At 44.5% G+C, this 258121-nt stretch overlaps 1 protein-coding gene across 1 annotated transcript; it reads right to left on the reverse strand.

Annotated features, from left to right (window-relative positions):
• Nucleotides 1-27185: 27185 nt before the first annotated feature.
• Nucleotides 27186-189370, reverse strand: FK (Ergosterol biosynthesis ERG4/ERG24 family). Its single transcript, XM_086819123.1, has 13 exons — nt 189116-189370; nt 188910-189027; nt 147391-147461; nt 140775-140831; nt 65370-65461; nt 50113-50160; nt 36326-36449; nt 36185-36231; nt 31577-31658; nt 31021-31100; nt 28541-28660; nt 27573-27647; nt 27186-27471 (listed from the first exon to the last, which is right to left on the reverse strand). Exons 1-13 carry the CDS (start codon nt 189185-189187, stop codon nt 27318-27320), a joined length of 1140 nt encoding a protein of 379 aa, XP_086675249.1. The 5' UTR covers nt 189188-189370; the 3' UTR covers nt 27186-27317.
• Between the last annotated feature and the right edge of the window lie 68751 nt (nt 189371-258121).

The following is a 258121-nucleotide window of genomic DNA, read 5'->3' on the forward strand; positions in this document are numbered from 1 at the left end:
AGAGTGCAACCGACAGAAGCTCAAGTGAATAATGCCACACCACAGGGGACAAAGGTCGCACCCACAGCTGTTACAGTACAGCTTCTGATGAAGGGCTTCAATAGGACATGAGGCAAATAGTGGATTGTATGAAGAATCTGAGTTTGAAAATGATAGGGAACATAGGTGGTGGTGGACGTGGCCGAGGCAGAGGTTATAATCAGGAAGGGGTTGAAGGTCAGACAGGCTATGGAAGTGCCATGGTTTTGGCAGGGGTAGACGGTTTATTCCTACATGTTGGAATTGTGGTGAATTGGGGCATATAAGTCCTGACTGTGACAAGCCGCTACGAATGGGGGGTGATATGTATCCCTTACCCTCTCAGATTCCCAATAGGGCAAATGATTATGGAATTGAAATTAAAGGTGAAGCAGGGACCAGTGGGTTGACAAATGAAGAAAAGGGCAAAACTAAGGTGGTGGATGTGGTCACCCTTGAGAAGACAAAGGAGACAGAAGCTGATGTAATGCCTTTGGGGAAACAGATGCCACCGGAAAGGGAAGGCAAGGATGCTGCAGGGCCTAGCAAGAAGAAAGGTAAAGTGAAGGAAGGAGGGGATGTAAAGGTCAAACAGAAGCGGAAGTCTCGTAGGAAGTTTCAAGTGACTGATTTTCCACTAGGGGTTGGGCAGGACAGCTACAATCTACAAGAGGACATGGCTAGAAGGAAAGCTAATATTACTTTTGGGAAATTGATAGAGTTAGCTCCCAAATTGAAATGTCAGTGGAAAAGACTCGTGAACCCAAGAGAGAAGGAACTTGCCAGAGGGATAGTGACTGTTTTATCTGTTGAGGATATGTCCTATGGTGGATGTATGGTACAAAGGGAAGAATCTGGGAGAGGCATATATAGATGGTGGTGCACAAATTTGTGTAATCACACTAGCAGCTCTGGAGAGGCTTGGTCTTAACATTACTGAAGCGTCTGGTTTCCGTATTCGGTTGGCCAATCAAGGGATTAGAACCGCAAGCTTTTGATGTAAAGGTGCTTATGGACTGTCATGTTATGCCGGCAGGAATGGGTGCATTCCCCATCATTTTGGGAAGACCATGGCTAAGAGCGGTGAAAGCTGTTCAAGATTGGAGGAAAGGAGTCATTACTCTATGACAGACGAGGGGATAAAAAGCAGTTTAATATGGATAATCAGAAGCCTATTGATGATGAAGAGGAAAGTGAAGCTGATTCGAGTGTTGATGACACGACTAGTAGCACCACTACTAGTGAAGGAACAGAAGACACTTCATCCAGTGAGGAGGATGCAGAGATGGCTGCCCTGGTTATTGATGAGGAAGTGCTTAGTGATAAGGTTGCCCAACAAGAAGAAGCCATACAGGAAGAATGCGAGGAAGTAAGGACTGATTTTATGACAGAGGATGCCCTTAAAGAGTATATGTTTTTTGAGGCAGATTTCCCTCAAGATCTTGATGAACTTCCTTTGGATGCTATGGTTGAGGTACAAGTGAATCATGAGCAAAGGTATGCATGTGATGTGAAAGAGTATGCTTTAAAGTCTTTGGATGATGTACCTTTGTGGGATGAGTGGGATATAGAAAGTCTGAACTTGAGTTGGAGTTAGATGATCAGATGTGCATTAATGTTCAGAAAGCCACAAGCAGAATTGATGCTATGAAGGAGGAGCAACACTAGAAGTCTATGAATGATGTTGATACTATAGATGAGACTATGGATGCTGTGATAGATGAATTTCTTATTGGCCTTGATAAAGGTGAGTATACAGGAACTGAGGTGGATGCTTTGGCAATGGTGCCTTCAGAAGGGGAGTTTGTTTTGCCTGTAGTGGTTGGCTTTGATGGTGATGTTTCTTATGTTAATGGACAAGAAAGTGTTATAGCACAACAGGTCTTTCTTGATGAAGATTTCATCAGTTATTACCCTCAGCAGGAATTGCTTCACTGGTTCTCCAATATTAGTGTCGACCATATCAGTGATTATGGAATTGAGATGAGGCAGGATGCTATGTATGTCAAGAGCTTTGTTTCCAGAAGTTCTTATATTATGCTGTGGGATGTGGGATGGCAAACTACGACCCATATCACCAAGTAGCTTATAAAACCAAGATACCTCACAAGCTGCCATAGCAGCACCCCTCTACTTTTCCTCTGTAGTCGACAAGGCAACTATTGGTTGCTTCTCACTACTCCAACTCACAACAAATGAAAACATAAAACCAATGGTAGATCTTTTGCCTACAACACTACCAGCCCAATCTACATCTGTGTACCCATGTAGCTGTATCTCTGTACCATCCTCATAGAAAAGTCCATAATCAACTGTGGACTTTATGTACCTGAGAGTTCATCTAGACGCATCCAAGTGTGGACTTTATGTACCTGAGAGTTCATCTAGACGCATCCATAATCAACTGTGGACTTTATGTACCTGAGAGTTCATCTAGACGCATCCAAGTGTGGCTTCCTAGGGGCTTGTTTAAATTGATTCACAAGTCTAGCCTAGTAATGGTCATATAGATCAAGCTACCCACTATGCGGCTATACGTAGTGGGGTCCTCCAAAATCTCACCTATATTTGTGGAAGCTTTGCGTTCTTCTCCAATGGCATTGAAATAGGCTTATAGCTTGTCATACCATACTTGGACAACGTGTCTAAGCCATACTGCCTCTACAAGAACAAAATGCCATGAGGTGATCTTACCACCTGTATGCCCAAGAAATACCGCATCTCACCCAAATTCTTCATCTTAAACTTATTCTTCAAAAGCCTCCTAACATCATGTATATTAGCATCACTTTCACCAGTGATGATCAATTCATCCACATATATGACTAATAAAATGATCCCTATATCTATCTTTTTCACATAAAGTGAAAAATTTACTGTGGATATCTCAAATCCAATGGTGAAAAGATACTTCTTGATCTTGTTTGAGAATGCTCTGGGTGCCTTCTTCAAGCCATACAAGGCTTTGTGTAACCTGCACACAAAATTTGGGTGTGCATCACTCTCATAACCTGGTGGCTACATCATATATACTTATTCTTTGCAAATCACCATGTAAGAAGGCATTCTTCAGACTGCTGTTGTCCATAATTTTGGTTTTCTTGTCAACCCCACCACCTTGGCCTTGACCATGACCTCTACCTGAATTAGAGTAGAAGGTATGTTTTGATGTGCTCTTGCTTTGTGAAGAAGAGACCTCACCTAGAGACTTTTTTTCTATGATCACCACCTTGGCCTTGAGCATGACCTCTACCTCTGCCTCTACATGAATAAGAGTAGAAGGCCTATTCTGATGTGTTCTTGCTTTGTGAAGAAGAGTCTTCACCTAGAGACTTTTCTTCTATGATTAGCATAGACACCAAATCTTGAAAGCTAGGAACATTCTCTTTGACTGCAATGGAGGTCTTGAACGGCTTGTACTCTTTGCCAAGCCCATTCAAACAAACACTCGCTAAATCAGTATCTTTCATCGATACATTGATAGACCCAAGGGATTCAACAATGCCCTTGATCTTTAAAGCATCCTCATTGATAGGCATGCTTTTCTTTTCCATAGTATGTGACTCTTGTTTTAGTTGTAGTTTCCTTACCTTTGTATTAGTTTGGAACATCTGCACCAGGTTTTACCATGCAATTTGTTGAAGTGTTGGTATCTAGTATGTGTCCAATCATTGTGTCTATGACACTGGATCGAAAGCCAATACATGACTTTCCTTGCACCCTTGATTCCAATCCTTGAATGTCTTTATATCTGCTCAAGTGGCATTCTCTTCAGACAACTCTGGAGGCTCTTCATTGTCTCCTTCGACATAGTCCTAAAATCCTTTACCTATCAGGAAATTGGTCATTTTGAACTTCCAGGCATGGAAGTTGTTCTTGTCCAAATTCTCACTTAACAATCCCAAAGGGCAGTCCCAATGCCGTAGACAATCTGATTGAGTCCATTAGACATGTTTGCCTACAACAATCTCAGAAACCTGCAAACAGGTAATTTTTGTATATGTAACCTACTATAACACATCAGTATCTCTGTGACTACTGTAGCGGTACTTTAGCACAACTTGTATGTCACCAAATCTGATCAGAGTACATGTACATAAAACCAATATCAACAATACATATGTAAACACTGTCTGCACTCCTAAAATCCATATTGCAGTGTAATAACCAAATTTTGACCAGAGATAATTCTCTACCAAAACTTCCTGAGACTGTCAAAAATACCTTGCAGTGACCAAACGGAGACCGTAACGCACCCGAAACACGAATATGGCCGTAAAACTTTAGTACAAAGTACTCGTACCACATGACAGTACAAAGTACTGCATAATACCACACAAGTACCTCCAAGCCTACAAAGGCAACTCCTCAATCACAGATGTGTAGCTCTTGGAGCTACCGAGGGCATGTTGTACCTAAACAAGAAGGGGAAGAGATGATGATGCTCTTTCCCGTATACCTCTTCCGTGCTTGGTTGTTCTTGCCTCTTGCTTGCCTCCTTAGCTTTCACACAAATTGGAGCTCTAATACCATAAAAAGAATGCGGGGGAGAGGGAGAGCTTAAGTTTCTTGTAAGCAAGCACACACACAAGAGAGTGCAAGACACAAGAGTGAGATGGATGGCTGAATTTTCTTCTATCTTCTTCTCTTGTCTAAAACCATATAACTAACAGATAAGAGTGCATACATAAAGGAAAAGTACTCTCCCTACAATAATATACAGTGGTCGGTCCATAGTGTGAACTCGACTATATGAGATGCCGCTATAACTATGCCATAACTCTAGTACTCCAAAGTGCCTCTGTCACACACCTTGTCATCCACACTGGTAGCATATCAACCATAATCTCACCAACCATGCCAATGGTAGAAGTGCGGAAGCTATCATCCAGGTGGGTCATCAATTTTTATAGCACTAGTTGATCTTGATATCTCAACATGAGGCAGTTACTCCAATGGTGGTATAGGAGAATAGAGATAAGGCATAAGGACAAATTAATAAAGTCCAAATCCAATGATACATAAGATGTTTGCAGGGGGAAATATATGAAAGTAAGGAAAGCAAGATATGAAAATAGCATGGCTAGAGAATATCATACAAAATGGTTGAGAACCCAAGAGAGAGTTGATAGAAAATGGAAACATCGAGTGTAAAGTGGTGATGAAAGTGATTCAAAGTTGCAATTGAGAAATCATAATAACATTTTATGTTTATGAGAGTACCAGAGCAATCTAATGTTTTAAAGAAATAGGTATTTGCTAAAGTTGCTTTTGGATAATTTTTTCAAAGTGTTCATAGTGTTGATATATTTTAAAAGTAAGGGTCAATAACTTATAGTAATCCCATTTATAAATGAAGGCACCTATTTCATTTCTCTTCATTTTAAAAGTAAGGGTCAATAACTTATAGTATCCCATTTCTCTTCATTTTAAAAGTAAGGGTCAATAACTTATAGTATCCCATTTATAAATGAAGGCACCTATTTCATTTCTCTTCATTCCTCCATTTCTCTCCATTCCTTCTAGCTTGTGAGTATGGCATGTATCAAGGCCGGTACCGATTCATTCATCCGAATCTAGTAAACGTACTAATACACCGACAATCATTAAGATCAAACTCCTCCAAATGGGAAAGCTTCTCCCCCTATTCCAACTACACATAAGAAGAGAAGATGGAGACCAGGACCCTCCGCTCTTCGTGAAATTAGAAGGTTCTAGAAGAGTCATGAGTTGATCATATCCAAGGCATATTTCTCAAGGTCAGTGCATGAAATATTGTAAGATCTACAAAGGGGAAATCACTACAGGTACTTTTCAAGATATGAAGCATGTAATGTGGAGTGATGGTCAACCCAAGCATTGCTTGCTCTTGAAGAGGTAGCTGAAACTTATGTGGTGGACCTCATGCATGATGGTCAGCTATTAGTTGTACTTGATGCGATATACTAGATTTGGGATTACTATTAAGTTTTTTAATTTCCAATATTCTATCCTAATGTGAGTATATTCTTATACATGGTGTACAGTGATCATAATGAGCTAAAATTTGTTCTATACATACATGTGGCTTGCAACATGAGCATGAGCATGCATGCGCATGTGGAGGTGCTATTTTATATAACAATATTTGTTTCTCAAGAAAAAATTGATGCATAATGTGTAGTGATCAGAATGGGTTGAAATATGTTTTGTGCATAGATCATGCAGCTTACATAGGCTTGATAAGATCTCAGCCCCATCAGAGGCCTGCATGGCCCCTTCGTGTCCGAAGGCTCGCATGTGTAGGCTTGCTTTTTTAACCTTCAAACACAGATCCTATAGGCCTCTGATAGGGCTGATATTTTTTTTAAGGAGGTGTTATATGATACATCCATGCACACATAAAATTTGAGCTCATATTGATTAGGGCAAGAATTTTTAAAAATTAAAAATTGTTAAATTTATGTATTACACCAATTCTTGGAAATTTTTTTTTATGTATAAGTATGGAAGTAATGCTCATTTCACCTCATTTCTCATCTTTCATTTATCTCTCTCATCCCCAAGAGCATGGCTCGCACTGACCAAACTACAAAGAGAGTCTAGCCCCTGAAGGAGAGACATGGAGGACCCCCCTCCAACCACAACCGTAGCAACATCACAAGCATGGGTGGACGCGTGGAACTATGGCTCTCTGTGTGAGAAGGAAATACCAAAAGACGGTCCACATGCTCATGCTGAAGGCATCCTTCCAACGTGTGGTGCAAGAGATAATGCATGATCAGCAACTCTGTTATGGATAGGAGGTTCTAGGCTCACAAAGCAACAAGCCCACTACCTACACGGTGGATAGCTCAGGCCATGGAGGCACTCAAAGAGGCATACCTAGTCGACATTTTTTGGTGACACCATGCTTGCACCTATCCATGCAAAGAGGGTCACTATCACTGAAAAGGATATGCAATTTGGTGCAATGCATGCGATGCTAGAGAGATCCTCTGGGCCAAGATCTTTAGTTATACTTTTATATATCTTGCATAAATGTAATTCTCAAAAGCTATGTCAACCTCAATGTATATCTTGATGAATATACAAACTTTTTGCTCTTATCTTATGTTGCAACTTAGTCTCATTTAATTTGACTTTATATACGTGTCTTGGCTACAATTTTTATTTGAGTTACGTGTTTAATTTGACTTAATTTTCTTGAGTCAACTAATAAAATACATTATGTTAAAACAAAAAACTCCGCAACCTGAATTTCCATTCATAGCAAAAAAAGTTACATAGTCATCATGGCTATATCCTAGTCTTCTTACTACTCGGCTCTCTAGATTGTGAAGTTGCCTTGATGGCTGGAATCAGAACATGAAACCCTTTGAGATCTTCCCTAATGTGATGTGGTGGGATCCTTTACCCTGATAACGATACCATGGGCCACCACAGAATGTAAGGGCCCCCACCTTTGAGTTGAGAACAAATAAAGTAACTTTGAGCGTTGAAGTAGAACAAATTTTTCCAAACTTGAATTATTACCCTAGAGAGCAAATCTTGTGGAAGACTATCACATCATTGGCAAGTTTGATAATTTACTCCTTTAGTGCAGAGTCTTGAACCCTTCCATGGCCCCAAATTTACACTCTGCCCCTCGATGCAAACTCATCAAGATACACAATTTCCCACTCATCACCAAATAAGAACTGATGTCAGCATCGAACATGCAATGCATGGGAGAGGCAGATTGTTTTTTCCAAAATGGAACCAAATTTGCTATGGAGCCTCCAAGGTATGCAGAGGCCCTACATGTGATGGCATGCCCATCTGAGGCTTGTAAGGCATCAGTCCAAAGGCTCGCATGAGAAAGCCTGGTTCAAGGCATATAGGGGCCCTACATGTGATGGCATGTCCATCTAAGGCCTATAAGGCATCAGTCCAAAGGCTCACACATCGAGAAACCTTGGTTCTATATAAGAATCAGGCATTGATGTCTTATAAGCCTCATATGGCCATGCCATCACATGCAAGGCCTTTGCATGCCTTGGAGACCCCACACATCAAATTTGGGGAGCATCTGGTAAAAAGAAGTTACCTTCTCTGCTTAATCGAGCTCCTTTTGCAAGGGTGCCTCTAGGTATGCTCCTTGAATGGGTCTGCCATCATCCAACTCAACGACAGGTGTGGCATGGTGTGGTCGAGGTTCAAAGAGTTCCTCCTGCAAGCACTCAAACTCTTCATTTGAAATCTCATATTGAGGAGCTGCATCCTTAATCTGATTTTGGATGGCGATCATAGCAGAGATGTCATCTACACTGTGGTCATCATATCGCCCAACCTTATCGACTTGTGGTAGAGCTTCTTGGAGATCAAAGTCCAAGAACTGATCATTGGCATCTCGCACAAGTATACTATAGAGTTCCTCCTTCCTCAACTCCAATAGCTCTAACACATCTTGCATGAGGAGGTACTTCACCCCTTCAATGGTGATGGCACTCAATGAAGCTAGTGGTGGGTCATGACTTAGCATTTCATGAGGTTGGATGCTTATAAGTGCCATGTAAGAGCTCTTTGTGACCTCAACGGTAGGGTCTAGAACGATCTCCTCTGGCTCTCTGTTTGTGTATTCCACTAGCGAGAGATCATGGGTGTTATCATCCTCAAGCTCTTCAACATCAGAGCTCAAGATGTAAATAGCAAAAGTAATATCCTGTTCATGGGATGTTCTCTTCAAAGTATGTTGGGAAAGAGGTAGTGCGAAGATGTTTGACATGAGAGAGAGCTCTGCTCACCACCTTCTTGTGGTTGGATCCACTCTTCATTCCAAAAAGGAACTTCAAAGGAATCCAATTCAAGGTGGAGTTTGGGATAAAGTAGGTAGCGTCATCGACTGTATCACAAAATGTAGCTAACAAATGAGCTATTAGGGTCCAAGGTGGAATTGGCAACCTCGAGGTCTACATTCTCACAAAACTTGGGGTAGATCTAGTCCCCAAGGTGAGCATAGCGAGTGTTGCGAATCCACGCGGGCGAAAGCATGAGAGGCAGCCATGATGAGTAGTAGAGAGCTAGCACACAAATGGAGAGCTAAAGAATAGATAATATGAACGAGTAATCTAACTTATACTTATATTTATAGTTACATTCAAACTTATACTATTTTTAATAAATTATACTTAAGATTATTATTGTACTTACAAATAGCTATAAACTTATATTTATTTTTATACCTTATATCTATAGACATAAAAATTAATGACACTTCATTAAAATATAATAAATGATAAATCATACTTCTATTTCATGTTACATTATATTATTATTATTATATTATATTATTTACATAGTTACTTATATTATTATTATCACTTAAATATATACTTAAAGTTATATTTATTTTTCTACTTACATATACTTATATCTATAGACTTAAAAATTAGTGACACTTCATTAAAATATAATACATATCATTTCAAAACTTGTTCAAAAGTTCTCTGGGAACGAGGATCCTATCCAACATCATGTAGAGATTTTTGAATCCACATGTGAAACCTACGGGCTGGTTAGTGATGTGACAATGATACATGCCTTCTCATTGACCTTGAAAGGAAAAGCTCATCAATGGTTCTGAACTCTTAAGCCTAAGGATAAGGTTAACTTCACAAGGTTAAAAAATGTCTTTGTGCATAGTTTTGCCCGTAGTGGTGACAAGTGGAGCCTTGTGGCACAATTACTACATAATATTAAACAAAAGGAAGAAGAGTCGATGAGGGACTATGTTTCTCGTCTCTAAAGCACTTAAATTTGAGATGTAAACTTCGAGAAAGGTTAACTGATCATCAGTTTTTGTTGCCTTATTTTTGGAGGGGGGTTAGAGAGCATAAAATGCATGATTACCTGGTATTAGCCCGACGACCTGCTACTCTTGATGCATGCTGCAAATTGGCAATCAAATATGAACACAATATGTTAGAATTGCCACAACCAGAAGATGTTAAAACATCTTCAGCAACTACAACTTCGCATGTCTTAAGCTACCAAGAAATTAGAACCCGAAGCAAGCAAGTCAGAAACATGACAGTGGATGAACTCAGTAATGCCATACTAGAAAAATTGAAAGTCAAGGAGGGAAGAGAAACATCTGGGCATGGGCATAATCACCTTTACCCCCGTAGGGAATTGGTGTGGTGCTCTATGTGCAGATTAAATCATACCACCACTGAGTGTCCATAGTTAAGAGCGAGGCCATTACTCTATTGTGCTCACTGCCTGTGTAAAATTAGAAAATCATGACACTTCAATGTGTAGATATCCAAGGTTTCAAAATGTTACATAGTTACTAGTACTTAGAGCCCCATTGGCTTTACCGGCATCACCTAAACTGATCACCGCTACGGCGGGACAACCCAACTCTTCTTACTTGCCTAGGGGAATGTTTTGGGTGCAAGATGCTTCACCCTTACCATCACCAGTTCTACCGCCATAACCACCACAGGCTAAGATTAATCAGGTGCTGATTGAAGAGCTGTCAAAAGATGTCGATATGGTGTAGGAAATAGAACTTAGTGGAGAGTATTACGAGGATACGACTGAGGTTACGCCGGAATACTACGTCCTACAGAATAACATGCCAGTACCTGTGTTTCAAACCACGGCACAATGGAAGGCCAAGGACATGAACTGGAATTTGAGAAGGGGACCGCTACAATGCTTTGGCTGTGGAGGGCCACATCGAGTAGCAGATTGCCCAAACAAGAATATGAGTCATACACATCAACCACAACAAGTGGCAGTTTGGCCCAATGACATGCCAGTGCTCACCTGTATACTAAATGTGGGATTGATCATTTGATCAAAGACTGTCCATACCAAGCAAGTAGCCCTCCTTCTACTACCAATCAAACCGCCATTCAAACCATTAGTGTACAACCTGGGAAGATCACACCGCTCAATGTCCTGACAAGAGCTCAAGTTCAACTAGAAGACAAGGGAAGAAATCGAGCGGATGTGACTATTCCTAGAACTGGCCGAAGGAGAAGAGTTAAAAAAGTGGGTAAGGGTGAGACACGAGTCACAATCCAAGATGGATCCAAAGAAGATATAATTGATACCGGATCCACCCAATCAAAGGATGAAGGGGGTCAAGAGATCAATCATAGAGGATTAGATCAAGGGAAGCAAGGAGAGCATCCGATAACTCCTAAGGGGGTCGGTGAATATCCCAATGCCAACAAAGAAATAAGAAAGCTTAAAGATGCCAAGGCCTTAGTCGAAGAATGTCAATGGCTTCATGATGCCAAGTTAAGGGCCAACAGAATAAGGGATAGAGTTTCTTGAAGCATACAAGGAAAATCCGAGTCGTTAAGATATCAGTTAACCAATTAGGGCACTACTATGAAAGCGATGACACGAGCGCTACCATCCCGATTCATCATAATGGATACCAGGCATTGGCTATCCTAGATGGTGGGGAGGGGGTTAGCATCATTACCAAACGTTACTGGGAAAACTGGGAGAAACCTGATCTTAAAAAAATAGATTTAATTATTAAAATAACTGATGGAACATCTTCAAGACCCATTGGGCTCTTAGAAAATGTTAAATTCAGACTTTTTATGTCTTGCTAACATCATACATTTGTGGTCATGGACTCCTATGCCAACCTGATACATATGACATAATATTGGGGAGACCCTTCATGAGGGAATCCAAATTGGTGCATAATTGGGCCTTGGATCACGTGTATGTATGTAGGGATTCGCAAATCTTGAAGATTGATCTGAGAGCATGGAAAGCACACCCCATGGAAGGGCAGTTGTTTGGTAACGATTCGGTCACAACAACGGAACGAACCACGTCCATACAGATATGCCAACCCGCAGAGGGGGAATCCAAGGATGAGGAGGAAATGAAAATGTATGCGTCACTACCTCCTCCGGACTTTAGTGAAAACTGGATGCATGTGTTGGCTACCATTGATGTAATACAGCCTAGGGGAACCCAGCATTTGGAATCTAGAATCGTCCCTACGACCTCTATCTGCATGGTTAATTGGTAGACCATGGATGAGGAATCAGGAGGGAAAACATCAAGTACAGAAGGTACTGTGGCACGAAGCCATACCAATGCTCAACGCCTCAGACGATGGTGGAGATAGAAATGATATATAGCCCAAAATGCCTTGTTATGAAGCAGACCTATGGACACCCAGTGGTGGCTGAGATACCAAGTCTACTAAGGTACATAATGAATTCTCAAAGGATTGGGGTGAGGAGTTGAGTAAGATATCGTTGAGGGGAGGCATAAAGAGAAAGTCATCCTTCAAGTGCCAGACGCACCCAAGCTTACAAAAGCAGGATGTCAAAAACACAATAAAGCCCTAGTAGAGGCAGAACATGAGGCAAAAAAGATCATGGCTAAAGCCAAAAGTGACAATGAGGACAAGCCAGACTTGCTTTCTGTACCCAACCATTTCAAGAACTACAGTGTTGATAAAGGGAGGTGGTCCGACTGACAGCTACTAGGGTGAAAGAGGATGGGCTGTCCGCATCATACGATGGCCCAACAGAAGTCAAGGAGGTGGATATTGCAGGACTAGAGAAAGAAGATCGGACTGTATACATTGCTAAAGATTTGACTTCGGCGCTAAAGAGGAAGAGCTCATTGCTGTCCTTAAGGAATTTAAAGATTGTTTCGCCTGGAATTACAAGGAGATGAAAGGGGTACCACCTGAGGTGGTACAACATACAATTCCAATCATGGAAAGTTCGAGACTAACCAGGAAAAAACCATACCAGATGAATCCTAAGTATGTAGCAATTGTAAAGGAGGAACTTGATAAGCTTATTGCTGCGGATTTCATCTATGAAATTGAACATACGGATTGGTTGTCACTAATCGTGATAGTGCCTAAAAATAATGGAAAGCTTAGGGTATGTGTTGATCTTAAAAAGGTTAATGCAACCACTAGGAAAGACCATTACCCATTACCTTATACAGAGAACATGTTTTGGAAAGAGTGGCAAATTATTAAGCTACCCCTAATACTTGCTAACACTTTAATGTATACAAATCAAATGAAAAACACACAAATGAAGCAAAATTGTGATTCTAGCTAGCTCTATGTTTCTAAGGAGAGCTAAAAATCACCAAATTGCATGCAATAGATGCAAAGTGAACCTAATACACTCTATGTGCACACTTAACAAACACTAAAAACTAGATTAAAACTAACAAAACAACACATTTAAGACAAAAAATCATTCTTTCAAAAGACAAAAAAGGGAGCTATTTCTCACAAAACCACACACAAATCCCCATATTAACAACATCTTTTTCATGGGAAACCACTAATCAAGACAATGGACAATGGGTTTGCGTAGATTAGAGAGAAAATAGTGAAAAAAGCCGAGGGATGGCTCCTTGGGCGGTGCCAAAAAGGTTATGGCTCGCCCAAACCCTCATCGCTCGAAACACATCCAACAAGAAGATTACCTGGCGAACCACAATTGCCGTAGGGATCTTTTCGATGGCCAAGCTCGTAACCCTTGAGGTATCCAAGCTCCACAACTCCTTGAGAAACAATTTCACCATGCCTCCCGGGGCGAGCATTGTCACACTGCCGCGTTGCACTACATGTACTCGTCCCTCCTCTCACCTCACTTCACAATCACACAATCACTAGCATGGATTAGAGAGAGATTAGCAAGAGCAAGACTCTACTGAACAATGGGAGAGTTCTTTGTATTATGAGAGCTTTTCACTTATATACATGGCCACACTCACTTAAATTGTGGCCGGCCGGACACTTTAGGCTCATAAGAGGCCTAATGACAATGACTACTCTCATAATATATCCATGAAGTACATCACTTGTTGTTGGGACTTCATCCTAACTTGCTACCATACGCCGAGAAATGTATTTCACGATTTTTTTTTGAGAGTCTAGAGAGAAATTCGAGTTTTCTTGTGTGGAGGGAATATTTTTTGAATTTTAAATTGGGAAGCTATATGCATTTTTCCTTTAAAAAAAGTGAGAATAAAAAAGTCAACACTTTTATGACACCACCTTACACCCCTTATAAATGACTCCCAAAAGTGGCCATTTGCCAACTAAGGGGCATCTTTTCATTCAATTCTTAGTAGCCTTAATGAGGTATGAAAAAAGTCCTTAAAAATTAATCAAAGATTAACTCTTCCACTAATTTTTTTCCTTTTAAATTAATCAAGAGTCCCTAATTAACCCTTAATCATCAATTAATCCACACCATTAAGCACATCATTAGATAGATTCTTGGATTGGTAAGCTTTGTGCTTAATCTAAAGTGTAAATTAACTAATAAATAAAGATTAATTAAGTCCTTAATTTTTACTCTTTTCTTTATGCAAATTAGGCCAAAGAGAGCAAAAATTCTCTAATTGGTGAAGGAATTGATGCAATTAGATGTTTTGATGCATCTAGATGCTCCCAAAACACCCAAAAACATTAATTTTGACACCCTACACGATCAATTTTGACCCCAAAAATCACATTTTCTAGTTTTTTTAACCTCTTGAATTGGATTAATCACCCCTTGAATGACAAAAACCAGTCAATTAAGAAAGATTAGTCAATTTAAAGAGTTTTTAAAAGTGTTTGTGAAATTTTTCAAAGTATTAAGCTACCCCTAATACTTGCTAACACTCTAATGCATACAAATTTAAAAAAACACATAAATGAAGTAAAAATTATGATTCTAGCTCTATGTTCAACTCTAAGGAGAGTTAAAAATCACCAAATTACAATCCATTTCACTAAACCAAATACACTCTATGTGCACACTTAGCAAGCACTAAAAACTAGATTAAAACCAAATACACTCTATGTGCACACTTAGCAAGCACTAAAAACTAGATTAAAACTAACAAAACAACACATTCAAGCCAAAAGATCATTCTTTCAAAAGACAAAAAAGAGAGCTATTTCTCACAAAACCACACACAAATCTCCATATTAACCACATCATTTTTGTGGGAAACCACTAATCAAGACAATGGGAAATGGGTTTGCATAGATTAGAGACAAAAAATGGAAAAAGCCAAGGGATGGCTCCTCGGACGGCACCAAAAATGTTATGGCTCGCCCAAACCCTCGTTGAAACACATCCAACAAGAAGATTACCTGGCAAACCACAACTGTCGTAGGGATCTTTTCAATGGCCGAGCTTGTAACCCTTGAGGTATCTAAGCTCCATAACTCCTTAAGAAACAATTCCACTGCACCTCCCCATGAGAGCATTGTCACACCACCACGTTGCACTACGTTTACTCATCCCTCCTCTCACCTCACTTCACTCACACACACTCACTAGCATGGATTAGAGAGAGATTAGCAAGAGGATTAGTAAGAGAAAAAATCTATTACACAATGGGAGAGTTCTTTGTATTATGAGAGCTTTTCACTTATATACTTGGCCATATGTGTTCACACTCACTTAAACTATGGTCGACTGCGCACTTTAGGCTCATAAGAGGCCTAATGATATTACAATGATTACTCTCATAATAAATCCATGAAGTACATCACTTGGTACTTCATCCTAACTTGCTAATACATGCTCTTGAACCAAAAATTGCCATAAGTATTCTGTCAGACCATTACGGGCGCCCGTCCAAGTTATCGATTTGGACACCATTACTTCATATCTTGAATGTATGACCTTTTGGTGTATCTACATTGACTCCTTGACGTAAGATAATGGCAATAGCTCTTGTTAGCCCTAGAAATGGGTTAACATTGGCATCAAGCTTCCTCCTAGATGCATCTGGTACATATGTACATATAACATTGACAACCAAACGTTCTGAAATGAGACACTGAAGGTTTCTTACCAGAGTAGGCCTCTTGCAGTATGATACCCTTGAGCAACTTTTTGTAGCTCTGATTGAAGATGTAAACTACTCTGCTTTACTGCGTCAGCCTATAAAGTGTCTTGTAACCATTTCCCTTTTAGCATGCATCGGGCCATCTCGACGATTACGACGTTCTACAACACCGTTTTGCTGAGGTGTGTCAGCAATTGTGAGTTGGAACTTGATGTCATTCTCCTTGCAGTAGCTATCAAATTCTGCTGAAAGGAATTCTCCTCCTTGATCTATACAGAACTTTTCACGTTCTTTCATGTCTCATTCTCTCCACAAGCTTATGCCACTGTTTAAACTTGCCAAAAGCTTCAGCTTTATCTCGAAGGAAATATACCCACATCTTCCTACTATAATCGTCAACTAACAGCATAAAGTAAGAAAGATCCCCCCAATGCAGTATTAGACATCTTACCACAAAGATCAGCATGTACCAACTCTAGAGGATTCTTTTCCCTATTGTTGTTCTCTTGTGAAAATGCCTTACGTTGTTGCTTGTCCATAATGCAAGCCTCACATGGTTCCTGTAATTATGAAAAATGCAAGCAAATTAACTACCATTTCCTTTTTCTACATCTCCTTCAGCACTACGAATCTAATGCAACCAAATCGCTCGTGCCAAAGCTTGCTTGTGCTCTTATCTGCTGCTGTTGCAGTCGCTATAAGGGCACTTAGCTCATATATATTGTTGCGCCTTACTCCTTTGCCATCCTTGCCAACAACATCTAGAATTTTTGCTTCAGCTTTCTTAAAGCGTACTTCAAGTCCACAATCTATCATTGCGCAGCAAGTGACAACAGATTCCTTTGGATTTGAGGTACATAGAGCACATCTAACAGCTTCTTCTCTTCGCTTAGTTTCCCCACAAAAGAGATGGTTCCAGACCCTTTGGCTGGACATCTAGCATTATTCCCAACAACAATATTGTTGGGTTCCTGTAGAGGCTTCCAAGAACTATACCAGCCCTTTTTATTGGTCATGTGTCGGGATGCTCCACGATCCAAAATCCATGAATCATCAACACAACTGGAGCCCAAGCAGATGATCATATCTTTTCAATGGCGACCCAAAGTTCAAGCTTGATCTCCACATCGGTTAATTAGCTCCTTTCCCTTCCATAAAGACTTCAAGGTGCCGTTCTTCTCATTAGCCTGCTTCTTTCTATAGTATTTGATAGCGTGACCCTTCTTGTCACAGTAATAAACAACTCCCTTGAAACTTCTTCTTCTTTGGCATCTTCTTCTTGTCATCAGAAGGTGTCGCACCTTTGCCTTTAGCATTGGCCATCATTGCATCACAGGTCTTCAGCCGCATCTCCTCCTCAAGCAACATTGTACTAAAGCGTGACCATATATACCAACAATGAGAGTATATACCGGCAACACAAACACACGTCTGCACACATGTGGTCTAAGCGTGAGACTATATACCAGTAATGCACGGGTCCATGACTATTAGTGCTAAAGCACATCTGGAAGGACTTTAAACTTTGATTAATACATCCTTACATGAAGAAGATCTTGTTATCTATGTTTCTACAATCTACCAAACATCCTTAAATTAATCTACCTAGAATACCACAGGTTAGTAGAACTTTCCTACTTACCAACTAAACATAATTTGACTAATCCCAACTGTGAGAGTCTAGTCCGTGATCTAAAGAACACTTTTTTAGAAACCTGAAGTTGATCCAACTATTTCTTTTTATTAAATCGCTCAGCAATGCAGATAACTAGATGTAATCCCTGAATTTTTGTGTGTTAATGCTGCACTAAGATATCTCTACATAAAAAAAGTGATCTGCTTAATGTAGAGAACATATTGATAAATATATTTGACCACTTCACATCATCCAATTTTAACGGTTGGATTGAGAGAGATTATCTCTATGATATTGTGAAATCTGGAGAGTAACACAGGAACTCATAATTCCACCAATTATGATGCATCATCCTACATGCTGCACATGGCGTAACATGAACCCAGAGATGCCTTTAAAGCCATTACATGCCTTTATGTGATGAGAGATGGTGTAATCTAGCATGCTTTAACACTAGGTACTACTGCGACATCCCAAGAGGCAAGTTCCAAGTGAATTGACGCAAGTTCCGCTATCACCCTCGATAATTAGTGAAAACATAAAGTCTCAAGTAAATTAATGCAGGTTTTCCTATCGCCCACTGTTAATTCATGAAAATATATATAGATATGTGTGTGTGTGTGTAGGGATGGAAGTTTCTATGAGAGTTAGGTTAACTAGTTCCTTGCATTTTTTTTTTCAAAAGAGTAGGGCTATTCCAAGAGGCAAGTTCCAAGTAAATTTATGGAAGATCCGCTATATCACCTTTGATAATATAAGGTTTGAAGTAAATTTATGTAAGTTTTGCTAGCACCCATGCTTAATATGAAGATTCAAGTGAATACACACACACATGTATACATGTACATATGCATATATATATACATATACATATACATATATATATATATATATATATATATATATACATATATATATGTGTGTGTGTGTGTGTGCGCGTGTGTGTGTGTGTTAATGTATATATATATGTGTATTATACATACATACATACATATATATATTTACACACACATATATACATGTATGTATAAATACATACAATATTTACACACACACACACACACACACATATATATATATATGTATATGTGTGTGTATATATTTACACACAGTATTTACATGTATGTCACACATACATATACACATACATGTAAATAAATATTATATGTATTTACACACATACATGTATATATATAGGTGTGTAAATACATATATAGGTATATATATATATATATATACACACACACTCACATATACATATGCATGTATATATATGTGTGAATATATATACACATACATGTATATATTGTGTAAATATAGTATGTATGTGTATATATATACACACGAAGGCAAGTAACTCTAGTGGCTTTTGTAGAGTAAGTGCTCATGCCATGGACCACAAGGCCACTTGTAAGCATCTTGGCTAACCAGCCCTCCAGCCACTTGGAGAGCTCTTGTAATTCTTCAAAGCTTTTGTGCTGGGTGGGTGCATGCGTGCGTGTTTTCTCCAGTGTGGGTGCGTGCTTGCAGAGCGTAGTGAGACCTTTGTCACTACTTGGATGTCAATTCACTTGGACCTTGCCTCTTGGTTCTGCCTGCGTAGGTTAATAGGGTTCTGCCTGCCTATCCTACAGTAAGGCTCTTTGCTATCTTGTTCACGTGAATAACACCTATCTCTTGTAAGATAACATTGGAACATATAAAGTCTTTAACTTTACCATGCACTTAATGCTAAATAGGGAAAGTCTACGGACTTAGTATACATAGTTTCATAACACTAGTAATAGAGGTTGCAGCATTTTTAAGTTTGGTTAGCCTAGGGTAAAAACTTGTCAATTGTATATAAGTTAATTTTGACAAGAAGCAATACATCATTAGGAAAAAATTAGAATCTAAAATGGGTCGTCTCTCTCTTCCATGGATCAATAAAAAGTGCAAAAAGAATTATTTAAAAAAATCACTCTTCTTTCACCGTCAAAGATCAAGTTTTATCTATATTATAATAGATTTCACCCATTTTTAATTATAACATTGTGTATTTCCAAGGTTGAGACCATGTCTCCTCAAATTTTAAAAAGAATTTTATATTTGAACTAAAAACGTACAGCTTGGTTGATGTGATAGTCTTATCTAACCACTTGACTTTTTCCTATCAAATTTACGGATTTGAGCATTTCTTACACTTCAATTGAGAAATTTCTAATATCTACATGTAGGCTTTATATTTTGAAAATTCTTTTTACCCACACAGATTAGAGACTTAAGAGTATTGTGTAATTTTCTTAATTTTTATTCAATAATTTAGAATTTATAGATTTTCTTTTATTTCAAAGCTCATTTTTAATGTTCTTGTTTAGCTGTAAGACTTTTAAGCTATCCATGTCTTTAGGGTACTCTTTTGTAGTATTATGAGGGTTTTCTCTATTTTTTTTTCAATTTTCCTCCTTTGTACAAGGAAAATTTGAATCTATGTGTGGCCTTCAATTTAATGTAGCTAGTCTCCCTTTTTTTTGTTGATCTCTTTCTTTCCCTCCATTTTCACATTAATGGCACTTGATCTTCTCAATCATGGCACTAGTTGAAGAGGTAATGCAGAGACTAAGATTGAGGTTGAAGAGTGTGTTGATTTTTTGGGGCCATTTAATTGGAACCAAAAATTCATCTTTCTACTCAGCGAGATACATTATGCTACAATTTCAAAGGAGAAGAAAGCTACGGACGTTTGGTTTCTGTTATGTTTGTTGTTTTGTCTATTATGTTTTGGTTTTATGTAATGGTTTTATATTTGTTTTATTCTAGTTTATTGAGATGATTTAATGTTATGTTATATTACTAAGATGATTTATTGTTATGATTTACTTTTTTTGCTTAATATTATGGTTTAAAATATTATTTTAATAATTATTCTATTTTAAGTTTTAGTTTTAAAATCTACTCTATTGTTAAGATTTAATACTATAGAATAATGTTACTTTTTGCTATTATGGTTTAATTCTTAAGTGGTTTATTGAACATAAAGTAATTTGAATTGTTTAATTTGTTGTTAATACTAATTTATTTATTAATCAATAAGTTTTGTATATAGGATGCATGAAGAAATAAAAAAAGAGAGATACACTTTTAACTAGGTATATGAGAGTCATGCTGGTTTATTAGGATACACAAAAAGACTTGCCAACCAAGCACATAGTGTTTATACATCTGTTCAACACATAAACAAGGAAGTAAGAGTTGTGTAGCTCTTAAATAAATTAATTCAGAAAGAAAAAAAGTGTGATTGTTTATAGGATGCAGTGCATTCTATGCAAATACAAAAGTAGTCTAATAATGTGTAGAGATTGGAGAAGATTAATAGGAAGATTCAAACCATGTTGGAGAAGAGGATTACATTAGGGACATGTGAGGATGTGAAGGAGCTAAAACCAATCGATATGCTAGATTGGAGGTGGACAATGGAAGCATTGAATCAGAGCATGCAAGAATATCAAAGAAATGCTCACTAGTCCAAATGACAAAGTGCAAGAGTTCTCACAAAAGACGTAAAGTCTGCACTCCAATCTTCAAAATTTAAATCAGACATTGGTTACAAAAGTTGAGGAAGGTTTTCACACTAGTGATGCGGCTCAAGGTACACGTGATAAAGTAGGGATAAGCTCGCAATCATATGTTGTGATATACAAGCATTTGGATAAAGGATTTAAGACCGTGTTAAAGAGGAAAAGGTTTTTATCTCCCAAAACCCTATCATGTATCACATACATGAAAATTGTTGAATGGAAAGATCTTAGAGCTCATCGACAGTGAGACTATGTATTTGTGTTACATGCACATTTGTAAATCAGGCTCAAAGGAGGTATTTTGTCAAATGATGCAAGAGAATTTAATTTGGCAGTCTCACTACATTTTATAGTTCAACAACAAAAGCTTGGACTTCAAGTAGCATCACACATTATATGGTAAGAGTCATTCTAATGTTTGTATTTGTATTATACAAATATATATGTTATTTAGTGTTTTAATTGTGCATATGCTAATTGGGAATGTAGCACATCTTGGAGGCTCATGCTCCTTACTTTGCAAACGAGGAAAGTTTGACAATATGGTCTACACAAAGCATGGAGCGATCTCATTAGTAAGCTCGTTGTTGTTTTCAAAAGGTAACAGATCATAGAGATGGAATACATGATGCTAACCCCATGAGACAATTGGTTGAATGGTGATATAAGAAGATAGAGGTAAGGTATGAGGAGAAGATATTCAAGTCCATACCCAATGAATGAGAAGCTGCATACAGAGCAAGATGCCTCATCACATGAAAGCACATTATGAGAACTCGACAGAAAGAGAACATCATGCAAATTTGTTGAGAACTTAGGAAAGAATTGGTAGCAAATGGAAAGGTAGAGAACAGTCTGACAATGCTAATGCTTATTAGATGTAGAGAACAATGTTATTAATACTTTGCTATTGCAAAGCACAGAGCAAACTAATGATGCTAATGCTACTATCCATGTATATAAGTGTGAGTATGCTAGTTTATTTTTTTATTGATAACTTATATCCTCTTATCATGAAGTGTGAAGTGTAGTCATACTTCACTTCACTTTACTATCTTTGCTTGTGAGTCCTAGGATAGTATGGCTCACTAAAAAGTCTCCTCATAGAAACCCGGCTAAGATAGTGAACGTACTCTCAATCCGACAATGTTCCTCCTCCTCAACGTTGAACAGATCCTCCAATTGAGAGAGCTCCACCTCCTCCAGATCCTAGGTGCCTCCACGAGACAACCTCATAGAAAACAAAGATGGAGACCAAGCGCTGTTGCCCTTTGAGAGATGAGGAAGTCCCAAAAGTCCATGAGTTGACTATACCAAAGGCACCTTTTGCAAGGTTGGTTAGGAAAGTGATGCAAGATCTCCTAAGGTCATCCTTGAATAGGTTCTATGCATAATATGACACTAACTCTATCGACCATTGGTCGGCCCAAGAATTGATGGGGCTATCTAAATAGAAGTTGAGCATTATTTAGTGGATTTGAAAAAAAATGACCAAATGGTAAAAATTCATACCAACAAGCATATCACCCTTAACATTATTTGGTGGATTTGATGCATGATGGCCAACTGGCAACAATTCAGGCCAAGTGTATCACCCTTAACGAGAAGGATTTATGGCTCGTTCAGAGGATATGCAACAATTCTGATGTTTTCAATCTCAATCCTGACATGGTGTGAGGACTTGTGGATAGTGGTGTATTGTTTAGGATGATAAATGGTCTGTACACTAAATCAAGCTTTATACTAATAGTTTTTTTAGCATTTTCTTGTCTTTAATTTGTGCCCTCGCACCTTGTACTTAGATTTGGACTGTACTTTTCTTATTGTAATTTTATGATTTTGTTTAATGTAGTAATAATGATATTTTGTATTAATCTTATCGGTATTCTTGCCTTGTTTCACATTTTTTTTTTGATATTATTGAAACTTGACACACTTGAACATTATGTAAATTTTACCAAAAAAAAATGCATAGCCAAACTTTCGTGTGGACGACTGATCAAGCACAAGAATAGCCCAAAATCCAAACATTGTCAGAATGTGACGAAACTTGTTGTGTGAGTAGACTAGTCCATACAGAGCACCCATAAAAAAATTGGCCTGATCTGAGGCCCTAGCCAAAGGCTTGCATGGAGGGGGCGGGGGGGTGCGGGCGGGGAAGATTTGTAGATCCACACTTAAGCCTTGGGTTGGGAGCCTCAAAGACCTTATATCAACCCAACGTTTTTTGGCAGAGTCTCTAGTGACGCACACCTCAAGTTTCATGCAATTTTAATAACTTTAAAAATTTGACTTAATTCGGTATTTAATTGAAGCAGTTAAAATTTGCTTAAGTTGACTTTATAAACATAAGCCAGCATCATTTCTTTTCATTTTTCATTTTTAAGAAGTCACGGTCTGTAATGGCCAGGACAAAAAGGACTTCTCTTCATATCTAAAACCCAACAAATATTTGAAAGACTTTTTGTACAACCTTCTTTAGACATAAGTGAAAAAGTACCTGAACCTTTTATTAGGCACTTTATGACATTGCCTAGTACCACCATGGTGTCATCTCCCACAAGCTTTAGGGAGCAATACCAATCCTTTCGATTGGTCATGTGCCTAGAAGCTCCACTACTATTGATGATCTAAGAATCATCATGTGCTACAATATTAGCTATCTCATTACACACTTCTTAAATGGCAATAAATAGCTCTGTTCTTGTAGCATGACTAGATTCTTCCTTGGTCTTTAGAGTGTTATTCTTAGCATCTACTAGCTTTTCCTTGCATTCCTTAGCTATGTGCCTCTTCTTATTATAGTTAAGAATTTAGCATGTTTCTTTTGATTTGAAGAGTTAGAATCCTTATCCTTCTTCTTTGTGTTGGCAAAGAAAGCTTGGTCCCTACCAATGTGACTCTACATTCTCATCTTAAAGCAATGAGTTGAACTCCTTGAATGTTGAGAGGAGTAGGCTTGACATTCACATTCAAAGACGTAACAAAACTATCATACTTAGGCGGCAATACTCTTAGATATCAACAAGCGAGCACACACTCATACCATGATTGCAACCATCTCCTGGTTGCGGAGATCTTTGATTCTACTGAGAAACACCTCCACCATTTCACTTTCATTTAACTTCTCTTGTTGAAGCTGGTTTTCAAGATTCAAAATCCTTGAAGGATTTGTGGTTTTTTACTGGCGCTCTGCAGCAAGGTCCATGCTTCTACAGTTGTGGAGACATGCTGAACCATGGTTGGCACACTTATCTTCCACGCTCATGACAATGGCACAAAGAGGATCTGAATCCCTCCGTCTCTAAGCTTGGACAAGGTCGATAGCAACAAGTGGCTTTTGTATCCCTTGTTGGTGACAAGTGAACGTCAACACCAATTAGGGTGTCCCCCAAAGCTCATAGGGGGAAAGAATAGCCTTAAGCTTGAACTCTCACAGAGGATAATTGGTACCATTAAGCTTTTCGTCCAGCACCGAATGGTGGTGGGCGAGGCCTTGCGGAAGATGCCATTTCTCTAAGGGAATAATTAGAAAAGAGCTTTTATATCAAGCTAGAGCATTGATACCATGTAAGAGAATACTCACAAGAAGTAGGAACTTGCAAAAGATGCCATTTCTCTAAGGGAGCTAGAAAAGAACTTTTGTATCAAGCAGCTGGAGCTCTGGTACCATGTAAGAGTATACAACGTGTGGTGTATATAAGAGAACCCTCACAAGAAGTAGGATCTTGCACAGCATAAAACTTTAAAACACAAATTGCACAACAACAAAGATAGAGAAGAATATTGTATTACACTGAAGCAATACAATAGATGGCAAATCTCCACACTCATGGTCTCCCGTGGTGAAGGAAGCTTCGATGGCTGATCTGGAACTACTATGATAAAGGTTGTATGCTAGTAGAAGTTAGGGAGCAAACTCGCAATGATGAATGATGAATTGTGTGGAGAAGGGACTTCTTGTGTATCTATATAGGCCTGTATACGTGGGATGGCCCTAACATGATCGTATAGATTTGCGGTCATAATCAATGTCACTGTCCACAGTGCAGACTTGGTCCATAAAGATGGTGGGAAAAGTGCCATGAAAATTGCATGGCACTTTTCCCACTTCCCACGGCCATCCAGGCTCATCTTGGGCCCCATTCAAGTCTCACAATTTCAAGAAAGGGTGTCGAGAGAGTAAAGTCTACCTATTCCATATGTGAACCATTATAACGGTCTAATGTAGTATGTAACCTATTTGGCCGTATGCCAAATCTAATCCAAGCTTCTCTAAACCATTTGACCTCATAAGAAGGCCACCTTTCCTTGTGAATAGGATGTCAACAACGCCCCATGCTACTCAACCATGGTTGCTCCTCATAATGCAGACCGTACAAACATGAGCTAGTCGATGCTTAGACAATACATGAGGGTGGAGCAATACTCTCTCTCTCTCTCTCTCTCTCTCTCTCTCTCAACCATTTGACTTCATAAGGAGGCCACCTTTCCTTGTGAATAGGATGTCAGCAACGCCCCATGCTACTCAACCATGGTTGCTCCTCATAATGCAGACCATACAAACATGAGCTAGTCGATGCTTAGACAATACAACATGAAGGTGGAGCAGTACTCTCTCTCTCTCTCTCTCTCTCTCTCTCTCTCTCTCGCACCTACCAAAAGAAGGGTAGGCATAACGAGGAAGTACATGATGCATCCAAAAAAGGGCTACATCAGTCTGGTTGGGAGCCTAAATGATCTTGCTTTAAAATATTACATATAATGGCATTTTTGAAGCTCTTCTACAAAACATCACATAACAAAGATTTTTGAAGTTAGTTTTGTATGAAGAGGATCTACACCTAATTCAAGCTTCCCAAGCATGTGTGCGCATATATTTGTATGACATAAATCTACATAAATATAAATTAACACAACTGGATTAGCTGTGTCCATACTCGGCTTGACAAAACAATCATTAAGTATGCAAAAGTTTTATTTATTTTTTGGAAGTGACTTTAACCACTTAAAATTATTAATTTGACAAATTCTTAAAAATTTATGGGGCATTTTTTCTTCCGAAACATAATAATTTAAAATTGATTAAAAGTTAAAGAGTTTAAAATTTTAACCTTTCGGCATTGCACCAATTTATTAGATTTCATCAATCGAATTTATATTGAGTTCGGAGAAACTCTCTTGCATAATACATTTAGCGTATTTTGATTGAAATAACGTGTGTTGTTAATAATAAATCTATAGGCATTTTTTTCCAAGAGGACAAGTAGTAGAATTTTTTTTTCAAGAAGTCTTTTGTGCATGTAATTTATGATTCATACAATCAAGTTAATGAGACAATGGAAGCTAGCTCCTTGAGTATCATCTTCTATTATTTTCTTCAAGTTATTAAGCCTTGTTTGTAAGTTATTTTGATAATCCCTAATTCCTAATCTGTTATGTTTTATTCAACCAACGGAGTCTCGTTTGCTATTATTTTAAAAAAACTTTGTATTTCAATCAAATATTAAATAAGGATGAATCGAATCAAATTAAAAAACAAAATCTCCATTTAAAGCTTAAACTAATAAATCAAAAAGTCAACTAAATTCTTAAATTTGAGAGCATGGATGAAGTTATATTTTTCTTTTGGGTAAAATCCCTCACATGTAGAGAAGATTTCAGTGTAGAGGCCATTGACTTGGGCGACTAGATATTTTTCTTTGGCTGGTCTTGCCAAGGTTTACCTTGAGTTTGTTTAGATGAACTCTAGAATACAGATGTACTTTGGTGTTTAATACGTGACCCTGTGTTGCAAAAGTGGGAACCCATGTCTTTTGCGGGAATCCTATGGATTGCAAGCTACTTGATAGCTATCCGATCATAAATAGCCAGTATACTTGGTATTATTAACCATGAGCCTTAGCCTTTGCCGCCGGTTGGGAGGGGAGCTAGCCTACACCCCTCGTAATAAGGAGTTTGTACTAATCACCTGAGTTTTGTGTTTACGAGATCCATGGGTTACTTAAACATGAATATGAAAACACAAACCCAAAAGTAAATGTAAGGGAAAGTATAGACTTTGCTCTAGATGTTACCATGAGCTATTTGACATGCAATGCCATTTGGTCTCTCTTTTTTTTTGTCAAGGTGTTGCCTTGTTCGAAAAATCAAAAAATAATCGATTTAATCAAAATTGGAATATATTTTCATTACCTTGTTTCCAGGTCTATTATCTTCAAACAACACTCACATTGCATGGTTCATACACACCGTAAGATTATATCATGCTAGTACAAGTAAGGAAAGATCCTCCAAGGGACAGCCTTGCAATACTCTTCCCATAAGTCCTTGTACTTCTCTTTGCATTTTGCCTCGTCCCTCCTCTCTCTCCAAAGCAGTAGTATGAAGAGATACAATGGATAGAAGTATGGGACAGGAGAGCTGTGTAGACAATACAAAAAACAATAACTCCCATTGTTCATTTATCTGCAAATTCGTGAAAGAATTATTTAATCCGACAGATTTGAGTAGAGTGCATTTACCTTGCTCCACAAGGTAGACTTAATGAAAATGCCACAATAATATCTCCCAGATAGTTGCAGTGCCTTGCTATCCCCCTACAAGAAACAAGCTGTAAGATGAGCACTTCCGTTGATTCTGAACCTTTTGCAATTAAAACTGCATTGTAGCTGATGTCCTTGGAAGGTGTGGCAGGTTCTGCATCAAGCACCCCTCAGGTTCCGCGTTCTTTCGTAGGTGTGAGAAACTTGTTCTTACAAGCTATGGTAATGGGGAAGCAAGAGCTCGCTTGATTGAAACTGTGATTGTATAACTACAGGGTATTAATGTGAAGAGCATATCCAACACTACCGCTCCATCTTGCAAGGGCTTTGCCACAGTGTGGGTTACATACATCGCTGTAATCATTCTATATGTATATATGCATGTATGCATGCATGAACATGTGCTTATTATGTATTTATGTACGTACCTGCATGCATGCATGTATGTAGGTATGAACACATGCATGGGCAAGCGTATGAACCTATGTCTACATACTGTCATGCATATGCATGTGTACAACTTGCATGCTTATGGATGTATACTTTCATGTGTAAACGTATGTGTACTTATGGATGTGTACTTTCAAGCGTACACGCATGTACACTTGCATGCTTATGCATGTGTACACACTTGCATGCTTATGGATGTGTACTTTCATGCGTATACGTATGTACAGTTACATGCTTATGCATGTGTACACACTTGCATGCTTATGGATGTGTACTTTCATGCGTACATGTATGTACACTTACATGCTTATGCATGGGTACATGTGTTCATGTACCCATGCTTATGTCTGTACATATCTACACGCGTTTTTTTTTTTGGAGCATGTGTGTGTGTGTGTGTGTGTGTGTGTGTGTGTGTGCGTGCGTGCACATATTTACATACACTGTAACAGCCTGAACTGTAGGTTGGTCAGATTGAATAAAGTTTGAGTTCCTACCAATAGCCTGACGCAAGCAGCTTCCCACCAACAGTCTTGGGAGGTTGACCCCATATCAATGAATTTGGATCCTTTTTAAATACATGTTTTTGCTTGTTCGCTCCTCTGAACACTGCAAATCTGGGGTTAAGACAAGGTAATTAGTGCCAACACAAGCATCTCTCTTTCTCTCTCTGCACTTCTTCGCTGCAAGACCCTGCTCTTTCTTTCCATGTTAGGATACGGGCTGAGGGCATCCCCCCAGATATGCAGGCTATGCTTGACTGGAGAAAGAGAGAGTCGGGATGTTACCTATCTAGTGTTTCACACACAACTATTAATGTGACTAAACACTTAAAACAAAGGCACACAATTTAACCACTTGAAACCACAAGCACACATAGTAATTTGACCCCACAAAGGGACTGGAATCCCCCAGATATGCAGGCTATGCTTGACTGGAGAAAGAGAGAGTCGGGATGTTACCGATCTAGGGTTTCACACACAACTATTAATGTGACTAAACACTTAAAACAAAGGCACACAATTTAACCACTTGAAACCACAAGCACACATAGTAATTTGACCCCACAAAGGGACTGGAATATCCCCCCCCCCCCGCTCTTGGAATTTATGTCATATTACCAAGCTTTGGGGGCCTCTCTTGTTCGCACACATGAAACTAAAGATGTCCAAATATCCTTGGATTCTTGTGAGCTAAAGAGGTCCAAAGAGCATAGAAGCCAGTCTTCAATCTCCACCAGGGAGCACATGGTGCTGTCGAGGTACGGGTGGCGGCCAAGAGATAGGCAGCCAAGAAGACCTCCAGAATTCCACCAGAACCGACGTACAGATGTTACAACTGATGCAGATGTCCACATATCTTAGGTCTTCTCCCAGCCCACTCAACCACTTGGAGTCACCATGGAAGGCTCACCAGCTACAGCACACCCGACGTCCACGGTCTGCGAGAGCCTTTCACACGGCAGCTCCAGATGGGGGAGATTTTCTAGCAACACAAGGATACTCCCCTACTTGCGGTGAACATGGCGAGCCTCCTGACAGTCATAGACTCCCCTATGCTAGATATTCTGGATGGATGAGGATGGCACCGCACATACACGAGATCTCCTTTGTACTGATATAGAGATGTATTTGCACATGTATCTGTCATATGCTTTTCACTATGTTGATGTTACTAATGATGATGATATGATAGACACACAGCTAGTCTATCCCTTCGTATGAGTATTTTCATTTCTCTAGTCTTTTGCATGACTTAGTACCATGTGGGACACTTGTACTACAATTGGTCTTATAGACCCATTGGATCTTTTAAAGATGATAATATAACATGCAAGACTCACGTAGTACGTGGGTCCTGTCCTTTGGGTAGCTAGTTTTTTCTCCTTTCATGTTTTGTTGGCATACAGTTACCACAGATCGCATGTACTACTTTTGGTCTCATAGACCCTTCTGGGTCTTTTGTAGAATTGAAAGAAATAACTCTCTCTCTCTCTCTCTCTCACACACACATTTTTGTTTTGTGAAAACCATTGTTTCATTATAAATGCAATGTACATTCATAGCTGCCCCAACGTGGAGCAGCTACTACTGAAAACTAGAAACAGGGATAAAACACTTCCAACTAGGCCGTGGAAAGGTCTCCAAGAAAGTGGGCATCTTGGAGAGATTGCAGCAAGGAAAATCTGAAAAAGGCGAAGACATCCACTGAAGTGTGCCCAAACAACTGAGTGTTGCAGGCATGGTATAAACTCCATAAAGCCCAATAACGGCACCACGAAAAAAAGAGAGTATAACCGGGGGTAGAGGGATATCTACCAAAAGGCCAAAAGTGCCTGCAAAAGGAAAGGCTGGGAAACTTGGTATGGAGAAGAGTTGTCAAACGAGCCAGCAAATCTTGAGCGGTAGGACAAGCCCAGAGAAGATGCAGAACCATCTCGCGCGGATGCAAACAAGTAGGCAAACCGAGGAGACAATAGCCGGGCAGCCAGAAGGACAACACACACACACACACACAAGACACATCTTGACCTGACCAATGTACTTACTGCTCAGCTTGACCGCCCCAAGTACTCCGTGTTTTGGATTGAGTATAGGTAACCCTTTTTGGGGGCAAAATAGAAACCTCTATTAAGGATAACATACACTACCAAGCGTAGTGCTTTCTCATTGCCCTACAGGATTCTATTGCAGATTGTATAAGAACACACAGGTACAATATGAGATTCACACCGGCATGACAATGGCCACTGAGTGTGGAAAGTAGGGGGGTCCCCTCCAGAATGTCACCCACTCTTGCTATAGAGCTCAGGGCGCTACATTGGACCAGCATTCAGAAGTCTTCTTTTGTATACTCATGATGGGTGGATGTCCAGAATCTAATAAATGTCATTATTTTCCTTTGAATTATCTTTCACTATTATTAAATGAATGGTAAACTCAACACATGACAATGGTATTTTTTTTTTCAATGTCACATACCCAGAATAAAGATGACCACATTGAGAACGGCAGCAATTCTGGTTAACTCCACCTTGTGTGTCAACAACCACCAACCCTGCTTTTGACAGTCAGCGTTAGAATTATCTCAAATACAGCCAGCGGGTTATGCAGGTCCCAAATTTGAACCCTGGCACCATAGCATACAAACTCTTACTAATAAAAAAGGAAAAACTCAAATACGTTTCCTCCATGTGTAAGCATAAATTGACATATCAAATGCTTTAACCACAACTCCTTATAATGATAATGATTGCTTTGCATTTTGTACCATTTGCTTTAGTAGCCAATCATCTCAAGCAGTTTGGTATTAAGCGTGACCAATATTGCATAAGGGACTCTTAAAGTTAACAAAATGTATATGAGTGAAGGTTAATTCAAATGAAGGAAACTCATTGCGGGGTTTGTACCCTGCTAATGTCGCCTATTGAACCACCCACATGTCCCACAAGCCGTGCATGTTCTATGTCCTGCCTTAGTACATCTCAAATGATGCTCATAAATAGTAAAAGAAACATCTTGTGCGTCACAGACCTGTATGCTAAAAGTGAAAGGTATCCAAACCAAATCTCCAAATATCAACATGAATCCAAAGTTCTCCGCAATAATGTCCCAGCTGCATCAAAACCAGAAAATTCAAGAAAAGAACACCTTGTCATGAAAATACAAAAATGACGAATGATGTATCCTGTGCCCAGAAACTTTGGGGTAAAGATGTAAGTTTTTACATAGAGATAAATCAAGGCCCACAGAGAGGATTGCCTACAGTCCTCATCACCTTCAGGATTTCATCACATTTACATCACCTTCAGCCTCCTTTGCGCAGTCCTACCAAAGCGCATCTCCAATCCAAACATCTCTTATACAAAGCTACAGAATGTCTAAGTCACCTCCACAAGGCCCTTTCTGTCCACATGATTCCCACCTGAAGAGTCAGGTTACGTACCTTGAGTAGTCCACATGAGGTTGCCCGGAAACCTCTCCCATACACAACCATCTCAACTTCTCAAGCAAGGGCTGAACGGATCCACCACTGTAGTCGTCTGTGGGGGAGAGTGTCAACCAGGCCTGGGGAGACCAACTAAGAAAATGAGTGCGGGTCCCCCATCAAAACCAAGGACTGCTAGAGGGAAATCATGGTGTGTGAAAGTGGCAAGCCACTCCGAAATGAGTGCGGCCCCCCATCAAAACCGAGGACTGCTAGAGGGAAATCATGGCGAGTGAAAGCACCAAGCCACTCCGAGGGGGAGGGAGCATTTATACACGTTTAACGTCACATATATACACGTGTCTAAATATGCATTTACTAACACTACAAATTGCACGTCAAATGATGTGTGTAATATCACGCTATGCATGCGCTTGTACGAGAGGTATCATAGTCACCAGAAACGGGAAAGGGAAACAGAAACGGCACCCCCCTCGGAAACGGAAACTGCTAGGAAACGGCACATATACTTGATAAATTAAACTATAGAACCAAAAACAAGTAGTGTACTATAGCTTTTATGGTGTGGTGATAAGTAGACCTTGAGGTTCAAGAAGCAAACTAGCTCTACGAGGAGAGCAACGGGTAGGAAGCGAAGGCCATCAACGCACTTTTTTTCTCAACGAGCATCGCGTTACCGGCGGGCCAGCCATTGATTTTTTTTTGGGGTTTTTTTTAATGCCACGTGGGCAGCCGACCTGGGCGATTAATTTTTGGGAGAACCTTACGTTTTTTGGGCGGAAAAAAAAGCCACGTGGGGCAGCGACGATCCCACTCTTTTTCTAGCCGTTTCCGTCAAGTTGACGTGGGAAAACGGCGTTTCCCTGTTTCGGGGCACCGTTTCCCCCGTTTTGTGTGACTATGCAGGTGATACATGCGTACATAATAGCGCTAACAAGTGCATTAGTAAACATACGCCTGGCATCCAGAGTCCCTCGAGAGTCGGTATGCGGGCCAAGATTCGAGCAAGGAAAGCCTTCTACGCCTTGCCCTCTGGCCAAAGGCCTCGAACACCAAAGAGGGCTATGTTCTGAATAGAATAGCTGGATCAATGATGCCCAACCCACCACGATGATGGGGCTGAATAATAACCTTCCAGGCCACCTTGGCTGCCGTTGCAGGTTGGCTGTCTGTCCCTGCCCAAAGAAAGTTCTGGCTCAGCCTCTATACCTGTCCCCGAGGCTTGCCCAACAAGAGGTAATGTACCACATGGTGCCCAGGGAGGGAGAAACGCGAGGTGCTCCAATAAAGAAGCTTCTTCCGAATGCTCAAAAGAAGAGGGCCAAGTTGCTGCTCTAGCGAAATATCAATCCCCACCTGACATCTCAAATATCTGACCAGTGTGCCACGGAGAATCCACTGAACAGGCTCAACTGGTCTCCAAGCCGGGGTGGGTGAGGATGCCACCCAGAAACCCCTTTTCGAGCTTTGTTATGTCTTCATATAGAAGATGATATCTCGTCCTGTGAATGTCTCCCGGAAGCCTCCCACATCTGACCAGAGTCCCATTCCAGTTCCATGCTGCCATCTTGATGCGTAGTCTCATAAACCCCACGCCCCTATTTAGGGGTGGGAGACCTCTCCGTAATGATGACTCTCCCATCTCAGTATACTGCCCACTTCCGAGAAACAGAGGCATAGTTGCATTCCATACCCGTACTCATCCGATGTGTACCTTCAATACTTTCCGTACCACTCCATACGTACCGTACCTTGTACGGGTAAGGTCCTCGTACCAAATATGAGGTTCAATGTACAACATTTATTTGGCCCTTTTTTAAATTATTTTAGTCAATGGTCATTGCTCAATAGTTAATAGCTTAGTTTTCATTTCAGTATTACCATTGTCTTTCATGCTAATTTTGTGTGTATGCTAGATATCCCTTATTTTATATATACATATATATATATATATAATAAAAAAATGTGAACGTACTTAAAGTACTTATCTTGATGTGTACTTTACGTACACGTACCGTACACGTACCATACCGCAACGTACTTGAAGTACTCAGCCACTATGAACAGAGGACAAGTGGACGTGGTCGAGTGGCATGCTTTCTAGCTCTCCATACATCCACACATGGGGAACCTTCCACCTTCAGTTTCTTGCATAGCTCCAAAGCGTCTACTTTAGATGAGCTACCCTCTACCATACCTATGATGCGAATGTGTAAGGCCTTAGTCTTCCTCCACTTCTCTTCTTCCAGTGTCTCATGTATAATGTTCCTCTTTTCTTCCACTATGATGGGCGGGGCAGAGGCTCAATGTTTATTTATCATTGCTGTCCACTCCTCCGGTTCCTATTTTACTACGTCAGCCAATCCCCGCACAAGTTCTTTTCTTGTTGCTACCATACTCTCTTGAATCTTTGCCTCTACACTCTTGGTAAGCTCTTCCATGTGTGTGAGTTTCCCTCCTCCTTGATAGCACCTTGGCATTCTTTGAGCTCTTATGTGAGACACCCCACTTGCTCTTTCAGTCGGCTCACCTCACTGGAGAGCTTCTCAACCTGTAAGGTGTGGGCTTCCTTCATTTTCCCCAATGCTTTCTCATAGGAGTCCTCTTGGATCCCCATTATGTCCCGGGTTGCTTAAGGTCATCTTTGAGTAGTGAGCCTAGAACTGGTTTCTCTGTGCATGCCTTCAGGTGTGTTTCCATCTGACCGATGAGATTGTTTAGCTGTTGGGATAGACCATCCCATTTCCCTGACCTTCATGGCATTCTCTTCAACTAGGTGGGCATAGTTTTAGAGCCCCATTCAAAGAGAGGATTATGTTGTTGCCTTGGGGGATTGAGCAATGCCAGGTGGGGAAAGGGGAGAGAGGAGGGGCAGCAAAGAGAGGCGCAGGTGGGGCAGCAAAGAGAGAGAGGAAGCGAAGAGAGAGGAGGCGGAGGTGGGGTAGCGAAGAGAGAGAAGGGGAGAGGGGGCAGAGAAGATAGAGAAAGAGGCAGCGAAGAGAGAGAGAGAGAGAAGAAAGAAAGAAGAAAGAAAGCTGTATTAACATCTACTAGAGGCCGAACTCGACCTTTGAGACAAAAGAGAGAGAGAGAGAGAGAGAGAGAGAGAGAGAGAGAGATTAAGCGTCTACTAAGGACCCAATGGGGCTATGAGACCAAAGTGATACAATAATGTCCATGACATCTCTCATCGTGGAACGGAAAATAAAATAGAACAAATCAAAGCTATCCTTTGGGTTCTCGGCAAATATATATGGTTCGCTCTTCTTGAACTAAGTCCAGAACAAGAACAATCGTATCAGAATAGCCTAATCGTGTTTTCAGTCTGCCGACATGAAAGACAGGATGATGAACGTCTCTCGACAAAGTTCTGGTGATAAGCAACATCACTTATCTTTCTTTTGATCCTAAACGGACCACAACACCTAGAAGACAGCTTGTAATGTTTCCCCATATGCATTGTATTGGAATCCTTAGGTATGCTCAAGTACACCCACCCACCCACGTCGAAGACCCTTTTTTGTTAGCACAAGTTTGAGCCAAATCTCGAGCCGTTATTACACACACCCTCGCAAGATTAAGCATCTCTTGCATATCTTGCAAGATTATTAACGATCCACAAAATTCAACATAGGTCTTGTCAGCAACTCCTTCAAAGCCTCGAAGCTCTTGTTAAGACAGTCCTTGCACAGATATGGGCAGTGCATCTAAGGTGATCAGTTTAGGGACTCCTCTGTAGATCAAAACATCTATAATTCATAACCCCTGCGGCCAGTGGGGGAAGCTACAGGGACCGCTTGTGGAAATGTCAAGAGGCCTTCCTACGCAATCTCGCAGCAGGACCCCTTCCTCTCAAATAGTGCCAACGAGCTCACTTTGCACTACAAGCCATCGGTTTGGCTTCCCCCCCCCCCCCCCCCCCCCCCCCCCCAACACACACACACACACACACACACACACTTGCATGAGGTAGTTTCCTCCGAGAGCAGCCAACCATGGAGGGGACTACTCTCCCCAGTGTGTTTTTCCTCTTTTGGAGGCTCTGAGCATGTAATCCAGCCTGTTGGCTGGTTTTTCATATGACTAATAGAAGGATCTTTTTTCCAGAAAAAAAAAAAGAGATGGCATAATAAAGAAAACAAACTTTAAAGAAATTGGAGAAGTTGAAAGCTCAACGTTCTTGAATTACATACGTGGATGTCATGAACTCTTCAAACCAGAAATAGTCCAGCACATAGATCTGCCATCAAGGAAACTAAATCAATCATGAGCTGCATCTGTGACAATCTAGAACCTTCCTCACTACAAGTACATCAGTTGTGTAGGTAGCCAACCATGGAAAAGGCTTGATAGAGAGTCATTGGCAAAGTCAGAGAGCCTTCAATTTGAAATTTCCTTGCTGCAATTGACAGGTTCAAAAAAAACCACCCCATCATCCCTGCTTTGATGGTGAAAAACCTGTCCAAAAACAAAAAGGCTCAGTTGAGCACTTCCTCGTCATAAGATAAGAGAAAAGGCACCTTAGTGTGTCATGTTTCAGCTTTTAGTGTTGAGTTTCCATGAGGCTGGGAATCACATAAGAGAAACAACTCACATGCCCTTAAAGCTAAGCAAGAAACTCACATGCCCTTAGAGCTAAGCAAGAAAGAGAGCAAAATGATAAACCCATTGATCTATACTTTATGACCCCTTATACATGGATGAGCAGTCACAGACTATACCGGCAGAGTTTGGGCACCTTGATCACCTTTATGTACCAGCATGTCAACCATATGTGCCATGCCACGAGGCTGCTACTACACTCTCACTGAAAATCTAAGGAGTGTTAGGGTTGTCATGACAAAAATAGTACTTGATGGTTAGCTATTGCAAAAACTTGTCTTCTATTGTCCCTGGACTTTATAGCAAGCAGCCGACATTGCCTTCATTGCCCAAGTGATAAAGAGTGCTACACTCTCAAAAGGTATAACTAGACTAGCATTGCTGATGAGGTTAGACTAATGCTAACTAGTGGCTCAGTTATGGGACATTAAATTGTATGGAAAGGGGTCATATCTCTCCTCAGTGTCCTTACCCCAGGAGAATGGGAGATGTGTATCCTCTGGCACCTAAGAGGGAGGAAAGGCAAGATGTCAGAAGGGAAGAGGAGACTCCAAATCCACAGGGACCTCAGGTTTGGCCACAGCCAGCCAATGGACCTAGACAAGGTGAAGTTAATTTGATTGGTATGGATGCAGAGGCTGACATGTTAGCCAACAAAAGAACTAGGGGTGCAGAGGGTGAAGATGAAGCAGGACCATCCAGGAGGAAGAAGGGAAAGCAAGTGAAGGACTAGTTCAAAGAAGGTGAGAGGAAGAGTAGGCCCAGAAGGCGTATTAGAATGCAAGATTTTCCTTTAGGAGCTGAAGAGGAAGAGTATGATCTGATGAGGAATCTCCAACAGAAGGAGCCCAGTCTGACTTGGCCCCGACTTGGCCCCAACTGTTGCACTTGTGCCGTAAACTCAGAAGAACATGGAGTAAATTGGTCAAGACAAGGGTTTCCGGGAAAGAGAAGAAAGGAGGTCAGGAGATGAGGATTATCTGCCTATCATGGATGCTTGGGTGAACAAGTTTAAAATTCCTGGAAAGAAATCTTACAGAAAATGCTTGCCAAAGATCTAGCTAAGGCTGCGAGGAAAGAGTATCTGACTATGTTGCAGCAATTTCTAGATCTTTTCATTTCCTCTTATACTCAAGTTAGGGGGGGGGGGTGTCAGCAGTGCAACATGAGATACAATTGAAGCCAGAAGCTAAACCAATTGTGTGAAGATTGAGAAGATTAGGAGTTGTGCGTGCAGTAGCAGGTATTCAGAGAGGAGACGAATAAACTAAAGCAGGGTTCATCTTCTAAGTTGACAATTTTGAGTGGGCTTCTCCATTAGTGATCACTCCCAAGAAGAATGGAAAGTGGAGAGTCTATGTTGACTTTAAGCCTCTGAATGTTGTGACCAAGAGAGATCATTAGCCACTGCCCTTCCAAGATGAGATTTTGGATAGTGTAGCTGGGCATGAAAGATAGTGTCTGTGATGGATATTTAGGATACTTTCAAATTTCAATTGTCCCAGAGGATCAGAAGAAAACCACCGTCATTACTCCATGGGGGTGTTTTGCCTACCGGGTTTACCCTTTGGGCGTTCAAATGCTCCTGCTACATTCCAAAGATTTATGAATCTGTTGTTTGAGCCCTATTTGGGGTCCTTCATCAGAGTATTTATTGATGATTTCTGTATCTATAGTGGCAGATAGGTCCATTGTGAGAAGCTAAGGATGGCTTTGAAGAGGCTAGATGATCTGGGTGGTCATTTGAACCCTGACAAATGTCATTTGGCTCAGGCCAAGGTAACTCTACTTGGAAATGTGGTTTCTGAGAATGGGATTGAGGTAGATCCTACAAAAGTAGAAGATTTGCTCTTATTGGAGGCACCTCAGAATGTGAAGCAGCTATTGACATTCACACATAAGGTAAGATACCTTGCCAAATTCATTTATCTTTTGTCTCAGGCTTCATATCCATTGCAACAGGCATCCTAAAGGGATCCCTTTGTGTGGCAAGACAAGGAAGAAGAGGCCTTTCTGCAAGTTAAGGAAATAAGAAGCACTTTGCTAATGGTCATGCCCCCTGACTAGAGTAAAGAGTTTTATGTAAATCCTAGTGTGGACGAAGATGCCATAGGTGCAGTACACAGCAAGGAAGGGATCATTCCTATATGAGGCCCGTATATTTTGTCAGCAAAACAAAGACATTAGGAGAAAGGACATATTCTGAAGCAAGAGTTGGTGATGGTGGTTGTGGTATTTGCTTTAAGAAAATTCAGACCTTATTTACTTCCAAAGCCTTTCACTATACTGACCCATCACTCTTTACTTCCTCATTTGATTCAATCTGACCATCCATCCAAGAGATTTTCTAAATGGTTGGTTGAGCTCCAAGAGTTTCAGTTCACTGGTATAGTGGAGGATAGCACAAGAGCTACACTGACAGATATCTTAACATACAGACAGAATCCTTTGGTATTGAAGGAAGAGACAGTGACAAAGAAGAAAGTGCCCAGGTGAAAGGACCCTAAAGAAAATATGCCAAATCCTTTTACTCTGCTTTTTGATGGAGCTTTTAAGAGAAGCTCAGGGGTGGCCAGTGGAGTAGTCTTGTTGGATCTAGAAGGTACAATAGTATGTCAAGAAGGGATTAAGCTGCAAGTGTAGACCAGCAATGAGGCTGAGTATGCCACTTTAGAGTATGGACTTCAACAGTGTCTTAAGAGAGGAAATAGTAGGCTTGTTATCAAAGGAGAACTTATTGGTCATTAGACAACTTCAAACTGTCTGGAAGGCCAAGAACCCCAAGTTGAAAGAATGGCGCTTTTAAATCAGAAGAATAGTGCAGAGATTTCAAGAGGTACAGATTCAACATGTGAAGAGAGAACTAAACCAAGGTGCATATGCATTAGCAAAAGGGGAGTTACGCAAGGATTTGCCATGACTGCAACAACTGATCCCAGCTCTATTGGAAGGGAGAGTTTATAAGAAATTAAAGATTTTTTGCACATAGGTCTTGTGCCATCAAAGTTATCCAAAAAACAGAGATATGGTTTCATAAGGAAGACCCTGCAATACACTATTGTGAATGATCAACTTTACATGAAGGGTGAGGATTTGATTCTGAGAAGGGTTGCAACCAAGGAGGAGATCTTTGCCATTATGGCCTCTTGCCATGAAGGGGTCTGTGGAGGACACTTTGCCCTGAAGCTAAGGAAAATTTTGACTGTAGGTTATGTATGGCCCGATTTGAGGAAAGATGCTTATCATTGGTGCAGAACCTGAGAGCACTGTAAAAAAAAAGACAGGAGAGTGTTGCATCATGAGTTAAGAAAAAACCATTGTATCATATGGGGCTTTTAAAAAGTGGGGTTTAGATGCAATTGGTCCTTTACCCACAACTGTTAGGAACAAGACCTACATCCTGATTGGAGTGGACTATCTGACCAAATGGGCTGACGCAAGATGTGTGAAGAGTATTATTGCTAAAGAGGTGGCCAGATTTCTTTTTGAAGACATCTATGCAAGGTTTGGTATGCCATTAGATTTGTTGACAGATCAGGGGCCTCGGTTTAGAGGACAGATTGTACAGGAGCTTATGCAGAAGTTGCATATCACACACAGATTTTCAACTCCTTACTATTCACAATGTAATGGGCTGGTAGAGAGATTCAATGGGGAGTTGTGTACCATGTTAACCAGGTGTCTGGAAGAACATCCTAAACAATGGGACTTGCATGTATCTTCAGCTCTGTGGGCTTACAGGACAGCTATGAGGACAGTTAAAAAGTTTTCACCCTACCACCTGGTCTTTGGGAAAGAAGCCATGATGCCATTGAAGTTGAAATTTCCAGTTTGCAATTTCTTCTAAAACATTGGAATAGGAGCTTAGATGAGTATGAAGAGAGGTTACTGGATCTTCAAGAGCTGCAACTAGTTGGAGAAGAAGCTTTGGACCGCTACATCCAATTAAGCAATAGGAGAGCTGAGCTTTTTAATGAGACACTTAAAGATAAAGGCATCAAAGAGGGAGATCTGGTGCTCAGGTACAATAACAAATTAGATAACACTTTCCAGACCAAGTTCCAAATCAAGTGGGAAGGTCCCTTCAAGGTTATGCATATTTATGAGAATGGACTTATCATCTTGCAGATTTGGATGATCAGCTCCATTCAAAAAGAGTTAATGGCTACATGCTAAAGCCATATTGGTTCAGAATCATGACAGCTCAAAAAGATTCAGAGACAGTGGATGTAAGCCTGCTAGCTGATGCAGCCTGCAGAAGAACATGAAGAAGCTTGTTGGGACCTGGATGCATGTTTTGCTAAGGATGGTTTCAATGAGTCCATAGCATCTAGCTGAGCATAAATGCTCTAACCATGGGGGGTTTGGCAAAATATGATAGAATTTTTTGTGGCCCAAGGGATATGTTCAATGGAGGTGTCCACCACAACCCCAAGAAAAAAACAAAAAACAAATTGAGTATGGTTAGCACCCTTAGGAAATAGGGGATTGTTGCATGGATATATGCGCATTAGTAAACTAGTTATTATTAGCTGATGTTAGGTGAAGGGAGGACTATTGCATGGAGAATAGCCGACAAGATTGGGTAGAGTAGTTGAGGTATGCTTGGAGAGAGAGTGCAATTGCGTGAAGAGGCAAAAGAGAGAAAGCTTGTATGTGTGAGAGGATTGTGTGTTGTAGAAGACAGTGGCAAAAGCGCTAGTTTTTGTGGGAAAGTTTGCTGTGAAACTTGTTGGATATCAGTTGGCTTGTTCTGAGAAGAAGGCGAGAGGGGGACTGCTAGAGGAGACTTAGATCTTTCTACAGCAGGGATTGCAGAGGTGATAGAGGGTTCTGTGTGGAAAGTGGTGTCCTAGAACCTCTCAGGTTGCATCACTGTTCGAACTTGGATTAGATCAAGGATTGCTCAAAACACTTCCCAATTGTGTTGGATGGTTGAATCCTGCAAGTTGTTGCTACAAATCTTTATTATTATTGATCTTGATAGGGTTGAGAATACAAACCTAGTTTCTGTTGAGGCTAATTGTGTGAGAGTTTCTCTTGATCTGTTGTTGTTTTATCTCATCTCCTCAATTCCCAATTCTATAAGCTAAGCTCTTGCTCCAGCACTGCACCATAGAGTTTGGCCAACACGTGGCCAACCATAACCATCCTGTAGTTGCTCGGATCGAGCATATCCCCTGTTTTGTGGATCGGCACAATGGTGTGCATCGTCCACTCCACAGGCAAACCCTCTACTAGTGCCCTGTTTAACAGGTGTGCAAGAAAAGGAGCCAAAGAATCTACTGCATATATGAGATACTCACCCTGATGGCCCATATGGTCGGCGGCCCTTCCATGGGATAGCTTCCTTTACCATCAAGTGGGTAAAGAAGCTAGCTGTGGTAGGTCGAGGCTCCTGTGTTGGCTGAGGTATAGGTGGCTGTTGTGGGGCGTGGTATAGGCCCTCTGCATATGTGTGCCATGTCTGTGGGTCTGCAATGGGTGTCGGTGTCCGGGGCTCTCTGAAGTGCCACCATGAGATAGGGCTATCTCTACTCATGAAGAAATGGAAGATCTCTAGCTCCTGTATCTCTGCCAAGGCCCGCCTTTTGCGGCGAGTAAGTCTCCTCATCTCTCTCCTCGACTCCTGCTCTGTGATGGCTCCCAAGGCTCTCTGTATGCGGAGCCATGAGTATAGGGCTCTGCACTCATCATCATACCATCTGTTGTGGGGCATAGTCCCAGATCTCGTAGGCTCTCCTGAATGGACACGATGTGGGAAGCTCTGTAATGCAGCCGTGTGTAGGAGTGATGCCAGCTGGGCTGTAATCATATCCATAGGTGCCAGGGAATCCATGAGTAGAAGTCCATCATCTACTCTGCCAGTGTATATGTCTGCCATGTCATGTGTGAAGTAGATGGTAGTGTGTAGCGTCGGTATGCGGGGGGCTGGTGATACTGGTGATCCGGCTAGTAAAAATGCCAAGTATGTATGATCTGCCCCAATAGGACGAGGTGGGACGGAGAATGACGTGACAAGTTGTGATGCCTCCAAAGATCCCATAATGTAGTCCACCACCGTGCCTCCAGTCCGTGTATGACCCCCATGTGGGAAGCATGTCAGCCCTCCTGATCCCGGCCACTGTAACATCCCGTTATAAATAACGAGACAATGCCTGGCTCCCAACTCTACTAAGTGGTCCCCATAATGTCCTCTGTCTAGTCCAGTGTCCTCTGATGCCCGACTAGCCCCTATCTCCTCTGGATCCACAGGGTGGAGGATCTCCATGTCATCATAGTCATACACCTCACACTATCTGCTCTGTGTGTGGGCATTGAAGTCACCCGTAAGAAATACTTCCCCTAGTGTAGAATAATGCATAATCTCCACTGATAGACAAGTGTATGGCGAGGCTCCTGTCTCCTCCTCCTGTGGCATGTCCTCTGTAATAATATAGGAGGATCCTGATGGAGGAAAGTAACATAGGGCTATGTATATAACCCTGTCCTGTGAGAGCTCTAAGCTGATCCACATGTATCTAGTCTCTAGATCCTGTACCACTCTCAGTCTCCCCTGTAACGGGTCTGTTGTGAGTTGCGCAATTTTCTTAAAATTCACAGAAGGCCAAGTTGTGTGGAATTGAAGAGTTCTTTTGCTTATTTTGGTTCAATCGGTATTGTTTGGGTAGAATTTTATTGAAGGTAAGACTGTGAGTGAAGAACTGACTTTGGTTGAGTTTGTGATAGGTCAGTTAACTTGTGTAGGGGTCAACCATAGTCAGTTGTACATCAAAATTATCAGCAGGTGGTCTAGGGATCTTGATTTAACTTGTTTGAGTTGAGGGGAAATGATTATGTGTCTGAGCTAACTGTTGGAGGTCTGTTTGGGGACTGCTGTCAGCAATCAGAAGATAGTGTAGTCTGACGGGGTTTCTATGGCAGCAGTGAAACACTTGTTGTCAGCTCAAAGATTCTAAGGTTGGATTCTGGCTTGGTTTAAGACTTTTGAGGCTCTAGAGGTGCTAGGTGATGTAGAGGAGAGGATACCTGCATCCATTGGATCAGTTTGGTGAGTTGGTTGGGGATAGTCAATTTGGAGGCAGTTGGGTGCTAGCAAAGAGTTAATTGTGTGATATCTCTTCAAGTTGAAAGATACCTAAGAGTTTGTAGGTGTCTGCAAACATGTGGGAAAGATTCTGATTAATTGTAGGCTTCTGAGGCAGACGGTTCTGTGCCAAATTCATGAGGTAGAACTTAGCAAGTGGAAGTTCAAAGAAAGGTCGGAAGAGGGTCAGCAGATAATCCAAGAAGGTCTAGGGATTGCGGCTATAAGGTCCGCTAACACTGGAGGATTATAGAGGATACTGGAGGACCCATTTTGGACTAAGGGAAGGCATCAGAATTTGAAAGCAAGTTGATTGTTAGTATCTGATTTGTTTGTGGCAACCAGGAGTAATTGCTGTCAGCTATTGGTCTGCTGAGGGCAGCTACCTGATTCTGAAGGTTCTGTTTCAAGGTTTTGAGTCTAGCTGACTGTGGAAGACATTTTTGGGAGCCTGGAGGACGGATTTCTGTTTGGGAACAAGAAGAGGACTTCGGAAACAGTTTATTGGCAGTTCTGTGGCAACTGGAAGCCATTTTGGTCAGCTGGGAGTCAGCTCTGAGGACAAGAGGGACTCTTAGTTTGAAGATTAGAGATACTGGAGGTGAGAGTTGACCTAAGAGGACAATTTGAGTAGGCAATTGGACTGAATAGGGAGGTTGGGAGGGTGTTGAAGTATTCAATTGTGTCAGCTAAGAATCATGGTACATCAACTAGGTGTGTTGGTGCCCTCTAGTGGTGTTTCTGCTGGGTTGTGGTGCTCGTGATAGTTTCCTCCCCACAGTGGTGTGCTTCGGATGGAGCTATAAAGGCAGGTTCTCCCGAACACATCAACGCCCCCATGATTTCTTGGCGTATATAGCTTGTCCTTTCGCAGTAATCTGAGGCCTTTAGTATTGTGCTTAGTTTTCCAAAGTACCTCTAGTATAGCAGACATGTACTCATCCAAGTGCTTCTTTGGCCAAGCAAGCGGCAAGAAGAACCGTATGTATGTAATGAGAATGGACTGTACAATATGGAGTCTAACACGTGAAGGCCATGTGGCCAACTTCCAGTACTATAAGTTAGCATTTATTCTTGATAGAACCCAATCAGCTTGGAGGTTGAACCACGTGTGCCATACAAGGGGGGTAACCGAAATGTCTAACCAGCTGATTAGGAGGAACAAAATCCCCTGGCCAGAAGACATTGTGTCAAGCTTGTGGCTTGAGAGGGACAAGCTTGGATTTACGAAAATTAATTCACAGTCATGCAGCTGTATCAAACATATCCAAGGCATCCATTACAACTTGGAGATCATGAGGATCATCTTGTGGCATGAAGAAAGGATCATCTACATAAGCTTGTGCCACAAAATGCTTGCCAGATGGCAATTGAAGACCAAGGAGTGAGGACTAGGCTAATTAATGACACTCCCAAGAGCAAGGAGACCCTCAAAATCAGGATTTGTATCAAGCCCATATAAAAGATGGTACATCACATAAAAATTCGTGGTTTACAATGCCATGAAAAAGAGTATCTAAGCTTAAACAAATAAAAGATGTGAGAGTAGAATGGACCAAGTCCATGGCCATCAAAAAGCATAATCATAGTCTTCAAAGCAAAGGTTGGGCCTCATTGGTGGCCTTTGATGGAGAGTCTTCTTCTTTCTTCTCTTCGGCAAGGTAGGCTTTTTCGGCCTTTTTCTTTGCAAAACAAAACTCCTCAAGATGTCATTCTTTGCCACAAAATGTGTACTTAAAAGGTCTTCTTGGTGTAAGGAGTGGCTTTCGAGGATAAGGCTTTCCCTTTGACAAAATAAGGGTTGTGATAAGGGTTGAATATTCATCAAGATGTGACACACTCTTAATTAACACAACAATTTTATCATCATCTTCTATTTCCTTCTTGATTCCTATGAGTTGTGTTAAGAGGCTTTTAAACTCATTAATCTGGGTGGGCATAATAGTTGTGGAGTCCTTTTGAAGCTCAAAGAAACTTTACGACTAGTCTTGGAGTATTTACATGTAGCACCAAATAATTTATCTAGGGTTTCCCATGCATTTTCAGATGTATCACAAGTGTAAATGTGATGTACAAAAGTGTCATCCAAGTGTTTCCCTATAATGACTATTATTTACATGTAGCACCAAATAATTTGTCTAGGGTTTCCCATGCATTTTCAGAAGTATCACAAGTGTAAATGTGATGTTCAAAAGTGTCATCCAAGTGTTTCCCTATAATGACTAGTGCCTTATCATTCTTTAAATCCCATTGTGCACTACACTCTCTAGTGGTAAGTCTTTTGTTACATGCACTGAGCTTGATCGTGATAACGCACAACAGGGTCTTCTTTATACCTTTATTTGGTGAGAATCTTTAGCATCCAATTCAAAGAGTAGAGAGAGAGAGAGAAGAGAATGAGAATGAAGAAGACGGCACAATATTGGGTCCCAAATACCCACTGAAGGGTCCCCTCTGCAAGCAGGAGTATTTGCTTATATTATTCTTTGAAGAATGTTATACAATGCTTGAGTAAACAAGGAATATGAATGCCCAACGCAAGGACCAGGAAGACCCTACGTCGATTGAGTATCCACCGAATCCGAGGCTCTGCTGAAGACTCTTCGGGCAACTGATGCAAGTCCAGATAGCAGTAGGACTGCACATATGCTGGCTAAATGTGAAGAGGAGCTTCCTTAGTTGCCTGGAGTCGACTGGATGCTGATCTAATGATTATCTTTGCTGAATTACCTGAATATTTGAATGGGACTGAAGCGCCTTCTTTTATATGGCTTTAAGGTACTGGTCAGCCAAAAGAAGGCTGTCGGCCTACTAAGTTTAGATAAAATATGCTATTTTATTAGCATTAAATGTTGCGCGCACTGTCCCATATGAACTAGCCGACTGTTTGCTGCTGCCCGACCTGGTATTAATGCTAGCCGACTGTTTGCTCCTGCCCAACCTAGTGTTAATGCTAGCCGACTGCCCGTATCATGGGCTGATGCTGGCCGACTGCATTGGTGGGCACATGTAGGTAGTCGACTGGCTGCCCAAGCCTCTCAAGGCCAAGGTACTGCCCTTGGTGGGCTGCCATGCAACATGCTCATGGGATGGCCTTGGTTGTCCCATAAGCACCTAATGCAACTAAATGTTGGCTAGATGCAAGACCTAATGCTAAGGATGACTTCTACATGCACTAACTGATGAATTCTCAAGTGGGTTAAGAGGACTGACACTTAACTGACCTGTAAGGCTCAAAGACTGATACATAGCTCGTACCTGACTGTCTTTAGACTGAGGGCTTACAATGGGGTCATGGCGTACAACAAATATTCCTATAAAAAGATGCTACTTCTGTATAAATGTTGCACTGATGATCATGATAGTGTGTCACTATGTACCCTAGCGCATGGGTTCACATGACATCTTTCCTCTTTCCCTTGAACAATGTTCCACAAGTCCTTTTTCATGACATTAAACTTCACCTTGGTTTGCCAAGTGTGAAAGTTCTCCCCTCTAAACTTTTCTCTCACCTCACTAGGAGCCATAGCAAGGTCTTACCTCTTGCAAAAGCAAGGGCAGTGTCTAATGCTCCACGAGTTTGGCTCAAATTACTATGTCAAAAGAATAAAACAGAAGTTTTAAACCAAATAATTATCACCACTTAAAGTAATCCCCACAAGAAAGTTAATAACTTGTATCTTCTTTCATATCTCTTGTCCCATACAAATGAAGGTTTCATGCAAGATAATGATTGAAGCCCATTTTAATGACTTCTTTATAATACTAGGGTTTCTTTGGATTCCACAGTTTTCAAGAAGCTTTATTAATTCTTCTAATGGGCAGCTTCTCTCTCCTAGAGATGCTCGGTGGAGTAGGTATAGAGGTTACTTCTTGTGAAGATTTGGAGGATTGGTTGATTGAAGATAATGATGAGTTTTCACTCTCAGAAGACGAAATATTAATGATTTCAACCACACTCTTGCTACCAGTGGACATAGCTATCAGTCATGAAGTAAGGAGTTATGTGCCATATTGAAAAGATTTTACGCACCGAACTGGATGCTGGAGCTGGCATCACAAATGGTGAGCCGTGGAGTTGACAACATTTGATATAGCAAAACATAGATGAGTGAAGCCCAAAACTGCATTCACTTTGCCTCCCATGTGAACAGATGCTTATGGAGGTGTTAGGTGTGAATTAAAACTTTATAAATTACTTTGCCCAGATTTTGGCCGCTTGAGCGCACCGTTCGGAGAGTTTCGACGTGTGCTGGATGTCAACGGCTGTAGGAGGTGCTGCCTGAGAGGATGGTGCTGCTGATCGTCGATGGCATGGGTTGCTGAAGAAAAGCACACCTGAAGAAGAACGTTGAACAGCAATCAAAGAAGCAATAGTAGGTGGGCTGTCGAACCGCTTTTGCTTTTGCTTGGTCTTGGCTGCACCAATTTTTTTGTTGATTTGTGAAGCGACGGTGGTGCAAACAGGCGGGCTGCAGTAAGTTAGCAATGAATGACAAGCGAAGGCGACAGTAAGTTAGCAATGAACGACAAGCGAAGGCGACCGATTTTTTGTTGAGTTGTGAAGCGACGGTAGTGCAAACGGGCGGGCTGCAGTAAGTTAGCAATGAATGACAAGCGAAGGCGACAGTGGCTAGAACCAGAGACAAGTGTAACAGGGCAGTAGTTGAAGGCAATGACGCTGCTGCTAGCACGCAGTGCCAGGTTGCTGCAGTTTACTAGTCACAGCAGGTGACGGCGGATAGCACCGTCGCAGCAGCGGTGTCCAACTGGTGACAAACTGCATCGGAACTGATAGGCGGCATAAAGAAAATGAACCCTAACTAGGTTGAAACCTAGCTCTAATAACACTTACCGGAAACTACAGTGGATCAAAAGCTAAATATTTCATGGTGATAATGTAAGCATGATTAGGGATACGAGATCAACAAAGTAAACAATGGACACAGAAACACAGTAAACAAAACATGTTGTATTCAGCTTTGGGATTAGATGCGCCATTATATAGGAAAGAGGTTCAAGCTATTTACATCATCAATTAGATGTGCAGGTTCCATATTCTCCTCCATAATCTTCTCCACGAATTTAGCTCCTTGAGTCTCTCAATCAGGCTAGATGTTCACGAGTTTCCCCTTTTTTTCTTGGTAAAAGTGTTTCACTAAATGACTCTTATAGTTGGGATAATTGCTAAAAGCAACCTTATGAAATTTAGCACATGTTTGGGCATTATTTCACACACACACACATATACACATTTTATATATATATATATATATATATATATATATATACACACACACATACGTGTATGTATATATTTATACATATCTATATACATATACATATACATACACACACACACACACACATATATATATAAATGTATTGGATCCCGCTATAAGGAGGACGGCACCATAATGGCACTCTGCCTAGACTTGTATTGGATCATAATCATTGACGTATAAAACCTTGGGAAGCTAGAACCTGACCATGCCACAAACCTCATGATCAGTAGCTCATGGGCTGGCACATATGGAGGACACAATGCAGATAGATTACAGAGGGGTCTGCCACCCCTCCTCCCAGTCCATCAACAGAATTTGGACTGATCTTATTCACAAACCCCGCCACCATCGGGAACACCTTTAGGTAACTCCAGGGACATGCAAAGAACGGAGAGAAATTTTTTGTTCATGTGGAGCCAGGGACTCTTCGTCTTCGGCACCATAATGGCACTCTGCCTAGACTTGTTTTGGATCATAATCATTGACGTATAAAACCTTGGGAAGCTAGAACCTGACCATGCCACAAACCTCATGATCAGTAGCCTCATGGGCTGGCACGTATGGAGGACACAATGCAGATAGATTACAGAGGGGTCTGCCACCCCTCCTCCCAGTCCATCAACAGAATTTGGACTGATCTTATTCACAAACCCCGCCACCATCGGGAACACCTTAGGTAACTCCAGGGACAGGCAAGAACGGAGAGAAATTTTTTGTTCATGTGGAGCCAGGGACTTTCGTCTCCATAGGTACATATGAGATTTGCTAGCGCTGCAGCCCCCAATGTGGCTCTGCAGAAGCAAATCCCCCAATATGTAGTCTCCTCCCAAAGCGCTAAACCATGGAGAAATCCCCCTTTCACAATCTCTTACCTACCGGTTTTCAGTTTATCTGATCTAACTGTTTTCTTCTAATAGAAGGATCTTTATTTGGGTGGGTGAATAGGTGGTGGGGGTGGGGGTGGAGGTGGAGGTGGTAGTGGTAGTGGTAAACCTGGACAGGTAAAATTAGAGTCCTTAGCATATTACACATAAAACCCATGCAAAAGATTTTTTACTTTATTTTTTGCTTTAAGCATATGTATTGATTCTACAATGTTAAAAAGGGGGAGACATTGACAAAAAAACATAAGGTATGGTAAACTGACTTCAAGTCCACGCCCAAGAAACTCGGATTCAGTTGCACGCCAAACCACCTGCCATCATGCTGAATTTAATGAACAAGATGTTTTTTGAGACGTTGATCAAAAGAGCCAAGCTAAACATTGTATGGCGAATCAAAAATCTAAACCCTTATCATCAAGCACCTTCAGTATTAATTTTATTCTTTGCACCCTTCTAAAGCCTCATTAGTAATAATTCTCTTTTGTAAAGGCCACGTCTATCAAGCAAGAGAGCATGCATTAAAGACACAGAGGACCTCCTTATATATGGAAATCCTAGCTGTATAAGCGCTTTGCTGCAACAAAAAGGCTTTACAAAATTAATGAAACTATGAGGCTTGCCATGTTGCTTGCAAAAGCATTTCACACGTTAGACCGGTTATCAAGAGGAAAAAGTGGCGACAAAAATGCTCACTTGATACTTTCTTACAAACCTACACACTAACCATAGTTGCCAAGCGTTTCATGAAACGTGTTTCATAAACGTTTCGTAAACGTTTCTTTCAAATCCCAGAAGTTTCAAAAACGTTTCATACAAAACGGGGGGTTATAGGCCCCAAAATTTATATGTAAGTTTATAATATGTAAAAAATATGTTGCCTCCCTCCAAAACAATATTAAACATGCATCATTTACACACTAAAACATGTTTTCAAAGTAAAAACTAAAGAATCTAGGTTAAAAAACGCTTAAATTGTACAGTCCCAGGTGGACATGAATGAAACGCGTTTCATTCGTCTGAAACGTTTACGAAGCGGATATCTGTCGTGCTCGCTGAAGCTCCCGCCCCCCTCCCTGCTCGCGTTGCCTGCACATCTGCGCCCTTCGCCTCCCTGCCTGCTCGCCCCCTCGCCTCCCCTCGCTTCTCGCGCCTTCCCTTGCCCCCTCGGCCTGCCTTCGCTGCTGCGCCCCCTCCCTCGCTGCATTGCCCACCGCCTCCATTAGCCCCCCCCCCCCCCCCCCCCCCCCCCGCCCCCGCCTGCCTTCGCTGCTGCGCCCCCTCCCTAGCTGCTCTGCCCGCCGCCTTCCTCACCTTCGCGACCCCCCCCTTCCTTCGCGCCCTCCTCCCTCTGCAGCGCCCCGTCCCCCCCCCCCCCCCCCCTCTGCCAGCTCGCTCTCCACCCCTCCCTCTTGCGTGCAGCCCCCCCCCCCCCCCCCCCCCCCAGGGTTTCTCCTTCGCCTTCCCCCCCCCCTCCTTTTTCTTGCTTCCGCCCCCAGGGGGTTTTGTTTTCCTTTTTTTCTCCGTCTTCCGCCTCTCTGTGTGCCACTCGTTTCTAGCAGGATCTCCGCCTTCGCCGTAGCTTCAGACTCTGATGGAGGCTCCTCCCGCCCCGCCTCATAGGGACTCATCCGCATCCCCCTCGCCCGCCCCCGAGGACACCCCCATCAGGCTTTCTCTTTCGCTAGAAGAGGAAGCGAGCCTCACCGCAGAGGTGGAACGCCTCCAGACTCATTCCACCATCTGCCGTATAGTCGGCACTCGCCCCAGCAGAGGGGAGATCCGGGATCTTCTTCAGGCCCGCCTTCTTGCAGATGTGGGCAAGATCCTGGACGTACAGCTAATGGGCCGTGGACATTACCAGATCGAGTTCGAGGCCGCCCAGAGCGTTGCCAAGGTCCTTGCCATGAGTCCCCTTGACATCACGGGTGCTCGGGCTTTCTTCAGACCTTGGCAAGCATGGATTTGACCCAGCTGCGGGCGGAGCAGGGAGAGCGCCTTTTCCATGTTACAGTTTGCTTCCGTGGACTCCGCCGGGAGTATCTTCCGCTCCTCTCTAGGCTAGGAGCATTGGTGGGCTCGGTACTAGAGACTGACCCCTCAGCAGCTTCAGTGGTGGCCAGAGCAGCTGCGCTACCTTCGGTCAGAGTGTTGGTATCTGACATCTCCTCCCTTCCTAAGGTCATTCAGCTACCTAGGATTAGGGGGGGATGATAGATAAGAGAGTGGAGTTCTCGGGGCTCCGGAATCAGTGCTTCATTTGGAGGCAGGTCGGCCATCTGGCCAAGGCCTGCCCTCGCAGGAGACCCCAACCCTCACCACAGCAGCAGGCCACTGATGGCCCGCCCACAGATGCGGCTCGGCAGGCTGCCTCCGGGACACCTGCTCAGGCCACAGAGACCTCGGAGTGGCAGCCTGGACAGGGGCGCCGCCGAGGGAGACAGCCACAGCAGCACGCCCAGAGACCGCCGGCAGCAGCAGCCACAGTCTCAGCCTCACTGGGTTCCCGTGAGGAACAGTTTTTCTCCCCTCCAGGAGGAGACCCCCGCGGCGACGACTAAGGACCAGGAGATGCCAGCACCCCCTCCTTCAACCCCCCCCCACCCCCGTCCCCTCCCACCGCCTCGCTTCCACCATCGCCTCTTCCCGTCCCGCTCCGGTTTCAGCAGCGGCTCCCTCTCCACCCCCCTCGCCCCCCCCTCCTCCCCCTCCGCCCGCCTCACCTTCCCGGGAGGCCCTGGCAGTCCCCTGGCGTTCACCTGCAGTCCGGAGGGAGCTGAGCACCGACCTCGCTCGAGCATCACAGAGGAGACCTACCATGCCGATTCGGGTTCACGGATTTCATCTATCCGCAGTCGGCTGAGTCGCCTCGGCATTAGACAGCGCTCGGAGGCTTTTGATTACGCCTTCACACGGCTTTTTGGAGCAGAGGGCCCCCATGAGCCAGTACCCATCCGAGTTCATGTAGTGATACCTCCGGCCCGCGGGGAGGAGGCACTAGATTCAGCGGTGGCCTTCTCGTTCCCTCTATGTGGCCCTTGCGATCGGGAGTGGACTCTAGAGCTCGCTCTCAGCACTTTGAAGACTTAGGCAGTTGAGTTTTCTCATCATATGAGCGATCTGGAGGTGACAGATGTGATAGGCCGACTATGGGAGTTGGCTCATTTTTTCTTGGATCCCGGGAGTGTGGATACCTCAGGGATTCGTCATTTGGTCGTTCGCATAGTGGCAGACTTAGCACGCGACCCTGGATATGTGTGTATACACGAGGTTGCTCTGTCAGGAGCGGGAGGCAGTTGTCATGGGCCACAGCCATTGGCGCCTGATCCGTGATTCTTGCAGTACACCGGGTGGGCAGATTCGCAGCCGCTCGGATGGGACTACTCTCCATCCAAGCCGCTTGCGAAGGCCCGTCGTACGGCTGACAAAGCATCCACCTCAGCAGGGCATCCATGAGCATCATCTCATGGAATGTACAGGGCCTTGGTGGAGCACATTTTATACGCTATCGTGGTTGCTTGAGGCAGGAGCTTCAGAGATGCCTGGGTTGGTGGCAGCATTGATATTTTGATGATGCAGGAGCACCACTTGGGTGAGAGCAGGATCCGGAGATATGGTTCGGTGATGCCTGGTAGATGGGACACTTTTTGGTCTGCAGGGTTTGGTCCTTTGGGTGGACAAGGGAGGAGTATGCATGGTCATTGCAGATGTATGGCGGCAGGCCATTGTGGATCGAGGGATCATTGTACCTGGTAGAGCACAGTATGTCATTCTGAGGATGCATGATGAGCTATTGGGCGTGCTCAACGTCTATGCGCCCAATCATGCTAGTGCCAGAGCAGAGTTCTGGACCCAGGTTACGGATGCATTGCCAGAGGCCGCACATTGGTGTGTCGGGGGAGACTTCAACATGCTTGAGGACCCGGCCGATAGGGTGGGAGGCAGTCATGTTACAGTGCACGGCACGGAGCTTGCAGCTTGGGACCGGTTTTGCATGTCACTGAGGATCACTGATGCATGGCAGCATGGGGCTTTCTCCCGGTCTCAGGACAATCTTAGTTTCTCTCGGTCGGATCGCCGGCAGGAAGGGACTAATCTATCACGGATTGATCGCTTCTGTGTGGGTGACTGGTTAGGGGAGCGAGGGGCTCCGTCGGCATTCTCGCTGGCACCTCATTTTCAAATCATGCGCCAGTTATCTTGACATTGGAGGAGAGGGACACGGGAGCCCAGCTGCAGTTGAGGATCCCAGAGAGGGTACTTACAGATCCCAGTCTCGCTGAGGACATTGAGAGGATCTGGCATGATAGTCAGTGCTCTGACCAGGATGCAGCGGACTAGTGTGCCCAGGACTCATCGAGCTTAGCTCTTTTCTACATGCTGCAGCTTTGACACGGCTGGGACAGATTCGCGAGCGGGAGCATCGGCTGAGACACAGCTTGCTTCGCTACAACGCCTTCAGGAGCAGCAGCCTGCATGTGAGTGGGTGGCGTCCCAGCTGAGCCAGGCACGCCAGGAGGTTAACACAGTCAAACCTCCCTTAGCCCTTAGGCCGCCCAACTCGTTGGTTTCTAGTTGCTTGACTAGCCCAGTCACCACTTGAGGAAGATTTAATCCATTGATCGTTGCCACATAGTGAACTCAATATCACATGTTTTGGATTCCCTAAGGATGAATGTGTTGAAAAGTCAAGAAGGCTAGGCCAGTGATTGTCATGTGCATCCTACACTTGGATGCCACATGGGCATGTTGTACTAGCAAGTGCAAGAACCTGAGGCCAGAAATCAGGCATTTTCATTGTGAGCTCTTGTCAAGGGACAAAGCACCAGTGTACCACCAAGCGTGGTCAAGTTAGTCAATGTCAAGCCCATCTCGCACAACATGTAACCCTCTTGTATGAGGTAATGCCTAAGGGTTTGCGGCCAGCCCAAGACCCCTATAGAAGAGGTGTTTGGGGCCTAGTCTCCCCATCTACCTCTGCAAGCAAGGCCACTTTTAGGCAGCAAAGGCGACCTGATAGGCACCAAACGCAGGCAAGAGAAGGGGATCAGAAGCAGCCAGAAAACGGTGCTCTCAGGGCACAGGTCTTGGACGGTAACACAAAGCATCAATCAGTCCAGTCTGTACGCAGCCAGAATTAGCCTCTTTCCTGCACAAGAATCTGCAAGTGCAAGTGTGTGCTTCTAAAGCAAAGTATTGCACCAAATAAGGTCCGTGCATCAGCCCAAGTCAGTCCATTCATCTACAGCAATACAAGCAAATATGAAGGATCGTAGAGCTAAGGAGGTTCAATGATAGCCTGGGGTTGGGGTGTGTGCAAAGAGATAGAGAGAGAGTGGTAGTGAGAGAAACAACAAGATCTAGAGAGAGATTATATTGCACGACTCAAAATGATGTAATCGTATTAGTTCAAATCAAGTACATGCTTTTGTAGGTTGTAAACCTTATCTTTTGACACTTATCACACTCACATATGGGAACATGACACATAGCATACACTTATCGAGATATAAGGGGTGTTCACACACATATACATGGATGAGGTTACACACATTCACTTAGCCCTTTAGGGGCATTCCACACGCACATAAGAAGCCGGCACATAAGAAGCGGGGACACAAAGAATGGTTCACATACACGGTAAATACACACATGAGAGCTCCGAAACCCCAACAAACCCTCCTCGGAGCGAAGGTGGGAGACCCGAATGCAAAAGAAGCAACCAACCTCCAACTCTACAATATCAATGCAATGAGACAACCTAGCCATGCCCACCTCTCGTGCCATGCTATTCCCTCAATCAGCTTATGATTGAAGCTGAGATTATTGCTTAGTCACCCCCCTAGCTCCTAAGAGGGATAATGGAAACACGAACCTTTTATAGAACAAAAGGTACATAAAAACCTAACACATTTATTACAAATCCTTTTTTTTTTGGGAGACAATCTCACGCAGAGGACCCAAGACTCAACACACATGAAGTAGGAAAATAAATACTTATGGGAGATTGAATCCCGCCTCAAACAAATGTCGGTGATGTAACTTGATTGATGGGTTTCCTTTTTGGTGCAAACTTCTTCCTGGGTGTAGACCTCTTTTTCTTTGGATTAACTTATCCAAATATACCTTAGCAAGTGTTCACACACATATACATGGATGAGGTTACACACATTCACTTAGCCCTTTAGAGGCAGTTCACACACGTTTTTTTAGTAATTCTTATATTACCAATGGGAAACCTCATTGCGAGGTGAAAACCCACAAAAACCACAACCAAAACGTCATGATACAACTGAGGTTCATATATAGGGCCCATGGAAATGACTGCCTAGAAACAGTCATTTCCATGGATGGCAAAAGCTAGAAACAGTGGGAAAACACTTCTAAGATATGCAAAGAAATGTCTCTTATATGATAGGCATCATATAGAGAGGTATGCAAAGAATGCCTTAAAAATGCATACGTATCTAAGGGGGCATGCATGAAGGTCGGATGATTCCTATCATGCCCAGATAGTCCAGAAGGCAGTAAATCTGACCCAAGCAAAGAAAGGGGCATATGCGTCCAACAATGAGGGGAACTTCCCAAAGAGCCAAAATTGCTTCAAGAAAACTTTGGATGGGAAACGAATCCGCACGTGTGCAGACAATGCCACAATGAACTGCCTGGTAACCGAACACTGCCATAACAGGTGTGAAACGGTCTCACTGCAACAACAGAAGCAGTGCACACAGTGCGACGATGCAATACGTCGTTTTGCCAATGTCATCCCCACCGGTAATACCCCGAGCAGACATCTCTACATGAAAATTTTTTGCTTCAAAGGAAGACCATTCTTTCATATACATCGTAGGCACCCGGGCAAAAACCCAACCAAATCTTTATAAAGGAATCCCACCAATTCAATGGTCGGGTGGTTGGCTAACCCATAGGCCGGTTAGGGTTAGGCTGGATCGGAGGATTCCTGAGAAACAACTAGATACGATTAGTTACGTTATTTAGTTTTAAATCCTGAGAAGACCTTGTTCTGTGGGAGGGGATCATTGGCTGTGTCTCGTAAATGAGAAAAAAAGCGGTGATTCCATGGACCAAGTGCAAGTCTCTTCTTGATCTGACCATGTGACTTCAAGTTTGGTCAGATCAGTTTATCTAGTTAAGACTTGACTCGTTAGAGTAATTTCCCCGTTAGAAGATTTTTCCCAATTGGCGGAATCGCCCGTGCCTTCTGGGCGAGGGGAGTCTTCTCGGCCCGGTCTCGGAGGGGCCGCCCAGGCTAGCCTCTCGTCCTGGATATCTGCAGGCGAGGCCCCGAGTGTGTGGACCCCGCCCCGTGCGGGAAGCCGACGCCGCTTCCGCCGGCCGGCAGGAGCCCCGGAGCGGGCGGGGGACCTCACACAGTGCAAGAGAAATGGAAAAAGTATGGATGTAATATTGTATGTGATGGTTTGTCAGATAATAGAAGAAGATCCATCATCAACATTATGGCCTCTTCAATCCATGGCACTATCTTTCTTAAGTCCATTGATACCAATGGCCAATATAAGTCGGGGGAATATATTTTTGAGGTCTTGAAAGAGGCCATCTTGGATGTAGGGCCATCAAATGTCATCCAAGTTTGCATGGATAATGTGGCAAATTGTGTGTGTAGGTCAATTGATAGAGAAAGATTGGCCTTCCATCTTTTACACTAGATGCACATGCCATTGCTTGGATCTACTTTTTGAAGACATTGCACAGTTGGATTGGGTTGCCCATGTCTTGGACCAAGTACTGAAATTATGAAGATTTATCACAAGAAAGCAAACAGCCTTGCCCATGTATCGAAAGCATATTGCTAAAGCCTTCCACCACCAGATTTGCATACACATTCATAATGCTTGCAAACTTGTTGGATGAGAGAGTGTAGAATAGGTTGGGAAGGCTGGTTGTGAGCCCAGAATGGTGCTCATGGAAAGTCATCACGCACAAAGAAGGCTGAGGACGTTGTATCTATCATCTTGGGCATCAGTTTTTGGATAGATGCAAGGATGATTGTGACACTATGTAAAACCAATATTGAAGATCCTTCGTTTGGCTGACTGAGAAGGGGCTACCATGGGCTTGATCTATGAGTTGATAGATCACATGGTAGAGAAGATAGAGAACATAACAGGTGTGGACCCTGTGAAGCTCAATGCCGTGAAGGAACTTTGTTTTGGAAGATGGGATATGATGCATGGGATATGATGCATTCTCCTTTGCATGCTATGGGCTTTGTCTTGCATCCTGCCTGGAGAGAGAAGGGCCAAGATAGTGATGTGGAGGTGAAGAATGGATGGATGAAAACCATAGAATGCTACACTTAAAATAATATAGAGGAGCAAGGAGTCTTGGTTGATGAGTTGGATGTATATCGATCGGAGGGAAATTCCTTTGCTCATGCCCTTGCCAAGGACGAGAAAAGAACGCAACACATTGTAAAATGGTGGGAGACTTTTGGGGCAAGCACTCCGGATGATGATGAGGAGGAGGAGGAGGTGGAGGCTAGTGATGATGAGGGTTCTTCTTCCCACTTCTTTAGGTAGGAGAATGAAATGGAAGACATCTCTGAGTAGACTTCCTACTTCTTAGTATGCAGTTTTTTGTTTAGCAATAGTCTTTAGGTTTCATTTTGATATGTCAATGTCACGACTCATGTTATGTCTAATGGTTTTGAGGCTTGAGCCATGTAAGCAATGGAAGTTGGAAGTTCAAACTTTAATATTTGCATTTTTAACTTACTATGGTCGTTGTACTGGACTTCTAGTTTTGCTAATGTAAATTGTGTGCAAGTTTACTTTCCTTGGTTTTTTTTTTTGACATATTATGACATATGAAATGGATTATAAAGTTCTCGTCTCATTTCTCATTTCTCATTGCCAATAATTTGGTGAAACTATAATTTATTGCCTATAAAATACAATGTAATTAGGGCCACGTATGTTTTAGCCCGAGTGAGCCAAACATACTTTCATACTCATATGCGTATGCATATGCTTCACGTATGTTAAAAACTATGCCTATGAATTTCCGATGCTCATAGAAAATGTGATCCATCATTTTGTTAAGCGTGGCCGGGGCATTCATGAGACCAAACAGCGTAACCAAAAACTCATGTAACCCAAATGACGTTTTGAATGCCATTTTGTGTACATCCATTTGTCACTAGCCTAGATATTTCCTAGTATGAAAGAAGTATGGTGGACTATAGGATGTCTAAATACTTGGAAAGTACAAAGGATCACACTCCTAAAATTTAGGAGAGTTGATATTTTGGGCCCGACTCGATGGAAATTTTGTGCGTGTCATTATGTCTGGAATTGAGCAAATACCAAGAGTTGCTGAAGCACCTATGACAAATGGGTTACCAATTGGGATATTTTAGAGAGAGTTTATGGAAGGACCATAGTTGTCACGGTACGAAAATGCAATAACGTACGGGAATTTTTGGTACGATATGAAATTTTCGGATACCGTACGATAAAATACAGTTTTTTTTTCACTTACAAACTATGGAGCTTCAAGCTTGAATGTGAGGGAAGGTTGGGGGGGGGGAGGGGGGGGGAGGAGTCTATAGTGCTTGAGGAACCAGAACATGGAGATGTGTCTCGAGCAGAAGGATCTCCCAACTGTCTCCCAAAAAGAACCTGCATGGGTAATGCAATACCAAAGGTCTCCCAGTGTAGCGTTTATGACTAAGGGACCATCCTTGCACAAATACAAGCAGTGCATCTAGGGTGATAGGTTTAGGGACTCCTCTCTAGATCAAAATGGCCATGTCCAAATCTTCTCCCTCGTGCATAACTTGAGGATCTGACTGCCTAGCCTACCTATACCAGGGATCTCCGAGTGATGTAGCAAGATTCTCTCATCCTACCCATCAAGTGTACACTACCAGTCTACCTTGCCAAATTTTTTAGGTCTCTCAGCAACCCCATATGGAATACTGAGTGGACATGAAAGTTGTGAAGTATTGTGGGCATTTAGGATCTTTGTTAAGCAAGATTTCTTTTCTTTCTTTCTTTTTTTTGCATTTGGAATTTTTTTCTCAAGGTTGGAGGGGGGGGGGGGAGGGAACTCGTACCGTACGATATCATACAGTACAAATGGATTCGTACCGGTACGAGAAACAACTATGGGAAGGACCCATCTCTTAGCTTGAGACATGTGGCAAGAAAGTGAATCAAAGTGAGACATGTGGCCTCACGCTTGTTAGAAAGTGGACCAAAGTGAGACAAGTGGCCTCACACTTGTCACTACAGCTCTTGTGTCACTCTCCACTTGTCATCATAGCCTTCTCTTTCCATTTTCCCTCATGGAAGCCACAAATCTAAAAATTGAAGCCCTCTCTCGTCATTTACGGAGGCTTTCTTATTGCAGACTAGCCTCTATTATGATGGTTGCTCGCATTCTTGTCTACAACACTTTATGGAGAGTTCCTACACTCCTTCACTCTTCTCAACAAAAGGTTACTTTATTTCCATAGCCAAGGAGTGCAAGTGGTTGAGTGGACATGACGTCTCGTTGGCAGGGGACTTATGTCTACGCCAAGAGTCATGTGGACTAACGCCTGGTTGGCAAGAGACTTATGTCTACACCAAGGGTCATGTGGACTGACACTTTGTTGGCAAGGGACTGTCTATGCCAAGTGTCAATAGATTGGAATCTGGTATGTTAGGGACTTGATGTCCGTGCTCAAATCCATTGGACGTTCTACATCTGCGTGCACGGTCAATCGGTCTTCTATGTCTCGACCTCCTCTTTGCATGTGTAAGCATGGAAGCCAGTGGAGAGTAGCATACGTTTGACGTGACACTAGCGATTAGGGAACGAGAGATTGCTTCTTCAAGTTCGTGGATATAACACCAACACCCACTTGTTTGGATATACTCTTGGAGCATGGACAGATTCTGGTTCGGACTTATGGGACTGTTTTGTCTCACCCATTTGTTTGGGACATGATTATGACATCTGGACTTATGGGACTATTTTGTCTTGCCCATTTATTTGGGACATGATTTTGATATTGATATTGTGAAGACTTATAGTCTCATCCATTTATTTGGAACATGGATTCTTTCAGCCATATTGGATTTTTGAGACTATCTCATCTCGCACGCTTGATGGGACATGATTATATGGCTGAAGCTTAAAGTTGCGGATAACTTTTAAGAAGCTCGAGAGGATGTTACCAACTTGCATTTCCCAGTATAAAAGGAGTCTGGTGGACTCCACGACGTCTAAATATTTAGAAAGTACAAGCTTTGGGAATGGGAGATGATCTTGGAATACAAAGGATCACACTCCTAAAATTTGGGAGAGTTGCTATTTTAGGCCCGACTCCAATGGAAATTATGTTCGCGTCATTACATGTGGAATTGAGTAAATACCAAGAGTTGCGTTCATTTGCTCAGTTTTTACTCAAAGATTTCTTTTGGAGCAACTTTTCCAAAGAAATTATGTCGTGTCTTTTTTTAAGACGGAGTTGCCTCTCAGAGGATGTTAATCCTTCTTTGGAGGATGAGACTCTGCACGCACAGGATTTGGATCCCTCACAAGAGGATGCTGCATTACAGTTACAGGATGATTGCACCCTCGAGGATGATATTGCGTAGTCGCACTGTCATGGTACCTCTCCAAATTTGAGGACCAACCCTAGCTTTTTCCCAGAGTGGGAATGAGAGGTACGGTTTTCATTGTCAGATTTTCCCTCCCGTACCTATGCAAGATGTACCTCCATCTCTAAAGGGGGTCCTTCATCGACCACGAGATCTAGTCATTCCTACTCCGAGTCACTATGAGGATTGTCTCATGGAACATTCAGCATCTTGGGAGCTTTCTTTCATGTCGGGGGAAACAAATTATTAAAACTCCGCTTCATTGTGCAGTCACAAGTGGACCTATGGATGTATTGCTCTTAGAAGAGCATAAATTGCATGCTAGGCAGTGTGGGAGATCAAGAAAGCTTCTCTCAGGACACACCTTTTGGTCACCAGCTATTGGTACCAAAGGTGGTGTCTGTATCTCTATTTCAGCTTTGGTCTTGCCTTGCATCATTGGACTTGGTGTCATTTTACCTGCGAAAGCGCAGTGGATCCTTCTTATGCAGGGTACTGCACGCATTGGTATTCTCAACCTCTATGCTCCTAACCATAGAGGTTGTGTGAGAGGATTGTCTTTTGGAAATCTCTCACTACGTTGATGCCTCTTGCCGACTGTGAGGTGAAAAAAAGAAAGAAAGACCACTGCCTCTATAGCCCTTCATCTCCCAAACTTGGAAATACAAACACAACGGAGGCACCACCAGCCACCACCGGCTGGAACACTTCTCACTCTAGACCAAGCAAACACCCAGCAATATATTCCCAGAAAACACTTCATACAAGCTTCTCCCGACACAGAAGCCTTACTCACACAACCATAAACAAAACACTTAGACCTGTCACTACCGAGGATACACCACATCCCCAATCACCGCGAACCTCTCACCTGCCTGCTGTGCCAATCACACCAGAAAGAACCCGGCCACTCTCACTCTTCAGAGGGCGCCCCACCAGCTAACCCTCAACTCCTCTGCAACCCAGCACTTCTCTGTGTGTCGCCAGCAACAACAGCTACCCAAACATCTCTCTCTCTCTCTCTCTCTCTCTCTCTCTCTCTCTCTCTCTCTCTCTCTCTCTCTCTCTCTCTGCTGATCCTCTGTCACCTGCAGCTTATCTGCAGTGCTACCGGCCCCACCAGCCAAGCAGCAACACCTGTCCTTCTCTATCCAGTCACGGTTTCCCCTCTGCTTTCTTCCGGCTTCACCTAGCGGCCCACACCAGCCACCCTTTGCCTGTCCCCTTTGCTTCCATCCAGCTGCACCTGCAACTGCACATCCAGCTCTTCCTCTGTTGTGCCAACACCTCAAAGGCACTCACCCATGCTCTGCCTTCTAGGCGACCTCCTCACGTACACAAGGCCGCTTTCCACTGTTCCTCGCCTCTGGTGTCTGCCCAATTCCAGCAGCATCACCTGCGTTACCAGCTGCTCTCACCTGAGAGCTTTTGCATCTCACCAGGCGGCTCCCACACGGCCCACACCAGCCTCTCGTAGGCTACCCGCCAGCCTTCTGCTTCTCTCCTGTCGCTTCTCTTCTTGCGCTTCAGCCACGCCAGCCACTGCTTCCACTCTGTTGCAGTATCACCCGGCTCCGCCTAGCCACACGACCACCTGTAACCCTGAGGCTGTCTCGCTTAACGCCAGCCTATCACCTTGACGCCAGTCACTGGTTCCACTGCAAACCTTCTCTGTCGCCAGCACCCACAGTAGCCGCAGCTAAGTTCCTCCACGTCCACTTCACCGCTCTTCACACGGGAGGCCCCCAAACTCTGGTTGCAGCATGGCGCTCCCCTTCGCCTTCTTCTCTGCAATTCAATCAGAGCCCCCACGAATATCACAAGGCGATGGCATCTTTATCTGTTTGTAGCCGCGCATCACCCGCCACCTCCACGCTTTTCCACGCCTTCGCCAACCTTCCTTCACGTGCTGGCCAACCTTCCTGAGACCCGCTGGCAACAGCGCTGGCATCTAGGCAAACAACCAAGTGGCGGGCCACGTTAATATCATTTTTTTCCTATTGTTTAAAGCCCAATGTGATGGCCACCCTCAATGCTTTCACACCAATGTCCAAGGCAATACTGTCCCTTCAACCTTAAATGCCCATGCTTCCGTACCTCTTCGAGATGCAACTTTCCAATACCCACTGTACTTGGGACGCGCACACAAACAAGCTACCAAGCAGCTGATACCACCTCCAGCTGACCACGTTCCGGACAGGCCTGCACAAGCTCAAAACAAATCCATCCACCCTGTACACCTGGCAGCGCCCTCAAAAGCAAAACCTTTATTCATGCCATGCATCCATATATACACAGGCCCAGAACACCACTCAGAAAAACGCCTGACATACTTTGCCAACCCCCCCATCTGCTAGAGCATTCATGCTCAGCAGCAAAACACAAAGTCCAATAGCTATCCACCAGGATCAAAAGGAAACAGCAAAGGGCCACAAAATCATTCACGTCCACTTCATCCACAACAAACCTCCTCGTCTTCACAACCTATGGCATTGCAGCATTTAGCATCCCATTCATCAACACCAGTGAAGGCCAGGTTCCAACATTTTGACCTTTCTGCACACAAAGATTCACATCCTTTCCTACAGCAGTGTCCACAAGCACTTCGAGCTCTTGTACTTCAGGCATCTCTTCACAACCATACAGCTCAACTGGTTCAGAATCCTTGTCATCCATGCACTTTGCCTTTAGCATTTCAGCAACACGCAAAGAAGCCTTAGTTACACTCTCGACCATGTCTGCATCCATGTCCATCTCTGGCTCCTGTTCATCAAGGCTAGCAACTTCCCACATATCATCCTCAAGCACATACGCTAACTCCCATACATATCCCAAAAACTCAAGAAGCCCCCTTTTGGGGCTCCAATGAAAAATGGTATCTCTCCCTATGCAAGTCTCGGCAAAGCCACCTCGGTCGGACCATGCAACTCCATGTGGCTAGGTGAAGCATATCCTTGGTCTCATAGTACCAATTTGATGGAATCTATTCAACAATTAAACACTTATTTGAATAATTAGGATTACATTGAATCATGAGCTTGCATCACAAATAGAGAAGAATATGGATTACAATAACTTAGGCTCAGGCTTGCTTGAATAGCCCTCGAACAAAAATGTTCAAGGTTATGACCCTTTGGATATCCACATGAAATACTAACACCTCTTTATATCCCTTATCCCATATAATTACCTTTATAATTTAACCTTTAGTCTATCAACCACTTATTGTTCTAACACTTTAACTAATTGAGAACGTCCTAGGTGCTAATAAGTGAACATTATCCTTTAATTACTCAAACTATTCTTGGCATTTGGGGCAAGACTCAATGCTCCTCAGAACCGCAAAATACAAACTCAAGGCCTTCGTGCCCACTTTTGACTGATACCATCAATCCCTGCTTGGTTCCACTAGCTAGCAGCGCCTTCACAGAGTATTCTTTCTGTAAGAAACTTGATTATATATGGTTGTTTTACACTTGGAAAAGACAGTTTATGATGTGGGATAGAGAAGATGTTACCAAAAAAAGATATTAAACAAAACTAAGCTTTCTGAATGGCAAGGGTTAAGATGTTTATTTTGTTCCAAAAAAAAACAAAAAACAAAAATATGTTGGAAGAGACAATGTAAAAGAGAGGTCTCTAGTCAAGCACAGAGTGATGCATACAATCTCATAAGCTACTTGCTTGGTTTTGTGAATCTCTAGACTCCTATAAGGGATTCCAGTGCTCATGCAAGATTAAAAGCAAGGACACTACTGCTTACATATAATTAAAAACAAACAATTTAAATCCACTGAAAAATGAATAATGGCCCCAATAATGTCAAAAATAGTGTTTGCCTATTGAGTCTTTTAAATCTTACTCGTATGAATTTAATGCATGCTCACCAGTCATGAAGGAAGTTTCCAGTTATGTGAGGTCTCAAAGAGGCACTTTTGCTTCTAGATTTACATCCAGCAATGTAAATCATCAGAGACACCTACATCGAAAAACACCACCTAAAAATAAGCCTCACAAATGACGTTTGCATATTTGCATGTATAAATTGTAGACACCGATTTGTTACGATTGTACCCTGGCTTTGGCCAATACCCTGGTGAAAACAAAAAGAAATGCATAAAGGGTACAAAATTTATGACTTAGAATTCAGCCCCCCACAGGTAACGGACCCAAACATGATGGAATAGAAATAATATGAAACAAAAGAGAACCAAAAAGTAGAGCTCAATAGAATGTATCAGACAGAAAGGGAATTGACTATTATGGAATAACAGAGGACTTCCACATTTACACAAAACTGGGTGCTTTACTACTACTATTCCTGAAGGATCCTGTCACACAAATTCTCACACCGCCTTCTGTATCCTGAGTTTTGCGAGTTTAGCAATCCACTTTTATGACTTAAAACTATAAGAGATTTGAGAGAGAGAGAGAGAGAGAGAGAGAGAGAGAGAGAGAGAGAGAAATGAAATGAAATGAGAAATGAAATGTTATATTAACGTCTTCAAAAGGCCAGAATCACCTATGAGACCAAAAAGTTACATCATCATGGTGGATCTGATACAATGTCTGGATAAAAATCCAAAAAATGAAAAATAAAGATGATACTACTGGCACCTAGAAAATGAAACTGGAACTGGAAGGTAAACAGAAACCCTTATAGAGTGTGAATATAGTGGGGGGGGGGGGGGGGGGGATACGCTATGGAGGTGAGTGGAGTACAGTGAGGGGATACAATATCATGTGGAACGGGGGGGTACACTATGGAGGTGCCTCCATCTCATAATATGTGCCGCATCGGACGCTGGCGGATCTCCTCAATATCCTCTGTGGTCAGCACCCTGACTGGGTGTCCCACATGTGTCGCAAGAATAATCCGAATCCGCCGCTGCAACCTCCGTCTATGCTGGGATGCCCTCCACCGTAGTCGTGGGCGTCTGGACCACCCAAGCTCAATCGCACGATCAATCAGTGTACCGCTGGTGTGGGCGGTATCCATGTTTTGCTGTTGCTGTGGTCCATCTGGCGCAGTGATGGCTGGACTAAAGAAGTCTGAAATGTGCCTCTGAGTCTGGCTCTCTGTGCGCCTAAGAAGGCTATCTCTATATCTCTGCAACTCGAGCAAGAACAATCCCAATCACCTCTGGTCCTGGTACCTCATGACTCTGGAAAGTGGTCCAAAACCCTCTCTGAATAAACAGTGGAAACGACCACGTATCTCATAGTATGCAGTACAATGGCATATATAATGCAGCTCTGTCTCTGGCTCCCCATGGCATACTCGGCATATCCTGGCCTCAGCTGGTATACCTCTATATCGGCCAATCTCAATCTCAAGCTGGTGTGAGGATGTGCGAATCTGACCAATAGCACATCGTACTGCATGAGACAAGTGTACATCCATGTAACTGGGTCTGATCACAAAACCATCTGCTGTGAGCTGAAGAAAATGCTCTCTGTAGAAAGCCATCTTCGTGCCCAGCTCCTCAATCGACTGTATCCATGTCCTCCTAATGTCCAGTTGAACTAAATCCTGACGGATGAGTCTGGTAATCTCTGTCCGTGTGAGAGTGAGAGAGGGTGCCTCCACAGAATACTGGAAGGGAGGCAATCTGTCCATGCTAAAACCATGTGCCTGGAACCAAGATGTCATCTGTCCATACCAACAAGCCGTGTCTCCCTGTAAAGCTAACTGTCGGGAGGACTCAAGGGCAAGGCGTGCATATCTGTCTCGGGGGAGATCCCACAAGCCATGTATGTAGGAGACTAATCTCGTAAGAGCCTCAATCACCAGAGGGGCAGCCGCCAGCTCTGCTCGAATAATCTCATGAGGTACCACGGCCTTGGCTCTAATAATCCTAGCAATCATAGAGAGAAATTGTACACCGTATGGGGTCCCAAATTACCCACTGAAGGGCCCCCTATCCCGTTACTGGAATAGTATTTGCTTTATTACTTTGAAGATTGAAGAGACTAACTGTGGACTGACGATAAGCCAAACGCAAGATCTCTAAGGACCAAGAGTTGGGCTGAACTGTACACGGCTGTAGAAGCACCAATGATGACCAATCTCGAGCCTATGCACTCTTCCCAATAGATTGAGGGAAGGCTGCAAATCTGAGGTTGAGGTAGAGGCTGATTGGGATTGTTTCTAGGCTGTGAATGAATGCTGAAATGAATATGAATGTTGAGTTTTACCTTCACCAAAGTGGCTGAAGCAAAACAATGAATTGTATGCGGGCTGATGCTGAAAATGCAATGAAGATGATGCACAGATGCTGGCCGGTTGCTGTGTATGCTGAAAACGCAAGGTTGATGTGGCTGAATTATGATATCTATGGCTGAATGTCTAATCGTTTATGCTCCTTGTGCTGAAGGCTCAAACGCTTGAAGATAGATGAATGGAGAGATGCAATAGCAAGGCTATTTAAATTTTATATGCTCATGGGCTGGTCGGTTGGCTCCCTAGAGCAACACGACTGGATCTTATGGCTAATAAATGATATTGATGGTATTTACATGCTATAATAATGCTAGAAAATATGGAAAAAATGCCAAATAAATACTAATAAATACTAGATGTTATTTGAAGGCTTTTGCAATGGTCTATACGCAATGGATGAATGATATGCAATATGCAGAGTGCTGACTGACTCGCTATGGCTGAGGAATGACCTACATAGCTCGTGCCTCACTTATCCTGGATGGAGGATTACAATGGGGTCACGACGTACGACAAATATCATCCTAAAGGATGCTAATACTGTACAATGTTGCACTGATGACGATGAGCCATCTTGTTACCATGCACTACAGTGTAGAGTGCATGTGACAGTTTAACAAGAGTGATTAAGCAAGAGGGGACAAGTTAATCACATGCACTACAGTGCAGAGTGCATGTGATTAAGCAAGAGGGGACAAGTTAATCTTGAAAGATTAAACTTTGTGTATGCTTTGAACAAGCTGACAATTAAGAGCAAGTTCCTGATGCCTCGGATTGATTAGATCCTAGAAAGGCTGAATGGAGCCAAGGTGTTTTTGAAGCTTGACCTAAAAAGTGGATACCATCACGTACGGATCATCGAAGGGGACACATCCAAGACAGCCTTCTGCACTAAACGGACCCACTACAAGTTTGTGATCATGCCCTTCAGACTAACGAATGTCCCAACAACATTTAACTGCATGATGATGCATGTGTTCACGGACTTGATCGGAAAGTGCCTTCATTTTCTTAGATGACATACTAGTTTTTTCAGCTACAGACGAGCAACACGACATTGACGTCAAAAAAGTGATGGAGTTGCTGGAAAGCACCGAGCTTTATGTCAATGAAAAGAAATCAGAGTTTTATTTGTTCGAGATACATTACCTTGGATACATAATTCGTATCGAAGGCATCTGATTGGATCCCGCCAAAGTGGCATAAACCCTGAATTGGGAGATTCCAGAAACAGAGTACGATGTACGGCCATTTGTGGCAATTTGTCAGGCATATTCCACCCACATCGACAAGTTCTCCGACCTCTCGACATCTCTCACAGATCTGTTGAAAGGAGTCAAGACCCGTAGGCAATGCATCCGCATGACTTCCCACGGACTCCAAGCTCTCAAGGACCTCAAGGTAGCTTTATCTCAGGCTCCTTGTTTAGAGCTTGCCTAATGGGATGACCCATTCCAACTAATTATCAATGCGAGTAATATCACCATTGGAGCTGTGTTATAGCAGAGAATGGTCATCTAGTAACTTACAGGCCTCGTAAACTGATTCTTGTAGAGAAGATTTACTCGGTTCATGCTCGGGATCTCCTCACTATTATCCAAGCCCTAAAGAATTGGAAGCATTTTCCTAATTTTGAGGTTCGCACGGATCATCAGGCTTTGCATTGGCTGCAGACGATGCCACGTACACAATGGAGTGACCGGCAACACAGCTGGAGCTAAATTTTCCAACAATAGGTGGCATAATTGAGTATCTTCAAGGCAAGGCCAACCCAATGGCCGATGCGTTCAGAAAGAAAGGAACAGTATCCTACATCCAATCCACACAGATGGAGCTCACTGGTATAGGACTAGACGAAATGAAGCACAAGTACGTGGATTCGGATGAATTTGGTACTCAATGGGAACAAGCATTGAACGCCACAGGACCATGTCATTTCTTGATACGGTGTCGTGCCATGGCACGTCTATGGTGTGAAACCATGCATGTGAGGCCATTAAATACAAATTCAGATGCATGGGATTAAGTGCCATGACTTGAGTCATTATATGATGCCCATGTACATATGTTCATATTGTAAATGAGGTTCAATAAGACGAGCTGAAGCTGAGCCAGGTCTCGAAGCCTCAGTACATGAGTGTGGTGTGAATCGTGGAGTTTTTATGCTTATGGTGAACCTTGGGGGCTAGCAGAAGTCCCTGTGCCTGTGTACATATGGTGTGCGTGGTTTATGAATAAACTTTGCCCTGAATGCCCTGGCAAATGTACAGAGCGGGTGGCTTTGCAGTGAGCTGGGCACCGACTGGAATGGTCGTGTTTGGTAAGTTGATGTAGCTGACGAAGGCCGTGAGCAGCTCTTGTACTGGAAGCGTGGCGCCATATATCAGAATGAAGCAAGGTAATGAGAGCATTGTGTGGCCATCATTTTGGAGCTTTAAAAATAAATAAATAAAATATATGATACAAGTGGCCAATAATATTGGAGCCACATGGAGGTTCTTATTGGCTACCAGCACGTCATCTAGAAGCTGGCGAAGAAGCGAGAAGGTGGCCACTTAGAGATGAAACCGCCGGGGGGTCCAGAAGGAGTGGGGGGGGCCTGGGAAGAAAGTCGGCAGCACAGCTGACGAGAAAGGAAGGTAGTCGCCTTGGGCTGGTGTGGGCAAAGCCTGGCTGGGGGTGATCTGGAGACAGGCGAGAGGGCTGGTGGTGACGAAGGGAAAGTTGCCGCCTAGTGTGAAGGCGGGTGGTACTGCAGGCGCCGACCATGAGGAGAAGCTGGCAGAGATAGAGCGTGGAGCAGTCGAAGGTTGGTCGCCTTATGAAAGGGAACGCCTCGGGGGGGGATTCTGCAGACCACGGCGTGCTGAAGAGAGGAGTGGCCTCCCTGTAGTAAGTGGACGCCTGCCCAGAGTTCGGTGGGACCAGAGACGGTTAGTAGCCGATTGCAGCGAGGAGAAGTCTCTCGGGTGGAGTGCAGAGGCTACCGGCAGCAGAGAGGACGGGCTAGGGAGCCGCTAGAGTGAAGAACTACTGTGGCTGGTGGACAACGTGACTGCAGCGAAGAGGTATGGGGGAGTTGGCAAGAGGCTGGCGGCAACTGGGGGCCGTTTAGCGTGGAGTGAAACCGGGAAACTAGAAGACAGGCGAGGCCAGAAGATGCTTGCTGGGGATCATGCAGAGACAGAGTTTTGGGCTGGAGTTTTCGCCGGGTGAGAGGACCCCTCGTGTGAGCGAAGAGAGCCAACGTAGAGGGGGTGGCCATTTCGCAGAAGAGAGGCTTCGTGTGTGGAAAAAGGCGCTGCAGAGGGCCAGGCGATAAGTGTCACCAGCCTGGACATTTCCCAGTCTGAAAGGGGTCTGGTGGACTCCAGGATGTTTAAATATTTGGAAAGTACAAGCTTTGGGAATGGGGGATTATGCTAGAATACAAAGGACCACACTCCTAAAATTTAGGAGAGTTGCTATTTTTGGCCTGACTCCGATGGAAATTCTGTTCGCGTCATTACATCTGGAATTGAGCAGATACCAAGAGTTGGCAAAGTGCCTATGAGACAGAATGTCTACTAGTTGGGATATTTTTAGAGCTAAAGATTATGGGAGAATCCATCTCTTAGATTGGGACATGTGGCAAGAAAGTGGATCAAAGTGAGACAAGTGGCCTGACACTTGTTAGAAAATGGATCAAAATGAGACAAGTGGCCTCACACTTGTCACTTCAGCTATTGTGTGGCTCTCCACTTGTCATTGTAGCCTTCTCTTGCCATTTTAGCTCATGGGAGGCCCAAATCTATAAATTGGAGCCCTCTCTCTTCATTAATGGAGGCTCTCTTGCTGCACACTAGCCTCTACCACCGTTGAAGGTTTCTCTAATGATGGCTACTCTCTTTCTCTCTCTCTTGAAGGCTGTCCATGAAGAATACCGGCTGTTGGGGACTGTTTGGAGGCTTCCATCGCGAAGAAATACTGAAGGCAAGGGTATTCAATCATTTATTATGATTTCTAGCCATTGTATGTGTTGTACCAACATTTGTACTTGCTGTACCTGCTGTACCAGCCACCGTACCGGCTATACCAGCCACCGTACTTGCTGTACCAGCTGTACCAGCCACCGTACCGACTGTACCAGCCACTATACTTGCTGTACCAGCATTTGTACTTGTACCTGTTGTACCAGCCACTGTACCGGCTGTACCAGCCATTGTACCGCCTGTACCGGCTGAATGGAGAGTTGTACTTGTTGTACCCTTTCTATTGCATGAAGACCCGTGGTTTTTGGGGAAGAATCAGTACCCACACGGAGGTATATGGATTATATTGTTGGCTCGGCATTTCTACAGCTTATGTTCCGGCTTGGTTGCCTCGTGTTGGGCTGTGTTATGGCATTTGTATTTGGATAATCCGGCATCTCCCGTGGGGAGAGTAAGGCCCTCAAAGCTTGTACATGATATTATTCTCCTTGGGTAATAAAATACTCCAAGGGGGGGGTCGGCCCATTCCGGCCTCTATGTGGTGTCACATGTGCAAGATCCATTTTCAGCATTTGTGGATGTTTTGTCCAGCTTTATATTTTTTGCAAAGTGATGATGGATATGTGTTAAGGCTGTGGCCATGTTTAAATGTTTTAATATGCATTGATGGTATCAACAAGTGTGTCAAAGGCCCTAGTCCCCCGGGCACCGCCGCTGCGAGTTACATTGGTATCAGAGCATAGGCTTTCTTGGAAGCGGAGACTTCCTTCTATCAATAAGGAAGAGAAAAGATCTCAAGTGGGGACCACACTTACCATCATTACTGTTAAGCATGGCCAGCCGCTTCATAGCTTATGAAGCAAGAGCATGAGCAGTAGACAGCTTGTTGATCTAAGGATTTATGAATTCACAGAATTTTATTGTGGAAGGGTGAAGTTGGCTTTATGTGCACACGTTTAGCACTCTTTCCATATGGATATTGTGGATTATATTATCAAGCTTACAGGCAAGCTATATGGAGATATATCTCAGGATATCTTAAGGATATGGTGACGAGATATTTCTTTGGCTTCATGACCAACCTGGCAAAGAAAAGCTAAGTATACTTTTGAGTTTGCAAAGTTGGTGCTTTGGCTATTTACTATGAAGTGTTTTTGATGTTCACTAACCCTTGTATAGCTATGCAAGGAGAAAGGTGTTGTTGTTTGCCTTGAGATGGTTTCAGGGAAACATTGTTTATGGCTCCCTTTAATGGGATGAATTCTTTTCATGGCTCCCTTTATTGGGATGGATTATATCGATGGAGATTTCTTTCTTGGACGAGATTTATATAGATATTGGGCTTCACAAGCAATTTCTATGGACGAATCTGTCCGAGTTTATAGAGAAGAAATCTTTGGATATCTCATGGATATGATACTTTTATGGATAAAGTCCACCTCTACTCCAAGGTGTGTGGTTTGCACGGAGTATGTGGTAAGAGTTATGGTATACAAGGATTATGGTATACAGGTGTATGGATTCCTGGACTTCTTTTCTAGGAATTTGGATCCATCCTCACGTTTGTGGATTATGTTTATGGCTCCCTTTTACTGGGATGGATTATTCTTTTTGGCTCCCTTTATTTGGGATGCATTGGACTTATGAAACTCATGGTTCACATACCTTGTGTAGTGTTCTCTTGTCCTACGTGCTCTCTTGAAGATTGTTTCTACCATGTGTGGGTGGAACAATAGAGAGCAGATGGAAGGGAACATGGGCACTTGAGAGGGTAGTGTGAGTTGGTGGCCGAAATGCCTATAAACTATGTGTAGCAGAAATGCTTATGGAACACAAGGTTATCTATGCCTGCGAGTGATTGTTTTCAGGACTCCTTGTTTAGCCGCCCTGTGTAGTATTTCTCTTTTCCTAAGTGCTCTTCAAGATGTTGCTACCTTGCTTGGTAGAACATAGAGCCAATGGTAGAGAATATGGGCACTGAAGTCGGGCCGGGCGTCAAGGCAGTTCCTTGGTGATCTACATCGACATACCATTGTTTTCTAAATGTTGAATTTCATATGCATTGGCATGGATTATGCTATCTGGACTTATGGAACTGTTTTGTCTCACCCATTTATCTTGGGATATGATTTTGATATTGGTATTATGGAGACTTATTTAGTCTCGCCCATTTCTTTGGGACATGGATTCTTCAGTTATATTGGATTTTTTGAGACTGTCTCGTCTCGCCCAATCGATGGGACATGATTATATCTTGAATATATGGCTTGAAGCTTAAAGTTGCGGACAACTTTTAAGAAGTTGGGGAGGATGTCACCAGCCTGGACATTTCCCAGTCTGAAAGGGGTATGGTGGACTCCAGGATGTTAAAATATTTGGAAAGTACAAGCTTTGGGAATGGGGGATTATCCTAGAATACAAAGGACCACACTCCTAAAATTTAGGAGAGTTGCTATTTTTGGCTTGACTCCGATGGAAATTCTGTTCGCGTCATTACATCTGGAATTGAGAAGATACCAAGAGTTGGCAAAGTGCCTATGACAAAATGTCTACTAGTTGGGATATTTTTACAGCTAAAGATTATGGGAGAATCCATCTCTTAGATTGGGACATGTGGCAAGAAAGTGGATCAAAGTGAGACAAGTGGCCTGACACTTGTTAGAAAATGGATCAAAATGAGACAAGTGGCCTCACACTTGTCACTTCAGCTATTGTGTGGCTCTCCACTTGTCATTGTAGCCTTCTCTTGCCATTTTAGCTCATGGGAGGCCCAAATCTATAAATTGGAGCCCTCTCTCTTCATTAATGGAGGCTCTCTTGCTGCACACTAGCCTCTACCACCGTTGAAGGTTTCTCTAATGATGGCTACTCTCTTTCTCTCTCTCTTGAAGGCTGTCTATGAAGAATACCGGCTGTTGGGGACTGTTTGGAGGCTTCCATCGCGAAGAAATACTGAAGGCAAGGGTATTCAATCATTTATTATGATTTCTAGCCATTGTATGTGTTGTACCAACATTTGTACTTGCTGTACCTGCTGTACCAGCCACCGTACCGGCTGTACCAGCCACCGTACTTGCTGTACCAACCACCGTACTTGCTGTACCAGCTGTACCAGCCACCGTACCGACTGTACCAGCCACTATACTTGCTGTTCCAGCCACTGTACCTGCTGTACCAGCATTTGTACTTGTACCTGCTGTACCAACCACTGTACCGGCTGTACCAGCCATTGTACCTGCTGTACCGGCCGAATGGAGAGTTGTACTTGTTGTACCCTTTCTATTGCATGAAGACCCGTGGTTTTTGGGGAAGAATCAGTACCCACACGGAGGTATATGGATTATATTGTTGGCTCGGCATTTCTACAGCTTATGTTCCGGCTTGGTTGCCTCGTGTTGGGCTGTGTTATGGCATTTGTATTTGGATAATCCGGCATCTCCCGTGGGGAGAGTAAGGCCCTCAAAGCTTGTACATGATATTATTCTCCTTGGGTAATAAAATACTCCAAGGGGGGGGTCGGCCCATTCCGGCCTCTATGTGGTGTCACATGTGCAAGATCCATTTTCAGCATTTGTGGATGTTTTGTCCAGCTTTATATTTTATGCAAAGTGATGATGGATATGTGTTAAGGCTGTGGCCATGTTTAAATGTTTTATTATGCATTGATGGTATCAACAAGTGTGTCAAAGGCCCTAGTCCCCCGGGCACCGCCGCTGCGAGTTACAATAAGCTTTGGAGCCGCCTTGTGAAGAGCGAGAGAGGGGGTGTGGCTCTCTGGTTTTGGAGAGATGCATGCAGGCAAGAGGCGGACCAGTGTGCAGCGCTAAGAGGAGAGGGCAAGTTCGCCACAAAAGAAAGCGCTGCAGTGGCTTCGAAGGCAGAGGGAGCCTGTGAAGGTGGGGTGCAGCTGACAAAGGGAAGGCGACTGGTGGAAGCCGCCTTGGGCTTTCGACAAGTGAGGAAGGCTGGCGACAGAGAGAACACGAGTTTGTGGGCTGCTGCAGAGAAACGCTTGCAGAGGTCCTAATGTCATAATGTTATTTGTTTTCTTGGGTTTTAGAAATCATGTGATAATGTATATATGCCATATGCCATCTTTTGCTTTGTGAGTTGTTGAAATCTGAAAGCAGGTTTTCATGAGATCAAGAGTCATCTTGAAATGGTGATGTTGACATTATGTGAAACATGTGATGTGAATGGTCACATGTATATGGGAATCTTTTGAAGATTGTGCTATGCCTACATGTGTTATGTATGAGGCACTTGGATAAAGGGTCAGGAGATCTATGCTTGAAGCGGGTCATGCTCTTGACTCGTAACGTATATGCATTCATCAAGCTGAATTTGGGGTTGCTTTGAAGTGAATTGGCACATGTACATGTCGACCAAAATTGAGATGTCATAACCCCCTTGAAGAGTTATATGTTTTGTTTCCTTGCTGGGATTTGAAGCTACTCTCACAGCCAGAAGTCTCGCACTTGCCCAGCGATACTGCCCACGTCACGACAGCTTTGGTGAATCCGACGTGAAACTGTTGGGGTGAGAGTTAGTGGTGAAATACACAGTGCAAGCTATGGCTGAGAATCCTGAGGGACAGGGGGTTCATTTTGACCCCGGGGTTATGGAAATGTTTCAGATGTTTACTATGTATATGCAACAGCAGCAAGCGGTCGAGAGGGGGCGAATTTCCACGACTAAAGCACTGCAGTCAATTGTGAGAAAGGTGGATCAATTTGATGGTAAAGACATCACAAAGTACCTGCGCAATTACACAAAGGAAATGGAGCTAAACAGGGTGACTGAGGAGGATATGGTTTGAAGCTTTGAGCTGGTATGTGTTCCCGAAATAAGAGAGCGCATAAGAGGATTACAGGCAGCACATGGTGGCAGAAATCGGGAGGAGTTCAAGCTTGCTTTGAAGGATGATTATTTCATGGAGGATTCCGAGCGGGTGACCAAGCGAACTTTCTTGGAGTGGGTTACAAAACCCAAAATTGGAATTTCTGCCACAGAGTTGCTAAGAGAGTTTGAGAAGCGCTATGCCCAGCTGTCAAGGATAGAGCGCACAACCTTAGACAGGGAAAAAACAGAGCTCTTCTTACAAGCAGCTGGGAAAGATCTCCAAGAAAAACTGAAAATTCTCCTTGAGGATAAGGATACAGAGCAGGGGTTAAAGAATGATTGGAATGATGTCGAGGATGCGGTCACCATGCTAGCAAAGCGGCAGCGAAGGAGGGATAAAATGGTGATGAGCTCGGCAACTCCTAGAACTGTTACCCCTGAGAATCTGCCAAAACTTGCTGCTGTAATCCCAAAGGTAGAAGGGCCGATGGATGAGCTTATTAAGGACATGCGGGACCTAAAACTGAAGATGTCCAGGATTGAGGAAAAAGGGCTACCATTAGGGCAGGCTTCTATGCAAAGGCCTCAAAGCAAAGAAGGGTTTACATTCAGATGTATATGGTGTGATGACCCAGAACATGCAAAGAAAGAGATCAGGATGGGAATTTTGGAGCCATCATGCGCTCCATACTCCAACAGATGGTTTACCGTGCCAAAGAAAAATGGAGCATTGCGCTTCATTCAAGACATGCAACCTATAAACAAGGTCACAATCAGGAATGTGGGAGCAGGTACGATTCTGGACGAGTTTGCAGAAGCATTTGCAGGGAAAGCTATATACTCTATGGGTGATCTGTATTCGGGATATGATCAGTTCCAGCTGGATATACAAAGCAGGGACATGACCACAATGAAAACTCCTTTGGGTTTGGTAAGGATGTGCACCTTACCACAGGGAGCCACCAACTCAGTGGCGCATATGATGAATGGAATGAATAAAGTCTTACGAGACTTCATACCACAAATAACTATGCCTTTTCTGGATGATGTGCCCATAAAAGGCTGTGATGAAAAAGATAAAGATGGGGATTTGGATTTGAAAGGGTGCCGCAAGTTTGTGGCAAATCATATAAAAGATTGTGACAAAATCCTATCCAGGCTTGAAGAGGTGAATCTTACTTTGTCTGGAATGAAATCAGTGTTTGGGGTTGGTGAAGTACTAATCGTGGGGCATCTTTGTAATACTAATGGACGCCGACCTTGTCCAGCCAAGATAGATGCAATACAAAGAATGAAAGAGATATGCATTAATGTTACAGAGGTGAGGAGATTTCTTGATGCATGTGTCTTTTATGTTATATGGATCCCACATTATGCACATGTAGCAGATCCTCTCTACCAACTTTTGAGGAAAAAGCAGAGATTTTTATGGAGTGCTGCACATATTAAAGCTATGCGGAAGCTGAAATGTCTGCTCCAAACATCACCTACTCTAAGGAAGGTAGATTATGAGTGTGGCAGGCCTGTGAGATTGTAACAGTTGATACTAGTCCTACTGGGATAGGATGGGCAGAAGGGCAAGATGATGAGGATAATCACAGGTATGTAATCAGGTTTGGAGCAAAGGTACTAAGCATTCGCCAGCGAAATTATCCGCAGATCAAGAGGGAGTTATGGGGAGTAGTCACTGCCTTAAAATGTGAAAAAGAATATCTCATTGGGGCATCCGTGCTTGTGGAAACTAACTGCTTGCCACTCCTTGGGATGATTGCAAGCTGCACCACTCCAGATATCGCTTGCTCAGGTGGATTGCCTATATCAAGTCACTAAATCCTGAGTTTGAGCATATTGCAGGGAAAGATAACCCAGTTGCAGATATGCTATCAAGAGCCAGGTATGAAGATGAAGAAGGGATGATTAGTGACATTGATGATGTTGGCACAAAGTTCTATACTACTGCACATGCAAAAGGGGACCATGCTTGCTTATCAAATGCACTTGAGTCTTTTACTGAGGAAATGTATGAAGGAGATTGGTTGCTTATTGGCCAATACTTGAGTACCTTGACAAGGCAGGAAAATTGGTTTGACTTAGAATTCAAGAGGATCCGCAGAAAGGCATATGGGTATTTTCTAAAGAATGGGTACCTGTGAAAGCATCCTAAGCAGAGGAATGCTATGCCACAGAGAGTTATATGTGATAAAGAGACTCAAGGGAAGCTCATGAAAGAATTCCATGAGAGTCTCTGGGCTGGACATCGAAGTGTGTGGGCCACCTTTACCAAAATAAAGGAAAGATATTGGTGGAAAGGAATGTACAAGGATGTATCCCAATATGTGGAAACATGCATGGTATGTCAAATGTACTCGAATGTGCGACATCGTGATGGCCTGCAACCAACCTACCCGCCTGCCATGCACTACAAATGGGTAGTGGATCTAGTTACAATGCCCTTGGGAATCTGGCAGATGCAGTACGTAGTACTTGCAAGAGAAGACCTAACAAATCAAGTGGAAGGAAGTGCTCTTAGAACAAAGAGCACGGAAACAGTATGCAAATTTCTCTTGGAAGATGTGATTTGCCGGTATGGTTGTGTTGGGAAAATAACAGCTGACAGGGGTGAGCTAGATGCTGAAGAAGCAAGGGAATTCTTTTCTAGAATTGGCATCAGATTGGCTCTAACATGTGCTTACAACCCTGAGGGCAATGGTAAAAGCGAGCGAGGACATCCTCCAATCATTAAAGCTTTGGCTAAGACATGCAGAGGAAGAATGCGGGAGTGGCCAAGACTGCTACCATATGCTTTATGGGCTGACCGTACAACTCATAGCTCAGTGAAAGGATACATGCCTGCAGAATTAATGTATGGTCAGAAGCCGATAATGCCAGTTGAAGAAGTAGTCCCAACTTGGAATGTATTACCCTGGGTGGAAGAATTGAACAGGGAAGACCTCCTTGCATTGCGAACGAGGCAGTTGAAGAGAAGGCCTGAAGATGTAGAGCTTGCTAAAGCTCGTTTGAAAGAAGCAAGGTTGAAAAATAAAGAAAGATTTTATAGAAGACACAGACTCCGGCCAAAACCCATTGAAGAAGGTGATTGGGTCCTAATGTATGATAGTAGTCTTGACAACCAGTTCACTATGCAAAGGAAGTTTGCAAAAAGATGGTTTGGCCCTTACATTGTCAAGCATGTGCATGGAAATGCCACGTATACCCTGTGTGAGCTTGATGGAACAGAGATAAAGAATCTTGTAGCAGGCAAAAGGATCAAGATGTTTAAAAGAAGGCATGACAGTATCCTTTTGATTCGCAGGAGACTCAAGATGAGAGGCTTAATAGTGATAGCATGGATATGGTTAAAGAGGAAGAGGATGATCTTCCTGGTAATGTAGAAGATGAAGACAACATCCAGATATATGTGGATCTTAATGATGACTTGGCACATACCGGAGGATGTGCAGGTTTAGAAGGGGTGGATGTCGTGCCATGGCACGTCTATGGTGTGAAACCATGCATGTGAGGCCATTAAATACAAATTCAGATGCATGGGATTAAGTGCCATGACTTGAGTCATTATATGATGCCCATGTACATATGTTCATATTGTAAATGAGGTTCAATAAGACGAGCTGAAGCTGAGCCAGGTCTCGAAGCCTCAGTACATGAGTGTGGTGTGAATCGTGGAGTTTTTATGCTTATGGTGAACCTTGGGGGCTAGCAGAAGTCCCTGTGCCTGTGTACATATGGTGTGCGTGGTTTATGAATAAACTTTGCCCTGAATGCCCTGGCAAATGTACAGAGCGGGTGGCTTTGCAGTGAGCTGGGCACCCGACTGGAATGGTCGTGTTTGGTAAGTTGATGTAGCTGACGAAGGCCGTGAGCAGCTCTTGTACTAGAAGCATGGCGCCATATATCAGAATGAAGCAAGGTAATGAGAGCATTGTGTGGCCATCAATTTGGAGCTTTAAAAATAAATAAATAAAATATATGATACAAGTGGCCAATAATATTGGAGCCACATGGAGGTTCTTATTGGCTGCCACACGTCATCTAGAAGCTGGCGAAGAAGCGAGAAGGTGGCCGCTTAGAGATGAAACCGCCGGGGGGTCCAGAAGGAGTGGGGGGGGCCTGGGAAGAAAGTCGGCAGCTGACGAAGAAGGAAGGTAGTCACCTTGGGCTGGTGTGGGCAGAGGCTGGGGGTGATCTGGAGACAGGCGAGAGGGCTGGTGGTGATGACGAAGGGAAAGTTGCCGCCTAGTGTGAAGGCGGGTGGTACTGCAGGCGCCGACCATGAGAAGAAGCTGGCAGAGATAGAGCGTGGAGCAGTCGAAGGTTGGTCGCCTTATGAAAGGGAACGCCTCGGGGGGGATTCTGCAGACCACGGCATGCTGAAGAGAGGAGTGGCCTCCCTGTAGTAAGTGGACGCCTGCCCAGAGTTTGGTGGGACCAGAGACGGTTAGTAGCCGATTGCAACGAGGAGAAGTCTCTCGGGTGGAGTGCAGAGGCTACCGGCAGAGCAGAGACGACGGGCTAGGGAGCCGCTGGAGTGAAGAACTACTGTGGCTGGTGGACAGCGTGACTGCAGCGAAGAGGTATGGGGGAGTTGGCAAGAGGCTGGCGGCAACTGGGGGCCGTTTAGCGTGGAGTGAAATCGGGCAAGTAGAAGACAGGCGAGGCCGGAAGATGCTTGCTGGGGATCATGCAGAGACAGAGTTTTGGGCTGGAGTTTTCGCCGGGTGAGAAGACCCCTCGTGTGAGCGAAGAGAGCCAACATAGAGGGGGTGGCCATTTCGCAGAAGAGAGGCTTCGTGTGTGGAAAAAGGCGCTGCAGAGGGCCAGGCGATAAGCTTTGGAGCCGCCTTGTGAAGAGCGAGAGAGAGGGTGTGGCTCTCTGGTTTTGGAGAGATGCATGCAGGCAAGAGGCGGACCAGTGTGCAGCGCTAAGAGGAGAGGGCAAGTTCGCCACAAAAGAAAGCGCTGCAGTGGCTTCGAAGGCAGAGGAAGCCTGTGAAGGTGGGGTGCAGCTGACAAAGGGAAGGCGACTGGTGGAAGCCGCCTTGGGCTTTCGACAAGTGAGGAAGGCTGGCGACAAAGAGAACACGAGTTTGTGGGCTGCTGCAGAGAAACGTTTGCAGAGGTCTTAATGTCATAATGTTATTTATTTTCTTGGGTTTTAGAAATCATGTGATGATGTATATATGCCATATGCCATCTTTTGCTTTGTGAGTTGTTGAAATCTGAAAGCAGGTTTTCATGAGATCAAGAGTCATCTTGAAATGGTGATGTTGACATTATGTGAAACATGTGATGTGAATGGTCACATGTATATGGGAATCTTTTGAAGATTGTGCTATGCCTACATGTGTTATGTATGAGGCACTTGGATAAAGGGTCAGGACATCTATGCTTGAAGCGGGTCATGCTCTTGACTCGTAACGTATATGCATTCATCAAGGTGAATTTGGGGTTGCTTTGAAGTGAATTGGCACATGTACATGTCGACCAAAATTGAGATGTCATAACCCCCTTGAAGAGTTATATGTTTTGTTTCCTTGCTGGGATTTGAAGCTACTCTCACAGCCAGAAGTCTCGCACTTGCCCAGCGATACCGCCCACGTCACGACAACAGGATGGTTGGCTTTTCTACAAAAGTGGACTCTTTGTCATTTCGGATATTCGAACCTTTTCCTATTCTGAAGAAGATCAACGAGATGTGCATGAAGCTGAAGTTACCTTCCAGTTCGACCATGCATGATGTGTTTCATGTTGCTCGGTTGAAGCACTATGCCGGACCTCCTCCCACAAATGTCCAAGATGAACTGGAGCCTGATATCGTTGATGAAGCCAAGGTGATGGTTCCAGAACAGATCCTTTTGCACCACTTCAAGCAAGGCTATGGTCGCAAAGAGCGTCAATTCCTCGAGGATCAAGGGACACATGAAGCAGTTTGGCTTGACAAGAACTTCACTTAGATACCACGTTGCCGTATCTATATAGCAAGTGCTGGACCTAGAGTGGGAACTGGCCCCTTGTGAGCCCTCGTCCGAGACAAGTCAGCCAAGGATCCACTTTCGAGTCGATGTACAAGTCCCATACATGGTCATGGTCAGATGTGCATGTCTCGCACTCAGGTGTCACCCTCTGGAATGATGTAGAGGTGTACCGGGCTTTGCTTAGGAAACCAAATCTAGGTATCAAAAAACTTGTTGCATGCATACATGTTATATGCGGGCATGTAGGCAAAGGAGCAACCCTATGGGCCACCTCATCAGGCTTTAGGGGCCTTGCCTACGAAGTGGGCAGCCCTTAGAGGCTACCCTAGGGGCCATGGAGGCCCCCATGCCAAGGTTGTGAGGCGTCAGAGGCATCTGGTATGAGGCGGGTATGGTACGCGCCTCGAAAGACTCGTATTTTTTAGAGACGTTAGAGGCATGTTAGAGGCGTCTGTTATATATATATATGTGTGTGTGTGTGTGTGTTTGTGTGTGTGTGTGTGTGTGTGTGTGTGTGTGTGTGTACATACATACACACACACACACACACATATATATATATATAGTGATAGATAGATATAATATATATAGTGGAAGTTGAGAGAGAGAGAGAGAGAGAAAGAAAGAAAGATTTTATTAACGTCTTCCAAAAGACCGAACTCGGCCTATGAGACAAATCAGTGTACCTGTGTGGGGTATCCTCTGTCATCCCAACAAAATGAAAAAGTACTGAACTAAAAAGCTGAATCTGGGTGTGCAATAAGTACAATGAGTGGGGGAGGTGATGGAGCTCTACTACTAGGGAGGTGATGGAGCTCTACTACTAGGAGAATGCAAAGCTATATGCATGGAGTATACAATCATGATATGCAACCTAGCTAGCTCCATCATGTACCATACTGGGGTATAGAATGGTATACATCAATGAAGGGGGTGTCCAAAGCTCCCTGAAGAACATGCTTGGGTCTGCTCTGAAGCGAACCAGTCGCTCCGCACCCTCTCTGTGAAACTGAGCTCTGATCTCTGTCATCTCTCTCTGGTATAGGCGTGGTGTCCGAAAGCCAGGTGTCCTCTGTCTCCTACGGGCTCTTAGTGTCTCTGCTCTCTGGAGAGTAATTCCCTGCTGTGTAGGGGCTGGGAGTAGGGTGGATCTCTGAAAAAATGTAGTAATCTATGTCTGTCGTCCCCTCTCTGGAGCTGTCTGAGCCTGTAATGATGTCTCTCTGTGACGCTGTATGTCTAGAATGAATCTCCCCAATATGTGTTGGTCTGCTGCCTCAAAGATCTGGCGTAGGGAATGTGGCTCTCTGAATAAAATGGGATCTCTCTCTCTGATGGCTGTATATGCTCTGCATCTGAGACTAGAGTGTGTATGTATGAGCCTTGAGGGAGGGAGAGAGAGGGTGTGTATGAGAGGGAGAGAGAGTGTGTGTATGACAGGGAGAGAGAGTGTGTGTGTGAAAGAAAGAAAGCTGTATTAAACATCTGCAAAAGGCCAAAATGACCTATGAGACCAAAATAGTCCATCATCATCATCTGGACACATCATCAAGATTCAAGGGTACAAAGTAAAATGAAATGAACTGAAATGAGCCGGTAGAGTATAGAGAGAGCTCCAAAAGTGGGTATAAAAAACATCATCATCCTAGTGAGTTTGAAGTTTGAGCTTTGAACTTTGGATCTTGAGAAAGGCTTAAGGGAGGGAGGGAGAGAATGAGGGAGACAGAGAGTGTGTGTGAGAGGGGATGCCTTGGGCCCTTAAAGCCCCCGTCTAAAGACTCAAACCAGCAAAAAACAAAAACAAAAAAATTAAAAAAAAACAAAAAAACAATTGAGTGGACGCCTCGATCAGGCAATCATACAGATCTGAATGGCACTATGCAATCGGGCAACCGAGTGGTGAAGAGATGGCACGAGCAAGCGACGCAAGGGTGGTGAACAACAGCACGGGCATCCCCAAGCAGAGGACAGGCGCCACAAGGGCGGCGAATAGCATGGTACAGACGGCGAATGGAGCGGCGGCAGGGCGAAACGGGCAATTGCAGGGCGAAACGGGCGGCGTAGATCTGAGGTCCTACAAGGCGGCGCGAATCTCAGTGCTGAAAGTACGAAACCCTAATGCAGGCAGCAGGTTGTAGAAACCCTAACCCTAAACTTGAAAGAGCAGGCAGGTGAAACCCTAACACTAAATGGCTCGTGTCCTCTGTCTCCTGCGGGCTCTGAGTGTCTCTGCTCTCTGGAGAGTAATTCCCTACTGTGTAGGGGCTGGGAGTGGGGTGGATCTCTCAAAAAATGTAGTAATCTGTGTCTGTCGTCCCCCCTCTGGAGCTGTCTGAGCCTGTAATGATGTCTCTCTGTGATGCTATATGTCTAGAATGAATCTCCCGGGTCCCGAGTATGCGCTGGTCTGCTGCCTCAAAGATCTGGCGTAGGGAATGTGGCTCTCTGAATAAAATGGGATATAAAACCGGCCTGACGGGCGGTGACACAAACACTCGCACATAAAACACTTCAACGCCATTTAGGACCTAGAAAAGGAAAACAAACAGGGGGAGCTAGAGTGCTCCTGCAAACAGTACACGGACACCGATTGGCCCCAAAACGCAGTGGCGCCCCTTGCGGTATTTCTTTAATTGATTAAAAGAGCTTTGATTACAATAAGGCTGGAAACTCAGCCGTCTCAGTAGAACCCCTGAAGCCTGCAACAAAGAACCTGCATCATGGCTTCTTGTCCACTCAACATCCACAAACAAGTCCAGCCATTGTTCACATCGAAAGACTCTCTCACATTGAGTCTGCATACAGAAGCTTTCTCCCATGATCAAGGCTGCCACAACCATCCATAGCCTCTCACACTATGAATAGCATCACACCCTGACACATCCAATGCTTCTGCATCACAACACAGACTCCCAAACTGTCTCTCAAAAGAGAACTCGCATCACAGCACAGCATACCATACAGTCGACACACCTGTACCAACCCTCTCTACCTTCCAAGGGTACTATCCATCTCTATCATGGATTCCCTGTCCCCTGCCCAATCAGTAGCAAGGCTGTACCAAACATGTGTCCATTCCTGTACCTTCTGCCTGCATGTGACCTATTTCCTGGAGAAACCCAAAAACATGTTTCTTCGAGAAACCTACGACCTGTTTCCACATGAAACCCTTAGGCCTATTTCCCTTTGAAACTTCTGTCCTGTTTCCATACAGAACCATTCATGGCACCATTCAACAACAGTGCCAACAACAGCATACATCTAGTTACCTGTTCCCTCATGAAACATCTGGCAACATAGAGATGCCCAGGACTGTAGGTCCCTCTGTTCCTTTCTAGCAGTAAGAAAACAATCTACTCCATGAGCACGCAGCCATGCAAGCTTGCATCACTCCCATGCCAAGAAACACTTTCAATTGACCTGTACTTGCAGCCGGAAATCCAAGCACATAGCTGAATTTGCAACCAACCAAAAACAGCCCATAAACAGTCCCAAAACATCCTTGTTGCAAGGAGGATCAGCACCATGTGCACCTCTGTAGTCCTGGCCACCTGAGAATCCAGGGAAAACAGCCCCTCCTTTTTGCAAAAACACGCCGTCCTCCTAAAAGCACACGCCTGGCCGCCTATGAGATACACTGCTGCCTGTACGATGCGCCTGCACCTGTCCATACAGGTCAACACCTGCAGCAACCGTACCAATGTACCCTGGTGATGCGCCAACTGTACCAGATGAGGCGCCACCTACAGCTGTACGATACTGTACTGCCCTACCTGTACCTGCTGGACAGGACTGCAGTAGTACACGCTGCACACGTGTGTACCTGCTGGACAGATCTGCAACAGCCCTACACTGTACTTCAGTCGTACAGATCCACACGGGCTCTTCTGTGCGCAGCCAAAAACCAGCAGCCCACATATGCAGTCTGACGACCATGTTTTCCTTCTCTTCCACGCAGCTTCCTTGCACGCCTCCCCAAAAGCAAGAGAGAGAGAGAAGAGAGAGATGTGGGCCTCCAAAAGTGGAGTAGTCTCTATAAATTGCCTAGGGGCCTCCCAAGGTTTTAAAACCTTTATAACTTTAATTTTTTTGCCCACCAAAGGTTATAAAACCTTTTTAAATTAAAGTATCTTTGCCCCCTTCACACTTGGGGTTGTCCACACATGGGCTTACTTTTTGACTCCAACCTGATGCCATTCACACTGTCCACCATGTCCCCATGCACACCTGCATACTGTCCAAAGAAAAACACAGGGTCGTGAGACAGGATATCTCTCTCTGATGGTTGTATATGCTCTGCATCTGCATACATAATGCTCCTCACTCTCCTCCTCTCTGCACAATCTCCATACCCTCTCCTCTCGGGGGATCCCTGTTGCTCTGCCAGTCTCGATCTCCAATCAATGTGATGAGACTCTAAGCTGACCAATAGCTACTCGGGAGCCGTGTGGTAAAAAGCCCTCCATGTATCTAGGCCTCTCTATAAATCCATCATCAGTGATACTCATGAAGTGATCTCTGTGGTATAGCATCTTCGGTGGAAGAGGCTGTGTAGGTGATATCCATGTCTCTCGTGTATAGAGCTGCCATAGGTCCTGTCTCAATACTATGTTCCTCTCACTATGAGAGAGACGGATATGTGGTGCATCCCTGTCATACTGGAATGGTGGTAGATGATCCATGTCTAGGCCATGCTGTGAGAACCAATGTTGTGTGACCTGTGCATACCATGATCCTCTGTCTCCTACCTCAACCAAGAGAAGGTAACCCCTAGGTACACATATGATGTCACCACCTCCACCTGGCATCCTACGAGAGTGAATGTCAGCTGACTCCTGCGAGAGTGAATGTCAGCTGACTCCTGCCCTGTCTCGATGTATGAAAGACCATAACCTTGGTTTTCCCAAGGTTCACAGTAAGACCCCTCTGTGTGCAAAAATCATCGAGTGCATGTAGATGCTGCTGTAGACCTCCTGGAGACTCAGACACAAATACATTATCATTAACATTAAGCATAATATGTACTGAGGTACCCGCTAAATCAACTCCATCTCTGCCTCCCCGTGTAATGAAGTCAGCAACCTCATCAATGTATAACCCAAATAGCGTGGGGGAAAGTGGGCATCCTTGCTTCACACCAATGGTGCTAGCAATAGTCTCGGCCATACCTCCTGGGCATCTGACTCGCCCAAAAACCTACTCATATAATGCATAGATGCCCCATGTCATATCTACTGGTATGCCAAGAGACTGCAGGCGCTGAAAGAGCCTCTCTCATGGTACTGTGTCAAATGCCTTGGGGAATTTCACAAAGCAGCCATAGACCTTTCTCTTCCTCACTCTGGCCTGATCAATCATACATCTCAAAGTGAATACATGGTCAGTCGTAGAGAAAGCTCTCCTGAAGCCTGCCTGCCCTGATGAGCGTAAACCTGCTCGCTCAGCATATAAGCTAAGCTCTTGCTCTAACACTGTATCATAGAGTTTGGCCAACACGTGGCCAACCATAACCGTCCTGTAGTCGCTCGGATCAAGCATATCCCCTGTTTTGTGGATCGGCACAATGTTGTGCATCGTCCACTCCACAGGCAAACCCTCTGCTAGTGCCCTGTTAAACAGTGTTAAACAGGTGTGCAAGGAAAGGAGCCAAAGAATCTACTGCACATATGAGATGCTCACCCTGTAGGCCCATATGGTCGGCCGCCCGTCCATGCTGTAGGCGGCGGATAGCTTCCTTTACCATCGAGTGGGTAAAGAAGCTAGCTGTGGTAGGTCGAGGCTCCTGTGGCTGAGGTATAGGTGGCTGTTGTGGGGCGTGGTATAGGCCCTCTGCATATGTGTGCCATGTTTGTGGGTCTGCAATGGGTGTCGGTGTCCGGGGCTCTCTAAAGTGCCGCCATGAGATAGGGCTATCTCTACTCATGAAGAAATGGAAGATCTCTAGCTCCTGTATCTCTGCGAAGGCCCGCCTTTTGCGGCGAGTAAGCCTCCTCATCTCTCTCCTCGACTCCTGCTCTGTGATGGCTCCCAAGGCTCTCTGTATGCGGAGCCGTGAGTATAGCGCTCTGCACTCATCATCATACCATCTGTTCTAGGGCATAGTCCCAGATCTCGTAGGCTCTCCTGAGTGGACACGATGTGGGAAGCTCTGTAATGCAGCCGTGTGTAGGAGTGATGCCAACTGGGCTGTAATGGTATCCATAGGTGCCAGGGGATCCATGAGTAGGAGCCCATCCTCTACTCTGCCAGTGTATATGTCTGCCATGTCATGTGTGAAGTAGATGGTAGTGTGTGGCGTCGGTATGTGGGGGGTTGGTGATACTGGTGATCCGGCTAGGAAAATGCCAAGTATGTATGATCTGTCCCAATAGGACGAGGTGGGATGGAGAATGAGGTGACAAGTTGTGATGCCTCCAAAGATCCCATGATGTAGTCCACCACCGTGCCTCCGGTCCGTGTATGACCCCCATGTGGGAAGCATGTCAGCTCTCCTAATCCCGGCCACTGTAGCATCCCGTTATAAATAACGAGACGATGCCTGGCTCCCAACTCTACTAAGTGGTCCCCATAATGTCGTCTGTCTGGTCAGTGTCCTCTAATGCCCGACTAGCCCCTATCTCCCCTGGATCCACAGGGTGGAGGATCTCCATGTCATCATAGTCATACACCTCACACTGTCTGCTTTGTGTGTGGGCATTGAAGTCACCTGTAAGAAATACTTCCCCTAGTGTAGAATAATGCATAATCTCCTCTGACAAATAAGTGTATGGCGAGGCTTCTGTCTCCTCCTCCTGTGGCATGTCCTCTGTAATGACATAGGAGGATCCTGATGGAGGAAAGTAACATAGGGCTATGTATATAACCCTGTCCTGTGAGAGATGTAAGGTGATCCACATGTATCTGGCCTCTAGATCCTGTGCTACCACTCTCAGTGTCCCCTGTAGCTCCCGTCTAAATAGAACTGCTACTCTCCCCGACCCTCTCGAGGTACCCTGGCGTGTGGTCCTCCTGTATGCTGACTCCCACTGGAATCCCTCTACTCAAGGTAGCCCTCTCTCTGGGCTCTGATGTGTCTCTGTCAGAAGTATGATGTCTCTCCCCACCATAACATGCTCCAATCGTCCAGGCTGCACCCATAGTGAACCATTACAGTTCCATACTGCCAAGCGTATCGCTGTCAGTGGCCTGGTCTATGTCCCATAGGCCCCAAACCGCTAATCCATGGGCCAGCCATCAATGATGACCCGACCATCTCGATAGAAGGCCTTCTTGCCTTCTCTCCTCGTGTGTAAGACTTGTGGCATGCAAGCTCTCCTATGCTCTAGCTGCATCCTCGTGAGATCATCATCCAAGAATATAGGAGCTCCCTCTAAGCCTCGTAGTATGACCCTCTTCCTCATGAAGGTGACCCTCTCCGTCTCTCCTGCAAACTATAGGATGAGGGCTCGCTTGCGTGTTGAGTCTTTCCCGGCTCTCCATGCTTTGGTGAAGGGGAGAGGGTCCTCTTCCCTGTAGCCTAGCTTCATGCATAGAAGTTGTCCATCTTTCTCAGGAGTGGAGTTGGGTGTCTCGGCTATACCTGGGACTCGAATGTTGAGGCGGCAGGCATGCCTCATCTTCTCCTCCTCAATGGTGGTGTGAATGATTTGATGTTCTTCCCTTTGAGTCTCCTCCCTCACTTCTTTGCGGATGTTCTTCTTCACCACCTCAACCCATCCTGACTGCTTAGCTTCGAGTTTTCCCTCCATGTCGTTTGTGATCTTCTTGGAGATCTCTTCTTTGATGGCCGTGAGTGTTCTCATTGATCTCCCCTTCTTCCTTCTCTGTGTTCTTGACGGCTACCAGTTCCGCTTTCAATGAACTCACCTCCTCCTTGAGTGCTGTGTTCTCTTGTTCAAGGTCCGTGACCCGTGCTTCGAGGGCCATGATGTGCCGATGTAGTTTGTTCTCCACCTCATCGAGGTTGGAATCGAATGTCTTCTTATTCTCCTTGATTAGTGCCTTCATTGCCGTCTCGAGGGCCTCGAGTTTCTCTTGGAGACTCGGGGCCATTCCTCGAGATTGAGGAGAGAGAGAGAGAGTTATGTTGCTGCCTTGGGGGCCTGAGCAAGGGTGGGAGGGGAAAGTGGGACGCAGGGCCTACCGAACATGAAGGCGGGCCAGCATAGCGCCAGAAGTAGTGGGCGTCGGTGGCGAGTAGAGAGGGCGGCAAAGCACAGAGGTGCGAAACGAGCAGGGAACAGCAAAGTGAAGCAAGCGGCGACCAGTGGGCGGCGACCAGTAACGAACAGCGAAACAAGGGCGGCGAGGACATAGGCGAACTGGGGCGACGAGGGCAGAGGCGAACTGGGGTGGCGAGGGCAGAAGCGAGGGCGTGGAGGACAGAGGCGGGGAGAGAGAGAGAGAGAGAGAGAGAGAGAGAGAGAGAGAGAGAGAGAGAGAGAGAGAGAGAGAGAGAGAAATGAAATGAAATGATATATTAACGTCTCTAGGAGGCCGTAATGGCCTATGAGACCCTGGGCATTAGACCTGCTCGCTGAAGCTCCGCCTCGTCCCCCGCCTCGTCCCTGTCCTGCACTTCCTTTTCACTTTCCTCATGTTGAAGCTTTTGATGTGACTCTCATGAGACAACCACGAGCTCGCCCCCTTAGGAAAGTTGGCGATTGTCCCGACCAAAGCAACCACGGACTCGCCTCCTTGAGAAAGTCGACGATGTGTCCCGGCAACGGAACCTTGTAAACCGGCCTTCAGAAAGCAAAGGGCGGTGAAACAAACACTCGCACATAAAACACTTCAACACCATTGAGGACCTAGAAAAGGAAAACAAACAGGGGGAGCTAGAGTGCTCCTGCAAATAGCACACGGACACCGATTGGCCCCAAAACGCAGTGGCGCCCCTTGCGGTATTTCTTTAATTGAATATAAGAGCTTTGATTACAATATAAGGCTGGTAATTCAGCCGTCCCAGTAGAACTCCTGAAGCCTGCAAAGAACTTGCATCTGGCTTCTTGTCCACACGGCATCCACAAATAAATCCAGCCATTGTTCACATCGAAAGACTCTCTCACATTGAGTCTGCATACAGAAGCTTTATCCCATGATCAAGGCTGCCACAACCATCCATAGCCTCTCACACTATGAACAGCATCACACCCTGACACATCCAATGCTTCTGCATCACAACACAGACTCCCAAACTGTCTCTCAAAATAGTATCACAGCACAGCATACCATACAATCGACACACCTGTACAAACCCTCTCTACCTTCCAAGGGTACTATCCATCTCTATCATGGATTCCCTGTCCCCTGCCCAATCAGTAGCAAGGCTGTACCAAACATGTGTCCTTTCATGTACCCTCTGCCTGCATGTGACCTATCTCCTGGAGAAACCCAAAAACATGTTTCCTCGAGAAACCTACGACCTGTTTCCACATGAAACCCTTAGGCCTGTTTCCCTTTGAAACTTCTGTCCTGTTTCCATACATCTAGTTACCTGTTCCCACATGAAACATCTGGCAACATAGAGATGCCCATAACTGTGGGTCCCACTGTTCCTTTCTAGCAGGAAGAAAACAATCTGCTCCATGAGCACACAGCCATGCGAGCTTGCATCACTCCCATGCCAAGAAACATAACCAAAAGATCTTGTACTTACAGCCAAAAACCCAAGCACATAGCTGAATTTGCAGCCAAGCAAAAACAGCCCATAAATTGTCCTGTTTCCACCCTCTGAACTGTCAAACCCTTCCTCTCACAAAGGGCTACAGAGAACCACTCTGTAACAGTCTTGAGCCGGTGAAAAGAGAGACTCCGAAAGACATCACCTGCAGTCCCACTTGCTCACAAAGAAAGAGAGACTTACAGTCTTTATGTCGCTTTCCACAAGAGAGGGAAAGACACGAGGAAAAGCCCCCTTTGTGTCCTGCCTTCTTGTTCTGCAGTCCACGCCTTTGTGTCCAACTCTGCCTGTATGGACAGCAGCGCAGCCCGCCAACTTCATGCCAAAAGCAAAGAAGAAAGAGAGATTCAGTAGGCGCCTGCTTCTGTCCTGTCCGTACAGCTGTCCGTACAGCTGCCACGTGGACTGTACCTGCACCTGTACTTGACTGCGCCTGAATCTGCACCTGCAGCAGCCTGACCTGCCACGTGGACTGTACCTGCACAGCAATCTGACCTGCCACGTGGACTGTACCTGCACAGCAGCCGTACAGTTCTGCACAGGCCCTTCTATGCGCAGCCAACATGCAGTCCCTCCTCCAAAAAGCACATGCGCCTCATCAAGGGAGATAGGCGCCTGAATATCCAGATGAGCAGCCCTCCTTTTTCCCAAAAAGCACACGTGGCCCCAAAATAGCATAAGGGCCACGTTTCTTTAATGAAAAGCTTTAAAAATGAAAACAAAGGTTTTTAAACCTTTTTAAGCTAAAATCTTTTTGCCCCCTTTCACACATGGGGTTATCCACACATGGGCTTCCATCTTCACTCCCACCTGATGCCATTCACACTGTCCACCATGTCCCCGTGCACATCCGCATCTTGTCCAGAGAAAAACACAGGGTCATGACACCTCCCGCCTCGCCTCAGAGGGACTCATCCGCAGCCCCCTCGCCCGCCCCCGAGGACACCCCCACCAGGCTTTCTCTTTCGCCGGAAGAGGAAGCGAGCCTCACCGCAAAGGTGGAACGCCTTCAGGCTCACTCCACCATCTGCCGTATAGTCGGCACTCGCCCCAGCAGAGGGGAGATCCGGGATCTTCTCCAAGCCCGCCTTCTTGTAGATGTGGGCAAGATCCTGGACGTACAGGTACTGGGCCGTGGACATTATCAGATCGAGTTCGAGACCGCCCAGAGTGTGGCCAAGGTCCTTGCCATGAGTCCCCTTGACATCAGGGGTGCTCAGGCTTTCTTCAGACCTTGGCAGCATGGCTTTGACCCAGCAACGGCTGAGCAGGGAAAGCGCCTTTTTCATGTTATAGTTTGCTTCCCTGGACTCCGTCGGGAGTATCTTCCGCTCCTCTCTCGGCTAGGAGCATTGGTGGGCTCGGTACTCGAGACTGGCCCCTCAGCAGCTTCAGAAGTGGCCAGAGCAACTGGGCTACCCTCCGTCAGAGTTTTGGTGTCTGACATCTCCTCCCTTCCTAAGGTCATTCAGCTACCTAGGATAGGGGGGGGTTGGATTGATCAGAGAGTGGAGTTTTCGGGGCTCCCGAACCAGTGCTTCATATGCAGGCAGGTCGGTCATCTGGCCAAGGCATGCCCTCGCAGGAGACCTCGACCCCCACCACAGCAGTAGGCCCCTGATGGCCCGCCCACAGATGCGGCACGGCAGGCTGCCTCCGGGACACCTGCTCAGGCCACAGAGACCTCGGAGTGGCAGCCTGGACAGGGGCGCCGCCGAGGGAGACAGCCACAGCAGCACGCACAGAGACCGCTGCAGCAACAGCCACAGTCTCAGCCTCACTGGGTTCCCGTGAGGAACAGCTTTGCTCCCCTCCGAGAGGAGACACCGCAGCGACGACTGAGGACCAGGAGATGCCAGCACCCCCTCCTTCACCCCTCCCACCCCCATCCCCTCCCACCGCCTCGATTTCACCTTCGCCTCCTCCCATCCCCGCTCCGGTTTCGGCAGCGGCTCCCTCTCCACCCCCCTCGCCCCCCCATCCTCCCCCCCCACCCGCCTCGCCTTCCCGGGAGACCCTGGCAGTCCCCTGGCGCTCGCCCGCAGTCCAAAGGGCGCTGAGCACCGACCTCGCTCGAGCACCACAGAGGAGACCTACCATGCCGATTCGGGCTTCACGGATATCATCTATCCGCAGTCGGCTCAGTCGCCTCGGAGTTAGACAGCGATCGGAGGCTTTCGATTACGCCTTCACTCGGCTTTTTGGAGCAGAGGGCCCCCATGAGCCAGCACCCATCCGAGTTCATGTAGTGATACCTCCAGCCCGCGGGGAGCAGGCACTTGATTCAGCGGTGGCCTTCTCGTTCCCTCTATGTAGCCCTTGCGACCGGGAGTGGACTCTACAGCTCGCTCTTAGCACTTTGAAGACTCAGGCAGTTGAGTTTTCTCATCATGTGAGCGACCTGGAGGTGACAGATGTGATAGGCCGGCTTTGGGAGTTGGCTCATTTTTTCTTGGATCCCGGGAGTGTGGATGCCTCAGGGATTCGTCATTTGGTTGTGCGTATAGTGGCAAACTTAGCACGCGACCCTGGATATGTATGTATACACGAGGTTGCTCTGTCAGAGCGGGAGGCAGTCGCCATGGGCCACAGCCACTGGCGCCTGATCCGTGATTCTTGCAGTACACCGGGTGGGCAGATTCGCAGCCGCTCGGATGGGGACTACTCTCCATTCAAGCCGCTTGCGAAGGCCCGCCGCACGGCTGAGACAGCATCCACCTCAGCAGGTCACCCATGAGGATCATCTCATGGAATGTACAGGGCCTGGGCAGAGCACATTTTATACGCTATCGAGGTTGCTTGAGGCAGGAGCTTCAGAGATGCCTGGTTGGTGGCAGCATTGATATTTTGATGATGCAGGAGCACCACTTGGGTGAGAGCAGGACCCGGAGATATGGTTCGGTGATGCCTGGTAGATGGGATACCTTTTGGTCTGCAAGGTTTGGTCCTATGGGTGGACAGGGAGGAGTTTGCATGGTCATTGCAGATGTATGGCGGCAGGCCATTGTGGATCGAGGGATCATTGTGCCTGGTAGAGCACAGTATGTCATTCTGAGGATGCATGATGAGCTATTGGGCGTGCTCAACGTCTATGCGCCTAATCATGCTAGTGCCAGAGCAGAGTTCTGGACCCAGGTTACGGATGCATTGCCAGAGGCCGCACATTGGTGTGTCGGGGGAGACTTCAACATGCTTGAGGACCCGGCCGATAGGGTGGGAGGCAGTCATGTTACAGTGCACGGCACGGAGCTTGCAGCTTGGGACCGGTTTTGCATGACAGTGAGGATCACTGATGCATGGCAGCATGGGGCCTTCTCCCACTCTCAGGACAGTCTTAGTTTCTCTCAGTCGGATCGCCGAGCGACAGGGAGAGACTAATCTATAACGGATTGATCACTTTTATGTGGGCGACTGGTTAGGGGAGCGAGGGGGCTCCGTCGGCATTCTCACTGGCACCTCATTTTCAGATCATGCGCCAGTTATCCTGACATTGGAGGAGAGGCCACGAGAGCCCGGGAGCCCAGCTTGCAGTTGAGGATCCCAGAGAGGGTACTTACAGATCCCAGTCTCGCTGAGGACATTGAGAGGATTTGGCATGATAGCTAGTGCTCTGACCAGGATGCAGCAGGCCAGTGTGCCCAGGGACTCATCGAGCTTAGCTCTTTTCTGCACGCTGCAGCTTTGACACGGCTGGGAGAGATTCGCGAGCGGGAGCATCGGCTGAGACGCAGCCTTGCCTCGCTACAGCACCTTCAAGAGCAGCAGCCTGCATGTGAGTGGTTGGCGTCACAGCTGAGGCAGGCACGCCAGGAGGTTAGAGAGGCAGAGGAGCAGAGACATGAGTTTTACTATCATCGTCAGGCCTCTCAGTGGACGAAGCTTGGTGATAGAGTGACTGGGGAGTTTTTTGAGATCACTGGACCCCGCCATGCTCGGGCAGGAGTCCGTCAGCTTGGTAGACCGGATGGTTCGGTAGCTACTGAGCCCGGGGAGATCAGAGCCATTGAAACTGCATTTTATAGACCTGCTTTCAGCGGAGTCAGCCACTGAGGACAGAGATGCTTGCAGACAGACTGTGTGGGCCCATGTGCAGAGGAGGGTCACAGATCGTATGCGTTCAGTTCTTGGTGCGCCTCTTTCAGAGATTGAGCTTGCCGAGGCCTTGAGGGTCCTGCCGCGACATAGTTGCCCAGGGGAGGACGGGCTGACGCCGGCCTTTTTTATGCGCTATTGGGACCTATTGGGGCCAGGCCTTCGCAGGGGCTTTCAGCATGTTTTGGACACTGGGGTGATGCCGCAGAGCTTTTCAGAGGGCTTGATCTATCTTATCCCCAAGGGGGAGGGAGTATCAGATGATATTCGGCATTGGAGGCCTATTACGATCCTCAATACTGTCTACAAGTTCTTAGCAAAGGCCTTGAGTTTGAGGATCCAGCCCTTCCTGGGGGAGTTGATTCATGCTACTCAGACAGGATTTGTCAAGGAGCGCAGTATCCTTGACAACATCTTCACTTTCTGGGAGGCGACGGCCCGAGCTAGATTTCTTGGCGAGGACTTGGTCGTGATGCTTCTCGATTTTGAGAAGGCATACGATAGAGTTGATTGGGGTTTCTTAGAGGGCACTATGCTTCGCCTGGGCTTTGAGCCAGGATGGATCAGAGGGGTGGCGGCTCTGTATTCCACAGCTCGCAGCCAGGTGTTGATTGCAGGAGGACGGGGGCCGAGTTTTGAGCTGACCAGATCAGTCCGCCAGGGGTGTCCCCTCGCCCCTTTTCTTTTTCTCTTCTTTGCGGAGGCTATGAGCATGTATTTGACGGCAGAGGAGGTTGGTTTGAGAGTACTTCAGCTCCCAGTCCGGGGGGAGGACCTGCTTGATGCTGAGTTTGCAGACGACACGGGCTTATTTTTGCATGGCCAAGAGGCCAATCTTCTTCGGACAGAGCAGTCGCTCCAGGTTTTTAGTGCAGCTTCGGGAGCATTGATCAATTGGCGCAAGACAGTGGCGTTTTGGATCAGTAGTGCTCCCACTCCGGCATGGAGCCCGGACCCCGGTTTTAGATGGATTCCTCCAGGCACAACAGTGCAGTATTTGGGATGCCAGATTGGCCTTGATTTGTCACCTGAGCAGCAGATTGCCCCGCTTCTTCTGAGCATTCGGAAGAAGCTTTTGTATTGGAGTACAGCTCGACTATCCTTGGCTGGGAGGGTGGTGGTGGCAAATCAGGTGCTGTTAGCGACCATGTGGTACATTACGTCTTGCTGGATCTTCTCGAGCTCTTGCATCAGCCAGGTACAGAGGCTGATCAGGAACTTTCTGTGGTCTCGGCGGGACGGTCAGCCAGCTCGGGCAAAGGTTGCATGGGCAGTTATTACACTTCCGCTGGCTCACGGAGGTTTGGGCATTATAGATCCAGTCGATCAGAGTAGAGCCTTATTGCGGAAGCTTATTATTCGGGGGTTGCTTCCAGGCGCTGAGCCTTGGAAAGAGCTCCTCTTGCAGCAGCTGCAGGCTCGGGCGCCCCCAGCAGGGGACACTTGGGCACCAGAGATTCGCTGGATCTTCATAGAGATGAGGAGGACAGGCCTCAGTAGAGGATGGGAGGACAGATTTGCTTTGAGTATCCTGAGAGCTTGGGGGCTGCTGAGACCGGGGCTCTCTCAGCGACCTCCTTCTTGTGTTGAGGAGCGGGCCAGACAGCCGCTCATCTGGAGCCCAGCGGTTCGCACAGAGCAGGGTCATATGCTGGGTTCTCGGCCTCGTCCAGCTTGGGGGCCTTTAGCGGGGCAGGCCCAGCTCGTAGTTTTGGAGACTGGCAGGCCTTCTGCAGTCTCCCAGAGGAGATCCAGGTGGAGATGCTGAGTCACTTCAGAGGGGGGTTGATTATGAGGGATGATATTCAGGAGGCCCTCACGGAGGAGTGGTTCACGCCTCTCGAGCCAGTGGCCCCACGGTGGATGGGAGCCTTTACTCAGCTGGAGATCCTGATTGCTATCAGAGCTTGCACTGAGGATGGCATTTGCCTCTACTATGAGATTCAGGATGAGGGCAGACTCCAACGAGTGGAGGTGGAGTCGCCTTTGGTTGCAGAGTGCACCTTTCAGAGGATTCGGGTAGTGGCCGCCGCTTCTCGAAAGTGGCATATTGACCCCGACCCTGCTGATGTGCTCCCGGATTGGCGCATATGGGCATATGCAGCGCGCCCCTTGGCCCGGCTACAGTGGGACCCCGGGGAGTACAAGTGGCATGATCCTTATGCATCCCTTGAGGCCACAGAGATTACCTTTTTCCAGTATACTGTTCGGCTGGGGCGGCATATTTTGACGGCGAGGAGGACGGTCTCTCCAGCGGCAGCGGGGCATTGGCGGCTACAAGGACACTCACAGGAGTTCCTGGAGGATTTTTGGGCTCAGCTCTGGGCTAGTCGACAGGCCCGCAAGATCTCGACTTTTCAGTGGCTGGTCGCCCACAGTGGCTGGTCGCCCACAGGGGCGCAGCAGTTGGCACTTGGCTTGTTTACAGCGGTCTTCCGGCGGCTTGCGTCCGATGCGGCCACCCTATGGAGACACAGAGACATTGCCTTTGGGATTGCCCTCAGGCGCAGCAGATTTGGCTGGCGGATGCTGCGTATTCTGGCTCCCCTCTCTCCAGAGGGTATGTTTACGTGGGGTGCCGCTGCTTGGTCGACTTCGTCAGGGCCTGCCATGGGCTATGAGATGGAGCAGGGCAGTCAGGCCATCAGATTTATTAGGGACCAGCCTCGCCTGGTTCCGGCACCGGATTTCTCGTCCGCCAGCTGGACACAGGAGAGGGATTTACGATGGGAGCTCCTCAGTAGCCTCACCATCTGGTTCACCTGGAGGGCCCGGTGCTTTACGGCCTTTGAGGGGAGATTGGAGCCACCAGCCGAGACTGTACGGGGGATTTGGCAGGAGTTGATCCACACCCTGCGAGGACAGTACGACCGCATCCGGGGAGACTCGGATGAGGCGATCTTGCGGCGCCAGGCCTTTCACACCACTTGGCGCTGTGGCCCCTTCTACACCTTACACACGGGATCCCCCTGTTGGCACTACAGGCCACCTGTTTGGCTCTTCCCCCCCCTATTGTATGGTTTAGCCTCTCAGTCCTTTGTACTGATGCTTGTATTCTGCAGCACCTAGGGAGAGTCTCCCGGGCTGCCATGCTGTATTCACTGCTCTGTTTCTCTTATGAGCAGGAGAGATCTTTTGTAGCCCTACGGGCATTTTTATATAACTAATGAAAGGATCTTTTCTCGGAAAAAAAAATGGCCTATGAGACCAAAACTGAGAGTACATCTAAAGTTGGTGTCTCATCAAAGAGAACAAGACTAAAAAGTACAATAAACTGATTGTCCTACAGTTATAAGAACAGAACTGCAAGACTTCGAGATGATACTGAGTAGAAAATACTGAAAAATACTGAAAAATGTATATCAGGTAGATCCATGTATGCTGATCAGTTGAAGTGTTGCCCTCTCCTTAGATCAAGTATCTCCGCCATGGGGCTGTCTAGAATGGAGAGGTCGTAGAAGCGAGGTAGGCACCTCCGATGCCGAGCAATAATGGCTCTGATCTGGCAATGGTGAGGATGCCGTTGTCGGGATCCTGGTGGGCATGGCCGACGAGCACGACATAAGATAACTGCTCTATCAGTGGTGACTCCCTGGAAGCGTGGTCAGTGCTCTGATGGCCCAATGGAGGAGGTATCAGGGGGTGTGTGGGCTGGGTTGCTGGTGCTGGTGCTGGTGCTGGTGCTGGTGCCGAAGAAATCTGTCAGGGTCCTCTGTCTAGGTACATCATGGCTTGGCCTCTTGTCTGCCAAGAGGGTCTCCCTATGTCTTCTGAGCTCAAGTAGAAACAATCCGAGGCATCTCTGATCCTCAAACTCCATGACCCTGCGTAACGGCCCAAAACCCTCTCGGAAGAGGCAGTGATATCTCCCTCGGATCTCATAATAGACTGTACATCGGCAAATCTAGTGTTCCTCTGTCTCTACCTCCTCGTAGAGCAACTGACAAATGCGGTCATCCACGATCTGATGCACAAATCGCCCTGTCTCAATCCGCAGCTGGTGTGATGAGGTCCGGATCTGTCCAATGGCACAACGTATCCCATGTGATAGGTGTATATCCATGTACACCGGGCGGGTGATAAAATCATCCGGTGAGAGGTGTAGAAAATGACTCTTGTAATGAGTCATTTTCGTGCCCAAGGGCTCAAGGGGGCTAGTCCATGTCCTCTCTGTGTCCACTCTGATGATAGCCATCGTGATCACGCGGTTTTGCTCTGTCTCTAGGGAGAGCCCAAGTGCTATGTATAAAGGAGACTGATCAAGTGAGTGCCTCTACTACCAATGGGGGGACAGCCATCTCTGCACGGATAATATCATGTGGTACGGAGGCTTTGGCCCTAATCATCCGGGAAATCATAGAAACCAAGGACCTCTCCATACGTCTCCATCCATCAGTGCTACCAGCTCGGCTGTGGTGATCCACTGAGGGTCCCCATATCTCCACTCCATATAGCATGGCTGAAGTGACCAACGTGTCAAAGAGCCAGAGCTTTGTTCGAGGTTGCTGTGAGTGGGGGAGGTGATGGAGCTCTACTACTAGGAGAATGCAAAGCTATATGCATGGAGTATACAATCATGATATGCAACCTAGCTAGCTCCATCCTGTACCATACTGGGGGTATAAAATGATATACATCAATGAAGGGGGTGTCCACAGCTCCCTGAAGAACATGCCTGGGTATGCTCTGAAGCAAGCCAGTCGCTCCGCACCCTCTGTGTGAAACTGAGCTCTGATCTCTGTCATCTCTCTCTGGTATAGGCGTGGTGTCCGAAAGCCAGGTGTCCTCTGTCTCCTACGGGCTCCGAGTGTCTCTGCTCTCTGGAGAGTAATTCCCTGCCGTGTAGGGGCTGGGAGTGGGATGGATCTCTAAAAAAATGTAGTAATCTGTGTCTGTCGTCCCCCCTCTGGAGCTGTATGAGCCTGTAATGATGTCTCTCTGTGGCGCTGTATGTCCAGAATGAATCTCCCTAGTATGCGTTGGTCTACTGCCTCAAAGATCTGGCGTAGGGAATGAAATGAAATGTTATATTAACGTCTTCAAAAGAGGCCATAATGACCTATGAGACCAAAAAAGTTACATCATGGTGGATCTAAGACAATGTCTGGATAAAAAACCAGAAAATGAAAAATAAAGATGATACTACTGGCACCTAGAAAATGAAACTAGAACTGGAAGGTAAACACAAACCCTTATAAGGTGTGAATATAGGGGGGGGGGGGGGGGGGGGGGGGGGTACGCTATGGAGGTGAGTGGAGTAAAGTGAGCGGATACAATATCATGTGGGACGGGAGGGTACACTTTGGAGGTGCCTCCATCTCATAATATGTGCCGCATCGGATGCTGGCGGATCTCCTCATTATCCTCTGTGGTCAACACCCTGACTGGGTGTCCCGCATGTCTCGCAAGAATAATCCGAATCCGCCGCTGCAACCTCCATCTATTCTGGGATGCCCTCCTCCGTAGTCGTGGGCATCTGGACCACCCAAGCTCAATCGCAGGATCAACCATTGTACCGCTGGTGTGGGCGGTATCCATGTCCTGCTGCTGCTGTGGTCCATCTGGCGCAGTGATGGCTGGACTAAAGAAGTCTGTAATGTGCCTCTGAGTCTGGCTCTCTGTGCGCCTAAGCAAGCTATCTCTGTATCTCCGCAGCTCAAGCAAGAACAATCCCAAACACCTCTAGTCCTGGTACCCCATGACTTTGGAAAGTGGTCCAAAACCCTCTCTGAATAAACAATGGAAACGACCACGTATTTCATAGTATGCAGTACAATGGCATATATAATGCAGCTCTGTCTCTGGCTCCCCATGGCATACTCGACATATCCTGGCCTCAGCTGGTATACCTCTATATTGGCCAATCTCAATCTCAAGCTGGTGTGAGGATGTGCGAATCTGACCAATAGCACATCATACTGCATGAGACAAGTGTACATCCATGTAACTGGGTCTGATCACAAAACCATCTGCTGTGAGCTGAAGAAAATGCTCTCTTTAGAAAGCCATCTTCGTGCCCAGCTCCTCAGTCGGCTGTATCCATGTCCTCCTAATGTCCAGCTGAACTAAATCCTGACGGATGAGTCTGGTAATCTCTGTCCGTGTGAGAGTGAGAGAGGGTGCCTCCACAGAATACTGGAAGGGAGGCAATCTGTCCATGCTAAAACCATGTGCCTGGAACCAAGATGTCATCTGTCCATACCAACAAGCCGTGTCTCCCTATAAAGCTAACTGTCGGGAGGACTCAAGGACAAGGCGTGCATATCTATCTCGGGGGAGATCCCACAAGCCATGTATGTAGGAGACTGATCTCGTAAGAGCCTCAATCACCAAAGGGGCAGCCGCCAGCTCTGCTCGAATAATCTCATGAGGTACCAAGGCCTTGGCTCTAATAATCCTAGCAATCATAGATACCAAAGGCCTCTCCATACCTCTCCACCCGCCTGCGCTGTGATGGCCCACTGAAGGTCCCCATATCTGCACTCCATAAAGCATAGCTGATGTCACTAGAGTGTCAAAAAGCAAAAGTTTCGTTCGAGGTTCCTGAAACTGAACCTGCGAACACATCCTCTCCAAACCACCCAGGGCAGCATGTGCTCTAGTCAATCTAGTCTCTGCTGCTCTCCTCATCGAAAACACTGGCCCACTAAATACTACCCCAAGATATGTATATACATCTGTATACTCCACAATCTCCTGCCCATATGTAAATGTGGGAGCTGATCGCCTAACCCACTATGGCGTGGTGTTAAACACCATAACCTTGGTTTTGCCAAGGTTGACAGACAATCCACTATCATGTGCAAACTCATGTGAAGCATCCAGATGACGTTGCATACCCTCAGGGGAGTCAGAGATCAACACAATATCATCAGCATATAACAATAGTGGGATCCATGTACCTGCTAGCTGGGCTCCTTTGTCCCCCAATCTCTCAATGTAGTCAGAAGCCTCATCCACATACATACCAAACAATGAAGGAGATAACGGGCAACCTTGCTTCACTCCTATAGTGGAGTGAACCAAAGTAGAGACCCCCTCTGGGGTGCGTACTTGTCCTGCAAACTGATCTATATAAAGCCATAATCCCCATATGAGCTCTGTGGGTACCCCCATCTCCAGTAATCACCTCATCAATCTCGCTCTGGGCACTGTATCAAATGCTTTGCGGAAGTCCACAAAGCTACAATAAATCCATCGCCCATGCGACCTACCCTCCTCAATAATAGCCCGCAGAGTCAAGATGTGGTCAAGAGTAGAGAAACCTCTCCTGAACCCTGCCTGTCCCTCTGCTCGAATGCCCTCTCTCTCTGCCCATCTACTCAACTGCTGCTCAAGAATGGATGCATACAATCGTGCTAGTGTGTGACCAATCATAATAGTGCGATAATTCCCTGGCTCCATAGGGTCCCCTGACTTGAAGATAGGCACGATGGTGGACATACTCCAAGTCTCGGGTAAGCCTTCACACATAGCACAATTGAACATCACTGCTAGAAGCTCTGCCAGCATGTCTCTCGCATGGATAAAGTGCTCAGCGACCAATCCATCATGATCATATGCTCTCCCAGTCTTCATCCTATCAATGGCCTTCCTTACCATCTCTCCGGTAAAGAAAGTACATGTCTGTGGGCATGGTGCTAGCGGGTCAGGAAAAGGTGTCTGTCCAGGAACTGTATATAGAGATGCTGCATAACTACCCCAGACCTCTGTAGAAGTGATGGCCAAAGCAGGGAAGGACTCATGAAACAAACGCCAAGCCTCCCTCGAATCCTGGCTCAAGAACAGCTGGTATAATTCCTTCTCTAGCTGAGCAAGGAAGGCCCGCTTCTTCCTTCGCACAAGGCGCCGGAAGGCAATACGTGACTGTCGGTGAGTAGTGACTCCCAAAGCAACCTCCCGCTGCAGTCGGGCTCGTCTCTCTGCACTCCTCATCATACCAGCTGTTCTGGGGCATACACCCAGAACGCTGTCTCTGTCCAGGCTAAGTATGTGGATATGCCTCTCTCGCTGCATCCTGTAAAGTCTTTGTCAATATATGGGTCAGGTCCTCCAAAGGTCTCCCTGGCTCCTCTGTGTACAGACGTCTATAAATCCCATCTCTATAGACAGCATCAGTCTCTAAAGTAAAAGTATATCGAGTGTGATCTGCCCCTCGTGTCCTCTGAGCTGTGGTAAAGTGAAAAGAGATGGTCAATGTCAACAATGCATGATCCACTACTACCCCAATGGGCCGAGATCCAACTGTGAAGTCCTCAATGCATGAAACAAAGCTCGGCATAGCCATAACATAATCCATTGTGCTAGCACCATGTCTATGTGGAAAGCAAGTAAATCCAGCTACTGACAGAAACCTCTGCAAGCCATTAAGTATGGCCAACCCATGTGCAGTCCCCATATCTACCAAATATCTCCCATACTCTCTGCACTCCACATCCTGTGAGCGTCTGTCTAATCCCATATGCAGAGTGTCCAGCTCTCTCAGCATCTCCTCTGAGGTATCATAAAAGGATGTCTGGCGGTTGCCCGTCCGGGCATTCAAGTCCCCTAACAGGATAATGTCTCCATCTCTAGAGAACTCCCATATGTCATCATCTAGCACAGAGAAAGGAGATTGCCCTCTAGGTGCTGCATATGTCGATGTACTAGGAGCAAAATAGCATATGGCAATATACAGGCATCTGCCTATGTCGGCCCTCAGTCTCACCCACATATATCTGGCCTGATCATCTCTCCGAACGATGTGTAGAAGCGGTTGCAGGTCCTCCTTGAAAAGAACTGGCACCCCCCCGATCCTCTACTACTGTGTACAGATCTCGTCCCTACTCTACAAGCTGTCTCCCATCTGTATCCTGTCACCTGTGGCATCATCTGACCAAGGGCTGGTGAGTCTCCGAGTAGAAGAAGACTATATCTCTATCTCTAAAGCTGTCCTCAAAGGCACCTACATCAAGTCTGAGGGATCCATTGCAGTTCCAGGCTGCCAGCTTTAATTTGGTCCCATGGGTCTCGCACCGTCATGTAGAGCGTCGCTCCACGATGACCACCCTCCCTTCTCTATAAAATGCTATCTTTTCCTTTTCTCTTGCTGCCCTAATCTCTGGCATGACTTCCTTCATATGTGCAAGCTGTGAAAGAGTAAGATCATCACCAAGAAAAATGCCTGTATTCTTTAAAGTGGGTCGCCTCTAAGAGAGAGAGAGAGAGAGAGAGAGAGAGAGAAAAAAATGAAAGAAAGATTTTTTTCACGTCTTCCAAAAGACCGAACTCGGCCTATGAGACAAATCGGTGTACCTGTATGGGGTATCCTCTGTCATCCCAGAGAGAGAGAGAGAGAGAGAGAGAGAGAGAGAGAGAGAGAAATAAAAATGAAATGAAATGATATATTAACGTCTTCACAAGGCCAAAATGACCTATGAGACCAAAAAGGTTACAACAATTGGTGGATCTGATACAATGTCTGTGTAAGAAAAGCTAAAAACAACTAAACAACTAACTGAAACTGAAATAACTATGAGAAAAAGTACAGTACTACGAGCTCCTAATGGATAACATCTGGGAGAAAAACTCCAGCAACAAAGGTAAGCATCATACACATCACTATCCAAAGATGTCTCTCATCGGTCGATGGCGGATATCCTCAATGTCCTCCATGGTGAGTACTCTGACTGGACGTCTCCCATGCCGTGCTAGTATGGTCCTGATCCTCTGTTGTAGTCTCCGCCGGTGTCGAGATAGGGCTCTCATCTTGGGACGCCTGGACCGCCCCAGCTCTATAGCCCGATCAATCAGTGAACCTCTTGTGCGGCTGTACTCTGGGGCTAGCTGCAATGCCTGCTGGCCTGACTACTCAATCTCTGGTCGAAAGAAGTCTGTAATCTGCCTTTGTAGGTGTCTCTCCCTCTCTGATCCCCTCCCTCTCAAGAGACCCTCTCTATGTCTACGCAGCTCCAGCAAGTATATCCGAGACATCTCTGATCCTGGTATCTCATGACTCTAGAAAGTGGTCCGAAACCCTCTCTCAACAGGCAATGAAAACGGCCTCGTATCTCATAATATACTGGACAGTGACATATGTAATGTAACTCTGTCTCTGGCTCCATCTGGCACAGCTGACAAATCCTGGCCTCAGTTGGTACTCCTCTGAATCTGCTAGTCTCAATCTCTAGCTGGTGTGAGGATGTGCGCATCTGACCAATAGCACACCGTACCCCATGAGAAAGATGAGTATCCATGTAGCTGGGTCTAATCACAAGCCCATCCTCCGTGAGCTGGAGAAGATGATCTCTATAGAAAGCCATCTTCGTACCAAGCTCGTGTGTCGGCTGTATCCATGTCCTCCTAGTGTCCAGCTGAGTCAAGTCCTGCCTGATAAGTCTGGTAATCTCTACCCGTGTGAGAGATAGGGAGGGTGCATCCAGGGAGTACTGAAATGGAGGTAGCCTGTCCATACTAAAGTCATGCAGTTAGAACCAACCTGTCATCTGTGCATACCAACATGATCCGTCTCCCTGTGATGCCAACTGTCGTGAAGACTCCAGGGCTAAGCGAGCATATCTGTCTCTAGGGAGAGCCCAAGTCCTATGTATAAAGGAGACTGATCGAGTGAGTGCCTCTACTACCAATGGGGAGGCAGCCATCTCTACAGGGATAATATCATGTGGTATGGAGGCTTGGTCCTAATCATCCGGGAAATCATAGAAACCAAGAACCTCTCCATACGTCTTCATCCATCAATGCTCCTCTTTTGGTCATGTAGGAAGAAGTCCAGGCATCTCACTACGTCTACATCATCTATTATATTATTATTGAAACAGCCCTCTTTTCAATCCAGGCAACCGAAAGTGGACTGAAACGAGCAAGGAGCAGTATCTCATCTATTGTGTTGTATAACATAAAAGACGAGAACAAAGAATGGATTCCCCAAGTATACAGGAAGTACTCTTGGGTCACTACGCAGCCAGGAAAACGTGGCCACTACCGAGTGAAGGGAAAGGCATCTGAAGACTTGGCCAAACATTGGAAAGGAAGGATCCTTGACTTCAAGATGGCACTAGGAGGGAAAACTGTCAAAGAAAGTTGATTCAGCATGTATTCATGCAAAAAGAGATCAACGTGGGACCATTGGAAGGACTTCCAAGACACAGACCACATTGTAAGTGCTTGTGTTTTGTATTCCAATGTTGCAAATAAGGTGATTGATATACATTTTTCTGCCTTGCACATATTTGTACCCATCCAATCTCCAGGAGTGGGAGCCTGCACAATGCTTGACGAGATTCTTGAATGTCGTACATGGTGAGGTGGGGGAACTTCAATACGAAGGTCATGCACCAAGTGATCTCGCAAGAAGTAGAACATATTTCTATGACTCATTTTATACCTTGCCCACTCAATCGAGTCGACATGAAAAGTCGGAACGTATTCCTTTGCCTGCACTTGATAGTCCTGAGTGGCCATTGCTTGATACAGAAGTGATAGAGTCATACAGGACCAAAATGTTTAATGATATTAAATGTGCTATGAAGCCTAGCATTGGTGCAAGAAATGTCCACTTAAGTTGGTTTTTCTAATTGCATGCTTTGTTGATTTATTTTCTGATTGTAAACAATTGAGAAAAACTAGAATAACTTTTACGTGCAAAGATATAGATGAAGCCTGGCTTGATCATTTGTTTAACAAAGGTTGGATAGTGAAATCATCAAAGGGAGATGATTTGATCGAATGTTGATTGAACACCTCCGACATTGCATTTCGGTGAGTGTTATAACATTCAAATGTCTCTTTGTGAAACAGTTACAAAGCTTATTTGATTATACTCGGGAAATTATCCTAATGATATTTTGGAATCGGATACTATATTGCCAAGCAACATCTGTGCATGTCATTTACTTATAGAAGGTGGCAATGGATCAACAACAACTGGGAAAGCACGGACCAAGATACAAGAGATCGCAGCCACTCTTGCTTGATAGATATAGTTATGATTCGACAGGGTCACCTATCATTGACATTGGAAGTGGAGGAGAATTGGACTCTCGAATATGTTAGGAAGGAATTAGAAGTAGCTATTCAGAATCCTCTAGATCAATTTTACTTCAAGCTCGATGGTCGGAAGATAAGTAGAAGAAGAGAGCATCAGATCATTTGTAAAGATATTGCAGCCCCACATGAATTGGAGGCACTAGAAGATATATGATGTGACCATGTATATGTATATGGTGACAATGTATTTTTCATATGCAATAAACTTATCTATTCAGAACATTGCTTTTATAATGCTTTATTGTTTAAAACAATGTATTGAAGGCACAAATTTTCCAATTGAATTTTTATGTACACAAAAAGGCCTAAAGTAAGAAAACAAGAAGTGAAGGAACACAGTAGCAAATTTGATCCTCTTATTTTCAAATTAAAAGTGCATTTACAATTGATGTTCTCTCTCCAATAACACTAAATATGTGTAAAAAAATATAAATGTACATGTGTAGTTGCATATTTATAAATAGCATGTTACAGAGTGAAGAACATTTGTTGGAAGAAGCAATCCAACAACACATCGATAAGAAAAAAACTATATATCATTGGAACCCATATGCCTGGGCTTCAGAATGGAGCCATGGCTCTTCTCCCAAGTACAGAGCCCATTTAAGAGGCTCAGGGGGACCTATGCCCCCTCGTGGATTGGATAGGATGAAGTCCATTGGGCCATCTGGAGACATTGCTTGTGTGACCTCAATCATTTTCGCAATCGTTTCCTCCATAAACGTTTGGACGTCTAGGTCCACGTCACGAGACACAGATGGAAACTATCAGCACAATTCATCAAGGCATAAGATCAACATGACAATATACAACAAGATAAACAAGAGTATGCATGCGTATGGGAGCTGAAAAATGCTTACATTCTCTGAAGGGAGCTGAAAAATGCTTCGTAGCACCAACAATGCATTGAGAGCAACCCTCCACCCACAGCTATAGCCATCATCTTGTTTGGGCACACTAACCCTTCGAATGGTCGCTCGCTCCAGAGTGTCGGTGTCCATGCTCAGGCTCTCATAAGCGGCCATTAGTTTCCTGACACCACTGCAAACAAAGACCAATCAAAATCCTGATCAATCCAGACTTCTAACTTAAACAATAATATGTATCGTAATGATTTTAACTCACAGCAAAACATTGCCATGGACACCAGATGTCGAATTTGCAAGGTAAATAACATTGTCTTGCACATCGGCTAGAACAAGACTCCAATGGGCACTACATCACATCCAAATAGATTTCTATTAGTTTCAAGCCAAATGAAAAACAAAATGCCTCCTCGCATTGTAGTGAATCGATTCACTGTGAAGCGAGAGCACGTGCCAAAGGAAGCACTATATAACTCGTGTATGGTGATTCGTATAAACATCATGCAAGAGAGATACAGAGACAAACTCACTTTTCATGATATGCCAAAAAAATTACTCGAGCATCGTCTAGCTGGACCTCCCGAAACCAGTTCAGCACATCAAGGTAGGGAACTGACTCTACTAGCAAAAGTGTTGACACTAGCGAATCAATCTGGAACACCCGATGTTGTACATTCTCGGGCAATTACGAAATAACAAAACTTCACAAGAAAACATATCAAGAGTTAGGCATAAACTTTTAAGAGCCAAGAATGAAAAATTGTGGGAGGATAGAGAAAAGAGTATACCTTAAAACACATCTGAGCACTTTGTCGTTGACTTCAGTTCTAGGATCAAACAAAATGTTTATCTCCTCAGCATGAATCGGGAAATAACATCTTTGCCCTCTAATATGATAGGGTACATAGAACTCCGACAACAAAAATTGAAGCGCCTCCCGATTCATAGCATAGAGTGCGCGAACATTTTCTCTTTTTGTTTGCAATGCAAGCATTGCCACATGATGTTTCCTTTGAGCGCTTGCCCGAAAATTTACCCGAGTCTCATGTTCATGTTCTGGAAGTCCCTCCGTCACCTCTTCAATTCTCACTTTTTGAACGGGACGGACATCCAAAATTTGCACCATTCTTGCATCAGTAATTGTAACTGGCCTAAGTAACTTATCATATCTAAAACGAAGGCCTAGTAGGCTGAAAAAATCTTTGTTCATCACTGTGACCCTGTGTGCATGGGCCGCAAGAACGTAACTATATAAAAAAAATTCAATCATCCAATCCTCTACGGCCTCCTGCAAGCAAAACAAGGCCGATGCCTTCCACCTAAACAAAATTCCATTTCGCTCACAAATTCTCGTGACAAGTCTCTGGAAAGGTAATCTTGGAATAGCAGCAGTAGGGTGCTTCATAAATCGTGTGATTTCTCGCAGCACTGACGAATGCTCTGCGATTGCAGTTTGCATAATCGGGAAGGACTGCTTGATTTCCTCGATCTTGAGGCATTCAGAGTGCCCATTTTCTTCCCACTAGATGAGGGACCTGCGTTGTCCTTGGATCTAGCTGTATGCCTTACACGAGCCATCTGAAAACGCAAGCAAGTGCAGAAACTTAGCTATTCAGTAGTACACGATTAACAATTCAGCATATTGCTTTCTTGGCCACCCTCTCTCGCATTATGGTGGGCAAAAAACCCGGGATTGGCTACACCATAACGCGAGAGAGGGTGGCCAAGAAAGCAATATGCTGAATTGTTAATTGTGTACTACTGAATAGCTAAGTTTTCTGCACTTGCTTGCATTTTCAGATGGCTCGTGTAAGGCATACAGCTAGACCCAAGGACAATGCAGGTCCCTCATCTAGTGGGAAGAAGATGGACACTCTGAACGCCTAAAGATCGAGAAAATCAAGCAGTCCTTCTCGATTATCCAAACTGCAGCCTAGACAAAGGCGTTTCGCAGAGCATTCCTCAGTGCTGCAAGAAATCACACAATTTATAAAGCACCCGACTGCTCCTATTCCAAGCTTACCTTTCCAGAGGCTGGTCAGGAGAATTTAAAAGCGAAATGGAATTTTGCTTACGTGGAAGGCATCGGCCCTGTTTTGTTTGCAGAAGGCCGCAGAGGATTGGATGATTGAATTTTTTTTTTATAGTTACGTTCTTGCAGCCCATGCACACAGGGTCACAGTGATGAACAAAGATTTTTTCAGCCTATAGACCTTCATTTTAGATATGATAAGTTACTTAAGCTACTTACAATTACTGATACACGAATGGTGCAAATTTTGGATGTCCGTCCCGTTCAAAAAGTGAGAATTGAAGAGGTGACGGAGGAAGTTCCAGAACATGAACATGAGACTTCGACAAATTTTCGGGCAAGCGCTCAAAGGAAACATCATGTGGTAATGCTTGCATTGCAAACAAAAAGAGAAAATGTTCGCGCACTCCACGCTATGAATCGGGAGGCGCTTGAATTTTTGTTGCCGGAGTTCTATGTATCCTATCATATTAGAGGGCAAAGATGTTATTTCCGATTCATGCTGAGGAGATAAACATTTTGTTTGATCCTAGAACTGAAGTCAACGACAAAAAGCTCAGATGTGTTTTAAGGTACACTCTTTTCTCTATCCTCCCATAATTTTTCATTCTTGGCTCTTAAAGTTTATGCCTAACTCTTGATATGTTTTCTTGTGAAGTTTTGTTATTTCGCAATTGCCCGAGAATGTACAGCATCGGGTGTTCTAGATTGATTCGCTGATGTCAACACTTTTGCTAGTAGAGTCAGTTCCCTACCTTGATGTGCTGAACTTGTTTCGGGACGTCTAACTGGACCATGCTCGAGTAATTTTTTTGGCATATCATGAAAAGTGAGTTTGTCTCTGTATCCCTCTTGCATGATGTTTATACGAATCACCATACACGAGTTATACAGTACTTCCTTTGGCACGTTCTCTCGCTTCACAGTGAATCGATTCACCACAATGCGAGGAGGCATTTTGTTTTTCATCTGACTTGAAACTAATAGAAATCTATTTGGATGTGATGCAGTGTCCATTGAAGTCTTGTTCTAGTCGATGTGCAAGACAATGTTATTTACCTTGCAAATTCGACATCTGGTGTCCATGGCAATGTTTTGCTGTGAGTTAAAATCATTACGATACATATTATTGTTTAAAATAGAAGTCCGGATTGATCAGGATATTGATTGGTCTTTGTTTGCAGTGGTGTTAGGAAACTAATGGCCGCTTATGAGAGCCTGAGCATGGACACCGACACCCTAGAGCGAGCGACCATTCGAAAGGTTAGTGTGCCGAAACAAGATGATGGCTATAGCTGTGGGTGGAGGGTTGCTCTCAATGCATTGTTGGTGCTACGAAGCATTTTTCAGCTCCCTTCAGAGGATGTAAGCATTTTTCAGCTCCCATACGCATGCGTACTCTTGTTTATCTTCTTGTATATTGTCATGTTGATCTTATGCCTTGATGAATTGTGATGGCAGTTTCCATCCATGTCTCGTTACGTGGACCTAGACGTCCAAACGTTTAGGAAGGAAACGATTGCGAAAAAAATCGAGGTCGCAGAAGCAATGCCTCCAGACGGCCCAATAAACTTCATCCCGCCCAATCCACGAGGGGAGATAGGCCCCCCTAAGTCTCTTAGATGGGCTCCGTACTTGGGAGAAGAGCCATGGCTCCATCCTGAAGCCCAGGCCTATGGGTTCCAATGATATATAGTTTTTTTCTTATCGATGTTTTGTTGGATTGCTTCTTCCAACAAATGTTCTCCACTCTGTAACATGCTATTTGTAAATATGCAACTACACATGTCCATTTATATTTTTTTACACATATTTAGTGTTATTGGAGAGAGAACATCAATTGTAAATGCACTTTTAATTTAAAAATAAGAGGATCAAATTTGCTACTGTGTTCTTTCACTTCTTGTTTTCCTACTTTAGGCCTTTTTGTGTACATAAAAATTCCATTGGAGAATTTTTATCTTCAATACATTGTATTAAACAATAAAGCATTACAAAAGCAATGTTCTGAATAGATAAGTTTATTGCATATGGAAAATACATTGTCACCGTATACATTTACATGGTCACATCATATATCTTCTAGTGCCTCCAATTCATATGGGGCTGCAACATCTTTACAAATGATATGATGCTCTCTTCTTCTACTTACCTTTCGACCATCGAGCTTAAAGCAAAATTGATCTGGAGGATTCTGAATAGCGACTTCTAATTTCTTCCTAACATATTCGAGAGTCCAATTCTCTTCCACTTCCAATATCAATGATGGGTGACCCTGTCGAATCATACCTATATCTATCAAGCAAGAGTGACTGTCATCTCTTGTATCTTGGTCCGTGCTTTCCCAGTTGTTGTTGATCCATCGCCACCTTCTATAAGTAAATGACATGCACAGATGTTGCTTGGCAATATAGTATCCGATTCCAAAATATCATTAGGATAATTTCCCGAGTATAATCAAATAAGCTTTGTAACTGTTTCACAAAGAGACATTTGAACGTTATAACACTCACCGAAATGCAATGTCGGAGGTGTTCAATCAACATTCGATCAAATCATCTCCCTTTGATGATTTCACTCTCCAACCTTTGTCAAACAAATGATCAAGCCAGGCTTCATCTATATCTTTGCACGTAAAAGTTGTTCTAGTTTTTCTTGATTGTTTACGATCAGAAAATAAATCAACAAAGCATGCAATTAGAAAAACCAACTTAAGTGGACATTTCTTGCACCAATGCTAGGCTTCATAGCCCATTTAATATCATTAAACATTTTGGTCTTGTATGACTCTATCACTTCTGTATCAAGCAATGGCCACTCAGGACTATCAAGTGCAGGGAAAGGAATACGTTCCGACTTTCCATGTCGACTCGATTGAGTGGGCAAGTGTTGGAATTAGGGTTGCAGGAATGCACACACAACTTCAAGAAGATGAGGAAGCTTGAGCACAACACAGTAGTGTATTAGGAGTGCCAAAAATGAAAGATAACAAGCCCTAGAAGATAATGGGCGTATATACAATGCACGGGGGAAAAAACCTCCTAGTGAGGGAAAAAGTGCCCCGGCGGTCCTAAGTGTGTTCACACACATCACTACTATAATATGGTAACAAATCCCCCCTGGAGTGATGCGGTGAACAAGAGCTAGCACTCATGTATAGGGAAGTGTCTAGCTATGTGGACGAATCCACAAAAGGGAGTAAGCCCAAAGCTTTGCGAAAAGCTTCGAACTTCTCACGAGGCAGAGCCTTTGTGAAAAGGTCTGCAAGGTTATCCTGTGTTGGCACATAAGCCAAACTGATCTCTCCTGCAGAGAGTCTCTCCCTGACATAATGGTAGTGCACCTCAATGTGCTTCGTACGAGCATGGAACACTGGGTTCCGCGCAACTGCCAATGCGCTCTGACTGTCAGTGAAGATGGTGGTGGCAGATGGCTGCCCAACACCCAAATCAGCCATAAGGCGTCTGAGCCACACACACTCAACCGTAGCTGTGAAAGCTGCCCTGTACTCAGCTTCACAACTAGAAGTGGCCACAGTAGGCTGCTTCTTGCTCAACCATGATATGCATGAGCTTCCAAGCATGAAGCAAAAACCACTCGTGGACACACGTGTGTCATAACAACCAGCCCAGTCAGAATCTGAAAAAACATGTAAATCTGGCGGCAATGATCCCCCCTTGGGATAAAACAACCCAAGATGCCGAGTACCACTCAAATAGCGAAAGATACGCTTCACTGCCTGCCAATGCTTAATGCCTGGGCTATGCATAAATCTGCTCACCTGTGAGACTGCAAACTGAATGTCTGGCCTCGTAATGCATACATAAATGAGGCAACCAACAGCTGTCTGATAGAGTGTGACATCAAAGTGATCTCCAGCATCATGAAGACTCAACTTCAAACCTGTCTCCATTGGAGTAGCAATAGGCTTGCAGTCTTCAAGGCCAAATCTCCGCAACAATGTTTCAATATACTTTGTCTGACACAAAGCAATACCTCCATCACACTGCTTAAATTGTATCCCCAAATAATGATGCAAATGCCCCAAATCTGACATCTCAAAAGAGGCATTCAAATCAGCCTTAAAATCAGCAATATGACTCTCATTTGGTCCTGTGAGCAGCATGTCATCGACATAGAGAGCAATGATTAGATGTACACCATCCACACGTTTAACATACAAAGTGCTTTCTGCTGGACTATTCTGAAACCCATGTGCAGTCAAATATGCATGTATTTTTTCATACCAAGCTCGTGGAGCTTGCTTTAAACCATATAAAGCCTTTTTTAACCTGCACACTTTGTTTTCCTGCCCTCTTTGAACAAAACCACGAGGCTGCGATACATACACCTCCTCATGCAAATCTCCATTTAAGAACGCAGTCTTTATGTCCAGCTGATGTACATTCCAACCATTATGAGCTGCTAATGCACAGATGCTACGAACAGTGGTCATACGACATGTGGGAGCAAAAGTTTCATCAAAATCAATGCCCTTCTCTTGAGCATAACCTTTTGCAACAAGCCTAGCCTTATGGCGATCCACTGTGCCATCAGGCTTACGCTTCAATTTGTATACCCACTTAGTGCCAATGGCCTTCTTGCCAGGGGGCAAGTCACATAAAGACCATGTACTATTCTTCATAATAGCATCGTATTCTGCTTGCATAGCAGCCATCCAATTTTCTGAACTTTGTGCCTCATCAAATGAAACAGGCTCACTTTCATCGCACATACTAGAAACAGCCAATGCATAACAATCTGACGCATAAGAGGCACCATGAGAGCCAGAACGAGTGCGACTAGACAAAGGGGCATCCAACTTGCTGTCACGCAAAGTCTGCACCAGCCATCTAGGCATATTCCTAGAGCCCTCAATCTCTTCTCTCTCATCCTCAAGTGCATCATGCACATCTGCATCAGATATAGGCTGATCTGTGCCATCATTTAAAACCTGCATAGGCTGAAAAACTGCCTCATGAGGTATTGCACTTGACTGTGCACCACTGAAAAGAGGCAACAATGTATCATAGACATCACGTGAGCTGATATCTGTCTCCTTAGTACATGAAACCAAGGGCTGAACTGCATCTTCCACAAATACAACATCACGGCTAACCAAAATGCGCTTTGTCTGTGGATGATACAAACGATAGCCTTTGCTCTCAGCACTATATCCAACAAAAATACATTTGACAGCTTTGTCATCCAATTTTCTGCGATGTTGCACAGGCACTAATGCATATGCCAGGCAACCAAAAACACGTAAATGGCCAACAGATGGCTTGCGGCTATGCCAAGCCTCATATGGAGTGACAACCTGTAATGCTTTGGTGGGACACCTGTTTAGTACATAAGTGGCACACATGACAGCCTCAAGCCAAAAACCATGTGGTAGACTTTGACTCTTAACCATACATCTTGCCATTTCCATGAGAGACCTGTTTTTTCTCTCAGCCACACCATTTTGCTGTGGTGTATACGGCACTGTACATTGGTGTTTTATCCCACGCTCAGCCAGAAATGCATTAAATTCTGAAGACATATACTCCCCCCCTCGATCTGAACGGAGGGTGCCCATCTTACTTTCTGACACATTTTCAGCCATAACCAAAAACTGTTTGAAGCACAAAAACACTTCGGACTTTGCCTTCAAAGGATATACCCATGCATGCCTGGTAAAATCATCAATGAAAGTCACGAAGTAAAGGTAGTTTCCAAATGATGGAGTTTGCATGGGACCACAAACATCACTGTGAACAAGCTGCAATCTGCGTTCAGCTCTCACTGATCCATCTTTGGGAAAGGAAGCACGCTGCATTTTACCCAATATGCAGCCCTCACAAACATGCTTGACAGGTGCCTCAAGCTTAGGCAAAGAAGACACCATTTCAGATTTCTGCAGGCGCAGCAAACTTGCAAAATTCAGATGACCAAAACGTGCATGCCACAGTTTTGCATTTGAAATAGCCTGCGTATCCATAATAGCACATGCTGAATCCTCTACACATTTGCCATCCATATTGAGCTTATACAGCCCTCGACATAGTGAACCAGATGCTACAATGATGTCACCACAAGAGAGATCATGAACAGTACATCTGTCATCCACAAATTTTACAACCAAACCTGTTTTGGCAAATGCGGAGACTGACAGCAGATTCTTTTTGATCCCTGGCACATACAATGCATCAAAAAGTGTAAAGGTGTTGCCATTTGCAACATTCAGCACAATCTGTCCAACTCCTTCAACGGGATAAGAGGAGTTATTGGCACAAGTGACAGTATTCCCTGTGGGAGCAGACTCAAGGAAAGTGAATAAACTGCGCTGCGAGGTGATATGTTTAGTGGCACCACTGTCAAAGTACCATACATCTGAATCTACTGCAGACATACATGTGTCATGCAAAGATGGGTCATAACTGCACTGCGCATTGAATGCCCATTCTGTATCTAGCACAACATTAGCAGATTCATTGTTAGAAGGAGAGGCATCTGCAACAGCCATACCAGCCTCTTTCTTCTTAGCCTCTTTCGCAGCCAGCTTAGGACACGCTTTGATGACATGATCATTTCCCTTACAGTACTTGCAAAATGTCTTCTGTTTGTCACCCTTCTTCTCATCTTTGTCTTCCTTCTTTGGTTGCGCAGCATTTGCAGATTTCTGCTTACTAGAAGAAAAGCCAGCTTTACCTTTCCCGCTTCTCTGACTAGCAACGAAAGCTTGATCTGCGACACGCATAATATTCCTGTTTTGCCTTGACTGGTCTTCTTGTAGCAAAACAGAAACTAACTCCTCAAATGATAAGGCATTGGGATTGCCTTTCATCATCAAGCGAAGAGTGGAAGCAAAACCCTGATAAGAATCTGGTAGACCATTCAAAACAGTCTGCACAAGTGAACTGTCTGACAGGATTTCATCTGCAGAAATGAGCTGCTCTTTGAAATCCTTGATCTTTGTCAAAAAGCTATCCATAGAATCACCTTCGTTCATATGCTCACTCTCCAACTGTTTTCGGAGGTAAGCAACACGAGCCTCATTTCTTGCCTGATACAATGTGGCAAGTACATCCCAAGCATCCTTAGAAGTCCTGCAGGAGCGAATATGTGGGATAATGGTACGTTTGACAGACAGCGCAATCAAGGCATGAGCCTGCGCATCTCTACCATCCCAACGAATCTGCTCTGCTGAAAGTGGTGGTTCTCGAACAGCTGCTACAGCACTTGTGCCTGCACCATCATCAACAGTACCTGTTTCTGATGTGTTTGCAGCATTCCCAGCCACAATAGGACGTGCATCAATACCCTGCACAATGTTCCATAACCCCTTTGCTACCAATACATGTCGCATCATATATGCCCACAATGGATAGTTGGTGCCATCCAACTTATCCTCAGCAGCCAACATGCGGAATACATCATTGTTGTCAGCCATGGCCAATGACTGTACTACTAGATGTAAATGCTGTCTGTAAGAGGTAAACCTGTATAAAATCGACCTGTGCTATGTAGCACAGCCCAAAACAGACGAATGGGCACCTGTCCTGCAGATTTTAATCTTGACAGAAAATCTGCACAGTAGGACGATTTTGCCTGCGCAGTACTTGGAATGCAAAAACGGAGGGCGAAATGACTTCAGATCAAAATTCTGAAACGACCAAGCCCTACGGGCTTTCCCACGGCATATACTAACCTGCAGACGCTCGTGAAACCTCGTCGCAATCGGAGGAGATGAAGCGGCAGGTGCCGGTGATGCTGCCCGGGAGGAGGAAGCCTGCTCTGATACCAATTGTTGGAATTAGGGTTGCAGGAATGCACACACAACTTCAAGAAGATGAGGAAGCTTGAGCACAACACAGTAGTGTATTAGGAGTGCCAAAAATGAAAGATAACAAGCCCTAGAAGATAATGGGCGTATATACAATGCACGGGGGAAAAAACCTCCTAGTGAGGGAAAAAGTGCCCCGGCGGTCCTAAGTGTGTTCACACACATCACTACTATAATATGGTAACAGCAAGGTATAAAATGAGTCATAGAAATATGTTCTACTTCTTGCGAGATCACTTGGTGCACGACCTTCGTATTGAAGTTCCCCCACCTCACCATGTACGACATTCAAGAATCTCGTCAAGCATTGTGCAGGCTCCCACTCCTGGAGATTGGATGGGTACAAATATGTGCAAGGCAGAAAAATATATATCAATCACCTTATTTGCAATATTGGAATACAAAACACAAGCACTTACAATGTGGTCTGTGTCTTGGAAGTCCTTCCAATGGTCCCACATTGATCTCTTTTTGCATGAATACATGCTGAATCAACTTTCTTTGACAGTTTTCCCTTCTAGTGCCATCTTGAAGTCAAGGATCCTTCCTTTCCAATGTTTGGCCATGCCTGGTCGGACGAACCCGATGTCTCGCAATGATGCTCTGAATCCTCCGATGTAGGCACCGTCTCCGATGTGAGGATCCGCGAACCCTCGGGTGTCTGGATCTACCCAACTGGATAGCTCTCTCAACTAGAGTCCCATGGGGTGCCCTTTGCTGGGCTGTCGGCTGTGTGTCCTCTCGGGTAGTCTCTCTAAAGAAGTCAGTAATTTGTCTCTGTGTGGACTCCCTGCCAGTCGCTCCTGATAATGGACTCTCTGAGCCTGCGGATGTCCAGGAGATAAAAACCCAAGCATCGCTGATCACAATAGTCCATGACTCTAGCCAGTGGTCCAAATCCCTCTCTGAAAAGGCAATAGTAGTGCCCTCGAATCTCATAATATGCTGTGCAGCGGCAGATGTAGTGCTCCTCCGTCTCTGGCTCTATCCAATAAATCTGACAAATCCTGTCCCTTGGAGGTATGCCTCTAAATCTGCCTGTCTCTATCTCTAACTGATGTGAAGAGGTGCGGATCTGCCCAATGGTGCACCTCAATCCATGAGACAGATGGGTATCCATGTAGCTCGGTCTAAGTATAAAGCCATCCTCACAGTTGATAAAAAACAGAAGAAGGAGAGAGCACACACAAGAGAAGCAAACCCTAATCCATATCCATCAATCATAAAGAAGGAGAGAAGCCATAGTCATCATCTCTCTCACACACACAAAAGAGAACTCAGCATAGTGTTATGTCCACACTACAAAGTAAACCTAATGTAATGTCCACACCACACATGACCAGCTGGACGCGGTCATAAACACACCACACGATATCCATCTACCATACTGTCACTCTGTCAGCACCCATGTGCTATCCTCCAGCTGTATACGAGCTTGACATTTCAACACTCCCCCTCAAGCTCGACATGTCCATCTCTAGGACTCCCAATCTAGTACGGAAATACTCGAACTTATCCTTACCAAGTGCTTTGGTAAAGATATCTGCAACCTGCTCATCTGTCTGTACATATGTCAAATCAACATGCCCATCTAGCACTTTCTCTCTGAAAATGATAGTGGACCTCAATATGTTTGGTCCTGGCATGATAAACTGGGTTGCTAGCAAGCTGAATACTACTCATGTTGTCACAATGAATGACAACTCTCATATCACTCTGTAACCTGACATCATCTAGCAACTTCTTCAACCACATAGCCTCAAATGCAACTATGGCTGCTCCACGATACTCGGCCTCTGTGGTAGATAAAGCAACTGTAGGTTGCTTTTTACTGCTCCAACTCACAGCTCCACTACCAAGGCTGAAAACATAGCCACTGGTAGACCTCCTGTCATATGCACTACCGGCCCAATCTGCATCTGTATATCCATAGACATGCATGTCTTTTCTTGCCTCATAGAAAAGACCATAATGCACGGTAGTTTTGACGTATCTCAGAATACGTCTCACAGCATCCAAGTGAGGTTTACGAGGACTCTGCATAAACTGACTTACCAAACCAACTGCATAGCTGAGATCTGGCCTCGTAATGGTCATGTAGATAAGGCTACCAACCATTTTTCTGTACATGGTGATATCATCAAGCTCATCACCCAAATCAGCCCTAAGCTTCATGTTTTGCTCTAATGGTGTCAACATTGGTTTGCATGCTGTCATACCATACTTTGCCAGCATGTCAAGTGCATATTGCCTTTGCACCAGCCATATACCCTTGTTTGTTCTTATCACCTCAATGCCAAGAAAGAACCTTAAATCACCAAGGTCTTTCATATCAAACTCTTTGCATAAAGAGGCCTTAACCTCATCAATGCCTTTCCCACAATCACCTGTGATAATCAAATCATCAACATAAATGACTATCATTACGATACCATCATGTGTCTTCTTCACATAAAGTGAAGAGTCTGCATTTCCAACCACAAATCCAATACTGACAAGATATCTGCTGATCTTGTCACTCCAAGCACGAGGTGCTTGCTTCAAACCATATATTGCTTTCTTTAACCTGCAAACAAAAGTAGGATATTCTGGATGTACATATCCTTCTGGCTATTCCATGTACACCTCTTCTTGTAGTTCACCATTCAAGAAAGCATTTTTTACATCCATTTGATGTAAAGCCCAACCTTTTTGTGCTGCTAGTACAATGATAGACCTCACAGTAGCCATCTTAGCCACTGGGCTGAAAGTTTCATCATAATCAAGACCATAAGTTTGTGCATATCCTTTAGCGACCAGCCTTGCTTTATGTCTCTCTAGGCTGCCATCTGACTTGCACTTTACCTTATACACCCATTTGCAACCAATTGCATTCTTTCCTTGCGGTAACTCAACCAATTCCCATGTATCATTTTTGTCCAAAGCATCCATCTCTTCATCCATGGCTTTCTTCCATACATGCTCTCCAATAGCCTCTGTATAGCATGTAGGTTCCACATGCTTCACCATAGATGCCATGTATGCATAGTGCATAGCAAAATCTCGATATGTCAATCTTTCAACTGGATATCTGACTCTCTGGGATCTCCGCAATGCATGCGGGTCACTCTGTACACCTGTAACTCTAACATGTGGGGGCACATATCTGTCCTGCCTAGCACCAGGTATGCGTAAAACAGGTATGCCGAGCTCCTCATCCAAACTCTCTGAACTAGATGACTCATAACCTGTGATTCCAATTCCTTCGACCTTCTTCTTACCTTTATCCATAGCACTACTCCCAGTGCTCACACTCTCATGCCTCAAACGTCCTGACCATGGACGTACACTGCTACTCTCAGCTTCTGTTGCTGGCCCAGACATAGTAGTAGAACTAGAACTTGCTTGTGGCAAGTTCACTGCCTCATCTGCCTCAAGTGACTCAATGACTCCCTCATCTTTTGCTTTGTACCAACTAGCAAGCTCATTAAACACCACATCTCGTGAGATGACCACTTGTTTAGTTTGAGGGTTATAACATTTGTATGCCTTTCGATCCTGTGCATATCCAACAAATACACATTTCTCTGCCTTAGGATCCAACTTCCTTCTTCTTTCGTCAGGCACATGTACATAAGCTACGCATTCAAAGACTTTGAGATGTCCAATGTCTGGCCTGTAACCTGTAAGCCGCATCTCTGGCGTGCTTCCATGAATGGCTGCTGTAGGTGTTTTGTTCAGTATATACACTGCAGTAGCACATGCTTCTGCCCAATAGTAATCTGGCATGTTCTTTTCATTGAGCATTGCCCTTGCCACTTCACATATGACTCTATTCTTTCTCTCAGCCACACCATTCTGCTGAGGTGTATACCTGCAAGTCAACTGTCTTCTTATTCCATGCTTCCTCAAGAAATGCTCAAAAGCTTTTGAGGTGTATTCACCACCTCCATCTGTTCTCAAACATTTAATCCAACAGCCATATTGCTTTTCTGCAAGAGCTTTGAAATCCATGAACTTTTCCAACACTTCACTCTTCTCTCTCAGAAAGTATATCCATGTCATCCTGCTGAAATCATCTATAAATGTCACATAGTATAGACTGCCTTTGATAGATGAGTTTTGTGCAGGACCCCATACATCACTGTGTACTATCTCAAGTGGCCTGTTACTCATATTTCCTTCTCTAGGAAACCTCAACCTTGCCTGCTTTCCAAACTGACAGGCTTCACAAACATGCATATGTCCATCATATTTGAATCTAGGCAATCCACTGACAATGCCTCTTGTTTGCATGTTCTTTAATCTCTGTATATTGACATGTCCAATCCTTTTGTGCCACATATCAATGTCTTGCACAATCCCATTGCTTTTAGAAAACATGGCTGAGCTCAATTCTGGTATGCCTGCATCCAATTTGAACAACCTTCCTTCCTTCTTGCCCTTGGCAATCAATCTACAGCCATGCTTAAAGTCTTCCACAAAACAGCCATTCTCATTGAATCTTACTTGTAGTCCTTGCTCAACCATTTGGCATACTGATGCCAAATTCTTTGTAATGGATGGTACATATAGCACTTCTGACATATTCTTCACATTTCCATCATGCATCCTCAAAGGCACATTGCCAACATGTGTTATAAGATGCTGAGTATCATCTCCTGTGACCACATAACCGTTTGTACCCAATGGTTGCATCTTCTCAAACCACTCACCATGACATGTCATGTGGTTTGAGGCACCCGAATCCATATACCATGACTCATCTCCAGCATTCTGAGAATCCATTGTCCCCATAATGTGCTTCATTGCAAAAAGATGATTTGAACTCCCATCATTGTTACTAGTAGATGCATACTTTCCATGTTGTGGTCTTCCATTCCTGACATCATTTTGCTTTTTGTAACAATCTTTTGCCATATGTCCAAGTTTGCCACAATAGTGACATTCAATCCCATTCAAATTTTGTTGAGAACCTTGCCATCGTCCTCTACCACGAGCACCTGTTCCAACTCTCCCCCTATGGGATTGAAATCCACGACCTCCACGTGGTCCAAATGATGACTGTGAATTCTGAAAATTCTGATTTGATTGTGGTTGAGTAGACCTGTCATTCCAACCACGTCCTCCACGGCCTCGAGGGGTAAATCTCCCCCCTGCCTCGAGAGCCTCTAGATGAGTAAAAAGCCTGATTCCTTGCATGCTCATCATTACTGGATGAGGATGCACCACCGGTAATATTCATACCACCAAGTCCAAGCTTTAATTCTTCCACAATGAGCAATGACACAAGCTCATTAAAGTCTTGCATTCCTCCCAACCTTACTGAGATGGAAGTATCAAAAGATTTGTACTCCCGGCCTAAACCATGCAATGTGAAAGCAACCAAATCATCATCATCCATTGGGGCATGAATTGATGATAGTGAATCTGCATAACCCTTGATTTCCTGAACATACTCATGTATACTCCTATTCCTTCGTGTTACACTGTGAATCTGTTGCTTTAGTTGTATCTTCCTTGCACCAGTGTCTACCTCATACATTCGGCACAATATATCCCATGCTTCTTTCGGTGTATCTGCATCTTGGATGTGAATAAGCAAGGCATCTGTTACACATATTGAAAAGTAATGCAACACTTTCGAAGACCGCTCTACCCATTGCTTGTGAGCCACTAACTGAGCATTATTTGGTTGAGGAGGTAAAAATGGCTCCGGGTCTTCATCCGACACGAGACTCCATAAACCTTTGCCTTTCAAAAAACTCTTCATTCGAAACTTCCACACTTGAAAGTTAGTTCTGTCAAGCTTCTCTCCAACAATTTGTATCGGACCATCTCCCATGTTTGCTTACAGATTGTACTCGAAACAATGTACTAAATGTACCCTGTAATGTCACACTTCCAAATGCTGTCCAAGACTTCAATCCTTTGTAAAATGCTTCAAATATGTGTTTTGCATACACATTTACCTCCAAACACTCTCCAATGCATGTATCTGAACCATCCAAGGCATTACACTTCAAAAAAGTTTAGTTGAAATTTTCTGGTTTTTTTCTCGCCAGAGAACCAGTAAAAAGCCAATCAAAGAATGATCCTTAATCCTTCAAAAAGTTGTTGAAATCCAAGTTTGATGTATGCTTTAGCTTCCCAATACTTTGCTCCAAGTGCTCCTAAGAGGAAATGACCAAATTCTTCAAGTTGAGTGAGCTACAATCAAAAATGTGACTCTCTGGTTTGCTTATTTCTAAATATGTCAGTGACCAACAGTCACTAAAAAGCTCATAGATTCTTCAAATCTCATCCAAATTCAAAACTTTTTTAATCAAAAGTTTAGCAACTCATAGCTCCTTTCTTGTACCAAAGGAATTAGTCTAATTTGATATAGACAAGGATTAATGCTTTGATTAGTAATACTCTGTTTCTGGACAGAACTTCTGCAAACCTGCAAATCTCTGATAAATGACTTCAATGAGCTCCAAATACATCACATGAGCTGCCCCAAATGTAATACAACTCTTAATCACACTTTTGCTAAGCACTCCAAGCTTTAAGGCACCAAGTTTGATGTTCAAATGAGTGAATTAGACCAAAAACTTTTCAAACTGTCCAAGAACCTGCTCCAGAATGCGCCGCCTGCTCCAGAGGGCTCCAGGGATGGGGCATTTGCACATTCACTACACCAGCACCTTAGCAATGACCTAAGCTAACATGTGCTTGAAGGGTTTGACTCAATTTTTCCTCTAGCATTCGCAATCGATCCTCCACGGGGGGTATGTTCTCTGTTTTGCAGAAGTTCACAAAACCAGAATTTTTCCTTCACACATCACTTGAAATGCATCAATTTTTGCATGAATGATTTGCTCCTGAGTTGCTAGTACATGTGCCCTTCCAAATACATGAGACCTTCACTTCTTTGCTTGCATTTCCCCAAATACATGTGCCAAAATACATTCATTCACAAGCTTTCCATGAAAGCTTCAAAACAAAAAAAAATTGCTTGCTTTATGCACTTCAATCTTCACTGAACCTGCTCTTTGGCACCTGCAATCCGCTCAAGGGAGTTTTGCTACTCTTACCAGTTAGGCCAAGCTTCAGATCTGTAACCGAGGTGAGCTCCACAGCTTTCTTTTGCTCCACAGCTTCAATGGAAATCTTCACAGCTTCTTCTTCTTCTTCCCTCTTCTCTCACTCACTCTCACAACACAACTAATGAGCTCTAGGCTCTGATACCATGATAAAAAACATAAGGAGGAGAGAGCACACACAAGAGAAGCAAACCCTAATCCATATCCATCAATCATAAAGAAGGAGAGAAGCCATAGTCATCATCTCTCTCACACACACAAAAGAGAACTCAGCATAGTGTTATGTCCACACTACAAAGTAAACCTAATGTAATGTCCACACCACACATGACCAGCTGGACGCGGTCATAAACACACCACACGATATCCATCTACCATACTGTCACTCTGTCAGCACCCGTGTGCTATCCTCCAGCTGTATACGAGCTTGACATTTCAACAACAGTGGTGCGGAGAAGATGGTCTCTATAGAAAGCCATCTTCGTCCCCAACTCCTGTGAGGGCTCTAGCCATGTCCTCCTAGTGTCCAACTGAATGAGATCCTGTCTGATGACTCTACTAATCTCAGAATGTGTCAAGGTGAGAGAGGGTGCCTCACTGGAAGGGTGAAAGTCTGTCTAAACTGAACCCGTGGAGCTCAAACCAGGATGCTATCTGCGCATACCAACATGAAGTGTCTCCCTCCATGGCTAGCTAATGAGAGGACTCTAAAGCAAGTCGTGCATACCGGTGTCGGGGAAGCTCCCAGGTGCTATGAATGAAGGACACTGATCTGGCAAGAGCCTCAACTACGATCGGTGGTGCTCCCATCTCGGCTCTGATAATCTCATGGAGTACCGAGGCCTTAGCCCGAATCATCCTGGAGATCATGGACACAAGTGGTCTCTCCATCGATCTCCATCCATCGTATGTGCGTCCTGATCAACTGTGACGATCTAGGCTAGGCTCCCAGATCTGTACTCCATATAGCATAGCCGATGTGACCAGCGTGTCAAAAAGCCACAACTTAGTGCGTGGCTCCTGAAATTGTACCTGTAAGCACATCCTCTCCAGACCTCCTAGTGCTGCATATCCTCTAGTCAATCTGGCCTCTGCTGCCCCCCTCATGGAAAATGTGGGTCCAGTGAACACCACTCCAAGATATGTGTATGAATCAACATACTCCACTGTCCCCTGTCCATATGTGAAAATAGGCGCTGATCTCCAGACCCACTGAGCTGTAGTGTTAAACAACATAACCTTGGTCTTACCAAGGTTAACTGAGAGCCCACTGTCCTGTGCATAAGCATGTAAAGTATCCAAGTGCCTCTGCATACCCTCTGGTGAGTCTGCTATAAGCACAATATCATCAGCATATAAGAGCAGAGGTATCCAAGTGCCAGCCAACTGGGCTCCTCTGCCCCCTCGTGTCCCAATATAATCAGAGATCTCATCAATGTATATTCCAAATAGAGTCGGAGAGAGCGGGCAGCCCTCTTTCACCCCTATAGTGGAGTGTACTCACTGGGAGAGACCCTCTGAAGTCCGCACCTGCCCAACTACTGTCTCATAAAGTGCCATAATACCCCAAATGAGCTCACATGGAACCCCCAAGTCTTGCAGCCTGCGCATCAGTCTAGCTCTGGGCACTGTGTCAAAGGCCTTGCGGAAATCCACAAAGCCACAGTAGATCCTCCTCCCATGTGCTCTGCCTTCCTCAATGATAGCCGTGAGGGTAAAGATATGATCCAAAGTAGACAATCTCCTCCTGAAACCGGCATGTCCCTGAGCTCGGACCCCTTGTCTCTCTACCCATCTGCTCAACTCCTGCTCAAGAATAGAGGCATATAGCTTGGCCAACGAGTGACCAATCATAATGGTGTGGTAGTTAGTCGACACGCTCGGATCTCCAGACTTGAGTACCGGCACAATCATGGAAGTACTCCAAGTCCCAGGAAACCCCTCACACATGGCTCTATTAAACATGAGCTAGCAAGTCTGCAATCATATCTCTAGCATGTATGAAATGCTCAGCTACAATGCCCTCATGATCCTGTGCCCTCCCAGTATGCAATCTGTTGATGGCCCTCCTCACCATCTCTGCTGTGAAGAAGGTAGAAGTGGGTGGACAAGGCTCTGGAGGGTTCGGTAGTGGTGGTTGCTCTGGTACTGTGTGTAGAGGGAGGCTGCATACTCGCCCCATGTATCTGGAGAGGTAATGGCCGGAGGCGGGGGGTGCACTCTAAGCAATCACCAGGCCTCCTCCCCAGAATCATGACTCAAAAACAACTGATAGATGTCTCTCTCCAACCGAGCTAAGAATGCTCTCTTCTTCCGCCGAATGAGGGATCGGAAGATGATGCGTGACTGTCTATATGTAGTAACACCTGTGGCCACCTCTCTCTGTAGCCGGGCTCTGAGCTCCCTACAATCATCATCATACCAACTATTCTGGGGCATGCTCCCAAGACGTGGTCGTACTGTGGGCTGCATGTGTGGGAAGGCCGTCGCTGCAGCTGTATGTAAAGCCCTTGTCAGGATCTGTGTGAGCTCTGCAAATGGCCTCTGTGGATCCTCTGCAATCAACAAGCTGTAGATCTCTGCGGTGTATACTCCATCAATCTCTCTACAGAAGGTATATCTCGGGTGATAGGAGGACTGCCCAACCTGGCGGGTACCATAGTAGAAATCCACCGTAAAGGAGAGAAGTGCATGATCCACCGTAACTCCGATGGGCCTGGGGCCAATCGCAAATAAATCTTTGGCTTCCTCCTCTACATTGTCACCGTCCTTAAGACCCGTGATCCGCACATGAAGTTCCCTTGTCTTTCTTCTTTGTTCCTCCTCAATGGTTAGGTTGATAATCTTCGAGGTAGATGTGCTTTCGGCCTCCTTGTTCTTACCTTTCTTGACAACTTCTATCCATTTCTCGGTTTCATCTACTTGCTTTTGTGCCTTCGTGAGCACCTCCACCCACGAGGAGGTCTCCCGGGCCTTCTTTTCTTCTCCCTCTTGAAGTGTTCTCACTTGGGCCTTGATGGTGTTCAGCTCCTCCATCATGACGGGCTGAATTTCACCTTCCTCGAGCTTATGTTGAGCACGTGCTTCTTCTATCTCCCCCTTGAGATTTGCGATCTCTGCATCTTGGGCTGCTATCCGCGCTTCAAGCTTCTTGACTTTGTGAAGAAGGCTCCGGTTGACCATATTAATTGCATTGTCCGTCTCTTTCTTGTAAATTGGATGGCTGCCTTGATCAGGTCTTCAATGTCGATCCTCTCCATCTTGTCTTGGGCTGAAAAAGGCTGGTTTCGGGTTAAAAATTAATTAACCCTTGGCCATAGGAAGAGCTCTGTGCGTGTTTGCAACACTTCCCACAAGGAGAGAGGCCAGAGGGGGCTGTTGCGAAGAGAGAGAAAGATAGGCAGCATGCGGGAGAGGGAAGCAAGCGGGGGGGGGGGGGGGGAGAGAGAGAGAGAGAGAGAGAGAGTGGCGAAAGGGGGCTACGAGGAGAGAGAGAGAGATGGCCGAGTCCTTTTGGGGCGAGCAGAGAGAAGCGAAGAGCATGTGGGGGCCGAGTGAGAGAAGCGAAGCGAACAGAGAGAAGCGAGTGAACAGAGAGAAGCGAAGAGAGGGGGAATTGGCGGAGGGTGGAGCCGACCAGCTGGGGGGCGCACAGCAATCGTGCAACAGTCGCACGGTGGGCAGCGTGCAGGAAAGGCGCGGCGGCTACACGGGAGGCGGAAGGGTCAGGCGAAGCGAAGCGGCGAGGAGGCGAAGCGAAGCGGCGAGGTGAAGCTGAGTCGGCTGGGTCAGGCGAAGCGAAGGAGGCGAAGCGAAGGAGAAGCGAAGGAGCGAAGGAGGCGAAGAGAGAGAGAGAGAGAGAGAGAGAGAGAGAGAGAGAGAGAAAGAAACACTTGATTGCATGAACACACAAACTTGCACGAGAGAGAAATGAAATGAAATGAAATGATATATTAACGTCTTCAAAAGGCCAAAATGACCTATGAGACCAAAAAGGTTACAACAATTGGTGGATCTGATACAATGTCTGTGTAAGGAAAGCTAAAAACAATTAAACAACTAACTGAAACTCAAACAACTATGAGGAAAAGTACGGTACCAGGAGCTCCTAATGGATAACATGTGGGAGGAAAACTCCAGCAACAAAGGTAAGCATCATACACATCACTATCCAAAGATGTCTCTCATCGATCGATGGCGGATATCCTCAATGTCCTCCATGGTGAGTACTCTGACTGGACGTCTCCCATGCCGTGCTAGTATGGTCCTGATCCTCTGTTGTAGTCTCCGCCGGTGTCGAGATGGACCTCTCATCTTGGGGCGCCTGGACCGCCCCAGCTCAATAGCCCGATCAATCAGTGTACCTCTGGTGTGCTGCTGTACTCTGGGGCTAGCTGCAATGCCTGCTGACCTGACTGCTCAATCTCTGGTCGAAAGAAGTCTGTAATCTGCCTCTGTAGGTGTCTCTCCCTCTCTGATCCCCTCCCTCTCAGGAGACCCTCTCTATGTCTACGCAGCTCTAGCAAGTACAATCCGAGGCATCTCTGATCCTGGTATCTCATGACTCTAGAAAGTGGTCCAAAGCCCTCTCTGAACAGGCAGTGAAAACGGCCTCGTATCTCATAATATACCGGACAGTGACATATGTAATGTAACTCTGTCTCTGGCTCCATCTGGCACAGCTGACAGATCCTGGCCTCAGCTGGTACTCCTCTGAATCTGCCAGTCTCAATCTCTAGCTGGTGTGAGGATGTGCGCATCTGACCAATAGCACACCGTACCCCATGAGAAAGATGAGTATCCATGTAGCTGGGTCTAATCACAAACCCATCCTCCGTGAGCTGGAGAAGATGATCTCTATAGAAAGCCATCTTCGTACCAAGCTCGTGTGTCGGCTGTATCCATGTCCTCCTAGTGTCCAGCTGAGTCAAGTCTTGCCTGATAAGTTTGGTAATCTCTGCCCGTGTGAGAGAGAGGGAGGGTGCATCCAGGGAGTACTGAAATGGAGGTAGCCTGTCCATACTAAAGCCATGCAGTTGGAACCAAGCTGTCATCTGTGCATACCAACATGATCCGTCTCCCTGTGATGCCAACTGTCGTGAAGACTCCAGGGCTAAGCGAGCATATCTGTCTCTAGGGAGAGCCCAAGTGCTATGTATAAAGGAGACTGATCGAGTGAGTGCCTCTACTACCAATGGGGGGGCAGCCATCTCTGCACGGATAATATCATGTGGTACGGAGGCCTTGGCCCTAATCATCCGGGAAATCATAGAAACCAAGGACCTCTCCATACGTCTCCATCCATCAGTGCTACCAGCTCGGCTGTGGTGATCCACTGAGGGTCCCCATATCTCCACTCCATACAGCATGGCTGAAGTGACCAAAGTGTCAAAGAGCCAGAGCTTTGTTCGAGGTTCCTGAAACTGAACCTGCGAACACATCCTCTCTAGTCTCCCCAATGCTGCATAAGCTCTGGTCAATCTGGTCTCCGCTGCTCTCCTCAAGGAAAATAGTGGGCCACTAAAAACCACACCAAGGTAAGTATATGCATCTGTATACTCCACTGTCTCCTGACCATATGTAAAGGTGGGCATTGACCTCCTAACCCACTGTGCTGTGGTGTTAAACACCATCACCTTGGTTTTACCAAGGTTAACAGACAATCCACTGTCCTCTGCAAACATGTGCAATGCATCCAAATGACGCTGCATCCCCTCTGGAGAATCTGAGATCAGCACAATATCATCAGCATACAATAACAGCGGAATCCATGTCCCTGCTAGCTGTGCTCCTCTGTCACCCTCCCGCTCTACATAGTACGAAACCTCATCCACATACATTCCAAATAAGGTGGGGGAAAGGGGGCAGCCCTGTTTCACCCCAATAGTGGAGTGAACCATCTCAGATACACCCTGGGTAGTACGTACCTGCCCCACAACTGTCCTGTATAAAGCCATGATTCCCCAAATCAGCTCTGTGGGCACTCCCATCTCCTGTAGTCTGCGCATCAGTGTGGCTCTCGGTACCGTGTCAAAAGCTTTGCGGAAATCCACAAAGCAACAGTAAATCCTCCTGCCATATAATCTGCCCTCCTCAATAATAGCTCTGAGTGTCAAGATATGGTCAAGAGTGGAGAAACCTCTCCTGAACCCTGCCTGCCCTGATGCACGTATGCCCTCTCTCTCTGCCCATCTACTCAACTCCTGCTCAAGAATAGATGCATATAATCTAGCCAATGTGTGACCAATCATGATGGTACGATAATTCCCAGGAAGCATAGGATCCCCTGACTTGAAGATGGGCACAATCGTGGACATATTCCAAGTCTCAGGAAAACCCTCACACATGGCTCGGTTAAACATCATAGCAATAAGCTCTGCAAGCATATCTCTGGCATGAATAAAGTGCTCTGCTACCAAACCATCATGATCATATGCTCTCCCAGTCCTCATCCTGTCAATAGCTTTCCTTACCATCTCAGCAGTAAAGAAAGCACACGTCTCTGGGCATGGCTCCGATGGGTCTGGCAGGGGCGGCTGTCCTGGTGCTGTGTACAGGGATGCTGCATACTCACCCCAAATCTCTGTGGAGGTAATGGCTGGTGATGGTGAATGCTCATGGAATAGTCTCCATGCCTCGCCTGAGTCCTGACTCATAAACAACTGGTACAAATCCCTCTCTAACTGAGCAAGATAAGCCCTCTTCTTCCGTCGCACTAGGTGCCGGAAGGTAATCCGTGACTGTCTGTGAGTGGTAACACCCATGAGCACCTCTCTCTGTAATCTGATCCTCATCTCTCTGCACTCCTCATCATACCAACTGTTCTGGGGCATGTTCCCAGATCGTCTCTGTGTAGGCTGACTATGGGGATATGCCTCTGATGCTGCAGCATGAAGCGTCTCTATCAATATCTGAGTGAGCTCATCTAATGGCCGTCCCGGCTCCTCGGCACATAGGCGTCTGTATATCTCATCCGTGTATACGGTGTCAGTCTCCCTCGTAAAGGTATAACGAGTGTGTGTGGAGACCTGTCCCAATGGAGCGGTGCTGAACTGAAATGTGAGAGTGAAGGACAAGATAGCATGATCCACTGCTATTCCAACCGGCCTAGTGCCTACCATAAAATCCTGAAAAGAGGGAATGAGACTGGGCTGAGCCATAACATAGTCCACTGTACTAGCACCATGCCGATGTGGAAAGCTAGTGAAACCGCCCGATGTCGGGAATCTCTGTAGGCCATTCAGGATGGCCAATCCATGTGCAGTCCCCATGTCTATCAAATACCGCCCATACACTGTATGTTCCTCATCCTGTGAGAGTCTAGATAGGCCCATATCCCTAACATCAAGCTCCCTCAACATCTCCTCTGAGGTATCATAAAATACTGTCTGGCTATGGGCGGTCCTGGCATTGAAGTCCCCCAAGAGAATGATGTCACCATCCCTGGAGAACTCCCAAATGTCATCATCCAAAATAGAAAAGGGAGGCTGCCCGCTAGGTGATGCATACAATGATGTACTAGGAGCAAAATAGCATATAGCAATGTAGAGATATCTGCCGGTCTCTGCCCTCAGTCTAACCCACATGTACCTAGCCTGCTCATCTCTGCGGACTATATGTATCAGTGGTTGTAGCTCCTCTCTAAACAATACTGCCACTCCTCCTGAGCCCCGTCCTCTATGCTCTGAACGAGTCTCATGTCTACAAGCTGTCTCCCATCGGTATCCACTAACATGTGGCATGGACTGTCCAGGAGCCTGATGCGTCTCACAGTAGAAGATGATGTCCCTCCCAGTGAAACTATCCTCAAAAGCCCCTACATCAAGGCGTAGAGATCCATTACAATTCCAAGTAGCAACTTTGAGTGTGGTCCCATAGGTCTCGCGCCGTCATGAAGAGCGCCTCTCCATAATCACCACTCTACCATCTCTATAGAAGGCCACTTTCCCTTTCTCTCGGGCTGCCCTTATCTCGGGCATAACTTCTTTCATGTGGGCAAGTTGCGAGAGTGTGAGGTCATCTCCAAGAAATATTCCCGTTTGCTTGAGTGTAGGACGTCTCTTCAAGAAGTCCTTCTTCGCTTCCATGGAGGGGAAACGAATGATAAGTGCTCTCTCCTTAGAAGAAGATTCGCCACTACCTTCCCTCTTCTTTCCCACTCTCCATGCCTTTGTGTGTGTGGCTTCAATGCCCATCATAGAGAAGAGCTCCTTGGTTTCCCCTTCCGCATCATCACGGTCTTTTAGACCGGACACTCGTACATGTAAGGCCCGGGTCTTCCTCCTTTGCTCCTCTTCAAGGGTCATGTTGATGATGGTGGGAGTGGGGATGGGTGGCGATTCTTTACCTTTCCCTTTCTTGGCGACCTCAATCCATTTCTCGGCCTCGTCCATCTTCTTTTGTGTCTTTGTGATCACCTCCACCCATGAAGATGTCTTCTCTTTATGTTGCTCCTCCTCCTCTCGAATGATCCTCATTTGTTCCTTGATGGTATTCAGCTCTTCAATCAAGGAGGGCTGAAATTCTCCATCCTCAAGCTTGCTTTTTGAAGTGGCTTCCAACTCCTTTTTGAGGGCTGAGATTTCAGCCGCTTGACTTTTAGCATGCAGTTTGGCCTCCACTAGTTCCTCCTTTAAGGCTGAAATCTCAGCCTCTTGCTTGGAAGATCTCTCTTCGAGCTCTTGGATTTTGTCAAATCCCTTCTCGAGTTTGGAGAGGCGGTTTATGATTGCGGTAACGGAAGAGTCGACCATCTTCTTGTTTTCTTTGATAATTGTGCCGAGCTTGTCCTAGCTCCTCTTTAAACCCGGTCTTGGCCATGACTTTTTGCAGAACTTCCCACAGCCAATGGACTAAAAATTAATCCATGGCAGCAGCACGAAACAGCAGCAACAGGGAGGGGGGGGGGGGGGTCAAGTCATGCAGGGGAAAGGGAAAGAGAGGAGATTCAGCAGAGAGAGAGAATTATGTTGCTGCCTTGGGGGCCTGAGGAAGGGTGGGTGGGAACAGGGGGGGCGCAAAGCAGGCAGCGAAGAGAGAGAAAGCGTGGGAACAGGGTGGGTGGGAACAGGGAGGCGGAACAGCTGAGAAAGGGTGGGCGCAGAGCAGGCAGCGAAGAGAGAGAAAGCGTGGGAACAAGGAAGGGTGGGTGGGAACAGGGAGGCGGAACAGCTGAGAAAGGGTAGGCGCAGAGCAGGCAGCGAAGAGAGAGAAAGCGTGGGAACAGGGTGGGTGGGAACAGGGAGGCGGAATAGCTGAGAAAGGGTGGGCGCAGAGCAGGCAGCGAAGAGAGAGAAAGCGTGGGAACAGGGAGGCGGAACAGCTGAGGAAGGGTGGGCGCAGAGAGAGAAAGTGGGAGAGGGGGTGGGCGCAGAGCAGGCAGCGAAGAGAGAGAGAGAGAGAAAGAGAAAGAAAGAAAGATATATTAACGTCTGGGAAAGGCCAAAGTGGCCTATGAGACCAAAACATAGTACACAGCTGATGGTGCCTCATCAAAAGCAAGACAAAAAGGACTAAAAAAGTCCTAAAACAGTCCTAAACAGCTATGAAAGGAAAATACTCCTACTGCGGTACAACAAAAGTGTATAATATCTACAACTTGTAATCTGCTCATCTCAGTATCTCTCTCATGGGGTGCTGTAAGATAGAGAAACTAAAGTGGCGGGGCAGTCGTCTCCTGTGGCGGTGATGATGGCTCTAATCCACCGGTGATGAAGCGGCCATGGACGAGGTCCCAGTAAGCGTGGGCGTCTCGCTCGACAAAGTGCTATGGCTCTATCAAGGGTGACTCCTCTTGAAGGACGTCGATGGGACGTCTGGCTCGCTGAGGGGGTAGTGGAGGTCCTGGTCGTCTCTGCCGAGGAACTTGCTTCAGCTTGATTGCACTTATAAATAATGTTACATGAGGGTCCTTATATAGGCGCTAGACTTAGCCTCAAAGTGAGTGCACTATAATGTATTCACACTAACCTTACACTTAATTACGAGATAGTTCACATGCCCATAAATATAACACTATACGTATACACTCCGATGTCCCCTCAAGGAGGCTCACAAGTGGAGATTCACCGTAAACCCTACATTCAAAACTCCCTCTCATCTCCACGACCAATGATGCCGTAGAAGTGAAAAAAAAAATCCCTCTACTCTAGAGTTCATGCCTCATTGCACTACATCTCCCAAATAAGCTATACGCATCTGACCTACTACCTTAGATCATGATGAACAGCTCCAGGCCTCCAAAGAAGACAATGACCGGTCCTTTGGGAGCGACCCATGACCAATCCGGATGTTGCTACCCTAGATCTCCTCAACACCATTGTGCACTCTAACGTTGCCCCCATCCAAGATCCAAAGAGATGAAAAGGCCAGCTCAAAACTAGAGGGACCAGTCACCATTGACAAATGCCATTGCATCCGCCGAAGTCAACACAGTAGCTACCACCGCACTAGCAACTACCTCTGAAGCCTTAGTGTCGTCATCTAATGAAGAACTAGACGCTGCCTTCTTTGCTTTACGCTGGCCCTAGTACTTTTTCTTTACCTTAGAGACCTTCATGGTGTGGCCATTCTTATCACAATACCAACACTTTACCTTTAAACCTTTTGTTCCTCATCTCTTCTTCAAGTAGCAGTGCTTAGACCTCCTCAAAATCAAGAGGCTTAACCCTATGCCCAATTGTCAAAGAAGTGACAAAACTACAATAAGGAGGAGGCAACTTGCTCAAGAGCATATGTGCCAACTATGTACTGTCAACTTTGGAATCAATGGTCACTAGCTTGTTCCGCAAGTCCTTCACCTGAGTAATGTAAGAAACGACAGAGTTACCTTCATTGAGAGACAAACAATATAAATGGCTTTCCAAATTGATCACCCTGGTGAGGCTCTTGCAAAATCCTCCACAACTCAACAGATGACTCCACCGTTTGAATGAGCGGAATCACAGTGGTCATTATAATCAAGGCAAAGGCTTGAGTATCACGCTCCTCCCAATTTGCAATGAACTATGGGTCAACTACTTCTTCTTCATCAATAGCACCTTCATCATCCTCAATGATAAGTCTCCTTCTCAACCTCAATGTGAGACTCTGCTCTGGCCCTCTTGGTTTCAACTCCTTGCCTTCAACAATTTTCCACAGCTTGCAAGCAACAAGTTGACTCCGGACCTTTACTTTCCACAATGGTTAGTTGGATCCATCGAGCTTGCTTAGCTCTAATACCATGTTAGTAAAACGCACGGCTATGGGAGAGAAGAGGAGAGAGAAACACTTGATTGCATTAACACACACACGCTTGCACAAGAGAGAAAGAAAGAAAGAAAGAAAGTTGTATTAATGTCTTCAAAAGGCCAAAATGACCTATGAGACCAAAAGGTTACATCATATCCATGAGGTACATAATCCTGGGTACAAAATAGTAATAAAGAAAGATAACAAAAATCTAGAACTTTAAAACCTGATCTAGGTACATGAGCAGAGAGCTCTCATATCACCCTAATACATCCCTCATGGCCCGCTATGACATGGTGCTCAAGGTGGTAAAACTGAGCTGGCGCGAGAAGGTCCTGCGATGATGGGAGATGATGGCCCGGATCTTCCTGTGGTGGCGTGGCCGTGGGCGAGGGCCATGGGGTCTGGGGCGTCAAGCTCTGCATAACTTAGTGGCTCTGTCAAGTGTCACACCTCTCGATCGAGCTCCTATACTAGCCTATGGTCTGGGTATGATGGGTGGATCGGCCCTCGCAGTGCTGGTATGAAAGAAGTCAGTGAGAGCTCTCTGTGCTGGTCCTCGAGCAAGTACAGCTGATCTGGATCTCACTAAGGACTCCTGTGTCTATGGAGCTCTAGAAGAAAAAGTCCCAAGCATCTCTGATCCGGGAAGTCCATGATCTTGGAAAGTGGTCCGAACCCAGCTCGGAAGAGGCAGTGGAACCTCCCTCGAATCTCATAGTACACGGGGCATCGGCATATGTAATGGTCCTCTGTCTCGGGCTCTGTGTGACAGAGCTGGCATATCCTGTCCTCTGGTGCGGCCGCCCTAGGCCCATATCTGGCAGTCTCCACTCTCAGCTGGTGGGACGAGGTGTGGATCTGGCCGATCGCACATCTCACCTCAAAGGATAGGTGTATGTCCATGTAGCGTGGACGGATGATGAACCCATCCTCTATCAGGCATAGGAGGTGATCTCTGTAGAAGGCCATCTTTGTCCCCAGTGGACAACTAGGTGAACTCCATGTCCTCAGAGTATCTAGTCTGACAATGTCCTTCCTGATAACCGTGTTCCGCTCTGCGCGGCTGAGAGCAAATGATGGGGCCTCTATGCTGTACTGGAAGGGGGGGAGTGCCTCCATCTGCATACCGTGCATGCCAAACCAAGTGCCTACCTGTGCATACCAGCACTCTGTGTCTCTCTCAAGTGTCAACTGTCTCGAGGACTCCAGGGCTAGCCGGGGGTATCTATCAAGTGGAAGCTCCCATAGCCTATGCCAGTATGTCACTGTCTCGAATAGAGCCTCTGTCACTATCAGTGCAGCCCCCATCTCTGCCCGCACAATCTCATGTGGCACTGATGGTTTACTCCTAATCATGCGTCAGATCATCACCACTAGGGGCCTCTCCATCGGCTTCCACCCATCATATACCTCCTCTATATCTGTCTCGGCCGGCTCTCTCCTGTGTCTCCTCCTATGGTATAAGCTAGGACCCCAAATGGGGGCACAATACAGTAGTGCAGGTGTAACTAGAGTATCAAATAGCCAAAGCTTCGTCCTCGGCTCCTGAAACTGTATCTGTGAGCATTGCCTCTCTAGCGAGCCAAGAGCTGCATATCCCCTCATCAATCTAGCGTCGGCCGCCTTCCGCATCGAGAACTGAGGTCCAGCAAAAGTGATCCCAAGGTATACATACAAGGTAACATACTCCACAGGCTCTCCACTGTATGTAAACTATACTGTAGATCTACTTATCCACTGTAACATACTCCACAGGCTCTCCACAGTATGTAAACTATACTGTAGATCTACTTATCCACTGTGAGGAGGTGTTAAAGATCATGACCTTGGTCTTTCCAAGGTTCACAGTAAGGTCTCGGTCCTCGCAAAAGGCCTATAATGCATCCAAATGCCTCTGCAGCCCCTCTCGTGAATCACAAATAAGAACAATATCATCTGCATACAAGAGGATCGGTATCAGGACTCCTGCCAAATGTGATCTTGGTCCTCCCTGTCTGTCTATGTAATCCGAGATCTCGTCAATGTATAGACCAAATAGAGTAGGAGACAAGGGGCAGCCTTGCTTCACCCTGATAGTGTTGTGTATGATCTCTGAGTCACCTTCTGGAGCCCGTACTCTGCCTGTGAGACTGACTCATAGAGTGTAATGATCCCCCACAGCATCTTTGTTGGCACCCCCATATCCTGCAATCTCATAAATCTTGGCCAAGGTGTGACCAATCATGATAGTCCTATAGTTGTTGGGGTCCATGGGGTCACCTGCTTTCAAGATAGGTACAACAGTATTCGATGACCAGCTGACGGGGAAGCCTTCACATAAAGCCCTCTTAAACATGTGAACCAATAAAGGGGCTAGCGTGTATCTAGCATGGGAGAAATGCTCGGTGAGGAGTCCATCATGATCCTGTGCTCTCCCAGTCTGCATCCTATCAATAGCATCTCTCACCATGCTGAGGTGAAAGAAGGAAGAGCGTGGGGGACGAGGTTCGGGTGGATGGGGGAGAGGTGGCTGCTCGGGGACACGGTAGAGAGAGGTGGCATAGGTGTGCCAGGTGCTGGGTGAAGTAATCGGAGTTGGAAGGCGATGATCCTGGAAGATCCTCTAGGCCTCCTTGAGAGAGAGAGATAGAGCACAAGGGAACTTGCTTCAGCTTGATTGCACTTATAAATAATGTTACATGAAGGTCCTTTATATAGGCACCGCTGGACCTAGCCTCAAAGTGAGTGCACTAAAATGTATTCACACTAACCTTACACTTAATTAAGAGACTGTTCACATGCCCATAAATATAAACACTATATGTATGCACTCTGATGTCCCCTGAAGGATGCTCCATAAACCCTAACTACATTTAACAGCTATTTCACCAAAATTTTAGCCCTTCCTAGTATCATCCTCTTTTTGGATGAGAAATGTTCGCCTTCTCAATAAAGCTGAGCAACACTCGTTCTCATTTCCTTGTTTTCCTTTTTAGAGATAATCTGTGAAGAGCATCTTAATTTACCAAACAGAATACTTGACGAAGCTAGATCTGCCTCTTGTCCCTACACCTTATCCTCAAATGTATGAAGATGCCTCTTCAGTGTGGCACAAAACTGATACTATAATGCAAGCATGATCCAATTATAATGGCACCCAGTGCATCATACTCCAAAGAAGAAAGTGGTAATCTCATCAGCCCTGATTTATCCATACTCCACGAAACTCTCAAACCCATCCTACTGACTCCAAATCATTAGTCAAAAACTGTTCATGCTCACCTAGCAGCCTACTTAGATTAGCAAAAAACCTTGAAACTTAAGAGAAAACATCAAAGTCAGACTCAAAGCCATCTATCCTTGTGTATGAATTGAACTTGTAATGGCATCTAATTTCCTTTAGAGAGAAACTACACATGGAAAATATATGGCAAACTCACCAAAAGACAAAATGCCAATGTTGTCAATAACAGCTGCCCACCTTTCTCTGCTATAACCTGTAATAGCACCAAACAAGTTAAAATCTGTAATAAACCCTTCAGCCAGCATAAGGCAAAAAACTAAGCATAGAGTACTCCACGACATCCAGCAGCTGCGGGGGAGGGGTGATGAAGGTCTCTAGTGAGTGCACCCATGTATATTATCCTGAGATATCCTAGAACAAGCCCTTCTGTATAAAGTAAAATCTTCCCTTGTTCTGCTGTCTTCTCTAGCCTGCTAAAAGGATGTTACAAATTTTGGGAATGTTGAGTAACCCCTCTGATACTAAGTCGTCTATCACTATGTCTTCTCTCATCAAGAAGAAAGAGGCCCTCACATTTCAAGTCAGGGTAGGCTATGAAATGAGTTAGTGGTCCAAATCATCTTTGAATAATCTTTGAAGAAGCAGTGATACTGGACTCGGATCTTGTAGTAGACTGTGCCTCTGAAGAGATAATGCCAGGAAGGATTAAGTAGGGAGCCAGAAACTACAAATCATGATGCTTCTGAAATCTCTCAAAAACACTAGTGAACGAGCCTGTTGTCTAGCATCGTACTTTTCTAGCCTGATTTCGTAGAAGCCTCCAAAGAAATAATTGAAAAGTGAAATTGGCAAGCACAGGACATTGAAATATTGAAATACAAGAAGCATGGAGAAATATATCTTTTCCACATTCAATTTTGACTATTCACTTTGATCTGCGGTGTAGACTAAATGCATCTGCAATGTAGACTGAATGTACTGTCATACTTTTACTTCTTTTTTGTCTATAATAAGAAACTCCATTATGCATGAAATTAGCATGGCTGAAGTTGCAGCTGATTGGACTATGTTACATTGCACGTGCATCTTCCGTGCCTTGGGAGAGGTCTGCACCACAGATTCAAGAGTTACATGATGGTTGGGATAAGCATTAACAGATTACCGTCATTTCAGTATGGTTTGGATGTCCCCACCCTTTGCCTCAGTAGAAAGGAAATTAACCATACTAGTTGGATGGACATTGTTCAACTACACATGTGCTGCACCTTGATCCTAAGTGTCATTGCACCATCTGTCTAGGGTGCTACATGGACATTGTCCTTCATCTAGGACAGAGAATCCCTTTTCTGATGGGCCTTGAGCATTGTGAGCCCTAGTCCAAGGGACAAGTTGCTAGGTGCCATGCAAGTCAATTTAGTCCCGTTGTGCCCGTGGCACAAGTCTATGTAACCTTTTTTGCAAGTTGTAATGATTGTACAAGCTAGACTGGACACTTGGACCCTGGGCAGGCGCCCATTTCAGGGGGGCTAGGGTTGTCAGAAAAGCAGGTGCCTACCAGGCACCCTTTTCCAGGCAATCTGGGGCTAACCCTAGAGGCTATCTATACCCTATATAAGGGACCAAGGGCTGGTCCATACAGTGATCCAGCCAAAGCCTTGTCTTGTGGTCTTTTTCTCAGCCATCTAGAGCACAAAGCGCAAGCACCAAAAGGGCAGCCAGTTCAGCTACAACAGTTCAGCATTAACACACAGCCGTAGGTGGTCATTGGGAGCAAAACGCAGAGCCCTGTGGGATGGTTCCTGGCGCCCATCTGCAGCAAGAGAAAACACACATAAGGCAGCCCCAAAAATGCAGCAGTTTGCAGCCTTCCTTGCAGCAAAACGCAAGTACAAAGGGTTTAGCGTCAGTTTCAAGGCAGTTTGCAGTGTTGGGGTCGGGGATGCAGGAGCAGCAGCAGCAATGCACGCACACACACACACACACACACACACACACACACACACACACACACACACACACACACACAATCGTGGAGATGCAGAGAAGTGTGAGGGAAGAGAGCACACAACTCAATATAGAATGCTTGATCACGAAATGTGTACTAAGTACAAAAGGTAAGTATTCCCTAAAATGTGGATAAGAGGGTCAGATGGTCGGGGGAAAAAGCCTCCTAAAGAGGGAAAAATTGGCCTCCTAGTCCTAGCACAATCTGACACACAGACTCTTATCATCTCGGAACTTAACTCATTCCGAAAATGTTACTTACCACCATAACAGGTGGGATGACCCTTGAGGCTTGGTCTAAAACAATGGAGCTCCCCGCGTGGACTTGCTACCAATATCGACTGGTTGCCAACAAGTAAAGACAAGTTCAAGAAAGGAGCAGTTTCAGGTCCCGGTGCAAAAGAGGTGACTGCATAGAGGTGATGGTAAGGATGTTGTACAAGAAATATCCAGCATTGTTGACGGCTTGTTCGGAAGCAATGGTGGTCCATCATAAAGATAAGCAGGAGGGGATGTCACGTGCATCATTTGTCCTAGGATGCTATGTGGACATTTTTCTTAATCTAGGACAAAGGATCCCTTTTGCTGATGGGTCTTGAGCATGTTGTGAACCCTAGTCCAAGGAACGAGTTGCTGGGCGCCATCTAGGTCATTAGGGTTTAGTCCTGTTGTGCCCGTGGCACAAATCTATGTAAGCCTCTTTGCAAGTTGTAATGATTGTAAATGCAAGAACAGACACTTGTTAGACCCATAGTCAAGTATTGGGATGGTCAAGTCAGGTGTCAAGTCAATGTCTATAGGCTAGGGTCAAGTAGGTTGGTCATGTGTGAAAACCATTATGTCCAGTGGTGACTAACAATGCCCAAAAGTGGGGCAATGATGGTGTGGACAGCCCATGGGAACCCGGGCATGCATAGTTGGCCAACTTGGCCTTGGGTAGGCGCCCACTCTAGGGGGGCTAGGGTTGTGGGAAAAGCAGGCGCACACCATGGACCCTTTTCCAGGCAGTCTGTAGAGGCTATCTATACCCTAAGGGACCAAAGGCTGGTCCATAGACTGATCCATCCAAAGCCTTGTCTTGTGGTCTTGCTCTCAGCCTGTGAGCCATCTAGAGCACAAAACGCAAGCATGAGAAGAGTGGCCAGTCCAGTTACAACAGTTCCTGGCGCCTATCTGCAGCAGGAGAAAACACACATAAGGCAGCCCCAGAAACGCAGTAGTTTGCAGCCTTCCCGGGCAACAAAATGCAAGTACAAAGGGCTGTAAGTAAGTGTCAGTTTCAGGTCAGTTCGCAGATCATATTCATTCCATTTATGTACTTCATTCACTTGCAAGCAACAAAGCAAATACACTTATAAGGTGGGGGCCCTGAGAGGGTGGATTGGGACCCAATCGGGTGTTCATTGTGTACTTCTCTCAATCCTACTACTTAATCTCAGTTTTCAGGAGTGTTTAAGAATCATTATCTTATCATAAAACGCTTCCGCAAGCACGTGCATGCTACAGTAAGACGTAACAATCTAGTAGTGAGATTTGTGAGATCAACAGGTGGAGACAAGAGGAGCAAAGTGTGGCTTCCAAAATGGAACCCCATATTTGGCTGCATAGCAAATATAAGAGTCAAACAGTACTATGGATCTTGGAAATGGTGTTAAAAAAGTTGTCATGTTAGCATAGGATAGAAAGAAAGAAAGAAAGAAAGATTTTATTAACGTCTTCCAAATGACCGAACTCGGCCTATGAGACAAATCAGTGTACCTGTGTGGGGTATCCTCTGTCATCCCAACAAAATGAAAAAGTACTGAACTAAAAAAGCTGAATCTGGGTGTGCAATAAGTACAGTGAGTGGGGGAGGTGATGGAGCTCTACTACTAGGAGAATGCAAAGCTATATGCATGGAGTATACAATCATGATATGCAACCTAGCTAGCTCCATCCTGTACCATACTGGGGGTATAGAATGGTATACATCAATGAAGGGGGTGTCCACAGCTCCCTGAAGAACATGCCTGGGTCTCCTCTGAAGCAAGCCAGTCGCTCCGCACCCTCTCTGTGAAACTGAGCTCTAATCTCTGTCATCTCTCTCTGGTATAGGCGTGGTGTCCGAAAGCCAAGTGTCCTCTGTCTCCTGCGGGCTCTGAGTGTCTCTGCTCTCTGGAGAGTAATTCCCTGCTGTGTAGGGGCTAGGAGTGGGGTGGATCTCTGAAAAAATGAAGTAATCTGTGTCTGTCGCCCCCCCTCTGGAGCTGTCTGAGCCTGTAATAATGTCTCTCTGTGGCATTGTATGTCTAGAATGAATCTCCCGGGTCCCCAGTATGTGCTGGTCTGCTGCCTCAAAGATCTGGCGTAGGGAATGTGGCTCTCTAAATAAAATGGGATCTCTCTCTCTGATGGCTGTATATGCTCTGCATCTGCATACATAATGCTCCTCACTCTCCACCTCCTCTCTGCACAATCTACATACCCTCTCCTCTCGGGGGATCCGTGCTGCTCTGCCAGTCTCAATCTCCAATCGGTGTGATGAAACTCTAAGCTGACCAATAGCCACTTGGGAGCCGTGTGGTAAAAAGCCCTCCATGTATCTAGGCCTCTCTATAAATCCATCATCAGTGATACTCATGAAGTGATCTCTGTAGTATAGCATCTTCGGTGGAAGAGGCTGTGTAGGCGATATCCACGTCTCTCGTGTATAGAGCTGCCATAGGTCCTGTCTCAATACTCTATTCCTCTCACTATGAGAGAGACGGATATGTGGTAGATGATCCATGTCTAGGCCATGCTGTGAGAACCAATGTGTGACCTGTGCATACCATGATCCTCTCTCTCCTGCCTCAGCCAGCTGTCTAGATGCCTCAAAAGCTCTGTATGACAATCTGTCCTGTGGCATCTCTCTGAATCTGTCTAGCAGGCATATAGTCTAAAATATGGCCTCTACCATCATAGGAGGCGTAGCAAACTCTGCTCGGATAATGTCATGAGGTACTGACGGTTTGCTGCGTATCATGCGTGCCATCATGAGGGCCTGTGGTCTCTCTATCTGTGTCCACCAGCAAGTCCTGGCGCCCATACCGCTGCTCCATACATCAGTGCCGGTATGACTAATGTGTCAAATAGCCACCCCTCCGTCCGGGGCTCCTGAAAATGCGCCTGGTGGCTAGCATAGCCAATGCTGCATATCCCCGTGTCAATCTGGCTCTGGTTGCTGAACCCATGGTGAAGCGCATGGCTGCTGCAGAGAAGGTAACCCCTAGGTACACGTATGATGTCACCACCTCCACCTGCAGTCCTGCGAGAGTGAATGTCAGTTGACTCCTGCCCTGTCTCGATGTATGAAAGACCATAACCTTGGTTTTCCCAAGGTTCACAGTAAGACCCCTCTGTGTGCAGAAATCATCGAGTGCATGTAGATACTGCTGTAGACCACCTGGAGACTCAGACACTAATACAATATCATCAGCATGAAGCATAATATGTACTGAGGTACCTGCTAGATCAACTCCGTCTCCGCCTCCCCGTGTAATGAAGTCAGCCACCTCATCAATGTATAACCCAAATAGCGTGGGGGAAAGTGGGCATCCTTGCTTCACACCAATGGTGCTAGCAATAGTCTCGGACATACCTCCTGGGCATCTGACTCGCCCAAAAACCTGCTCATATAATGCATAGATGCCCCATGTCATATATGCTGGTATGCCAAGAGACTGGAGGCGCTGAAAGAGCCTCTCTCGTGGTACTGTGTCAAATGCCTTGCGGAAATCCACAAAGCAGCAATAGAGCTTTCTCTTCCTCACTCTGGCCTGATCAATCGTACATCTCAAAGTGAATACATGGTCAGTGGTAGAGAAAGCTCTCCTGAAGCCTGCCTCCCCTGATGAGCGTAAACCTACTCGAGGTAGCCCTCTCTCTAGGCTCTGATGTGTCTCTGTCAGAAGTATGATGTCTCTCCCCACCATAACAGTGGAGCAGACTGATCATACTGAAAAGGTGGCAACTGCTCAATGTCTATACCATGATGTGAGAACCACTGTAGCATCTGTGCATACCAAGATCCAGTGTGTCCAACCTTGGCCAGCTGTCTGGATGCCTCAAAAGCTCGGCGGGATAATCTCTCCATGGGCATCTCCCTCATCCTGTATATAAAGGAGATCGTCTAGAACAATGCCTCCACTGCCATAGGTGGTGCAGCAAACTCAGCTCGAACAATGTCGTGCGGGACGGATGGTTTGCTGCGTATCATCCTCGAGAGCATCAAGATCTGTGGTCTCTCCAGCTGTACCCATGTGGAGGCTGCAAGCCCTGGTGCCCAAACCGCTGCTGCATACATCAAGGCTGGTGTCACTAATGTATCAAAGAGCCACCCCTTCGTGCGGGGTTCCTGAAAATGTGCCTGATGACACTGACGCTCAAGGCCAGCAAGAGCTGCATACCCCCGGGTCACTCTGTCTCGGACTGCCTGAGCCATGGAGAAGCGTCCAGCTGAGCTAGTAAATGCGATGCCTAGGTAAACATAAGAGCTCACCACCTCAACCCGCCCTCCTGCTAATGAGAGAGAGAGAGAGAGAGAGAGAGAGAGAGAGAGAGAGAGTCATATTAACGTCCACAGAATGCCTTGAAGGCATATGGGATCCAAAACCGGTACGTCACAATCATTACAATCCACTTCAAGGTGCACTTAGGCACAAGCAAAAGATTAATGAAAACCCTAGGATGATAAACAACTATCTGTGATACAAAAAATGCCGATGGCACATTAGAGAGAGAGAGAGAGAGAGAGAGAGAGAGAGAGAGAGAGAGAGAGAGAATCTCACCAGTACGGTAAGAAAATCCATCTTGGCACCAACAACTAATGCAACCAACAGCAACAAAAGTGACGATAAGCCTGGCATCATTAGAAAACAAACCATTTTGTAAGATAAGTTGATAATTCACTTGGAAAAAAATCAGATGAGCTGGAATTGTCTCCTTTTTACCAATTCATTAGAAATGCAAGGTGGTAGAACAATGAAACCAGGACTAACATCACATGACAAGGGCCCTTTAGAGTGGTGTATGGCAACTATAAATATCAAGATTAAGATCATTTACGATTAATACATTAAGATTAAGATGATTTACAAAATACATTTAACAAAATATATCGAGATTATGATGATTTAGGACTCAGGAGATGCATCTTACTAATATATTAGGAACAAGGTGGTTTGGATAAATATGTATGTATATATGTATGGATAAATATGTATATATATATGTGAGTGAGTGAGTGAGTGAGTGAGTATTAGTGAACAAGGTGGTTTGGATAAATATGTTTGTATGTATGTATATATGCGAGTGAGCGAGTGAGCGAGTGTGTGTGTGTGTGTGTGTGTGTGTGTGTGTGGTTGTTAAAACTCTCATGAAAGCACTGTCCCTCAATGGTTTGGCTGCAAGATTACATGTAAATTTTCAAAAATCAAAGTTGCTTCTCTTGAAAGATTATGATTGGCATCAGTTTTTGTCGTCGGGTCAAATCATTCTGCCTAAAAAGATAGTCAAGCATCTTGGTTATCCCATTGGTTGGGAATTGTCTTTGAAAGATGAAACTCAATGGGTGATGGCAAAATTGCACTCTAAAATCGAATACCGGAAATTATCTACATGGCCTTTACATGTGTGATTGCGTATAGTACAATTGATAATCATAGCATATGTCCATTTCTATCTTCTGCTCTTACCTTGATAGCGCAAACAGATTGATAATTTCATGTTTAAAGCAATGGAATGCCTGTGGAAAACCAAGGCAAATAGAAAAGGTTTACATTTGTTAAGGCAAGACCTTATCTGGGCGCCCGAAATGCATGGTGGACTCAATGTCCTTAACATTCATTATCATATGCTGGGAAGGAAAGCCACTCTTCTACCTGCATTTATAGAGCAAGTCAAGCCATGGGCACGCATGCTGGGAGCTCTATGCTCTAACATGCAAACAAATGCATATGGACATTGGATCATCGATTATGATAATATAATCTTTGGGCATTTTCATGGTCGTATTCCAGGCTCTCCAGTGCTTGCCTTTCCACGTGCAATCAGACAATGCAATTTGGGAATGCACCACAAGCCTATCTCGAGACTCATTTCGGAAATAATGCAGCCCTTTCAGCTAGTCCCAATGTTTGAGAAAACACAGAAAATTCAAGATTGGCGTTTTGATAGGCAACTTCCAGGATACACTCCTGTATCATTTTGCAATTTGTCTACAGCTAATGCTTATAGGCTACTCTTACCACCTCCATGGATTGAGGATCATACAAATCACCTATGGCATACGTCAAAATCTCTTGCTTGGCAAAATGCTACATTGAAAAGAATTTGCAAGAGTGGATTGCCCCTCAAGCAACGATGTTTCTGTGAAGATGTCTGGTCAGATCTCTTTTGGCAGGAAGGCACATTGCCACTACTTCTTGTAGGCGGTGCTCTCATCCTACAGAGACAGTGCCTCACCTTCTCTGGTTTTGTTCCCACTCCCGTGATTTTCTTGATGATTTGTCTGCACATCTTTGGGCTCATTTTTCGGGGAGGCGTTTTGGTCGAATGTTCTAGCTTTTTGATTGCCTTTCTCCTACCTTACTAGACTATTGTAATATACAGAAGCTTCGGAGAAGGATCGGTACTTCAAAACTCAGAAATCAGCACTCTTTTCGCGACGGAATTAACGCACAAACTAAAAGGAGATGTGCAGAAAATAGAGAGAGAAGGGGGAGATGGAGAGGACACAGTATTGGGTCCCAATTACCCTCTGTAGGGCCCCCACCACGGATGGTGTATTTGCTTTATTAGAATGATGTAAATCTGAAAACAAATACAAATAACTTGACCTTTTCTTGGCTGGAAAATCCTGCCCTTGACATTCAGAAGTCCACCCCTTTGCTTGGCAATCTCCTTGGCTTGACTGGCCCTTGATTGGCTTGAGCACTTGGTGAAAACTGAGATGAATGATGGGATTATGGCTCTCTTCTATTTATACTACCCTTCAGGGGCAGTCGGCCAGCATAAGGGCAGGCGGCCAGCATCAGTTATGTCCCACGACTAGATATTCAGCAGTTAATGCTGAAAAATCCCATTAAATGCTGGAGAATTTCCCATAATTCTTGCGCATCACTTCCTGGGTGGCTGGACATCAAGCGCCTGCTTCTTAAGGGCTGGGCACATCTTTTGCCCACAATCCCAAAGCTGGGCAGCCTGTATGGGCTGCCCCATACATGCCCTACAGCCATTTAAAGGCTGTATGCTCCTAAAAATAGCTTATCTTTGCCCAAGGGCTGTCCCACAGCCCTTCCATGGCTGGTGGGTCCAGCCTGAGCCTTCCTGGCCCTCATGGGGATGGTTTCACACCATTCCCATGCCCATACTAATCGCCGGGGTAGCCCTATGGGCTGGCCCCTTGTCCTAAACATAATCTACTCAGTGATCTGGCATCCGGTACCATACCAGATACACAGAACCACTGGCATCATTCTAGAGGGAGACTCACAGCGCAGACTGGCACTGTTTCATGTGCAGGACAGTGCACACCTGACCTTAGACTCCTGTGCACGACAATGCACACCTGACCTCGGACATCTGAGATGGATCCCTGGCTGACTCGTCCCGGACTGGGCTCACATGGGACCAGTTCACCATCCCAGGTCCTGCACCTTCTGTACAGAACTGTCTACGTGGCATCCAAGTGCGGGATGCACGTGACATCCCCTTCTGCTTAAATTGACGGAAGCTGCATAGCCTCCAAATAATCCGTCAATGATGCCGGATAGTCTTCGAAAAATTCTTTGTCGAGCCATACCGCTTCATGAGTTCCTCGGTCCTGAAACTTCGTGAGGAACTGTCGTAGTCTTCGGCTTGAGCCATGCTTGAAACGGTGCAGCAGGATCTGTTCTGGAACCATAACTTCTGCTTCATCAACAATGTCTGGTTCCGCTTCGTCTTTGACCTCTGAAGGGGGTGGACCTGCATATGGCTTTAACCAACTGACATGAAATACATCGTGCATAGTCCAACTCGGAGGTAGCTTTAACTGCATAGACACCTCATTAATCTTTTTCCGGATAGGAAATGGTCCGAAGCTCCTGAAAGACAACTTTGGGCATCGCTTGCCCACCTGCTTCAACCTTTGCTTCATAATCTGAAGATACGCCCAATCCCCTTCCAAAAACTTCATGTCCCTTCGGTCTTTATTGGCCTGTCGAGTGTAGGCCTCTTGCGCTTTAGCCAATCTGTCGTTAACGGACTCTGAAACCGGCCTCTGATAGAAACCAGAGTGCGGTAGACTAGCAGTCACCCATCCACTTGTAGTCTAGATGTGAAAACAAAACAGATTGGAGCTAGAGTGCCCAAATCTGAAAACAAAGCGACACCTGTTGGCCCCAAAGCTTGGCGCCCCTTGCAGTATTTCTTTATTCAATTCCAAAAATATGAATGGCTGAGTACAACAAAAATCAGCCAAGAGATTACACCTGTATGTCCAATCTGACGGCCCACAATACCTCTTAGCACAGAGGATCTATGCACACAGATCTGTGTCTCCAAATAACACACTGTGCCTCCCTCTGATCAGCCAAGACCACTAAGCAGGGCAGCCATGAGCATACATCTGGCATAACTCAAGTGCATGATACAACATCTCAGCTCATACATACATGTACTGTCCAAACTCTGTCTCAACCCTTGTCAATCTGCCATACCCCTCCTCTCACAAGGGGCCAGATAACTCATATCTGCAACAGACATCAAGCAGTAGAAAGAGAGATGGATGAACAGATGAGAAGCTTACCAAAATCAGCCCGTGAATCAGCACTGGAGGAAGCAACGGTACCAATCTGTACTTGCAGGCACTTGTTTCCACAACCCTGCTTCACACGCATGCACGTACTTGTCTGTACCCTCCTCCTTGTGTTCACTTCTATGCTGTCTTTGAATGTACAGATCTGAAAAACAGCCCCGTACCCATCTGTACTACCTCGGGATACGTGCCAGGAGTTGTACTTGCACACGCCGCCTGCTGTCTGCACCTGTGCTCGCCTAAATCTGCGCAGCCAGATCTGTCCAGCACCTGTCCAACGCTGCCTGCAGCAGCTCTGTTCAGCGCAGCCTGTGTCAGCCCTGTCCGTACACTGTACGGCAGTCGTACAGGGCTGTACGGCCTGTACTAGGACCAGCAGCCACCTGATGATAGTCGCCTACTACAACTGCCTCTGTCCCACAGCTCAACGCCGCCTGTCCTCAGCAATATCTGCTGTCGTACAGAGCTGTACGGCTATTGTACGGCCTGCTCCAGCACACGGCACACAGAAAACAGCAAGCAGCAGCCCCAATCAGCAGTCGACCTCTTCTCTTCAGCTTTTCCACGCATGTACACAAGCGCATGAAAGCTCCACGACTCCTTTTCCCAAAAAGAAGAGAGAGAGGGAGGAGAGAGAAGCACACACTCCAAAAGTGGAGTGGCCTCCTCCCCATAAAAATCCTAGGGCCCCAAACTTTAAAAGTCCCTAGGGGCCACTAAGGCCTAGGGGCAACTTTAGTAAACATTAGAAGTTTAATGTTCTAGTTCCCCCCTTCACACCTAGGGATGTCCACACATCTTTAACTCTGTCCGGGCACCCCCCATGTGAATCATTCAATATTCTGACTCTGCAACCACCATGCCCACACTTGTGCTGTTCCATTTTCACAGGGCCATGACATACCCCCCTCTTGAAAAATGGCAAGCGTCCTCGATTGCATTCTGGTGATGCATCAAAATATCCAAAGTGAAATATACAATATGGCAAGATCAACGTCCCAATCTCTCTAAGCCATGCACATGTATCAACATTCATTACAAACCAATGGCATAGTAATAGTCCAAGTTGTATACCACTGTGAACTATACATATCCACAAAATTCCATGTGACTAGTACACATATATCATAGAAGTCCCATAAACAGATGTACTGTCAGCCTCAGTACCTTTGGGTGAGATAAAAACTGCACCAAGCGACCTCTAGATGTCATCTGAGCCTGTCTGTATCAAGGGAGTGGAGGTGCTACCCCCCTCTTGAGCATCAGATAATGCTCCAGACCCATGCTCTGCTGAACCTGAATGAGCCACAATAAGAGTCGGCTCTAACTCAAAAGGCATCGAGATAAAGCTGCAAAACCTGAGGTGAATCTGTTAAGTCACCTTCCTCCATTCACTTCGCATCCATCGGTGAATAGTTCTTGAACTTCACAAGATAGCGACGGGAAACTTTACCTCGTACCTTCCTTTCTTTATGTGCCAGTATCTGCTCTGGAATCAGAACCTCATCAAGTTCCTCAACTTCCGGCTGAGCCTCATCTGATACATCCTCAGGCACATTCCCACGGAAAGGTCTAAGGAGACTCACGTGAAAAGCATTGTGAATTCTCCAGTGATCTGGTAACTTCAAACGATAGGTTACCTCACCAATCTTTTCCAAAACCTGAAAAGGCCCATAATAACGCATGCTCAATTTAGGAAATAAGCGCTCTTTACCCTTCATCTTCTTGCGTCTAGCCTTTTCAAAGCGCAAAAGAACCCAATCACCCAATACAAACTGTAAATCACGTCTGTGACGGTCTGCGGCTTTCTTTTGCTTTTGCTGAGTTTTCTGGAGTGCCAACTTAACTCTCCGATAAGCTTCATCCAAGCTTTCCACATATTGATCAGCCTCAAAGATCTTATCCTTTGTATGCAAAATGGGTGGTACCTTCTTCCCTCCTTCTACAATCTCAAAAGGCGCCTTGCCTGTCGAGGTATGTACAGTGTTGTTATATGCAAACTCCACCAAAGGAAGATATTTTTCCCATTGTTGCTTGTGCTCTGACACATAACACTTGAGAAGATCCAACACTGTAGAGTTAGCTTCTTCTGACTGACCATCTGTCTGTGGATGAAATGACGATGAAAACTTGAGAGTTGTACCCATGTTGTCAAACAACCCTCTCCAGAACAAACTCGTCATCCGTGGATCACGGTCACTAATGATAGACGTAGGCAAGCCATGATACTTGAAGATGTTCGCCATGAACAACTTCACCATATGATCCACTTTAATCGTCTTACGCACGGGAATGAAATGAGCCTGCTTACTGAACCTGCATATGATAGTCCAGATGCCATCATTTCCCGTTTGTGTCCGTGGAAGATCAAATACAAAATCCATGGCAATGCTCTCCCAAGGTCTATCCGGAATAGGTAAAGGCTGTAATAACCCTGGTGTCTTCTGACGGTCAAACTTTACCTTCTGACATACGATGCATTGCCTCACAAAGGCATCAACATCTCTTCTCAAGGTTGGCCAATAAAAGAAAGTCTCCACTGCTTTGACCGTGGCGTCAATACCTCTATGACCTGCATACGGTGGAGCATGACTTTCAATCATAACCTTGAGTCGCAATGGCCTGGTAACACACAGTCTGCCATGCATCAATAAAAACCCATCTCTGAGAGTATAGTGCTCATGCCGCTGACCATCAGACATCTGATCATACAACCTTTCAAAATCCTCATCATGGGCATACTGCTCTTTCATTTCATCAAGCTCATGATGATAAGCAAGTGAAACTGCAGAGACCTGAGGCTTGCGTGACAAAGCATCTGCCACTATATTCTTTTTGCCTTCCACATGCACAATTTGGAAGTGAAACATAGACAAAAAGTTTGCCCAACGCATATGCTTCTCTGAAAGCTTAGTCTGCGTGAGGAAATAACGCAATGTCTGATGATCTGTCTGTACAGTAAAATCAGCCCCAAGCAAGTAGTGTTTCCATGTAGAAAGAGCGTGAATTACAGCCAACATCTCTTTCTCATAAACCTGTAAATGCTTCTCGGCATCTTGCAATATTCTACTCTCATAGGCTATCACATGTCCCTCTTGCATGAGAACTGCACCAATGCTACTTCCACATGCATCACACTGGACAACAAAAGCCTTTCGGAGGTCCGGTAACACCAGTCCTGGGTCCGACGTAAGCTTTTCTTTGAGCTTTTTGAATGCTTTAATGTCCCAATCAGCCCATCTAAACGGAGTTGCCTTCTTCGTCAAAGCATGAAGAGGCGAAGCAATTTCAGCAAAGTGCCGTATGTACCGCCTGTAATAGAAACACAATCCTAGAAAACTGCGTACATCATGCACGGTCCTCAAAGCTGGCCAATTAAGTATTGCTTCCACCTTTGCTGGATCCATACGGACTCCATGCGCAGACACAATATGCCCCAAGAAATGTATCTCTTGCAAAAAGAACTCACTCTTCTTGCCATTAACCACCAACCTATGGTTTCTGAGTTCTGCAAACACAATGGCCAAATGCCTTCTATGCTCTTCCTCAGTTTGTGAATGCACAATCATATCATCAAAGAATGTGCCCACAAACTCTCTATGAGGCCTGAAAATCCTGTCCATCATTCTGTTAAATGTGGCAGGCGCATTCGTCAAACCAAAGGACATAACCAAGAACTCATACAACCCAAACGTGGTTCGGAATGCTGTCTTATGCACATCCTCGGCTCTAATGCGTATCTGATGATACCCGCTTTTCAAGTCAATACGACTAAAAACTGTGGAGCCCTGTAAGCGGTCCAAGATGTCATCGATCCTCGGTATGGGGAATCGATTCTCGATGGTATTCTTGTTCAACGCCCTGTAATCAATACACACGCGCCAAGAACCATCCTTCTTCTACACTAAGAGCACAGGTGAGCAAAAGGGTGATGAGCTAGGCTGTATCAACCCCTTATTCAAAAGCTCCTGCACCTGATTCATAATCTCTTCCTGTTGGACTGCACTAACACGATACGGCGGTCTATTCGGTGGAGTACTACCAGGAATCAGATCAATGGCATGATCTTCTGGCCTCTCAGGAGGAAGTTCTCCTGGCAATGACTCGGAAAAACAATCTTGAAACCCACATAAGAAATCAGTCCTGTCCTTATCTAACATAGACAAATTAGACTTAGACTCATCATCCTGTGCATCCTTTACATAAATCAAGTACGCGGAAAGATGCTTTTTCATTACTGATGAAATCGCCGAAGCGGATACAATAGGAACAGATTCCCCTTTGAGTTTTACATCCAATACATGCTCTTTCCCTCTATGAGTCAGAGTGATTTTCCTATTGTAAGTATCCACCACCGCATGTACCCTGTGGCACCATGGCATCCCCAACAAAACATCACACCCGTCCAAAGGCATGATGAAGAACTCTTCGCTGTCCACATAACCCTGCAAATGAAGCCGAAGCTTCCCAATGATAGGAGTAACGGGTTCTGCATACCCTGGACAAGCCATATTAGCCTCATGTAATGGCCCCATCTCCTCTGCACGAATCCCCAATCGGCCAACCAAATCTGGTGAAATGAAGTTGGCTCTAGCACCTCTGTCAAAGAAGATCAAGGCATTCTAATCTCTCACTTTGCCCCATGCCCTGCACAACTCTGTAGCTTCACCACCTGGCTGTTCCCCCACAAGATCAGGAACTAAGCCTGCAGAAGGTTTTTGTTTCTTTGGCTTGGGCTCTCCTTTATTGTCAGAGTCCTTTTGGGACTTTCTCTTGGGACAATTGAATGACATATGCCCCTCTTCAGTACAGTAAAAACACTTATGAGCATCTCTCAAAACCTGTCTTTCCTCAGAAGTCCTCTTGGGCATTGGCAACTTCTTATACTTTGTCTCTGAAGACCCTTTAGCATCACGAGAAGCATGCCCAAATTTTTCAGCTTTCTTGCTCAATTTCTTACTGCCTTTAAACCCAGATGAACCACCAGTGAGTAACGCATTAGCTGTCATAGCATTTTCAATCATCTGTGACATGTTCGTTACTCTTGTCTTTATACAATAATCTCGTACCTCCTTGGGCAGCCCACAACAATACTTCTCTACCTGCTCAGACAATGGCACCGCACGATAAGAAGTCACTGGGAGTAATGCTTCCCAAAACTTCTTGTTATAATCCTCCAAACTATCACACTTTGAAGCATCCAACTTGTGCCATGCGGTCATAACATCCACCTCAAATGTAGATGTGAGCCATACGGAAGAGAAAACCTGTTTGAATTGGACCCAAGTAGTGGATGCTATGCCCTGCAAAAGAAGAGTAGACCACCATTGCAAAGCATTGCCCTTGAGAAAAGTGACAGCTTTCCTCACCTTAGAGGACTCTGTGTAATTCCCACCAGAAAAAGCAGCATCAAACTGCTGTAAAAAGGTAAGTGCTTTCAGTTTATCCTTGGCCCCACTGAATGTGTCAAACTTCACTGCAGCTCCCCCTTCCTTGTAATCCTTCACCTTTCCCATAGGCGTTAGATTATCATATGGAAGTGGTAAAGATCGCTGCCCCCAACATTCATGCCCATCATTGGGTCAACATTTCCCATTCCCAGGCATACCATACATTCCAGCCATGTTTCCAAACATTCCATTATGCATACCTGGCTGCATACCACCAAACATATTGCGTTGCATCCTAGGTTGCATGCCTCCAAACATATTTCCTTGCATACCGGACTGCATACCACTGTCGGGAGGCAAGGAAAAGAAGAAATGCCTCTATAGCTACCTACCCAGCAGCCTTGGAAGACACAACAAACACAAGGGGCACCACCAGCACGATGCTGGAAACAGAAATCTCTCAAAACACCACACAGAGATACCTCAAAAACCCTGTATTCCACAGGATAATGAAAACCCACACACTTATCCACAAATAATGCAAAAAAGAAGATCCCTCTTTCACAAATCAGCTGGCTCCACTCGGCTTCCTTCACTCCTTTCGGCTAGTGGCCTCCTTTTGCATCCCAAAGGTGGCCCTCCTCACACCAGCTTCGTCTCTGCATACATGCTACCGGTCTCTACACTTCAAGCCTGTCGACGTTGCCACCTTATCTTCAGCAGCAGCCACAAACACCTTCAGCCCCCTTGTGTGTCGGTGTTTCCCAATCGCCACCAGCAGCTGCCTGTCGCCAATAGCTACACCAACGCCCTCCACGTCCTTGCTTCTCTCGTATCCAGCCGACAGTACCACAGCTGTTATGAGCGACCAAGCAACTCACCGGCTCTGCACTCGCCAGAACAATCCTTTGTCTCCAGGCGACAACTCACCTTCCCTCGCTGCAGCTCTGCCAAATCACCCTTTTAAGCCTCGTAGCACAACGCGGGAACCTTCAACGGGCAGCATCACCAGAGCGCTTCCACATCAACGAGCGACCACACTCTTCTCCACACTGGCTCTCCTCCATCACTGTCAGCATCCTACAGCAACTGCGCCAGCTGTCTCGTCTCCCTCCATGTCGAACAGCTAGAGGCAGCTTCCACCTGTCGCCAGCCCTTCAAAGCTGCTCCCTCTCTTATTCTTTGCACCCCCACGCCAGCTTCAAAGGCGGCTCCCTCGGTGACGTACCCAGGCTACAGCTCCTCGCCAGCTCACCTTGTCGCCTAAGCCACAGCAACCACACCACCTTACCTAGGGCACTCTCCCTTCGCCTTCGTCAGTCAGCAAAAGCCGACTCTCCTCCGTCAGCCTTGCCCGCTCACCCCCTCTGTCTGTCGCGACCAGCACCAGCTTCAGCAACCGCCTGTCAGCCCTGCACCCTCCAAAGAAAACCTCTATCAGAGGCGGCAGCCCTTCAAAGCTCTGCACCACCAGTCCCTTCAAACCCTTACACTTCACAAGGGAGGCCCCCATCAACACCAGCACGTTTCCCTGCGCTGACCACCTCCTCTTCGCCAACTTTCCAGAGGTCCTACGTTGGCAGCACGTATTAGCTTCCACGTTGCTTTCAACACTGCACGCCACGTTATTATCATCATTTATTCATTTCTTCTAAGGCCTAAGAGATGGCCACCTCCTTTTCACACCATGTCCAAGGCACATTGGCCACACCAATATTAATTGCTCCCCATGCCTTCATACACTTCACACAACCCACGATGCCTGCCCGCTCATACTTGGGACGCCCACATATACTGAGCTGTCAAACAGCTAACATCATCTCCAGCCGACCACATTCCGGACAAGCCTGTACATGCTCACAGCCAAACCATTCTCTCTGTACAACTGCCAAGGCGTTCCCGGACAAAACTCTCACACAGGCCATGCATCCATATGTACACAAGCCCAAAATATCTCTCAGAAAAACGCCTGACACCACCATACATATTCCCTTGCATGCCAGGCTGAAAATTGGCTCCAAAAGGCCCGTACATACCCATGCCTCCCTGAGGATAACCCCCAGTCATGGATTGGAACACCGAGCCACCACCAAAATAACCTGGATGCATGTTCTGCTGAGGAATAGGTGGCTGTCCATAGAAGGAACTCTGAGAGTTTGCACCATAAGCATGCTGCATATTCGGAAACTGGCCAAAAGATGGTTCCTGTGGGATGGCACCACTATGACCCTGTGGAAGATTCTTTGAACGAACCTTCTTCTTCTTTTTCTCAGGCTCTGTGTGGGGCTCTGTGCAAGATCTCATAAATTCAGCAAATCTCTCACTCTGTGTGAGCTGCATAAAAGTATCCATAACACTAGCCAAACGATCTTTGAACCGAGCATCATCATCCTCTTTACCATGCACATCTTCTGGCTGTGTTACATCCTCATAAGGCTCAACATCTGCAGCCTGTTCTCCTGCAAAAATATCCTCAGATACATCTCTCTCAAGAGAAGTCTCTTGCTCTTCTTCTTCATGATAGAAGTACTCATCCTCTGTATCAGACATGTTTGCTGAATTTTCAGCGATGGCTTTCTTCAAAGCAACCACGAGCTCACCCCCTTCAGAAAGTTGATGATTGGTCCTGGCAACGGAACCTTGAAACCGGCCTCTGATAGAAACCAGAGTGCGGTAGACTAGCAGTCACCCATCCACTTGTAGTCTAGATGTGAAAACAAAACAGATTGGAGCTAGAGTGCCCAAATCTGAAAACAAAGCGACACCTGTTGGCCCCAAAGCTTGGCGCCCCTTGCGGTATTTCTTTATTCAATTCCAAAAATATGAATGGCTGAGTACAACAAAAATCAGCCAAGAGATTACACCTGTATGTCCAATCTGACGGCCCACAATACCTCTTAGCACAGAGGATCTATGCACACAGATCTGTGTCTCCAAATAACACACTGTGCCTCCCTCTGATCAGCCAAGACCACTAAGCAGGGCAGCCATGAGCATACATCTGGCATAACTCAAGTGCATGATACAACATCTCAGCTCATACATACATGTACTATCCAAACTCTGTCTCAACCCTTGTCAATCTGCCATACCCCTCCTCTCACAAGGGGCCAGATAACTCATATCTGCAACAGACATCAAGCAGTAGAAAGAGAGATGGATGAACAGATGAGAAGCTTACCAAAATCAGCCCGTGAATCAGCACTGGAGGAAGCAACGGTACCAATCTGTACTTGCAGGCACTTGTTTCCACAACCCTGCTTCACACACATGCACGTACTTGTCTGTACCCTCCTCCTTGTGTTCACTTCTATGCTGTCTTTGAATGTACAGATCTGAAAAACAGCCCCGTACCCATCTGTACTACCTCGGGATACGTGCCAGGAGTTGTACTTGCACACGCCGCCTGCTGTCTGCACCTGTGCTCGCCTAAATCTGCGCAGCCAGATCTGTCCAGCACCTGTCCAACGCTGCCTCCAGCAGCTCTGTTCAGCGCAGCCTGTGTCAGCCCTGTCCGTACACTGTACGGCAGTCGTACAGGGCTGTACGGCCTGTACTAGGACCAGCAGCCACCTGATGATAGTCGCCTGCTACAGCTGCCTCTGTCCCACAGCTCAACGCCGCCTGTCCTCAGCAGTATCTGCTGTCGTACAGAGCTGTACGGCTGTTGTACGGCCTGCTCCAGCACACGGCACACAGAAAACAACAGCAGCGGCCCCAATCAGCAGTCGACCTCCTCTTCAGCTTTTCCACGCATGTACACAAGCGCATGAAAGCTCCACGACTCCTTTTCCCAAAAAGAAGAGAAAGGGAGGAGAGAGAAGCACATGACCAGGAGTATGAGCGCAACGAATTGCTCAAGTCCTTTGGCTACATAGGTGGCCAGAGAGTCGTTGTCTTGTTTGACAGCGGCAGCACGGAGGATGTGGTCACGGAACAGGCCGCTAGGCGTGCCCGTTTCGAGCTGACTCCGGTGGACAAACAGGTTGAGGGTTTTAGCACAGGTATGATAACGAGCATCAAGTATGAAGCTCTAGGTGCTAAGTTAGTGATTCAGGGCATAGAGTTTGTGCGTGACTTTATGGTTGCCCCTCTTGTAGGAGCAGACATAATTTTGGGTATCCAGTGGTTTCACAAGTTTCTTCCTGATGTCAAGTGGGACAAGCACACGTTCCAGATCTCGATCGGAATGTGTCAAACACCCCGGTGACCATTAAGTGTGAGCCAGGTATTCCAAACTTTCCGCTCATAAGCCACTTGCAGGCTAAGCGAGCAGTTACGAAAGGCACACAGTGTGCGATGATTTACATCCAGACAGCCCAGACGGTGGCTAGTGCTTCCGAGAAGTACTCGGTTCTCCATAAAAAGTTCCAGAAGATTTTTCTTCGGGACAGTCTCCCTCCCCAGCTTCCCCCGTCCAGACCGGAGGATCAGAAGATTGACCTCCTCCCAGGCTCGGAACCCCTGAGCAAGTTTCCGTATCGCCTTTCTAAGGCAATGGAATCGGAGTTGGACCGCCAACTCCAAGAATTGTTGCAAGCTGGCTTCATCCGCCCCAGCGTGTCGCCATTTGCATCACCGATCTGAATGGGCGAAGAAGAATCAGGGTTAGAGTTCATGTGGGAGACATACACAGAGAAACATGGGAGAGAGAGAGAGAGTTGTGGGGATAAGTCAACTCACCAAGATGAGTGTGTGACTCTCCTATCACACATGTATATTGCACTAGTACACAGTGCACTTAGTACATTAAAAGTACTAAGTATACTATGTACTATATAACTTATGGGCTTGTACACACTATAAGGGTGGACATTATGCCTTTACCCCAACAACCTCCCACTTAAAGGCAAAGTGCCCTTAAGTAAAGGAAAAGAAAAATCAGCATGTACATGATAATATACAAGGCCATATCAAGGCTGAAACTGGCCTCATCCAATGCCCATCAAGTGTCTGCAATGAGAAAACCGCTCCGGAGGCAAACTCTTTGTCAACAGATCACCCGGGTTGTCATCCGTATGAATCTTAACAAGCTGAATTTGCTTGTTCTCTATCACCTCTCTGATGAAGTGATACTTCACATCCACATGCTTCGTCTTTGCATGAAAGACGGGGTTCTTTGCCAACTGGATGGCACTCTGACTGTCACAATGCAACAATGGAATATCCCCTGTATAGCCCAAATCAGCCACTAACCGGGATAGCCATAATGCCTCCTTGCAAGCCTCTGTGGCTGCAATATACTCGGCCTCTGTAGTAGATAAGGCTGTGCACTTCTGCATCCTGGATATCCATGACACAGCACCTCCTGTGAATGTAAACACATAACCGGTAGTAGACTTCCGGTTATCTGGATGACCGGCATAATCCGAATCCGTGTAACCATACACTAATGCATCCTGTTTGCCAAAGCAAATGCACATATCCTGTGTGCCCTTCAGGTATCTCATGACACCTTTCACTGCTTCCCAATGCTTCTTGCCAGGGTTGGCCATGTATCTAGAAACCACTCCCACTGCAAATGCAATGTCCGGCCTAGTAGCAACCATGGCATACATGAGACTGCCACAAGCTGAAGCATACGGAATCTTGGCCATATCAGCCCTGTCTCTATCTGACTGTGGGTTGTCCATAGCACTGAGTTTCACATATGGAGGCAAAGGAGTACTAGTCTTCTTCCCCCCGTCCATATTGAACCTCTGCAAGACTTTGCCAATGTATTCCTTCTGAGACAAATACAACACATGCTGATTTCTGTCCCGAAGTATCCGCATACCCAAAATGTGATTTGCATCACCCAAATCCTTCATATCAAAGGTTTGATGCAGCCTCTTCTTCAAGGCATCCATCTCTTTACGAGATTTCCCGGCAATCAACATATCATCAACATACAAGATGAGGATCAATAGACTGCCATCCAAAGCTTTCTTGGTGTACAAGCAGTGATCTATGTCACTTCTCCTGAATTTCTGGGATTTCATGAATGTATTAAATTTATGATACCATTCTCTTGGTGCCTGTTTGAGCCCATAAAGACTCTTTTTCAACTTGCATACAAGCTTCTCCTTTCCACTTACTGCATAACCCTCTGGCTGTTGCATATATATCTCCTCATGGAGATCACCGTGAAGAAAAGCAGTCTTCACATCCATCTGAATCAAGTCCAGATCATCATGCGCAACCAAAGCTAACACAGCTCTAAGTGTGGTCATTTTGACCACTGGAGAGAAGATCTCCTCAAAGTCCACACCATATTCCTGCTTGAAGCCCTTAGCCACTAACTTGGCTTTGTATCTTGGCTTTGCATCAGGTGCAACTTTGAGTCTGTAAACCCACTTGCATGGCAAAACCTTGTTGCCTGCAGGCAAATGCACCAACTTCCATGTTCCATTTTTGTGCAGAGAATCCATCTCTGACTTCATGGCACGCTCCCAAAGAGCCTTGTCTGCCCTCTGTAAAGCCTCCTTATAACATGAGGGCTCCCCACAGTCAGTGAGCATCAAGTAGTCAACCCCTGGAACAAACCTATCAGGGACTCTGGAGGGTCTTGTGGACCTCCGTACCCAATGACCATCATTTGCAGGTTGCTGTCCAGCCTGCATATCACCCATTGGTGGCTCCTGTTCCATGCCATAAGGCTGAAAAATCATGCCCGGTATCTCCTCTAACTGTGGTATATCCATAGGGATATCTTCTGCCATCTCTGGCTGTCCATTTGGACCATTTTCAGCACCATTTAAGGGCTGGTTTTGCTGTTGTAATGGCTGATTTACAGCCGTTGGTTGTTGTCCATGATGTCCATCATCATCAAAGATGACTCTGCCAGGCTCCTGTTGCCTTGCAGGCTCCTTATACATGCATGTTTCATCAAAAATGACATCATTGCTGCGTATAATCTTTCTATTCACGGGATCCCAAAGTCTATACCCCATTTCACCTCTGTCACCATATCCTAGGAATATGCATTTGTGAGACTTAGGATCAAGTTTGGTGCACATTTCCCTGCGTATGTGCACGTACGCAACGCAACCAAACACTCTCAAGTGCTTGTATGACGGAGGCTTCCCTGTCCATACTTCTTCTGGCACTTTCCCACCAAGCCTCGTGTTAGGTGACCTGTTTATAAGATGAACGGCTATCATAACAGCTTCAGCCCAAAAACCATGAGGTAATGCAGCATGTGACAACATAGAACGGACCTTCTCTTGAATGGTCCTGTTCATCCTCTCTGCTGTCCCGTTTTGTGGAGGATCATAAGGAGTAGACAGCTCCCTCTTGATGCCTTTAGCATCACAAAAGTCCTGAAACTGTTTGGACATATACTCTCCACCATTGTCGGAACGCAAAGCCTTCAGTGTTTTGCCAGTTTGATTCTCAACAAGAGCAACAAACTTCTGAAACACTGAGAATGTATCACTCTTCAAACGAAGGGGATAAACCCACACCTTGCGTGTGGCATCATCTATAAAAGACACAAAGTATTTTGCCCCTCCCAAAGAAAGCTGAGGCATCTCACATACATCTGTATGCACAAGCTCTAATTGAGCATCTTTCTGTCCAAGAGCTTTCTTGTGGGGGCACTGCAGTTGCCTGCCATATATACAATGCTCACAAAACTGAAAACTTGAAAACTTTAGAGAAGGCAAGTAACCCAAACGAGACAATTGCTCCATTCCTTTGACACTCATGTGTCCCAACCGGCTATGCCACAGAGAGATTTCCGGCAGCTCGATTGCATTTACATTAGCATGGTGACAAACACCTGCATGCATGAAGTAAAGAGTGTCCACTTTAGAGCCTCTAGCAACAACCAGTGAGCCCTTACTAATCTTCCACTTTCCACGACCAAATGTGGTAACATAATCAGCATCATCAAGCTGTCCAGTAGAAAGCAGGTTCTTCTTGATCTCAGGCACATGCCTGACATCATGGAGCATAAGCTGTGAGCCATCTGAAAACACAAGCCTCACATCACCTCTGCCAAGAATCTTGCATGCATGGTTATCACCCAAATAAACCACTCCTTCATTGCCAGCAATATACCTGACAAACAAGTCTCTGCAACCTGTGACATGAAAGGAGGCACCTGAATCAATGATCCATGAGTGCATACCATGACCACCTGTAAGAAGTGAATGGGCATCGAGTGAAGACGTAAATAGGACCTCATCCTCACTGTCACCTGCATGTGACACATTGATTTCTTCAATCTTGACTCCACTTTTGCTCTTTGGCTTTACATCTTTGGCTTCATCTTTGTCTTTGTCTTTGCCTTTTCCCTTTTCTTTTTGATCATTTTTCCATTTGTAGCATTGCTTTTTGATGTGTCCCTTCTTGCCACAAGAATGGCATTCCAACTCCTTTTTGGAGCGAGACTTGCTCCTTCCCCGTTCTTGGCTTTTTCCCCTTTGATGGGATCTCCCACGTGCATTCATTGCATTGGACTTTCCAACAGAATTATTCTTCCTATTCATCTCTTCTTGAAGAAGAGCACCCTCAACATCTGCATATGACAGCATAGCATTCGAATTGCTAGTGGCTGTCCTGAATGTGTCCCAACTCTCTGGCAAAGTGCATAAGAGAAAAGTGGCTTTGAACTCATCGTCCATTGCCAACTTTTGATTTATAACTTGGCTGACAATACCATTAAACTCATTTAGATGGGCTGTCATAGACGCCCCTTCTTTCATCTGAAGACCTATGAGTTTCTTCAACCAATACACTTTGCTTGAGGCACTTTGCTGGGCATACAAGTCCTGCAATCTTTGCCACATTCCCCAAGCTGTCTTCTCTTCACGAATGCTGAAAAGTAAAGAGTCTGACACAGACAACATGATAGTAGATCTTGCCAGCTCATCCATATCTTCCCACTCTTCAGCAGTAATAGAAGCGGGCTTTACACCCCTTTCTTTGATAGGCTTGTGCTGCTTCTTCTGGAGCAACACATTATAGCACTGGGTTTGCCAAATATCATAGTTATGTGAGCCTTCAAGCTTCTTGATGTGAAGCAATGAAGAGCTCTCACCTGTGGTTGCCATAGCAATATGCAACCTGTCAATGCCTGACTCCCTGCAAAATGTGCAAACACTGCACCAAAAGCACACAAAGTGCTCACAGTTGTTCTCCTAAGCTTTATCTCCCACTGCGGAAGCACAAATGCAACTTTTCTCCCACTTTATGTGATGAAATCACCAAAATCTGGTTGCTGCAGATTTAGGACAGCACCTTAAATGTGCTCTATTGCCCTTCCAAAGTACTGTACAACAGTACCAATTGCTCACAAATGATGTACCAAACCTGTACCGGCAAGTACAGCAGCGGAAAATGAACCTTTTCCTTACTCAAATCAGTGTACAGCCATGCCAAAACTTGTACAAAACTGTACCAAATTTGTACTAGCAGGTACAGTAGCAATAAATGCTCTCTTGGCTGTCCAAATGAGTAAAATCAGAACTTCTACAGTCCCGAACAGTGCATACAACAGTCCCGAACAAAAATTGGGCAAAAGCCCCTTGACTGCAAGCTGATTTTTGAGGATTCAAGGCATAAAAGTCTTGCCTGCTGCTTTGCCGAGCTCAACAAGCATAAAATCTTGAAAAGCCCCTTGATTTAAGATCAATTGCTGATCATACATGGTACATTGACGCACATGAAGGCATCCAGAGTCTTCGCGACGCTTCCCCCTGGCCACATATACATCTAATACATGAAAGCCCCCTTGATTTACAGGCACATTGAGTGCTTGACAGGCATCAACACATTGCCCAAGGCATCAAATGCGATAGCCTGCATGCAAATCAATCCAATCGGCACAAAAGCCCCTTGATTTGCACTGCAATTTGCTGCAATTTTGCCCGAATGTGCGATTTCTAACATCATATAGCATGTATGAGTGCTTAATTGCACAATTACATCAAAAGCCCCAAATTTCGACATCCAATTTCCTGCAAATTGATCCTGATTGTGACCAATGTCACCCAATTTTGTCAATTTTGCTCAGAAATTGAGCAATTCGGCACCTGTACTTGCTCAATTGATTGAATTGATAAGAAATTCCCAAAATTGAAGGCAAATACCTCTTAATTTTTGAATTTCTCTGAGATTTGCAGGCTGAATTTCTGTTGATGCTGTTGCAGAAATCTGATGCAGAAAAGGGGAGGGGCGCTTCTTGCTGTAGCTGATGTACGGATGGCTGGCTGCTATGAAGCGTTGGCTGACGTGGAGCGAAGCGATGGAAGAGTTGAATTTGCTGTTGACGGGCGCCGGGAGTTGCTGATTGCAGGTACTTGATTGGCTGCGCACCAGGTTGCGTTGGAGTCAACTTGTAAGCGCGCACACGATTTCCAGCTACCGGAGACGTCGACAACGATGACTTTTTGCCACGTGCTCGTTCGAGTTTCGCTCGTAGGCGTGTTCGCTTGGACGCTGTAGGCGCCTGACTACGTGTCCGCAGCCAGTTATGTGTCCGCCTGCCTTCGCCTGTGTTCGCTCCACGCTAAGGCTCTCACCGAAGCTATTCGTACTGCAGGAAGCCTGCTCCGCCTGCGTGTACACACCCGCCTGATGCGACTGGTTCAACGGAGAAATGGCTGCCCGCCACCTTCTCTTTCCGCTCACCTGCGATTGCTGCGAGTGCTGCTGCCCTGTGGTGTGCGTTGCTATGCTGCGCTGCCTGTCATGGCAGTTCCTGACACCTGCAACACCCAAGCCAGTCACTTGCTTCGCTTGTAATGGGAGCCTACAAATACAGCATATAGAGCCGTCAATTTGCTGCCCTACACTGGAGGTGTGTGAAGCGAAGGCTACAGAGATGAAATCAGTGGCACTTGCTGCTAGCTCTGATACCAGTTGAATGGGAGAAGAAGAATTAGGGTTAAAGTTCATGTGGGAGACATACACAGAGAAACATGGGAGAGAGAGAGAGAGTTGTGGGGATAAGTCAACTCACCAAGATGAGTGTGTGACTCCCCTATCACACATGTATATTGCACTAGTACACATAGTGCACTTAGTACATTAAAAGTACTAAGTGTACTATGTACTATAACTTATGGGCTTGTACACACTATAAGGGTGGGCATTATGCCTTTACCCCAACACGATCTTGTTTGTCAAGAAGAAAGATGGGTCTTCTCGGTTGTGTGTCGATTATCGTGTACTCAACAAGCTGACTATCAAGAGCAGATTCCCGATGCCTCGAATTGACTATATTCTCGAGAGGCTGAATGGAGCTAAGGTGTTCTCTAAATTGGATTTAAAGAGTGGGTACCACCAGGTACGGATTGTAGAGGGGGACATCCCCAAAACAGCCTGCCATACAGAACGGGCCCACTATGAATTTGTGGTCATGCCATTTGGTTTGACGAACGCCCCAGCTACATTTAACCGCATGATGATGCGTGTTTTTCGGGAGTTGATTGGAGAGTGTGTGTTCATATTTTTGGACGACATACTCATATTTTCAGCTACAGTTGAGCAGCATGACATTGATGTGGAGAAAGTCCTTAAGTTGCTGGAAAGCAACGAGCTCTACGTCAATGAAAAGAAGTCAGAATATTATCTGTTCCAGGTACATTACTTGGGATATATAATTAGTGCTGAAGGCATTCGGCTGGATCCGGCTAAAGTGGCCGAGATTGTTAACTGGGAAGTACCACAGACAGCTTATGACATTAGATCATTTGTGGGTATATGCCAGGCATATTCCACCCACATTGACAAGTTTTCCGACCTCTCGGCAGACCTCACCGATCTGCTAAAGGGAGTGAAAACAAGAAGGCAAAAGATTCGAATGACTCCACGAGCGTTGGAGGCATTCCAGAACCTCAAGGTGGCTTTGTCAGAAGCGCCTTGTTTAGCCCTTGCCTCGTGGGACGAACCATTTCAAGTGATCACCGATGCGAGTAACATCGCAATTGGAGGTGTATTACAACAGAATGGTCATCCAGTAGCTTACATGTCTCGTAAGTTACTGCCTGCCGAAAAAAACTACTCAGTCTATGATCGTGAACTCCTAGCAGTTATACAGGCCTTGAAACATTGGAAACATTTCCTGTATGGCCGTGACTTCGAGGTTCGCACTGACCATCAGGCATTGCGCTGGATTATTCAGACGATGCCAAGTGCACAGTGGAGTGATCGACAACACCGCTGGAGTCAGATATTCCAGCAGTTCGGTGGTATGATTGAGTACCTTCCAGGAAAGGCCAATCCAGTGGCCGATGCTTTGAGCAGGAAGGGACAAGTATCTGCGATTCAGACCACTAGACTTGACCTTGTTGGTATAGGACTAGAAGACATGAAGCACACGTACGCGGATTCCGAGGAATTCGGTACTCAGTGGGAACAGGCATTGGATGCCACAGGACCATGCTATTTTTTGATACGCGATGGTTGGCTTTTCTACAAAGGCCGACTATGTGTCATGAAATCATTCCGGGCAGCTCTTCTCCATGATGCCCATGACGTCATTACAGGTGCTCATAGGGGCATGAATTCGACTCTGGAGAAATTAGAACGGCAATACTATTGGCTAAAGATGAGGCGTGATGTGTTTACATATGTACAACGCTGTGACATTTGTCAAAAGGTGAAAGCTCCTCGTGGAAAGAAGATAGGGTTGTTACAGCCTTTGCCAATTCCTGAGGGTTCTTTCCAGGACATTTCAATGGACTTTGTCACAAATCGGCCTCCCAGTCCGAGTAAGCGTAATACGCAGTGCTTAACTATTGTTGATAGGTTTAGCAAATTTGTTATGCTTATTCCTTGCAAGGCCAATGTGACCGCCGAGGATGTTGCCCAGCTATTCATTCGGCATTGGTACCCGATTGGCGGGATTCCTAGAACCATAGTGTCAGACCGAGATGCCAAGTTTACCAGTCATTTTTGGAGGGCATTGTTTGATAATTTTGGTACTAAGCTGAATTTTTCCAGTGCATTCCACCCACAGACAGATGGCCAGACAGAGATATACAACCAGTTGGCCTTTGATGTGCTGAAGTGTTATGTCCACGATCAGCAAGGTAAGTGGGAATCGTTTTTGCCTTTAGTTCAAGCTGTTTTGAATGACTCTTTTTCTTCAGCTACTATTGGCAGGACTCCATATGAGGCAGCGTTTGGAAGACCTTTCCAGTCGTTGTTAACCAGGACTTCGTCTTTAGTACCGGAGGCGAACAGAGTGACAGTGCCTTACCAGGAGATCCTAGAGTCTGTCATGGCCCTGTGAAAATGGAACAGCACAAGTGTGGGCATGGTGGTTGCAGAGTCAGAATATTGAATGATTCACATGGGGGGTGCCCGGACAGAGTTAAAGATGTGTGGACATCCCTAGGTGTGAAGGGGGGAACTAGAACATTAAACTTCTAATGTTTACTAAAGTTGCCCCTAGGCCTTAGTGGCCCCTAGGGACTTTTAAAGTTTGGGACCCTAGGATTTTTATGGGGCGGAGGCCACACTCCACTTTTGGAGTGTGGGCGCCCTTCTGCTTATCTTCGAGCTCCCGGCTAATAATTGCTCCAGCTAAAGCACCGGGGGTTGAAGAACTAGGGGTAGCCCCGCTGGGGTCTGTGTGGGAGCTGTGCTCACCACGGAAGCTGTGGAGGCGGCGGCGGCCTTTGGAGGCTTCTTCGGACAATCCCGAGAAGTATATCCTTTTGTGTGACAAAAGAAACATCTACCTCCTTCTTGTACTGAGAAAGCTCCTCAGCACTCAACTTGCCACCTGTCTTGCCTGACTCCGCTTTCTGGTCTGGAGTAAGCTTAGACACATTGTTCGAGTTCTTGGAGCCAGAGGCTCCCGGGCTCTGTCCTGGGAAAGACCCCGTCTGGTTCTGGCTTTTGCCTCCCCCAGGCGTTAGCCTTGGGAGAAGCCGGCTGGGAAGTCTTGGGCTTGCCACCATTGTGTTTCATTTCTGCACTCTGCGCAAGCGAGAGTGCGTCCTCAAAGGTGGCTGGCCTAAACATACGCACCTCCCATTGGATTTGCGTGTCCAGGCCATACAAAAACTGCCCTTTCTTGTCTGAATCAGATAAGCCTAATTGTAGACACAAGGTCGAAATTTTATGGCAAACTGAAGGACTGGTGGCACATTCTGACGCGCTCCCCTGAACTCGTCTTCGAGTCGCTCAAGGTAGTGGGGCGGTAGAAACCGCTGCTTAAGGTCGCGGACGAACTCGTCCCACACAAGCTGCCATACCTGCTCTCGTGTGGGCATGAGCCCACTGAGTCCACCAAGGAATGGCCTCACCTTCCAAGTACCAACTAGCTAAGATCACTTTGTCAGTATCTGTTTTCCTAACTGCGGCAAAGTAAGCTTCAAATTGATGCAACCATGAATAAAGAGTTGTGGGATCGAGTTTACCATTATACTTACTGAAATTCATTTTCTCGGGAAAATGATTCGAGGGCGCCGTCGGTGTCAATCTGGCGTCCAAAGCTCTGAGGTAACGCTCGTGTTCCACGCGTCGCATGGCGTCGTCTTCTCGTTGTCGGATCTCCAATGCACGCATCTGCATCTCAAGCAAGGAGCTTGGCTGCGGCTGTGACCCAGCGAGAGGGTCCCTGTGACGAGGATCTGGTATCTGGGATACGGAAGGAGAGGGAGGAGGAGATGGAAAACGCAACGCTGGAGAGCGAGAACGCTCCTCCAGAGCCAAGATCCGCGCCTTCTGCTCATCCAACTTGGCTGTCTGGTCTGCGACGATTGCTTGCATCATCTGCTGGAACATGTCTGTGACACTCAAGCCGGGTGCCCTAGCTGGGCTGCCTGGTGCACTCTGGTCCCATGGTTCTGGTTCTCTCTCGTCGCCGAAACTCGCCATAGCGGGAAAATGCAATTCCTTTCCGGAACGCAATCTGACCATCCACTATCTGTGTGGGAGACTTTCGGAGGCTTCCGGAGGCTAAAAACCAACCATCCTTCGAGGGACAGGAGTCACTCCGAAAGGGGTAGTCCACCGGTGTCTAAAAACCAACCACACGAGCGAAAAAATTTTCTGGTTTTCTTTGCTGAATCTTTGACCTTGAAGTAGGCTCTGATACCACTATAATATGCGGAAGCTTCGGAGAAGGATCGGTACTTCAAAACGCAAAAATCAGCACTCTTTTCGCGACGGAATTAACGCACAAATTGAAAGGAGATGTGCAGAAAATAGAGAGAGAAGGGGGAGATGGAGAGGACACAGTATTGGGTCCCAATTACCCTCTGTAGGGCCCACACCACGGATGGTGTATTTGCTTTATTAGAATGATGTAAATCTGAAAACAAATACAGAAAACTTGACCTTTTCTTAGCTGGAAAATCCTGCCCTTGACCTTCAGAAGTCCACCCCTTTGCTTGGCAATCTCCTTGGCTTGACTGGCCCTTGATTGGTGTCACGTGCATCCCGCACTTGGATGCCACGTAGACATTTCTGTACAGAAGGTGCAGGACCTGGGATGGTGAACTGGTCCCATGTGAGCCCAGTCCGGGACGAGTCAACCAGGGATCCATCTCAGTCGTCCGAGGTCAGGTGTGCATTGTCCTGCACATGAGTCCAAGGTCAGGTGTGCACTGTCCTGCACATGAAGCAGTGCCAGTCCGCGCTGTGAGTCTCCCTCTGGAATGATGTCAGATGTTCTGTGTATCTGGTTTGCAACTGGATGCCAGGCCTCTGTAGGCATGTAGGTTTGCATGTAGAGATGGGGCCAGCCCATAGGGCTACCCCAGTGCGAAGATTTGCACTTGCACTCTTAGTGTGGGCATGGGGGAGGTGTAGAACCACCCCCAAGGGGCCAGGAGGGCCCAGGCTGTGCCCACCAGCCATGGCATGGGCTGGAAGGGCTGTCGGCCAGCTCTAGAGCTTCTGGACAGGCAGCCGACAGGGACAAAAGCCCTATCCAACAGGTCAGGCCAGGTGTAGGGGCAGTCCCACACCCATGCGCAGATGTGCCCAGCAGCCAGGAGCTGTCCCAGAAGGTATGCGCAGCTTGACACTGTCCCTGCAGTGGCCAGCAGGCTGCCTAGTGTGAAAGCACCATATAGAATATAGTGTGAAAGCATTTTAGTGAAAAGGACCTAGTCGTGGGGCTTTTATTAGCTGGCCGACTGGATGCAAAAGGGAGTATAAATACTCCAGCCAATAATCATTGAGATCATCTCATAATTCACCAAGTGCATCAAGCAAACAAGGGCCAGGACAGCCAAGAGGTTGCTAACGCAAAGGGGTGAAGGACTGAAGGTCAAGGGCAGGTTTTCCAGCCAAGAAAAGGTCAAGTACTCTGTATTTGTTTCCAGATTTACATCATTCTAATAAAGCAAATACACCATCCGTGGTGGGGGCCCTACAGAGGGTAATTGGGACCCAATACTGTGTCCTCTCCATCTCCCCTTTCTCTCTCTATTTTTCTGCACATCTCCTTTCAGTTTTGTGCGTTAATTCCGTCGCGAAAAGAGTGCTGATTTCTGAGTTTTGAAGTACCGATCCTTCTCCGAAGCTTCCGCGTATTACAGTGGTATCAGAGCTCACTTCAAGGACAAAGATTCAGCAAAGAAAACCAGAAAATTTTTTCGCTCGTGTGGTTGGTTTCTAGACCCTGGTGGACTACCCCTTTCGGAGTGACTCCTGTCCCTCGAAGGACGGTTGGTTTTTAGCCTCCGGAAGCCTCCGGAAGTCTCCCACACAGATAGTCGATGGTCAGATTGCGTTCCGGAAAGGAATTGCATTTTCTTGCCATAGCGGGCTTTGGCGACGAGAGAGAACCAGAACCATGGGACCAGAGTGCACCAGGCAGCCCAGCTAGGGCAACCGGCTTGAGTGTCACAGACATGTTCCAGCAGATGATGCGAGCAATCGCAGACCAGACAACCAAGTTGGATGAGCAGAAGGCGCAGATTTTGGCTCTGGGGGAGCGTTCTCGCTCCCCAGCGTCGCGTTTTCCATCTCCTCCTCCCTCTCCTTCCGTATCCCAGATACCAGATCCTCGTCACAGGGACCCTCTCGCGGGGTCACAGCCGCAGCCAAGCTCCTTGCTTGAGATGCAGATGCGTGCATTGGAGATTCGACAACGAGAAGACGACGCCATGCGACGAGTGGAACACGAGCGTTACCTTAGAGCTTTGGACGCCAGATTGACACCGGCGGCGCCCTCGAATCATTTTCCCGAGAAAATGAATTTCAGTAAGTATAATGGTAAACTCGATCCCACTACTCTTTATTCATGGTTACATCAATTTGAAGCTTACTTTGCCGCAGATATTGACAAAGTGATCTTAGCTAGTTGGTACTTGGAAGGTGAGGCCATTCCTTGGTGGACTCAGTGGGCTCATGCCCACACCAAAGCAGGTATGGCAGCTTATGTGTGGGACGAGTTCGTCCGTGACCTTAAGCAGCGGTTTCTACCGCCCCACTACCTTGAGCGACTCGAAGACGAGTTCAGGGGAGCGCGTCAGAATGTGCCACCAGTCCTTCAGTTTGCCAATAAAATTTCGACCTTGTGTCTACAATTAGGCTTATCTGATTCGGACAAGAAAGGGCAGTTTTTGTATGGCCTGGACACGCAAATCCAATGGGAGGTGCGTATGTTTAGGCCAGCCACCTTTGAGGACGCACTATCACTTGCGCAGAGTGCAGAAATGAAACACAATGGTGGCAAGCCCAAGACTTCCCAGCCAGCTTCTCCCAAGGCTAACGCCTCGGGGGGCAAAAGCCAGAACCAGGCGGGGTCTTCCCCAGGACAGAGCCCGGGAGCCTCTGGCTCCAAGAACTCGAACAATGCGTCTAAGCTTACTCCAGACCAAAAAGCGGAGGCAGGCAAGACAGGTGGCAAGTTGAGTGCTGAGGAGCTTTCTCAGTACAGGAAGGAGGGTAGATGTTTCTTTTGTCACACAAAAGGACATACTTCTCGGGATTGTCCGAAGAAGCCTCCAAAGGCCACCGCCGCCTCCTTAGCTTCTGTGGTGAGCACAGCTCCCACACAGACCCCAGCGGCTACCCCAAGTTCTTCAACCCCCGGTGCTTCAGTTGGAGCAATTATTAGCCGGGAGCTCGAAGATAAGCAGAAGGACGCCCATGACCAGGAGTATGAGCGCAACGAATTGCTCAAGTCCTTTGGCTACATAGGTGGCCAGAGAGTCGTTGTCTTGTTTGACAGCGGCAGCACGGAGGATGTGATCACGGAAGAGGCCGCTAGGCGTGCCCGTTTCGAGCTGACTCCGGTGGACAAACAAGTTGAGGGTTTTAGCACAAGTATGACAACGAGCGTCAAGTATGAAGCTCTAGGTGCTAAGTTAGTGATTCAGGCCATAGAGTTTGTGCGTGACTTTATGGTTGCCCCTCTTGTAGGAGCAGACATAATTTTGGGTATCCAGTGGTTTCACAAGTTTCTTCCTGATGTCAAGTGGGACAAGCACACGTTCCAGATCAATCGGAATGTGTCAAACACCCCGGTGACCATTAAGTGTGAGCCAGGTATTCCAAACTTTCCGCTCATAAGCCACTTGCAGGCTAAGCGAGTAGTCAGGAAAGGCGCACAGTGTGCGATGATTTACATCCAGACAGCCCAGACGGTGGCCAGTGCTTCCGAGAAGTACTCAGTTCTCCATGAAAAGTTCCAGAAGATTTTTCTTCGGGACAGTCTCCCTCCCCAGCTTCCCCCGTCCAGACCGGAGGATCACAAGATTGACCTCCTCCCAGGCTCAGAACCCCCGAGCAAGTTTCCGTATCGCCTTTCTAAGGCAATGGAATCGGACTTGGACCGCCAACTCCAAGAATTGTTGCAAGCTGGCTTCATCCGTCCCAGCGTGTCGCCATTTGCAGCACCGATCTTGTTTGTCAAGAAGAAAGATGGGTCTTCTCGGTTGTGTGATTATCGTGCACTCAACAAGCTGACTATCAAGAGCAGATTCCCGATGCCTCGAATTGACTATATTCTCGAGAGGCTGAATGGAGCTAAGATGTTCTCCAAACTGGATTTAAAGAGTGGGTACCACCAGGTTCGGATTGTAGAGAGGGACATCCCCAAGACAGCCTTCCGTACAGAACGGGCCCACTATGAATTTGTGGTGATGCCTTTTGGATTGACGAACGCCCCAGCTACATTTAACCGCATGATGATGCGTATTTTCCGGGAGTTGATTGGAGAGTGTGTGTTCATATTTCTGGACGACATACTCATATTTTCAGCTACAGTTGAGCAACATGACATTGATGTGGAGAAAGTCCTTAAGTTGCTAGAAAGCAACAAGCTCTATGTCGATGAAAAGAAGTCAGAATTTTATCTGTTCCAGGTACATTACTTGGGATATATAATTAGTGCTGAAGGCATTCGACTTGATCCGGCTAAAGTGGCCGAGATTGTTAACTGGGAAGTACCTCAGACCGCTTATGACATTAGATCATTTGTGGGTATATGCCAGGCATATTCCACCCACATTGACAAGTTTTCTGATCTCTCGGCAGACCTCACCGATCTGCTAAAGGGAGTGAGAACAAGAAGGCAAAAGATTCGAATGACTCCACGAGCGTTGGAGGCATTCCAGAACCTCAAGGTGGCTTTGTCAGAAGCGCCTTGTTTAGCCCTTGCCTCGTGGGACGAACCATTTCAAGTGATCACCGATACGAGTAACATCGCAATTGGAGGTGTATTGCAACAGAATGGTCATCCAGTAGCTTACATGTCTCGTAAGTTACTGCCCACCGAGAAGAACTACTCAGTCTATGATCGTGAACTCCTAGCAGTTATACAGGCCTTGAAACATTGCAAAAATTTCCTGTATGGCCGTGACTTTGAGGTTCGCACTGACCATCAGGCATTGCGCTGGATTCAGACGATGCCAAGTGCACAGTGGAGTGATCGACAACACCGCTGGAGTCAGATATTCCAGCAGTTCGGTGGTATGATTGAGTACCTTCCAGGAAAGGCCAATCCAGTGGCCGATGCTTTGAGCAAGAAGGGACAAGTATCTGCGATTCAGACCACTAGACTTGACCCTGTTGGTACAGGACTAGAAGACATGAAGCACACGTACGCGGATTCCGAGGAATTCGGTACACAGTGGGAACAAGCATTGGATGCCACAGGACCATGCCATTTTTTGATACGCGATGGTTGGCTTTTCTACAAAGGCCGACTATGTGTCATGAAATCATTCCGGGCAGCTCTTCTCCATGATGCCCATGACGCCATTACAGGTGGTCATAGGGGCATGAATTCGACTCTGGAGAAATTAGAACGGCAATACTATTGGCCAAAGATGAGGCGTGATGTGTTTACATATGTACAACGCTGTGACATTTGTCAAAAGGTGAAAGCTCCTCGTGGAAAGAAGATAGGGTTGTTACAGCCTTTGCCAATTCTTGAGGGTCCTTTCCAGGACATTTCGATGGATTTTGTCACAAATCTGCCTCCCAGTCCGAGTAAGCGTAATACGCAGTGTTTAACTATTGTTGATAGGTTCAGCAAATTTGTTATGCTTATTCCTTGCAGGGCCAATGTGACCGCCGAGGATGTTGCCCAGCTATTTATTCCGCATTGGTACCCGATTGGTGGGATTCCTAGGACCATAGTGTCAGACCGAGATGCCAAGTTTACCAGTCATTTTTGGAGGGCATTGTTTGATAATTTTGGTACTAAGTTGAATTTTTCCAGTGCATTCCACCCACAGACAGATGGCCAGACAGAGATATACAACCAGTTGGCCTTTGATGTGCTGAAGTGTTATGTCCATGATCAGCAAGGTAAGTGGGAATCGTTTTTGCCTTTAGTTCAAGCTGTTTTGAATGACTCTTTTTCTTCAGCTATTGGCCGGACTCCATATGAGGCAGCGTTTGGAAGGCCTTTCCAGTCGTTGTTAACCAGGACTTCCGTCTTCAGTACCGGAGGCGAACAGAGTGACGGAGTCTTACCAGGAGATCCTAGAGTCCGTTAAAGATAGATTGGCTAAAGCGCAAGAGGCCTACACTCGACAGGCCAATAAAGACCGAAGGGACATGAAGTTTTCGGAAGGGGATTGGGTGTATCTTCGGATTATGAAGCAAAGATTGAAGCAGGTGGGCAAGCGATGCCCAAAGTTGTCTTTCAGGAGCTTCGGACCATTTCCCATCCGGAAAAAGATTAATGAGGTGTCTATGCAGTTAAAGCTACCTCCGAGTTGGACTATGCACGATGTATTTCATGTCAGTTGGTTAAAGCCATATGTAGGTCCACCCCCTTCACAGGTCAAGGACGAAGCGGAACCAGACATTATTGATGAAGCAGAAGAAATAGTTCCAGAACAGATCCTTCTGCACCGTTTCAAGCATGGCTCAGGCCGAAGACTACGACAGTTCCTCACGAAGTTTCAGGACCGAGGAACTCATGAAGCGGTATGGCTCGACAAAGAATTTTTCGAAGATTATCCGGCATTATTGACGGATTATTTGGAGGCTATGCAGCTTCCGTCAAGTTAAGCAGAAGGGGATGTCACGTGCATCCCGCACTTGGATGCCACGTAGACATTTCTGTACAGAAGGTGCAAGACCTGGGATGGTGAACTGGTCCCATGTGAGCCCAGTCCGGGACGAGTCAACCAGGGATCCATCTCAGTCGTCCGAGGTCAGGTGTGCATTGTCCTGCACATGAGTCCAAGGTCAGGTGTGCACTGTCCTGCACATGAAGCAGTGCCAGTCCGCGCTGTGAGTCTCCCTCTGGAATGATGTCAGATGTTCTGTGTATCTGGTTTGCAACTGGATGCCAGGCCTCTGTAGGCATGTAGGTTTGCATGTAGAGATGGGGCCAGCCCATAGGGCTACCCCAGTGCGAAGATTTGCACTTGCACTCTTAGTGTGGGCATGGGGGAGGTGTAGAACCACCCCCAAGGGGCCAGGAGGGCCCAGGCTGTGCCCACCAGCCATGGCATGGGCTGGAAGGGCTGTCGGCCAGCTCTAGAGCTTCTGGACAGGCAGCCGACAGGGACAAAAGCCCTATCCAACAGGTCAGGCCAGGTGTAGGGGCAGTCCCACACCCATGCGCAGATGTGCCCAGCAGCCAGGAGCTGTCCCAGAAGGTATGCGCAGCTTGACACTGTCCCTGCAGTGGCCAGCAGGCTGCCTAGTGTGAAAGCACCATATAGAATATAGTGTGAAAGCATTTTAGTGAAAAGGACCTAGTCGTGGGGCTTTTATTAGCTGGCCGACTGGATGCAAAAGGGAGTATAAATACTCCAGCCAATAATCATTGAGATCATCTCATAATTCACCAAGTGCATCAAGCAAACAAGGGCCAGGACAGCCAAGAGGTTGCTAACGCAAAGGGGTGAAGGACTGAAGGTCAAGGGCAGGTTTTCCAGCCAAGAAAAGGTCAAGTACTCTGTATTTGTTTCCAGATTTACATCATTCTAATAAAGCAAATACACCATCCGTGGTGGGGGCCTACAGAGGGTAATTGGGACCCAATACTGTGTCCTCTCCATCTCCCCTTTCTCTCTCTATTTTTCTGCACATCTCCTTTCAGTTTTGTGCGTTAATTCCGTCGCGAAAAGAGTGCTGATTTCTGAGTTTTGAAGTACCGATCCTTCTCCGAAGCTTCCGCGTATTACAATTGGCTTGAGCACTTGATGAATACTGAGATGAATGATGGGATTATGGCTCTCTTCTATTTATACTACCCTTCAGGGGTAGTTGGCCAACATAAGGGCAAGCGGCCAGCATCAGTTATGCGACTGGATATTCAGCAGTTAATGCTGAAAAATCCCATTAAATGCTGGAAAATTTCCCATAATTCCTGCGCACCACTTCCTGGGTGGCTGGACATCAAGCGCCTGCTTCTTAAGGGCTGGGCACATCTTTTGCCCACAATCCCAAAGCTGGGCAACCTGTATGGGCTGCCCCATACATGCCCTACAGCCATTTAAAGGCTATATGCTCCTGAAAATAGCCTTATCTTTGCCCAAGGGCTGTCCCACAGCCCTTCCATGGCTGGTGGGTCCAGCCTGAGCCTTCCTCGCCCTCATGGGGATGGTTTCACACCATTCCCATGCCCATACTAATCTCCGGGGTAGCCCTATGGGCTGGCCCCTTGTCCTAAACATAATCTACTTAGTGATCTGGCATCCAGTACCATACCAGATACACAGAACCACTGACATCATTCTAGAGGGAGACTCACAACGCAGACTGGCACTGTTTCATGTGCAGGACAGTGCACACCTGACCTTAGACTCCTGTGCAGGACAATGCACACCTGACCTCGGACATCTGAGATGGATCCCTGGCTGACTCGTCCCGGACTGGGCTCACATGGGATGTATAGTTGTCACGTGCATCCCGCACTTGGATGCCACGTAGACAGTTCTGTACAGAAGGTGCAGGACCTGGGATGGTGAACTGGGACTTCCTTGACTGGACCAAATTCTGGGCTTTGTGGACAATCTATTATGCTAGGAATTAGTTGCTCTTCTATGGAGATTCTATCCAGATGTTTTTTTATTTCCGGAGAGCCCTTTTCTAGTCCCTCCAAGATTCTCACAAAATCGGAGGACTAACCTTCCCGCAATTAGAAGTGCTTTCCCACTGTTTCTGCTTTTAGTAGGTGTCCTGATTTGGGATAGCTATGAATGTATATTTCTTTTTTCTTAATGAGACAGTGGTTTCACTATATATTAAAAAAAAGTGTGTGTAGGGGGTGTGTGTGTGAAGGCTATCGTTGCCGTTTGCCTATACCTGTCGTCATATGTACTTGTTGTCCTTTGTACCTGCTATCGTTATCGTCCGATGTGTAACCAACATGCAGAGAGTCACATGTTCCTGCTGTCGTTGCAATCCGCCTCCACACCTGTCGCCGCTTGTATCTGCCGTCACTTGTACCTACTCGACTCTTAGCTGTCGCATGTTCCCACTCGTCACTCAGTCGTCGCCTGTTCTTGCTCGTATGCTACCTGTGTTCTGCTTGGCCTTTCTTTATTTATAGCCAAGACTCTTGCCTTTGTTTAGGTTTTATATGTGAGTGTGTGCGTGTGTTTATCATACAGAGATGGGTTCTTCTAGGCAGATTCATAATGTATATACCAAACGCCACTTTGATCCTGTAGCCAGCACCATTGTCGTGGGAACAGCTCCAAATGACATGGCAAAAAGGGAAGTGACTTGGAGTGACGTGGACTTGGTAGACAAATGCCAACTTGGACTTGGCATATAGTCGGCCATTGATGGCAACGCGCTTAGACCATCTACTCATGGACTACTGAAGTCGGCTACTCACCTACCATAGGCTATTTTGTTCGACCTCTACCAAGGGCTACTACACGCGTTCCTGGTGGGAGCATATATATATCACATCCTCATCATTAGTTTTGTATCTCATCCTGAAGCACTTAGCCCCTTAGTTTTCCTCTATAGCTGCATTGTTTTCTCTTACAGTAGTCTAGCTTGGTGCACTCCCTACGCATCCCTTGGTTTCCCTTCCGCCACTGGTCTAGATGTTGATGTGCGGAGACAGTGGCCATTCTTGTACTCTTTGGGATACATAGTGGATTGTCTTGGCTTGGCTATTCTCATTTCTTGATACTATTCATGGTTGTTGCAGTTTACTGTTGTTTTAGTACTCGTGCACTTATGTTCACTCATGTTCACTAAGCACTTGCACGTGAGCACGTGATACTATTCATGGTTGTTGCAGTTTACTGTTGTTTTAGTACTCGTGCACTTATGTTCACTCATGTTCACTAAGCACTTGCACGTGAGCACCTTGCATTTCTCTCTTCATCACAACTTGTTCTCACTATGCACTAGCATTTTGTAGGTATTTGAGCAGTTCTGGGGAGTATACTCCCTCGCTCAACATACTGTCATCCGAGAGAGAGTCCACAGTGAGTAGGGGACCTGAGCCACTCAGGCTGGCTACAGGTACACCAAAATTTGGCACGCCCGATGGGACCTTCTCTCAGCACATCGGAGTCCACAACAATGGATACTTTGGCTATTGTGTTTTCTGTTGGCAACTCTCGCCAACTCTCTCCACTGCGTGCGGCAAACACGTTCTTCACATGGTCCTAAGGATAGCTCCATCAAAAGCTCCCCCTCTAGCCCTTTGAAGTTCTACCAAAGGAGGAAATTTCACTACATTCCACCAAGAAATCCTCCTCCACCCCTACCTCTTCCTCCCCTATCACCAAATACCTCATCTTCTTCTACATCTCACAATCCCATGGACCAAGCGACCGGCCACCCTAAGGCCTTGGCCACTATGTTGGACAGAGTCAATGTCAAACTACCCACCTTCAAAGGGTCCTCCACAGAAGATGTTGATGATCACATCCAATGATATCTCTATCAAAGTCACGCAACAGCAGCACGCACACCACCCTAGGACACTGAGCAACGTCGGCAGCTAGGCTCCCATCTCCCAACCGTTGCTCCCCCCAAAAACCCGGCCGGAGGATATATCTATGAAAAGGTGCCACCACACCCTATATATGGCTCTTCGACTTCCCATGCTCTTGCATATGGGATAATCCACCACAACTTCTAGTCATGCAATAACCCGAGAGTAGATACAAGAATTGCCACCTCCAACACCCTCCTTCAATTCGAGCACCTTGATCAAACAGAGGCTAGGACCACCCAAGACCACACAGGCCGAGTTCTAATACCATGTCAAAGTCACGCAACAGCAGCACGCACACCACCCTAGGGCACTGAGCAATGTCGGCGGCTAGGCTCCCATCTCAGAACCATTGCTCCCCCCAAAAACTTGGCCGGAGGGGAGATATCTACGACAAGGTGCCACCACACCCTATATATGGCTCTTCAACTTCCCATGCTCTTGCGTATGGGATAATCCACCACAACTTCTAGTCATGTAATAACTTGAGAGTAGCTCCAACAATTGCCACCACAACTTCTAGTCATGTAATAACTTGAGAGTAGCTCCAACAATTGCCACCTCCAACACCCTCCTTCAATTCGAGCACCTCGATCAAACACAGGCTAGGACCGCCCAGGACCACACAAGCCAAGCTCTGATACCATGTCAAAGTCACGCAATAGCAGCACGCACCACCCTAGGGGACTAAGCAACATCGGTGGCTATAGCCGAGACTGTCCTAAGCAAAGGGCCAGCACCTTGGCTAATCCGGTCTCCAACTTCACCTTCCCCACCACCAACTTCATCTCGGTGAAGCTTCCTCAAGCTCCCTCCCCCTCTTCCAATACAGTGATTCCACAAATGGCTTCCTCACCCGATCTAGTCACTGTAGGTGTCCTTACTCGCGCCCAACGTGCCACCTCCAATCTCCCTTCGGGCCCCATTCCATCCCCTGTAGAGGATTCTGTACCACCTTCACCCTCTGCTATTGACCAAGCTTTCCAAGATGCTGTCTTTGCCTCCAAGGCCAAGCTCCGGCCCATCCCAACAACCTTGGGGGTTCTCGTCTGTCCATGAAGGCTCTCCTACAAACCACTCATTACAATATCTCTCTCTATGATCTACCCTCTCTTAGCCCCCAGGCCAGAGCTGAGACTGAAGCTCTTCTGCATTCTTTACCCCCTGTGCTAGCTGGCGGTGGCCGGTCCCTCCAACATCCGCTAGCCAGCGATTCCTTAACTGTGAGCCTCTTGCTGTTGCAGGGGCTCATCTCCAACTGTGGGTCAACCTCCTCAACTGATTGAGGCTGTCCAGCCGTAACAATCGACTGGGAATCATCATCCGAATCATCTAGGTCTCCAAGAAGTGGCGGCTCATCAACAGTGGAAACCGGAACATGTTCATCAAAAACCACATCCCTGATGATAACAACCTCATTCCTCTCTGGATCATACAACCTGTATCCCTTGGAAAGAGAGTTATATCCCACAAAGACAAGCTTTTGGGACTTTGAGTCGCGCTTCCCCCTCTGCTTCTTTGGAATGTGAACATATGCATCACTCCCAAACACATGGAAATGGGAGACATCAGGTTTCCTGCCAAAATACGCCTCAAAGGGAGTCATGTTTGGTACTGAAGTCGTCGGAGAACGATCGAGGATATGGACAGCCATAGCCACAGCCTCTCCCCAAAGTGGACGAGGAAGATCACAATGCTCCAGCATCGTCCTCGCCATCTCCACCACAGTCGTGTTCTTACGCTCAACTACTTCATTCTTTGACGACGAGCCTGTATTGGCCAGCTCCTGCTTGATGCCATGTTCCGCACAAAACCACACGAATGCATTGAAAGAAAATTCTCCTCCTTTGTCAGCCCGAAGAGTCTTTATCTGCAAGCCAGACTCTTTCTCCACCATCACATGCCACTCCTTGAACCGAGCAAAAGCTTGGTCCTTCTATGAAAGAAAATAAACCCATGTGAATCTGCTACAATCATCAACAAGCAACATAAAGTACAAAGAACCTTTCAAGGATGCTCTCTGCATAGACCCACACAAGTTAGTGTGTACCAACTCCAAAGGTTTCAAAGCCCGCCTGGAAGCCTGCTTCAGAAAAGATTCCCTGTGCTGCTTACCACGATTGCAAGAGCAGATTTGTTAGAGATGGCTGAGAAGCATGTGAAGATCCCAACACTCCCCACGTTCCCGGTGGACCGTCAGTTGGATGGAAACCATTACGGCATATGGAAGGTTATGATGGAATCTGTGCTGCTGGAGTCGTATGACCTTGCTAATTTCATTGTTGTCGAGGTTCCATGGCCGGAAGCAGAGAAAGGGGTGTTACACTCAACCAAAAAGGACCGCGAGGCACAGGCACAGTTGTGGGATCGTGTCAACGCCAGAGTCCGTTCATTTATCTTCCTCAACTGCACACCGCAAGTAATCAATCATGTAAAGCATATGACGCTGGCCAGAGGCATATGGCAGCACTTGGCTTCTCTTTATAACACATACCTCCTGGACATCTGACTCGCCCAAAAACCTGCTCATATAATGCATAGATGCCCCATGTCATATCTGCTGGTATGCCAAGAGACTGCAGGTGCTGAAAGAGCCTCTCTCGTGGTACTGTGTCAAACGCCTTGCGGAAATCCACAAAGCAGCAATAGAGCTTTCTCTTCCTCACTCTGGCCTGATCAATCATACATCTCAAAGTGAATACATGGTCAGTGGTAGAGAAAGCTCTCCTGAAGCCTGCCTGCCCTGATGAGCGAGAGAGAGAGAGAGAGAGAGAGAGAGAGAGAGAGAGAGAGAGAGACGTGTAACTCTGCTCTATATACACAAAGAAGATCCCGAATACAAGACACAATGGCAAGGGAGTTAGGGGTCCATTATATATGGACCCCAGGCAGCAGTCGGCCTGCTCCAGAGGCAGTCGACTGGGTCCAGTTCTCCACGACCTGCTCTAAAGGCCATTCGGCCAGCACAAACAGGGTCGACCAGCACTGTCCCAAGGTCGGGTACAATCGGCCAGAGAAAAACAACAGAACAACAGCTGCCAGCACCACACGACTGCCACCCCAGGCCAAGAAAAAATGGGAAAAATATGGGGAGTGAGGAAAAATGAGAAAACACCTACAAGGGCGGGCACACCCACAACAAAGGCCCTGGTGTCTACATAAAGACAGGAGATGACTTCTAACACCTTGTCACCAGAGCTTGCACCACTACACCACTCGGGACGGCAGCCCTCTCTGCTCTTCATCACCCCTCAAGTACCGCAGCACCCTTGTCACTAGACTCTGCATCACTTCACCTTCCACTGCCCACTACCACCTCGGAGTGCCTTTGCCTCACATCGACGCAAGCCTTCGTCTCACCGACCGTGCTTCAACTTTGACATCGTCTTTGCTTCTGCACCGGTCTTCTACTCAGAGTCACCTCTCATCAGAGGGACTCTTGTACATGTTCTCATTCACCATCATATATACACTCACTCACCCATTTCATGCTATGTTGATTTGCTCTGACCTCTCGTACATCTCATCCTTCCGTCCTTTTGCCCTCACAGCCATCCACCATCTAGTCCCCGGAAGCCCGACGCAACATGTCCATATTCAAGTGGCCAAAACGGAAATGCCACAAATCACCGAGCTGAGTACCTGTAAGAGAAGAGAGTATTGAGAGTTTGTAAATCCCATTCTCCACTCCGCCTTCCCAAACAATTTGGTCTATTGCTTTGTCCCAGAGAGCAACTGAATGCTCATCAAACTCCACCCGCATGCCAGTCTTGCAAACCTCATGCACTGACAAAAGATGAAAACCAAGAGATGAAACATAAAGAACTGGGAAGGAATGCTTCCCCCCTCTACCATCGAGGACGATCTCCAACCTTCCCTCAGTGTGAATCGGAATAGTGGACTTGCCACCAATAAAGATGTGACCTGTCTGCCTCCGAAGGTCCTGGAACAACTCTCTCGAGGAGTCATGTGCCTAGAAGCACCGCTGTCCCAAATCCACTCCCGAGTATCCCCAACGGTGAGACTAACCACCTCCCTGCTCAAAGAAGATGAAGCTCCAGTGTCCATAATCTCCAAGTGCACAAAAGATGGAGTCTTTGCGACTGCAACTCAGGAATCGACACCTTTCTCGGTGCTTCGCTAAGGACATTTCCTCCAATAATGACCCTTCTGACCACAATGGTTACAAGTCCGCTCGGCCTTCAAAACATCACGATCTGAGTCGAGCTTCTTCTCAGAAGCCTTCGACTATGAAGACTTCCCTTTGCCCTTGTTGTTGTTGTTGTTGCAGCCTTTCGACCGCTAGCTAGTCAAAGCCTGCCCTATGGAGAGTTCAAAAACCGCTCCTCCTAGTCCAAAACCATCGACACAAGCTCCTCCCAAGTAATGGTGCTGAGCCTCCCACTAGTGATTGAAGAAGAATAGAAAGCTAAGAACTGAGGGGATAGATGAGACAACAGGGTGATGGCCATGTTCTCTGTTAATATCTCCTTTCCAACCTGAAGAACCTCCTGTTGAAGAGCTCGGAGTTTGATGTGCTCTCGCATCATCGAAGACTTTGTAGGATTCATCCCTCGCATCTACACTTCCAAGGAAATTCTCTTCATGTGGGCGATACCCAATTGTACAAAGAGGCCAAGTGCTACCAAATCCCTCGAGCCAGTGTCATGTGTTTGATATGATTGATCACTTGGGGTGTGCAATTGAGAAAGATGAAAGAACGCACACGGACATTGACACAATCCCACAATTGTGCCTCACCCTCGCGCTCTTTCTTAGTTGACAATGAAAGTTTCTCCTCCTCCGAATCTAGCCGTGGAATTCCAACCACGATGAAATCAGCCAAATCATAAGACTCCAAGACAGACTCCATCATTACCTTCCAGATACCATAGCTATTTCCGTCCAACTATCAGTCCACCGAGAACGATGGGAGGGTGGGGATCTTCACATGTTTCTCTGCCATCTCAAGCAAATCTGCCATGGGGGTTCATGTGGTCTTGTGAAGGGAGGGTGGCTGGGGAAAATTTTTTGAAGAGGCTGCACTTTGTTGCGTCTGATATGATTGATCACTTGGGGTGTGCAATTGAGAAAGATGAAAGAACGCACACGGACATTGACACGATCCCACAACTGTGCCTCGCCCTCGCGCTCTTTCTTAGTTGACAATGAAAGTTTCTCCTCCTCCGAATATAGCCGTGGAATTCCAACCACGATGAAATCAGCCAAATCATAACACTCCAAGACAGACTCCATCATTACCTTCCAGATACCATAGCTGTTTCCGTCCAACTATCAATCCACCGGGAACGATGGGAGGGTGGGGATCTTCACATGTTTCTCCGCCATCTCAAGCAAATCTACCGCGGGGGTTCATGTGGTCTTGTGAAGGGAGCGTGGGTGGGGAAAATTTTTTGAAGAGGCTCCACTTTGTTGCAAGGTGACTCTCCAGCAATGACACCCACCTTCTACCCGCTTCTCCATGTCCCGTACAGCCCAATCAGCACCAAAAACAGCAACCCCGAAAGCTCTCACTCTCTCCAAAGATTCAAGCCACCTGGGGCTCCGATACCATGTCGAAATGAAAAGAGAGAAAAATCAAAGAGCAGAAAACTACATAAGAACAAGCGAGGAGAGACGATGTCGAACTCTACTATATACACAAGTATATCTGGTGTAAAACTGTGGGGGGGAAAGGGTCACAATATATATAGGCTGGGGCTGCAGTCGGCCGGCCCTGTCTAAAACAGGTCAACAGCCCCAAAATGTCCCACGACTGGGTAAAAAACCAGTCGGCCAGCCCACGACCAGGAAAAAAATTGGTCAGCCAGCACAAAACAATGGACCCCTCTTAAGCAGCCAAATCCAACAGGCCAACAGGAAAAAAACATCATCCCTACGATTGAAAAAATGGAAAAGGGACAATGGATAAAAATGGAGAAAACCACACGGGCAGGCACACCCACATCACTGGCCCTCACTCCCTACATTGTAAATTGTAATATGGTAAAGACAAGAGATGTCTGCTAACACCTGATTGGCAAGGAAGATGTGGTGGAATGGACCAGGAGGGCTATCGGCCACCATTGATTGAGAATATCTAGTGTCGGCTGCAGCAAACAGAATTTATGAGTCCAAGGACCTAGCCGATAATAGGTTGGCCACTCCACCCAAGCTCCCAAGGCCTATTTAAGGCATTTGCATAGCTCATTGTTGATCATCTCATTCCTTGGGGAATGCGGTCACTAGATTAGGTTTATATTAGGGACTCTATGAGTCTAGACCACCTTTTGATGGGGCAGCCAGTTGGCTAGCCAAGATGCACTTGACACAAGGAATTTTCTGAATCGTCTATTTTCGGATATGCGAACAAGATTCCCTGGCAAGACATTTAGGGAAATATTTTCGATGTTTGGAAGATATCCTTCCAAAGTCCAGAGTCCAGACTACATGAATATGCTCTTTTCTTTGCTTGGACGAGATATTGAGCTATATGGACAATATTGCTGGATTATATATTGAGTTGTTTGCACAAACTCAGATCGACAAGTATGTATACTTCCATCGATCATTACATTACGTCAAGTAATTGCATAAAAGTTTTTAGCTGCAACAGATTGATCAACAGAACTATGAAGTGTTTTTCCACTGGTTTTAAGATGTACCAGAGCCTCTCGCTTTGAAGGTTCTCGAATATAATATTTCAGAGTGGTGTCACAAAAAAAATGTGTGTGTGTGTGTGTGTGTGTGTGTGTGTGTGTGTGTGTTGGGGGGGGCGTTTACCATTGCACTTGTAATGTTTTCTGCTCTTATCCTCCAGGACAGCCCCAGGCACAATACGTCCAGGAAGAAGTCGATCGAGTATGGCAAGGGCGAAAAGGTAACCTAAAAGAATGCCAGTCTGTTGCAACACACATAATCAAGAAGGATTAGTAGCAAAAACGTTTGAGAAGGATCAGTCGTAAACACACATACACAAGTAAACCAACCGTGTGCCATGACGGGAAACCGAGAAGAGGGCAAGGCTCCGTCACGTCTCTAAAAAAGGAACTGACCCCCATTGCAGCAGTGTAGCTGTTGTTGAAGCAAACGATGCTTCTTGTTGCAGTCGAGATCTAGCTTCTGGAATGAAAACTAATCGCGAGAAACATGGCTGCATGTCCTTATAGGCGAGCGCATTATGTTGGAATTTAGCATGAGTTTCCCACACCAGTAGTAGAGGTTTTAGCATTCGTTTCCAGTGTAAAGAGGGCCAATCTATTTTTTTTATGATATACATTGACGCTTCATACATGGCATTGATACATAGCATAAGGTCATATATAACACATGGTATATTGTTACCTTTCGCGGACATCTTCATGAGCTCTCTACATTTTTCTATGAGGGATGGTAATTGGACCTCTGTGTTATAGTTATATAAGTTGCGACACTTAGCACCACACCTCCCCCCTATAACACAACAACATACTCACCCAATATTTGAGCATTAGTATAAAGAAATTTCTAAGAAACTTACAAGCCTCGGTATTACAATCAAAAAAAGTGTCGATATTGTTCCCTTAATAAAGCAGCTTGTAAACATAGGTGACCAACACTAATAGCGACATTGTAATCTTATAGCTTATGACACTAATACTAAGGCTTTTTTAATTAAAAAAAGGGGGGCAAAATGGGAAAAAATGGGTCGATTTCTTCTTGATGCTTTACAATCAAAAAATAAATAAAAAAAAGAGGACTAAAAAGCTTCGTCTCTATGACAAAGATAAGAATAAGGAGAATGTCTTCCTCTTGTCCACACACCCCCCCCTTCACAAGAGAAAGAAGAAGGTAAGGGTGAATACATAAGAGCTATGTGAAAGCCCTTATACATTAAGCCTCATGCATAAGTCAAGAGCATTAGTATATAAGGCTTATGCATATGCCCTTGCTAGAGACCAAATGCATATACAAGGCTTATGCATATGCCCTTGCTGTAGAGACCAAATGCGTATATAAGGCTTATGCATATGCCCTTGTCATAGAAACCGAATGCATAAGAGCTAAAGCAAAAGCTCTTATGCCCTTGCTGTAGAGACCAAATGCATATATAAGGCTTATGCATATGCCCTTGTCATAGAAACCGAATGCATAAGAGCTAAAGCAAAAGCTCCCATGCATTAAACATATGCCTAATGCATGGGAGCTTCTGCATAAGGCTTATGCATTAGAAGTAGCCTTATGCATTATGGGAGCTTCTACATAAGGCTTATACATTAGAACATATGCATAAGCCTTATGTATTAAGCCTAATGTATAAGGCCAAAGAGGGGCTTATGCATAAGATTTATATATTACTACTTTTAGCTTATGCATAAGATTTATATATTACTACTTTTAGCTTATACATAAGGGCTTTTGTATAAGTTCTTATGCATAAGGGCTTTTGTATAAGTTCTTATGCATTGGCCTTCATCTATTACATAATTTAAAAAAATAAAGACACGAAAGCACATTGAAGGTTCCATCCAACAAAGTTGTTGTGAAGACCAGGTCAGTTACACATGGAGAGGGATCATACAAAGTTTGAGATATAAAAACTTAGTAAGAAAATGGTATGAAAAAGAATAATAGTAAGAACATGATACGAATAAAAGAAAAAAGAAGAAGATAAATTTAATTTCAAAAACTCAAAATACCCAACAAGAAATTTAAAAAACTAAGAGCTTAATGGACTTACCTTAACACAAGAAGAAGCTACAAAACAACAAACATTGTTTCTTGGAAAATCAACATGAAGTTTGGGTTATTTGAGAAGCCTAATGCTCTAGAGGAGAAGAAAATATCACCATCTTGCTCGCTTCCATGGTGAGGAAGAAGTGCTAGGCAAGTTGCACCAAAAAAAAAAGTTAGAGCCAATTTCAATAATTTTCAAATAACGCATTTTAAGCTTTGTTTACGGCTTGATATAAGTGTCTAAATTTCCTAGTAAAGTACTTGGAAATTGAACATAATGATTTGGCAAAATGAGATTGGTAAAAGATGGTATCTACGTAAAATTGTGATTCTTAAATTTAGACCCACATTGAGAGTGCCAATGTCACCGTGGCTCATGAATTCCATGAGAAGTACTAGTCGTCCTTGTCGTTGTGTTCATGTGCAACAAGATATTGAGAAGTACTAGTTATCTTTCTCATTGCATTCATGTGTAGGACATTGAGAAGTTTTAGTTATCCTCCTCATTGCATTTAGTATTAGTGATCCTCCTTATTTCATTCATCCAAGTCTTGACATTTCTTGTGGAATGCTCACCCTCTTTACTCAACTTATGTCATATCACACTTGAATATGTATACATTTAATGGCAATGCATTGGAAGGCTTGGTAAGCATTTTCTCATCCCTATAAAAGTTTAGTTTATGTTTTTGCAAGGGTCTTACTTGTGCCTGAGCTTGTAGTTTGTTGTTTACATTTTAATCACTAAAATGAGGAGGAACAACACATGAGGTTGCAAGCCTCTAACTTGAAACTTGCAAAAGACAATGTTGCTTGAATCCCATGTATTTTACCATGAAATCCTCTCTCTTATCAAGGATCTTGACATAGTGGGAAATGAAGAGAGCGGGAGAGCGAGAGAGAACACACAGAGAACCAGAGAGCCAAAGAGCACACACACAAGATAAGGGGTTAATCCACAGTTGTTGTGTGTGTTCCCCACTCACACTTGTATATAACTATAAGTGACATAAGTGACCATTACAAGTGGGTACATGGCCGGACCCGCACAGCTAAGAGACAGCTATCTAACTAAGGCCCAGAGCCATTACCCCAACAACCTCCCACTTAAAGGCAATGGGCCTAAGGGGAGTGTGAGTATGTACAGCAATGGGCCTAAGGGGAGTGTGAGTATGTACAGCAATGTACAACAATAGAAGAAGGTCACCTATCCAATACTCATGAGGTCTCGGCACTGTTGTGCAAACCTCTCTGAAGCTAGACTCTTCGTACGAAAATATGCAGGATTGTCGTCCGTATGAATCTTGACAAGCTGGATGAGCTTATCACCAAGTACCTGCCGTATGAAATGGTACTTGATATCAATGTGCTTTGTCTTGGCATGGAATACTGGATTCCGGGCCAACATGATAGCACTCTGGCTGTCGCAGTGTAGCACTGGAATCTCCTGTAACATACCAAACTCTGCCAAGAGACGAGAAAGCCATATGGCCTCCTTTGCGGCCTCCATGGTGGCTGCAACATACTCTGGCTCAGTGGTAGAAATGGTAACGCAACCCTGTAGACGAGAGACCCATGAAATTGCACCACCTGCGAATGTGAACAAGTAGCCTGTAGTCGACTTCCTGCTCACACTGGACAACCTGCATAATCAGCATCTACATACCCATGTACCGTTGAATCTGTCTGCCCATAGCATATGCACAAATCCTGAGTGCCTTTGAGATACCTCATAACCCCTTTCACTACTTCCTAATGCCGTTTGCCAGGATTCGCCATGTATCGGCTCACTATGCCCACTGCATAAGCAATGTCTGGTCTAGTAGCAACCATGGCATATATCAAACAACCAACAGCCGCCGATGCATAAGGTATCTTGGACATTTCAACCCACTCCTCATCTGATTTCAGACTGTCCTCTTGAGAAAGCTTGCAGTACGTAGGCAATGGAGTAGAAAGAGCCTTCGCACCCTGCATATGGAATCGCTCCAAAACTTTCCCAATGTATTCCTTTTGAGACAGGTAAAGCAACCGCCTTTTTCTATCTCTCTGAATACGCATGCCAAGAATATGGCTCGCAATGCCCAAATCCTCCATCTCAAATGCCTTATGCAGTTCAGCTGTCATCTACATAGATGATCAAAATAAGAAGGCTGCCATCTTCGGCCCTCTTTACATAGAAACAGTGATCCTCTTCACTCCTGCCAAAGCCCTGCTTTCTCATGAATCCATCAAACTTGTGATACCACTCCCTCGGATCCTGTTTCAAGCCATATAAGCTCTTCTTGAGCTTACATACATGACGAAGTTTCCCAATGCGGTCTTCACATCCATCTGATACAACTCCATGTCATCTCTAGCAACCAAAGCTAAAACAGTCCGCAAGGTAGTCATCTTGACCACAGGAGAAAAAACCTCATCAAAATCAATCCCATGTTCTTGCTTGAAACCTTTCGTCAAGCCTGGCCTTGTACTTTAGTGAAGTGTTATCCGGTGTAAACTTTTGCTTATACACCCACTTGCATGGCAAGACTTTATGCCCATCCGGCAAAGGCACCAAATCCCATGTGCCATTCTTATTGAGAGATGCCATCTCGCTCTTCATGGCCAACTCCCACTTAATCTTATCTACCCTCTGCATAGCCTCTTTGTAGCATGAAGGCTCACCACAATCAGTCACTATAAGATAGTCCAAACCTGGCTGAAATCTGTCAGGAGGATGTGACGGCCGAGTACTCCTCCTCAGCTAAGGGGCAGGTTGCTCATGTGAGAACACGGCTGTTCTACATCGTTATATGGCTGAAATTGTGTGGACCTGTGGGTGGCTGATCTACCTGACCACCATCCAATACATTTTCGGGCTGAACTAGAGATTGTACTACCTCCTGCTGTACTTTCCTAAACTGGCTATCCAATGTATGTGTCCTCAAATATGGTGCGTCTCACCACTTCTGGTCTATCAGCTGATCTTTTTGGCATAGAATGCTCTTTGAAGACGTCATTGCTGCATACAATTTTATGATTACTAGGATCCCAAAGTCTATATCCCATCTCTCCCTCCTCACCATAACCAAGAAATATGCTTTTGGATCTAACTTGTTGCGATCCTCTCTGCGTATATGCACGTATGCATCACAGCCAAACACACGCAAGTGTTTATAATACGGAGGCTTGCCTGTCCACATTTCTTCAGGCACCTTGTAATCCAAAGCACGATGAGGGGAATGGTTTATTAAATGTATAGCAGTTTTCACTGCCTCAGCCCAAAACCCATGAGATAAAGCAGCATGTGACAACATTGAACGGACTCTATCCTGTATAGTCCTATTTAACCTATCACCAACACCATTCTGTGATGGGTTGTGAGGTGAAGGGAGTTCCCTTTTTATACCTTTCAAAGCCAAGAAGTCATCAAACTCTTTCGACACATACTCACCTCCATTGTCAGATCTAAGACATTTCAATGACCTGCCTGTTTGATTTTCTACATATGCAAGCCATATCTTGAAAGTATGAAACACATCATCTTTCTGACGCATAGGATACACCCATGCCTTCTGCGTAGCATCGTCAATAAAAGACACAAAATACTTGCCACCACCCAAAGAAAGCTGTGGCATCATACACACATCTGTATGTACCAAATCTAACGGCAAGAGCTTACGCATAAGCTTCTTCTTGTGAGAAAATTGAACTTGCTTCCCATAAATGCAATGTTCACAATCAGCAAATTCAGAGCCACTAAACACAGGCAAGTAGCCACAACGAGATAAGATTTCCATTCCTTTCTTGCTCATATGCCCCAACCGGCAATGCCACAACACACCTGTTAGCAGCTCGGTGGTAGCATGAGCTGAACCACATGAAACAGTACAATAAAGAGGGTATAGGGTATCAACCAATGATCCCTTTGCCATGACCAAAGACCCTTTACAGATTTTCCATTTCCCATGCCCAAAAGAGAGTACATGACCACTCAAGTCAAACTGACTAGTACTGATGAGATTCTTCTTTAGCTCAGGTACATGCCTTACATCATGAAGTGTAAAAATACGTCCATGACCAACCTGGAGATCAATATCACCAATGCCTGCAATACGTAGCTCATGATCATCTCCAAGAAAAACCGGTCCCATATCACCTGCCATGTATGTCGTGAACCACTCACGATGTGGAGTGACATGAAACGAAGCTCCCGAGTCAATGAGCCAAGTATGCATAGCAATGCCCATGCTAGCTAGCAAGTGCTGGTCATCATGAGAAGACATATAAAGTATCTCGTGTTCTGCTACATACTCATCCACTGTGTCATTAATCTCCTCAATGGTAACACCACCTTGGCATGTCACACCTCTATCATGAGAACCTGGAGAAGTGTACGAAAGAGCATTTGCTTCAACTTTGCCCTTCCCTTTGTCCTTGTCTTTGTCATCGTCCTCTTTCTTATCCTTTGACTCCACTTTGCCTGCCTTTTTGTTAGCCTGCAGCTTATGACATTGACTCTTATAATGCCCTTTTCTCTCATAGTAAAAGCACACAATGTCCTTTTTAGATCTAGATTTGCTTCTAGACTTGCCTCTTTTGTCTTTGTCTCTGTCCTGTTGTCTACCTCTGACATTCATAGCACTAGAGGCTTTAGAACCTGCTCTATTCTGCCTATTCATGTCCTCCTGCATGATGGCACCCTCTACATCATCATAGACCTACAAATGATGAGAGTTGCTAGTGGCAATGTATCCCAACTGGGAGGCAGATTGACCAAGAGCAATGATGACTTAACCTCATCATCCAAATTCAGCCCATGCTAAATAACATGACTGAAAGTCTTATTAAACTCATTCAAATGAGTGAATACGGATTGCCCTTCTCTCATTTGCAATTGCACAAGCTTCTTCAACCAAAAAACTTTGCTAGAAGCGCTTTGCTGTGCATACAATGTCACTAATCTCTGCCATACATCCCATGCAGTGTTCTCATTCCGAATACTCATAATGATGTCATCGCAACATGTCAACATAATAGTGGCTTTAGCAAGTGTGTTTAGCCTCCACCATTCAGCATCTGTCATAGACGTAGGCTTCCTACCTTGCTCCTGAATGGGAACATATTGCTCCTTGAGATACAATATGTTCATGCATTGTGTCTGCCACACATCAAAGTTGCTAGTTCCCTCTAGCTTCTTAATGTTCATCATAGATGACGAATCTGCCATAATGTCCAAACAACAACAACAACAACAAGACAATAATGATGCTCAAACGCTTAGCTCCTTGTTGCAAGCAATCAATGCTGCAAAAGAGTGAAATGCACTACAAGTGCACAACCTATACAACGAGTGCCCCCAATCGGCTACGAATATAACCTGCATCTGTCACCCAAAGAGAGTACCTCCCACTTCAGATAAACATATGATACATGTGTCAAATACACAATACTCTGAGCATAAGTGTCCAAGCAAGAAACCGCAAAGCGACGATTCACAAACACCTGCTCAATGCTAACCAAACAATAGCAACCTGTTTGCATCCTAGCACAAAACAACAATTGTATACATCAGCCCAATGACATGTGAAATGACCAAACATAAGTGCAAACGATCCTCTATCTGCAGCTCAGATAGGCTCAGATAAGCATCCAGCAATCGTACATATAAAAAACAACCAAACATCTAACTGAAGCGAGCTATTTTGACACATAAAGCAAGATGTACACTCAAGCTTCTAGCTGAAAACTGATCTGTTTGCTGTTCACGGTTGAAAAGCGTGCTGCTCGACTCTTTCTCCGCCGACACGCGATGCGGAATGCCTACTGCTCTCCAACGCACGGATCTTCCATAGCCAAAGCTCTGATACCAGTTTGAAGAGAGCGGGAGAGCGAGAGAGAACACAGAGAGAACCAGAGAGCCAGAGAGCACACACACAAGATAAGGGGTTAATCCACAGTTGTTGTGTGTGTTTCCCACTCACACTTGTATATAACTATAAGTGACATAAGTGACCGTTACAAGTGGGTACATGGCCGGACCCGCAGAGCTAAGAGACAGCTATCTAACTAAGGCCCAGAGCCGTTACCCCAATAGGAAATAGGATCGAAGATGAGGAGATATTCAACTTTGATGATCGTCAAAACTCCCCAGGGACTTTGATTTTCAGAATAGATTGTCTTGGTTCCAAAATTCAACTTGGAAGACACAATAGAAAACATTATTGGGAATCAACTTGGAAGACATTTTGGGAAACTAGATTGATGATGGGATATATTTGACTTGAAAGATAATTCGTAAGCAAAACCAGATGTAAAGTACTCTCAAATAGGTTGGTGGATAGTACCTTACAGTCTTCTCTCTCACCAGGATCTTTGACACATTGGGATCAGACATAGCGAGATAATTCACTTTGATGATCGAAATTCCCCATGGATGCTCTAATTTAGCATGGATTATCATAGTTGTGCTAAAGAAGAATGATACTAGGTGGGTTAACATGGATACATTAACCACTTCATTAACTTACATTTGAATGACCTACTGAGCTATGCATGTATACTCTTGTAAAAGGTGTCTGTCATTGTAATGTATCCCCAAGTTAAGCTTGATTGCCAATAGGAAGCTTAGTTTTCATGATTGTAATGGATGATTAAGCTAGAATCTATTTTTAAGTCTTGGCCGACCTAGTGTGAAGGTTTCTTTTGCTAAGTAAGAGAGAGGAATAGATAGGCATTACTCTTTTCTTGCATGTCCCACATTGGTACAAGAGGTAAGGGCAAATCTCCCCGATCACGAGTCTTCTCGTGGTGATAATGGGCTACATTAACCTAGAGCAACACATTGTAAAGTTTCCAATGACATAACACGAAGCTAAGGCAAGATAAGTGCCAGACAACAAGATCAAAGATGGGGAGATATTTGGCTCTGAGATCAAAACTCCCTAAGGATGCTCTAATTTAGCATGAATTATCATGGTTGCCAAACAACTTTGATATTTTACTTTAGAAAAAACATGAAACCATGATCTAAGATCAACTTAGAAAATAGATTAGAAATATAATTAGAGATGGAGAGAGATTAAATTTTGATGATTAGGGATGCTTTGATTTAGCATGTGTTTTCTAAGTTGCATTCGGCTGCTCAAGAACAAATGACATTTAATTCGACAAGGCTAAGCTAAGCACTTGACTTGAACATATTTGGCACCATCTCAACGGGAACTAGCCAAGGACTTCGCTTCATTCTTCCATCCATTTCAAGCTATTAGGCTCACCTAACCTTGCCCAGTGTTAATTAGGAGGTCACACTAGATGTGTTCTTTTTGTTGCTTCATAGTGTGTTTGCATAAGGGCATTCTATTTTCATACTTAGAAGGGGAAAACTTTGGTGATTTGTATGATTTTGAAGCCTATTGATTTTGTTGCATTGATCTAAAAAATAGCTTAGCAATCATGATTAGAAGTGTAATACACTCCAAAAACATAATCTTTGAGCTCCATTTAGTGTCTAGATAGAGTGGGAAAGTTGATTTTTATTAATGTATTTCATATTTTTTCATGCATTATTGGAATCAATAGCTTAAAAGCATGTAAATCAACCAAAAACAATTGAAAAACTCGTAATTGTTTGTGTAATCACCATTAATTAGGATTATGAACCTTAACTAACCCCCTATCAAGTCTAAAGAATCCAAAAAAACTCAAAATACTAGGCTAAACCATCTCTCAGGTTGGGAGATGTGAGCCCATAGTCCCACAAAAACTAGGCCAAACCATTCCTTAGGTTGGGAGGAGACGTGAGCCCATAGTCTCGCAAAAAAATAAACGTGAGTCTAGCCATCTGGAGATGTGAGCCGTGGGCCTAGGGACGTAAGTTGTGAGTCTACACAAGTGAGACATGAGTTAAACGGCATGAATCTACATGTGAACTTGGAGAAGTGAGTCGTGAGGTAGGTATATTATACCAGCCATGTGTGAGTTGCTACTTTGATCTCCTCTCCAAGAAGTGAGTCTACACAAGTGAGACATGAGTTAAACGGCATGAATCTACATGTGAACTTGGAGAAGTGAGTCATGAGGTAGGTATATTATACCAGCCATGTGTGAGTTGCTACTTTGATCTCCACTCCAACAATTGGTATTAGAGCAGGTTCTCATGGCTCTCACCCCCTTGTCATCTTTGCCTTGAGTTGCTCTTTGGATTGTCTCATATTGAGTTATCCTCTTAGGCTGAGAAGGTATACCCTATAGTGTGTTGTTAACTCGTTAACAATTTAACTATTTTTACGTGTTTTAGGGCTCATTCACATGCTGTAAAGTTTTACGTGTTTTAGGGCTCATTCACATGCTGTAAAGTTTCTGAGGACATCTCGAGGGAGTGTCAGCTCAAGCTATTTTTGTTCAATTTTGGGTATTCTACACAGTAGCAACATTTAGTGCACAGATAGGGACGTCATTATCTTTGATATCGCATCTTCGAGCTCACCTTTCAATAGCTTCAACAGCATTGTCAACATTATTATTAATTTATACATTCCTGCTAAGTATCATTTCCACAGTCTACACTCTGTAATTTTTCATAAACTTTGCAGGTTTCCATTGTCATCAGTGTGATTGGTTGCATTCAATGGACATTGGCAATACCTATAAGTAGTTAGGATATTTGCATTATGTGTCAGAGATTAGTTGTTTATGGCTGAAATGGTAGGCAGTGGTGTGTTTGGTATATTTTTTGTTAGGGATAATCTTGACAAGACCACTACCTATTGTGGTCTATGGTGCGCCATGTATTGGTCAATAAAAGGCTTTGGAATGCTATTATTAGCATTGAGGCACAATTCAACCCATGCTTTTATGCAAAAAATAGCAAAATATACACTCACTAGGGACATCTTTGATACACTCCTACCTTTGTACAATGCTGGGTAACTATATGTGGAGAAATGAATGGTAAAAAAGGTGTTGCAAATCAGCCCATATCAGCTCAAAATCAATATTGGGGCCAAAACAGCCGGACAAGTTAGAACACCACAGTTGTGGGGCAGTCGGGCACTGTAACAAACTCGCCTTAGCCACCATGGATGTAACACAGCCATTGCTTAGAGCACATGAACTTCTCTTTTTGTAACTGCACCTTGAGCAGTATAAACTTGCAATGAAAATCATAACAATGTTTATTGTTGGCCAATCTGATCAATCAAGTGTCTACTTTGTATATCAATCTCTTCTTTTTTTCATTTGGTAATACATAAGTGCGGATTCATTTCTTGTGATTCAGTTTATGCTTTGTCTTCTGCTCTTTTCTATGGTTTTGTTGGTGTTACACTAGTGTATGCTACGTGCATAGCCAGAGAAAACTCAGTAGGTTATTAGGTAGGAGCGGTCACCCGATAACACTTTGGCAACCATGATGGGATTAGTCTCTGGTTTGGGAAGCCCTTTAGGGGATCAGTGGGGGCGTTTGCAAGGGAGGTGACTAGGAGGAAGGTACTCCAAGCCGATCTTTGGTGGTCGGCGGTACTAGAAAATGCCTATAGATTGGCCAAGCAATGTGACGTGTGCCAAAGGCTTGGTCAGCCAACTGACAAAGATCAGATGCTTCACAATACAATCCTTTCATCGAAACCGTTCTAGAAATGGGGACTCGATTTTGTGGGTCCGTTCAAGCCGCCATCCCGCTTTACCAGGGTAATCGGTACATTCTGGTGGCCCCAGACTACTGTACCAAGTGGGTGGAAGCAAGAGCTCTTAAGGAGGACAATACAACTAAGTCCACCGCTAAGTTCCACTATAAGATGATCATCATAGGTTTGGATGTTCGCCAATTGAGCTGGTTAGGGCCAACATTTTATGAATGACATCATCTGCCAATTGGATGTTTGCCAATTGAGCTGGTTAGTGATGATTAGGGCCAACATTTTATGAATGACATCATCTGCCAATTGGTTAGTGTTTGGATTAGGGCCAACATTTTATGAATGACATCATCTGCCAATTGGTTAGGGTTTGGATGTTCGCCAATTGAGCTGGTTAGTGATGATTAGGGCCAACATTTTATGAATGACATCATCTGCCAATTGGTTTTACCGTGCACTTGATTATCCATAAGAATTCCATCGTCTATTATCCACAAGCCAGTGGTCAAGTAGAGTCCACAAACAAAATCCTGCAACAATGGATCCTCAAGAAGCTGGTGAATGAAAATTACACGGATTGGGTTAAAAAGTTGTATTCAGCATTATGGGCATTCCGAACTGCTTATAAGGTCTCTATAGAGATGACTCCATTCAAACTAGTATATGGCACTAAAGTATTGGTGCCCAATGGAGTTCCTGGTGCCCAATCTCTGGATCACCATCGCAGAAAAACTAAGTACGAAGGAATCTCTACAGCAATGCCTAGATCAACTCATGCTATTGGATTGCATCGCAGAAAAACTGAGTATGAAGGAATCCCTACAGCAATGCCTGGATCAGCTCATGCAATTGGATGAGGATAGATTTACTAGTTTCTTTGTTACCATAGTGATCCAAAAGAGGAGGAAGAAGTGGGTGGACTGACACTCCAGGTTTCGGCTGTTTGAAGAGGACTGACACTCCAGGTTTCGGCTGTTTGAAGAGGAAGACCCGGTCCTCTTGTTCCAATCACGGATGGGTCTCCATCCGGGGAAATTGAAGCTCAGATGTAGTGGACCATTCTCGATGGTAGAAAAGTTCTATGATGGTCCTCTTGTTCCAATCACCACGGATGGGTCTCCATTCGGGGAAATTGAAGCTCAGATGTAGTGGACCATTCTCGATAGTAGAAAAGTTCTATGATGGAACCTTCCTACTCGAAACACTCACAGGGGAGCAGTTCCAGAAGCTAGTGAACGGCCTGCGATTGTACGATGGGCCGATGCCACCAAATCCTTTTATTAATAAGGTGGCGCTAACTATCCACTACCTAGAAGTCAAGCAAATTAATGAGGACGCACTTTAAGAGATCATCATGGCCCATTCGTATGAAATTTTTAATTTTTGTATACTCCTTAATCATGCTAACTTGAGGGTGGTGTGGCAATCATGCACAGCACAGCGCATGAAAACTATTTTTAGATTCTTTTATGAATGCCATTAATTTCTCATTGTCTTCTACCTTCTTGCATGCAAAAAATGCCTTGCACCCCGTCCTAGCCTTTTTCAATCTACCCTAAGCTTCAAACCCATCACAACTACTCCTATAACCACGCTTGTTGTATTCTATTCTCCTAGCACAACACTCTACACTCTCCATCAACACATCACAGGCGTAGGCACCATGGTGATGTTCAACCCCTTCACGAACATAGCAACAAATGTTGAAGGTTTATAGGCATGGCTAGAGAACACTAGACTAGCAGACTTCATGATGAACATGCTGTGGCATACAATCCCGATGCACCTAACCGTCGAAGAGCTCGTAAGGCTGCTATGGAGGAAGCAACACCATCACACTATAGGAGGTGGAGACGCAACTCACAGCCCCTAGAAGGCCTCACAAAAATTGCCACGGCAAGGCACGAGTTAATGGTCTTGTACTTCGGGGAAAGGGTCAATGAAGAACACAAGGTGTCAAACCACCACAGTGCTACAAAGATAACCTGCTCTACAAGATGTTTCTGGAGATGTTGTGGTTACAAAATAAGACCCAACACATATATGCAATAGCCATGGGGTAGATACGGAAGGCAGAAAAGGGTGAGAATGTCAACTAGGAATCCCTATGCTTCACGAAGCTGTAGAAAGAAAGTGGCTGCCTGGCAAAAGGCAACACCCACACCAAGGCGGGGCAATTGTTGACAATCCTCTTTCCGTTCTCGACGACGAACAGGCCGGAGGTGAATCTGCCTAACAAGGCAAAGGTGCAACCTGCCTAAGCACAATAGCAAATAGGACCAATAAGCAGGCCGGAGGTGAATCTGCCTAACAAGGCAAAGGTGCAACTTGCCTAAGCACAACAGCAAATAGGACCAATAAACAGCACCAAACCCAACACAGGTAGCCAATGGTCAGCCAGACCTCCGAAAAGGGGAGAACTGGCTCCTCCATGGCCATGACCTCACAGGACAAGCGAAAGCTTGTATTAGCCTCCTTGTATTAGCCAACGGTTAGCTAGACCTTTGAAAAGGGGAGAACTAGCTCCTCCATGGCCATGACCTCACAGGTCAAGCAAAAGCTTGTATTAGCCTCTCTCTCCTCTAAGGAAAAGAAGTAGCGGGTGCTAACAGAGTTTCGGGCCACAAAGAGGGCTGCAACACATCAATTGGGTCAAATAGCTCTGACCCAATCGGTGGTCCTCTCCAGCCCGGCGGGTCTCTCCAAGCCACCCTAGCCAATCAACCTCCCAACAGCCGAACGTTATGTGGAGTACCTCGTGCACTGCTTCGAGGGAGAGGATCCATTCACGACAAGGCAAGCGGAGGCTTGGCCATTCCGGCTAGAAGAAACGATCACAAGGCTTCAATAAGAGAACCCAAAACTCCACCATGCAAGTGGCGGATGCAAAAGAGAAAGAAGAAAAAGCAGCCACCCTCTTTACGGACTTCATGGGCTCTGTCAAAGACAAATCACTTAAAGATCAAAATCGGGTGAGCTTCCTCAAGGCTTAACTCAAATCCCACACCGATCTCTCCTCCAGCACCATATAGATAGATATGGAGACATTAGCTAAGCTATTCAACACTGGCTTACCATACAGATAGACATAGAGACACTGGCCAAGCTATTTGACACTTTGCAAGAAGATTTGGCCGCTCAATGGGATAGCCTCCTCATGGACCAGCTCTGTCTAATCCTCACAGACCAATGTAAGCCACATGCCATTCTCCCGAGAGATGAGGCCAACTCGGATGATGACAAGGATGCCCAGGGGAGCCTCGAGTAGAATGCCAGTCCCACCACACAATCCATCGTATTACTAAGGGCAGCAACCTCATCGTTTCATTGAGAAAGGAGAGGAGTCTAAAGATACAGGTTAAGAAAAGCTTTATATGACCTTAAGCAAGCTCCTAGAGCATGGTATGAGAAGATAAACACATACTTGGTTGTAAATGGTTTTTGCAATAGTCCATTGAGCAAGTTTATGCATACTCTCAAAAGTAGGCATGATTGGTAAGGTGCCAAGTGAGTATTTAGATACTTACAAGGCACTCTAAGCATTGTCCTATTCTATGCCAAGTGGGTGATATTCAATTTCATGCTTTCAGTGATCTGATTAGGTTGGATGCTATGAAACTAGTGCCTTTTACTTTCATCTTGGTGATTCGTATATATCATGGCTTTTACTTTCATCTTGGTGATTCATATATATCATGGCTCAATAGTGGTTGTGACGCTAAGTAATGCAACTTTTACAATGTTTGTGGAGCGTGTATGGCTCAATGCCTTTTTTTGGAAAGGAAGGCATATTTTACAATGATTGTGGAGTGTGTATGGATCAACACCTTTGGTAGATCTTGGTGTTGGATAGCGGTCCCCCATCTCCATCTTCACTAATAGTAGCCAGAGTGCATCAGCCACCATTACAAAGAGCCCAATGTTTCATGCTTGCATAAAGCACATTAAGGTGCATTATCATTATGTTAAGAAGAGGTTCATTATAAGAGATATTAGCCTGACATAAGTCTCTACACATGATAATGCATGGTAGATATGTTCATAAAGACTCTCTCAAGAGAGAAGTATGAAGCTTTTCCCAAATCTTTGGGCTTATTACCATTTGGGGATTGGTCAGCTGCATGATTCTTATGCATGTTCACATCATCACTACAGGGGGGATTTTTAGCCTTTATATGATAGTGATATGTGGATACATGCTAATAATGGGTCGGGGAAAGCTTTTCCTCTTTAGGAGGTTTTTTTCCCCAAGTGTATAATGTACTCTTATGAGTGTGTTAAGTGACCTTATCATGTCACTTCACTTGTACTTTACTCATTCTCATCAATCTACTTTGAGTGTTGTGCTTCCATCTATCTCTCTTGCTTGCTACATCTATGTGTGAGTTACTGCTTTGATCTCCACTCTAATAAGACATGAGCTTACCAGACGCGAGTCTAGCCTATTTCATATGAAAAAGACATAACCAAATGTGAGTCTAAAAGCATGAGCCATAGACGTGAGCCTACCTAACAAAAAAAGTTTTAAAAAACCAAAAAAAGAACACAAACTTAAAAAAATAAAGTATAGCTTGAGCATAACAAATGTGTATAAATTCATTTTCAAACTTGCTTTAGGAAGATGTAAAGATCGATTTAGATGGTGAAACCCTATTGGAAATCAATCTGAAATAATAATTAAAAATGATAATCTAATAAATTGTTGTAGTGCATCAAACTGTACCTCCTAAAATTCACCCAGTCTTCGGACCTACTAAATGACCAGCACTTAATACAATGCTCCACTATTAAGAAAGTAAGACAAATGAGCTAATTAAATTCAAATGTGAGCAGAGAAACAATGGAACCCCTGGTAAACGAGAATCACCACCATGGTCCTCCGAGCCAAAAATTGACTAGTTGGCTTAGTCAACAATGCCATTAACTTCATGTGAAAAGGACATCAAACCGCCCTATATTTGGGTAGAGCTCAACAAAGGATGAGTAAGAGCTAGAAAAATAACTTCAATGTTTGCTCCTTCAAGAAGTGCTCAAACCATGTAAGTGGGGGATGCCAAAATGTTTCAAACCTTTGGTACTGAGGCTTGTCCTAAATTGGCTTGGCCAAGCAAACCAACAACCATAGTTAAACGTGTCTCTTTTGCTATACCAATGAAGCTCTAGTGAAGGAGAGCGAGAGCATGACCGAGAACCTCAAGGTTTCATCTCTCACATCAAACTAGGTTAACGAACACCATAATGTCTCAAACCTTTGGTGTCGAGGCTTGCCCCAAATTGGCTATGACCAAGCAACCCAATAACCATAGCTATGGTAATGGGGACATGTCTCTTTTACTGTACCATTAGGGATGAGCATTTCACAAAACACCCAATAACAAGAACATTATGTAGGAGCCCATATTACACAATCTTCTTGACCCAACAATAAGCACATTATGTAGGAGCCTGTTATGTTATCTTGTTCACCACGTTATCTTGTTCACCACAGAACCAAGTTATAGTTCCTCTCCATTTAGACAAGGAACATGGCGCATGGGGAAGGGTAAAGAACCAAGCTAGGGACTACCTCAAACGCAAGAGTTCTATATAAGAATACATAATATGTGTCCTCAGCTCACTACAAGCCTGCAGCCTTAGAGCAAGCTAACATAGGATAACTTCCATTAGAGAACCACATAATTGAACCCCATGAGGCAAGAAAATCCAAACCCTAAGACACAGAGTTTTGCATAACCATTCCCTTACATTCCACAACCACGTGGACATGCTTAGGATGACATTTGAAATGGGAAGGGAGGTTACCACAAACATAGCACCTAGAGGCTCAAATTTGGGCAAAACAAAGCCAATCCACATCTCAAGGATGATGGGCCAAATTTGAAGGAAACGGAGATCCCATTTAGCACACCTAGAAAAGTTTGATCAAGTTTGCAAATCCATGGGTAGGTTTGATGATCCCACCAAGATCTATTCATTTAGGCTTTGCCTTGAAGGCAAAGCAAGCCAATGCTTTAGGACACTAAAGCCACTTGAAAAGGCCAGCTACTATGAAATCTTACAAGACACACCTTCATTATTGTGGGATTCTCACCTATAATGAAGCCAAATGGAGCCCCATCGCATAACTCGATAACCTCAAGCAAAAGGAAGAACGAGAGACCATGCCGGATTACATTGATCTCCATATGAGATGCAACCCTCACAAAAGGCTGGATGATTTATCTCTCATTGATAGATTTATGATCGATCTCAAGAGCGAGAGGCTTCACGACCATCTCTAAATGTCTAGACCCTATATATTTGATGAGTGTTGCCATGAGGTAATAGACCTAGTATTAAACAACCTTCAAGATAGGGATGTAGAAGTCATCCACCCAAACCAAGAGATAGGGGATGCACCATCCAAAGCCTCTATGGCTATAGGAGCATCCACTCAAACTAAGAGATAGGGGAAGTATCATCCTAAGCCTCTATGACTAAAGGATCTCAAACTAGCACTAAAAAGAGTCCTAGTACCGTTTTGGGAGTAATCTGGTTAAGATGGTATAATTGGAGGTGGGTATGGCATTGTGGTGGCAGTCTTCTCAGTAAGGGATTTAAATAAAAACATTGGATATTATATGCTAGTTGAGATGCATTTGAAATGGGTGGTAGGGCTAATGGTTACTTTGACATTGGGAGCATTGGTTGTGGTGCTATAGTCCACCATGCTGTTTTTTCTTTGATAGTAATTAATGGGTTGTATCATGGTTCTTGTGGCACTAGCAATGACCACAAAACTATTATTGTCTTGGACTTAGTAATGCTTTCATGGTTTCGTAAATTGCACACCAAACCATATCTCTTGGTGGCAATAAGTGTGGGTGTCCATCTTGAGGTAGCTTGAGGGTGGTCTTGAGGTTGCTTGGGGCTAGCCCTTAGCCTATTTGGTTGATTAGATTTTCTACCAACTCATCCGTGCTTATGTCCTTGTTTATAGCACCATAACCAATGCTCATGGTATCAAAGCAACCGTTAGCCCTACCACCCATTTCAAATGCATCTCAACCAACACATAATATCCGGTGTTTTTTAGAAGATTGCCACCACAATGCCATACCCACCTCTGATTTTACCACCTAAATTGGTCATTGCTCCCAAATTTGTACCTTTGATATTACCACCATAATCGGTCCCTCCCAAAACTACATGAGTACAATAGTACACGACAACTTTACTAACTGAATCCTAGTGTATGAAAGAGGAAAGATATGAGTTCTGTGTGAGTAATAAGATTCATATGGGTATCTAGAATAACCCCCAGCCATTAATTATGCCTCCTTTTTTGAAGCTATAGTGTAACAAAGAGTAAGAGACTTCAATAACATGTCACAAAGGCCATTGATTATGCCTCCTTGTTTTGAAGCCATGGTGGAAAAAAGAGCAAGAGACTTCAATAACATGCCATAGAGGCCACCTCTTTAATGTTTCCATTACAAGGGCCTACCCCATGTTGTCGAGTGTCCTTACAAAGTCATCACACCCCAACTCCATCCCCAAATCTAGTGCCAAAACCCAATGTCATTCCCTATGGAGGCACATGTTAGAAGTGTGGAGTCAACAAGGATTGTCCCAATAGAGTGATAATCAACCAATGGTAGAAGCATTAACCACTTCAATGAGATTTAACTTGTTGAGTGTACAAGGAGGAATTGTAGAGAAGGTGTTTTGAGAGAGTAATTAGGAGGAGGTCCAACAAGTCTTGTGAATGGGTACCACTAGTAACACCCCCAATAATAAACATTTTGCATGGGGATCACATTTGTGTAAGAAAATTTATTTTAAAAAACATATAGATCTCTTAAAAGGTCTCCATAGATTATCATGATGGCTAAATGAAAGTGATATTATAGAGATGTTTTGTGAGAGGAGAGGTTAAACATTATAAGGTGGTACCATTGAGAATAAAGATTTAGCATGGATTACTGGATGCGTAAAGAAAAGCAAAAAGTTCTTTTAAACTTTCTTCATGGATTGTCGTGGTTGTCAAATAAAAATGATATTATAGAGAAGGTGTGTGAAAGAGGGCAATCAGGAGCTAGTAAGCATTATGAAGTGGTGTTGCCAATACAATTCTTAAGAATAAAGCTTTGGCATTGATTATCATGGTTGCACAAAGAATAGTGATATTTTTAGACATGTAGTTCTCTTCAAAGCTCTAGATGGATTGTTATGATTACCAAATGAAATTGACATTGTAGAGAAGATGTGTGAGAGTAGGCATATCATGAGTTTCAGCTCGTGTTTTCAAGCTTGACATCTCAACACTCCCCCTCAAGCTCAACTCTATCTCTAGGACTCCAAGCATAGTTTAGAATCTGTGAAGCCTCTCCGCTCCCAGGGCTGACATTTGAGTGTACTACAGTACCGCTGCAAGAAATACAACAGTTTGTGCAAGACAAACCAGAGTGCTGTTTCTGGTAAATTTGTGTATCTGGCAAGATATCAAATGATGGAATAACCCATATTGTTGCTGAGAAGCTTGATAAGAACAACTTCCATGCTTGGAGGTTTAGGCTGACAAATTTCCTGATGGGAAAGGGCTATTGGGACTACATAGAAGGTGAGCATGAAGAGGCACCGGAGATATCGGATATCAATCCGACTGCTATACAGATGTGAAAGAGTTCAAGGATTGGAACCAAGGAGCCAGAAATGTTATGTATTGGCTCTCTATCAGTATACAGGACACCATGATTGGGCACATACAGGATGCCAAGTCCCCCAACCAAGGAGGCATGGGACACCTTGGTAAAACTCTATGAAACGAATACCAAGGCACGAAAGATACAGTTGAAGAATGAACTTCATACTGTGGAGAAAAAAAGCATGTCTGTGAATGATTATGCATTGAAGATAAAGAGTATTGTGGAATCCCTTGCATCTATTGGTGTCTCAGTAGATGATGATGATAAGGTGAAAGTCTGTCCACGTGGTCTCGGGCCACAATACAAGGCGTTCAAGACGTCTATTCAGACTCGGGAAAACATTCCCAATTTTACAGATTTGGTGTCTATGCTGATTATAGAAGAGAAGAGCTTGGGTGAAGACCAACAGTCTTCACAAAACAAAAACAGTTCTTCAGAGCAACAGGCCTTCTACACAAGTTCAGGAAGAGGACGAGGTAGAGGAGGCCGTGGACGCAGTCAAGGAGGTGGCCGAACAGGTAATCAGAATTATGGCCAGTAATAATCCCAGAATTCACAACAACAAAAACAACAACACGCAGGTGGAAGAGGCCAATTCAGAGGCAGGGGGAGTCAAAGAGGTCGTGGAAATTGGCAAAGGCAATATAATGACACACGTGGATGCTTTTATTGTGGTAAGCCTGGACATGTGCAGGCAGAGTGTTATAAGAAGTAGGCTCACATGCAAAATGGGAAATTGCAGTAAAACAACTATCCATCCTTGAGCAGAAACAATGAGGATAATGAAAGGTTGTTTGTTATGCAGCATGTCATGAATGCCATGTCTAAAAATGTTGAAGCAGCACATAAAGATGATGTATGGTATGTTGATTCAGGTGCTTCGAACCACATGACAAGTCATGGGGAGTGGTTCAAGGAGATGAAAAACCTTGAAAGACCAGGTTTTGTGGAAACAGGGGATGACACTGCTCATCCAATTGCCCATGTTGGAGATGTGCCATTGTCTATGCAGGATGGCAAAGTGAAGTACCTTGCAGATGTACTTCATGTTCCAAACATAACAAAGAATCTGGTTTCAGTTGGCTAGATGATTGAGCAGGGTTTGCAGGTTCGGTTTAACCCTGATGGTTTTTATGTTGAAGACTTTAAAGACAAGTGCAGGTTGGTTGCAAAAGGCAACAGAGTGGGCAAAATGTTTACGTTGAATGTAAACATGCCTGAAGTGAGTGCTGCGATGTTTGCAAATGGTTCAGGAATTGTTGCAGACACAGACATTTGGCAGTGGAAGGTATGAAGAGAATATGTGAAGCATGCCAATTTGGAAAGCAAACAAAGCATGTATTTCCACATAACAGATATGTGAGCAGAAATGCACCAGATATTGTGCATTCAGATGTATGGGGTCCTACGAAGACCATGTCTATGGGAGGCTGCAGGTATTATGTGACATTTGTTGATGACCACCCAAGGAAAGTGTGGGTATTCTTCATGAAGGAGAAAGGTGAGGTGTTCACTCTTTCAGAATTTCAGAGTTATGGTTGAAAAGCAAACAGGGAAATATGTAAAGTGCCCAAGGTCAGATGGAGGGGGAGAGTACTTCTCCAATGAGTTCTCTGAATTTCTAAAGAAGAATGGTATTCGGAGACAGTTTACATGCAGATACACTTTGTAGCAAAATGGAGTTGCTGAGCGGAAAAACAGGCACATTGCTAAGATTACGTGAGCATTGATGGAAGAGAAGAATATGCCACATAGCTATTGGACTGAGGCTGTTTCTACAGTAGTTTACATCATGAACAGGACTCCAACTGCAACCATACATGATGTAACTCTAGAGGAGAGGTTTACTGGCAAAAAACCTAATTTGTCTCATCTAAAAGTTTTTGGATGCATTACATATGTGCATGGGCCGCATATCACAACCTATGATTTCACCAACCATGCCAGTGGTGTAAGTGTAGGGCCTATCCCCTAGGCGGGTCATCAGTGTCCACCGCCTCACTAGATGAGCTCGATATCTCAACATAAGAGCCAAAGTGTGCTTGCTTAAGTCTCTTTATATGGGGGGGCAAAAGGTATAGTGTCCTTAAGCTGAGGGGCAAGGTTGGAAACAGAACTAGAGGGGAGAGAAAGAGAGTTCCCCCTTAAGTCTATTTACATGAGGCAGTGTAGGACACCCCCTCCACAAGACAAGGGCTGGCTGTTGTTGGAAGCAAATCTACAGAGCCTACTTGGAGATGGGCTGAAAAGGGCTTGTTGGGAGATGGGTTATAGAGGGCTATCGGGTACAGCCTACTTGGAGATGGGTTATAGAGGGCTATCGGGTACAGCCTCTGCTCAAGTGTCCGGTGGTTGGCATAGAGGGGGCACTGGGAGTTTATATAGGGGCTAGTACGGGTAAAGAGAGAGCAAATCAGGGTGCAAAGGATAGTGTACGGTGAAAGTACATCGGTCTGTGGCTGCATGAGTCTGGGGAAAGTGGTGGTGCATGTACATGGGCCAAAGGTGAGATACGCATGTACCTTCGGGGCCAGTGGTCACATGGGGACCATACGTTAGGGCAACTGGCCTTTGGTCCTACGCAGTCGTTGTATGGGCACTCGGGTGTGTTTACGATATCTTTTTGGGGGCATGGACCCCCTTTTTTGGGGTGTCGGCCTCGATATGCATGCTGGCATGTCCAACGACTTCGAAAATGTTTTTCAGTGAAATTGTCCGAGGTGTTTCCCTAGTCATAGGGGTGCAATCCGTTCATCATTCGAACACCTAGACATGCATTTATGAAGGTCAAAAGTGAGTCAGAAGTGAGTCAGAAGTGAGTCGGAAGTGTACCGTACTTTAACTAAAAATTTACATAGAGGCTTATTCCAGGGTCCGTTTTGAGTGTTGTAAAATCCTATAATAGGATAAAATTGAGCGTAGATTCTAAATTTGGACTCAAATTTTTAAGATTACAAGTGGAAATAGCTCAATTATTAAAATTGATGATTTTTACACTATAAAAAGGACCATAAATTCATCTATTAAATGGACATATATTATTAAAGATGGGCGCTTGAAGACCTCCTTGATGAATAATCAGGCAACATCAGAAGCTTTGAAGGTTTTCTTTGTTGGTATAAGATGAGCTACTTTGGTGAGCAAGTCCACCACTACAAAAATGGAATCATATTCTCCTTGTACGGTGGGGAGACTTGTTACAAAATCCATAATAATGTATTCTCACTTCATTTGAGGAAGATCCTAGGGTTGAAGCTTTCCAAGCATCGTGACTCTTTCATCTTTGATCGTTTGACATGAGAGAAATTGCTTCAAGTATCAAAGGACATTATTTTTCAAGCTTTCCCTATGATAGCTCCTCCTTAAAGAATTTAAGGTCTTTTCATAGCCTGGGTGCCATGCGTAGTAGCAAGGTGGGGCTATCATGAGATTCATGGAGAATTAGATTCTTTAGGGAAGGGTCCTTAGGAATACATAGCCTATGATTGAAGTAGAGACACCCATCATAGGTGAAGTAACCCTTGATTAAACTTTTATCTTTCTCTGAAGTTCCCCCTTCTTTGACTAAGTTCACCATCCTTTGGTAATCAGAATCATGAAATGAGAATTCTTTCACCTTGACCAATATGGGATTATTTGGCATAGAAATTGCACTCAAGAAAGACTTTGTAGATAAGGGCATCTACTACCACATTATCCTTCCCTGGGTTGAATTTGATGTCAAAGTCATATTCTTGTAGGATTTCAACCCATCTTCTCTGCCTCATATTGAGGTTAGGTTGGGTGAAGACCCACTTTAGACTCTTGTGGTCGGTTACAAGCTGGAACTTGCACCCTAAGAAATAATGTCTCCATAACTTGAGGCAATAAACAATTGCTAAGAGTTCCAAATCATGGGTGGCATATTTGGCCTCATATTGCTTCAGCTTGTGAGAAGTATAAGCCATCTGTCTTCCTTTTTGGGCTAAGACAGCACCAAGTGCTAGACTATTGGTATTCGTATAAGCCACCGGCCTTCCTTCTTGGGCTAAGACACTGTCAGGCAAAAATCTGAGAAGTGTTTTGGGTCTGTGTACATATGGGATGCAGGGTTTGCGAATAAGCTTTGCCCTGAATGCCCTGGCAAATGTACAGGCTGAATGGTTTTGCAGTGAGCTGGTATATGCGTGTTGTTTTTTTCGGAGCGGATGCTGGAGATTTGGAAGTTTTTTATTACAGCAGTATGGTGTGCAGGTGGTGCAGGGCACCGATGGCAAATGATCATGTTTGGTAAGTTGATGCTGCTGACTATGAGCTGTGGGCAGCTCTCCCATTGTTTTGGAAGGTCCGGCGCGGCGTGTTAACCTGAAGCATAAGGAAAGGAAGAGCCCTTTTAGCATTAGTTGTGGCCATTGTTGAGGCTTTAAAATAATAATAATGTATACATCTAAGTGGCCAGCTTGTAGAATGGCCACGTGGAAACCTTGCTTTGCTACCAGCAGATGTTCGAGAAGGTGGTGGGTGGCGGAGACGCGAGAAGAGATAAGGGCCGCTTTGTAGATGGAAAAGATGGCCTTGCGGAGGCGCTCCAGAGACAGAGGGAGTTGACGCCTGGAGAGCAGGTTGTGGCAGCCGCCTCGTTGAAAGAAGGCTTGGGGGTGTGAGGCGAGTTGACGGTAGGAATGGGCCGCCTTGTGAAAAGGCGCCTGGCTGAGGTTCTGCAGAGGGAGACGTACAGGAGCCATCGGTGTGACAGAGCTAGGAAGGTGGCTGTGCAAGCTGTCGAGGGAAGGGCAGTAAGGGAGCCACCTGTGTGAAGTGCGAGAGCTGTGGCTCTGGAGTGCAGCTACAGACTTGAAGAGGCGAGTTGAGGCCTCGTGAGAGGGAGGCCGGTGGGTGCGAGGATTGCTGGTGGTCAGATGTTGAGGAAGGCTGGCTCTGCAGGCAAAGAGATGGACTGGTCGATGGGCCAGATACAAAGGGTTGCTGCCTTGTGAGAGAGAAGCTGACGAGCAAGGAAAGCTGCAGAGGCTCTGTGGTTGGCGAAGTTGCTGGTCACGACACACAGAGAGTGAGAGCTGTTGAGTTGAGGGTTAGCTGGTGGGGCGCCCTCTGAAGAGAGAGAGGTGGCTGGTTTTGTGTGGGCGACGAGTGCAGGCAGAGAGTGGATGCTGACCAGAGAGAGAGCCTTGGTTTTGTGTGTGTTGGCTACAGTAGAGGTGCTGATGTGTGGGCTGGAGACAGTGGGGCTCGCCTACGACACTTGTTGGCAGGTAGCAGCTAGACAGAGAGTAGCCGGGCTACAGAGGAAGTGAAGCTGAGGGTTGCTGGTGGGGCGCCCTCTGAAGAGAAACAGAGACCGGGAGACACAGGCTTAGTTGTCATATGCAAGGGTGAATTCCCTTGGCAGTAAATCCTGGCCAGAGTCTTGGTTTTTGGTATAATTGCTGAGTTTGTTACAGTGTGTGTGGTGCTGTGTGTTTTTGCTGAATGATCAATTGTCTATCGTGGTTTTGAGCTGTCTTCTTAGCGTGGGTGGGTGGTGAAGTGTGAGAAGTATTCCAGCAGCCGGTGCTGGTGGTGCCTCCGTTGTGTTTGTGTTTCCAAGTTTGGGAGGTGAAGGGCTATAGAGGCAGGTTCTTTTTTTCTTTTTTTCACCTCACATTCTTCTGGTGCCCCCACTGAGGATAGCTCAGGGATTTCTGTTACGAGGGTGTATGCCGCCCCCCAGAGTAAGAGATTGAAGGAAGGTGTTCTGTTTTTTCTTGAGATTTGAAGTGAAGCTTGGGGATCAAAATGATGTCATATCCAAAGTTTTTTGGTGGGCCTAATGAAGATGTGGCAGATTTTCTGGAAAGGATGGAGGTTGCATGCATAAGCAACCACATCAATGAGCCGGCACACGTTTTGCGGCTGTTGAATATATGTTTGAAGGGAGATGCGAGAGCATGGTCCAGAGCTTATGAAGAGTCGTTAAAGGATGCTGAGCCATGCATTTCAATGACTGAGGATGGATTGAAGACTGCTCTTTTGAATAGGTTCAAGAAGATTGAGGATCTAGATAAAGTTTGGCATGAAGTGCAGGGATTGATACAGGGTGAATTGGAACCGATTTATGATTATGTGAAGAAATTCTCTTTGTTGTGGGAGACCTTGTGCAGGGCTTTGGGAGATGATCAGGTACCCCTGGACATGATGAAGAAGGATCGTTTTATTGCAGGATTGAAGGGAGGCATTCGCTGGAAGGTGGAATTAAAGAAGCCCAGGTCTTATGAGGATGCAGTGGAGATTGCCAAATCAAAGGATTGGAAATTGCAACAGATGAACCAGCTGGGGATGGTTCCAGTGGTGGTAGTGAGGCCTGAAATGAGAAGGGTAGAAGCGGTACCGATGAGAACCGTGCTGGAAAGAGTGCAACCAACAGAAGCTCAAGTGAATAATGCTATACCACAGGGGACAAAGGTGGCACCCACAGCTGTTACAGCTTCTGATGAAAGACTTAAACAGGACATGAGGCAAATGGTGGATTGTATGAAGAATCTGAGCTTGAAGATGATGGAGAACACGGGTAGTGGACGTGGCCGAGGCAGAGGGTATAATCAGGAAGGAGTTGAAGGTCAGACAAGCTATGGAAGTGGCTGTGGTTTTGGCAGGGGTAGACGGTTTATTCCTACATGCTGGAATTGTGGTGAACTTGGACATTTAAGTACAGATTGTGATAAACCTCAGCGAATGGGGGGTGATATGTATCCTTTACCCTCTTAGATTCCCAATAGGGCAAATGATTATGGAATTGAAATTAAAGGTGAAGCAGGGACCAGTGGATTGACAAATGAGGAGAAGGGTAAAACTAAGGTGATAGATGTGGTCACCCTTAAGAAGACAAAGGAGACAGAAGCTGATGTGATGCCTTTGGGAAAACGGATGCCACAGGAAAGGGAAAGCAAGGATGTTGCAGGGCCTAGCAAGAAGAAAGGTAAAGTGAAGGAAGGAGGATATGTAAAGGTCAAGCAGAAGCAGAAATCTTGTAGGAAGTTTCAATTGACTGATTTTCCGCTGGGGGTTGGGCAGGATAGCTACAATTTACAGGAGGACATGGCTGGAAGGAAGGATAGCTACAGACAGGATAGCTACAATTTACAGGAGGACATGGCTAGAAGGAAGGATAACCAGAAGCCTGTTCATGATGAAAGGGAGAGTGAAGTTGATTCGAGTGTTGATGATACGACCAGTAGCACCATTACTAGTGAGGGAACAGATGACACTTCATCCAGTGAGGAGGATGCAGTGATGGATGCCCTAGTTATTGATGAGGAAGTGCTTGGTGATGAGGTTGCCCAACAAGAAGAGGCCATACAGGAAGAATGCGAGGAGGTACAAGTGAATCATGAGCAAAGGTATGCATGTGATGTGAAAGAGTATGCTTTTGAGTCTTTGGATAATGAACCTGTGTGGGATGAGTGGGATATAGAAAGTCTGCAGGATGATGAATCTCAGTTGGAGTTGGATGATCAGATGTGCATTAATGTTAAGAAAGCCATGACCAGAATTGATGCTATGAAGGAGGAGCAACACCAGAAGAATATGAATGATGTTGATGCTTTGGATGAGACTATGGATGCTGTGATAGAGGAATTTCTTATTGGCCTTGATGAAGATGAGCATACAGGAACTGAGGTGGATGCCTTGGCAATGGTGCCTTTTGAAGGGGAGTTTGTTTTGCCTATAGTGGCTGGCTTTGATGATGATGTTTCTCATGTTGATGGACGAGAAAATGCTATGGCACAGCAGGTTTTTCTTGATGAAGCTTTCATTAGTTATTACCCTCAGCAGGAATTGCTTCATTGGTTCTCTAATAACGGTGTTGGCTACATCAGTGATTTTGGAATTGAGATGAGGCAGGATGGTGTGTATGTGAAGGGCTTTGTTTCCAGAAGTTCTGATGTTATGTTGTGGGATGTGGGATGGCAAACTATGCCTGTGGAAGATGACAGTGTTTCTTGGATCACCTGGAATAGAGATGTTTTGATTACATTGTATGATGCTCAAAGGATTGATGGAGGGAAACGTGGTCATATGCTTTCTACTGATCATAAATGATTCAGCAAGCTAGGGGTTGGGCAAAGTATGTCAGGCAAAAATCTGAGAAGTGTTTTGGGTCTGTGTACATATGGGATGCAAGGTTTGCGAATAAGCTTTGCCCTGAATGCCCTGGCAAATGTACAGGCTGAGCTGGTATATGCATGTTGTTTTTTTCGGAGCGGATATGCTGGAGTTTTGGAAGTTTTTACTGCAGCAGTATGGTGTGCGGGTGGTTGCTAAATGCAGGGCACCGATGGCAAATGATCATGTTTGGTAAGTTGATGCTGCTAACTATGAGCTGTGGGCAGCTCTTGCATTGTTTTGGAAGGTCCGGTGGTGCGGCATGTTAACCTGAAGCATAAGGAAAGGAAGAACCCTTTTAGCATTCATTGTGGCCATTGTTGAGGCTTTAAAATAATAATAATGTATATATCTAAGTGTCCAGCTTATAGAATGGCCACGTGGAAACCTTGCTTTGCTGCCAGCAGATGTTCGAGAAGGTGGTGGTGGCGGAGACGCGAGAAGAGATAAGGGCCACTTTGTAGATGGAAAAGATGGCCTTGCGGAGGCGCTGCAGAGACAGAGGGAGTTGACGCCTGGAGAGCAGGTTGTGGCAGCCGCCTCGTTGAAAGAAGGCTCGGGGGTGTGAGGCAAGTTGACGGTAGGAATGGGCCGCCTTGTGAAAAGTCGCCTGGCTGAGGTTCTGCAGAGGGAGACGTACAGGAGCCGGCGGTGACAGAGCTAGGAAGGTGGCTGTGCAAGCTGTCGAGGGAAGGGCAGTAAGGGAGCCGCCTGTGTGAAGTGCGAGAGCTGTGGCTCTGGAGTGCAGCTACAGACGCGAAGAGGCGAGTTGAGGCCTTGTGAGAGGGAGGCCGGTGGGTGCGAGGGTTGCTGGTGGTCAGTTGAGGAAGGCTGGCTGCAGGCAAAGAGATGGACTGGTCGATGGGCCAGATACAAAGGGTTGCTGCCTTGTGAGAGAGAAGCTGACGAGCAAGGAAAGCTGCAGAGGCTCTGTGGTTGGCGAAGCTGCTGGTCACGACACACAGAGAGTGAGAGCTGCTGAGTTGAGGGTTAGCTGGTGGGGTGCCCTCTGAAGAGAGAGAGGTGGTTGGTTTTGTGTGGGCAACGACTGCAGGCAGAGAGTGGATGCTGACCAGAGAGAGAGCCTTGGTTTTTTGTGTGTGTTGGCTACAATAGAGGTGCTGATGTGTGGGCTGGAGACAGTGGGGCTCGCCCCTACAACACTTGGCAGGTAGCAGCTGGACAGAGAGTAGCCGGGCTACAGAGGAAGTGAAGCTGAGGGTTGCTGGTGGGGCACCCTCTGAAGAGAAACAGAGACTGGGAGACAGAGGCTTGGTTGTCACACGCAAGGGTGAATTCCCTTGGCAGTAAATCCTGGCTAGAGTCCTGGTTTTTGGTGTAATTGCTGAGTTTGTTACAGTGTGTATGGTACTGTGTGTTTTTGCTGAATGATCAATTGTCTATCGTGGTTTTGACCTGTCTTCCTGGCGTGGGTGGGTGGTGAAGTGTGAGAAGTGTTCCAGCCGGTGTGGCTGGTGGTGCCTCCGTTGTGTTTGTGTTTCCAAGTTTGGGAGGTGAAGGGCTGAATAAAAAATATTCTTTTATGCATCTATTTATGCATAAAATCCATTTTGATGAAAGTAACACTTTTATAATAAAAAATATATATTATTTTATGCATCTATTTATGCATAAAATCCATTTTGATGAAATTAACACTTTTAAAATTTTAAAAAATATTCTTTTATGCATCTATTTATGCATAAAATCCATTTTGATGAAATTAACACTTTTGTAAAAAAAATAATCAATATGCATCTTTCTATACATAGAATTTAATTCTATTGAAAATCACTCTTTTATAATAATAAAAATAATCAATATGCATCTTTCTATGCATAGAATTTAATTCTATTAAAAATCACTCTTTTATGATAAAAATAATAATCAATATGCATATTTCTATGCATAGAATTTAATTCTATTAAAAATCACTCTTTTATAATAAAAAATAATCAATATGCATCTTTCTATTGAAAATCACTCTTTTATAATAAAAATAATCAATATGCATCTTTCTATGCATGAATGAAAATGACACTTTTAGAATACACAAACGCTAGGGATTATTCTTAAAGATGAAACTTATTTCACAAAATTTTAGAAAATTTCGCCATAACCTCCTTTGTATGGCTGACCATTTTTCAAATTTTCCTATCTTAAAATTACTTAGAAATTATCCCCAAATGATTTTAACCACTCTAAACTAATCAAATTTCACTTAAAAAAAAAACAATATGAAAAGTTTAATTCCAACTATTAGATCACTTAACTAGGATAAAGAAGGACTGATTTTAAGAATGAGAGAGGGGGAAAGCCTTTCCAACAAGGCATAGCATCCATTTATCATTTCAAACAAAATAAAAATTAAAAAACCATTAAAAGAATAAAGAAAAATATAAGATTTCTAACTTACATGAATTCTGGGAGCTTTCCTTTAGCTTGATGGTTTGAGGGATCTACTCTTGTTTGCAACAAGAGTGGCCACCAAATCTTTAGAAGAGGGAATGGTCAAAAACTAGTGAATTATTAAGAAATTCACAGTTCTTGGCTCTTGGGAGGAGTAGAGTAACAGTGCATAAAACACTATTAAGCTTCAACAAAGGGGGAGGCTTCTATTTAAAGGAAAAAGTGAGCTTCTAACCAAGCAAACTGATTCTAGAATTTTCCAGATCAGTTTGGTCAATTTTTGACCATTTTTAGGTCTTGAATTAGGAGAGAGGAGAGATGAAATATCTCAATTTTTGATAATTTTAAACTCCACCACACATGTGAAGTAGGCGCCTCCTTCATGAGGGGAGAATTCCCATTTTGAGGTGTCAAAAATCCATTTCTTAAGTATTTCCTTTGGTCTTTAGTCCACTCTTCATCTTATGTGAGTATTTACTCAATTTTTGGGGGGATTTTCTTTATTTCTTCTATTTATCTTCTCCACACATTTGGATGAATCTGGTTTGCCTCTCAAAACCTTAATTTAAAATTTTCAGAAAATCTGGACCCCTAGGATAAGGCCTCTTGAACATATTATACTTGATTTCTAATGCACCTTCTGAAAATCTTTTTGAACTTTTGTTTCAGGGGAACTTATTTTAATAAGAAGAGATATTTTTCCATCCGAAAATATTCAAAATCTGAATAACCTCTCTCTAAAACATTTTCTCTCTCTAGGAGGCCAAAACAGGTAGAAGAAACAAGATCTTTTATATTTTTGAAGAGGGGATTGATTACAGGGGAAGATATTGGACATCTTGAGAGGCTGGAGAGGTATCTTACATTCTCTCCCACTTGAAAAACATGAGATGTCCTCATCTCACAAACTGGGAGTAATCCCTTAATAGTTCGGCTTCTTTCTCCCAGGTGGCATCTTTAAAAGGATATAACTTTCATTTGACCAATAATTCTCTCAGAATTCTATTCCTGAGAAACTTTTCTCGAACATCAAGGATTTCTTCAGGTTGGAGTTCCATCTTCAATGGGTCGGACCAAGTTAATGGAGTTAAGAAATCTTGTCCATACAGAGCTTTGAAAGGGCTCATCCCAATACTTCTGTATATCTTCGATTACTTGGTTCACCCTTTCAGTTTGACCATCGGTCTCGGGATGGTAAGCTGTGCTGAGATCCAAGAAAGTTCCTACTGCTTCAAAAAATGCAGTCCAGAATCTTGACGTAAATTTGGGATCTCGATCACTTACTATTCTCCTGGGTAGTTTAGGCCATGCAATCTGAAGATTTCCTTGAGGAACACTCTAGCCACATCTGCTGCAGTGTAGGTTTCTTTTACTGGAATCATATGGGCAACTTTGGTTAGTCTATCAACTACCACGAAGATGGAGTTGTAATCTGATTACACTGAAGGTAATCCAGTAATAAAATCCATACTGATACATTCCCACTTCATCTGGGGGATGTCTAATGGATGTAATTTCCCAGGCATTTTTAATCTCTTGGCCTTGACTTTTTGATAGGTCAGACATTGACGTACATGATTAAGCACATCCTTTTTTAGACCAGGCCAAAAGAAGCTTTTCTTCACAGACATGTAGGTTTTGATGAAACCTGGATGTCTTGCAATAAGGCTGTCATGGGCTTCATTCAAAATTTAACCCTTAGTTCTCTCATCCTTGTTGGGAATGCATAGCCTGTGATTATAATACATAATTCCATCATCCAGGATGTACCCTTGAACTCGGTTCAACTCCTATGGAGTTTTGCTTTCCTGCATAAGTAGGGTAGCAATACGGCCAAAGAATCTATCCTGCATGATCTTCTCTCTTGCTTCAATAATCAAAGGATTTGATACTACAGTAATTGCAAGCAAGGAGGCTTTTCTGTTGAGGGCATCTGCTACCACATTTTCTTTGCCTGGGTGGTACTTGATTTCAAAATCAAATTCTTGCAGGGTCTGCATCCACCGTCTTTGGCGCATGTTGAGATCCTTCTGAGTAAAGATCCACTTTAAGCTCTGATGATCTGTCATCAAAGTGAATCTTTGACCCAGTAGGTAATGTCTCCACAACTTTAGGGCATAAACTACTGAAAGTAGTTCCAGGTCGTGGTGGACAACATAATTCCTCTCATGTGTTCTGAGTTTTTGGGATTCATAGGCCACTGCATGACCTTCCTGCATAAGTGTACCTCCCATGGCAAAACCACTGGCATCAGTTTTACTACCTCAAAGGGTAGAGAAAAATCTGGCAGCTCGGATTGGTTACCAAGGCGGTCTTCAGCTTATCAAAAGCACTCTGGCACTCTGGCAGACCATTGAAATGGGATATTCTTCTTGAGACAGATCGTATTCAGTTCGGAGTTATACCAATGGGATTTAGATGGGAATTTAACTGATTGTCAGTTCAAAGCTATACCTTTGGGAGTTTTTTACGGGATCCTTGGAATGGATTGGCTCCACAAAAATCAAGCTGGCATTCACTGTCATAATGGAACCATTTCCTTCCATGACCTTCACAGAAACAAGGTTCAAGGAATTTCAAGATCCCCAAGTTTGCAGTTAGTAAAAGCTTCCTTCCATGACCTTCACGGAAACAAGGTTCAAGGAACCGGAATTTCAGGATCCCCAAGTTTGCAATTAGTAAAAGCTTCTAAGTTCCTAAAAGGACTTAGAAAGAAGCAGCGCATTTATCTTATCAAAATAAATTCGGTAGACTCAAAGTTAAAAGCTAAAGAACCTGAATGGTTAAGTGATTATGATGATTTATTCCCAGCATAGCTAATAGAGATGCCCCTAATTCGGGTAGTAGACCATGCGATAGAATTGACCCCCGAAGCTCAGCCAGTAGCCTTGCGCGCGTACAAAATGCCAGTTCCTGAAGCCATCGAACTCAAGGAACAGCTTAGACAACTGTTAGACCCAGTGTTTCACCTTGGGGTGCGCCAGTTGTCTTTCAGAAAAAGAAAGATGGAATGCTAAGACTCTGTGTGACTACAGAGGTCTCAATCAGATAGTCAAGAATAAGTATCCTATCCCTAGAATTGATGAGCTTCTGGACAGGCTAAGTGGAGCCCAGATCTTCACAAAGATAGATCTCAAATCAGGGTATTATCAGATCAGGATTAATGAGCAAGATATCCCGAAGACAGCCATCAATACTCGGTATGGGCATTATGAATTCACTGTCATGCCGTTTGTTTCTTTGATGATATTCTGATTTACTCAAAGAATGCAGCTGACCATGAAGCTCATGTCAGAAAAGTTCTTGAGATTCTAAGGAAGCACCAACTCTTTGAGCAAATGCACTTTCTCTGCTGACCATGTTGAATACTTGGGCTTTCTGGTATCAAAAGATGAAATTTCTCCAGATTCCGTAAAAGTCCAGGCAGTCATAGATTGGCCTAAACCAAAGATAGTGAAAGAAGCCAGTGAGTGAAAAGAATCTTCCGCATAGGTTTTCCTAATTTTTGATCTAAGACTAGCTTACGCAAGCATCCAGGGAAAATGAAAGAATGAGTACTGCCTGAATCAATCAAAAGCTTAACAGGCTTACCCTGATACTCAGCTGGAGTATGAATGATGGAGAATTGGCGATTTGGCCCTTGGTTTTCAATTGCAGCATTACCAAGTCTGTCTTGAGCTTATCAAAAGCACTCTAGCACCTGGCAGACCATTGAAACGGGATATTCTTCTTGAGAAGATTAGTCAGGGGGGAAGCTATGAGAGCATACTTTGGTATAAAAATTCTATACCAACCAGTCAATCCTAAGAATCCTCTGATTTCTTTCACTATCTTTGGTTCAGGCCAATCTATGACTGCTTGGATTTTTATCCATTTTGATAAAATTAACACTTTTATAATTAAAAAAATATTCTTTTATGCATCTATTTATGCATAAAATCCATTTTGATGAAATTAACACTTTTGTAAAAAAAAAAAATCAGTATGCATCTTTCTATACATAGAATTTAATTCTATTGAAAATCACTCTTTTATAATAATAAAATAATCAATATGCATCTTTCTATGCATAAAATTTAATTCTATTTAAAAATCACTCTTTTATAATTAAAAAAATAATCAATATGCATCTTTCTATGCATAGAATTTAATTCTATTAAAAATCACTCTTTTATAAAAAAAATAATCAATATGCATCTTTCACTCTTTTATAATAAAAATAATCACTATGCATCTTTCTATGCATGAATGAAAATGACACTTTTAGAATACACAAGCGATAGGGATTATTCTTTTAGAATAATAAAAGATGAAACTTATTTCATAAAATTTTAGAAAATTTTGCCATAACCTCCTTTGTATGGCTGACCATTTTTCAATTTTTCCTATCTTAAAATTACTTAGAAATTATCCCCGAATGGTTTTAAGCACTCTAAACTAATCAAATTTCACTTTTAAAAAAAAAGAAACAATATGAAAAGTTTAATTCCAACTATTAGATCACTTAACTAGGATAAAGAAGGACTGATTTTAAGAATGAGAGAGGGGGAAAGCCTTTCCAACAAGGCATAGCATCCATTTATCATTTCAAACAAAACAAAAATTAGAAAACCATTAAAAGAATAAAGAAAAATATAAGATTTATAACTTACATGAATTCTGGGAGCTTTCCTTTGGCTTGATGGTTTGAGGGATCTACTCTTGTTTGCAACAAGAGTGGCCACCAAATCTTTAGAAGAGGGAATGGTCAAAAACTAGTGAATTATTAAGAAATTCACAGTTCTTGGCTCTTGGGAGGAGTAGAGTAACAGTGCATAAAACACTATTAAGCTTCAACAAAGGGGAGGCTTCTATTTAAAGGAAAAAGTGAGCTTCTAAACCAAGCAAACTGATTCTAGAATTTTCCAGATCAGTTTGGTCAAATTTTTATCATTTTTAGGTCAGTTTAGCTTACTTTTTGGAACTAGACTTGAATTAGGAGAGAGGAGAGATAAAATATCTCAATTTTTGATAATTTTAAACTCCACCACACGTGTGAAGTAGGCGCCTCCTTCATGAGGGGGGAATTCCCATTGTGAGGTGTCAAAAATCCATTTTTTTAGTATTTCCTTTGGTCCTTAGTCCACTCTTCATCTTATGTGAGTATTTTCTCATTTTTTTGGGGGGGTTTCTTTATTTCTTCTATTTATCTTCTCCACACATTTGGATGAATCTGATTGGCCCCTCAAAACCTTAATTTAAAATTTTCAGAAAATCTGGATCCCTAGGATAAGGCCTCTTGAACATATTATACTTGATTTCTAATGCACCTTCTGAAAATCTTTTTGAACTTCTGTTTCGGGGGAACTTATTTTAATAAGAAGAGATATTTTTTCATCCAAAAATATTCAAAATCTGAATAATCTCTCTCTATAATATTTTCTCTCTCTAGGCCAAAACAGGCAAAAACAAGATCTTTTATATTTCTGAAGAGGGGATTGATTACAGGGGAAGATACTGGACATCTTGAGAGGCTGGGGAGGAATCTTACACATCCTGTGATTCCCAAAAATCTACAAACTTTGAAGACTGAATTTGGGGATGGCCATTCCAGTATATCCTTAACCTTGGTGGGATCTATTTATTGAGATACCATCTTGGGAGACAATGAATCCCCCCAGGAGATCCTCCATGCTTGTCTTGGGGGTTTGCTAGCCATGGTGCTCGAGGGTAAAATATCTTTAGCCGTTATTCATTGGCACGTCCGGGAACCTCCTGGCCACTTGCATCCTCTAGAAGATAGGTGTTATTTTTGAACTTTTACTTTATCCTGAAGGGGCCTTCCCAGCATCGAAGAAGCTTCTTATCTAGTCGTTTCTCCACACGGCCATCATACCTCATGACTAAGCTTCCTTGCTTGAGTTCTGGCTTCTTCTTCTTCTTCGTGAGAGTGTCATGCCTTGCCTTGCGCCGTTGTTGTGCAGCCTCCAAATTTTGAAGTGCCTGAAGTCGCCTCTCATCCAAGGTCTCCAGTTGTACTAGGCATTGGGCATGCGTTTCTTCTTCATTATTCAAGCGTGCAAAAGATGTGCGAAGGCTTGTGATTTCCAATTCTATATTCTATTGGCAAAATAGCCTCCATTCCATAAACTAACTGAAAAGGTGTGAAACCAAGAGAGAGTTTGTGAGTTGTCCTATAGGCCCATAGGACCTCTGGCAAATGGACATCCCACTTTCTCTTCATAGTATCTACTAGCTTAGACAAAGATCCACAAAGCAGTCCATTAGTTTTTCCTACTAAACCATTACATTGGGGATAATAGGGAGTTGACATAGCATGCTTTATTTTTAATTTCTGCACCAAAGCTTCAATCAAGTCATTCTTGAAAGACCTCCCCCCATCCGTAAGGATTTCTAATGGGCACCCAAATCGGGCACATATGTATTCCTTGAGAAAGGATGCCACAGCCACTGCTTTATTATTGATCATGGCCTTTGCTTTTGCCCACCTTGTTGCATAATCTGTGGCCACCAATATGTAATACTTCCCATGTGAGAAACGAGGAAGTGGGCCCACAAAATCTAATCCCCACCTTTCAAATGGACCATATGCTGGGATAGGGTTTAAGGGTCTGGGAACCAATTGCTTATGCCCATATGCCTGGCATACTTCACAGCTTCTGCACCACTCATAGACATCTTTGTTGAGTCGAGGCCAATAATAACCTGTGTTAAGGATCCTCTGAGTTGTGCTGGCTGAGACAAAGTGACCTGAACATTCATGACATAATTCCATAATCCTTTAGATTCTTCCAGGCTCACTACCCTCCTAAGAATCTTATCCTTACCTTGCTTGTAAAGAACATCCCCTAGAATTGTGTAAGGATGAGCTTTCCTTGTAAGCCTTTGCTTCTGTTGAGGATTCAATCCAGGAGGGAAGTATCCTGTATCTAAATAGTGTTGAACATCTTGGAGCTCAGGCCAACCTGTATCCATTAATGCAAGAATAGCTACTTTGAAAGAAGCCAAAGTTTTAGTAGCCAATTCATCGGCCTTTTGATTATCCTTCCTGTTAACATGCACAAATTTACAAAACTCAAAAGCTTCTTTTAACTCCATTGCCCTTTTATGGAGATTAGGACTCCTTGCCTTATATTCTCCTTTCATTTGTCGGATGACCAATTGCGAATCCCCTTTAACCTCTACCTCTTTAATTCCATCTTTTATGCTAATCCCCAAATTAATGCATTGTACTCAGCCACATTATTTGATATAGCCTTTGGAAATTCCCTACCCTTGGCCCATACCTCTTTTCCTTTTTGGATCAAATAACACTATCCCCCCAGCCCCACATTGCCTGGAGGAAGGGCTAAAGGCTCCATCAAAATGCATAGTGAAAGTAGTTGGTGGTGTCTCCAAATCTTCATATACTTCTTCCTTTGTTCCTGTTCCTTCTTCCTCTTCCTTTGTTCCTGTTCCTTCTTCCTGTTCCTTTGTTCGTGTTCCTTCTTCCTTTATTCCTGTTCCTTCTTCCTCTTCCTTCCACTTTGCAAACTTCCCTCCTGCAGGATTGGGTTTGCAAACCAAGAATTGTAAAGAAGGTTGAGATGTGAGGAAGAAAAAAGGACGAGGTAAGAAGTATGGCCTGAACTTCTTTACCTGCAAAAACAAGAGACAAACCACCTTTCTCCATTTCACCATACCTCTCCTCGGCATCAGAGAGTTGTCGGCTTGCATAATACACTGGTTGCATATGCCCTTGCTCTCCCTTTTGCAAGAGTATAGCACCCACTGAATGTGATGAGACACTTGGGTTCACATAAAAATCCTCCCCCCACCTAGGAGGCTGCACAATTGGACTTTGACTCATGCATTCCTTGAGCAAACAAAAAGATTGAATTTGATCGGGGCCCCATTGGAAAGAAACATTCTTCTTTGTCAACAGATTTATAGGATACATCTTCTCAGAGAACATGTCAACAAAGCGTTGGTAATACTTTGTTTTACCCAAAATCCTCCTTACCTCCCTTACATTGGTAGGTGGTGGGAGGGCCACAATTGCCTGCACCTTCTTAGGATCCATCTCTATGCCTTCTTTTTCTGAGATAACATGTCCCAAGAGAACCACCTTCCTTCGTGCCAACCAAGCGGCATTTTCCAAGATTAAGACACCCTTTTGCATCATCAATACTTTGCAAAGCTAACCTCAACTTTTCCAAGTGATCCATGCGGCTTGAATAAATGCAAAAATCATCCAAAAAGACCCTTATAAACTTTTCCAAGTAAGGTGCAAATACCCGACTCATGAAGCGTTAAAAAGTTGTTAGTGCATTGGTCAAGCCAAATGGCATCACCCTATAGGCATACACTCCCCAAAAGGGGTGATAAATGAGGTTTTCCTTTGATCTTCTTCACAAATCCGGATTTGAAAGTATCCAGAGTATCCATCACACACTGAATACAACTTATGACCCTGCAACTTGATCCAAAATCTCATCCTGGAAGGGTAGAGGATAATAATCCCTCTTTGTGCATGCATTCAGAGGGCGAAAGTCCACACACATACATGCCATTTTCCACCCTTTTTGGGAGTGACTACAATTGGGGATATCCACTCTGAATTCTCTACTGGAAAAATAAATCCAGCTTCAAGCAAATTAGTTACCTCATTCTTAATAAGCACCTCCGCTTTTGCACTACTCCCAAACGCCTTAGCCGCTCTACCACTGGCTTACTTTGGGGCTTGAGATCAATCTTGTGCTCTGCTAGGGTGACTTGGTGTACTTGTGAGTAGCTGTTTGCAAAAAGGTTAAGAAATCCATCCAACATTTTTAAGTAATTCTCCCTTTCACTACACCTGCTATGGACTAGTGAGGTCCACATCTCCTTTCTTGAACATGGTTGAAGAAGCTTCCCCTTCCAAGGCTCCATTGTCTTCAGCATCCCCTCGACTCCTTCCTAGGGAAAGACCAAATGCAACTTCCTCCACCTCCCCTTCTGAGATGGAATCCTCGGAGCTACCACTTGTCTCCTCTTCATCGGATGACTCTGACTCTGAACTTTCGGAAGTTGAAGGTTCACCTCTTACCACTTTCTAGTGACGACTCTTGATGTTGTAGTGGACCTTCTTATTCTCACCTTGTAGAATAAGATCACTTGTCTCCCACTTTTGAATTGCTTTCACTTGGCGAAGCCATGGCCTACCCAATATCAATGGGTAAGCCCTAGCATCAAGCTTTGTAGGAATGACCTCGAAAGTTGTAGGCACAGAAATACCACATACATCCACTCCCAAAGTTGTAGGCACAGAAATACCACATACATCCACTCCCAAATTCCTGACAATTCCCAAGGTTTTCACCTTAGTATTATCAACAAGTTTGATGCGATAGGGAGAGTTAGTAGAAAACTTTAAATCAGCATCTTTCATTGTTTTTTCACTTATGACATTGATTGACGTACCTCCATCAATGTATGCATTAGAAATTGTTTGCCCCTCAATGACATCAATCATAGGCACATCATCTCCTACATCAGTATATCCACCTTTTGAGCCATAGGAGTCCCATTATCCTTCTTCTTCTTTTTCTTAGATTCCCTTGTGCTAGCCAGCTTACCCCATTCCTTTCTGAGCTTTGGAGAGAGTGCCAAAAGCTGCCCAAATGTGATTTGTGCCATTTTCTCCCTAAGATCTGTTAAGAGGTAATAACTAAGAGATCCTTGTCTAAGAGGAAAGTCAGATTGTCCAATTTTTCTCCTAGATGACTTCTTCTTCTTCTTATTTTTCTCCTCTTCTCTTCAGATTTATCTTCTTGTTCTTCTTCTTCTTGGCTCCTAGTTTTACGACCCCTTTTTGCCATTAATGGCATCAATGTTTCCTCTTCTTCTTTTGAGCATGTTTCCTCTAAAAGTGCTAAACTTTTATCCTATCTTTTTCTCAATTTTGGACTCTCAGTGCGATAGTGTCCCTTCTCTTGACATTCGTAGCATGTGACACTACTTCTATCCCTAGGTTTATCCTCAACTCGTGGAACCCTAGGTGGCCTTGCGTTGACTAAGTGTAACTTCAAATCAGCCATTTTTGCTATAAGTTATGCAATATTATGATCCAAGGATGGAGCTTGTACCTGAGATGTTGAGGCTATCTCTACTCGTTGTTGGGTTCGGCACACTCAGAGAAGATTAGAATGTGGACTCAATATGAAGAGTGGTCTCCTTCTTCAAAGCAATACGAAGAGTCTCTTTAAAATTAGTGGGATCTTTGCTAAGAACTTTTCCATGCAAGCGGGGATCCAAAGCCATGATAAACTTGCTCATCTTAAGGTGCTCCATTGCAAAAGAACTCTTTGAATCTCCCATAGAAGGTGAAAAAGAAGAAGCAACAACATGTAAAGCAGCTTGTTGATATTTGATGATGAACAAGGCTTCATACCTCACTGAAAAGGCAGAAACTGACTCTCCTTCCTTTTGGAAAATCTAATCCAATTGCAATAGTAAAGCATTTGGTGACTCCACTGTCCCAAATCTCTCCTTCATTGCTTTGGTCAACCTTTCCCAATCATTCTTAAACTCCTCTGGCAAAGCCTCATGCCAAGCTAAGGCCACACCCTCCAAGAAATCTAGAAGTATTTCTACCCTCTCCTTCATAGACCAACCCGTCAAGCAGCATGCTCGGTTAAACTCTTAGAGATAACTCCCCGGGTGCAGTTCCAAACAAGAAGGCAATTCTTTGCTGGAAGAAAATCTTCCGACTCAGGATTATGTGAATGGAAACATATGGGGAATGTTGGTAAGGTCCATCCATTCAAATTGGGCGATTTAGACGGAACATCTTAAAGTAAAAGAATATAGTAATCACTTACAAGAGGATAAGATACATGGGATTTGCTTTTTGATAAGAGATTAAGAGGAATTAATCATTATTAAAAAGATTAAGAGGAATTAATCATTATTAAAAAGAAGAAATAATGGCCAAAAGTCTATAAAAAACAGAGATACACAGAGAATTGTAGTTTTAAATCCATATAGACTATACAAAAGAGGATTACATAGGTACGTAGAGCTTGAAGAGAGATTAAGAGATTAAGAGGAATTAATCATTATTAAAAAGAAGAAATAATGGCCAAAAGTCTATAAAAAACAGAGATACACAGAGAATTGTAGTTTTAAATCCATATAGACTATACAAATGAGGATTACACAGGTACGTAGAGCTTGAAAAGAGCTTCGTGCCTATATTTAAACTTTCAAAAACGGGGAGTAATTTTTGGTAAATTTATTTTTATGCAAAAAGAGAAATTTCCATGATATTTGAGATCCAAGTAATTAAATGGTAAAAGATGAATTTTTGGTAAATTTATTTTTATGCAAAAAGAGGAATTCCCATGATCCAAGTAATTAAATGGTAAAAGAGAAATTTTTGGTAAATTTATTTTTATGCAAAAAGAGGAATTCCCATGATAACTGAGACCCAAGTAATTAAATGGTAAAAGAGGAATTTTTGGCATAATTCAAATTAAGAGTATTTAGCAAAAGTAAAATTTTGAGTATTATTATTTTGAAAAATATGGGTAGAATTGATTTTTGTAAATCCCATGAATCTTTTATTCAAAAAGAAGAATATTGAATATATTTTACTTGAGAAATTTGAGAAAGAATACGAAAATATCCATCGAGAAAACTTGGATAATTCTTATTCAGAAAAAGGGAACTTGGAATCCCTAGGAGGATCGAGGATCCAATGAGTAAACCAAAGTTTAGATTTAGTTCTCATTAATGAAGCTTAAGAAATGAAAATACAATATGTAAATGCTCTTTCTGAGTTTTTACTATTCAATTCTGATAAGGTTTATTTTTCCTTTTTAAACCTTCAATAACATTCTGATACTACGTAGATTCAATGGGATCGAGAAAAAGTACCTTTAGCTAGGCCAAGCAATTGGCAGAAACTTAGAAAAGTCCTATTGGTATCAAAAGTAAAAAATGGTACTAAAAGTGATTGCGAAGAAGAGACGTGAATGCGATGTGACAAGACCTGAATGCGATGTGACAAGATGTGAATGCGATGTGATAAGATGTGAATGTGATGAGATGTGATATGATGTAAATAGATATCGATGTGAAAGTGATGATGAGATGTGAATGAGATATGAATGGGTGTGATGAGATGTGAATGAGATATGAATGGGTGTGATGAGATATGAATGGATGTGATGAGCTGTGAGTGGATGTGATGAGATGTGAATGGATGCGACGAAATGTGAATGTGATGTGATGATATCTAAATGGATGTGGTGAGATGCGGTGAGATATGAATGTGATGTAATGAGATGGGAATGGATGTGATGTGATGATATCTAAATGGATGTGGTGAGATGCGGTGAGATATGAATGTGATGTAATGAGATGGGAATGGATGTGATGTGATGTGAAAGGATGTAATGTGATGTGAATGGATGTGATGTGAATCTGGGTAGATGTGAATAGATGTGATATGATGAGATGTAAATAAATGTGAATGTGATGTGATGAGATGTGAATGGATGAGGTGATGTGGATGGATGTGATGTGATGAGATATGGATCTGAATGAATATAAATGGATGTGATGTAATGTGACTGGATGGATGAGATGTAAGGTGGATGAATGTGATAAGATGTGGACATGGATAGATGTGAATGGATGAGATGTGATGTGATGTGATGTGGATCTAGGTAGATGTGAATGGATGAGATGTGGATCGGGGTAGATGTGAATGGATGAGATGTGATGTGAATGGATGTGATGTGGATATGGGTAGATGTGAATGGATGAGATGTGATGAGGATGGATGTGAGGTGATGTGATGAGGATCTGAATGGATGTAAATGGATGTGATGAGATGTGATGTGGATGAATGTGATGTGGATGAGGATCTGAATGGATGTAAATGGATGTGATGAGATGTGATGTGGATGAATGTGATGTGATGAGATGTGATGTGGATGAATGTGATGTGATGTGGATAGATGTGATGAGATGTAATATGATGTGATTGGATGAGAATGGATGTAGGATGATGGGAATAGATATGATTAGATGTGGAATAAGCAAAGTAAATTGATTTAGAAGAATGTGGAATAACGAGAAATGATGTGGAACAATGTGGAAAGATGAGAGTTCGTTAGAAACTATATTTATGACCTGTTTTTAAATGACTATTTTATGTCAAGAATGTTGGGGAAGCATTTTGACCATCTTGTGAATGAGGTCATGGAGAACAAAGTGATAAAGTTGCAATAGAAGCTGACGGAGAGTCAATGGACGACATCTCGCATAGCAAGGTCTCGACCGAGGTCATGGAGAACAAAGTGATAAAGTTGCAATAGAAGCTGACGGAGAGTCAATGGACGACATCTCGCGTAGCAAGGTCTCGACCGAGGTCTTGACCAACTTCGGTTCGATTTAAATGGTGAGCTTCTGGTACGGTGGATGAGGGACCAAGGAAGCTGCCTATGAGTGAAGCGCTAGGTGACCTGTGAAGGATCCTAGTAGAGGGTGCTAACTGTTGAAATTTGAGCAAAATGATGAGCTATGGTGGATCAAACACTAGAATCAACATGATTAACAAAGTGATTAAGAAATAATTAAGACGTAATTAGTGAATAATTAGCAAATAGGTTAATGTAGGCATGGATACTCAAAAACCAGCAAATTCTCATTAGGGCTATGCCTCAATTTATAGAGTTTACATCAAGCATCAAATCCCATTGATTTCTCCATGATTTACTCCCTGAATATCTCCACCTCTTGCCTGATTCTCTCCACCTCTTCTCTTTTCCCTGATTATCTCCCAAAATATCTCCACACTCCTAAATTCCCTCATGCTACCCATTATTCTCTCCCAGTAGATTCTTCTAACCTTTTCACAGGTTCTTTCACAATTACATCTCCTCTTTTACAGCCTCTATCCAAGAGCTTGTTCCCACACACACCCTATTCACTTGTATTTTCAACACCTCCCCTCAAGTGAATACTCCTAGTACACCTAGACCCTATACCAAGTTTGCCTCCCTTTACTTGGTAGTCCACGACCAGTGTCTACTCCTCCCCTCAAGTTATCTCAGCACACCTGGACCCTGTATCAAGTTTCTTTCTTACTTGACAGTCCGCGACCAGTGCCTCAAGTCCCTAAACTCCATAGTCCTTGACACTCTCTCTCTCTCTATGTGTCCAAGGCTACTATAAGTGCCCGCGACCTTGACTAAAGTGCTCACACATACATCTACCACGTGGCCTACATCATCGGTGGCTCAGAGGTGGTTTTACTTTATTGGGGCAGGTTACATTGGGTTGTGGGTTCTCTCTCTCTCTCTCTCTCAGAGATTTTCACATGGCTCCTCACTCTTTGGAGCTTCACATCTTCTCTTCTCTTCAGTCTTCTTGTCGTGGCAGCATCTCTCCACGCGTCCGTCTCTTCTTCCAGTCTTCTCAGGGCAGCTTCTCTTCTTGTGGCAGCTTCTCTTCTCGTGTCCATGTCTTCCTTCAGGTCTTCTTCTCGGTGTGGATCCTCTTCTTGGGAAGAGATATTCTTCTTCTTTCATGGCTGGGGCCATGAGCTCGTCCGTCAGGTCATTTTGCTCCATGTGAGCAACATGTTTCAATGTTTTGCTGACAGTTCCTTTGGGCTTTTTATGTTTATCTTTTGTCATTATGCAATGCAAACCCAAAATTATGCGGGAGGTCTTACCTCTTGCCTTATTCCGGACAAGGGCAGTGTCTGTTCCCATTTTTACACTAATGCAATGTGCCAAATACATAATGCGTATAGCATTCATTCTCATGCACATTCTAAATGCAACTCTGGCTGTGAATAATCTTGAATTTGAGTGAGATTTACAGGCATTAACCAAGGATTAAATGCAAAATGATGATTTTCACAATTTTATCAGCACAATTTTCCGAGAAATTACATTAAATTAAGGGTAACCAATTTGTACGGGATGGTTGGAGTATCAAACCAACTCCGATTTGCAATCTGAAGTTATAGGGATCTGTATCAGATACCTAATGGTTAATTTGAACCCTCAATTGCACCAAAGTATAGTGATTAGCACTGATTAATCACTGATTAGCAAATTAATGCTCTGGTTTGTGTGCAGAAAACAGAGCATACGGGGAGCTCAGATCTGGTGCCTTCCACTTCAAATGAGCTCAAATGCTTTCAAAGGCATCAATAGCAATGAGTCTAGTAGAGGATTAAGCCAAGAAACACAAGATTTGACCAAATATTGAAAGCTTAATCTCTGTTTTACCAAAGTCACCTGCAGATTTGATGAGGAGCTTGGATCTCACTGTAGACTTGATGAAACTGAATTCTGTCTTCACCAGCTTGTAGAGCATGCTTGAAAACCCCCGGGGCTAAAAGGAATTAGAGCAATTTGATTTGATGAAGTGGGAATTAGTGATTTGCTGCAGAAAAACGTAGCCTGCTAAAACAGCGATTTCTCCCAACTCCGTTGACGGTTTACACTTCTTTTTTGATGAGCTTGAAGAGCACTGAGATGGCTATCATGTCCTAGAAGGGTTTGGCCTAATTTTATGTGTGCAAGGAGAGGGAGCTCCTCCACTGGCTGGGGGTGAAGGGGAAGATGAAGAACTCACTAAAAAATTGATTTTTTGCTAATTATCTTACTAATCCTCATTAATTGACTAATGGGCTCATAAATCTGGTTGATTCTAGGCATGGCTCTGATACCATGTTGAAATTTGAGCAAAATGATGAGCTATGGTGGATCAAACACTAGAATCAACATGATTAACAAAGTGATTAAGAAATAATTAAGACGTAATTAGTGAATAATTAGCAAATAGATTAATGTAGGCATGGATACTCAAAAACCAGCAAATTCTCATTAGGGCTATGCCTCAATTTATAGAGTTTACATCAAGCATCAAATCCCATTGATTTCTCCATGATTTACTCCCTGAATATCTCCACCTCTTGCCTGATTCTCTCCACCTCTTCTCTTTTCCCTGATTATCTCCCAAAATATCTCCACACTCCTAAATTCCCTCATGCTACCCATTATTCTCTCCCAGTAGATTCTTCTAACCTTTTCACAGGTTCTTTCACAATTACATCTCCTCTTTTACAGCCTCTATCCAAGAGCTTGTTCCCACACACACCCTATTCACTTGTATTTTCAACATAACCATACGGTGCTCAAGCTCTGGGTCACTAAAGATACCCACGCGTGCATCGAGGAAGAAAATAGAATAAGGAGTTAGAGTTGTTTTCTGAACTCGGGTATGGATCTGGTTGATTGGCCTTGCTGGTCCTCAAACGGATGAGTCCATGGCTCTTTTATATGGATCTGTTGGTTGATTTTGCTGATCTTCAATGGAGAGTCCATCTGGAATTTTTTTTGTGATTATATTTTCGAGTACTATGAGCTAGGAACTATTGAAAAGGCCCTTGAGTGAACAGGTGGTGAGCATTCTGGTTACCAATGATGCCATAGGTACACCGATGAAGGAATGATTGTAAATTGGAATTCAAGCTAGATATTTTAGAGGATTATGATCAGTAATACTATGGTTTCATTAGAAGATTGTTTTAAAGACAGCTGAATCTGTGAAACATGCAATTTCATATTGGGTGTGTAAGTGGTGTGACTATCTTAAAGTTTGCTTGAAGCACCGGCTAGGGAGCCTGGGAACTCTTTTCCCTAGTACCCGGGGCAAAACATAACCAAATTCCTAAATGGATCTTATCACTACAATGGTTGGGCGGTTGGCTAACCCACGGGATTGGATGGGGTTAGGCTGGACTGATGGATCCCTAAAATGAGACTCAATTCTGTTAAGTTACAATAGTTGAAGTACCCTTGTTCTATGGAAAAAGAATCAACGGCTATGCCTCTTGATAATGAGGAAAAAAGCGTTGGACTCTATGATCCAAGTGCAAGTCTCTTCCTTGATCTGACCATGAGACTTACGAGTTCGGTCGGATCAGTTTGGTTAGTGATGACCTTGACTAACCGAGGGATTAGTCTCTTGTCCGGATATCCATGGGCGAGGCCCCGAGTGGGAGTCCCTTCCCTGCGCAATAAGTGCTACTTTCGTAGCACCCCTGAATTCGTTACGCGGAGGGGACAGGGATCTTTCAGCTGGTATCAGAGCGACTTGGCTAAAGTGGATCAACAGAGAAGCAAGAAATGTTAAAAATTTATGAAGTACCAGTAAAAGATTGTAATTGTGATGAAATTCATACAAATTGATATTCAGAATGAAGATTCATAAATTGGAAATTAGGTCTTCAGATGGAAGTACCGCAATTGTATAGAATCCTTGACTTGCTTCCTTGAGGCCTAGATATGATGGTATTTACCTTATAGCTCCAAGGACCGTGACTACCCATATATACCGTGGGTATATCTGCAGTTCTTTACTAACAACATATACGAGTAAATTTGAAGCTTTCCATTAAAGCTTGGCAACATTGATGTATGGTGGAAATACGTGTGATTCTGGCAAAAGACATATGTATTTGACAAAGAGGGATGTAATGGCAACTCTTATGCAAGCCTATTGTGATTTTGGAGCATTTTGGAAGCATTTGAATGTGTGAAAATTCTAGTTTTTTGAGCTCTTACAAAACAGAGAGAAAGAAGCCCAAAATTGAAGCATTTGGAGTGAGATTTTGGCAAAAATTGAACCATTGGTGGATTACACATATGCTAGGTGTGTTGGGGACTCATACCCATCTTCAATTAACACTTAAACAACTCCCAAATCCCCTAATTGCAGGCGGCGTAGCCAGAACTGTGAAAACAGAGCAGTTTTTGATCATTTTGCCCACGAGGAGATTGATTTCTCATTTGGTACTTGATATCTTCCACAACTTCCTTAGCAATTGGATGCTTTACACCTTGGAGAAGAGGGCTATGTGATTTGTTTGGTCAATGATGCTTAATTAAGCTGGGAATGAGCTGATTAAAACAGGCTGTCCACTGGTTGTAGAGAAACAGAGCATTTTTAATTGAGCAATTAATCTTTGGTGTTTTACAATTGGACAAATTCATCTTACATGGAGTTGATGGACACTATTGCTAAGCCAATGAATGCCTGGTTGCTCAATTTGGTGAAATATTGAAGAAATTAGAGCCAAATCATTACTGGTTTTTCTGGTTTTTCCAAAAACAGAAAAAGGGGTTTTCAAAAATTGATATGTACACATGTCAGATGGTGTTGATACTCAACATTAAGGTTCATTACGTGTCAATGCAAGTTGCCTATACTTGATTGCACCATTACATTGTGATTTGGAGCCTTGGAAGGCGTGTCAACTCAGGGTATTCCGCACTGAGTGAGTCAGTTCATCTCGGATGATTACAGGTTGATTTCCTACATCAAATTTGGAGTTTGTTGGCTACCTTGGAGTATCTGGAACATTCATTGGAGTGTGGTTGAGCTGAGGAAGGCTTATTTACAGATTTGAAGTGTGCGGAAGGTGTATGCATTGAGCAACATGTCGGACAATCCAGTTCAGATTGTTAGTGAAAAGCTGGATAGGAAGAACTTCCAGGCATGGAAGTACAGGATAAAGAGTTTCTTGAAAGGGAAAGGATTTTGGAATCTCATTACAGGTGCTGAGCCTGAGCCTGAGCTACCTCGGTAACCTACACAGCAGCAGCAGCTTATTGCTCATAAGCAATGGTCAGAGAGAGCATTCAGAGTGCTGCATTATTTGTCTATATGTATATCTGATGCTATGCTCATACACATTCAGGATGCTGAGAATCCCAAAGATGCATGGGATACTTTGGTCAAGATGTTTGATACAGATACGAGTGCTCGCAAGTCTCAATTGCGACAACAGATACATAATGTGAAAAGGAATAAAAGGAGCATACATGATTATGTGCAAGAAATCAAGAAGTTTGCAGATGCATTGGCCACAATAAATGCCCCTATGCCTGATGATGATTTGGTGGATATTACCTTGCGTGGTCTTGGCAAGGAATACAAATCCTTTGATACATCTATCTCAGTGAGGAGTACAGGTCTACCCGACTTCGATGAGTTGGTTTCCCTCTTGTTGGTTGAGGAAATCAAGCTCAGTGATTCATTTCTGGATGCATCTACTAGCCATGATGATGGCAGAAATCAGGCTTTCTACTCGCAGAGAGGCTTTAGAGGCAGGGGGAGATTTGCATCACGTGGACGTGGTGGTAATGGTCGTGGATGGCAGGACAGGCCTTCACAACAGACTTTTCAGCCTTCATATGGTGCTCGAGGTGGTCGTGGATATGCACCTCAGTGAGGCAGAGGTACCCCCCGTGGTCGAGGACGTTGGCAAGGCCAACAAAATTCTATGCAAGATGTGGAATGCCATTATTGTGGCAAATATGGTCATATGGCGAGAGATTGTTTCCGCAAACAGAATGATTTGAGAGGGGAAAGAGCACAACGTGGTGGTCATTATGGTGGAAACTATGCACAACATGGTGGTAACTATGCATCAAGTAGCAATGATGGAACTGCAAATCATTTGTTTGCCATGAAGCATGTTGTGGGGTCTATGACGACAAATGCTGAGAATGATGATACATGGTACATGGACTCAGGAGCATCAAACCATATGACATGTCATGGTGAATGGTTTGAGCATATGAAGCCTATGGATGTAAAAGGCTATGTGGAAACAGGTGATGATACTCAGCATGTCATTACACATGTTGGAAGTGTACCATTGGTCATGCATAATGGTCAGACAAAGTCTATGTCAGATGTGCTGTATGTGCCTTCGATCACTAAAAGCTTGGCCTCAGTTGGTCAAATGGTGGAACAGGGATTACAGGTTCGCTTCAACGAGCATGGATGCTTCGTTGAAGATTTCAAACATGGATGTAGAGTGATTGCTAAAGGCAAGAAAGAAGGAAGATTGTTTAAGATGGATGCTGGAATTCCTGAGCTAAAATCAGCCATGTTCTCAAAGAGCAGGAATGTGGTACAGGACATTGATATGTGGCACAAGAGGATTGGCCATGTCAATATATAGAGATTAAAGAACATGCAAACAAGAGGCATTGTCAATGGATTGCCTAGGTTCAAATATGATGGACATATGCATGTTTGTGAAGCCTGTCAGTTTGGAAAGCAGGCAAGGTTGAGATTTCCTAGAGAAGGAAATATGAGTAACAGGCCACTTGAGATAGTACACAGTGATGTATGGGGTCCTGCACAAAACCCATCTATCAAAGGTAGTTTATACTATGTTACATTCATAGATGATTTTAGCAGGATGACATGGATATACTTTCTGAAAGAGAAGAGTGAAGTGTTGGAAAAATTCATGGATTTCAAAGCTTTTGCAGAAAAGCAGTATGGCTGTTGGATTAAATGTCTGAGGACAGATGGAGGTGGTGAATACACCTCAAAAGCTTTTGAGCATTTCTTGAGGAAGCATGGAATAAGAAGACAATTGACTTGTAGGTATACACCTCAGCAGATTGGTGTGACTGAGAGAAAGAATAGAGTCATATGTGAAGTGGCAAGGGCGATGCTCAATGAAAAGAGCATGCCAAATTACTATTGGGCAGAAGCATGTGCTACTGCAGTGTATATATTGAACAAAACACCTACAGCAGCCATTCATGGAAGCACGCCAGAGATGCGGCTCACAGGTTACAGGCCAAACATTGGACATCTTAAAGTTTTTGGATGCATAGCTTATGTACATGTGCCTGATGAAAGAAGAAGGAAGTCGGATCCTAAAGCAGAGAAATGTGTATTTGTGGGATATGCACAGGATCGAAAGGCCTACAAATGTTATAATCCTCAAACTAGACAAGTGGTCATCTCACGTGATGTGGTGTTTGATGAGCTTGCTAGTTGGTACAAAGCAAAAGATGAGGGAGTCATTGAGTCACTTGAGGCTGATGTGCCTGTGAACTTGCCATCACAAGCAAGTTCTAGTTCTACTACTATGTCTGGGCCAGCACAGCAGAAGCTGAGAGTAGCAGTGTACGTCCATGGTCAGGACGTTTGAGGCATGAGAGTGTAAGCACTGGGAGTAGTGCTATGGATAAAGGCAAAAAGAAAGTCGAAGGAATTGGAATCACAGGTTATGAGTCATCTAGTTCTGAGAGTTTGGATGAGGAGCTTGGCATACCTGTTTTACGCACACCTGGTGCTAGACAGGACAGATATGTGCCACCACATGCTAGAGTTACAGGTGTACAGAGTGACCCGCAGGCATTGCGGAGATCCCAGAGAGTCAGATATCATGTTGACAGATTGACATATAGAGATTTTGCTATGCACTATGCATACATGACATCTATGGTGAAGCATGTGGAACCTACATGCATACAGAGGCTATTGGAGAGCATGTATGGGAAAAAGCAATGGATGTTGAGATGGACGCATTGGTCCATAATGATACATGGGACTTGGTTGCACTATCAAAGGACAAGAATGTTATTGGATGTAAATGGGTTTACAAAGTGAAGTGCAAATCTGATGGTTCTATTGAGAGACATAAAGCAAGATTGGTAGCAAAGGGTTATGCACAGACCCAAGGTTTGGATTATGATGAGACGTTTAGTCCAGTGGCTAAGATGGGCACAGTGAGAGCAGTCATTGCTATGGCTGCAGCTAATGGCTGGGAAATGCATCAGATGGATGTTAAGAATGCATTTCTGAATGGAGATCTACAAGAGGAAGTGTACATGGCACAGCCAGAAGGGTATGTACACCGTAGATATCCCACTCACGTATGCAGGTTGAAAAAGGCATTGTATGGTCTAAAGCAAGCACCTCGTGCTTGGAGTGATAAGATGAGCAGATATCTTATCTCACTTGGTTTTCAGATTTCTACAGCAGATTCTTCACTCTATGTGAAGAAGACACAGCATGGGATTGTTTTACTAGTCATCTATGTGGATGATTTGATTATCACAGGTGATCATGGTGCAGATGTGATGTATGTTAAGAAAGCTTTGAGTGGGCAATTTGACATGAAAGATCTTGGTGAGTTGAGATATTTCCTTGGCATTGAAGTGGTGAAAGATCATGCAGGTACTTGGTTAGTACAGCGCCAATATGCATTGGATATGTTGGCAAAGTATGGCATGACAGGGTGTAAGCCTATGAGTACACCATTGGAGCAAAATGTGAAGTTGCGGGCTGATTATGGCGAGGAATTGGATGATCCTTCTATGTACAGGAAGATGGTTGGTAGTCTCATATACATGACTATCACATGCCCGGATTTGAGTTATGCTGTGGGGCTAGTCAGCCAGTTTATGCAGAGCCCCAGGAAACCACATTTGGATGCAGTGAGACGCATCATGAGATATGTGAAGACCACAGCACATTATGGTTTATTTTATGAGAGTGGTAAAAGCTTGGACATACATGGCTACACAGATGCTGATTGGACAGGTAGCGCATATGACAGGAGGTCTACTAGTGGATATGCTTTTACACTTGGAAGTGCCGTGGTGAGTTGGAGTAGCAAAAAGCAACCTACAGTTGCTTTATCCAGTACAGAGGCTGAGTACAGAGGTGCAACCATTGCTACTTGTGAGGCTATATGGTTAAAGAGTCTCTTGACAGATTTATGTGAGCCTATTGGTGGCAAAGTTGTCATTCATTGTGACAACATGAGCAGTATACAGTTGGCAAAGAATCCAGTGTTTCATGCGAGGACCAAACACATAGAGGTCCATTATCACTTTGTCAGAGAAAAGGTGCTGGATGGTACAGTTGATCTTCAGTATGTGAAGATTGATGAGCAGGTGGCAGTCATCTTTACGAAGCCACTTAGCAGGGAGAAGTTTGAGTACTTCCGGACTATGTTGGGAGTACATGGGATGAGCTTGAGGGGGAGTGTTGAGAGTCTTGATATCCCAAGCTCATCTACATTTTCATCGGCAGTACATCATGAGCTTGAGAGGGGCTGTTGAGATTCAAGCTCGATGTCAGTGTGAGCCAGCTATGCTATGTGCTAGCAGATTAGGTAGGAACATGTGTAGGGTTAGTAGAGTGTGGACACAACTCATTGTGTGTGGTGTGGATTATGGATTAGTGCATTATGCTTTGTGTGAGAGTGGACATGGCTTCCCTCTATGGTTAGGGTTTGCAATATACATTAGGGTTTGCTCCTGTGTGTGTATCTCCTCCTCCTCTACCGTTCTTTCAACACCTAGCTCATAGTAACCAACAATAAATTCACATATCAAAATGGAAACTCCGTTGAAAGCAAGATCAACCAACGGATCCATATAAAAGGGCCATGGACTCATCCGTTGAGGACCAGCAAGGTCAATCAACCAGATCCATACCCGAGTTCAGAAAACAACTCATACTCCTTGATCCAATATCTTTCACAACGCACGTGTGGGTATCGTCGACGACCCAGAGCCTGAGCACCGTATGGTCAGCGCCCTCTAGGATCCTTCGCAGGTGACCTAGCGCTTCACTCATAGGCCGCTTCCTTGGTCCCTCATCCACCGTACCGGAAGCTCACCATTTTAATCGAACCGAGGCTAGTCAAGACCTCGGTCAACCTTGCTACGTGAGACGTCCTCCATTGACTCTCCGTCAGCTATGCAACTTAATTGATTAGGTCTCCACGACCTCATTCACAAGACGGTCAATATGCTTCCCCAGCATTCTTGACATAAAACATTCATTTAAAAACAGGTCATAAATACAGTTTCTATAAACGAACTCTCGTCTTTCCACATTGTTCCACATCAACCACATTATTTAATTCCACAACCATTTCACAAGTATTCCTATTCTCATCCAATCCCATCATTTTCATCTCATCACATCTTTCCTCAATTTATCCTCATCAGATCTCATCCACTCGCATCTACCCATATCCACATCTCATCACATCACATTTATTCACATCTCATCCATTCAGACCACATCACATTCACTCACAACTCATCCATTCAGACCACATCACATTCGCTCACAACTCATCCATTCATTTTACCTCACATCGCATTCATTCACATCTATCCCGATTCACATCCCATCACATCACATTCATTCATATCCATCACATTTACATTCATTCATTTACATCTATCCCGATTCACATCCCATCACATCACATTCATTCATATCCATCACATTTACATTCATTCATTCATATCCATCACATTTACATTCATTCATATCCATCACATTTACATTCATTCATATCCATCACATCACATTCATTCATATCCATCATTCATTTAATTAAACTTTCTAGGATTAAGAAGGGCTGAATTGTAAAGAAGAGAAGGGGGTGGCCTTTCCATCAAAGCATAACATCAGATTTTAATTCAAACATTTTCAAAGCATAAAATTTAAGAAAACTATAGATTTAAAATTCACAATAAGTAAGAATTAACCTTACATGGAGTTTGTAAGCTTTCCTTTTGAAAAGATGCAGGGGGGAAGAGAGCTTGAGCTCTTGCAAGCACACACACACTCACAAAATCCTAATAGAGAACACACAAGGTGAGAGGCTGAAAATCTTCTTCTTCTCTACTCAACACTCAACACACCATATACAAGAATAAGAGTACACATAATCTGAAAGGTACTCAACCAATACATACACGGGTTCTCTATAGTGTGAACCCGACTAAATGAGCTGGCGCTATAACTATGCCAGTCTCTAGAATGGCTGTCACACAGCCTGTCATCCCACTGGCCGCATATCTCCCATGATCTCACCAACCATGCCAGTGGTGTAAGTGTGGGGCCTATCCCCCAGGCGGGTCATCAATGGCCACCGCCTCACTAGACGAGCTCGATATCTCAACACTCCCCCTCGAGCTCAACTCCATCTCATGTACACCAAGCTCAACTCCATCTCATGTACACCAAGCGAAGCCTTAAATCTGCGGAGCTTCTCTGTACCCAATGCTTTGGTGAAGATGTCAGCTACCTGATCCTCTGTGCTGACATAAACAAGGTCAAGGTCTCCTGCTAAGACCTTCTCTCTGACGAAGTGGTAGTGGACCTCTATGTGCTTCGTACGAGCATGAAAGACTGGGTTCCTGGCCAACTGTATACTTCTAATGTTGTCATAGAAAATGACAACTTGTCTATCCACTGATAGACCCAAATCTGCAAGTAGCTTTCTCAACCAAGCTACCTCACATGCTGCCATAGCAACTCCTCTGTACTCGGCCTCTGTACTCGATAGAGCAACTGTAGGCTGCTTCTTGTTGCTCCAAGTCACAGCAGCACTCCCCAAAGAAAACATGAATCCACTAGTAGATCTCCTATCTGAGATACTACCAGCCCAATCAGCATCTGTGTACCCATGTACACATATCTCTATCCCAGTCTCATAGAATAGTCCACAATGCAAAGTAGACTTCACATATCTCAGTATGCGTCTCACTGCATCCAAATGCGATTTCCGTGGAACCTACATAAACTGACTCACCAACCCAACAGCATAGCTCAAATCTGGTCTGGTGATCGTCATGTAGATCAAACTTCCTACTATGCTCCTGTACATAGTAGGATCCTCCAAGATCTCTCCTGAATCTGCACTCAACTTGCCATTCTAATCCAATGGCACAGAAATAGGCTTACAGCCTGTCATACCATACTTGGACAACATGTCCAAGCCATACTGTCTCTGTAGTAATCCAATACCATGTGGTGACCTAATTACCTCAATGCCCAAGAAATATCTGAGCTCCCCTAGATCCTTCATCTCGAACTTCTGTGTCTAAGCAAGATCTTTACATCAAAGATCTCTGCATCATGGTCCCCCGTAATGATCAAGTCATCTACATAGATGACAACAAGCACAACTCCTCTATCACCATGTCTCACATACAGCGAGAAATCTATATTGGCTACATGAAAGCCAATAGTAACAAGATATTCAGAAATCTTGTCAGACCATGCTCTTGGTGCTTGCTTTAAGCCTTACAAGGCTTTCTTCAATCTGCAAACATGCTCGGGGTGACCCACATCCTCATAACCAGGTGGCTGCAACATATACACCTCTTCTTGCAAATCCCCATGCAAAAATGCATTCTTTACATCCATCTGATGTAAAGACCATTGCTTTGATGCTGCCACTGCTATCACAACTCTCACCGTTGCCATCTTGGCAACTGAGCTGAAAGTTTCCTCATAATCAATCCCATATGTCTGCGCATATCCTTTGGCTACCAATCTAGCCTTGTACCTGTTTATGCTTCCATCACTGTTATGTTTAACTTTGTACACCCACTTGCATCCAATGGCTTTCTTGCCTTCAGGCAATTACACTAAATCCCAAGTTTCATTTCCATATAGTGCATCCATCTCCTCATCCATAGCTTTCTCCCAACACACATTTCCAACAGCCTCATCAATGCATGTGGGCTCAACAACCTGCACAACCTTTGCCATATATGCATAGTGATGTGCCACATAACCATCATAAGTAAACCTCTGCACAGGGTTCTTCACTAATCTCTGCACATTTACATGTCCAATTCTTTTATGCCATATGTCTGTGTCTGCAACAACTCCTGAACCATTTGCAAACATCGCAGCACTCATTTCAGGCATGTCTACTTTTAATGTAAACATTCTGCCCACTCTGTTGCCTTTTGCAACCAACCTGCACTTGTCTTTAAAATCTTCAACATAACACCCATCAGGGTTAAACCGAACCTGCAAACCCTGCTCAATCATCTGGCCAACTGAAACCAGATTCTTTGTTATGTTCGGTACATGAAGTACGTCTGCAAGGTACTTCACTTTGCCATCTTGCATAGACAATGGCACATCTCCAACGTGGGCAATTGGATGAGCAGTGTCATTCCCTATTTCCACAAAACCTGGTCTTTCCGGGTTTTTCATCTCCTTGAACCACTCCCCATGACTCATCATGTGGTTCGAAGCGCCTGAATCCACATACCATACATTATCTTTTTGTACTGCATCAACATTTTCAGACATGGCATTCACGACATGCTGCATAACAAACAACCTTTTATTATCCTCATTATTTCTGCTTGAGGATGCATAGTTGTTTTGCTGCACTTTTCCATTTTGCATGTCAGCCTGCTTCTTATAACATTCTGCCTGCACATGTCTAGGCTTACCACAATAATAGCATTCACGTGCATCATTATATTGCCTTTGCCAATTTCCACGGCCTCTTTGACTCCCCTTGCCTCTGAATTTGCCTCTTCCACCTGCGTGTTGTTGTTGTTGTTGATTCTGGGACTGTTGTTGTTGCTGCTGCTGCTGCTGCTGGCCATAATTCTGATTACCTGTTCGGCCACCTCCTTGACCGCGTCCACGGCCTCCTCTACCTCGTCCTCTTCCTGAACTCGTGTAGAAGGCCTATTGCTCTGAACTATTTTTACTTTGTGAAGACTGTTGGTCTTCACCCAAGTTCTTCTCTTCAATAATCAGCATAGACACCAAATCTGTAAAGTTGGGAATGTTTTCCCGAGTCTGAATAGACGTCTTGAATGCCTTGTATTGTGGCCCGAGACCACGTAGACAGACCTCCACCTTATCATCATCATCTACTGACACACCAATAGATGCAAGGGATTCCACAATACCCTTTATCTTCAATGCATAGTCATTCACAGACATGCTCTTTTTCTCCACAGTATGAAGTTCATTCTTCAACTGTATCTTACGTGCCTTGGTATTTGTTTCATAAAGCTTTACCAAGGTGTCCCACACCTCCTTGGGGGACTTGGCATCCTGAATGTGCCCAATCATGGTGTCCTGTATACTAATGGATAGCCAATACATAACCTTCCTGGCTCCTTGGTTCCAGTCTTTAAACTCTTTCACATCTGCAGCAGTCGGATTTATATCCGGTATCTCCGGTGCCTCTTCATGCTTACCTTCTATGTAGTCCCAATAGCCTTTTCCCATCAAGAAATTCGTCAACCTGAACCTCCAAGCATGGAAGTTATTCTTATCCAGCTTCTCAGCCACAATCTGTGTTATGCCATCATTAGACATCTTGCCAAACACACAGTTTTACTAGAAACTGCACTCTGATTTTTCCTGCACAAATGCTGTATTTTCTGCAGCGGTACTGTAGTACTCTCAAATGTCACAACCAGTGACTTCAATGTGCATACATACACCCAATGGCAACTGTAGACCTCTTTGCATCACCCACAGTGTCTGCACAGTCAATCTGTCTTCCTGTAGTTCTTAAAACAGAGTTCTGCAGAGAATCGATGACTTACCCGCAGTGCTCGAAATCGCCTGCTTTCTAAAAAACGGAGGTCCAGACGTGCCCGAAACGCGTTTTCAGTCCAAAAATTATAGTCTGATAGGACTGTATAGTTGCCCTATAGCTTTACTCCCGCAAAGAAAGCTCCTCAATCAGAGACCGTTTGCCGGTGCCTCCCGTAGAGCTCCCGACAAGGGTGTAGTCACCAACACAATAGGGAAGAGTAGTTGAAGCTCTTACCCTCGTACTGCTTCCTGTGGTTCTCTTGCTTGCAGCTCAGCCCTTAGCACAAACCAAGCTCTGATACCATGAAAAGATGCAGGGGGGAAGAGAGCTTGAGCTCTTGCAAGCACACACACACTCACAAAACCCTAATAGAGAACACACAAGGTGAGAGGCTGAAAATCTTCTTCTTCTCTACTCAACACTCAACACACCATATACAAGAATAAGAGTACACATAATCTGAAAGGTACTCAACCAATACATACACGGGTTCTCTATAGTGTGAACCCGACTAAATGAGCTGGCGCTATAACTATGCCAGTCTCTAGAATGGCTGTCACACAGCCTGTCATCCCACTGGCCGCATATCTCCCATGATCTCACCAACCATGCCAGTGGTGTAAGTGTGGGGCCTATCCCCCAGGCGGGTCATCAGTGGCCACCGCCTCACTAGACAAGCTCGATATCTCAACACCTTTGGCTTGAGGGATTGAGGGTTCTGCTCTTGTTTGTAACAAGAGTGGCCACCGGTTCTTTTGGAGTCAAAAAAACAATTGAATTATCAAGTAAATTCAATGTATTTGACTCTGGGGAGGAGTAGAGTAACAGTGCATAAACACTTTTAACCTTTTACAAGGGGGAGGCTTCTATTTATAGGAAAAAGTGAGCCTCTAACCAAGCAAATTGATTCTAGAATTTTCCAGATCAATTTGGTCACTTTTTGACCATTTTTAGGTCAGTTTAGCTTACTTTTTAGATCTAGTTGAAACAGGAGATAGGAGAGATGAAAATATCTCATTATTTGTGAGTTTAAAACTCATCCACACATGTGAAATATGTGCCTCCTTCATGAGGGGAATTCCCCAGACTGAGGTGTCAAAAATGCATCATTTCCTCTAAATATCTCTTCTTTTTTAACTAATAAACCTTGTCCTTAGTCAACTCTTCATCTTATGTGAGTATTTACTCATTTTTGGGAAATTTTCCTTTTGTTCTTCAATTTATCTCCTCCCTACATTTGTACTAATCTTATTGGCCCATAGGAACCTTAATCCAAAATTTTCAGAAAATCTGGACCCTTAGGCTAAGGTCCTTTTTACCTATTTTCAATTTATTCCAATTGCACACTGGAAAGTTCTTTTTGAATTTCTGTTTCAAGGGAAATCATTTTTATAAGAAGGGATATTTTTCCATCCAAAGATATCTAGAAATTGAATTATCTCTCTCTAGAATATTTTCTCTCTCTAGGCCAAAACAGAGAGAAACAAGATCTGTTATTATTCTGAAAAGGGGATTGATTACAGGGAGAGAAACTGGACATCTTGAGGGGTTGGGGGAGGAATCTTTCATCCTACCCCACTTAAAAAATGCGAGATGTCCTCATCTCGTAGGTGGAGTATGATCTCTTTCATCTTCTTCTTCTTCTTCAATCACTTCCAGTGTTACTGCCTTGGAAGTGGATGGTCGATTTGGGAACAACTCTCTTTGACTTCCCCTATTCTGAGGCAGAGGTCTTGCATTACTTTGGTTTGAAACTGTGGGTTGGTTAGAGGCTCTGGGATTTCCCTGATTTTGGCAGATAGAAACCTAATTACTCTGGAAGGAAGGAGCTGGAGTCTGGAATCTTGATCCCTGATTTCCCTGCCCTGAAAACCTTGATCCAAAAGGAGTTGGACAATCCATACTGCAATGTCTAAATCCTTGACAGTTATAGCATTTCACTCCCTTGTTCAAGGGTGGAACTTCTGAAGTTGAATTCCAGGGGATTGAGTTTCGGGAAAAGGACATTTCTTCCATTCTGAAACTCCCTTGTTCAAGAGTGGAACTTCTAAAGTTGAATTCCAGGGGATTGAGTTTCGGGAAAAGGACATTTCTTCCATTCTGAAACTTCCCATATCCTGGGCTTGACCCTGATATCTCTTAGGCGGTGGAAGGTTGGAATCACCTTCAAGAACTAAAAACCTTTTGAAAGGTGATGGTGCTGGCTTTGGTGGGACCTTAACATCAAAGGCCTTGGAGAAATCCTTTGCCATCCGCACTGCTTCAACCATGGAAACTGGTTTGGCGTTCTTCACCAAAATATTCAAAGGTTTGTTCAGTCCCCGAATGAACCTGGCCATCAGACAGCTATTCTTCATTCAGTGGTGGCGACACGAGTATTTGAGGAGGAGAGCGAACGCTTGGTGATATACTTCAATAGTTCTGCTCCCCTGGGTTAGCTCTAAGAATTCGTTCATCTTTGTTTCCAAAAAACCGGGAGGACATAACCTCATCCTTAGGTAAATTTTGAGATCATTCCATGTCTGGGTATTCCAATCTAGACGGTTTGTCTCGTAGTGGTTTCTCCATGCCACTCTGGCTGTTTCTACTATCTTCAGCCTCGCAAGAGCCATTTTGCTCCTCATTGTACCCAGTGACATCAAAGTACTCTTCCATTGCTTTGATCCACTTCTCCACCCGCAGCCTCGCCCAAGTTTTTCCCTTCACCCTTGAAAGCCCCAGGCTGCGAACTATGAAGATTTTTACAAACATCCAAGTCAAGCTCTTCCTCATCGAGTTGGGGGCTATCATTTCTACCACGACGACCTCGATCCATGCTCCTATCAAAACGAAAAATCTTGTTAAGTCCCTTTATTTATGATTCAAATCCGATTTTTGATTCATTTGATTCTGGGGTTCTTTAGATAGGTTGGCTCCCCACAGAATCGTGGGATAAAGATACATTATCAGATAACAATTCATTCAGAACATATCATTCATATCTTTAACACAATAATGGTCTATCAGACCAAAATTTCCATCTGAATAGTACTCCATGGGGGATTTCAATTTTATAGATTTTTAATTTGTCATCCCTAACTTGATCCACTGGGTCAAGAGTTAACAATAGCAATCTGTCAGCACAATCCACTAATCTCATAGTGATTTGCTGAAGTCATTATCGTCATTCTAGTTACGAACATCAACATAGGGACTCGTCCCATTAATCCTCATTGTGGTTTTGCTCAGTTTATCACTTCTCGACCAAAAATTCAAGAATCATCATTTTTCAATCAGAATCCAATTCAACTCATCAGTTCTCAATCAGAATTTTAAAATCATATCAACCACATTCGAATTCATCAAAATTGGATAGCATTTTAGCTTATAATTTCAAGATCTTAGATTTACTCGTATATACTACCAGTAAAGAGCTGCAATTATACCCTCGGTATATACGGGTAGTTACGGTCCTTGGAACTATAAGGTAAATACCATCATGTCTAGGCCTCAAGTAAGTCAGGGATTCCATATAATTGCAGTACTTCCATTTGAAGACCCAATTATCAATTTATGAATTTCAGTCTGAATAACAATTTGTATGAATTTTATCACACAATTACAACCTTTTACTGCTTCCTCATAATTTTTTTAACATTTTTGGCTTCTTAGTTGATCCACATTAGCCAAAATTTGCTATGATACCAGCTATCCCCATCGCGTAACGAATTCAGGGGTGCTAGCAGAGCGGAAGTAGCACTTCTTATGCAGGGCAGGGTCCCACACTCAGGGCCTCGCCCACGGATATCCGGACAGAGACTAATCCATTGGTTCTTCCAAAATCGAACCCGAAAAAACTTCCCTTGCCCCGAAAGCACGGGCGATTCCTCCAGGATAACGTTTCTCTAACGTAGTCAAAAGCCTTAACTAACAGAACTGATTTGACCAAAACCGTAAGTCCCATAGTCATATCAAGGAAAAGATTGCACTTGGATCATAGAGGCCAACGCTTTTCTCCTCATTAAGAGGCACAGCCGTTGATTCTTTTCCATAGAAATTTTTATCCGGGATTTACTTTATCTATCGTACCATAACAGAATTGAGTCTCAATTTAGGGATCCATCAGTCTAAACTAACCCCATCCAGTCCCATGGGTTAGCCAACCAGTGTAGTGATGGAATCCAATTAGGAATTTGGTTAGGTTTTGTCCTGGGTACCAAGGAAAAGAGTTCCCAGGCCCCCTAACTGGATATTCATGCAAACTTAAAACTAGTCACACCACTTACACACCCAATATGAAATTGCCTTTTTCACAGAATCAGCTATCTTTAAAAATAATCATTTAATGAAACCATTGAGTCACTGATCATAATCCTCAAAATCTCTGGTTAAATCCTTATTTTTAATCATTCCTTCATCAGTGTACCTATGGCATCATTGGCAACCAAAACGCTCACCACCTGTCCATTCAGGGGCCTTTTCAATAGTTCCTAGCTCATAGTAACCGGCAATATATTCAATCAAAATGGAGACTCCGTTGAAGATCAGCAAGATCAACCAACGGATCCATATAAAAGGGCCATGGACTCATCTGTTGAGGACCAGCAAGGTCAATCAACCAGATCCGTACCCGAATTCAGAAAACAACTTGTACTCCTTGATCCAATATCTTCCACGACACACATGTGGGTATCATCGACGACCCAGAGCTCGAGCTCAGCACCCTCTAGGATCCTTCGCAAATGACCTAGCACTTCACTCATAGGCCGCTTCCTTGGTCCCTCATCCACCGTACCGGAAGCTCACCATGCTAGTCAAGACCTCGGCTGACCTTGCTACGCGAGACATCCTCCATTGACTCTTTAGCTATTGCAACTTAATTGATTAGGTCTCCACGACCTCATTCACAGGATGGTCAAAATGCTTCCCCAGCATTCTTGACATAGAACATTCATTTAAAAACAGGTCATAAATACAGTTTCTATCGTCTTTCCACATTGTTCCACATCAACCACATTATTTAATTCCACAACCATTTCACAAGTATTCCTATTCTCATCCAACCACATTGTTCCACATCAATTACATTATTTAATTCCACAACCGTTTCACAAGTATTCCTATTCTCATCCAACCACATTGTTCCACAACCGTTTCACAAGTATTCCTATTCTCATCCAACCACATTGTTCCACAACCGTTTCACAAGTATTCCTATTCTCATCCAACCACATTGTTCCACAACCGTTTCACAAGTATTCCTATTCTCATCCAGCCACATTGTTCCACATCAACCACATTATTTAATTCCACAACCATTTCACAAGTATTCCTATTCTCATCCAATCCCATCATTTTCATTGTTCCACATCAACCACATTATTTAATTCTACAACCATTTCACAACTATTCCTATTCTCATCCAATCCCATCATTTTCATCTCATCACATCTTTCCTCAATTTATCCTCATCAGATCTCATCCACTCGCACCTACCCATATCCACTCGCATCTACCCATATCCACATCTCATCACATCAGATCTCATCCACTCGCATCTACCCATATCCACATCTCATCACATCACATTCATTCACATCTCATCCATTCAGACCACATCACATTCACTCACAACTCATCCATTCATTTTACCTCACATCTCATTCATTCACATCTATCCCAATTCACATCCCATCACATCACATTCATTCATATCCATCACATTCACATTCATTCATTCATATCCATCACATTTACATTCATTCATATCCATCACATGCATTCTCATCACCATTATATCACATCACTTCTATCCACATCATATCTCATTCATCCACATCCATCCATCCAATCGTTCGCATGTACGACTACTCATATCTATTCATACATTCATATCTATCACTTCACATTCACATATATTCATGTCACATTGTATCACATTCTTTCACATACACATCTATATCCGTTCTTTCACATACATCCACATCCATTCTTTCACATACTCATTCACATCCATTCTTCACATACACATTCACATTCATTCTTCTCATACACATCCTTATCCATTCTTTCACATACTCATTCACATCCATTCTCATCACATTCGTTTAAACATAGAATTTAAGAGAATTCTAATTTTTGATATAAAGATTCTTTATGCATCTATTTATGCATAAAATCAACTTCAGTGGAAATAACACTTTTAACAAAATCCTTTTATGCATAAATTATATTTTTAAGAAAAATAACACTTTTAAAATAAAAATAAATCCTTTATGTATCTTTCTATGCATAAAATCAATTTTAATGAAATTAAAACTTTTGGAATAAAAATAAATCCTTTATGCATCTTTCTATGCATAAATTTAATTTTAATGGAAATAACACTTTTAAAATAAAAATAATTCTTTTATGCATCTTTCTATGCATAAATTCAATTTTAATGAAAATAACACTTTTGGAATAAAAATGAATCTTTTATGCATCTTTCTATGCATAAATTCAATTTTAATGAGAATAAACTTTTGATATAAAAATAAATTCCTTTATGCATCTTTCTATGCATAAAATCAAAATTAATGAGAATAACTCTTTTGAAATAAAAATAAATTCCTTTATGCATCTTTCTATAAATAAAATCAAAATTAATGAGAATAACTCTTTTGAAATTAAAAAAAATTCTTTATGCATCTTTCTATGCATAAAATAAAAACTAATGAGAATAACTCTTTTGAAATAAAAAATTAAATCTTTTATGCATCTTTCTATGCATAAATTCAATTTTAATGGGAATAATACTTTTGAAATAAAAATAATTCTTTTATGCATCTTTCTATGCATAAATTTAATTTTAATAGGAATAACACTTTTGAAATAAAAATAAATCTTTTAGAATGCACAAACGGAAGGAATTACTCTTTTAGAATAACCTAATGATAATCTTTAGTTCCACAAAATTTAAGAAAATTTTTCCATGACCTCCTTTCTATGGCTAATCATTTCTCAATTTTAACATTCAATTCATGACTTGAATTAATCCAATTTGAATTCTAATATCTCTAATCTATCCCATTTTTAAAAATTAAGAGAGTAAAAAATAAAAAGAGTTTAATCAATCATTTAATTAAACTTTCTAGGATTAAGAAGGGCTGTATTGTAAAGAAGAAAAGGGGGTGGCCTTTCCATCAAGGCATAACATCAGATTTTAATTCAAACATTTTCAAAGCATAAAATTTAAGAAAACCATAGATTTAAAATTCACAATAAGTAAGAATTAAGCTTACATGGAGTTTGTAAGCTGTCCTTTGGCTTGAGGGATTTAGGGTTCTACTCTTGTTTGCAACAAGAGGGGTCACCAGTTCTTTTGGAGAGGATTTAGTCAAAAACAATTGAATTATCAAGTGAATTCAATGTATTTGACTCTAGGGAGAAGTAGAGTAACAGTGCATAAACACTATTAACCTTTTACAAGGGGGGAGGCCTCTATTTATAGGAAAAAGTGAGCCTCTAACCAAGCAAACTGATTCTAGAATTTTCTAGATCAGTTTGGTCACTTTTTGACCATTTTTAGGTCAGTTTAGCTTACTTTTTGGATCTAGTTGAAACAGGAAAGAGGAGAGATGAAAATATCTCATTATTTGTGAGTTTAAAACTCATTCACACATGTGAAATAGGTGCCTCCTTCATGAGGAAAATTTCCCAGACTGAGGTGTCAAAAATGCATCATTTTCTCTAAATATCTCTTCTTTTTTAACTAATAAACCTTGTAACTCTTCATCTTATGTGAGTATTTACTCATTTTTGGGGGATTTTTCTTTTATTCTTCAATTTATCTCCTCCCTAGATTTTTATTAATCTTATTGGTCCATAGGAACCTTAATCCAAAATTTTCAAAAAATCTGGACCCTTAGGCTAAGGTCCTTTTTACCTATTTTCAATTTATCCCAATTCCACACTACTAGAAAGTTTTTTTAGAAAGTTCTTTTTGAATTTCTGTTTCAGGAGAAATCATTTTAATAAGAAGGGATATTTTTCCATCCAAAGATATCTAGAAACTAAATTATCTCTTTCTAGAATATTTTCTCTCTCTAGGCCAAAATAGAGAGAAACAAGATCTGTTATTATTCTGAAAAGGGGATTGATTAAAGGGAGAGAAACTGGACATCTTGAGGGGCTGGGGGAGGAATCTTACATTCACAAAGATAGATCTCAAATGAGGGTATTACCAGATCAGGATTAATGATCAAGATATCCCGAAGACAGCCATCAATACTCGCTATGGGCACTATGAATTTACTGTCATGCCGTTTGGATTCACAAACTAATGCAAAACATTCTCACAAAATACTTGGATGATTTTGTTCTTGTTTTCCTTGATGATATTCTGATTTACTCAAAGAATGCAGCTGACCATGAAGCTCACGTCCATAAAGTTCTTGAGATTCTAAAGAAGCACCAACTCTTTGCAAAAAAGAGCAAATGCACTTTCTCTGTCAACCATGTTGAATACTTGGGCTTTTTGGTATCCAAAGACGAAATTTCTCCAGATTCTGCAAAAGTCCAAGTAGTCATAGATTGGCCTAAACCAAAGATAGTGAAAGAAGTCAGGGGATTCTTGGGATTAACTGGTTGGTATAGAATTTTTATACCTAAGTATGCTCTCATAGCTTCCCCCCTGACTAATCTTCTCAAGAAGAATACCCCATTTCAATGGTCCAGGTGTCAGAGCGCTTTTGATAAGCTGAAGACCGCCTTGGTAACCAATCCCGTTCTGAAGTTGCCAAATTTCTCTCTACCCTTTGAGGTAGCTGATGCTAGTGGTTTTGCCCTGGGAGGTGCGCTCATGCGCAGAAAGGTCATGCAGTGGCCTATGAATCCCAAAAACTCAGAACGCATGAGAGAAATTATGCTATCCATGACCTGGAGCTACTTTCATAGAAGGATCTCAACATGCACCAAAGAAGGTGGATGCAAACCCTGCAGGAATTTGATTTTGAATTCAAGTACCCCCCAGGCAAAGAAAATGTGGTAGCAGATGCCCTCAGCAGAAAAGCCTCCTTGCTTGCAATCACAGTGGTGTCAAATCCATTGATTAATGAAGCAAGAGAGAAGATCATGCAGGATAGATTCTTTGGCCCTATTGCTACCCTACTTATGCAGGAAAGTAAAACTCCTCAAGAGTTGAACCGAGTTCAAGGGTACAGCCTGGATGAAGGAATTATGTATTATAATAGTAGGCTATGCATTCCCAATGATGAGGGAACTAAGGGTCAAATTTTGAATGAAGCCCATGATAGCCTTATAGCAGGACATCCAGGTTTCATCAAGACCTACATGTCTGTAAATTCTTTTGGCTTGGACTAAAAAAAGATGTACTTAGTCATGTACGTCAATGCCTGATATGTCAGAAATTCAAAGCCGAGAGAGTAAAAATGCCTAGGAAGTTACATCCATTAGACATTCCCTAGATGAAGTTGGAATGTATCAGTATGGATTTTATTACTGGACTACCTTCAGTGCAATCAGGTTACAACTCCATCTTCGTGGTAGTTGACAGACTAACGAAAGTTGCCCATCTGATTCCAATAAAAGAAACCTACACTGTAGTGGATGTGGCTAGAGTGTTCCTCAAGGAAATCTTCAGATTGCATGGCCTACCCAAACCAAGAGAATAGTAAGTGATCGAGATCTCGAATTCACGTCAAGATTCTGGACTGCATTCTTCAAAGCAGTAGGAACTTTCTTAGATCTCACCACAGCTTACCACCCGGACCGATGGTCAATTAGAAAGGGTGAACCAAGTAATAGAAGATATACTTCGATCATGCTGTGGCAGGGAACCCAAGAAGTGGCTAAGCTATCTGCACCTAGTAGAATTCGCCTACAATGCTTCTTATCACCGAAGTATCGAGATGAGCCCTTTCAAAGCTATGTATGGACAAGACTGCCTAACACCATTGTCCGACCCATTGATTAGGGTCGAGATGTCCAGACAGATGCTTGACGACATGGGGAGCAGCAGATGCAGTCAATCCGCAAGGATATAAAAGTTGCCCAGGATAGATAGAAGCAGTATATGCAGATAAGAAGAGGTCAGGCAAAAAATTCGAAGAAGCAGATATGGTCTTCATTTGAGTACGCCCCAAAAGAAGTTCTCTATCTCTTGGGAAGTACAAGAAGTTATCCCCCAGATATTGTGGGCCATATCTGATTACAAAGAAAGTAGGTGACTTA

Source organism: Cibotium barometz, chromosome 2 (genome assembly GCF_041138505.1).
Source record: "Cibotium barometz isolate CiBa-2024 chromosome 2, ASM4113850v1, whole genome shotgun sequence".
NCBI lineage: Eukaryota > Viridiplantae > Streptophyta > Polypodiopsida > Cyatheales > Cibotiaceae > Cibotium > Cibotium barometz.

Excerpts from the sequence above, each read along its gene's own strand:
- FK (XM_086819123.1), bottom strand. The coding sequence starts at position 189,187 with ATGGGGGTCAGTTCCTTTTTTAGAGACGTGACGGAGCCTTGCCCTCTT. Across the intron at positions 65,462-140,774 it reads CATTGGCATTTTGTCTTTTG|GTGTCTCTGATGATTTACAT; the intron begins GTGAGTTTGCCA and ends TTTTCGATGTAG. Across the intron at positions 28,661-31,020 it reads GTCATCTTTATTCTGGGTAT|ATTTGCAGTGTTCAGAGGAG; the intron begins GTGACATTGAAA and ends TCTTAACCCCAG.